Source organism: Sceloporus occidentalis, unplaced genomic scaffold, assembly GCF_023333645.1.
Source record: "Sceloporus occidentalis isolate IW3139 unplaced genomic scaffold, rSceOcc1.0.p SCAF_3, whole genome shotgun sequence".
NCBI classification, from domain to species: domain Eukaryota; kingdom Metazoa; phylum Chordata; class Lepidosauria; order Squamata; family Phrynosomatidae; genus Sceloporus; species Sceloporus occidentalis.
This window is the reverse complement of record NW_028316983.1, coordinates 121,949,936-122,170,076: the sequence shown is the minus strand read 5'-3', so window position 1 is coordinate 122,170,076 and position 220,141 is coordinate 121,949,936. Positions and strand designations below refer to the sequence as shown.

Genomic DNA, 220,141 nt, shown 5'->3' with positions numbered 1-220,141 from the left:
TCCTAATGTTGAGCTGGAATCTCTTTTCCTGTAGCTTGCATCCATTGTTCCGAGTCCTTGTTCTCTGGAGCAGCAGAAAACAAGCTTGCTCCCTCCTCAATATGACATCCCTTCAAATATTTAAACAGGGCTATCATATCACCTCTTAACCTTCTCTTCTCCAGGCTAATCATCCCCAGCCCCCTAAGTCGTTCTTCATAAGGCATGGTTTCCAGACCCTTTACCATTTTAGTCTCCCTCCTTTGGACATGCTCCAGTTTCTCAACATCCTTTTTGAATTGTGGTGCCCAGAACTGGAAACTGAAAAGCAGAATACAGTGGCACTATTACTTCCCTTGACCTAGACACTATACTTCTATTGATGCAGGCTAAAATAGCATTGGCCTTTTTAGCTTCCACATTGAAGTGTTGACTCATGTTCAGCTTGTAGCCTACCTGGACTCCTAGATAGAGTTGCCATAACCCAGTGGGAGGCGTGGCTCCCCCACTTTCTAGGGGGCGTTCCCGGTTCCGTCATGCCCTCTTCAATTCCCGGGTGGCTGCCCGGCTCCTGGCCCTGCTGCATCCCTATACAGTGGTACCCCGGGATACGAATTGACCGCGTTACGAAATTTCCGGGGTACGAAAAAGTTAGATTTAAAAAAACTGTTCCGGGTAACGAAAGATTTTTCGGGTTACGAAAATCATTTCGGCGCGTTTCGGCACGAAATTCAAAGCGCGGCTAGCGGCTAGCGGCTTTCCAGCGGCTTTCCAGTGCCTTTTCGGGTTGCGAAATGTATCGGGTTACGAACGGCGCCGCGGAACGAATTAAATTCGTAACCCGAGGTAGCACTGTATTGTGATGAGCGCAACAGTCAGGGCTGGAGCTGGCAGGGGAGGGCTCTGCTGCTCTGCCTTGCCCCTATTGGCCATCCCTCCCAAGGAGCAGGCTTTATTTACAGTGTTGACAATCTGGTGACTTTCACACCAAAATGGGTACTTTTCAGAGCCTTTGGTGTGATTTTGGTGATTGGTTTTAATGGTAATTTTGAGAGTTGAAATAAGTATTTGGTGAGATATGGGGGGGGGGGGATTTGGTGAGTTTTGGCCAAACGTTTGGGGAATTATCTTTGAGGCTTGTTGGCAACACTGTTAGTCAGGCAGGGCAACAAGGCGCGAGGAGGAGCAGGGCCAGGCAGGTCTGCAGCAGCAGCGGCCCCCACCCGTCCAGGCAGGCCGCTGGGAGAGGGGAGGAAAAGGCCCTGGCCTCTGGGGCAGCCCGGCCTGGGGAAGGAAAGGGCCCTTTCCTGGAACCCCTGCCCCCCAGCCCTCCTCCTCCTGCTGCTCTTGCAAGGAAGGGGCTCTGAAGTGCCGGGAGAGCTGCCTCACTAAAGGGGAGGGGCGCCTCAGAGACCCAGCCATCGGAGAGGAAGAGGAGGAAGAGCCTCGGCAAGGCTCAGAAGAGGAGGAAGGGGCTGGCACCCGGGAGAGGCAAGAGGGCACCTTCCACGCCCCTCCTGGGCCCCAGGCTCCCCCCACGATCGCCCCCGTTGGACATTACAAGCCCCCTCCCTAAGGCACCCCCAAACACACACCCCTCTCCTCTCTAACCCTCTCTCTACTCCCTCTCCCTGTTACCCCACTTTAACTGAGCCCTCTCTAACCCCCTTCTATCTACCTCCTTCTCTCCATCTAAACTCCCCTCCAACCCCTCTCTATCTACTCCCCCCTCTCTCTAACCCAGTGATCCCCAAACTGTGGTCTTGAAGTAATTTTGGACTTCAGCTCCCAGAATCTCAGACTATTGGGTAACATGTCTGAGGCTTCTGGGAGTTGAAGTCCAAAATCTCTTAAAGGACACAGTTTGGGAACCACTGCTGTAAACCCCTTATTTAATAATAATTATAATAATAATAATAAGATTTATTTATATACCGCCCAAACACTGGGAATCCGAGCAGTTTGTGAAATTCACAGATAGCCCAACTACACAGGCAAATCAGCTCCTGGCACTGAACAAGCAGAGCTCTGCTCTGGAGCCACAACAAACTACATTTCCCAGAATCCCATAGCATTGATCCAGGACAGTTAAAGTACTGTCAGACTGGGTTAGTTCTGCAGTGTGTATGTAGTCTGAGAGCCCTGCAGAGAGAACAACTCTGGTGCTTTAGAATTTAAGCCCATCTAACCCCCCTCTATCTAAGCCCTCTCTAACCCCCTCTATCTAACTCCCTTATTTATGTCTCTAAGCCTCCCTCTAAGCCCTCTCTAGAATCATAGAATCGTAGAGTTGGAAGAGACCACTAGGGGCATTCAGTCCAACCCCCTGCCATGCAGGAAATCCAAATCAAAGCATCCCTGACAGATGGCCATCCAGCCTCTGTTTAAAGACCTCCAAGGAAGGAGACTCTATCACCCTCCGAGGGAGTGCATTCCACTGTTGAACAGCCCTTACTGTCAGGAAGTTCCTCCTAATGTTCAGGTGGAATCTCTTTTCCTGTAGCTTGCATCCATTGTTCCGGGTCCTGTTCTCTGGAGCAGCAGAAAACAAGCTTGCTCCCTCCTCAATATGACATAGAATCATAGAGTTGGAAGAGACCACTAGGGCCATCCAGTCCAACCCCCCTGCCATGCAGGAAATCCAAATCAAAGCATCCCTGACAGATGGCCATCCAGCCTCTGTTTAAAGACCTCCAAGGAAGGAGACTCTATCACCCTCCGAGGGAGTGCATTCCACTGTTGAACAGCCCTTACTGTCAGGAAGTTCCTCCTAATGTTCAGGTGGAATCTCTTTTCCTGTAGCTTGCATCCATTGTTCCGGGTCCTGTTCTCTGGAGCAGCAGAAAACAAGCTTGCTCCCTCCTCAATATGACATCCTTTCAAATATTTAAACAGGGCTATCATATCACCTCTTAACCTTCTTTTCTCCAGGCTAAACATACCCAGCTCCCTAAGGCGTTCCTCATAGGGCATGGTCTCCAGACCCTTCACCATTTTTGTCGCCCTCCTTTGGACACGCTCCAGTTTCTCAATGTCCTTTTTGAATTGTGGCGCCCAGAACTGGACACAATATTCTAGGTGGGGCCTGACCAAAGCAGAATACAGTGGCACTATTACTTCTCTTGATCTAGACACTATACTTCTATTGATGCAGCCTAAAATAGCATTGGCCTTTTTAGCTGCCGCATCGCACTGTTCGCTCATGTTCAACTTGTGGTCTACTTGGACTCCTAGATCCCTTTCACACGTAGTTTCATTCAGCCAGGTGTCACCCATCCTATATCTGTGCATTTTATTTTTCCGCCCTAAGTGCAATACCTTACATTTCTCTGTGTTGAATTTCATTTTGTTAGCTTTGGCCCAGCTTTCTAGTCTATTCAGGTCATTTTGAATCTTGATCCTGTCCTCTGGGGTATTAGCTATTCCCCCTAATTTGGTGTCATCTGCAGATTTGATAAGTATGCTCCCAATTCTGTCATCCAGGTCATTGATGAAGATGTTGAATAACACTGGGCCCAGGACAGAGCCCTGTGGGACCCCACTGGTCACTTCTCTCCAGGATGAAAAGGAGCCATTGTTGAGCACCCTTTGGGTTCGGCTGGTCAACCAATTACAGATCCATGTAACAGTTCCTTTGTCTAGCCCACATTTTACAAGCTTGTTTGCAAGTATGTCATGGGAAACCTTGTCAAAGGCCTTAGTGAAATCAAGATATACTATATCCACAGCATTCCCTTCATCTACCATGCTGGTAATTTTATCAAAGAAAGAGATTAGATTTGTCTGGCATGACTTGTTTCTCTGAAACCCATGTTGACTTTTTGTGATTATGGCATTGCCTTCTAGATGTTCACAGACTCTCTGTTTAATGATCTGCTCCAGAATCTTTCCTAGAACTGATGTCAGACTAACTGGACGATAATTGTTGGGATCCTCTTTTTTCCCCTTTTTGAAGATGGGGACAACGTTTGCCCTTCACCAGTCTGCTGGGATCTCTCCTGTTCTCCAGGAGTTTTCAAATATGATTGCCAATGGCTCCGATATTACTTTTGCCAGTTCTTTTAATACCCTTGGATGGAGTTCATCTGGTCCCGGAGACTTAAATTCATTTAGATTAACAAGGAGTTCCTCTACTATCTCTTTACTTATTCTGTGCTGAAATTCCCCTATTCTGTCCTCTGCTCCATTATCCTCAGGTTGAGCACCCTTTGCCTTTTCTGAGAAGACTGAGGCAAAGAAGGTGTTGAGTAATTCTGCCTTTTCTCTATCTCCTGTTAGCATTTTGCCATCTTCTCCACGCAGTGGCCCTACCGTTTCCTTCTTCTTCCTCTTGCTGCGGACATATCCAAATAGCCCTTTTTATTGTTCTTAACCTCTCTAGCAAGCCTGAGTTCATTCTGCGCTTTAGCTTTTCTGACTTTACCCCTACACATGCCTGCTATTTCTTTGAATTCCTTTTTCGTGATTTCCCCCCTTTTCCATTTCTTATACATGTTCCGTTTCAAACTTAGCTCGGTTGAAAGTTCCTTAGTCATCCATCCTGGTTTCTTGAGACACCTCCCGTTTTTCTTTCTCACTGGAACTGTTTGAAATTGTGCCTTCAGTATCTCTCTTTTGAGAAAGTCCCATCTGTCCTGAACTCCTTTATCTTTTAGTATTTCTGACCATGGAATCGCCCTCAGTACTTCTCTAAGTTTACTGAAATCCGCTCTCCTAAAGTCTAGGATGCGTGTCTGACTCTGCCTGGCTTCTCCTCTCCATTGTATAACAAACTCCAGGAGAACATGGTCGCTTCCACCTAAGGATCCCACCACTTGCACCCCATTAACCAAGTCATCCTTGTTGGTTAGGATCAGATCTAAAATAGCTAACCCCCTTGTTGCCTCTTCCACCTTTTGGACCATGAAATTGTCTTCCAGGCAAGTGAGGAATTTGCTAGACCTTGAGGATTTTGCTGAGTTTGACTTCCAGCAAATATCAGGATAGTTGAAGTCGCCTATCAGTACTACATCTCTCCTTTCTGAGTGTGTGGTCATCTGTTCTAGAAAGATATCATCCAATTCCTCAGTCTGACTTGGGGGTCTGTAGTAGACTCCCACCGTAAAACCCTTGTTGTTTTCCTCCCCTTTGATTCTTATCCAGATGCTCTCCACCTGTCTTCCATGATTGATGTCCAGGATCTCTTCACTGGTGTAAATATCTCTGACATATAGTGCTATTCCTCCTCCTTTCCTGTTTATCTAACCCTAACCCCCTCTAGGTATCCCATCTAGCCCTCCTTCTATAGCCCCCCTTTCTCAAACCCCCTTATTTAACCCCCTTCTATCTAACCCTATATATATTTTTAAAAACCAGCAATTTTTGTGTCCTCCATTTTTATAAAAGTGTCCTACATTTGAAAATGTTGTCCTACATTTGTCATACATTTGTCCCGGTTTGGAGGTCCTGACTTATGGCAACCCTACTCCTAGATCCCTTCTACATGTAGTCTCTTTAAGCCAGGTGTCCCCCATCCTATATCTATGCATTTTGTTTTTCTGTCTTAAGTGCAGTACCTTCCTTTTTTCTGTGTTGAATACCATTTTGTTAGCTTTGGCCCAGCTTTCCAGTTTATTCAGGTCATTTTGAATTTTCATCCTGTTGTCTGTGGTGTTAGCTACTCCTCCTAATTGGGGTCATCTGCAAATTTGATAAGTATGCCCCTAATTCTGTCATCCAAGTCATTGATAAAGATGTTGAATAGCACTGGGCCCAGCACAGAACCCTGTGGGACCCCACTGGTCACTTCTCTCCAGGATGAAAATAAGCCATTGTTGAGAGCACCCTTTGGGTTCACCAGTCATTCAATTACAAATCCATGTAACAGTTGCCTTGTCTAGCCCACATTTTACAAGCTTGTTTGCAAGAATGTAATGGGGAACCTTGTCCAAGGCCTTCCTGAAATCAAGAACAAAGCAAATATGATATAATAGGCCTCACTGAAACCTGGTGAGATAAGTCTCAGGATTGGAATGTAGAAATAGAGGAGTATGACCTTTTCAATAGAAACAAGCCAAACAGGATTGAATTCCTCTTTGGTGATATCCCCGTTTTTCCATTTCTTATACATGTTCCATTTAAAACTTAGCTCAGTTGAAAGTTCCTTAGCCATCCATCCTGGTTTCTTGAGACATCTCCCATTTTTCTTCCTCACTAGAACTGATTGAAATTGTGCCTTCAGTATCTCCCTTTTGTGAAGCTCCCATCCATCTTGAACTCCCATCTCTTTTAGTATTCCTGACCATGGGATCACCTCTAGTATTTCTCTAAGTTTACTAAAATCAGCTTTCCTAGTCTAGAATGCGTGTCTGACTATGCCTGGCTTCTCCTTTCCATTGTATAACAAACTCCAGTAGTACATGATCACTCCCACCTAAGGATCCCACCACTTGCACCCCATTAACTAGGTCATCCCTGTTGGTTAGGATCAGATCCAAAATAGCTGATCCCCTTGTTGCCTCTTCCACTTTTTGGACAATGAAATTGTCTCCAAGACAAGTGAGGAATTTGCTAGACCTTTAGGATTTAGCTGAGTTTGACTTCCAGCAAATATCAGGATAGTTGAAGTCACCCATCACTACTACATCTCTCCTTTCTGAGTGTGTGGTCATCTGTTCTAGAAAGGCATCATCCAATTTCTCAGTCTGACTTGGGGTCTGTAGTAGACTCCCACAGTAACATCCCTGTTGTTTCCCTCCCCTTTAATTTTTATCCAGCTGCTCTCCACCTGGCTTCCAGGACTGACGTCTTGGATCTCCTCACTAGTATAAATATCCCTGACATATAATGCTATTCCTCCTTCTTTCCTGTTTGCAAGAATGTCATGGGAAACCCTGTCAAAAGCCTTACTGAAATCAAGATATACTATATCCACAGCATTCCCTTTATCTACCAGGCTGGTAATTTTATCAAAAAAAGAGATCAGATTTGTCTGGCCTGACTTGTTTCTCTGTAATCTGTGTTGACTTTTTGTGATTATGTCATTGCTTACTAGGAGTTCACAGACTCTGTTTAATGATCTGTTCTAGAATCTTTCCTGGTATTGTTGTCAGACTAACTGGACGATAATTGTTGGGATCCTCTTTTCCCCCCTTTTTGAAGATGAGGACGTTTGCCTTCCTCCATTCTGCTGGGACTTCTGTTCTCCAGTAGTTCTCAAAGATTATTGCCAATGGCTCTGATATGACATTTGCCAGTTCTTTTAATATTCTTGGATGTAGTTCATCAGGTCCTGGTGACTTATATTCATTTAGATTAACCAGGTATTCCAGGACTATCTATTTACTTATTCTGTGCTGAATTTCCCGTTCTGTCCTCTGCTCCATTATCCTCAGGTTGATCACCATTTGCCTTTTCTGAGAACATTGAGGCAAAGAAGGTGTTGAGTAATTCTACCTTTCCTCTGTCCCTGTTAGCATTTTGCCATCTTCTCCACGCAGTGGCCCTTACTCATTTCCTTCTTCTTCCTTTTGCTGTGGACAAACCCCAAAAAGCCCTTTTTATTGTTCTTAACCTGTCTAGCAAGCCTGAGTTCATTCTACGCTTTAGCCTTTCTGACTTTACACCTAACACATGCTAGCTATTTGTTTGAATTCCACCTTGGTGATTTGCCCATTTTCCATTTCTTATACATGTTACATTTCAAACTTAGCTCAGTTGAAAGTTCCTTAGTCATCCATCCTGGTTTCTTTCTTTTTTAAATAAATTTTATTTCTTACCAAAAGAAGGCAGAAAACAATAACAAATACAAACAAAACAAGCTAAAATACAAATCCTTAAAAGCCAACTACAAAGATTCAAGGTCACATGGGATATAAAAGGGCAACATTACGTAAAAACCTATATATTTTTGCCACTCTGCCTTTAATGCAAGTTCCGTATTTTCCGGCATATAAGGTGACTCTTTAAGTCTACCTTATGCGCCGGATTTTTACCCCAGAGACAGGTGCCTTCAGGCTTACAATCTAAAAAGACAAGACACAAAAGGAAAAGGGAATGGCAGGGGATGGCAGAGGGATCTTCTCTCCCTCTAAGGCTTGGATCATGGCAGAGAGGGAGGACCCTTCTTTTCAGACAAGGCCTGGAGCTGGCCTGCCAATTTCTCCCTCTGGATGATGGTGGCTAACTACTTACCCTCCCTCCAAATTGTTAACATGAATTTTCAAAAATAGATGTATTGTAGGGGAAAGCAAGGAAAGGACAAACTTTCAACTGATACATTTATTTTAAATTGCAAGAAAAAGTAATACAAAAAAAGTTTTAAGTTTCAGTTTAAGGCACAATCAAAATCTCATTTTGCATGTCTTTTCCTTTACAGATTTTGTTGTCAGTTCCTTCAGATCAAGTGTGAATGCCTTGGGCATGTTCAATTGCCAAGTGAACGAGTCCATTTGCAATGCTGTTGAGTGTGTGTATTTATAAACTTTGAGGCTATTTGCAACTGTTGAGTGTTATGTTTGTAAGTTTGAACTTTGACTGCATTCACTACTTGCCACTGACCCTGAAAGTTTGAAAAGGATCTTTAGAGCAACAGATACATTAGGCCATTATGCAGGAATTTTTGTACAAAGAGAAATAATCCCTGTTGAGACATAGATTTTGGAAGTCTTTGAGCTATTGCTATAAATTCACAGCACAGATCTTCAACATCTGTATCTTTGTTTCCATTGTGCATCAATGATTTTTCCAAATTCTTGCAGGCCTCAAGTACATCTTCCAGGAGATGTTTTGTTGATATTGTATACATTAGACAGAAAGCCAAACAAGGTATACAATAGACACTCCACATTTACTGGGGTTAGGGGCATAAGATCCCAGTGAAAGTGCAAAAACCACAAATAAAGAAGCCACATTTTTAATGTGAGAAAACACACCTCTATTATTATTATTATTATTATTATTATTATTATTATCTTTATTTATAAAGCGCCGTAAATGTACACGGCACTGTACAAAACCAAGTAAAATCAAGAATATATAAAAAGCCTGCTTATGGCGTACAATCTAGAAGTTAAAACAACAAATTAAAAACACCATTAAAAAAAAGTTAAAACAGCAAATATCCAACATTGAGTCAAGCATCAAAACAACCAGGTCACAATCACAGACTCCTTGGGAACACTTCCCTAAACAATATGGTCTTCAACTCGGCTCTAAAGCTGGTTAGAGACGTGTTGAGTCGTGCTTGTAAGGGGAGGAGGTTCCAGGAGTGGGGGCAGCAAGCGAGAAGGGGCGAATCCAGGACAGGGCCGTGGAAATCCTGGGTTGGGACAGGAGACCTTGGCTACCAGAATGGAGGGAACGAGTGGGAATGTAGGGAGAAAGAAGTTCAGAGAGATAGGGAGGGGCCAGCCCATGCAGGGCTTTAAAAGTGAGCAGGAGAAGCTTGTACTGAATGCGGAAGGGAAAGGGGAGCCAGTGAAGGGATGACAACAAAGGGGAGACATGGTCATACCAGCGAGAGAGTGAGATAATACGAGCAGCTGAGTGCTGAACAGAAATCAATGGATGGAGGTGAGAGAGAGGAAGCCCTGCCAAGAGAAAGTTGCAGTAGTCAAGTCGAGAGATCACTAGGGCATGGACCAAAGTCTTTGCAGTAGAAGCAGAAAGATATGGACGGATTTTGGAAATATTATAGAGAAAAAATCTACAGACCTTGGCTGTGGCCTGGATCTGAGGGATAAATGACAGAGAGGAGTCGAAAATGAAACCAAGACTGTGGGCTTCCTGAACCGGCTGAATAGAGATGTTGTTGACAGAGATAGAAAAGGAAGATTGAAGGGTGGCTTAGGAGGGAAGACAAGAAGCTCCGTCTTAGACACGTTGAGCTTCAAGCGCCGATGGCACATCCAGTGGGAAGCAGCTGCTCAAGCCCTGGTGAAAGGTCAGGGTTGGAAAGATACAGCTGGGTATCATCGGCGTACAGATGATAAGAGAAACCGAAAGAACTGACAAGTTTACCAAGAGACAGTGTGTTTAAGAGAGAACAAGAGGGGACTCAAAACAGAACCCTGAGGAACTCCAACAGATAGGGGAACAGAGGATGAATTCTGGCAACCTGAGACCACTGCAAAAGATCTATCTGACAGGTAAGATTTAAACCAATCGAGAACGGAGCCCGAGAAGCCATGGTCAGAAAGTAAGTCAACTAAGAGACAGTGGTCCATGGTGTCGAAGGCCACAGACAGATTGTGGAGGACAAAGATAGAGTAAAGGCCATTTGCCTTGGCCCGCAAGAGATCATTCGAGATCTTGGTGAGGGCCGTCACTGTGGAGTGCTGTGGGCGGAAACCAGACTGGAAATGGTCTAAAATGGAGTTGGTTTCGAGAAACTCAAAACAGCGAGAGTAGACAACTCGTTCCAGAACCTTAGAAAGAAAAGGAAGAAGAGAAATCGGACGATAGCTAGACAAGGAAGAAGGGTCGAGAGAAGGAACCTCTAGGTCCCCAAGGGCAACTCAATGGTCAACATCTGTTGGAAGTTGACCATAGACTTTCTCTGGAGGATATACAAATGGGAGATGTATTCTCTCTAAGAATCTTTAAGTCCTCCAGGGCATGTTTTGGTGGACATTGGCAACAGAGTTGTGCTGGAGGACCTAGAGATTTCTAGAGAGAATCTATTAATCAAATCCACAAAAGTCAAAGCTGCAACTGTGAAGGGCCAACTGGATTGTTGTAGCTGTTGGACTCTCTACTCAACATATTGTATGGCCATAAAGATAGCATCATAGAAACCTGCTTTGAATTTCTGCCTTGGAGCTTGTGGTACCTCTTCTTGGCCCCATACTCAAACTTCTTTCTCCTTTTTCTAGCTTTTTCTGTCTCAAAGTTTGGCAATATTTTAGCTCCTCTACAATCTGTGAGATGCAGTGGCTCAAGTGGTTAAGACACTAACTACTGATTGTAGGATCGGGAGGTTGGCAGTTTGAGGCCCAAGTACTGCATGATGGGGTGAGCACCCATCACTAGTCCCAGATTCTGCCAACCTAGCAGTTCCAAAGCATGCAAATACAAGTAAATAGGTAACAGCATTTGGAGTCATGCTGGTCACGTGACCATCAGAGCAGTCCTTGGACAATGCTGGCACTTCGACTTAGAAATGGAGATGAGTACCGCTCCCTACAGTCGGTTATGACTAGACATTCATGTCAAGGAACTACCTTTACAATCTCAGTGTCATCTATCAACACATGTTAAACCCCCATGACACCTACAGCCCACAAGGTTATTCTTGGTCACTCGCAATTGGCTTGTTGTTGTTGTTGTTGTTGTTGTTGTTGTTGTTGTGTGACTTCAAGTCATTTCTGATTTATGGCAAGCCTAAGGGTTTTCTAAGGATTTCATAGGGTTTTCTGGGGCTAGGAGTGTGTGACCCAGGTTTCCATGGCTGAGTGGGGAATCAAACTCTGATTAACGCAGTCATAGTATAATGCTCAAGAGACTACATCATGATGGTAGATTAATTTACATCAGCTTCCTTATTTTCTAGTAGCTTGCTTGTAGGAGTGACCTCAGAAAGCATACCATACCATGTAACAAGGGAGACAACAAATTTGAACTTACAAAATGCACTGGCAAATGCTGTAAACTTCAATTCAGTAATTATTTCCAGATAAACCTTTTAGCCTTGTGTCATCAGAGATCTCATATATAGTACAAATATACGTTGAGCATCCCTTATCTAAAATGCTTGGGACCAAAAGTGTTCCATATTTTGGATTCCCCCCCCCCCCCCCCCAGATTTTAGAATACCTATATTTGTATATACAGACATAATGAGATATCTTGAAGATGGGACCCAAGACTAAACAAAAATTCATTTATGTTTCATATACACCATATACTCATAAGCTGAGGTTAATTTTATACACAACATTTTTCATAATGTTGTGCATGAAACAAGGTTTGTGTGCACTGTACCATCAAAAAGCAAAGGTATCATAATCACTGCCACCCATGAAAAAAGTTTCAGAATTCCACACAAGGGAGACTCAACCTGTACACATTAATCTCTCAATATCCACAGATTCATCTTCCACAGATTCAACCATCCGTAGCTGGAAAATATTTTAAAAATATATGAATTTAAAAACAAAAACAAAGCTTGACTTTGCCATTTTATAGAAGGGTTACCATTTTACTTATGCCACTGTATTTAATGAGATATCCACAGATTTTTGTATTCACAGGGGATCATGGAATTAAACTGCAGCAGATACCAAGGACTCACTTGTACCATTGGGGCTCAACAGATGGGTGGCTAGAAGCCGCCCCTGTAAACCCCATTGCAGCACAGACACACTCTTCAAAAGGAGCAACTCTAGGCGGCTCCTTTTTTGAGGTGCCATAAAGTATGATGCCTCTTCTGCCCAGAGGTGTGTGGGTGTTTGGGTGCCTGGACGTCATGAGGCTGCACCCCGTGTGACGTAAGTGTGGCGATATTAGGGCTGGGCACATATGGATGCTGAGCATCATCAGGCCCTAATATGACCGCTAATGGCTCGTCTGTACCAGGCCTCAGTTAAAGAAGGAGATGTATCTTATTTCTTTAATAGAAAACTTGGTACCAGAGAAGGAAATAACATGGAAAGAATAGGGATAGGCTTCTACAACAGAAACACAGAAAAAGAGCAGGTCAACATTTTCCAGCAAACTTTTTATCAAAAACTAACAAGATGCATATGTATAGTGAAACAACTAGGTTAGGTAAGCTTTGCATAACTTTTTTTTAAAGAACCTTCTTCCAAAATGCATCGTGGGATTTTTTCTTTCTTTCTTTCACAAGCCTCCACTATTTTATGCTTTCCTTTTGGTGGTCAGATGTATGGTAGTCTAACATATTGGGGGGGGGGGGGAGGTCGCTGGTAAACCAAGTTATCTAATTTCTATGTTTCTTTCTGTTTTGCTCTTCACACATCCTCCAGGAATTTTGGAGGCAGTGTCTACAGAATTCCATTTTTGCCCAACTTCAACATTATAGAATTGTTGTACTGTTTACTGCGGAAACATTGCTACAACCTGATACTGAAATTCTATGTTTTTCCAGCCCTTCTTCACCATCCTCCCAGTGTCAATGCTGCTAAAAATGTTTTGGCCAGGCAGAAGACAAGGAGAAAAAAGAGAAGCTGGGCTGGCATAAAAATACACTTTTTGTCAGAAGCTTTTTTGAGGTATACCTGAATCAAGATGATATCTCAATCATTTCAAATCATCAATTTGATCCTCTCTTGTTTTATTCAATTGCTTAATGGTTATGCCCAAGTATAATACATGGCTGGTGAAATTTGAGTCAGTGCAGAGAAATAGTTATAGTTCTGTGATGTCGAAGGTTTCACAGCCAACATCCATAGTGTTTTATGGGCTTTTTGGGCTATGTGGTTGTCTTCTGGAAGAATGTATTCCTGATGTTTCACCTGCATCTGTGGCTGGCATCTTCAGGTGCAGTATCTCTCATGCTCCTTGATTTGTGTTTGAACATTGTATTTGGTGGTCCTTATGTTGTCAGTAAATTCCTGTGGCCATGAGAGGGTCTCTCCTGTCCTTCTCTGAGTGCAACATTTGCTGGATTTTTTTTTAGATCATTCGGAGATTGTGCTTTCTCATCAGTTTAACTACTCTGTCTGTAACTCCTTTGATGTATGGTAAAAATACCTTCCCATTGGGTGGTTGTTTGTCCACTCCTGTTTGTTGTTTTTTCTGGGTCGAGTAGCTCTTCTGATGTTTGAGCTAGAGTAACCATTAGCCACTAGAGCCTGTAGGTGTAGGGCTCTACAAGCTAATGATTACTGTAGTTTAGACATTTAAAAAAATGGCCAGATGCAGAAACATCAAAACCATTGAAATCCACAAACACCTGGACAACTTCAAAAGGAAATTGTTAAAGTTAACAGAGTTTGGCTATCAGTCCTGAAAAACACCAAAATCAAGATTCAACACATGCAGATGATCAGCACTCAGGGTCAGGAGTTTTCCCTGCAGAAAAAGGTTTACTAATGAATTAGACACACATCACCACACATATCATCCCACCCTGAGGACTTCATTCAACAACAGACCTACACACAGATTAACATGGAAATCACTTCCTCTCAACCAAGGGTCACACAGTATATGTGTGTGTGTGTGTGTGTGTGTGTGTACACACACACTCAACTCTCTTCCATGCCACCATTCTCTGAAGATGCCAACCACAGATGCTGGCAAAATGCCAGGAATAAACTCTTCCAGAAAATGGCCACATAGCCCAAAAAGCCCACAAAGGACTAGTTATAGCTCTGTTGAATCAAACTGGAAAAACTAGTTGCTTCCAGTTAACACTTAGACACATCATTGCCTACCAAGTGTAAGGAGTATGCACTGCAGGGCACAAAAAGGCAGTTTGGCACCACTTTAACAGCAGTGGCTCAACGCTATGGAATTCTGTGGTTTGGTTTTGTGAGATATTTACAGTTTTTGTGATATTTACCATTTGCAATTTTGTGAGATGAGAGAGCTCTGGGGCCATGATAAACTACAAATCCCAGGATTTCATAGGATGGAGCCTTGAGTCATGCTGCATACTGGCCATGTCCCATGATCAAAAGCTTAGCCACCAGCATTCTGAGTAATCCCATTTGCTTAAACTGTCCAAGAAGAGTTTCTGTCATTAAGGTCCTCTAGGCTCCTTTAGTGGAACAAACACCCCCAAATAATCTCTCATTCTAGGCACAGAGAACTCACTGCCTCGTGGCTTCATTGTATCAACATTACCTCCTTCCGACCACCATCTTGAGGGGGAGAGAGGCCTGGCCTGAAGACTAAGAGCCCTCCTTCTGATCATCATCTTGAGGGAGAGAGAGGCCTGGCCTGAAGACTAAGAGCCCTCCTTCTGACCACCATCTTGAGGGGGAGAGAGGCCTGGCCTGAAGACTAAGAGCCCTCCTTCTGACCATCATCTTGAGGGAGAGAGAGGCCTGGCCTGAAGACTAAGAGCCCTCCTTCCAACCACCATCTTGAGGGGGAGAGAGGCCTGGCCTGAAGACTAAGAGCCCTCCTTCTGACCATCATCTTGAGGGAGAGAGAGGCCTGGCCTGAAGACTAAGAGCCCTCCTTCCAACCATCTTGAGGGGGAGAGAGGCCTGGCCTGAAGACTAAGAGCCCTCCTTCTGACCACCATCTTGAGGGAGAGAGAGGCCTGGCCTGAAGACTAAGAGCCCTCCTTCCGACCACCATCTTGAGGGAGAGAGAGGCCTGGCCTGAAGACTAAGAGCCCTCCTTCCGACCACCATCTTGAGGGGGAGAGGCCTGTTATGTTTTATTTTGACTTTGGATATTGTATTGTACTTCCTGTTGTACACCGCTTTGATCTAATTTGGAAAAGCAGTATATAAATAAACATTATTATTATTCTTATTATTATTATTATTATTATTTATTCATTATGACTAACATGAAGTGTGAATTCCAAAATAACTGACTCCTATGCAGCTGACTTTGCAGGAGCTAAATTCTTCTGCTTTATAGCCCCTCCTGGACGCAGCCTGAGCACCTTCTGGAGACGTCTTTTTCTAGAGGGTGATCCATTGCTCCTAGAGAGTTGATTCTGTGCAGAAGATGTTCATCCATCAAAGGATCAAAGAGGGCTGGATATTCTACAAACTTCTAAAACATTCTACCACCGAACAAAACACAACAGAATATATTTCCCACAAGACTTCGCAATTAATCACAGTCTGCAACAATGCTGTGGTTTTTATTTTAACACACGCATGCACTTGCCCCTCCATATTCACTAGGGTTAGAGGCACAAGACCCCCGTGAATATGGAGAAACCACAAAGAACAAAGAACACCACGTTCTTATCTGAGAGGTCACCTCTCTAGGAATCTCTAGGTCCTCCACTGCAACTCTGTGGTCAACGTCCGACAGACACTGGCCACAGAACTGCAGTGGAGGAGATACAAATGCCTAGTGGAGTCTTCTCCCTAGGAATCTCAAGGTCTTTCAGGGCAACTTTTAGCTAACGTTGACCATAGAGTTGCACTGGAGGACCTAGAGATTCCTAGAGGGAACATATTAATCAAATCCCTGAATAATCAAAGATGCAAACATGGAGGGACGTGTGCATATATACATCGCCAGCCGCGTTTTCTACAAGAGTTAAAAACAATCCCAGTCGGCGCTGTGACCGCGTGACCCGGAAGAGCCGCTCTTGTCCTCTGCGGGGTCCGCCCGCCCGCCTCCCACAATGCACCGCGGCAGCTTCGCCAGGAACGCGCAGTGCAGTTTGAGCCAGTACCCTGTAGGTGGCGCAAGCACCCTCGTCTCCTCTGGCTCTGGAAGCAAGGCGGCCACTCCTACGAAACGGGCAGCCACGCTCCGCCCCCCAGCCTTTTACGGCCATAGAGCGTAGCGGTAGCCTCGGTCACGTGGCTCCAGGCGCTGCGTGCGTGGTGACGTAGGAAGGCATTAGGCGCCGCCGCCGACGCCGGCTTGGCTGTCCGCCCGCCATCTTGGCCCGCTCTGTGTGGAGGGACTCGGGCGCATCCTTCGGCCTCGGTGAGTGTGAGCCTCCCGCGGAGTCACTGGGCGGCAGCGGCGGGCGGCCCTTAGCCGCAGGGGGCCATTGGAGCTGCTGGTCGCGAAGGCCTAGCCGGGGAGGAGGCGGCCGGTGCGGAGAGCGTGGCGGCGGCGGCGTGTGGGGGGGAAAGAGGGCGAGAGGGAAGGGCCGCGTCGCGCCCCGCACTGAGCCCGGGGACACCTTTCTCTTCTCCTCTCCTCGTTTGTGTCGGCTTCTCGGGCGGCAGGGACAAAAAAGGACCCCCCGAAAAGTTTGTAAGCGCTGTCTAAAACCCAAGCAACCGAAACCCCCGGCACCGTCCCCCGTCTCCGGCCCAGTTCCTCCCTCAGCCTTCTTCCCCCTTTCCTCTGCTTCCGGTGCCTTTTCATCCCGACTTCTGGTGTCTCAGGGCGGCGGGAGCAGGGACTCCTGTGTCGAAGCCGCCATCCCAGTGAGCACAGCCATGGCTGGGGCAAGGTAAAGCGGATCACAAGCGGTTTTCTTTCTCGTGAACGCTAAAGGGTTCTTCGTCACTCCTGGAACAGACCCAAGGGAATGCCCAGCAAGAGCTCCCTCGGGGCCTAGGAAGTGCTCCGGCCCTAAGGAGCCTCTGGGGCGGGGAGGGAGAGGCCTGCCTGCCTGCCGCCACACACCAGAAGATCGCTCTTCTCTCAGCACTCAGCCCAGGCCTTTGCCAGAGGCCTTTCACTGGCAAAATCCTTACACATTGGTTTACAGGTTTTAATTAGTTCTTTCTACTACCTCTTGCAAATGAACTTGTAAAATGTGGGCTAGACAATGTAACTGTTAAATGGATCTGTAATTGGTTGACCGGCCGAACCCAAAGGGTGCTCAACAATGGCTCCTTTTCATCCTGGAGAGAAGTGACCAGTGGGGTCCTACAGGGTTCTGTCATGGGCCCAGGACATCTTTATTAATTACTTGGATGACAGAATTAGGGGCATACTTATCAAATTTGCAGATGACACCAAATTAGGAGGAATAGCTAATACTCCAGAGGACAGGATCAACATTCAAAATGACCTGAATAAACTAGAAAGCTGGGCCAAAGCTAACAAAATGAAATTCAACACAGAAAAATGTAAGGTATTGCACTTAGGGAGGAAAAATGAAATGCAGAGATATAGGATGGGGGTCACCTGGCTGAATGAAACTACGTGTGAAAGGGATCTAGGAGTCCAAGTAGACCACAAGTTGAACATGAGTGAACAGTGTGATGCGGCAGCTAAAAAGGCCAATGCAATTTTAGGCTGCATCAGTAAGAGTATAGTGTCTAGATCAAAGGAAGTAATAGTGCCACTGTATTCTGCTCTGGTCAGACTCCACCTGGAATATTGCGACCAGTTCTGGGCACCACAATTTAAAAAGGACATTGAGAAACTGGAGCGTGTCCAAAGGAGGGCAACTAAAATGGTGAAGGGTCTGGAGACCATGCCCTATGAGGAACGCCTTAGGGAGCTGGGGATGTTTAGCCTGGAGAAAAGAAGGTTAAGAGGTGATATGATAGCCCTGTTTAAATATTTGAAGGGATCTCATATTGAGGAGGGAGCAAGCTTGTTTTCTGCTGCTCCAGAGAACAGGACTTGGAACAATGGATGCAAGCTCCAGGAAAAAAGAATCCACCTCAACATTAGGAGGAACTACCTGACAGCAAGGGCTGTTCGGCAGTGGAATGCACTCCCTTGGAGTGTAGTGGAGTCTCCTTCCTTAGAGTTCTTCAAGTAGAGGCTGGATGGCCATCTGTCAGGGATGCTTTGATTTAGATTTCCTGCATGGCAGGGAGTTGGACTGGATGGCCCTTGAGGTCTCTTCCAACTCTATGATTCTATGATTCTAAAACCATCTGAAATTCATTGTGTCACCATGAGTGAACAGGTGACTTGACGGCACATGCACAACACATACTAGTATCATAGAGTTGCAAGAAACCACAAAGGCCATCCAGTCTGACCCCCTGCCATGCAGGAACTCACAATCAAAGCACCCCTGACAGTTGGCCATCCAGCCTCTGTTCAAAGACCTCCAAAGAAGGAGACTCCACTATCCTCTGAGGGAGTGTGTTCCACTGTCAGGACGTTCTTCCTAATGTTGAGGTGGAATCTCTTTTTCTGTGGTTTGAATCCATTGCTCTGGGTTCTTTCTTTGGAGCAGCAGAAAACAAGCTTGCTCCACGCTCAATATGACACCCCTTCAAATATTTAAACATGGCTATTGTATCACCTCTTAATCTTCTCTTCTACAGGCTAAGCATACCTAGCTCCCTAAGTCTCTTCTCATAGGGCATGGTTTCCAGACCTTTCACCATTTTAGCCACCCTGTGCTTTCCACATCCTTCTTGAACTGTGGTGTCCAGAACTGGACACAGTATTCCAGATGAGGCCTCACCAAAGCAGAATGGAGTGGCTCTATTACTTCCCTCGATCTAGGCACTATACAGTACTTCTGTTGATTGAGCCTAGAAACCCATTGGCTTTTTCAGGTTCCACAGCACACTGACTCATGTTCAATTTGTGGTCTACTAGGATTCGTATGGGTCATGCAGGTGGGACAAAACAAGCCACCAGAGGCCACTCCAATAAGCACAGGACCATGTTGACTTACCAGGCCTGATTCTAGCTGCCACTGCTGTCCCACATGGAATGCCGGCAAAGAGCAGATTTTCTCAACTTCTTTTGCACCTGGCTTTTCCCAGACAGGTATGCTCTGCATATCTTCCAAACACGTTTGAGGTGTGCATTGTCTAAACATCCCGCCCTCAACACAGCCTGAAGCTGGCACTTTAGGCCCATCTGCTTCGGGTCCTAGATCCATTTCCCATGTACTGTTGTTAAGCCAAGTGTCCCCCATCTTATATCTGTGCATTTCATTTTTTTCTGTCTAAGTGTAGTAGCATACGTTTCTCCATGCTGATATTCATTTTGTTAGTTTTGGCCTGGCTTTCTAATCTATTAAGGTGATTTTGAAATTTGATCCTGTCTTCTGGAGTGTTAGCTACTCCTAATTTGGTGTCATCTGTAGATTTCATAAGCATGCCCTCTATGTAGGGCTGCCATAATTGTCCACTTTTACCAGGGACAAAATGTAGGACAAATTCAAGACCAAACTGTAGGACAACTGCAGGACAAAACTCAGCTCAAAATGTAGGACATTTAAGGTCCACCATTTTTCTTCAATGTCCTACATTTTGGGCTGAGTTTTGTCCTGCAGTTGTCCTACAGTTTGGTCTTGAATTTGTTCCACATTTTGTCCCTGGTAAAAGTGGACAATTATGGCAACCCTACCTCTATGCCTTCATCCGAGTCATTAATAAAGATGTTGAATAGCACTCAGCCCAGGACAACCCTGTGGCACCGCACTAGTCACATCTCTCCAGGATGAAGAGGAGCCATTGCTGAGCACCCTTTGGGTTAGGCTGGTCAACCAATGACAAATCCACCGAACAGTAGCCTTGTCTCATCCACATTTTACTAGCTTGTTTGCAAGAAAATCGGGGGAACTGGGTGACCCACAGCATCCCCTTTATCTATCAAGCTAGTAATTTTATTTAAAAGATAAGGTTGGTTTGGCATGACTTGTTTTTGAGAAACCCATGTTGACTTTTTGTGATTATCGCATTCCCCTCTAAATGTTTACAGAGGCCTGATACAGACAGGCCAAAATAAAGCTGCTTCGAGTCACTTTGGAGGTATGCTGTTTAAATGATACATGCATCCCAAGAGTCCAGAAGTCACACCAAAAGTCCTAAGGACTAGAGTGCAGCTTTGGTGCAGCTTCCAGACTCTTAGGATGCATGCATCATTGAAACACCATACCTCCAAAGTGACCTGAACTAGCTTTATTTTGGCCTGTCTGTATAGGGCCAGACTCTCTGTTTAATGATCTGCTCTGGAATTTTTCCTGGTATAGATGTCAGGCTAACCAGGGCGTAATTATTTGGGTCTGCTTTTTTCCCTTTTTGAAGATGGGGACAACGTTTGCCCTCCTCCACTCTGTTGGGACTTCTTCTATTCTCCAGCACTTTTCAAATATTATTGCCAATGGCTCTGAGATCATGTCAGCCAGTTCTTTTAAGACTCTTGGATGTAGTTTATCTGGTCCTGGAAGCGTGAATTCATTTAGATCAGTGGTTCCCAACCTTTGATGGGCCGCGACCCCCATTGGGGACAAAAGTCCCACCCGTGGCCTCCCTGATCGGTTGGAAGGCCAGGAAGGGGCGGGACTTTCGGCCGCCTACAAGCCCCAGTGGGCTTTGCAGCCAGAAGTCCCGCCCCTTCCTGGCCCACCAACCAATTAGGGAGGCCGCCGGGGGAGAAGGAGTGGGACTTCCAGCCTCAGAGGCTGCTGGGGCTTGCAGTCCCGTCCCCTTCTCCCCGCGGTTGCCTGGCAGCCGCAGTAAGAAAGGAAGAAGGCCGCCCCGCCCCTGTACCTTTCTTCCTGTGGGTGCGTGCACTAGCATCGGCACCCACAGGGAGAAGGGAGAGGAGGCAGACGCGTCTCCATCCTCTTTTCCCCGTGCGGTGCGCAGGCACCCACAGGGAGGAGGGGAAGGCAGGGGGGATTCCCAACCTGGCAACCCCCAGGTTGGGAACCCCTGATTTAGATTAACCAGGTATTCCTGCACTACCTCTTTACTTATTCTGTGCTGCATTTTCCCTGTTGGGTCCTCTGCTCCATTTCCTTCAGGTTGGGCACCCTTTTTCTTTTGTGAGAAGACTGAGACAAAGGAGGTATAGAGTAGTTATGCCTTTTCTCTGTCCCCTGTTAGCTTTTCAGCATCTTCTCCATACCTAACTTAGTTGAATGATTGGTAGTTTTTTGAGACACTTTCCATTATTTCCATTATTGGAGCCATTTGAAATTGTGCCTTCAATATCTCTCTTTTGAGAACCTCCCCATCCATCCTGACCTCCTTTATTTTTTTTACTAATGCTGACCAAGGGATCACACCCAGTATTTCCTAAGTTTAGTGAAATCAGCTTTCCGAAAATCTGGAATGCATGTCAAGCTTTCTGCTTGTTGGTCTTCTCACATTGCATGATCTGTTTTAGTCAACCTTTCCCAGAAGTCAAAATTTAAAACAACAAATTGGTAGGGTTGCAAATCATGACTGAGGATTGCATTCCACATTTAGAAGATAGCGACCAGATTTTTGATAGCCCATAGAATAGAGCTTATGGGGTTGGTTGCAGTGAATATACATGTGTAACATACATTTATGTAATGCTAAACCATAGGCTGTGATATTACATGTTTAAAAAATCCAGTATCTGATAAATGGATGGTGATTGAGTGCTGTTGAGTGAACAGCAGCCAATTGTATCTAGAGGCTACACCATCATTTCTGTAAGCTTTTTGTGGGCTATCTTTTAATAAATATTAGTGTATACTTAAATACACTACTAAATACATTACTTAAATATTTAAACATAGCACTAAATATTTAAACCAGGGATACGGTGGCTTAGCGGTTAAGACACTGACTCTGACTGTTGGAAGGTTGGCAGATCGAAACTATCACTAGTCCCAGCTTCTGCCAATCTAGCAGTTAGAAAGCATGTAAAGGTGCATGTAGATAAATATGCACCACTTCATGCTGGCTACAGGACCATAGGATTGCCTTTGACAATGCTGGCTCCCTTGGCTTAGTAATGGAGATGATCACCACTTACTACAGTTGGGCACAACTTGACAACCTTGTCAAAGAGGAAACCTTTATCTTTTATGCTTAAATAAATTATATTTTTATAATAAACAGTGATTCTGAAATCCTGTGTATATGACTGAAAAAAAGTTGGCTTTTCTATGATAGTTCTTACATTTTTTTAAATCGCTGGGCATAATCGAATGGAGGTTAGAATCATAGAGTTGGAAGAGACAACAAGGGCCATCCAGTCAAACCCCCTGCCATGCAGGAACTCTCAATCAAAGCATATCCGACAGATGGCCATCCAGCCTCTGTTTAAAGACTTCCAAGCAGGGAGACGAGGGAGTGTGTTCCACTGTCGATCAGCCCTTACTGTCAGGAAGTTCCTCTTAATGTTGAGGTGGAATCTCTTTTCCTATAGCTTGCATTCATTGTTCCAGGTCCTGTTCCCTGAAGCAGCAGAAAACAAGCTTGCTCCCTCCTCAATATGATATCCTTCAAATACTTATTCAGGGCTATCATATCAGCTCTTCTCCAGGCTAAACATCCCCAACTCCCTGAATCGTTCCTCATAGGGCACCCTGCTGGTGCTCTTGGACATCTCAGCGGCCTTTGATACCATCGACCATGGTAGCCTTCTGGAACGTCTGAGAGAGTTGGGTATTGGGGGCACTGCACTCCAGTGGCTCCGATCCTACCTCTCAAGAAGGTTCCAGATGGTGAGGCTGGGGAACTGCTCTCGTAAAAGAGAGCTGATATCTGGCGTCCCTCAGGGCGTCATCCTGTCCCCCATGCTGTTTAACATTTACATGAAGCCTTAAAATAATTTAGAAAAGGTGAGCAGAATCAGGAATTACAGTGATGAAATATCTGTGTTTCTTAGGCTAGATTAATCTAGGGGCTGGACTTTTTTCCTGATGTGCCAATACTGTTTTTATGCCTGTTGGCTGTAATGGTTGTTTTCTTTCCTAGACTCTCCTCATACACCAACAGCCAGTGACTAGCACACTGGAACTAATTAATGGGTCATTATTTTAAGTAGCACTAATGAACAGAGTCATATATGAAGTTCTACTACATCATAAATCGTAGAGTTGGAAGAGACCACAAGGGCCATCCAGTGCCATGCAGGAAATCTCAATCAAAGCATACCCGACAGATGGCCATCCAGCCTCTGCTTAAAGACCTCCAGAGAAGGAGACTCCACTACACTCTGAGGGAGTTTGTTCCACTGTTGAACAGCCCTTACTGTCAGGAAGTTCCTCCTAATGTTGAGGTGGAATCTCTTTTCCTGCAGCTTGCATCAGTTTTAGAAATAATTTGAGAAATATGGACACATTGTCTTAAACATTCATAATTGAAAAGGAAGTATTCCATTGCTCATTTTAATTATTTTGGGAAAGTAACATTTCGGGGGGGGGGGGGGGGGCGACATTTTTACTGATTTTTTTCCAGGTCCTTACATCCCTAGTGCAGATGTTGGATACCTATTTACAAGCCTACTTCTGCCTTAGCATTAAGTTTCAGTTCTGAGTTAGCAACTTATTTAAGTATACTAAACAAGATAGAGAAGAATATCCAAATTTAGAAATCCTCTATTTCTGTTTGGGATAAACTCATTTTTGATAGTTTACAGTGCGCACGCGTTATATATGGACTTGAAGGTGTATGGAGGTGCAAGGGGCGGGGCATCCCATTCAAATGAATGGTGCCTGTGCCCGTGGCGCGCCCGCGCCGCCGTGTACACAAGTCCCATTCAAATGAATGGGGCTCGAGCATAGGTGGAATTTGCCTTACGCGGGGAGGGGGGGGTCTGGAACAGATCCCCTGCGTAAGGCAAGGGTCCGCTGTATTTCCCATTGTGCCGAACAAGAATTGCACAGACACTGTAGACACTCCAAGATTTTAGTCAGCTTATCCGTTAATATTTTGAGAACGCTATTATATGTGATAGGAATATACTTAAAATAACTTTACTATGTATACCACAGTTAACAAAGTAGATGTGTTTCTTGACATTACTTAACTGAAAATTTGGTAAATATGCAGGAATAGCTGTGTTCGCCATTTAACAAATCTAAACAAAAATCCATCAGTGATACCTTTAAATTTAAATTTAAATGTGTAAATTTACAGCACTTTATAAATAAAGGTTAATAATAATACCTTTACTGGCCAACTGAAATGCACAATATACTGTTTTAAAAAAACCAACAACTTTCAGATAGACAGAGATAAGGAGGAAATGTGGAGGATCTGGGTGGCAGAAAAATACAGTTGGCCCTCCTTGTATGCGGATTTGCCATGCGCGGATTTGAGCATACATGCATGGCAAATCCGGGAAGTTGTGCACGCGCGCCGCCATTGGGGACAAAAGTCCCTCTCCTCCCCTCCTCCCTCCCTCCCTCCCTCCCTCCCTATCTACCTACCCTCCCTCCCTGTTTACCTGCTCTGTCGCCAGGCCGCCGCCTCCTGCATCTTCGCCGCCTCCTCTTCCGCCACCGCGGGAAAGGCCGGGTGCTGCTTGTGGAGGCCAAGAGGTCTCCAGACTACACCGGGCTCTTCTGCAGTGGCGGTGGCGCGGAGGACGAGGCCAAGCTTCCTCCTCCACGATGCCGCCGCCACCGTGAAAGGGCCAGGTGCAGTCTGGAGGCCTCTTGGCCTCCACTAGCAGCACCCAGCCTTTCCCGCGGTGGCGGAGGAGGAGACAGCGATGAGGATGGGAGGCCAAGCCTCGTTCTCACTTCCGCCGCCCCCGCGGGAAAGGCTGGGTGATGCTCGTGGAGGCCAATGGGAGGCCACGAGAAGCACCCACCGTTTCGCAGCGGTGGCAAGGACGACGAGGCTGCGAAACGGCCTGGTTCTGCTCGCGGATGCCAAGAAGCCTCTAGGCCTCCACCTGGCCGTTCTGTAGTGGCGGCGAAGAGGATGAGGTCAAGCTTCGTCCTCCTCGCCGCCGCCAAGAAACAGCCGGGTGCAGCCTGGAGGCCTCTTGGCCTCCACGAGCAGCACCCGCCCTTTTCCATGAAGGCGGCGACGGCAGCAGCGAGAACGAGGCTTGGCTTCCCATCCTCCTCCTTCGCCACTGTGGGAAAGGCTGGGTACTGCTAGTGGAGGCCAAGAGGCCTCCAGACTGCACCCAGCCCTTTCGCTGTGGAGGCGGCAGCGTGGAGGAGGAAGCTTGGCCTCGTCCTCCTCGCCACCACCGCTGCAGAAGAGCCTGGTGTAGTCTGGAGGCCTCTTGGCCTCCACGAGCAGCACCTGGCCTTTCCCGCGGTGGCGGAAGAGAAGGATGCGGGAGGTGGCAGCGCGGCAACAGAGCAGGTAAGCAGGGAGGGAGGGAAAGAGAAGGGGAGGAGAGGGACTTTTGTCCCCAATGGCGGCGCGCGTCCATGTGCGCCGCCATTGGGGACAATGGGACTTGAGCGTACATGGATTTGGGCATACGCGTGGAGGTCCGGAACTTATCCCCCGCGTATACCAAGGGCCCACTGTACTTTGTAAAAAAAGAGGTTCTTTCTAAGAGGCTTTGTTTGCTGAGGTATACCTGTATATACAGTCGGCCCTTCTTATACACGGATTCAAGCATCCACAGTTTGAAAATGTTCAAAACTACAGTCGTCCCTCCACATTCATGGGGGTTAGGGGTGAAGGACCACCGCGAACGTGAGAAAATCGTGAATAACCCCTCTCCCTGACTGGCTCACCTGGGCCAGTTACAGGGCGGCAGGGAAGGGTTGAAGGGAAGCACGCATGCCTGCCCCTCTTCCATCTCTCTGATATTCTTTAAGTCACCCAGCTGAGATAGTTACAGGGTGGCATGGAGGGGTTGGAGAGGAGCACACGCACACTTCTCCCTTCCTCTGATGTCTCAAGAGATCTTGCCCAAGGTCTCTGAGTCATTGAAGAGAGGGAGAGCAGTTTAAGCTTTATGTTATATCCAGTAGTTTGATTATTATTTTTTTAATTTTTGTTGTACTAAAAAAAAATTGTTCCATCATTTTCCCACATTCCACTTTGACATTAACTTTAAACATTCAACATTAAGTTTGTACACATTAACTGCAATAAGTGTTGGAAATGTGCTAAAGATAAGGAAACTTTATTTCATATGTTGTGGATGTTCCTAAAAGCAATGAAATGTTGTTTAAAATACATCATATAATAAATATAATGTTACAAGAAAATATAAAATTCAAGCCTGAAGTATTTTTGTTAAATGTGATAGAAGATATATTAGGAAAAAAATGGACTAATTTTGTTTTATATGCTGAAAACTGCAAGAATGATCTATACCTGTTTGTGGAAACAAGGAACTATACCTTCAGTAGAAGATTTGTGGGAAAATTGTTTGTAGTAATAGAAATGGACAATCTGACAAGAAAAATATAAACAAGATTGCAAAAATGTAACTGATTATCTGATCCAGGAATGGGGAGAATTACCTGTAATAAGATATATTTGAGATATGCACATGCAGAATATACACAAAATAATTAAATATGATGAAATAAGTATACACAAGTATTAATTTTTTGATATTCAAATCAACAGAAAAATGTAAGGAATCAGTTTATTTTTCATTGCAGGATAAACAATTGTATAACATAGTTTTATTGGGGGGGAAACCAGAAGTTCTAGATAAGAAGTCCTGTAGTTTGATTATGAAGACATGTAGATTCAGTTGTTTATATTTCTAACTTACAAATTGACCCATCTTGTGGATTCATTGTCTTTAATTAGTTGCACAACCTGAATTAAGTGAAACACATGGGAAAAGTCTGCAAATCTTTGGGACCACCAATCCTCTGGCAGTGGAAGTGATGTGTCTGATACATTCAGAGAATCTAGTTCTTTTTTTTTCCTTTTCTTTTTTCTTTACTGAATATGAATTGATTAATTGATGTTTGCCATTTTTTGAATTGGAACAGAGAAGGAGTCAGTGGGATATTTTCAAATAAGAAAAAGAGGCAGGGAATCAAAAACATTTTAACTATGGCTATTTGGCCAAGAATAGAAAGTTTTAAAATTTGCCAGGATTTCAATTTGCATAATGTTCATGTAGCTGTCGGCTTATAGTTCTTAGGGATGAATTGCTGGATATCGTATGTAATGATTATCCCTAAGTAAGAGGGGCGGAGTTGCTAGCCATAAGGGTCTACCAATATTGTTGTTGTTGTTCTTGACTCCGGAGTTGTACAGACAGTCCCTAGGGGCGATGGGACACCGCCCCTTTCCTAGCTGGTTTGGGGTTGCAGCAACCACACACTGCATCATGGATATACATTGCAGGGACATAGATCTTGAAGAGAAGTTAGTGTGAAATAGGAGACAAAGTAAATTGGAGGATATTTGAATGCCCAGCGAAAGGGTAGATAGGCAAGGGGAGGGGGAGGCATGAGTAAGATAGCATTGAACCTTTTGGCAGAAGGCAGATGTCAGAAGTGGATACATTTATTTTAGTTATGGAAAAAGCAGTCGATAGTATAAATTGGGAAACCATGTTTGCAATATTAGAAAAAATGAAGATAGGGGAAACATTTCTTACATGGATTAGAAATGTTTCATGCAGCAGTCTGAGATGGAAGGGTAGTGGCACCCAGCTGCCAGGTATGCATTCTGCATGCTTCCCTCTCCTGAAACAAGAGGCTGTTGTGTGAAGGTTGGGAGTGGCAGTGGCAGTCAACCACCAGACACACATTCTGCATGCTCCCCCCTCTGGGGAGTCCACCAGCTGCCTGCGCTTGGTGGCTGGGCCTTGCCACTGCCTCTGCTGCTGCGCACTGTATTCACAGTTTTTTTTATTTTTGCAAGGGTTCTTTGTCCCTAACCCCTGTGAATATGGAAGGCTCATTGTGATTCATTGTGTTTTAGAAAGATTTTCATATTGACTTTGCATTCAGTAGCATGTAGCAACATTTATAGTATATACTAAAACATTTCAAATTCAGTTTGAAATTTTACTTAAAAACCCTCATGATAGGTTCTCCTTAGGGTCGCCATAAGTTGGGAATGACTTGAAGGCACATAGCAAGAGGCAGCAGGCTTGGGCTGTGGTGATGCTTTGGGGGCATTTTCCACAGACTTTTTTCTGCTCTTTTGCAGAAAACTTTCCAATTCTGAACATACATTTTTCATTAATTTAATAATACAATAAAATGGGTGTATTAAAATTATTACGTTCTTATTGGCCTGATTTTAAATATGTTTTTTATATTATATTAATGCTGCTGAGCTGGTAGACTGTCTTTCTGTTAAACTGCTGATAAAATGTTACTGGTTCACTACAAATCTTGAATTCATCATAGTGCTTCCTGTGTTCTTAAAGAATCTGGAGCCAAGTATTATCTGTGGAAATCCCCCTCTGATGAAGCTTGTCCTATGATAGGGTTGTCAGGAACCGGCACTCAGAAGGGAGGGAGGGTGCTCAGGGTCCATAAATTGGAAATGACTTGGAGGCACACAACAACAACAAAACAACAAGCATAATAAAGCACAGAAGGCACAGCATAATAACAAGGACAAAGAGAGCCAGTGGTTTGAGCATGCAACTCTGGAGACCAGGGTTTGAATCCCAGCTCGGCCATGAAACCCACTGAGACCTTGGGCAAGTCACACTCTTTCATCCTCAGAGGAAGGCAATTGCAAACCTCTGAAGAAATCTTGCCAAGAAAACCCCATGGGAGTCCTCATTACACCTCACTAAACTACAGTTCCCAGAACACCATAGAATACATGGTGCAGGGCTTCTGGCCAAAAGGGCCATGCACTGCACCTCTTTGGCATGGCTCAGTTTTCTGCCGGAGAACTAAGCTGCAACAAGGAGAAAGGCTAAGTGTGTACAGCCCACCCCTGCTTGCTATGCCTGCTGCATGCCCTCAGAGAGGGCACGCGTGCCACAGGTTTGCCACCAGGAGCACTCAAAATCAGTGTCTTCCAGCAATTGTTTAATTGTTAATGTCTTTATTTCTTATTAGCGTCATGAGGAAGTGAACATGGGAAGAGCTAGAAGCTTTTTCTTCACTTTGAAGCAGTTCCACTGGCTGGATCATTTTTTAAAAAGCAGTGAAGGGGACAGACACTTACATGGGAGCCTTAGCAGGAGTCAGAGGGTATACATGCATAATATAGCCAACCCAAGATTTACTTTCTCAATTATCAGCATGCTCAGAACTACAGCTGGCCTCATTTGTACAGTACAAATTCACTTTTTCCTGGGTGCTTCTATTCTTATAGCACTGTTTTTCCACAGAAACTAATTTTTTGTTTTTTGCTAAGTCTTTTTTAGTCTAACTAGTTTCCTTTTCCTTTCATTTTGAAGAGTTGAGACGATTTTGGATTCGATGAACTGAAATGTCGGAAAAGTCAGGGCAGAGCACAAAGGCAAAGGACGGAAAAACCAAATATGCAACACTTAGTCTGTTTAACACTTATAAAGGAAAAACTCTGGAAACACAGAAAACTACAGGTATGTAGACTAATCTGAACAGCTATTGTGATTTTAAAATATCCTTATCGTAACAAACTTATTTGAACTAAGTTTTATCAACCTGTAGCATGTTTTTGTCATTGTTTTTCATTTTGTTTTATACAGGGCTGAAATTTTTGTTCAGCTTGATACTAACATTGTTTTACTAGGTAATTAAATTTGATTTTTTGTGCACAGGTATGTATTTGAGATCATGGCATTTAAGATCTTTAAAAATTCCCCTGAATTGGAGCTGTAGGTAAAAGCCTTCTAATGTGGCCACACCCACCACATAGCGTTCCTTACTTAGGCCTGTTACAGACAGCCAAAATAAAGCTGCTTCGAGTCACAGTGGAGGTATGGTGTTTCTATGGCCTGTTACAGACAGCCAAAATAAAGCTTCTTCGAGTCACAGTGGAGGTATGGTGTTTCAATGATGCATACGTCCTAAGAGTCCAGAAACCACACCAAAGCCACGCTCCAGTCCTTAGGGCTGGAGCGTGGCTTTGGTGCGACTTCTGGACTCTTAGGACGCATGCATCATTGAAACACCATACCTCCACTGTGACTCGAAGAAGCTTTATTTTGGCTGTCTGTAACAGGCCTAAAGAGGCCTGTTTTATACTTTCTTTGGGTCTTCTGCTAGTCGGCTGAGACCTTTCTCTCTTGGCAGACATTTGCTATGATCTTTGACAAACCTTGATAAGACATTTGAAAGAGCAGCAGACTGAAAGTGAATACAGGCTTTGCTTTCATTCTATAAGTGAAAGCAAAGAAAAGGTATAATCACATCATATTGCTGCACTGAGAGTTGTAATGAGATAAAATAAATGATTGGTGCAGGCGCTCTGTAGAATAGTTTTTAATAATGTGGAAATGCCTTTTGAACCATTTGTGATTTAAGATTCCTAAATATTAGGAAACCAACAAAAAAAAACCTTTCTCTTCAGCAGTACTATACTGTATTCATTTTATCTAGATAATTTATATTGGGTTAATTTTTGTCCAAATATGGCAGTCCCAAAAGAAGAGAATTTTTTAAAAATAATATTTTTATTAGTTTCAATCATTAAAGAAGATTAAAGATTATACAAATTCTATACATGGTTATTAAATTTATACTGCTATAATAGTACTTCCCACCTTCAGAAGATCAGTGTTTAATATTTTTCTTTTACTGGCTTTCATTTGTTTCATTTCATTTTAGCCTTGTAATGACTGGGCCTCCAGTCATTGGAAGACTTCTGCCAGGTAATAAGAGTAAGCTGGGAGGGAGGCACATGCAAATAAGTAATGGCATCACAGCTGACAGAAGGCTCACTTGACCAATCAGTGAGCAGGAGCGAGAGTTTCTTCCGGAAGCTTCTAAGAGAAAAAGCCTCTGAGACTAGATGACAGTTGGATAGTGGCAGTTAGAGAGAAAGTGTTCAGCAGTTAGTGGTTTCTACAGTGAGAATTTGAGGTGGGAATATGTCTCCCTCAAGTTAGTCTTACAGGTTATTAAAACTGTAGTGTTGTGCCTACAGCAAGAAGGCATAATTCAGGCAGATAGTTATGCTAAGCTAAGAGCTGTAACTATATTTCAAATCCAACAAGGTCGGCATATTATATCAGTATATCAGTTAGGTGAGAATGTGTCAGATTAGAATGTTTAGGCCTTATTTATTATTTTTCTGGTTGCTTGCATGAAATGAATACCTTTAGAATTACACATATTGTACCTGCAAGGACCTTAAGATCTTGCATGATTTATATCTTTTTGTTCTGTTTTGTTTTATTATAATAAATACTTTCTTAAAAGTATCTGCTACTTCAGCACTCCTTTACATGTGCCCTAGCTCCGTTGATGCTTGAGAAGATTAGCAAGAAGTAGAACGAGAAGTCCTTAACAAGTCCCAGTGTATGTTAAGGGAAATCCAATATGAACTCACTGGGTGGTGGCAGCATGATTCGGGGATCACCAGGGGTCATCTTCAACTACACAAGGAATAGAAACATAGACCAGAAGACTCATGAAGGAGCTAAGGATCTGCTGGGACTGAGAACCAAGGCAGGCCTACTGTTGGCTGCTTAGACCACAGGGGATCATTACAAGCCTTTGCTTATTAATCTAATTAATTAATTTTATTTCCATCTACAATAAACGGAAAGAAAACTGCAACTCTAAATATATATGATTATTGTAAATTGTTGACCCTAAAATCTCTAACCTTATGCTTATTTGCACATTTGCTTAACATTTACCACACTATATATCTGACACAGTACATATGATCGGACTTTCCTATTTTCCTCCCTGTCTCTTTCTGTGACCATCCACAGTCCTATAGGGCTTTATAGGTAATAACCCATTGTGCCTGGAAACAAACTGGTAGCCAGTGGAGTTATTTCAACAAGGGAGTTATATGCTCCCTGTAACTAGCCCCAGTCAGCATTCTAGCTGCAGCATTTTCAATCCACTAGTGTTTCTGAACAGTTTCCAAAGGCACCCCATGTGGAGTGTGTTACAGTAGTCCAAATGGGATGTAATCAAGGCATGTGTCACTGTAGCCAGGTCTGATGTCTCAAGGAACAGCCGCAGTTGGTGCAGTAGTTTTAATTGCAAATGCATTTCTAGCTGAAACATGGGCATCCAGATTCAGAGTAGAGTCCAGGAACACACCCAAGCCGTGAGCCTGAGATTTCAGGGGGAGTGTAACCCCATCCAGCACAGGCAATCTCTCTATTCCCTTATCTGCCTTCCAACTGACCAGGAGCAGCTGTCTTGTCTAGATTAAGTTTCAATGTGTTTACCCTCATCTAATCCATTACTGACAGCAAACACTGTGGTTCAGTACAGCTTCCTTGGAATCAGATGGAAAGGAGAGATAGAGCTGAGTTTAATTTGCATACTGATGACACCTCACCCAAAACTCTGGATGACCTCTCCCAGCGGTTTCATGTAGATGTTGAATAACATGGGGGACAGAACAGAACCCCGAGGGACCCCACTAGCCAATGGCCAGAGGCTAGAAGAGGACTCACCCAACACCACCCTCTGAGTTCGCACCTCCAAGAAAGACTGGAACCACTGCATAACAGTGTCCCCAAGTCCCATCTCAGAGAGGCGGCCCAGAAGGATACCATAGTTGTTGGTACTGAATGCTGCTGAGAGAGCCAGCTGGACCAACAATGACACATTCCCTTGTCCAGCCCCTTGCACAGGTCATCCACCAAGGTGACCAATGCTGTCTCAAACAAACAAAACAAACAGCTTCATTTATATACCGCTTCATACCGAACTAAGTGGTTTACAACTGTAAGCTAATTGCCCCCAACAATCTGGGTACTCATTTTAGCGACCTTGGAAGGGTGCCCTTTTGCTGGTATTGAACTCGCAACCTTATGGTTTTGAGTGAGTGGCTGCAGTACAGGCATTTAACTACTGCACCACCATCCCATGGCTCCATCCCATAGCCAGGTCTGAAGCTAGATGGAAATGGATCTAGATAATCTGTCTCATCCAGAAACCCCTGGATCTGGGAGACCACCACTTACTCCAGAACCTTACCCAAGAATGGAATATTAGAGACTGGCCAATAGTTATTAAGAATAGTGGGAGGTCTTTTTCATTAAACAGGATGGAGTGAGGCACTGGCTACTCCTCTTACCCACTTGGCCAATCCTCTAGCTGCTTTCAGAAGCTAGGAAGGTCAAGGTGAACGGGACAGGACACTTAGGGGCAATCATGTCAACTGCTTTGGCCATTCCCCTATTCTAGAGATTGGCCAGGACTTCAATGGGATCACCTGCCAAGGCAACAGGAAATTCCCCAAGAGTCATCAGGAATCTATCTGGATCCATAAGCCTCCTGGGATGGACCATTTTAATTGGCCCCCAACCCTACAGACTAGGAGAGATTCCCCCCCCCCCCGCCCAGTTTCATCGAGCCAGGTCTCCCTGATATAAGACAGGTCGGAATGCTCATCCAGGATCAAGTCCTGGATCAGTGGTGTTTTACCATTCACTGACCTGGCATTGAGCAAGAACATTTTCAGCCCAGGGGGGTCTGTTGCCAAGACTATCCTGGCTGTTTTGAAAAGGGGTTCAACTTGGGAGTAACCAGTACTCTGTGTCTCTCCCTTCAATCAGAATAATAGGACTGATTCCTCATATCAACACCCCCAGCCCATTACTATTGTAATGGGTGCTCCCTGGACTGTTTCCCTCCCATACCCTCCTTGTGGCACATACAACTTTTGCCATACATGGGGGATCTGTTCTGCCCCCCCCCCCCCCGGAATAAGGCAAAAAATGCAGGACCTCAAGTCCCATTTGTACGAATGGGGGGCGTTCCTGCATGGTGTGGGTGTGCACCCCATTCATTCTATGGAGGCTTGCCGTCCACTTGACCTTGACTCCGCAAATGGCAAGCCCATGCTGTATTATGCTGCTGCAGGCTGATGGTTTCAAGGATTACAGCCCAAACCAAAGTACCCCTCCCCTACAGTCTGGCTTTTGCCTTTGTTCTCCCCCACTAAATGGGCAACCCCTCCTTTGGTGTTGCCCTCTTCAGCAGTGATCCCACCAGCAGCAGGTCAGCTCTGACAATGTGGTCCTACCTAGCTGTTTAGTCAGGAATTGGCTGAGTACCTGGAGCCTGGTCCTGAAGGGAGCAGTCTCTCTAAAGGTAGCAGTCCTCCAGGTAAGGCTGCAAGCAGCAACAGCAGGCAGGCAGGCAGCCAAGGTGGTAGAGCTCTTCCTGGGGTGGTGGAGTGGCCTCTTCCTCCTCCCATGTGCTGGATAGCTCTGTCTCTCCACCTTCCAGTTTCTTATTCATTTTATGTCTTTCAAATAACTGCCTGTGTACATACCAAGAACACTGAATCCCTCGTATTTCCAATTTCTCTCTAGATTTTACTCTTAATTTTATTACTTTCTTTATATAAAATTTCTTTGTATGTTACCCAATGAAATTCTTTGATCTTTTCCATTTTGTAAAAAGCTTTGTGAGGTGATGCCCATGACGGAAGCCTTTTACCTAATCTATGTTTATATTTCAAACACACTCTTAATAATGAATGCCAAATATAAGGATTTTTAAATGCCTTTACCTTCTCATAGCTTAGATAGGTTTGTCATCCAAAAAGTAAATCCTCGCCTTCCAAGTTGTAACAGCCTGTTTGTTTTTAGATTTATCCAATCTTTTAACCAAACAACGCAGCAAGTATAGCAAAAGAGGTTCAGGTTAGCAAGGACAAAACCACATCTATCTTTTGAGTCTTCTAATTCTTTATAACAAATTCTCAGGTTTTTCCCTCCCAAATGAACCTCAGTATCTTTTTATTGCACTGCTTAAATGGTTTATCATTGCTTACTAGTGGTACAAAAAGTATTTAGTCAGCCACCAATTGTGCAAGACCTCAACTATGAGAGACAAAATGAGAAAACAAATCCAGATAATCACATTGTCTGATTTGGAAAGAATTTATTTGCAAATTATGGTGGAAAATAAGTATTTTGTAAATATCAAAACTTCATCTCAGTAATTTGTTATATATCCTTTATTGGCAATGACAGAGGTCAAACGTTTCCTGTAAGTCTTCACAAGGTTGGCCCATTCCTCCATGCAGATCTCCTCTAGAGCAGTGATGTTTTGGGGTTGTTGCTGGGCAACATGGACTTTCAACTCCCTCCAAAGGTTTTCTATGGGGTTGAGATCTGGAGACTGGCTAGGCCACTCCAGGACCTTGAAATGCTTCTTACGAAGCCACTCCTTCGTTGCCTGGGCGGTGTGTTTGGAATCATTATCATGCTGAAAGACCCAGCCACGTTTCATCTTCAATGCCTTGCTGATGGAAGGAGGTTTGCACTCAAAATCTCATGATACATGGCCCCATTCATTCTTTCCTGTACATGGATCAGTCGTCCTGGTCCCTTTGCAGAGAAACAGCCCCAAAGCATGATGTTGCCACCCCCATGCTTCACAGTAGGTATGGTGTTCTTTGGATGCAACTCAGCATTCTCTCCTCCAAATACAACGAGTTGTGTTTCTACCAAACAGTTCTACTTTGGTTTCATCTGACCATATGACATTCTCCCAATCCTCTTTTGGATCATCCAAATGCTCTCTAGCAAACTTCAGACAGGCCTGGACACGTACTGGCTTAAGCAGGGGGACACATTTGGCATTGCAGGATCTGAGTCCCTGGTGGCGTAGTGTGTTACTGATGGTAGCCTTTGTTACGTTGGTCCCAGCTCTCCGCAGGTCATTCACTAGGTCTCCCCGTGTGGTTCTGGGATTTTTACTCACCGTTCTTCTGATCATTTTGACCCCACAGGGTGAGATCTTGCGTGGAGCCCCAAATCAAGGGCAATTATCAGTGGTCTTGTATGTCTCCCATTTTCTAATTATTGCTCCCACAGTTGATTTCTTCACACCAAGCTGCTCACCTATTGCAGATTCAGTCTTCCCAGCCTGATGCAGGTCTACAATTTTGTTTCTGGTGTCCTTCGACAGCTCTTTGGTCTTCACCATAGTGGTGTTTGGAGTGTGACTTTGAGGTTGTAGACAGGTGTCTTTTATACTGAAAACGGGTTCAAACAGGTGCCATTAATACAGGTAATGAGTGGAGGACAGAGGAGCCTCTTAAAGAAGAAGTTACAGGTCTGTGAGAGCCAGAAATCCTGCTTGTTTGTCACTGACCAAATACTTATTTTCCACCATAATTTGCAAATAAATTCTTTCCAAATCAGACAATGTAATTGTCTGGATTTGTTTTCTCATTTTGTCTCTCATTGTTGAGGTCTACCTATGATGTCAGTTACAGGCCTCTCTCATCTTTTTAAGTGGGAGAACTTGCACAATTGGTAGCAGACTACATACTTTTTTGCCCCACTGTAGTTTTGAATTTTTCCCTATGTTTTTACAGAATTATTACTGAATAGATCAGAATTTTTCGTTGCAATCTGTATGCCTAGATATTTAGCTTTTGAGACTATTTTAAATCTTGATTTTTCTTATAAATTGGCTTCCTCTTTTTTCTCTGTTTTTAGTTATTATCACTGTTTTGGCTGTCGATGCTAAACCCTGAAACTTCACCATACTTTTTAAGTACAATTGGCCCTCCATTTTTGCAGGGGATCCATTCCGGAACCACCACCACCTGTAAAAATGGAGGCTCACGGTTATTCAAGCCCCATAGGCTTGAATGCAGAGCCCTTCTGTGCGTGCAGCAATGCGCACATGCCATTGCAAATAGAAGAGATCACACTTTTGCATATATTCAAGGGCACGGATCCCAGATATGTATATCTGTACTGGCATGCCTATACTATCTGTAGAGTTTTCTAAGCTAATTACCAAGTGCAATGTAGCAGCTAAAAAGGACAATGCAATTTTAGACTGCAGCAATAAAAGTATAGTGTCTAGATCAAGGGAAGTAATAGTGCCAATGTATTCTGCTTTGGTCAGGCCCCACCTGGAATATTGTGTCCAGTTCTAGGCACCACAATTCAATTCAATTTAATAGGACATTGAGAAACTGGAGCGTGTCCAAAGGAGGGCAACTAAAATGGTGAAGGGCCTGGAAACTATTATTATTATTATTATTATTATTATTATTATTATTAACCTTTATTTATAAAGCGCTGTAAATTTACACAGCGCTGTATATATAACCTTTTAGTTAGACAGTTCCCTGCCCGCAGGCTTACAATCTAAAAAGACACGACAGGAGAAGGGAGAGGTGGTGGGGAAGGGGATGAAGACCAGCAGTTGTTCTCTACCTCCGAGGCCAGGACCAAGGCAGATGGAATGGAGGAAGGGCTTGGGTTCTTAATGGATGGTCAAAAGGAGAAGGGAATGACAGTAGGGAAGGGGGAAAGTCCAGCTCATCTGCTCTCTCACATAAGCCTCTCTCCCCCTCAAGATGGTGGTCGGAAGGAGGGCTCTTCTTCTTTCAGGCGAGGCCTGTTGTTGCTGGCCTTCCTCTCTCCCCCTCAAGATGGTGGTCGGAAGGAAGGCTCTTCTTCTTCCAGACCATTGAAACCATGCCCTATGAGGAACAACTTAGGGGGCTGGGGATGTTTAGCCTGGAGAAGAGAAGATTAAGAGGTGATAGTCCTGTCAGGGATGATGGGAGTTGTAGCTCTTCACCTCTGGCTCGAACTCACCACCTTGTTACGCACCGGCGCTGACCAGTTTTGGCCAGTGGTTAAAGCTTTGCTCTAAAGCAGCAGAGTTACAGAGAATAGGCTGAAGACCCTGACAAACTCTCCAAGCCTTCTCACTCTTGCTTCCACAGAAGTCTTTACACTTCTTCAGGATCCAGCTGGCTCTTGTATCTTCACTCAAGACACCAGACAACTCAGTAGTCTTATATAAAAGATCTACTTTATTCTACTATATACAACTCCAAAACTATCCAACAAAACTCCAATACTCCACCACTACTACCCACAAAATACATTGGGATTCATAGCAATTATTATAGTCATTGGAAAACACCACCCACTCTTGTCAGTTTCCACCCAGTGGGCGTGTACATCCATTTTCATTGGTTCTCTTGGTTCATCCCATAATTAATGATTTCATCATCTCACCTTGTCCACTTAACAATTCTCAGGTGTGTTCAATTATCCACTTTGCATTTCTGTCCTTGGCATTTAGGACTTGCTAATTACATTACCTTTTACACCTGTGTGGCTTCTAATTGCTTTTGCTGTGTCATCCTGACTCTCACATACATGTTTTATTTCTTTCACTGTATATCCCATGTTGCATTTTCCTTAACAAGTCCTGCTTAAATATTTGAAGGGATGTCAGCTTGTTTTCTGCTGCTGCAGAGAACAGGACCCAGAACAGTGGATGCAAGCTCCAGGTAAAGAGATTTCACCTCAATGTTAGGAGGAACTTCCTGACAGTAAGGGCTGTTCGACAGTGGAACGCTCTTCCTTGGAGTGTGGTGGAGTCTCCTTTCTTGGAGGTCTTTAAGTAGAGGCTGGATGGCCATCTGTTGGGTGTGCTTTGATTGAGAGTTCCTGCATGGCAGGGGGGTTGGACTGGATGGCCCTTGTGGTCTCTTCCAACTCTACGATTCTAAGTCATTGCATACACATGCCCTTTATAACACTGGTCTTTAATCTTTATCCCTTGAATTTCATTATGTTCTCTAGTCTCTCTGTTAAATACTTCTAATGGTAAAATAAATAATAGGGATAATGGTTATCCCTATCGTGTGCCTTTATGAATTTCAAAGGAAGGTGTAAGTTCCTCATTAATCAAGATCTGTGCAGATTGTTGTATATAGGCATTATCCACCTGGTAAAATTTTGTCCAATATTCATTGCTTCCATTATATGAAAAATAAAGGACCAATGAATATTGTCAAATGCCTTTTTGGCATCCAACATCAAAGCCAAATTTTTCTCATTGAGTTTCTCAAAATACAGGGAGCATGCGCCATTATAGGTGGCTTCTAGCTTACACAGCAGCCGCCAGGAGAATGGGAAAAAGGTGCACACGGCGAGCATGAGCCCCATTATATCTAAAGGGGCTTGAGTATATATGCTTTTTGCCTTATGCGGTGAGTCCGGAACAAATTCCCGCATAAGGCAAGGGTGGACTGTATTCTACAATATCCAGTATGTACCTGATGTTATCTCACATCTGTCTTTTCGATAGAAATCCACTTTGATCTTTATTTTATATACATTTGCAAAATTTTCTTTAGTCTTTCTGCTAAAATGGAAGCAAAAAATTTATAGTCAAGATTTAGCAGTGATATTAGACAATAATTCCTTGGATCTGTATGGTCTGTGTCCTCTCTGAGAGTTATTGTGGTTGTTGCTGATTTCCATGAAATAATAACAACAACAATAAGATTTACTTATATGCCGCTCAATCAGTGGGAATCTGTACGCCTTACAACAGACAGGATAATACAAGGCAATAACAATAAACATGAATTAAAAAACAAATGTAACATAGCAATGCATTAAACAATAACAATAAAATAAGATAGCGATTAACAATAGCAATAAATAACAAAAATGCATAGCAATTATAGCAACAAAAATACATAGTAATTATAGCAACAATAAAATTAACAATGCAAAATACATAACAATTAACAGAGCAAAACAACTAAAATGAAATTATATAATAATAGCAAATGCAACTCTAATGGAATGCAATACAATAATACAATACAATACAATAAAACACAATACAACTCCAATGCAATATAACACAATACACATAATTCCCCCTTCCCTCCCCCGCTTCAAATATACAACAAAGACTCCAGATATAAAAATGACAAAAACTAAAATAAATCATTAAAACCATTAGTCAAACAATCAAAGCAATCAATCTCCAGCTGAGTCCTCCATTGCCTTTTGAGGCTCTGGGATGATGGTGAGTGGAGCAAGGCAATCCTCTCCAGATGAGTTCTCCATTGCCTTTTGAGCCTCTGGGAAGATGGTGGGTGGAGTGAGGCAGATTTTTTATAGTAGGGTGCCATGAATCCATCTGGTCCTGGAGCTTTGCTGATTTTTTTTTGCTTCCATCACCTCTGCAATAGTGATGTTTTCTTCCAATTTTACTTTTTGTATTCCATTGATTTTTGAGACACTTCTTGATTGAATATAATGTTTGATTTTGTCTTGTGAAATGTTTATGCACTGAATAATCTAGAATAGTAATCATAATTTTTTTTATTCTTGTCTGTTCTGTTGCCATTTCAGTTCAGTTCATCTTTATTACAGCTTCTTTTATTTCTCTTATATTGAAGATCAGTCTTCTCCCTTCTTTTTTTCTTAATTTTAGTGCCAGCCTTTTCCCTAGCTCATCAGCAAATTTGAAGTTTCTCTGTTTTCCTGCTTGTGTGTGTGTGTGTGTGTGTGTGTGTGTATACTACTTCTGATACCAATTCTATAGAAAATTGCTTCTGTGGAGCTTTTAATTCAGTGATTAATTTACGTGTAGAGGGGTTAGATTTGAATTCTTCTTATCTTGTATTGCTTTTAATAATTTTTCTTGTTTTTGTTTTTCTTCTTGTATTCTGTCTGTTTTTGTATTCAAAAAAAACCCTTTATTACTGGTTTGATAGTCTCCCAAACAATATGCAGCTGCGTTCCTTTGTCAATGTTTTCCTCAAAATAAATTTTAAATTTCTTATGTCTTCTAGTACTGTATCATCTTGTAATAATAGTTCATTTAGTTTCCACCTGAATTGTTTATTTCTTGCTCTCAGGCATATTGTGATGGGTTTGTGGTCAGATAAGGTTTTAGGTAATTTTTCCAGTTTTTGTATATATCTATTTATTGATTAGCTAACTAAAAACTTGTTAATCCTAGAAAACGATTTGTGCCTTTCCAGAAAAAAAGTGTAGTCTTTTGTAGTACGATATTTATGCCTCCAAATATCTATTAATTTCAAATCTTCCATTAATATATTAAAGACTTTGGGCAGTTTTCCCTGATTTTTTTCCATTTATTTTTTTCCTGAAGGTACGAACTATTGGTTGCTTTCTCCCATTGTTCCAATTGCTTGGCATTATATATATTTTTTGTAATTTAATACCAGATTAAATTTGTAAAAATTATCTTTGTTTTCTTGTGGGACATATAGACAGACCACTATACATTTCATTCCCTACTGGACCACTTGGAAACCTATAAAGTGTCCCTCAGGGCCTGAAATAATTGTTCTGCTGACAGTCTTTTGTTTACATAGATCACCACTCCCCTTTTCTCCTAAAGATGAGGGATTGATGTGTAGATGATCAGCTTGTACTACCAAAACAACTTAATACTGTCATTAATGTCATTTCTTTAAATGCTTATACTCACTTGCCCAGGTTAAGAAACAGATGTTTTCCTGTGCTCCACTCACAGACAAGTTGGGTGATTTTCCTTAATAAAAGAGAATCTCTACATTCTCCTTATAAAGCTTTTCAGAGGCAGTGAAATAGAAATAATTTTAATACCAAAGGCCAAGAATCACTTTCTTAAAATAAAGTTTTCTTTTGCATTGAAATAAATGCAAACTAACAATTCAAAATCTCTTTTCTTGATATATAGTTACAACACGCCATGGGCTACAGAGTCTTGGGAAAGTTGCCATTTCACGGAGGATGCCACCTCCTGCTAACCTTCCGAGCCTTAAAGCAGAGAACAAAGGAAACGATCCTAACATAAACATAGTGCCCAAGGATGGCACAGGATGGGCTTCTAAACAAGAGCAACATGAGGAAGAAAAGTAAGTTAATGGTCAAACTGTAAATTCTTCTTTAGCAGAATGACATTAAAGGTGGTAATTGTAGTACAGTTCAAGTCATGCTGTAGGATGACATTTTATATAAGCTTTAATTGATGTGCAGCAATACACTTAAAAGTATAGTTGGGGATTATCAATTTTGGGAATTTTCCTGTTCACTTTAATTGATATCACATTTCCTATTGGCATTGTGAATAAATAGGTGTTGTTATCACATTTTGCTCAAGACTGTTGGATAATTTAAAAATTTATTACCGTATATACTCGTGTACAAGTTGACTTTGTATATAACTCAAGGGAAGGTTTTAGGGTCAAAATCATGGCTACATTGGGGGTAAAACTTAGGGGAGGAGAAGGTTTTAACATCAAAGTGAGAAGGAATGAGCTGGGAGGAAATGTGGTGCTTGGCAGGCAGGGATGATCCAGAGAGAAAGAGGAGGAGAAGGAGAGAAGGTTTTAACATCTGACTTAGAAGGAAGGAACTGGAGGAATATGTGGTCCTTGGTGGGCAGGGACGATCCATAGAGAGATGCAAGGATGGAAAAGAAGGTTTTTCTGAGAAGTGAATCACCTTACACGGACACACACACACATACACACACATGTGCGCTCCTGTCTGGAAGGTCTTTCAGAAATCATTGCCAAAGCACAGGGATTAGGGCATTGGGGATGATGCTTCTTTTAGGATCTTTCTGAGATATATTACTGTTTTGACCCATATATGTCAATTTAGGATTTTAGGGCCAATTTTTGGGCATAAATTTCTCAAGTTATAGTTGAGTATATACAGTATGTTTTATCACATAGATGTTCATGAAACAAGGCCTGACAGTTATTTTCATTAGATTTTATAGAGGGACCATCCTTTCTGCAACATTCACATGAAGAACCTTTAGGATTAAGTCTGGTCTTAACCGGACTTTAAGAGTTAGGAAAGCGGTACATAAAATAAAACCTTTTAATCAGTCAGTCAGTATCAGTTCATCTGTTTCTGCTCACTGTCACCTCTACTTAGGATTATAAGAGTTGTTTATTCATTTTTGACATGAATCCACCTCCCAGTTGTGAGTAGAAGAATCCATCCTGCTCTATCAAACATATAACACAAATCATAATACCAAATATCTCACTTTCTTTCCCCCTCCTCTGGGTGAAAGCAGAGGGAGAGTCTTCTGCCATAAGGAAAGCATTCACCAGATCAATTAATTCTTCCCCCCCCCCAGTAGATAAGACCCCCACATCCTGTAGTTTGGGTTATGCTTAACCCAAAGCATAACCCAAACTACAGGATGTGGGGTTCTTATCTACTGGAAATGGACATATCACAGGTAAGAGCCAATGTCCCCTTTTCACAGTCTTACAATTTCACAAGTGGAAAGGTTATTGATATCATTTCATCAATTCAGAAGCTGTCTTTAATTATCTGAAAAGTGGTTTGGTTATAAGCCTCACTGTTGGTTTTTTTTAATCACCTGATTACACAGTTTTATGATCAGGTATGTTTCTTCAAATTTATCTTGCTTTCAGACCACCAGAAGTGCCACAAACTCAGCCAAAGCCTGAAGTTCCTGCTCCTCCAGAAGCTCCCCCTGTTGCCAGATCATGGGCTAGTACCAAGCAAGGTGGGCAGGGTGATGGTAAGTGGATGAAAGGTGGACCAGCCTAATTGGTAGCAGGTCTGTTTTGCAGTCCTGTGTAGGACACGTTACAGTCTCTTTCCCTTTGAGATAGCTGAAATGGAGTTATAGAAACTACTGTTGCATGAAAGATAAAGCACCTGACTTGGATGAAAACTTTATGTTTGTAGCAGTTATGTTATGATAAGTACATTTGTCTATAATACTTTGTAAGATCATATATACAGTTTAAACATAATTATAACAGTATCATTGTTAAACATAGTTATAGTATATCCTCAAGTGTTTGGGGGTGGATGCAGAGAGAATCTGGACCACATTCTGCCTCTCTGCTCCAGGTTCTAGTTATAGATCTATTTATACAACATTAAGTGCTTTTACCTTTCTTGGGACAATTCATAATTAGAAAATTTCCAACTGGCCAAAAACCATTTCTCTTAGTACTGATTGCTGGTGGGGGGGGGAGGGTTATTTTAGTTGATGAGTTGATTTGTTTCATTTTAAAGTGTTTCATACAGTTTTATCTTTTTAAAATGTATTTTATTATTAAAATGTATTTATTAACCTCTGATGGTGTCAAAGCAAACAGTTCTAAGCTGCTGCCCTTTACTTTTGGAAAGTTTTTTTTCTCCTGTCAAAAAGATCTTAGATTTTACAATTCATATTCAGTTTGGTTTGGTTCCTTTATTCTCACAGTTCACCATGGAAACAACTGGTCCAATAATCTTTGCTGAAGTAACCAATTCCATTATAAGAGAGATTTTTTTCAATTTAAAGTCAGAGAGGAAGATATACTGTATATACTCACAGATAAGTCTAGAAATTTTAGTCATAAATGACTCAATCCTAGGTTGATTTATCCACAGGTCAGTGTAAGTACTGTACCTTAACTCTTGCCAAAAACCACACCATCTCTTTCTCTGAATAGAATGGCGAAACACAAGAGTCTGTCCTGGGAGAACCTAAAAGAAGCACCAAACCCCTCTATTTCCTCTATCATGGCGCCATTTCTGGTCTTTTTGACCTGTGTGTATTTTCTTAGTCCCCTCCCGCCTTTAGGGTGAGCACATACAGTTATGCATGCTGGAATTTTGTAAGTTCTTTGAGATTGTTTTCCTTTGCTTCATCTTTTACATCCTTTGTTACATGTCCCCAAGTTTTATCTTCAGTTTATCCATAGGTCATATCAAAATCAATAATTGTGGCCTCAAAACCTGCTATTGACTTATGCATGAGATCAATCTATAAACAAGTATATACAGTATCTTTTTTAAAGCTAGTGAATTTTCCCCATTACAGATCCAGGGTTTCTGAAGGTTTTTTTTTATCATAATTGTCTCAGGTCCTGGAGTTCAGATAAATAGCTATTTTCAACAAGAGTTTCCTAGCCTGCAGGCAGCTGGAGATCAAGAAAAGACAAATAAAGAGAAGGATTCAGCTGAAGAGGCTTATGGTCCTGGACCCAGTTTACGACCACAAAGTAGGTATTCATAAAATATTAGAATGTCTTCTGATATAACTATATTACTCTTTTTTAAAAGAGTTGTCTTCATTTGCTTTTTGGTCAAAAATTCTTAAAGTAATATCCAAAGGAAATGTTGGTCTAAGCTTGACATTTAGGGTTACAAGTTTCAATCAGTTTGGTGTAATTAATCAGCTAAAGATTTAATTCGAAATGTATACTCTGTACTCCTTGTCAGATTAATTAGTATAATACTAACAAGACTAATGTTCAAACTGTCTTCTTTTTGCATCAGAATTTAACGGGGGAAATATGTTTGAATTTTATAATCAAAACTAGACAGTTACTTGCCTTGCAAAAACAGTCAAAGGCGGCTAAAATTGAGTGTCCAATTAATTTGCAAATTGTGGTTAGGCAAGTTGACCATTTTATTTACCTAAATTACTGTATATACTCATCTATAAGTCTAGAAATTTTAGTCCAAAAATTGATCCAAAAAAACTGGAAGTCGACTTATCCACGGGCCAATGTAAGTACTGTACTTTAACTCAAATATATATGGAGCCATCCCCTTTTTCTGAATAGAGTGGTAAAAGGCAAGGGCTTAGTCCACCCTAGGAGCATCAAAAAGAATCATGAATCCCCTCTATTCGCTCATCTATGCAGCCTTTAGGATCAGCACAAACAGTTAATGTCTGCTGGAATTTTCTAAGTTCTTAGCATCATTTTTGTTTGCATTATTCTTTACATCCATTGTTACAGGCCCCTAAGTTTTATGCTCGACTTATCCACGCACGGGTCATATCAAAATCCATAATTTTGGCCCCCAAACTTCCCCTCAATTTATGCATGAGATCAACCTATAGTCAAGTATATACAGTATCATTTAATGGGATGTCTGCTTTTCACCATTACTATCAGTGAATTGATTTAGTACTTTTCAAAACTACTGAATGTTATCAGCTATAACAGGCTCAATATAATAAGGTTGAACAGTGATTCTGTATGATCATATTCAGCTCTTATGAATTTGTGATATTGTAATAGCTCAGGGAAGCCTATAAGGATTTCATTTATAAACATTACTTAATATCCTTAACAGTAGATTATCTGGTTATTTCCCTCCCTATTTGATGTGAGCAAGGCATCGAAGACTAGGTAGTAACCTCCTCTCAAGAATGGCAGGGTTCATTTCATCTAGATTTGCCTGTTATGTCCAGATTCTCAGGACTTCAGTTTTTTCTTGACTTTGCCGCACATAGTTTCTACTTTCTATTTCTGCAAATCCATTTCTCTTCTTCCTTAGGCAAACCATTTCTTAATTTCAACCTTAGCAAGCATTTTTTGTTCACATATTAGTAACTGATATTTTCAAAGGAAAGTCTATTTATCCACATTGCTGCACTACACTCTTATAGTGCTGCTATTCCATTTTTACTGCTCTGGCTGCCACCTGTTGCATTTTGAGGTTTGTAGTTCAATGAGGCCTAAGAGCTCTCTGGCTGCGAATTCTAAATACCCTTCCTTAAACTGCAAATCCCAGAATACAGCAGGAGGCAACCAGAGCAGTAAAAGTGGAATAGCAGCACTATAAGAGTGTAGTGCAGTAATCTAGCCAATCTCTTACAGTATTAGATACAGAAGAAAATATTCTCTTTATGATAATTAATCCCTATTCTGATGTTGTCACAGCATTTTCCAATTTTCATCAGCTAGTGATATGGAGCCAGAGTGGGAAGTTTCAGCACACATTGCGTCTATAATATCAGGCACAGCAGGTGGATCTGCTCCTATGGAGGTGCAAATTCTCCTGGTTTTATAATTGGGCCCGCACTAGCAGAGCTCAGATTAACTAGGAAAACGCCAGAGTCCATTCCACTATTCACTGACAAATGTTAGACTAAGGCTGATAGTGTGTGTATGTGTGTGTGTGTGTATGTGTATGTATCTTCGTGGTCTCTGCAAATCATCCAGATGGGTTGTACTGCACCTGCGCAGTTCTGCTCAGAAACTTCTGGAATCACTGGGCAAAGTCAACTTTGCAACTTTTTGCCGGTAGCTCCACCCAACCCATATAAGTCCCCTGCGTTCCTGCTCTTTCCCCAGTTCCTTCTTTCCGCCGCGTTTGCTGCTCATGGAACTGTGCTCTGGAATCCACTTGTTATTCTCTTGGAAATTTCAACCTCGGCTAGCTTGACCATTCTTATTCAGATCCACCCCCCACTCCGGTGATGTTGACCAATCTGTACGTTTTACGACCGATTCAGATTCAGATTTGGCTTATGATGTCTCCGGCTTCGTTTAAAAAGTGCAACGTATGTGGTGGTAAGATCCCTGGGCAGGATCCCCACTCTTCATGTCTCCTTTGCCGGGGTGAGGGTCACAATACCAGGACTTGTGCCCTATGTAAGTCGTTACCCCCCCCCCCCCAGCCAGAAAAAATCGCAACTCCCACCTCAAGGCTGCCTTGTACCAGCAGACTCTGCTCCTGCCGAAAGCCTCGCACCTTGCTTCTCTACCTGCGGCCTCGGAGTCTGTGTCGATGGCTTCTGTTTCTGCAGCTCAGAGTTCCTCCACTGAAACTAGTGTCACTGCTGTGTTTGTCCCTGAAAGGGATTTTGGATCCAAAGGAGCCCGTCCAAGTCTAAGTCCTCCAAAAAGGACAAGACTAAGCACAAGGACTCGAGCTCCAAGAAGGATTCGGCCCATGATAAGGATTTGAGCTCCCAAAAGGAATCGAGCTCTAAATCCTCCTCCAAGAAGAGGTATGCAGATGCAGGAGAAGGCTCTCCTCATGACTCTTCTCATACCAAAAAGCCACGTACCAAGTCTCCTGATGATGTCTGGTCGGTTCCAAAGACCAAGCCACCTCTTTGGTACCCAGATGGGCCGCGTCGGTACCGGCCAAATCCGAGTAGTGTGGCTCTCACCATTCTCGCCAAACGCTGGCCTCAGTTTCAGTCTTGACCCCTCGCTCTACCCAGGCCACCTTTCCCAAAGAGCTGACTCTTCACCAGGTCTCGGATGACGACGGTGACGATCCAGTCTTGCCTGTCTTGACACCTCACAGAGATTCGTCCAGGAGTTGACGTTCTCCCATCCTGGTTCCGCAGGTAGAGTTTCACTGGGCTCTTTATGATAATTTACTAACATTTATCCCTGTCCTTATGTTGTCATAGCATTTTCGAATTCTCATCAGCTAGTGATATGGAGCCAGAGTGGGAAGTTTCAGCACACATTGCGTCTATAATATCAGGCACAGCAGGTGGATCTGCTCCTATGGAGGTGCATCTTCTCTGGATTTTAGTGCTGCCCCTCTTAGCTAGCAGAAATTCTCCTGGTTTTATACTTGAGCCTGCACTAGCAGAGCTCAGATTAACTAGGAAAACGCCAGAGTCCATTCCACTATTCACTGACAAATGTTAGGCTAAGGCTGATAAAATTCACAAACACAAATGGGTTTATTCTGCACCTGCACAGGAATGCTCAGAAACTTCTAGAATCTCTGGCAAAAGTTAGTTTGCAACTTTTTGGCGGTAGTTCTGCCCATCCCATATATAGCCCCCCTCACGGTCCCGCTCTTCTCCAGTTCCTTCATTCCGCCACACTTAGCAGCTCAAGGAACTTCGCTAGCTTGGTTTACCTTGCTATCGGCCTTTCTTATTGGAATCTGGACTACTGACCAACGGAATCGTTCTTGACCACTCTCATGGACTATCCTGCGGACTTTGTTATCAGTTAACAGCTTGACTACGGTACTCTTTACTACTCTTTTTGACCATGGCCTCTTTTAAAAGATGCACCAAGTGCGGGGTGAAAATCCCAACTTCGGACGGACATGATAAATGCGTCCTTTGTTTAGGGGAGACCCATATCCCAAGAGATTGCCCCCATTGTAAGGCCATGACTATATAGGCCTTGAAAAATAGAAATCAAAAATGGAAGGCTTCCCTTTATGAAAAGGTCCTCCAACCCTCTCCAGCCTCTACTTCGGCTCCTCTTCCAGAGCCATCCACGAGACCATCCACTTCAGCAGTCCCAAGGGACAAATCCCTAAGATCAGGGATCTTAGTGGGGACACTACAAAGTCCTCCAAGAGTAAACATGGAGACAAGCAAAAGTCCTCCCAAACCACTCTTACTGAGCAAGAGCACCCTAGACAGGCTAAATCTGCCTCTCTGTAGCAAAATCTTGTCGTAAGGGCCCTTCCAGCACTGTTTTGCCCCCCCCCCCCCCGCGCCTGATTCGATGCCTACCACTACTCTGACCCTAACAGCGGTTTCGGCCTCCATTTCGACCCCTTTGGAACCAAAAGTACTTCTATCGAGCCATCTTACTTTAAAGGATGACGATGTGCAGATTGTCAACCTTGACCACAGCTCTGAATCAGAAGGGGAGATCCGGGATCCTGAACCCCCATCCTCACTTGTAGAGATAAGTCTTGGTCCCGTTCTCTTCCACGTCGAAACCAGGCCACGCTCAGTACAGAAACCGATGAGGCCCAATCTCACGAACAACCCAACCGTGACCTTTTTGACCTCTACCCGGATCTCATCTACAACCATCAGAATACTTCTTGCCCGTGGATGCCACATATCTCCGTTGTAACCTGCCGGGCCCTACCAGAGTGATGCCCTCATCACAGACACAGAAGGATACTATCTCGATACATTCTGAAGACTCGCACCGGAAACACTTGACCCCTCCTAGAGTTGTCTTGCCTGAATTTGAAGGCTTTCTGGACCAAAACTGCAGGAGATCTCGTTCTTGGTCCCAGTCGCGCTCTCCTACACCTAACTTTGAGGATGACAGATCTTCATCTCCTCAGAGATTTGGTGAGCTGGATGCTCCTTCCCCCACGGATGAATAATCACAAAATCATCCAGATGGCATGTACCCTAGACCTGGAGGTCTCTCAGACTGATGCAGATGTGCTCGACCCCATAGAGCGAAGAATCCATGGCTGTACTCCAGTTCCTCCATCTCTGGCTTACCTTCCACCCTTGGAGAAGATTGCCAAGAGATCTTGGAACACCCCTGCCACGATTACGTACACGTCACGCAAGACAGAAAACCTCTATCGAGTGACACCATCTGGACCGGCTTGGCTTTTTCAACACCCAAAGCTAAATTCAGCCATTGTAGAAGGGTTGCAGACATCCTTCACGCCTCATCCATCTTCTTCTCCTGCAGACAGGGAGAGCAGAAAGATAGGTGGTTTGCCCAAAAGGTTTTATACCTCTGCCATCCTGGACATGAAAAATGCCAATTATGCTGCATGCATGGCAGCCTACATTCAACTCCTTATGGAGAAGATGTATCTGGCTATCAGTGAGCTTTCTGAGGACAGGAAAAGACTAGTCTCTGCCCTCTGTAATGAAGCACATTTTTTTGGAGGACAGCAAATCATCTCGGCTAGGCACTCCACTGATTTTGCTTCCAAGATTCTGTCGGGATCCATCGCCTTCAGATGCTATGCTGCACTCCGCTCCTCTGACTCACCCCACAGGCCAGATCAGCCATAGAGCACATGCCCTTCGACAATTCTGGGTTGTTTAACCAAGAGACAGACGAGAGACTTAATTTCCGTTATAGGATGAAAACAGCGGCAAAGAAGCATGGCATGTCTTCATCCTCGGCATGGTCATCGCGTCAGAGATATGGATCTCAATGCCCTTGGTATCCTCCGCACCAACACCGGCGGTATCAACAGCAGGAGCGTCAATAGCAGGCTCAGGACAGACCCGCTCAGTGTCAGCCTTCCCAGTCTTCTTCTGCCTCTTCTGATCGCCAACAACCTTCTCAGCCTAGATACCAACAAGGGTATAAGAACAAGGACACTCGAGGCAAGAAAAGATATTGAAGTATTTTCCAAATTCTTCACCATCCCAAAGAGGGACTCTGGTCTTAGACCCATTTTGGACATGTGTCAATTAAACACCTTTATTTTTTATCGCCATTTCAGAATGGTAACCCTTTCCTCCATTTTACCACTCTTGCAGAAAGACTCCTGGTTTGTGACTCTAGATTTAAAAGATGCTTACTTTCATATTACGATCCGGGAAAACCATCTGAGGTTCCTTGCCTTCGCCATTGGGACCAAGATGTTCCAATACAGAGTTCTGCCATTAGGCCTCTCCATGGCTCCGAGAGTGTCCACAAAATGCATGGCACCAGTAGTCTCCTACCTCCATCAACAGGGAATCACAGTCTTTCCCTACTTGGACGACTGGCTCTTCACGGCTCCATCCCGATAGACATTGCTTCAGGACGTCCACTTTGCTCTGTCCCTCTTGGACTCTAGGTCTCAAAATCAACTTGGACAAGTCAAATCTGACTCCTTCCAAACAAGTCAGATTCATTGGGACAATTCTCGACTCCAAGACTTCCATGGCATACCTGCCACAAGACAGGTTCCAGTCTCTTTGCTCAGCGGTCCAAGCATACCTTCCACAAAGATGCATACAAGCTCATCTTACTCAGATAGCTATGGGGCATCTGGCCTTGACCTCCTTTGTCACCCTGTGGGGGAGACTCAGTTTGAGACCATTCCAATTCTGGTTTCTTTATGTGTTCGATCCCGTGCAGGACTCTCCCTCCCAAATGCTCACCATCCCGAGACCAGTTCAGAGATCTTTACCATGGTGGCTCCAACCCGACAACATGTGCGTCAGGATACCCTTTCTGTCCCCGCAACCGGACATCACTCTCACGACATATGCCCACATCTTGAACTTCACCATCAAAGACAAATAGACAATGACAGAAAGCCAGCTGCACATCAATGCATTGAAGATGCTGATGGTAGAAAAAAAACTCAGAGCCTTTCAGTCACTCTTCTCCGACAGGATAGTACTTTTACTGGTGGACAACAACACCGTCATGTACTGCCTCAACAAACAAGGCAGCACAAAGTCCCAGACCCTTCTGGACATCACACTCAGAATCTGGAACTGGTGCATCAGCCACAAGATCCTTCTCCAGTGCATACACCTGCCAGGAGAAGAAAACAAACTGGCAGATCAGCTCTGCAGATCTCTCAATCTGTGCTACAAATGGTATCTCCATCTGGACATGGTCACCCTTCTTTCTCAACTGTGGTGACAGCCAACGATCGACCTCTTTGCCTCACCTCTCAACACACAATGTGCAAGATTTTGCTCTTGAGCCCGTGCTCCAGGTTCATTAGGAGATGCCTTCCAGCTCAAGTGGACAGAGGGACCGCTTTATGCGTTCCCTCCCTTCCCTCTCATCATGAAGATAGTGGCAAATATGACATTGGACCACTCTGACGTGATCCTGATCAACCCTATGGTGGCCGAGGCAGTCCTGCTTCACTCCTTTACTGCATCTCCCAAGGGACTTACCTTCGAGTGGAATTCCGTCCCGACCTTCTGTCTCTACACGACGGTCTTGTTCTCCATCCCGACATGGAAACCCTCCCATTGGTGGCATGGAGGATCTCGCCTTAACATCTTTACCAGACCCCATCAAAGATGTTATATTGGCGTCCCAGAAGCCTTCAACACAGAAATGTTACCAATACAAATGGGATAAATTCCTTGCCTTTCTTCAGGACAAGAACATCTCCCCATCCCAAGCGTCGGTCCCGACGGTCTTGGGGTTCCTGATGTCCCTAGCAGACTCTGGACTCTGCTTGACTTCTATCAAATACTACCTCTCAGCCATCTGCTCCCGCTACCATTTCGAGGGCAGACCCTCTCTTTTCAAACACCCTTTGCTAAAGAGGTTTCTCAGAGGATTCAACAATCTTCATCCTCGGTACCGACACTGGCATTAAGTTTGGACTGTGTGCTTTCCTGCTTGGCATCCAAGCCCTTTAAACCCATGGGCACTATAGAGTTAAGATTGCTGACCTGGGAAACAGTTTTCCTTGTGGCCATCACCTCTGCTCGCTGGGCGAGTGAACTATGCGCCTTACGGGTGGACCAACTTTATCTTCTCCGTACCGATATCACCTTCCTGCCCAAGGTGGTGTCAGCCTTCCACATGAACCAGGACATTGTGTTGCCAACCCTGGCCCCCCAACCCGACCACTGACATCAAGCGCCAGCTCCATGCTTTGGATGTTTGGAGGGCACTGGCCTGCTACCTGGACAAAACCTGAGGTTTGAGGCGCTCCGAGCGGCTGTTTGTGTGTTACTCAGAGGCCAAAAAGGAACTACCTGTGACTGCGCAGAGCTTTTCGAAATGGATGGCCAATACCATCCACCTCTGCTATGAATTGTCAGGTAGACCTCTTCCAGTTCGGGTTCGGACCCATGCAACACGAGCGGTAGCTGCATCCTCCGCCTTTTTGACTGGGATTTCTTTGGAGGATGTTTGCAAAGCTGCTGTCTGGTCCCAGCCACTGACTTTCATCAAACATTACAGGCTGGACACCAGAGCCAGACAAGATGCAGCCTTTGGGAGGTCAGTGTTGCTTTCTGGTTTATATTGACTAAGTGTTGTTTCTTGCAACCTTCACTTTCAGGGGCAATTGACAGTTCATTTAAAAAGTTTCATAATTGACCTATGCACTGCATATGGTCTGTTTATATGTTTGACAAATGACAATAACAAGTGCACTTGATATGCATAACTTTATTGAGGTTAATAAATTCAATTGTTTGAACTTTACAATCTGTGTCATGACACTCCCTCCTCTACTGACCTAAGCTCGTTAGTCTAAACCAATTTGTGTGATTCACAGAGACTACGAAGAAGGATAGGTTGCTCATGTGTAATGGTATTTCTTCGAGAGGTCATCTGGGAATTTACACAAATCCCGCCTGTCCTCCCATCAGTGTCCTGCTCGCTTTGCTGTCGCACTTTGTGCGGCTTATTCGGAACTGGAGAAGAGCGGGACTGTTCGTGGCTATATATGGGATGGGTGGAGCTACTGCCAAAAGGTTGCAAGCTAACTTTTGCCAGAGATTCTAGACGTTTCCGAGCATTCCTGCGCAGGCACAGAATAAACCCATTTGTGTGAATTCGCAGATGACCACTCGAAGAAATACCATTATAGGTGAGCAACCTGGCCGTATATATGCACACCTCTGTTTAATTACTATAGCAACACTAAAGTGATGATAATATCAGTAATAAGAAAGATATATTGTGTTCAGTTATCAGAATAATGACAAAACATAGAGCTGCTAAAAGTGCTAACAACAATTTCATAACAGCTGTTCATAAGGAATGCCACATAGAATAGAAACCTATACAAGAAATAATATATCCATAGTATGACACAGTATAACTATAAACTGGTATGACAATGAGAATATGCAACAAGTCGTGACAGTAGGGAGCCATGCTCATCTTCATTACTAAGTCAAGGGAGCCAGCATTGTCACAGACGACCGATGGTCATGTGGCCAGCATGACTGCACAGAATGCTGTTACCTTAATAATAATATAATAATATGTTTTATTTTTATACCGCTTTTCCGAGGTGATCAAAGCGGTTCACAGAATCAATAAAAATTAACACATCATAAAAACAACATGCAATAAGACAAGCAAGATGGTGGTCGGGAGGAGGGCTTGTCTTCTTAGCAGGCAGAGGCCTGTTGTTGCTGGCCTCCTTCTCTCCCCCTCAAGATGGTGGTCGGGAGGAGGGCTTGTCTTCTTAGCAGGCAGAGGCCTGTTGTTGCTGGCCTGCTTCTCTCCCCCTCAAGATGGTGGTCGGGAGGAGGGCTTGTCTTCTTAGCAGGCAGAGGCCTGTTGTTGCTGGCCTGCTTCTCTCCCCCTCAAGATGGTGGTCGGGAGGAGGGCTTGTCTTCTTAGCAGGCAGAGGCCTGTTGTTGCTGGCCTGCTTCTCTCCCCCTCAAGATGGTGGTCGGGAGGAGGGCTTGTCTTCTTAGCAGGCAGAGGCCTGTTGTCGCTGGCCTGCTTCTCTCCCCCTCAAGATGGTGGTCGGGAGGAGGGCTCGACTTCTTAGCAGGCAGAGGCCTGTTGTTGCTGGCCTGCTTCTCTCCCCCTCAAGATGGTGGTCGGGAGGAGGGCTTCTCTTCTTCCAGGCGGGCCTGATGGAGCTAGCCTGCCTCTCTCCCCCTCAAGATGGTGGCTGAAGGGAGGGCTTCTCTTCTTCCAGGCAGGCCTGATGGAGCTAGCCTGCCTCTCTACCCCTCAAGATGGTGGCTGAAGGGAGGGCTTCTCTTCTTCCAGGCAGGCCTGTTGGAGCTACCCTGCCTCTCTCTCCCTCAAGATGATGGCTGAAGGGAGGGCTTCTCCTCTTCTAGGCAGGCCTGATGGAGCTAGCCTGCCTCTCTCCCCCTCAAGATGGTGGCTGAAGGAGGGCTTGTCTTCTTCCAGGCAGGCCTGTTGGAGCTAGCCTTCCTCTCTCCCCCTCAAGATGGTGGATGAAGGGAGGGCTTGTCTTCTTCCAGGCAGGCCTGTTGGAGCTAGCCTGCCTCTCTCCCCCTCACAATGGTGGCTGAAGGGAGGGCTTCAACTGCTAGGCTGGCAAAAACTGGGACTAGTCACAGAAGCTCATTCCATCATGCGGTGCTTGGGTCTTGAACTGCCAGCCTTGCAGTCATCAGAGTCAGTGCCTTAACTACTCACACAGAGATTTTTTAAAAATCGGTGTTTTCAGATCATTTGTGTTACTCACTGTGAATTTAGAGTTCCAGAGAAATCACCACTAAACAAAATCACTACAACCTTGTATACTGAAGTCTGACAAACAAACTCCACAGAGAATGCTGCAACAGGAATAACTTTGAAAGCGTTATTTGAAGACTGATAAACAGTTTCCACAAGGAATCTTGTCACAAGGAATCATAACAATATGACATCCCCAGGAAGAATTTTGGATAAATCTTTGTCAGTTCCTCAGCATACATTGATTATTCCTAGGAAAAACATCCTTTTGTAGTTCATAAAACATTCTAAATATAATGAAAACTAATAAACATGTAAAGCATACTCACATAAATGTAAATCAACATTCAACCAATTGTTACGTTAGTAGCATAATGTCTTACTCACTTTCAAAGACTACAGAGGCCCTATTTATCATGGAGTAGTAGGTATAGTAGATTAAAGAAAACAGCTATAACTTATGTTACCGTTAAGGCCTGTATTACTGAGCTGGAAACACCAATAAACTTCCAATCTTACAAGGGCAGTGATAACATTTTGGTTAGAATGTATACCCAAAACCTCAATTGTGCAAAACCTAAATGAATTGAGACTTAAGATTTTTTTCTGAAGACATGGTCATACAATGGGGTGTCTCTGGACTTACTTCTAATTTTGCTTTTATGCTCAATTAAAAGCATTTGGTTTGACCTTCATATAGCAAATTACAGGGACATATCAAAATGTAAATTGAAAGGTTTGAAAAGTTTAAAATGAAGGTAACTTGAATTTGTTGTTGTTATTGTTGTTGTAGAATGTATAAATTGTTTAATATTTAGACTCTTGACAACAATATGAGCATCTGCCACATTTTATGTGTCCTGTTAATATTGAGAGTCAGTGTGGTGTAATAAAGACCATGACTCTGGAGATCACAGTTTGCTTAGCTATGAAACCCACTGGGTGAAGTTGGGCAAGTCATATGCTCTCAGCCTCCTCAGGGGAAGGCAATGACAAACCTCTTCTGAACAAATTTTGCCCTCCATAAAAATATTGTATCTTCACACAGACACCCAAGATAGATAGATAGATAGATAGATAGATAGATAGATAGAGATATATGTATATTTTGAACCACAATCTCTTGCTGAGCCCCTAAGAACTTTTCACAGAACTCAAGGGTTTCAGGGAATCCTGGTTGAGCAACCCTAGTCTAGATTCTATGTTGTATAGATACTCAAAGGATGACTGAGGTCAAAAGTTTGTATGTCTTCAGCTTCCACTTTTCTGTCATTGGATGTTCTGTGTTGTTTCCTTTGAAGTGGACATAAAGCAATAGGAAGTACGCTAAGAAAGGTCCCTGTGCATGACATTGTTTAGAATGTTATTTCTCCTTTTTCCATTGCAGATGTTGCTAGTTGGAGAGACGGTGGAGGCAGGAATTTGAACTCTCCAAACTCTCCAACTGATCAAGAAGCAAAGCCTCTTGCTCAAGAAGATGGTAATGTGCCTGGACCAGTAGAACACAATGATGGCCTCAAGGTACCAGAAAAGAGGGATACAAGGGTAGCACAGCCTTCTCAACCGAAGTTGAATGGTCAACAGCCTGGGCTCATCCCTCAGTACAGAGCAATGATGCCACCCTATGTAAGTTATGTGTGCCATCATTATGTAGCACTCCTTTATTTTGAGTAATCCATGAGATAAATGGGAAACTGAAATGTAGAGTGAAACTTCATGGATAAAGCAGATAGACATTAATTCTTTGCATCTGTCACCTTTTTTCCCATTGTTTTGCATGATATTTTCTAGAGTAGTGGTTTTACAAAGACTAATAACACTATTAGGGACAGGATTGTGACACATAAAATGTAGATCCTGTTGGACCATGTCTAAATGTGTTCCAGACTTATAATTATAATTATACATATAATTTTCTTTCCCTATAAGCGTTTTATATTCTATAGCCAAAATGAGAAGAAAGTTTTCACATCCCTGGGCAAAATAATAATAATAATAATGGTGTTGGGCCTGTCCTTTCACTCCCTCCCAGGCCAGAACATGACAGTTGGAAGGAGGGAGGGGTGGCAAACATTGTTCTTTTTCCACTTTTGCATAATAGAAATCAAAATATTTTTGTTGGGTACTTCCAGACAGTATCTTCTTCTGAGTTGGAATGAATCTAGAAAAAGCAATGCTGTGATCTGAGTCAGGTATAATCTGATGTTGGAATAAAACAGAAGGGAGGATGTAGATCAAGTCTTGATTTCTTTTGCTCTCTATAAAAAATATTGTATCTTCACACAGACACCCAAGTGTGTGTGTGTGTGTGTGTGTGTGTGTGTGTGTAGAACCACAATCTCTTGCTGAGCCCCTAAGCATGGAATAAGGGCAGGAACAAAATGTAGATTACTATGAAGTATTTCATTGAGACAAGACAGAGTTTCTCCTGGTCATTCAAAAAACACACCAGGGAATAGGGATTCAGCCTGAAGATGCCGGTTTGCATCTTGAGGATGCTCCTAGATTCAACTCTGAGCCTGGATGCACAGGTTTCAGAGGTGGTAGGAGTGCATTTGCACAGTTAAATATTGTGTGTAAGCAGCCCCCATTGCTTGAAACATCAGATCTGGCTTTAGTTACATCCCTGTTGGATTACTGCAATCTGCTCTACATGGGACTGTCTATGACGGGTGTCCAGAAACTCCAGCTGGTCCAAAGAGCTGCAGCTAGATTACTAACGGGTGCTGGTTATAGGAAGCACACAAATCCCTTGTTGCAACAGCTCTACTGGCTGTCGGTCCATTTCTGGACACAATTCAAAGTGCTGGTTATGACCTTTAAAACCCTATGCAGCTCAGGTTCAGCTTATTTGAAGAACTATATTTTATCTTACAAACCAGCTCTGAAATCTTCAGGGGAGATCCTTCTCTCTGTCCCACCACCCTCACAGGTACATGTGGTAGGAACATGAAAGAGAGCCTCCTCAGTGGCTGCTTCCGTATCTGGAACTTCCTTCCCAGAGAGGTTAGACTGGCAGACTCCCTATTTTGTTGTCACAGAAAATCAAATACTTGTATACTTCAACAGGCATTGATTAATGATTATGTAAGGCCCATCTGACAGACACAGTGTGCTGGGGTGTGTTGTGTTTTAATTATATATGTTTTAACATGGTTTTATTTTTTTTCTGATTGCTTAATTGTGTTCTTAAAGTTATTGGAATAGGGGGAAAGTAACAGTAAAAAACGAGAAAGCCTAAAATACTTTAACCTTTTTTTATGTTATCAGTTCTCAGCTCTCCACCTTAAGTATGATACAATATATTTTAAATTCCTAGCGTAGATCCTTGAAATGCCATGCTTTTATTATGAAGTTTATGAAACGTTTAGGCTTTGGCATAAGAAATATAACAACAGGAGGGAATTTAGCTGAATTTTGTAGTCCTTTTACAAGTACGGTGGGACCTTGGTATCCCTGCGGATACAATAATAAGGCACCACTGTAGAAGGTTGCCACTTTATTCTTCGGCTGACTGGAGGCTCAATCCATAACATTTGGGTTTAGCCCCTCATGCCAGCAGCTCAAGGCAGGAGTCTTTACCATACCTGTTCATGTGTGATCATTTGCAGGATTACCATTATATTTCCAAAGGAGCAAAAATCTCAGCAAATCCAAATATACATTAAATTGATTTTCCTGTTCAAACTTAGCTATTCAGAAGTACTAGTACAGTATATGATTTCAAAGAGTAGAAATTGATGATGTGAAACAAAAAAAATGTTTGGAGAAGTTCAACACAGATTTAGTTACTGTGAAAGGGCTAAACCAGCAGTGGGAAGACGGGTTAGGGGACTGCATTGCACCACCCTACTGAATTAAGCTGCATCCCCCTCCCCCAATGGGATGTGGGGCACAATTTTATCAAAAAATTTGCCCCCTCCCTGGAAATTTGGCTTCCAGGTCATTTCACATTAGCTCAGAAATGTGGTGGAATTGCCCCCTCTAAGGGTTATTTGAAGCATTTTGGAGGACCCCCCCCCCCCCGCCCATGGGAGGCCTAGAGGCCACATTTTCTCCACCCATGGGCAAAACATAGAAAGGGCATGTTTGAAAAGTTAATCTGTTTACATTTCAGAGTGGTGTCTCATCCTTGCCCCAGTTGCTAAACTATTGTTTGAAGAAATTGGAAGTGTTTATTAAATTATTAAAATATTTCTGGGACATTCTTTGCAAAAGAGTACTCTGGTTTTCTGTGTCCACTTTGCTTGGGTAAGAGCTTAAAATTTTAAAAGTGTGAGCCATTTTTTTGGACACTGGGAGGAGGAGGAGCTAGAAGACTCATTCTACAGGAGGGCTGGCAGAGGAATTCTGAGAAATTCTTTGCAAAAGAGGACCCTGGTTTTCTGTGTCCAATTTGCTTTGCGAATTTTTATTTTATTTTCACATTCATTTTTATTTTTATATTCAAGGAGAGTTTGGAGTACAGAGGAGAAGGTCACCTGGGCACAGTGTTGGAGGACATCTCTTTCAATTTTACACTTTACTTTTCACTACTCCCTTAAGGGGCTTGTGGGGACTTATTCAGAGGAAGTGAGTCAGAGGCTTGCCTCTGGAAAAAGCTAGTAGCCAGGAGCTCTGTACTTAACTATAGCCCCAGTTGATTGAGCTCGCTAACAGAGTTTGGGGACAAAAGCCAGGCCCACAGGGGTTCTTTACACAGGTGTCTAACACGGGAAGCCCACAGTCTTGTTCAGTGCCTCCTTAAGACTTTTCAGTATGGACACTGAGGGACCTGCTGCAGTCACCTGCAACACATGTGGGATGTTTATCTTCTTGCCCACAGATGTGGGGAACTTCACCTGCACAGCAGCTGGAGGCCCAGGTAGCTACACTTCAGCATCCTAGGGAGCAAGAGGTTTTCCTGACCAGAATGGACCAGACGGTCCTGAACAGGAAACACACGGAGGAAGGTGCTGGAGAGGAAGAGGTCACTTCACACACAACAGAAGTAATGTCACACACAGAAGTAGGGAAACCAGGGAATGTTCTGTGACCTTGCAGTTGCAGAATCGATTTGAATCTCTATGATCAAGGATGATGAGGAACAGCAGCAGGGACAGACTTCGGGGACAGAGCAGGGGACCCTGAGAGTACTACCAGAGGAAACAGCTGTTGCTAAGCCTTGGAGGAGGCGAGGAGTCGTGGGGGACACCTTGCTGAGAGGCACTGAACCAGTGGTTTGTGGGCCTGACAAGATGTCTCGGGAGGTGTGCTGTCTCCCTGGGGCAAAGATCCTTGATGTGACAGAGAGGCTGACAAGACTTGTCAAGCCTACTGACTGTTACCTTTTTCTTTGGTTCATGTGGGAACCAATGATACTGCAAGGCACAGCAGATCTAGGGCATCAGTCCTGGAAGCCAGGTGGAGAGCATCTGGATAAAAATTAAGGGGGGAGGGACAACAGGGATGTTATTGTGGGAGTCTACTACATACCCCCAAGTCAGATGGAGGAATTAGATGATGTCTTTCTAGAACAGATGACTACACACTCAGAAAGGAGAGATGTAGTAGTGATGGGTGACTTCAACTATCCTGATATTTGCTGAAAATCAGACTCAGCCAAATTCTCAAGGTCTAGCAAATTCCTCACTTGTCTTGGAGACAATTTCATTGTTCAAAAAGTGGAAGAGGCAACAAGGGGATCAGCTATTTTGGATCTGATCCTAACCAACAGGGATGATCTAGTTAATGGAGTGCAAGTGGTGAAATCCTTAGGTGGGAGTGATCATGTACTCCTGGAGTTTGTTATACAATGGAAAGGAGAAGCCAGGCACAGTCAGACACGCATTCTAGACTTTAGGAAAGCTGATTTTAGTAAACTTAGAGAAATACTGGGGTGATCCCATGGTCAGGAATACGAAAAGAGAAAGGAGTTCAAGATGGATGGGAGTTTCTCAAGGGGGAGATACTGAAGGCACAATTTCAAACAGTTCCAATGAGGAAGAAAAATGGGAGATGTCTCAAGAAACCAGGATGGATGACTAAGGAACTTTCAACTGAGCAAAGTTTGAAATGAAACATGTATAAGAAATGGCAAAACGGGGAAATCACCAAAGAAGAATTCAAATAGCGAGCACACGTAGGGGTAAAGTGAGAAAAGCTAAAGCACAGAATGAATTCAGGCTTGCTAGAGAGGTTAAGAACAACAAAAAGGGATTTTTAGATATGTCCGCAGCAAAAGGAAGAAGAAGGAAACGGTCGGGCCACTGCGTGCAAAAGATGGCAAAATGCTAACAGAAGATAGAGAAAAGGCAGAATTACTCAACACCTTCTTTGCCTCAGTCTTCTCATAAAAGGAAAAGGGTGCTCAACCTGGGGATAATGCAGCAGAGAACAGAATAGGGGAATCTCAGCACAGAATAAGTAAAGAGATAATACAGGAATACCTGGTTGATCTAAACAAATATAAATCTCCAGGACCAGACGAAATATATTGAACGGTATTAAAAGAGCTGGCAAATGTAATATCGGAGCCATTGGCAATAATCTTTGAGAACTCTTGGAGAACAGGAGAAGTGCCAGCAGAATGGGGTAGGGCAATCGTCGTCCCTATCTTCAAAAAGGGGGGAAATGAGGAGCCCAACGATTATCATCCAGTTAGTCTGACATCTGTACCAGGAAAGATTCTAGAACAGATCATTAATCAGAGAGTCTGTGAACATCTAGAAGGCAATTCCATAATCACAAAAAGTCAACATGGGGTTCAGAGAAAGAAGTCATGCGAGACAAATCTAATCTCTTTTTTAAATAAAATTACCAGTTTGTTAGATGAAGGGAATGCTGTGCATATAGTATATCTTGATTTCAGTAAGGCTTTTGACAGGGTTCCCCATGACATTCTTGCAAACAAGCTAGTGAAATGTGGGCTAGACTTGGTGACAGAATTGGGAGTATACTTATCAAATTTGCAGATGACACCAAATTAGGAGGAGTAGCTAATACCCCTGAGGACAGGATCAAACTTCAGAATAACCTTAATAGATTAGAAAGCTGGACCAAAGCTAAAAAAAAATGAATTTCAACACAGGAAATATAACACTTAGGGCGGAAAAATGAAATGCACAGATATAGGATGGGGGACACCTGGCTAAATGAGACTACATATGAAAGGGATGTGGGAGTCCAAGTAGACAACAAATTGAACATGAGTCAACAGTGTGATGCAGCAGCTAACAAGGCCAATACGATTTTAGGCTGCATCAATAGAAGTATAGTGTCTAGATCAGTGATGCCGAACCTATGGCACGTGTGCCAGAGGTGGCACTCAGAGCCCTCTCTGCGGGCACATGTGCCATCATCCCAGCACAGAGTGTGCCAGAGTTTGTTACTAGAAAGCCAGAGGGACATGGCACTTTGCAATAAGTCAGTGGGTTTTGGGTTGCAGTTTGGGCACTTAGCCTTGAAAAGGTTCATCATCACTGGTCTAGATCAAGAGAAGTAATAGTCCCATTCTATTCTGCTCTGGTCAGACCCCACCTGTAATATTGTGTCCAGTTCTAGGCACCACAATTTAAAATGGATGTTGAGAAACCGGAGCGTGTCCAAAGGAGGGCGACCAAAATGGTGAAGGGTCTGGAAACCATGTACTATGAGGAACGACTTAGGGAGCTGGGGATGTTTAGCCTGGAAAAGAGATGGTTAAGAGGTGATACGATAGCCCTCATTAAATACTTGAAGGGATGTCATATTGAGGAGGGAGCTAGCTTGTTTTCTGCTGCTCCGGAGACTAGAACCCGGAGCAATGGATGCAAGCTACAGGAAAAGAGATTCCACCTCAATATTAAGAGGAACCTCCTGACAGTAAGGGCTGTTCGACAGTGGAACAAACTCCCTAAAATTGTAGTGGAATCTCATTCCTTAGAGGTTTTTAAAGATAGGCTGGATGGCCATCTGTCGGGGATGCTTTGATTTAGATTTCCTGCATGGCAGGGGGTTGCTAATGATCCACACCAACTTAATGTAAAACAAGAAAGTTTATTGTAAGATGCACAGCAGAAGTAACCACAAGCACGTCTTTGCAGAATCTGAAGGCATAAGGAAAAGTTCCCACTTTAAAACCCCCCCTAAAGCTCTATTTCATCCCCTTTGGCTTGTCAGGATGAGCATTATGGAACTCTTGAATCAACTTGTCAGCACTCACATGTTTACCATTTACCCACTCAGCCATGTCAATTGGGAAATGTTTCCACTGTACCAAGTATTCTAATTGGCCCCGGTTTAATCTAGAGTCCAATATTTTTATGATTTCAAAGTGCTCCTCTCCATCAATCAGCAAAGGCAGGGGCACTGTCTCCTCTGTACTCCATTTACTCGTCGGACCAGCTGGCTTCAGTAAGCTAAAATGGAACACAGGGTGAATATGTTTATAAATCTTAGGCAACTTTAACTCAGCCGTTACTTCTGTGAGTAGTCTCTTAACCACGAATGGTCCAACAAATTTGGGGCCCTACTTTTTACTTGGCACTCTGCACCTCAGATTTTTGGTGGACAAGAACACCCAACTAGGTTTTCGATGTTGATCTGCAAATCTTTTGTAATCCAATTTGGCCTGTTTTAAGGCATCTTCAATTTTATCCCAGTTATTTCTTAACAAGGCACTCCACCTCCCCACCAACACTGGATCTTCCTTTTCAGGAGTCAATTGGGGTATTGTCCTCGGCTCATATCCATAGACTGCTTGAAATGGTGACACTCCCGTACTGGAGTGAACCGCCATATTAAAGGCCACCTCAGCATGGGGCAACAATTCTACCCAATTGTCTTGGAAGTGGTTCACATAACACCTTAAATAGGTCTCCAAACTTTTATAGGTTCGTTCCGTCTGACCGTCTGTCTCTGGGTGAAAAGCGATGCTCAAAGCCAGTTGCACCCCCAATTTCTCCTGTAAGCACCTCCAAAATTGGGAAATGAATTGGGTTCCTCTATCTGTCACAATCTTGTCTGGCAAACAATGTAATCTGTAAAGATGCTCTATGAATAAGTCTGCCAGTCCTTTTCACCCCACGTAGTGCACCTGCTTTGTAAATATGTCAGTTACTACCCAAATGGTGTCCTTTCCTTTGCTCTCGAGCAAGTCAGTAATAAAGTCCATGGCTATGTGTTTCCAGGGCTGGCTGGGGGTTTCCAAAGGCCGCAGAAGTGCACTAGGCTCGGGCACAAGTAACACAGCCTTGTATGTAGTTTTCCACATCCTTTCTCACCCCCTTCCACCAGTATTTGGTTCCAAGGTGTGCCAAGTTTTCACAAACCCCCAATGTCCCACAGCTTTGACATCGTGGCACAACGCCATCACTTTTAATCTCAAGGGAGTTGGCACATATATTTCCCCCTCTTTACACCAAACCCCCAGCTCAGTTTGTTGTAGTTCTGCCACCAACTTTGGTAAGTCCTTATCCTCCCCATATGCCTGGATTATCTCCCCCAGCAGAGGGTCTAGGGTCTGGGTCAGTTGTTCACTCTAACGTTTAGTCTGTCTGCGTCTCGTCACCCCCAGACCGAGCTGTTGAGTGGTGAATTCTTGGGACAATGACGCTGTTTGGGGCTCAAGCGCCTTGGCGTCTGCAAGGCCTCTAAGTTTGAGGTCTGTCCACACCTCAAATTGATGAGGCACACCTTCCAGGAACTGCCTCCATGACCCTAAAGCTCATTTTATTGTAAAAACTTCCTTTTCCCAGCAAGGCCACACCTCCTGGGTGGTGTCAAACTTTTTGGACAGGTAAGCGCATGGTCGTAGCTTCCCTTCCGCATCCTTTTGCAGTAGCACAGCCCCCACGGCTGAGTCAGAGGCATCCACCTGGACAATGAACGGTTGTTCAGAATCAGGGTGCTTCAGTATGGGTTCAGAGCTGAACAGACGCTTTAGTGCCACAAAAGCCTGAGTACATTTTCTGGTCCAATTAATTTTGGTGGGGTTTTTTGGCCGGTCGGCCATGTCTGGGCTCGACCCGGGTACATTTACCTGTTCTCCAGTTTTAGTCTTTAACAAATTAGTTATGGGCAGAGCCACCTGGGCAAAGTTTGGGATGAACTGTCTGTAAAAATTGGCAAACCCCAAAAACCTTTGCACTTGTTTCTGGGTTTTCGGCTCTGGCCAGTTCATAACATCCTGAACCTTATGCGGATCCATTTGTAGTCCCAGCGTGGATACTCTGTATCCCAAAAAATCCAAATTGTCGGTGTCAAAATGGCACTTGGACAGTTTTACATACACTTTGTGTTCCAGCAAGCTTTTCAACACCCTTTTTACTAATTTGATGTGGCTGTCCATGTCTTGGGAGTAGATCAGGATATCATCCAGATACACCAACACCCCATCAAAGAGCATATCATGCAGCACTTCGTGGATCAGCTTCATGAAACAGGCAGAGCCCCCCGATAACCCAAAAGGAAGAACTAGATATTCGAAGGCCCCCAATGGACAATGAAATGCCATCTTGTATTCATCCCCTTCCTTAATTCTCACTCTGAAATATGCTTCGCTCAAATCCAACATAGTGAAGATTTTGCCTGTGGACAACCGACTGAGCATGTCTTTCATTAAAGGCAAGGGGTATTTGCTGCAGGTGCTAATGCCATTCAAGTTTTTGTAATCCGTCACCAATCTGAGGGACCTATCTTTCTTTTCCCTGAAAAACACTGGAGCCCCAAAAGGTGAACTAGAAGGCCAAATAAACCCCCTGGCTAGGTTCTTCTCAATGAATTCCTTCAGTGTGCTCATCTCTCTAGGAGTCATCGGATACATCTTGGGCTTGGGGGGAATCGCACCTGGGCTGATCTCTATAGCACTGTCACAGTCAGTGTCCTGGTGGGGGCGGGGGGTTAATACATCACACTCTCTTTCTTCAAACACTTCTTTCAGTTCACTGTACACCGCCAGGAAAGGCACCGGCTGCTGTGGGTTAGCCAACCCGGTTCTACTATAGGGCCCCATCAGAGTCACAGTCATGGCCCGGTTAGTGGCAGGGGGTGGATCTTTATCTGGGCTCACATGTCCTCGACACCCTGGATCACTGAACACCATCTGTTTAGTCTTCCACTTGATTTCAGGGTTATGGAACGCCAACCAGTCTATGCCCAAGACCACATCACATCCATGGGTCGGCCCTACCACGAATTGGATGTGTTCCCAATGATCTGCAATTTTTAAGGTTAGGTCTTCCGTTTGCTTCTGCATGGGTTCCCCCCATCAAAGTCCTGTCCATTTGGCAGAACGGAATCGTCTCCTGTAGAGGCTCTTGGCCAATCCTTAGGGCTTGTACCAATCTCTGGCTTATTAAACAGCGGGTATAGCCCAAATCTAAGGTGGCCAAGATTTTACTAGTGGTCCCTTTGACTTTGTGTCCCAACTTTACCTCTAAGAAGTAAAGTGATACTCCACCGCTCACCACATCTGGTATATCCCATTCCCGAGGCATGTCTACCGGGCGTTCGCTGTCTCGCGGCTCTCCTTCTCCTGTTTGAGCCGCCTGCCCCACGTTTCCCCTGCCTCCTCCTCCGGTGGCGCTCGGCAGGGTTCTAGTCGCTCCCTTTGTGCTGACTTCCTCTGGGTATGCTGCGATCAGGTGGCCTTTCCCCCCGCATGCTAAGCATAGCCCTAGCCTCATGCGCCGCTGTTTCTTGGTCTCCGTGCCATCTTGGTCTTGGATGAGCCTTCCCTGCTGACTGTCTTGCTGGTGATCTTCCCCTATTGGTAGGCTGCTCGTTGTTTCGCCATCTTGACTCTCTCCTTGGTCATCTCCGCCTCTCCGGCCCATTGTATCCACTCTTGCAACCCCTCTGGGTTGGCCCTCATCAGCACCCACTCCAGTAGGTCTGGGTTGAGGCCGTCCTGGAACTTCCTCGCCTTCATGGCCTCAGGGTAGTCTGGGATCTGTGCGGCTACTCTTCTAAACTCCAGTCCATATTCAGCCACTGACCTACCACCTTGCTGGACTGACATGAACTTGGTTTTGGCGCGGTTCACCCAGAATGGGTCTTTGAAGCGGGCCCTCAGTATTGTCATGAAAGCTGTCAAGTTCTGCAATTCAAGTGCCCCACAATCGTACAGTTGCACCAACCACTGGGCCACCTGGCCCTCCAGCCTTCCGGCCACACACCACACCTTTTCAGCTTTGTTGACAAAGTACTCTCCCCAGGTTTGCATGTGCCCCGCAACCTGGACCAGGAAGAAGGGGAGGTGTTCGGGGTCCCCGTTGAACTTGGCTTCTAACTGGCTTGCCAGTAGCTCTCTCAGCGCCTCTGCTTCCCTCCTCCTCCTCCCTCTCGGTTCTCTCACCGGGCTCACACTGCTTGGTGGTGGTCTGGTCGGTGTGTCCTCATCTACCCCATTGTCTTCCTCCTCAAGGTCAGCGGATTGGCGCGCTGGAGTTGCAGCCGTCACTCTCACCCCTTTCCCTTCCCGGTCCTCATCTGCGACCTGCATTTTGGTCACCATCCAGGTCAACATAGACTTCAGCTCCTGCATGTCCTCTTTAAGTTTGGCCACATCCTCCGAGAGGTCCTCCTCTCTCGGCCGCACCATCATGGTCTCCCTGACTCCTTGGTCCCAAGCCGTCAACCTGCCGGCTCTGCGGTGCCTTCGCTCTCGTTCCGGTGGCGGGAACCAAAGGTCTTCGATGAATTCATCTGGTCTGGTCGCTTTCTTGGGTTTAGCCCCCAGTTGCTCCTTGATGTCAGACACCTGAACCTTCTCTGGGTTCTCCTTGGGGTCTGCCCCTGTCTTTTCCTGCCTCGGTTCTCCTTTAGGCATCTTGGAGATTCTGCAAACTGTGAGATTTGGAAACCTCAGGCTAAAGATCTACAACCAACTCATTGCAAAACAAGAAAGTTTATTGTAAGATGCACAGCAGAAGTAACCACAAGCACGTCTTTGCAGAATCTGAAGGCACAAGGAAAAGTTCCCACTTTAAAACCCCACCCAGGAATCAATCACCACGGCACTAGCCACCTTACATTTGAAGAACCATTACAGTTTATCCCACATTCCAAACCCCTTAACAGGGCCCCATCCACAAGCCAAACCTTAATATTCCACCTTATTTTCCCAACTCCCAACACTATACAAAATTTCAACACACAGAACTATCTAGATCAATATATATATTAAACAAACAACAGTGATCATATGTGAGCTGAATGTATGAAGTGAATATTAAATAACTGGATATGTCTAATATTATACTTGATCTTAACTGGTTCTGACAATTTTCCAATTCTATGATTCTGTGTTTCTCTGTATAATGGAATTTCAGGATAAATGTAATAGATATTCTTCCTATTTTGAAAGCAGGGCTAATCATGCCAATGGTTTTATCAGGGATTGAAAGAAGCTCTATGCTTATGATTTAAACTCTTTGTTAGAAATCACTATTTTTGCTTAATCTCACTATCAGATTATCACAAATGGAGCAAGGGAAGTGCAGCTTCTGCACTAATATACTTTAGGAGTAGGATAAAAGTTGAAACAGTCATGGGAATTGCAAAATAACACAATGTTGCATAATTTAACTGTAAGGCCTGTAAATCTGAACCTTTCTTGGTTTTTATTTTTATTTTTTTCAGACTGTAAATCCTTCTAGTTTCATAGGTTATGATTTTAGCTTACCATATGATTAGTCAATGTATATCTTCTTGTCATTTACATGGAATTTTTTACACCTCTACCTTCTTTTCCTTAGATGTTTAATCAGTACCCTAAACTTGCATATCCTCCAATGCCAAATCCCAACAGGTTCCCTTCACCATCTGAGCTCAACCGGTAAGAAACGCAGTTGTTCTATTTGAACTGTTTGGAAATTGTTCTTTGGGTTCTGTGACAACAGAATTAAGGTTGCATCACATCTGTATGAACTGTTCGCATGGCTGTTATATATTAATATTGCATGTTCTTAATTGATATGCTAAGAACATTTTGTAAGTATACAGCTGAATTTGTATCTCTTTGCATGAACCTTCAGCAGGACGGAGAAAATCCCAGATGCAGGATATTGACTGTTTCCTTGCTGCTGTCTTGTTATTCCTACACATAATAATTAAAAATACCTACTTTCACATATGAAATATGCTGCTCTTACTCTTGTATTTTTCCACTTTCAATTAAGAAATGATAATTTGAAACCCAAATACTGACATGTGAACTTGAATATGATTGATTTTATTTCTTTTGCTAGAGCATTAAGAGGAAGAGGACCCTCTTCATGGAGCTCAGATGGTATAGAACGTCCATCCATCTTAAGTGCCAATGAACTAAAAGAACTTGACAAGTTCGATAATTTGGATGCTGAAGCTGATGAGGGCTGGGCTGGTAAGCTTGTTCATCCCCTAGAACTGGCTACATGTAGAAAAGGTATTTTTTGTGATAACCATCTATTCTTCTTTCTCCAGGAGCTCAGAGTGAGGTAGATTATACTGAACAGTTGAACTTCAGTGATGATGATGACCAAGGAGGTAACCAGAAAGAACATAATAACAGGTTAATATACTGAATATATTTATGTTTAAGAAACCTAAAAATCATCAGCTATTTTTTTGTACTGCATCTGCATTCTGCCTGTCGCAGAACAAGAACACCAGTGATATAGTTGCATATGCTAAAGTACTGGATTTGAATGCTGGAAACAGTATATAATCATCTGCTGGTTAATCTGCTCTGATTTACATATAAAACTGAACATATAAAACTGTTTATATCAAGGATACTTCACGGCATTTTTCTTATGTGGTCATCATTCATGGCATTTTGCTTTTACTTTTTTCTGTGCATGTTATCAAATTATCCCTTTTGATATGTCTTGGAAACTTAGAGCTTCAGCTTTAAAGCTTGTAAACTACAAAACAGATAATCAGCCAACATTAGGAAATAAAGATTAAAAATTTTGTTTCAGCTTTTAGACCAATCTCACTTATCAACCAAGATGCCCAATTATTTACATCTATACTGGCCCGGAGAATAAACATCTTTATTACTGACTATGTTGTTCAAAATCAAACAGGCTTTATGCCAACTCAAAAAATATTAGACGCTATTCATAGAGTGCTGAATGCCATCTATTATGCTTCTCATTCAGAGACTCCATTGGCAATAATGTCTCTTGATATATTGAAAGCCTTTGATCGCTTAGATTGGGAATACTTATTTGGAGTGCTTCAAAAGATGAATTTTGGTTCAGGATTTATTAAAGTTTTGAAATCTTTATACAGTGGCTCCCAAGCAACTATTATTGTCAATAAACTAATCTCAAAGCCCTTCCCTACACAAAGACGAACAAAACAAGGCTGTCCCCACTCCCCACTTCTTTTTGCCATTGCTATTGAACCTCTAGCTAATTTCATTCGATGTAACCCTAATATATTAGATCCAAAGATCAGAGGCCAAATTCATAAATTAAATTTATTTGCAGACGATATATTACTCTTTTTAGAATACCCTCATAAATCTTTTATGAAATTAAAAGTTATTTTAGATTCTTTTGACCATTTTGCAGGTCTGCGAATTAATTATACAAAATCTAAACTTTTATGTTTTAATATTCCTTCTGATCAGCAGAACATACTGCAAAAGTTAATAAACTTACAATTATACCCACCGGGATTTATATATCTGGGTATATATTTGACCAAAGATATTAACCAACTTATTCCACCCAATTATAAAAATGTTACTAGTTGGATTATTGCAAAATTAAAAGGATGGAAACATCTATTCCCCTTGATTTTAGGGAGAATTGCCCTTGTGAAAATGTTTATTGTTCCACACCTTTTTTTGCTATTCCAAACGATACCTATGTCTCCTTCGACCTTGAGAATTAAAAAGTGGCAAAGATAGATTAATACATATATTTTTTGATAATAAAAAACCTCGTTTGTCTCAATCTATCAGATTCCTCCCCTCAAAAATGGGGGGGGGGGGGTTAGCCATACCAGATCTTCAATTACATTTTACAGCTTTTCAATTGTCTCAGGCGATCCGTTTAATTAAAAAAAAGTACTAATATCTCATGGGCAAAAATGGAACTCAATATAGATATACACGCTTTCCACAGTAAAAAAAATTTTTTAAAAAAAGTATCAGCAAAGGAGATTAAAGGGCTAAACAACTCTTGGTTTAAAACTAACCATTGAGATCTGGCAAAAATGGAAAGATATTCTCTCTCCAGATTTGTCACCTAATTGTCCGTTTTTACATCATCCAAATTTTTTTCATGAGGATAAATTTTGGCAATATAAAGGTTGGGAAGAAAAAAGAATTTATCAAATTAAAGACCTCTTTAAGAATAATAAACTCAAATCAATTGAAGATTTAGCATCAACTCCAGACCCATTACCGATCTCGTGGTTTCAACTTAAGTAAATAAAAACTTTTCCCTCTAGCTTACTTAAGAAAGGGGAAAGATTGAGATCTATGACTCCCTTTGAAATTTTATGCAATGATCCTGTTGGAAATAGTAAAGGCTCAGTCTCCCAAATATATCATCTAATTTTGTTGAATTCATATCAAGATACAAATATATCAAAACATTGTGGGAAAGTGAATTAAATTTCTTCTTCGTGGTCTCTGCGAATCATACAAATGGGTTTTACTGCGCCTGCGCAGTGCTGTTCGGAAACTTCTAGAATCACTGGGCAAAGTTTACTTTGCAACATATAGAAACTTTTTGGCAGTAACCCCGCCCACCCGTTATAAGGCCCCTGCCTTCCCGCTCTTTCCCCAGTTCCTTTTTTCCGCCGTGCTGGTTGCTGTTTGGAACTTCGCTCTTGCTAGCTCGTTTGGATCACTGGTTCTATTTGACTCGGACTGTTTTTTCTGGACTTTGGCTTCTCTTCTTCCCCCGTGTTATTTGACCTCGGACCGTGTACTTCGATTTGGATCTCGGATCTCGTTTTGGCTTGTCGACTTCGATAAAGGATGTCTCCTCCTTTCAAGAAATGCGACGTCTGTGGAGGAAAAGTTCTTGTACAGGACCCGCATTCCTCTTGCCTGCTGTGCCTCGACCGGGACCACGACCCCAGGGCTTGCAGCCTCTGTAAGTCTATGTCTTCCCAAGCCCGGAAGAACCGGGAATCGCAGCTGACGTCCGCAATAGCCCAGGGCAAGATTCGGGAGGGGGATTCTCGCCCTGCCTCGGCCCCCTCGGCTTCTGCTGTGACTCCTGCTCTCCCGGCCCGTGATGGCCCGGCCAGCGCACCTCCTTCTACTTCGTTGGTGCTGGATTCGGGGGCTTCTGACGCCGCACCCCCTGTGGCCCACGGCTCCACTAAGCCCAGTGCCACCTCCAAACCCACTAAGCACCCTCATAAATCGGGGTCATTGGGTTCTGCTGCCGCCTCTGCTCCACCTCGCGAAGAGGGAGCTCCCTCCGAAACATCGGGGTCATCCCAGCGAGCGGCCTCCGACCACAGGTCCCATAAGGCGGCTTCGGCGACATCTTCTAGCTCCAAGAAGGCCAAAGCCAAGTCGGGATCGTCGGACCATTCCAAGCCCTCCAAATCTGATGACTCCGCCTCGAGAGGGGCCGCCTCCGAACCCGATGCCTCGGGCCCGAAGGAGTCCACCTCCGGGAAAAGAGATGGAGCCGGACAGGTGACTAGGATCTCGGAGTCACCGATCCTCTTCTTTCCCCTGGATGCACCTGCTCGCCCTAAGTCTGGCAAAAAGAGGCAATCATCGGCCCCGGTCTCGACATCTTCTTCTGCTAAGAAGGCAAAGTCATCTAGTGGTCACCCAAGTTCTCATTCAGGGTCTCCATCCAAGAGGCTGGCCGCACCCAAGGAGGCTGCTGGGTCCTGCAAGGCCCATCATCGAGACCATCCTCGTCCCGACTCCCCTGTGATGGTTGCTTCCCTCGCCACGCCGTCTGTTGAGGTCCACTCTCCTGTAAGGGATCGTGACCTTGGGGCCGCCGTCCAATCATCTTCGGTTCCAGCTCCGTCAGCTTCGACAGCGCTCCCCTTTCTCCTTTCAGATGACGAGGACCCTTGTGACCTTCCAGTGAGGTCCCCTTCACCTGCTCCGCGTTCACCGGCTCGGGAACTCGATGATGCTACATACTTCTACGACTCGGAAACTGACCAGTTCTTTTTGCCAGTTCCGAGGGAGGTCGCCTTGGCTAAGCCCACTTCGGTTCGGGACCGTGTTCGTGAACAAGACCGTGCTCATGGCCAGGATCGACACCGACCCGAGGAACGCACCGACCGACCAGGGCCGTCTTCGGCGCCTTCCTTGCTGCCCGTGACCCGACCGACTGAACGCACCAGGCCTGTGGCTGCTGTTGAGCTGGTCTCTTCGGATTCTGAACCAGATCCCATCGGTTCTGATGACGTCTCGGGTGAAGAGGAGCTTGCTCGGGATTCCCCTCAATTCCTTCACCACCCGGAGATAGCCTCCCCGACGGATGATGTGAGGTCGTTTGCAGAACATGTTATTAAGATGTCCAGGGCTCTGGACATCGAGCTCTCATATCCTGAGGAGGAAGCCAAGGATCCGGTTGAGCGCAGGGTTCATGGTCGGGTCCACGCGACACCCTCCGTCCCGTTCCTGCCATCTCTAGAGACTTTGGTCAAGCGCTCCTGGGACGCCCCTTCTTCACTCCTTGGCCCGCCACGCAAAATTGAGTCCCTCTACAGGGTTTCGGCTCCAAGCTCACCATGGTTGACCTCGCACCCTCGTCAGAATTCGGCTATCGTTGAGGGCGCCCAGCAGGTCTCCACGAAGCGTCAGGCGGCGTCACCAATGGACAAGGAGGCCAAGAAGATTGATGCCTTGGCTAGAAAAGCTTATGCAGCGGCTGCGTTGGCGGTGAAGGCGACCAACTACACTGCCTGTATGGGCGCCTATGTTCAAACCCTGATGGAGGGCATCTCCCCGATTGTGCCGGACGTCCTGAATGGGGTACAACGGACACTGACTGAAATCAGAGATGAGGCCCATTCCATTGGCGCCTGGCTCATCACAGCGTCCAGGAATGTCGTGGAGTGTTCGGGCAGGGCCATGGCAGCATCCATCGCCCTAAGGAGGCACGCCTGGCTAAGGGGCTCGGACCTCAATTCTAGCGTCAGAGCCACCATTGAAGACATGCCCATTGATGACTCGGGCCTCTTCCATGCCGAGACTGACGATAGACTCAATCGAAAATTCAGGATGAAGGCGGCAGCAAGAAAACATGGTATGTTGGCCCCCGTTCCATCCCCTTTCCGCAAGCGATTTCGCCCTTGGCAACAGCAGCAAGGTCAATTTCATAGGTCCTCCTATCAGGACCGCCAGTTTCATCAGCAGGGCTCTCAGCGCCAGAGGTACCCGTCCCAATCCTCTTCGTCTTCTGGCCGCCGGAATCAGTCTTCCCGGTACTGTAAAAACCGCTGGCAAGACCCCGATCAAGGCAAAAAGAGGGCATGAAAACTTCCCGCGCACTTCGCCTCTCTTCTTTGCTTTTTGGACATCCTTAGGCCCTTTGCCAACGTTTGGGCCTCTATTTCTTCCGACTCCTGGGTACTAGACATTGTCTGTAGGGGCTATTCCCTCGAGTTCGAAGAGCTCCCGCCCACCGGAGCTTTTATTTCCACCACCCCCCCCTCGGACACCCTTCTCGACGAAGTGCGCACTTTGCTTCTCAAAGGGGCAATCTCTCCGTTATCCCCTGAACACTGTTCCAGGGCCTTTTTCTCCAGGTACTTCACGATACCGAAGGCAGATGGCGGCATCAGACCCATTTTGGACTTAAGAGAGTTGAACCTCTTCCTCGAATACCGCCGGTTCCGGATGGTAACCTTGGCTTCTATTTTGCCTCTCCTATACCAGGGCCTGTGGTTTGCAACGGTCGACTTGAAGGACGCCTACTTCCACATTGGAATTTGGGAGTCCCACAGGAGATTCCTCGCCTTCGCCGTCGGCTCCACCGCGTACCACTACAACGTGCTTCCCTTTGGCCTTGCCACACGGCTCCACGGGCCTTTACAAAGTGCATGGCTCCAGTGGTAGCATACCTCCACCAGAAAGGTTACAGGGTCTTCCCTTACCTAGACGACTGGCTGTTTGTCGCCGACTCACAACAGGACCTCCGAGAGGCAATCTCGTTCGCCTTGCATCTGTTGGACTCTCTCGGACTGGTTGTCAACAAGGAGAAGTCTCACTTCACTCCGGCCAGGCAGGCCAAGTTCATCGGAGCCATCCTCGACTCCGAAAGATGCTCCGCCTTCCTTCCTACGGACCGCTTCCAGGCGTTAGTAGCATCACTGAAGCCTTGCATTTCCCACAGAAGGGTGAGGGCCAGGGACGTCCAAGTCGCTCTGGGACACATGGCGTCAACGACCTTCGTGACACCGTGGGCACGGCTTCGCCTACGCCCGCTACAGTCCTGGTTCCTCTCAGTCTTCTCCCCGATGGAGGACCCTCCGTCAAAGTGGCTCACGGTACCGAGGCCGGTGGCCACCTCCCTGAGATGGTGGTTGGACGATCGCAACGTCTGTATCGGGATGCCTTCCATCAGCCTCAGCCTCAATTGACTTTGACAACCGATGCTTCTCTGGAGGGCTGGGGCGCCCACCTGCTCGACCTGGTTGTCAAGGACAAGTGGTCGGCCCAGGACAAACATCTCCACGTCAATGGTTTGGAGATGCTCGCAGTCGAGAAGGCTCTGAAGGCATTCAAGCTCACTGTCACAGGCAACGTGGTCCTTCTCAGGACGGACAATACTACCGTGATGTATTACATCAACAAGCAAGGAGGCACCAAGTCCAGGACTCTGCTCGAGATCACTCTCCGCATCTGGGACTGGTGCATCCAGAGACAGGTGCTCCTCCAGGCGATTCACCTCCCAGGAGAGGACAACAAGTTGGCAGATCGCCTAAGCAGATCCTCTTCGGCGTGCCACGAGTGGAGGCTCCATCCGGAGACGGTCAGTGATCTGTTCGAGCGGTGGGGAACCCCCCGGATCGACCTCTTTGCGACCGAGTGGAACAGCCACTGTCCCCAGTTCTGCTCCAGAAGGCTAATGGACGGATCCCTCGGAGACGCGTTCGCCTTCCTTTGGACGGGAGAGCTGCTTTACGCCTTTCCTCCCTTCCCTCTCATCACCAGGGTGGTGTCCAAGATGACAACGGACCATTCGCATGCGATCCTGATCACCCCGTGGTGGCCCAGACAGCCTTGGTTCGCATCCCTTCTCCACCTCTCCAGGAGATGCTTCCTCCGCCTTGACTTCCGTCCCGACCTGTTGTCGATCCAGGACGGCCAGATCTTGCACCCGGACATCGTGAACCTGCCGCTGGTGGCCTGGAAGATACAGCCCTAACCGCCCTGCCGGAGTCGGTGAGGACGGTGATCCTGGCTGCAAGGAAACCTTCTACCCAGTGGTCCTATGCCCTGAAATGGAAGCGGTTTAGCCTCTTCCTTGATCGAAAGGGCTTGTCTCCTGCTCAAGTCTCCACTCCAGTGGTGCTGGAATTTTTGATGGCGCTTTTGGATGAAGGGCTGTGCCTCGCATCCATCAAGTGCTATTTGTCTGCCATTTGTGCCAAGTACCAATTCGGGGGGAGGGCTTCCTTTTTTAGGGATCCCTTGGTGAAGGGGTTCCTTAAGGGATGTGCCAACTTGCATCCTCCTGTGTCGGTACCGGCGCCGGCTTGGAGCTTGGAGGCGGTACTGTCCGCGCTCCAGTCCAAGCCCTTCGAGCCAATGGCCACAGCGGACTTGAGACTACTGACTTGGAAAACCGCCTTTCTTGTGGCCATCACCTCTGCCCGCCGTGCGGGCAAACTCTGTGCCTTGCGGAGGGACCAGCCCTTCCTGAGGTTTCACAAGGACAAGGTGGTCCTTCGGACAGACATTACTTTCTTGCCGAAGGTTGTGTCTGCTTTCCACATGTGCCAGGACATTGTGTTGCCTACTCTCGCATCCAACTCAACTTCAGATGCGGAGCAAAGCCTGCACTCTCTTGATGTCAGGAGAGCTCTGGCTTTTTATTTGGACAGAACTGCTGCCTCCAGTCGCTCCGAAAGACTCTTCCAGTGCTACTCGGAGCCGAAGAAAGGGTTGCCTGTGTCTGCGCAGAGGCTTTCCAAATGGGTGGCCGGTACCATCCACCTCTGCTATGAACTTTTGGGCAAACCTCTCCCGGGCAGGGTTCGGTCTCATTCCACAAGGGCAGTGTCAGCATCCTCTGCATTCCTGTCGGGGATTCCCTTGGAGGATGTCTGCAAGGCTGCTGTCTGGTCCCAACCTCTGACTTTTATTAAGCATTATAGGTTGGACACCAGAGCCATCCGAGACGCAGCCTTCGGGAGGGCTGTGTTGGTTTCAGGGTTGCATTGATTGCACTACTGATGGTTTGTGTTTCAGCACTTATGTACATATGCTACTGTTTTCAATTTGTTGAATGTTGGTTTGCACAATTTCTATGGGACTGGTCTTGCACGACCTCTTGTTCCCTTCTCAGGTTTAGCAATGTTGTTGCTATGTTTGGTCTGTGCATCAACAAAAAGACTGACTCTTTTTATGGTTCAAGGGTTTATTGTTTCAATAAATATACCTTTGGTTTACCACAGCTTTGGTTTCAGGACACTCCCTCCGCCGCATACCTAAGCTTGTCAGTCTAAACCCATTTGTATGATTCGCAGAGACCACGAAGAAGGAGGACAGGTTGCTTACCTGTAACAGTATTTCTTCGAGTGGTCATCTGCGAATACATACAAATCCCACCCATCCATCCCCTCAGTGTCCTGCTCTTATTGGCTCTTTCCATCGCCTGCTTGGCGGAAAAATTGCGGAACTGGGGAAAGAGCGGGAAGGCAGGGGCCTTATAACGGGTGGGCGGGGTTACCGCCAAAAAGTTTCTATATGTTGCAAAGTAAACTTTGCCCAGTGATTCTAGAAGTTTCCGAACAGCACTGCGCAGGCGCAGTAAAACCCATTTGTATGTATTCGCAGATGACCACTCGAAGAAATACTGTTACAGGTAAGCAACCTGTCCATACCAATTCCAGAATCAGACTGGTGTGCTATTTGGGCATCTTCTGTGTTGAAGTCAAGATCAGCTTTAACCAGAGAGAACTTTCTAAAGCTAGTACATAAATGGTATCTAACCCCTGTTAGGAAGTCACAGATGATAAAATCTATATCACCTTTGTGTTGGAGAGGTTGTCTAGTCTTAGGGACTTATATCCATATGTGGTTATACTGTTCCAAAATTACTCACTTCTGGCATGATGTGATCAACCAAATTGCTCCAATTACAAAACAAAAAATATTTTTTTGCCCAGCTCTTTTGTTACTTTCAATAAACACAAAAGGTAATAAATCTTTAAAAAACAGAAAGTTGATATCTTTTTTGCTGACAGCAGCTTGTCTAGAAGTGGCTAATAATTGGAAGACAGGTCTTGTATCCCTGGATAGCTGGTGGAAAAGAGTTTGGGATCAATGGCTTATGGAGAAATTAACATATAATATGAAATATAACTCAAAACAAAATCAAAGACCTGTTCAGGAAAAATGGTCTCCTCTTATAGATTACATTAATACAAATTTTACATCCGTTTCTCCTCCATCTAGCCACTGTTCTTTATGGTTAGATTTATTCTAAACGAATTGAATTGTGTAAAATTTTAATAAGGAAAGTTTTTAACGATATGAAACTTTTTTATACCATTGTTTTATGATTGCATGATTTTGTATGATGAATAAAGTATTTTTATTATTAATTTTTTTAAACATAAAAAGATAGTATCTAAAAATGTTCTTTCATTAATGTTCTTTATCCAGTAATGAATCTACAAAAGACCTGGAGAAGAAAAATGGAGAACATAAATCATCTACCGCTTCTTTGCAATCAATTGGATCAAAAGGCCCCTATAGCAAAAGTGGTCAGTTTGACCAGGTATGTTTTATTTTATCAGTTTCTATACACCCAGTATGCCCTGAGTTACAGATTGTTTATTGACCTGTGTTTTATATTAATTTTGTACAACAAATACACAAACAAGGTAGCATATTTGCTAAAACATGGCTGTTTACTCTGCAGTTGAAATCTTTTAAAATGTGCAAAGCTGATATTGCTGTTGTCCTGTTACTTACCAGTCCTTGTCTGTTTAGTTGTATCTTGCTTTGACTTATATATGTTGTCTAAATCAGGGGTAGGCAACCTTTTTGAGCCGGGGGCCAGGTTGCTGTCCCTCAGACAACTGGGGGGCCGAAGCCCCCAAAAAATAAAATAATTAAATAATTTAAAAATAAATAAATAAATAAACCGGGACAAATGTAGGACAAAATTTTCAAATGGAGGACATTTTTTTTTTAAATGGACAACATGCGAAAAAATTTGCTGATTTTTAAAAAAATGCATGTTTCTGAGGCTTCTATAGACAATTTCCCCCCTTGCCCGCTGCTTGCCCCCCCCCTTGCCTGCCTCCTCCTGATAGGCCAAAGGCCCCACACCCTCATGTGAGAGGCCAAAGGCTCCGGCGGCGATCAGCGGCAGGGCCGGGCTGGGGCCGGTCCCAAGGCCTTGCCGGGCCGCATCCAGCCTGCGGACTGTAGGTTGCCTACCCCTGGTCTAAATAGTCTGGCTTCTTGCCTCTCACTGAGTTAAGAGTGGTACATGTCCAGGACTACAGCCACTGTCTCAGTGTCCATATGCCACATTGTTCAACATGATTGGAAAGTTTTACCATGGAACACATGTAATAATTTTGGTTTTGTGTTCAAAAGAAATTGATATCAAAAGTTCAGGTAGGATGTACATCAATATTCTAGTACAGGTGACTGAGTAGTGATGTATCCCCTGGAACACTGTTTTCACTGCTAGGCTTTTTCAGAAGTAATGAAACCTGTGCTGCTTTATGTGGCATAGGAAAGAACTTTTTCATAGCAATTAGTCATTGCCATAGGGCAAACACATTGAAACTTAATCCAATCAAGACAGAGGTGCTCCTGGTCAGTCACAAGGAAGATCAGGGAATAGTGACTTTGTCAGTGCTGGATGATGTTACGTTACCCCTTAAATCTCGAGCTCACAGACAGAGACCTCAAAGAACAGGTTGCTTATCTGTAACTGTGGTACTTCATGTGGTCATCTGTTCCTGTCCCTCACACAAAGCAGTCATACCTCCCCTATTTCAGGTCCCTGTCAGTTTTACAGTGGACTTCAAAACAGAATGGGGGCAGTAGCTTGGCAGGCTTAGACATGTGCAGGAAATGGGAGGAAGCGGGGTACTCATGCTAGGCTATTCAGCTCTAGAACTCTCTGAATGCAGCACTGACGCAGGTGGGAAAATCATTTGTATTAGACCACTCACAAAACCACAGTTACAGGTAAGGAACCTATTCTTACTTCTAATATGACTGAAGTACTTCTGGTTAAAAAGCAGCTAGTAATTTTATATAATTATTGAGATTTGAGAGGTATGTTCTTTATCTTTATTTCTTCTTTGTTCTCCTAGCTTTTCTGATTTTGTGCAGAATTCAGCTTTTATAGTTAAAGGTGTTTAATGGGCTTCATTCAGCTTCTTGGTTTTAGAAGAATATTTATAAGAATTTATTTTTATTCAGCAGGGCCAGGGACTGTCACCAACACAGTCTTTGGTGCTTGAGAGGGGCAGTTCTGGGCAACATCCAAAATCTGTCCTTCAGGTATGAACAAAAGTTGAAATAACAATTGGATGCAGATATCAAATATTTATATTCCTTTCTTTATTTTCTACTAAAATGTAAACTCTGCTCAGCTATATTGGCATGACAGGCATATGACATGTATTGTATGATACCTATTGCTATCATTATGTTTTTTCTTTCAATGATTTAATGAAAAGCATAGGCTAGAATCCAAAAAAGTCCCTTAATGTGTGGAAAGTAAAGTGGTTTTGCTTGTTAATAGGAGTTGACTTTTTCTGTTCCATTACACTTCATAACAACACATAAAATGTAGTTCTGAAGATCCTTAATCTGTAGAGGTATCTGACACTGGGGAGGTAGTGTACCCTGGGTGAAGGCTGACAATTCCTGGTACATGTATAGACTACCTGCAATTACCTGAACACTAACAGTAAATTATACAGTGGGGCCTTGTTTTATGCTCATACTATATGATGATCCCCTGTGGATACCAAAATCATGGTTGCTCATTTATAGTGGTAAAGTAAAATTATTTACTGTATATAAAATGGCAAAAGAAAGGTTTGCTTTTTAGATTTTTTAAAGTACTTTTATGTCAGAGATGTAGAAACCACAGATACAGAGGACTTAACTGTACTCACCCTAAAACAAAATGTTATAACCTGCTACATTCTCTACTCCTTAAAACCTGCAATTCATTCTTTCTTTAAAATGTTTTTAATTCCCATAAAGTAATAAAATAAATATGTCTGGAAATAGTAATAGATTTGGCAAATACTAAAGATTTTACTTTTTCTTCTATATACTAGTTTATAACATAATTGAAAAGGCCCTTTTAGAATAGCAGTTGTTCATGGTATGTCTTAACCCTAAATTTATTCCTGATAAAGTTATCTTAGCTTAAATTAATGCCTGCTCTGGATATTTCTCAGTGAAAATGGGTGAAATTTAAGTATTCCTAGTACTGTTCCCCTTGCTGGTTTATATTGTATATGATCAGCACTCCACTTGCTAGGCCTTACCTGACCATATGTGATAACATTTTGAGATTTTACATATTGGAATTCCTTTTCCAAGGTTGCTAATAGAAGCAGAAAGCAATTTAGGTATTTGAGAGTTTTCTGTTTTTCTTTATTTCACAAAACAGCATCCTGTTCCAGATCGATTGCCAGGACCGGGAAAACAGGGTTCCTTTCCTCCTAGACCAGTGCCAGATGAGGATGAAATTTGGAAGCAGAGGAGAAGACAGCAAGCAGAAGTATCTGCAGCAGTAGAACGAGCCCGTAAAAGACGAGAAGAAGAGGAACGAAGAATGGAAGAACAAAGAAAAGCAGCATGTGCTGAGAAATTAAAACGATTAAATGAGAAATTTGGATGTGTAACAAAACCACTCCGGGAAGATTCATTGAAGGAAAAAGAAAAGATGAAGGAGAAAGAAATTGAAAAGGAGAGGGGGAAAGCAAATGAAAAGGGGAAAGACAAAGTGATAGTAATTGACAGAGAGGAAAAAGAAAGCCAAGAGAAAGAAAAAGAACCTGAAAAGGAGAAAGAGACAGAAAGAGAAGAGAAAGAAAAACCAGAAGAGAAACCTACACCTGAACTTTCTGAGCCTCAAAAACCAATCACCCCACCTCTGAAAGTAGAGAAACCCGAAGAAAGTGAAACCAGCAATGATGAGGAAAGAGGTCTGTATCAATTATTTTGTTTAAGTCAGGCTAACTTGAGCTGATCAGAGTTTAAATCTTAACAGCATCTGGAGGGCTTGCAGTTAATCCACACCCACCATTTAAAGGAAACAGCATATTGGCCAATGTCAGATTTTTTAAACATAGGACTGCCATAGTAATTCTCAATTTAGACATTCAGAAAACAAAGTTTTGTTCTTTGTCATGGTCTCTGTGAATCACACAAATGGGTTTTCCTGTGCAGAGCATATTCAGAACTTTCTAGAGCTATTAGAAGCATTTTGCCAGTAGCCCCACCCACTTTCCATCTGCCTTATTAGCTCTCTTCCCACTTAAACCCTCAGTTCCTTTTTGAGATTATAGATTAGGGTATATTATAAACAAATAATGTTACAATTATTGTTGTTGTTATATTGTTGTTGCTGTTGCTATTGCTGTACACATTTTTAAATCGCCTGACAGAAAACATTTAAGATAGGCTTATCATATCCTCCAATAATGATTGGGAGATAGAAGAATTAATTGACCTGAATCTTTTGATCAGTCGATACTAGAGTAGACTGAATGTTGAGTCAGTATGCAGATGAATCCCACTAATTCAGTGGACCAAGATTAAGTTTATAGTTTATTTATAGTTTATTTTTATAGCGCTGTACAGGAGGATTCAGGCCTTTTTGAATGATATAGACCAATATATATGTGTACACATGTGTGTATGTGCCTTCAAGTTGAGAGTCAACGTATGGCAACCCCATTAATTTCATAGGGTTTTTATAGATGAGGCACACTCAGGTGGTTTTACCAGATCCTTCCCCATATGTATGTATTAAAACTATGTCTGCAGTCCTGCATACAATAAAGCAGATGTAGTTTAAGTAGCCTAATAGTCTGTTGTTTTGTGTTGAATGTGTACTAAAGCAGCTTTTCTTAAATGTTTATTGTAGATGTTTCAACAGCAGAAAAGGACAGGTGCTGCTTAAATTGAACAAAAGCTTATCTAATTTGAAATAAAAGCTGCTTTAGGTTCTTAATTTCCCAGGAAGATATACATTGATACATATCTGCTATATATCCTAGCCTTAAGTTTCCAATTTATGGAGAGTGCACTTGCTTAACCTGCAATTTTTTTACCCAGTGTAGAATTCTGCCAACCTAGCAGTTTGAAAGCATGCAAATGCAAGTTAATAAATAGGTACCACTCTGGTAGGAAGGTAAACAGCATTCTGTACAATCATGCTGGCCACATGATCACAGAGTAATTTCTGACAACGCTGGCTTAGTAACAGAGATGAGTACCGCTCCCTATGATCGGACACGACTTGATGAACTTGTCAACGGGGAATACCTTTACCTTTTACATCCAGTAGATTAATAGTTAATGGTCTTGGTTCAAAACTTACTGAATTCTGTTCTGCAGATATCCATTTTTGCTTTCTTGTTTCACTGTAAGTGTAGCTTAAGGATATTTTCCTATATGTACCATGTTTGTTAGGCTTTGTCTCCGACTTCTCCTTAGTTTCAACAGCTTCATCATAATATGTAGTATGACTAAAAATTACCTACCTATATTAACATATTAGATTATTGGGATGATTAGGATGATTTTTTTCATTTGAAAGTATGAGCTGCTTTGAGTAATATATATTTGGTTCTAGACTTGCTTTTTTCTCTTCTTTGGACAGAATGGCAAGCTGTTTCCGCTACACAGGAGAACAATAATAATGAAAGAGAGAGTTCTCATGAAAGTGAGGCAGATTCTGGTGCTCACTCTCGCCCTGCTCTTTCTTCTGGCTATTCAAAACAGTTTCAGAAATCATTACCACCAAGATTTCAAAGGCAACAGGTAAAATATTGCTTTGGGAACGCTAAAATGTATACATACTATAGATGTGAATTATTCAACTACCATTTTTGGTTGCAAGCAGAAACCAATCAGATTATTAAACTTTACTGTGAGATAGCTGTGGACAATGTTCTCTGGTGACCAGTTCCCTAAATCTATAAGTCTATTGAGATTTTTTGTTTTCATTTCCCACTTTCCTTTAGTTCTAATTTGGCACTTGTTATGTTTATGAATATTTTCAAATGTTAGCATAATGTAACTAAAGTATGGTAAGTGAACATGCCAGCGATTTTTCTGTTGTGGAAAGTGCTGAAAAACAAATGCTGTTGTTTGTTGCTTGCCCCATCCAAATGGTGCTAGTCCTGATTCTCATTCTTCTTTTTGTGTTAATTAACCATGGCTAAGCTTTGAGTTTAAGTAATCTTGGCTGGGGCTCCCACTTTTGTTGAGGTTTGAAGCCTAGAGATGGAAGAATATTACATTGTATGTGCCCTATTCCAGTAAGTTTTTGATACGTCTCTCTAAAACAATCACTGGGAATTTGGCATGGGTAGAAACGTTTTGCAAATCTGTTTCAGAAATTAAAAAAAAAAGTTTCTAGCAAAGGAGCTTACTTAAATATGAAGGGAATTTTCAGCCACTGAAGGAGCCACGCATGTATGGGTTAATTCTTGGTACTCCCAGGTGAAGCTTGGGATCACGTGTAAATGGATCCCTGGCTCATCAGTTCTTTCACCTTGCCCTACCCTGGTGAATATACTCTGAACTGAATATACTGTACTCTGTTCCTCCATCTTTCTTTTGGCTATATTTCCATTCTATATTTCTTCTTTGTTCTAACCCCCTTCCCCACCTTTTTTAGCGCAGGTGTGGTAGTAGGTCCTTCTCCCTCAGATTCCTTATTCCTTGACTGCCTCATGCCTTTCTGCTTATTGTGCTGTGTGCCTTTGGGATGAGGGTGGAAATGAGGAGGTTAAGACCAAATAGAAAGGTAATTCCGTTCCCCCAGCCCCTAGACACTTCAGAATCACTAGTGACATGTGAATGCTCTTACCATTGGAACTGTGCATACTTGCCAGCCATCCCCATCCCTATGGTTGCCTTTTCTGGAGCCACCATGTTCACTGGGTGGTTGGTTTCATAGATAGGGGTGTTAAATCGCTTAGAAGCAGACCTTAGTTTGCCTCTGACTTTGCTGAGGCTACTAAGCACACTTCACATTCTCAATTAATAGAGCCTTAAACAACCTTAACCCCAGGGGGCTGTGGAGGTAAAGGAGGAGGTTCTTAACTTTCCAGATGCCTCTTCTCAATCCATTGAGATAGCCAAATGGGTGCAAGGCAGAGTGACCCAAACAGCCTGTTTTAATATACAATCTTTCACTTGTTTCCCTTCTGTTTTAGATCTCAGTAATAGTTTATAAATTGCCTTGAAGACAATTTCATTGTTCAGAAGGTGGATGAAGTCACAAGGGGATCAGCTATTTTAGATCCGATCCAAAGCAACACTAATGACCTAGTTAATGGGGTGGAAGTGGTGGGATCCTCAACTGGGAATGACAGTGTTCTACTGGAGTTTGTTATACAAAAGTAAGGAGAAGCCAAATCTAATGTTCATTCTAAACTTTAAGAAAGCTCATTTCAGTAAACTTAGAGAAATACTGGGAGTGATTCCATCTGCAGAGCCAGTTGTCCACCTCTTCCTTCCTTCACCATGTTCTTCAACTTGGAGTAGCAACATAATAACCTGTGTGTCAGGGTCCTTCAGCTTCCTACCCAGATTCTCATATGCTAGTCTGAAGACTATGCTTTGCAGTGTTGATGAATCTGGTCCGGTGTCGACTGGATGAAGATGGACGTCTGTTATCTCCCCACGGCAAAGCAGAGCAAAGCCTCAAACGCAAACCTCTGGTTTGCTTGGAAGAATGCCTGGAGAAACAGCTGCCAGATCAAAGAAACAGCACTCTCCAGCTTATCACTCCTAAGAGGGCTTTATTTGTTCTTAGTTCCAAACACACGAGCTATTACTAAACACCACTGTACAAATCTCACACCAACTGTCACACCACACTATCCCCACACAGTATAAACAGCGTCTGGGCTTATATACACAATTGCCATGAGGCCACCACTTAGCCCAACCTCTTCCTGTACATGTTGCTATGTACCATGGATACCAATTCCTCTTCTGTCTGATGACATAGCATATTTACATTTACTGTACGTGCTGTCCAGCACATTCGACCTTGAGCATTCGGCTGCTGCTCAGGGCTCTAGGTGTAGCCAATCTAGGCTTCAGCAGACATTGCCGCATCTGAACATTTTCCACTTTCAATACCTTAACAAGCAGTGTCATTGATTCCCACACGAACCAAAAGGAAAGGCTAACGATCAGTGGGCTTGATGAGTCCTATCAGCCTCTCCATTATATTTCAGATTTTTGCCCCAGGAAGAAAACACACCTATCGAGATATCTTGTCAAGCCTGAACATTACTAATTCTGCTCCTCTCAGCAAGAAGTCCCCTACCACCACTACATTCTGCGTCAAAGGTTTGGCAGTACTCGCCGAACCTTGCAACGTCTTGTGCATATTCTCTAAAGACTAACATTGTGGCTCTTCTTGCTGCCCCTCAACAGCATGTGTGAGGAAGAGAGCTTCAAATCAATTCTGCAGCTCTAAACTCTTAAGGACAATCCCTGGTCCTTCTACAGTGTGCCCTTTTTTTATGCGGGGGATCTGTTCTGGACTCCCCCGCATTTAACAAAAAACGCCTGTACTCGAGCCCCGCGCAGCTTTCAGCATATGCTGAAAACTGCATAAAGCGAGCCCGCGTATGACACGGGCGCACTGTATTTCTATGTGTCATCTTCCTCCAAATATCTGTGAATGTGAGATGAATTCCTCCTGAGAGATGTCCCCTGTTTCATCCTCAACTAAGACAGTCTGTTCTGCTCTGTCCAAGAAAATCTCATGCTGAAGTTGCTGAAGAGTCCATAAATGAGCCCCAAGTTGCTGTATCCTCTCTTTCAGCAGGGGAACCAGTTTGCACTTGGTGCAGGTGAAGTTACCCACATCCTTCAGCCAGAATACAGACATACTATAGCTGTTGGAGGTGACTGCAGCAGCTTCCTCACTGTCCATATTCAGTAATCTTAAATATATACAGTAATTTCTCCATATCCATGGATTCTTTATCCACAGATTCAACCATCCATGTCTTGAAAATATTTTTTTAAAATATAAATTCCAAAAAGAAAACCTTGATTTCCCTATTTTATATAAGGGACACCATTGTATGGATGTCATATGCCATTGTATTTCATGGCACTTCAGCATTTACGGATTTTGTTGCCCAAAGGGGTCCTAGAACCATACAGCTCTTAGATGTCGTTCATCTACAGCTTGAGATTTGAATTCCTTGACAATAACAAGATATTCCTGTACTACTTCTTTACTTATTCTTTGCTGCATTTCCCCTATTGTGTCCTCTGCTCCATTTTCCTCAGGCTGAGCACCATTTTCCTTTTCTGAGAAGACTTGAGGCAAAGAAGGTGTTGAGGAGTTTTTACTTTTCTCTGTTCCCTGTTAACATTTAGCTGTCTTCTCCGCACAATGGCCCCACCATTTCTTCCTCCTTCCTTTTCCTACGGACATAACCCAAAAAGCACCTTTTATTGTTCTTAACCTCTCTAGCAAGCCTGAGCTCATTCTGCACTTCAGCTTTTCTGAATTTACCATTACACGTGCTAGCTATTTGTTTGAATTCCTCTTTGGTGGTGTCTCCTTTTTTCCATTTCTTTTACATGTTCTGTTTAAAACTTAGTTCAGTTTAAAGTTCTTTAGTCATCCATCCTGTGTCTTGAGACATGTCCCATTTTTCCTCCTCATTGAAACTATTTGAAATTGTGCCTTTAGTATTTCCCTTTTTGAGAAATCCCCGTCTGTCCTGAGCTCCTTTCTCTTTTACTATTCCTGATAATGGGATGACCCCCAGTATTTCCCTAAGTTTGCTGAAATCAGCTTTCCTAAAGTCTAGAATGTGTGGGTTTTTCGTGCTATGTGGCCATGTTCTAGAAGAGTTTCTTCTGATGTTTTGCCAGCATCTGTGGCTGGCATCTTCAAAGAATGCTTGCCTGGAAAGGATTTGGGTATATATATTTTGTGACCTGGAAAGGCAGCAGTGATTTGGATGTGTATTGTTCTGTTGCTAATGGCAGGCCTCAGGGTGGGAGGGTCTGCAAAATGGTCTCTAGAATGTGTGTCTGACTATGCCTGGCTTCTCCATTCCACTGTATAACAAATTCCAGGATAACATGTTCACGTCCTCCTAAGGATCCTGCCACTTGCACCCCATTAACGAGGTCATCCCTGTTGGTTAGGATCAGATCTAATCCCCTTGTTGCCTTTTCCCAGTAGATAAGACCCCCACATCCTGTAGTTTGGGTTATGCTCCTTCCACTCACTCCAATAGGCAGAAAGTAAAAAAGAGAGACCAGGGCCATAGGTCTCCACGTTGACCAACCTCCTAAACCTCCTAGGGACCCAGTTTATGATATTTTGCCTGTTCCTAACCAGCCGGCGGTCCTTCTATTTTTGGCCTCCTTGTCCGATGTAATGGCCCTATTATGGCACAGACCTGCCTCTATGCCCCTGGCATCTAAGGAACTTGAAGGCATGTACAAGATTCAACTGGATACAGCTCCATATCTCTTCACCCAACCTGCACCCAATTCTCAGGTGGTTGAATCTACTACAAAATCATCAGGCAAGACTCACTCTGCCCCAGTAGACAAAGATGGCAGACGTATGAACATCTTCGGTTGCAGATTCTATTCTTCTGCTGTCCTGAATGTCAAGGTCGCCAACCTCCAAGCCTGTATGGTGGCCTACCAGAAGTTTTTTTGGGACAAGGTGGCTTCCTTCATCCCTATCTGCCTGAAGAACAAAAATCTGCAGCTGTGGACTTCTATGCTGAGTCCCTCTCTTTGGTTAACCAACAGCTCCACTCAGCCATACACTTAGTCAACTGCTCAGCTAAAAAAATTTCCAGTGCCGTCGCCCTTCACAGATTTACCTGGTTCAGGTCCACAGATCTTACTGATGAAGCCAGAATCAAAATTGAAGACCTACCCTTTGATGGTGAGGGCCTCTTTGCAACCAATACAGACGACACTCTCAGCACTCTGGCCAAAAATCGTCTAACTGCTAAACGCCTTGGGCTGACCACAAATAAACAACAATACAAGAGATGCCAATGGTGTGACAAATCGGCCCTTTCTTCTTTTTATTCTCAACCATGTTCTGGAAGGTCATCCCAATATAAGAGCTCTTCCCAACAATCTTCAGGAAGACCTTATAAACAACACAACAAACAACAAAACAGTCAGCAACAGCAATGTCAAAACCAAAAACAATCTTTGAAGAAGGCTTCTTCCTCTTCTAAATCCCATTTTTGTCAACTCCACCGAGACAATGACACCATAGTCCATCTTCTCTCTCCCTCTGTCTGCTCCCCAACCCAGACTATCCAGCTTTTATGACCAATGGTGTCAAATCACCTCCAACACCTGGGTCCTTACCATCATTCGTTTGGGTTATGCCATAGAATTCTCAAATATTCCTCGCAGCGTTTTCTGTTCCACTCTCTCTTCCCCTACTCTCCAGGAAGAGATCGTCTCCCTTCTCAACAAAGGTGCCATCCAACTAATTCCACCTAGTTGCAGGCTGGACAGCTTCTTTTCTCGGTACTTCACAGTTTCGAAACGAGGTGGTGGGCTCCGTCCCATTCTGGACTTGAGAAGGGTCAACTCCTACATCAACCCTCCCATGTTTAGGATGGTAACTCTCCAGTCAATTTTCCCCTTCCTCCATCAAGGAGATTGGTTTGTGTCGATCAATCTGAAAGATGCGTATTTCCACATCAGCATCAGACCACAACACCGCAAATTTCTTTGCCATCGATGGAGATCTCTTTCGATATACCATTCTTCCCTTTCGCCTCTCCACCGCCCCACGCGTGTTCACCAAATGCATGGCAGCAGTCATCTCTCACCTTCGAATACAGGGAATAATTATTTTTCTGTATCTCGACGACTAGCTGTTGGTGTCGTCCTCTCGAACTCAGTTGTTTAAAGACATTCATGTCACTTTGTCCCTCATCACCGACTTTGCCCTCACCATCAATCCCACCAAGTCTATCCTCCAACCAGTCAGAGTGATAGAATATTTGGGCACATCTCTGAACTTTATCATGGCATGTGCCTATCTGCCCATCAGAAGGGCAGACTCCCTCTGGGATCATCTCTGTCTGGTCCTGTCCAAGGCCTTTCCTACAGCGAGGGACATTCAGCAGCTTCTAGGCTACATGGCGTCCACCACGGCTGTGGTCTATCTCTCCTGCCTGAGGTTCAGGCCCCTCCAAAGATGGTTTCTTTCTGTCTTCAATCACCTCAAAGACAAAACAATCCAAGAGACTTACCATTCCCCAACAGGTCAAGGACTCTCTCTCCTGGTGACTTATTCCTGACAATGTCCTCAAGGGAATGCCCTTCCAGGCCCCAAAACCTTCTATGATGGTCACCACAGACGCGTCCATGGCAGGCTGGGGCACTCACCTCAAAGATCTCAGCGTTCAAGGTTGTTGGTCTCCCTCGGAGAGAGAGATGCACATCAACGCCCTCGAACCCCTGGCTGTGATCAAGGCCTTTCGGTCCTTCGAACCCCATCTTCTTTACAGAATTGTACAAGTGGTGACAGACAACACAACAACAGTCTGATACATCAACAAACAAGGCGGCACACATTCCTCTGACCTACTTCAGCTAGCTCAACAGCTTTGGGCTTGGTGCCATCATCGCTCCATCCACCAGGTGGCGATTCATCTCGCCGGCAAAAATAATGTCTTGGCAGACTCTCTCAGCAGGCTCAAGGTCCTTTAACATGAATGGGCTCTGTCTGCTGAAGCCTTCCAACTGCTTGCCTCCTGATGGTGGAATCCATCCTTGGACCTCTTCGCCACTCCGGACAATGCCCAGTGGCCACAATTCTGCACCAGGGCAGGCAAGGGATACGGCTCCCTGGGAGATGCATTCCTAAGCAGTTGGAATCAATACTTCCTCTATGCCTTCCCTCCACTACCACTTGTAGCGAAGGTTGTGACCAACATGACCAGAGACAGAGCCAACGCAATTCTGCTGGCCCCCTTCTGGCCGAGACAACCCTGGTTCACCCCCCCTTCTCCACCTGTCCAGGGGTCAATACTTCAAACTCCATCCTCAGCTTACACTTGACGGCTTGGAGGATCAGACCCTGAACTCCCCCAAATTGCTCAAGGTCATGTCAGCTTCTAGAAAGGACTCTACTGAACGATCCTACTCCTACAAATGAAATCGATTTTGTGAATTTGCTACAGCTAGAGCTGAACCCTCCAGTCCTATGAGCCTTTCTACAGCCTTACACTTCCTTTTACACCTTTGTGATCAAGGTTTGGCCTTCTCCTCTCTCAAAGTCTATTTGTCTGCCATTGTCGTCAACCAGCCTCCCGGTTCACCATCAGCTCTCCTTTTCTCTTCGCCGACTATGAAAAGGTTCTTCAAAGGTCTCCATCATCTCTATCCTCCGATGCCTCCTTTGGCCCTGAGGTGGTCTCCATCTTTGGTGCTTACACAGCTAACTAGGCCTCCCTTTGCACCTTTGGGCTTGGCCTCTCTGAGACTGTTGACACTAAAGGTGTCTTTCCTTGTGGCCATTACTTGATTCAGACGTGCCTCTGAAATGACAACGCTGCGCTCTGATGAGCCTTTTCTTGTTTTCCACAGAGACAAAATGGTTTTCAGACCAAACATCTCATTCCTCCCTAAGGTGGTTTCCCCTTTCCACCTTTGTCAGGACATTGTTCTACCCAGACCTATCTACACCTCTAGAAAAGACTATGCACATGCTGGATGTTCGCCATGCTGTGGCATTTATGTATAACGTTCTGCTGAGTTCAGGTTGACTAACAAGTTGTTCATTTGTTACAGTGGATCCAGAAAGGGCCACCCTGTTTCTGCACAAAGATTTTCAAAATGGATTGCTCAGACTATTTCTCTGGCTTATGAGCTGGCCAAACACCCTCTTCCTGTTGGTGTATGTTCACACTCAACCAGGGCTGTTGCTTCCTCTGCTGCCTTCCTTAAAAGCATCCCTCTATCTGATGTCTGCAAGGCAGCCACGTGGTCCCAGCCTTCCACTTTTGTTCGGCACTACCAGCTAGATTCCAGGTCTCGTCAAGATGCCAGTTTTGGTTGTGCTGTCCTTTCCTCTATTTTGCACCTCCTTAAGTTAGCTTTTTAGTCACCCAATTGTGTGAGGCACAGAGACCACGAAGAAGAAGAACAGGTTACTCACCTGTAACTGTGGTTCTTCAAGTGGTCATCTGTGCCCTCACACAAATCCCTCCCTGCCTCCTCGGTCAGGTCCCTGCCATGTTTTTGCAGCAGACTTGAACTGAAGGAGGAGCTAGATTGGCGGGGTTGGGCATGCTTCTGCCAATCTGCCCAGCTTTTCAGCTTCCGAATGGAGTCTGCGCAAGCGCTGTACATAATTGTGTGAGGGCACAGATGAGAACTCAAAGAACCACAGTTACAGGTGAGTAACCTGTTCTTCTCTATCTCTCCCTGTCTTACTCAACCTTTTTCAGTCAGGGCCCCATTCTCTGCTCAGAGTCAGGTTGGCTCCACCTTAACCACCTGTCAACTGAACAAAGGTCTTACTTGAAAGCAGGCTATTCTGAAAAGGTGGTAAGTGCATTCTTAGCTTCCAGACAAGATTCTGTCCTCAAAATATACCATTTGGAAAGCTTTTCTCAGATAATCTTGCTGAAGATCAGCTTCACCATACAAAGCAGGCACTGACCTAGGTGTCAAACCCAGCATTATGATGCCAAACTACAGCATTGGCATCTGTTTTGTCAACCACCAAAAGCAGCCTATTTCTTTTTATTCATGTGTGAAAATATTTTTAAGGGGAGTGTCTGCACTCATTACCCTGGTTGCTCACTGCTTCTCTTCTTGTGCCTGTCACAAAGAAGTAAAAGCCCTTTCTATGTCTCCATTCAAACCTCTAAATCTGAATTCTGTTCATAATAAAAGTACTCTTCCTTGAGGTGATTCCCCTCAATCAGGTGGTTCTCAGAGCTAGCTGATCTCTCTATAGAGCCCTTTCATTACATATTTGATATGAACTCTGTACCTCTCTGGCTATATCCTGGCTTCTTACCCCAGATAAATTCACTATTTCATAACTCACAGGCCATTATTTTCCCATCTTTTTGCCCTTGTCCAGTTCAACCCATAGAAAAACAGTGGCATAAGGTGGATGTCAGACAGACTCTAAAATTGTATATCACAGGCACCAAACCTTTTAGGAAATCAGAAACACTCTTTATTTCCTTTCTATTCACTTCACTAGGGAAGAAGATTTCACCTTAACTCAGTGGATCACTATTTAACAATTAACTATTTTTCTTGCCACCATTCCTCCCATGTTCTGTCTGCACTAGGATAATTCCTGTTCATGGATGGCTTGTCCTCCACTATTCTAGCCAAGGAGCTATGCAGACCCAGATGGCAAGATTTTTTTCCTCTTTTCTTTTCCTTGAGGGCTCTTTTTTCTCGTTTTCCTTTTTCTCAGCTTTGGAATATACTGAGGATAAGCCAGGGATACAGCAGGGAATGTTTTTTAAGACTCATGATCTCATGCCTCGGGCAGTGGCAAGAATTTAACCTATATGTGAATTACTCCTTCTTGGCTAGAATGAACCTTCACAGTAAGTCCTCCAATGTGCCATTCTCATCATATCAAAAGTCATCTTATTAATCTTTGTTTTGTTTTGTAGGAACAGATGAAACAGCAGCAGTGGCAGCAACAGCAACAAGGAATCTTGCCACAATCTACACCACAGCCTTCTAGTGGTCCTGTTCCACCCCCAGCACACAGACCACTATATCAACCCATGCAGCCACATCCTCCACATTTGGCTTCTGTGGGCTTTGATCCACGATGGCTCATGATGCAGTCATATGTTGATCCACGAATGATTTCAGGAAGAACTGCTATAGATATACCACCCATACACCCAGGTACAATTCACACCTCTATTGAAAGGACTTAAATGGCTCTCAGCTTTTCTGGACAGAATTCAAACTGTTTGTTTTGACCTCTAAAGCATTTGGAAACTAAGCTGCCCAAAGGACCGTTCCTCTGTGTATGAACTTGTCCATTCACTGAGTTCAGTGTCTTTCCTTTAGGTACCCCACTTGTGGAAGTTGGAGAAGTGTCAGAGGGGAAATTTCTTTTGTAGGTTTACTATTATTGTGGACTTCTTGTCCAAAGGAAGATCTGTACTTCTTTCAAGTACCAGTCAAATCATGAGCTCTTTGTGTGAGCTTTTAGTTTTACCTATAGAAGTATATTAGCTACTGAATTAGATGCTACTTTTATCTATTGTCATTAAGAGCAACAATGCAGATAATACAGTGTCACTTTCCAATAGTCAAACATCTCATGTAAGAAGAACCTATTTCTAAATCTGGGCTTTCTTCCTCTGTATTGAATGGTTGCATGTTACTGCTGTGTTCTGTTAATATTAATGTTGTTTAGGTAAGGTCCCCCTTTTTTTGCAAGGCAGGTGGAAGAAAAATAGAAAACAGTAGTGAACGTTGACTCCTCTGAATTTGTGTGTTCCCCACAGTCCTGAGGCTTTGTGGCTGTGTCTTGTCCCCTTTCTCACTGTACAAACAATCAGAAGACACAGGAAAGATAAGGACAGGTTGCTCACCTGTAACGGTATTTCTTCAAGTGGTCGTCTGCGAATACATACAAATGGGTTGTGCTGCACCTGCGCAGTGATGCTCCAAAAACTTCTGGAATAACTGGGCAAAGTTAGCTTCGCCCATCCCTTATAAGTCCCATGTGTTCCCGCGCTTTCCCCAGTTCCGAAATTTATGCCACGTAAGCGACATGAGAATGAGCCGATGTAGAGCAGGATACTGAGGGGAGGACGGGCGGTATTTGTAAGTATTCGCAGATTATCACTCAAGAAATACCGTTACAGGTGAGCAACCTGTCCTCCTTCTTCGTGGTCTCTGCGAATCATACAAATGGGTTAGACTGACAAGCTTAGGTCAGTGGTGGAGGGAGTGTCATGACACCAAAGTTAGGTTCAAATAAAGCTGTGTTTATTAAACCACACAATAAACTTTTTTGAACCAACACTGTGTTGTATTTAGTACTTCAATAAATAGTACTTTAACATGTTCAAGTCATAAGGCACATATTTCAACATATTAGGTAATGAAGGGCCTATGTAAACCATGTCAATTTTGCAACCATGCCAATTCTTGGCAAAAACATTCATTTTCAACAAAGTAAACACATGGAAATGCAGTGCAAATCAATGTAAACCTGAAACCAACACTGACATCCCAAAAACCGTGTCCAGTTTGGCCCTGGTGTCCAGCCTATAATGTTTGATGAAAGCCAAGGGCTAGGACCAAACAGCAGCTTTACAGACATCCTCCAAAGGGTCCCCAGTCAAAAAAGCAGAGGATGCCACTACTGCCCTAGTTGCATGGGACTGAACCCTGGCCGGGAGAGGTCTGCCTAACAGTTCATAGCAGAAGTGGATGGTACCAGCCACCCATTTGGAAAGCCTCTGCACAGTGACAGGCAGTCCCTCTTTCAGTTCCGAGTAGCACTGGAAAAGTCTTTCGGAACGGCTCGAACCCACAGTTCTGTCCAAATAGAAGGATGACACCACCTTAGGCAGAAAGGTAATGTCAATATGGAGGACAACCTTATCCTTATGGAACCTAAAGAAAGGCTGATCCCTCCGCAAGGCACAGAGTTCACCCACACAGCAGGCAGAGGTAATGGCCACAAGAAAGGCTGTCTTCTAACTCAACTGCCCCAAGTCAGTTGTGGCCATGGGTTCAAAGGGCTTGGATTGCAAACAAGACAGCACAGCGTCCAAACTCCAAGCACGTGTCGGTACCGAGACCAGGGGATGGAGGTTGTTGCAACCCTTCAGGAAACTCTTCACCAGAGGGTCCCTGAAAAAACAGATGGCAGAAAGATAACACTTGATGGAGGTGAGACACAGCCCCGAATCCAAAAGTGTCATCAGGAACTCCAATACCACTAGTGTCGACACTCGGGATGGAGAAAGGCCTCTTGCAGAGAGAAACTCAACAAATTTCTTCCATTTGGAAGCATAGGATTTCTTAGTGGCCAACTTTTGGGCAGCCAAAATCACCATCCGTATCGAGAGAGGTAGTGAGTCTAGGGACGGAGCTTCCACGCCACCATCAGAAAAAGCACTACCTTGTTGGAGAGGTTTGACTTGAAAGCTCTCATGGCTTTTTCCACAGCAAGCATCTTGAGGGCATTGATGTGGAGAGCCTGTTTGTCCAGAGACCACTTGTCCTTGATGAAGAGCCCTGACATGTGGGCTCCCCAACCTGCGGCTGAGGAGACGAAAAAGGCATGCCGACGCAAACGTTCTGGGAGTCGAGCCACCGGCGGAGCGAGCAGAGAAACTGATCTCGAGACCGTGAGCCACTTGGATGGGAAGTCCGTCACTGCATTGAAGAACGACAGGAACCATGACTGGAGAGGTCAAAACCGCAGTCTTACCCACGGAGTCACAAACATTGTGGAGTCAAATCCCCACGTGGAAGTACGCATTCTTTTGGTCGATTGTCACGAACCACAGGGCCTGGTGTAATAAGCGCAAAATAGAGGCAAGAGTTACCATGCGGAATCGACAATAGGCCAAATAAGAGTTGAGGAGTCTCAGATATAAAATGGGCCTAAGGCCACCATCGGTCTTGGGGACTGTAAAATATCTCGAAAAAACATCTGGAGGCTTGTGGCGGGTCTACAGGTGAAATTGCGCCCTTTGTAAGAAGAGTGCATGCTTCGTCAAGAAGGGTGCCGGGGGAGGGGAACAACAGCTCCAGTTAGAGGGAGCTCTTCGAACTCGAGGACATAACCCCTACAGGCAATGTCAAGGACCCAAGAGTTGGAAGTCACAGAGGCCCAGGTGTCAGAAAAAGGCCGCAAGATGTCATGGAAGGTTGAGCTGGAGGAGATGATGGAGCACGCAGCAACCCTTCAGGATCTCTTATTGCCCTGGTCGGTATCTTGTTTTCGGTAGTTTTTGCGGTACCAAGCAGGGGGCTGGTGGCGGCCAGAAGAAGAAGAAGACTGGGACGGGTAGCATTGCCTCTGGTGTTCCTGTTGGTATGAACGGACCTCCAAAACGCTTCCAAAACTGGGATTGAGACGGAGTTGACATACCGTGTTTCTTGGCAGCCACCTTCATACGGTACTTAAAGTTGAGGCGCTCATCAGTTTCACGGTTGAAGAGGCCTGCATCGTTGAAGGGCATGTCTTTGATGGTGGCCTTTGCATTGGGGTTCAAGTCTGAATAACGGAGCCAAGCGTATCTCCTTAGGGCAGTGGCAGCCGCCATGGACTTGACTGAACAATCTATGGAGTGTTGGGCTGAGGTGATCAATCAGCTCCCAATGGAATGAGCCTCGTCTCTGATTTCAGTCAGGACACCCTGACATTCGTCTGGGATGATGGGAGGAATCCTCTCCATTAAGCACTGTATGTATGCTCCCATATAGGCGTTGTAATTGGCAACCTTGAGTCCCAGAACAGAGAAGGCGTAGGTCTTTTTTGCTAGGCCATCAACCTTTTTCGCCTCACAGTCAGCCAGTGACGTGGATGTCTTTGGCGTGAAGGACTGTTGAGACCCCTCGACAATGTCAGAGTTCTGCTTGGGGTGTGGAAACAGCCAAGAAGACTGGGATAGAGAAATCCTGTACAAGGATTCAGTCTTCCTGGTTGTGGGTGCCACAGAAGCCAGTGCATCCCAGGAATGTTTGACTATCCTCTCTAGCGAAGGCAACAATGGGATGGACGCTGGGGTGGAGAACTTGCTGTGGACCCGTATCTCGATGGGGTCAGCGGCGTTATCTTCAGTGTGGGTAATCTGTAAGTCCAACGCATTACCCATTTTAATGATGTGCTCTGCAAATGTACGGATGTCATCGGTGGGAAACAAAGCACCTGGTTGGAACAGCTCCTGAGGAGAATGTGGGACGATTTCGTCCGAGGACCCTGAGTCGACATGTGATGCACGAGGATCCCCATGATGGGACTCGTCATTGTTGGATTCAGAGGCATCTTCATCTAATACCTCTTGAGAAGACGAGTGCAGCGTCTGGGTAGCAGTGGCCACAGCAGAATGCGGTCTCGGAATCGAGACAGGAGACGGTAACGGAGCCGTTGTTGGTGGAGTGGATTTTGACGTCAGTGGCAAAGTGGATCTTCGCATTGGTGGGACAGTGGATTCATGGCCCAAGCAACAATAGACGTCGCGACTGACAAGAGACAAAATATCTGTCTATCTCACTATCATAATAATAGTCCGAGTCTTCCTGCTGAAGGAAGTGCGGAGGCTGGTGAATCTCTGCGTGATGAATCTGAACCCGAGGGACCGATGTGGGAGACTGCCGACAAAGTGACCGAGTGGCAGAGTCGACCTCCTCTTCAGCGAGTTGGTGAAAGGCCAACGTGGCAGGTGGAGAAGCAACCAAAGCCAAAACCGATGTCCGACGGGTCTGAAGAGACGCAGCTTGGACTGGTACCAACGAGTCCCGTCTGAGTACTGAAGGGGCAGCGAGATCTTTGGAGGACAACTGAGTGCCATCAGGAGTCTTGGGCTTGGCCTTCTTGGAGTGGGAAGAACCATGAGAACCATCTCCTGAATCCAAAGGCCTCTTCCTCAAAGAGCCATGAGAAGAACCTTCACCTGAATCCAAGGGCTTCCGCCTCTTTTTTGAGGAGGATTTTGAGCTTGAATCCGCAGAGCTCGTATCTTTATCATGGGCCAAATCCTTTTTGGAGCTCGTGTCCTTATGCTTAGTCTTGCCCTTTTTGTAAGACTTAGACTTGGACTTAAACTGGCGTGCTCTTTCGGACCCAACGTCCCTTTCCGGGACAGACACGATGGTGGCACTTGGCTCAGTGGAGGAGCTTTGGGACCAGCAGCCGCTGGTGCTGACTCCAAGGCAGCGGGTGCTGAAGCGGAGCGGGAGCCTGACGGAGGCAAGAGAGCCTGTTCGTACAGGGCAGACTTCAGGCGACAGTCGCGGTTCTTCCTTGCCTGAGGAGTCAGCGACTTGCAAAGAGCACAAGACTTGGGATTGTGGGCCTTGCCAAGGCAGAGAAGGCACGAAGAGTGGAGATCCTGTCCAGGGATCTTACCACCACATAAGTCACACTTCTTAAACGGAGCCAGAGACATTGTGAGTCGAATTAAAACCCTAACATTGAAGTGGTAAGACGCGCCAAATGGTCAAGAATACACGGGGGGGGGGATGTTCAGATGAAGAATGGTCAAGCAAGCCTACGTCGAGATTTTTGGGAAAAACAAGCGGATTCCAGCAGTGAAGTTCCTAAGTAGCTAACGCGGCGGAAAAAAGAAACGGGTAAGAGCGAGAATGCAGAGAACTTATAAGGGATGGGTAGAGCTACTGCCAAAAAGTTGCAAAGTTAACTTTGCCGAGTGATTCCAGAAGTTTTCTGAGCAGCACTGTGCAGGTGCAGTACAACCCATTTGTATGATTCGCAGAGACCCTGAAGAAGAAATAGTGGTTCTGTGATTCTATGAATAAACTTTCAGATTTAGCTTAAATGTCTCACCCTGCCTCAGTGAGCTTTTCAGCTCAGACTGAGTTTTAATGTCACTTCTTTTTTCCTGTTTCCCACTCTCCTCCCCCTAGCCAGTATTCTTCCGTGATTGCTGAATGCTGTGATACTCTTCAGAGTAACTCTTTTTGTAGCTTTGCTTTGAACTTCACTTGAGATGATGAAGACAATTCCAGTGGTTTTCTCCCCCTCCCTTTGTCATGGCCTTAAGCGTGGCACCCCTATTTTTGTGCAGATTTGAAGAATTGATCACCACTGTTATAACTTGTGTGGGGGTACAGTCCACCAGCAATTGCAACTTTCAAGGTCATTGCGCTTGCTCCTTGTTCAGAAGATGTTTCTGTGTTGCCACACTTTGCATTTTTATTTTTATTCGAAAAAACAAAAATACCAAAACTTGTTATGGCTGTTTGTTTTCTTTTCCTTCTAGCTAAAATATGAAATGCCAAATGTAGAAAACCAATACATTGCTTTTAATTGTGTTCTGTTGTCATTCAGGTCCTGTTTCATTGCACATATACTGATCCCTCCTCAGACATTAACAACTAATACTGTTGGTTTTAACTAGTGATGCTGTAGCTAAATCAGAAAAAATTCTGCCACAGATGTGGAATAAGATAAGAGAATATAGAGGAGGCTATCTTTATATGGGATGCAGTTAATCTTAGTGGGAAAATAATAGAAATTCTAGACCTTTAGAATAGTTATGACCTTTGTTTTCAGTCTGTTGATGGTACATTCTGTTGGTAGTACAGTAATTAAAACTCAGTTTTTAGTAGAATTCCTTCAGAAGAAAACTTTGTGAAAGCTGCACCTGTTCATACATTTTATAAATAACTTCTCAGTTTGAAAATGGTGTATATTAGGTCAGTGTGATCACTGTGTTGTATTTTATGTACAACAACAATCAAAGTCCACAAAACAGTGATACTTTTATCGGGCCAACCAAATGCAAAAAATACATGTTACAAGCTTTCAAAGTTTCACTGGCTTTTTCATTAGACAAAGATGTTAAAAATCATATAGGAGAGAGGGAAAAAAGACTAAATTAGCCTCAAGCCTGCATTTTGTCAATATTTGGCTGTTGTCAGTTCAGGTGGTTCTGGAGGGAAATTCATGCAGGCGAGTCCCTTCTCATTCTGGCCACATGGGTATTCCAGGATATAAATAATTTTTAAGTTCAGTTCACAAGACAAAAAGAGTCTTGTCTTGTGAATGGAACTTAAAAATGCTTTATTTCCTGGAGTACCCACATGGCCAGAAGGGGGGAAAGGCCTCCCTGCATGAATTTCCCTCCAGAACCATCTGACCTGAGAACAGACACATCTTGACAAAATGTAGACATTGTCTTAATTTTTTTTCTCCTGTATTGATTTTTAACAATTTTGCCTGATGAAGAAGGTAGTATAGCTTGAAAAACTTGCAACATGTTTTTTTGTTTTGTTTTTGGCATTTGTTTGACCCAGTAAAAGCATCTCTGTTTTCTGGATTTTTGATGTTACTGTACTTTGCTACAGCTATGGCCAACATAGCTACCACTGGGTATGTTTTCTGTATTTTATAGTTAGGAATGAGATTTAAGGGTTTTTACAGTATGCCCAAAGTGATGAGCAGCATTTAAAAGCAAAACTGGAGAAGAGAAACCGAAGAAGAGGAAGAAGAAGAAGAAGAAGAAGAAGAAGAAGAAGAAACAGTTTTCACCATATTTACAAGACCTGTGAGAACAAATAATTACAGAAATTATCTTGGAAAACTGAACAGTGATGTTGTATCACAAACTACACTGGTAGTATTCCATAATAATAGTATTCCATATTTGAAGATGATTCCCACAGATAGTCACACAACTGAGCTCTCTTATGAGTAGGTCTGCCATCTACAGTCACAAATGATAGAGGTATGTCCTAACAATGATGTTTCTTGGAATGATAGTCATTCTAATGAACACAAACAGACCAAAGCTGCAGACACCTGTCACAGTGGGAATACCACAGGTCCAGTCCAAACATTTTAGCCTGTTTGTCCAGAGACCACTTGTCCTTGATGAAGAGCCCTGACATGTGGGCTCCCCTACCTGAGGCTGAGGAGGCCTGAGGCTAAAGAGGCGAAAAAGGCATGCCGATGCAAATGTTCTGCAGACATCTGTCACAGTGGGAATAACAGGTCCAGTCCAAACGTTTTAGCTACAGTTGTCCCTCCACATTTGTGGTTTTAATTTTTGAGGATTTTATTATTTGTGGTTTTGATTAATATGTCCTGTCTAGGAATCTCTAGCTCCTCCAGTGCAACTCTGCCAGAAATTCACCACAAAGTTGTGCTGGAGAACCTAGAAGTTCTTACAGAAAACACTTCTCTAGACATTTGTAGGTCCTCCAGCATGATCTGTCAAGTGTTGACCATAGAAGTGCATTGGAGGACCTGGAGATTCCTAGAGAGGTGTTCGCTCAGGTAAAAAGAATAGTGTTTTTTATTTGCATTTTTTCCATGTTCATGGAGGTCCTTCACCCCTAACCCCAGAGAATATGGAGGGACCACTGTAATATGTTTACAAAGCAGTAGCTTAGATTATCTATACTAGGTTTAATTATTGAACTTAAATATCTTCATTACAGGAATTATAACTCCAAAGCCACTTCTGAGAAGAGATCAAGTAGAAGGAGCAGGAACTGGATCAGATTCTTTTGACCATGTCACTCGACCAACAAGGGAGCATACTGTACCACTGTCAGACCCACACATGATGTGGGGATCAGATTCATATCCTCCCACAGAGCCTCCAGAGACTAATACACCTCCAAAACTCTTAGAAGAAACTGAAGATATGAGGTAAAATGTAGGATTAGCTTGCAATAGGCTCTTTCTGCACAATGCTTTTTCATCATAGGCCTTCCACATATAGTTGTCAGTTCCTATACTAAAAAAAGTCATAAAACTCAATTTTTGAATAGATTTTTAAATAGTTGCTTAGAAACAAGTGTATTACCCTGGACACTTGCTTGCCTTAGTCAGCTAACTGGTAAATAGGAACTGAAAAGTATGATGCAGTTCTAGGTCCATTCACCCATAATAGATTAATGCATGATTAATTGAACAAATAGATGGGTTAGTACAAAGTTTTAATGAAGGAAGAAAGGAAATGTTTAAACCACCTGCCATTAGTAATCTGTGACTTCAGTATTGCTTGTCACATAAATATCTTATTTGTCATGACTAATTTGAACTGAATGTTTGCTAATTCCAGTACAGTTTTAGCAGTGGATATCATGGCCATCTATGAAAGCTTTAATAATAATCCTAACTAGAAAAGTTCTGTAAAGATGAATAAAATGAAGTTCTTATAGTATTTGCATGTTAAAATTACTAAATTGGTTATTACCATTCAGTTCTTTCTCAACATGGGTCTACTGAACTACTTCTGGGATTTGCCATTGAATTTGGAGGATTTTCTGGTACTTGATTTCACAGTTGTTTCATTTTGCTGAAATTAAATGCAGTGTTGGCTGGTTTAAATAAAAACGTCGTTTTTTTAAAAAAAACACAATTTCCCCAACATTGGTTAAATGTTGTAATTAAAATGTTTGCTTTAAGTCATTGGTATTTGTGGTGTTAGCCTATTTCACTGTGTTGGGCCCGTATGCTTAAAATCTCCTAGAACTGGTCTTCTGTTCTAAATAGCTATGATCCAAACCTACAATAGCTAATCCAAATTATGTTTTAATATGTTTCAAACTATTGATAAGATTTCCACTAAATGTGGCTTGCTTGCTTCTAGGCCCAAAGCACTTCTGAATCAAGAACAAATGACTGTTCAAGTAGTTTACTCAGGAGAACAGAGTCAGTTGGACTCCCTCACAAGGACAGACTTTTTCAAAGAACCTGCTGAAGTGAATGTACAGAAGTCCCCAGTTGGACCTTCAAAAGAAGTAAATCTTCAGCAGACTGACACACCTGCTCCTTCAACAGGTTTTGAAGTGGCTGCTGAAAATGTCTTGCAAGTCTCCTGGAAAGAACAGGGGTCTGTAGAAGAGAGTAATTCTTCCCCGAAGAACACCTTTTCCCATGAGTCCAGCCATTCTTCAAAGTCAGAAGAGCAAGGAATTGATACACTAGTAACTGTTCCCAAAGGAAACAGTAGGCATATTGAGCCCAAAGAAGCAGTGATTGAAAGAATGGATAATAAATTGAAAAAAGAAGTCTTTACCACTAATAGATTATCAGAAGGCTCCAAACCTGAGAAGTCCTTCAAGCCTAAATCCGAAACTCGGTGGGGTCCAAGACCAGGTTATGGCAGAAGAGAAGAAGGTAGTGATAGGCCAGTAAGAAGATCAGGTCCTATTAAAAAGCCTATCCTTCGAGATATGAAAGAAGAGCGTGAACAAAGAGAAGAACGTGAGCAGAAAAAGGAAAGAGAAGGGGGGAAACTGGCAAATGAGAGAGTGAGCAAGAATGAAAAAAGGGAACAACCTCCAGTGCCACCTTCCAAGCTAGAACCAGAGAAGACCATTACAAATGATAAAAAGGAATTGCAAAGAACACCACAAGCTTCAGAATCTGCAAACAATTTCATGGAGTCTGGGACTACAGTTACACCTGTGCATCAGCCTCCTGTTGTTCAGCAATCAACAGTGATAGCACCTGTGGTTCAACATCCAGTTGCAATCCAGGCACCACCACCTATAATTTCACAGCCTGCTAGTCCACAAATTGCACTTGAACCTCCATCCCTTACTGCCCAGCAGCTACCAATTCAGCAGCCTGTCAATACAACAAAAGAAGAAAAACAGCCAGAGACAGTAGTTAACAAAGAACGACCTATAGAGAGACCTCATATGGAAACCAGACCTGTGAAAAGAGACTCTGGTTTGCCTCCCAGAACATACTGGAAAGAAGCCAGAGATAGAGACTGGTTCCCAGACCAGGGATACAGGGGAAGAGGACGTGGAGAGTATTATTCTAGGGGGCGCAGCTATAGAGGTTCTTATGGTGGCAGAGGTAGAGGTGGAAGAGGCCACAACAGAGACTATCCACATTACAGAGACCCTAAGCCTAGAGTAGAGCATGTGCCTTCTAGTTCTCTCAGACAGAGAGAAGAGAGTGAAACCCGTAGTGAGAGCTCTGATTTTGAAGTAGTTCCTAAACGGCGAAGGCAGAGAGGATCAGAAACTGACTCTGACAGTGAAGTGCATGAAAGTGCAAGTGACACTCTTCTTTCAGATAAAGACAGTTTAAGCAAAAGTAAACATCCCAGAAGAGAGGAAAAGGCTGAGTTCAAAAAGCCTGCAAAAACCTTATCTTTCAGACCTGAAAATAATGTTCATGGGGAAAGTAGAGTTCTAGATAAAACTTATGGAAGGGAAGATGAGAATAAGCCCAAACCAGGTTTTCTTCCTAAAGGAGAACCTTCTAGACATGGAAGAGGAGGAACGTTTAGACGTGGAAGTAGAGAGCCAGTTAGCCGTCCACCTCGGGCATCAACTCTTAGGAGACCAGGATACAGAGAGAATCAGTGGAACCCAAGACAGGCAGAAGCCACCAAAGTTGAAGATGGAGAATCCCAAGGAAGGCAGGAGCATTATGGTTCTATACCACTAGAAAAAAGGCAACCTGCAAAGTTTGAGAGGAAATTTGATCCTGCTAGGGAAAGGCCTCGGAGACAAAGGCCTGCACGACCTCCCAGGCAAGATAAGCCACCACGCTTTAGACGTCTAAAAGAAAGAGAGGCAGCATCAAAAATAACTGAAGCCACCACCAGTTCCTCTTCAAGTGCTGCAGTGAGCAATATTCTTAATGAGCAGCCGAGTACTACTTTAGATGTTTCAGGAATCAAGACACCTGATTTATCAAATCAGAACTCTTCAGACCAAGCAAATGAAGAGTGGGAAACTGCTTCAGAAAGTAGTGATTTCAATGAGAGGCGTGAGAGGGATGAGAAGAAATTAGCAGATGTCATGGCACAGGTAATTGTTAAAGCAGGAGAAAATATGCTAACTCCCAAAAGAGAAATTGCCAAGAGAAGTTTTTCCAGTCAGCGACCAGGGATTGATCGGCAGAATCGCCGTGGCAATAGTGGACCACCCAAATCTGGACGGAACTTTTCAGGACCAAGAAATGAAAGGCGAAGTGGTCCTCCAATAAGAAGTGGGAAAAGGGGGTAAGTGTTTCCTATCAAAAAGCTAATCCAGGAGGCATTAGGTAGTTTTAAGAGGTGATGTATTTAATCAGATTTCTTTGAAGTTAGCAGAATAGGACTAGGGTTGTCTTTTCAGAATGTAAGGAAAATATAGTGGGAGGCCAATTTTGTAGGGGCACCATGTTGATACAGGTGGGATAAGAACCTAAAACGGTCAAACATACCCCTTCACAGTATGCTTCTCTCCCCCTTTTCTACAGTATCTCTTTACCCTTCCTAACATGCTGCAGAGGACAGGGAAATATGAAATGATGACTTGCAGAAGGCTTTAAAATTAGGCCTAGGGTAACAGGTTATTCACATGTAGTAAATAGTGGTGCGAGATCATTATTATGGAAAGGGATCTTGCAAAACCTTTGAGACTAACTGAAATTAATTAGCTTACTTGCTAATTAACTTACTTGCTGTTCACCGCTTTGATCTTTGGAATAGCGGTATATAAATAAAACAAATTAAATTAATTAAATTAATTAAATATAGAAATTGGTAGCATGAGCTTTCATAGACTTGAGCCTACTTCCTCAAATGCATTTGGATGCATCTTTTCTACCTTTGAGGAATATGTCTGAGGATATGAGGAAGTAGGCTCAAGTCTGTGAAAGCTCACGCTACCAACTTTTTTCTTCCAATTAGTCTCAAAGGTGCTGAAAGATCCTTTTGCATAATGATTTTCCAGACTAATACAGTGCGCCCGCGCCATACGCGGCTTTGAGCATACGCGCTCAAGCTGCGGGACGCGCGCGGGGCAGAAGGGGTGGCGCGTCCCATTCAATTGAATGGGCGCGCGCGCCCGTTGCGGCCCGCGCGCGCCCGTGCCACCGCGCACAAGCCCCATTGTTTCCAATGGGGCTCAAGCATAGGCGGAATTCGCCTTACGCGGAGGATTCCGGAATGGATCCCTCACGTAAGGCGAGGACGGACTGTACAGCTATGTTTTTGAGATAATTATGTTATCCTTACACAGCAAAATTTATCTCTCAAATCCAAACATTGAAATAACAAAACAAAACATACATACATACATACATCACACAAAAATATTATTCCATTGATTTTGTTTTCCTTTGTATTTGATTCTAAGGAAACCTTTATTTATAATAGTAACTACACTTTTACCAATCTGAAGAATTTTGTTTCATAGCTCTTCCATTGGCAGGGTGGATTTGAATTTCAAAAGGAATATAGGCTTCCTGGGATCAAACTATGATGGTAGAATCAATAAATCAACTGACGTTTGACTAAAATATTCTTTGGACGGAGGAGCAATCTACTCATTCATGGATTATTCCCCACGTGTCAGCTGACAATGCAGAACTTCTAAAGTACTGTAGTTAGTACTTTCCTGTTTTTTTCTGTTGATTCCACTCTCTTCGTTGAGAGTTTTTCATTTTTCTGCCTTACCAGCCAGATGTGTCTCCCTTTGCTCACAAATTAAATATCTTACAGATGTAGGAGATAATGTAGAGGGAGAGACAGTAGATAAAGAGAGTGAACTGCACAGATATAGGATGGGGAACACCTGGCTGAACAAGACTATATGTGAAAGGGATCTAGGAGTCCAAGTAGACCACAAGTTGAATATGAGAACAGTGTGATGTGGCAGCTAAAAAGATCAATGCAATTTTAAGCTGCATCAATCGAAGTACAGTTTTGTGTGCCTTCACTCCAACCCTAAGGAAACCTGTCATGGGATATTCTTGGCAAGATTTGTTCAGGGGTATAAAAAGACTTAATTTGTATTGAGCAATTTTCTAGTGTATAAGACGACTGGTGGTATAAGACGACCCCAACTTTTCCAGTTAAATTATAGAGTTTGGGATATACTCACCATATAAGACTAACCCTCTTCCAATGCACACCAAATAAAGTCTTTTTAAAAAAAATAGATTTGATTTCAATATGGTAATTTTAATTCAAATGCTTATGACATGCAGGTACTTAGCAGGAAAACTGTCACTTATAAACATAATAATAAACATAAATTTATTATTATTATTATTATTATTATTAAACAAACAATTTATTTAACAATAATAACAAATTATTAAATTTATTTAACTAAAATTTAGTTAACTGAATAGGTTAACTGTGTCAATGAACCAGTAAAAGGGTTATTTTTATTTAAGAGGAACTCCCAAAGTCTCCCAGGCTAACGGGAGCAGGGAAATTTCAGCCCCAGTGCCTGTGAGGGAGAGGGGCAACTAAACACGAAAAAGGCCCCTCAAAGCAGCCAAAACTGGGCGAGGAGCCCACGGAGCCCAAATGGAAGCTTGAAAATGGTGCCTGAGGGAGGGAGGAGAACGGCCCCCGAAAACGGCCAAAATGCGGCGAGGAGCCCAACAGAGCCCTGAAAATGGCGCCTGAGGGAGGGAGGGTGATAGGCCCCTCAATGCACCCAAAACAGGGCAGGGAGCCCACGGCACCAAACGGAGGCAAGGGAAGCTGCCGTCAAACGCCCGGGAGCGAGAGAGAGAGGAAGCCCCAATGTGCCTCAACAGCGGGGCAGGAAGCCAGGGAAATGTTTTTGAGCTCCCGCACCATATGCAGCAACTGCAGATTCTCCAGTCTGGCTTGGAACAACACCCGGCGTATAAGATAACCCCCGACTTTTGAGAAGATTTTCCTGGGTTAAAAAGTCATCTTATACACCAGAAAATACGGTAGATAGTTTTGCTTTAGTACTTGTTAGTATCTTTGCCAAATGTTAGCAGACTAATAGTTTTATTGTGTGCCTTCAAGTTGCTTTCAACAATCATGCAGTATTCTTGGCAGGACTTTTTCAGAGGTATAAAAAGGCTTAATTTGTATTCAGCAAGCTGTTAGATAGTTTTGCTTTATCTCAGTAGTTCAAAAGAAGCATACTTTCTCTTCAACCCACCTGCCCATACAGTTCTCATGGCTATTGGGGTCGATCATAACTTCACACTTCAGTTTTCTTCATTCTCTTCTGTACTATATAATCAATGGGAATCCATGTTGCAGGGGACAGTACCCTAGTTCAAGGACCTTCTGTAGCCAGCCATAAGGAACTAGTGTTTGATCATGGGATAATCTGCCTAGATTTGTTGCTGAAGGGCCAGTTCTGCCACTTATTGCAAGAGGATGCTGGACATCATCAGATAAAGAATGGACCTTGGAGGACAGTGAAGTCCCTGACCCATCATCATCATCATCATCATCATCATCATCATCATCATCATCATCATCCTTTTTAGCATTATTATCATCATTTTATCTTTTACCATTATAAATGGATAAAAAGCTGTGTATTAGTACAGTAAACCACCCCTGCCTTAAGAGTTTTTCCCTTAGGTGAAGTATATTTATCTGTAGTGGCAAAAGAAATAGGACAAAAAGGAAAGCAAAAATTGGGGGTATGGGGAAGAACTTGCTTTTGGAATTAAAGAGGAATTACTTCTAAACAATCCTGTAAAGGTGGAATTTTTGTCTGTCAAAAAAATCATTAACCTGTTAGATACCCAGGCAAGGTCACTGTTCCCCAAAACTTCTAAAGTAAGGTAGCAAAATGAAACTTCAGAGATAAGATCAGAAGGTGCCTTGCTGAGAATAAGGAGCATTGCAGAGGTATTAACTGAAGAAACCAAGGAAATTATTATTATTATTATTATTATTATTATTATTATTATTAACCTTTATTTATAAAGCGCTGTAAATTTACACAGCGCTATACATACAATCTTTTAGTTAGACAGTTCACTGCCCGCAGGCTTACAATCTAAAAAGACACGACACAAAAGGAGAAGGGAGAGGTGGTGGGGAAGGGGATGAAGACCAGCAGTTGTTCTCTACCTCCGAGGCCAGGACCAAGGCAGATGGAATGGAGGAAGGGCTTGGGTTCTTAATGGATGGTCAAAAGGAGAAGGGAATGACAGTAGGGAAGGGGGAAAGTCCAGCTCATCTGCTCTCTCACATAAGCCTCTCTCCCCCTCAAGATGGTGGTCGGAAGGAGGGCTCTTTTTCTTTCAGGCGAGGCCTGTTGTTGCTGGCCTTCCTCTCTCCTCCTCAAGATGGTGGTCGGAAGGAGGGCTCTTTGTCTTCCCAGGTGAGGCCTGTTGTTGCTGGCCTTCCTCTCTCCCCCTCAAGATGGTGGTCGGAAGGAGGGCTAGAATATTAGGACTACAGGCAGTTTTAGAAGTCACACTTCTACTGAATCCATGCCCACCTGACGCTTGCTTTATAAAAGAGTTAGGTGTGGGTTTAAAAGAGATGGTAAATAGTCTTCAACTAACAGTATATGGTTTAAGACAAGGAGCCACAGGCTGTATTCTATATCTGTAAAAGTAGACAAGAAATATAACTGAAAAGAATTGTCCTGACTGAATTCTCAAGCTTCTGCTAGTCTCCCTTCAAGCCAAGGGATGGGAGAGGTCTTCCATTGTACTGCCTGAGTGAAATGCTCTCATTGTTCTTATAAGTATTTTTGTACAGTGCTCCCTTCCCTTACACGTAGATTCGTTCTGGACCCCCACCCACCCACCCACCCCGCGTAAGGGAAAAATGCATAAAGGGAAGCAGCGTAAGCCACACCCCCGTATAACACGGGCGCACTGTATGTGCAAGTTTTTCTTGAATGACTTTATATTAGTCCTTCTGCAATTTTCATAACTCTCTCAACCCTCTTTATTTGTCACTATCCTTTCTAAATTCACTGTGATACCTCACCATGTTTTTGTTAATGTGTTAACTTCAGTTAAAGGTCTAATGGTGTTGTTTCCTTCATGTCATGTGCATGAAATGCACAGATATAGGATGGGCGACACCTGGCTGAACAAGACTACATGTGAAAAGGGTTTAGGGGTTCAAGTAGATCACAAGTTGAACATGAGTCAACAGTGCGATGTAGCAGCTAAAAAGCCCAATGCAATTTTAGGCTGTATCAATAGAAGTATAGTTTCTAGATCAAGGGAAGTAATAGTGCCACTCTATTCTGCTTTGGTCAGACCCCACCTGGAATATTGTGTCCAGTTCTGGGCACCACAATTCAAAAAGGATGTGGACAAACAGGAGCATGTCCAAAGGACGTGTTTAGCCTGGAGAAGAGATAGTTAAGAGGTGATATGATAGCCCTGTTTAAACATTTGAAGGGATGTCATGTTGAGGAGGGAGCAAGCTTGTTTTCTGCTGCTCCAGAGAACAGGACCCGGAACAGTGGATGCAAGCTACAGGAAAAGAGATTCCACCTCAACATTAGGAGGAATATCCTGACAGTAAGGGTTGTTCGACAGTGGAACACAGTCCCTTGGAGAGTGTTGGAGTCTCCTTCCTTGGAGGTCTTTAAGCAGAGGCTGGATGGCCATCTGTCGGGGATGCTTTGATTGTGATTTCCTGCATGGCAGGGGTTGAACTGCATGACCCTTGTGGTCTCTTTCAACTCTATGATTTTATGATCATTACTATAATGCTGCTCATATTTTGTTCCCTGGTTTCTTTTTCTGGTCTAGACCATTTGAAGAACAGACACCAGTGGTGATTAGTGCTGAGCAAATCAGCAACAGCTTACATCTAGAAGAAAGTGGAAGCAGTACTGCTGCATTAAAAGGGTCTAAAGATGCCAACAATAAGAAGCGAGAAGAACCCAAAGCTGGTCCAAAGAAACCCAAAGAGAAAGTGGATGCAATCTCGCAGTTTGATCTTAATAACTATGCAAGTAAGTTTTAGAGGTTTCCTAGGATTTTGTTGTTGTTGTTGTCTTTCAGAAACAGATCAGAGTTATCTATATTTCCAACTAAATATTCTATCATTTTGGTATAGGTGTTGTCATTATTGATGATCACCCTGAGGTGACAGTAATTGAGGATTCCCAGTCCAATTTGAACAATGATGGTTTCACTGAAGTGGTATCGAAAAAGCAACAAAAACGCTTACAAGATGAAGAACGCAGAAAGAAGGAGGAACAAATAGTACAGGTTTGTGTTTATGCATATTATAACTTTTTAAACACTGTCTTTTTGTTCAGACAATAATAGATTTGGATTGCTCCTCATTTTTCAAACTGCAAAGAAGTAGAAATATAGCCAGCCAAGCTAAGCAGGGACACATGGTTTAAACTTCTTTTATTACAACAGACCCTAACTCCTCCCCACCTTTTTCCTCCTGTCTTCGTTCAGACCAGATGAGATTCACTTCTCAGCTTGGCCAGCCTTTAATAATAATAATAGGATTTATTTATTTAGCTTATTCTTTCTCCTTTTTTTCTCACTTGCTCTAATTTGTCTCCTGCTCTGCTGTATTTCAAAGTTATACACTTTAATCTCTCACATTGTGGAGGAAGTGAAGGTCCCCCTTATAGAAGTACCTGTCACTAATTTTGTGTGCAGTAAGCTATTTCAGGGTTATAATAGCAAGAAAATCCATACACTGTTATGTAGTTTATATACTCCAAATCAGCTGCTTCCTTGGTATAAAATAATTTGACAAGGAAGCATTAAAATCTATTTTGAGTTAAATGGAACATTAAAATGACTGTGTGATTCTCATAGGAAAGATGGGAATCACACTTGGGAATGCAAGAAGTCACTTATCAGTGGACTTGATTTAACTCAAGCCCTCTTCAATGGGTTTTATTTCTAGTGGCATAGGAGCCCTGGTGGTGCAGTGATTAAATGCCTGTACTGCAGCCACTTACTCACAAACCTCAAGGTTGCGAGTTCAATACCAGCAAAAGGGCTCAAGCTTGACTCAGGCTTGCATTCTTCCGAGGTCGCTAAAATGAGTACCCAGCTTGTTAACTTACACTTTGTAAATCACTTAGAGAGTACTTAAGTGCACTGATAAGCCGTATAGAAATGTACTTGCTATTGCTATTCTATCCCAGAACAAAATTGCCCTTTGGAGGCACTTTCCCATGTGGCTGTCATCAGATCTGAAGTATTCTCTGACTGCTTACAGATATCAGGGCATACACCTTAGAGATCTGACCAAGGAGCTTGTCATAAGTGTGTTGGAATAGCTAGGAAACTACTAGTATAGACAATGCTGATTGTTTGGTGCTCTCAGAAACCGCAGGGCAGTGTAAACGTATTGAGGCTGTGTGCCATTAATATGTATTACTAGACTTTCAGCAAATCTGGGAAACAACTGCATGCTCATCCAGATGATTGCAAAATGTTCAAGTTATTTGCCAGGCAATGGCACAATCCAAGCAGTAACCCTTTGTCTGTGAGCAGAGAAGCATGTTCTGTCAGTATCAACCAACACATGAAAAGCAATGTCAACAGAATGATATGCTTTTCACAGATTCTGCCTGAGGAAAAGGATGTCCTTGCATGGCATAACATTCATTACAAAACTATATAATATCAGCCAGAAAGTTATGGAGTAGCTGTTGTTGTTGTGTACCTTCATATTGTTTCTGACTTACTGTGACTTTAAGGCAACCCTATACCTTTACTGATGGTTTTCACTGTACAGTTAACTTCAGGGCTTTTGTACCAAAATTAGAGTTGCCTCTTCAAAGAATAAGTAGAAAAGAATAGAAAGCCACTGTGAAGAAACCACAAAGCTGCTGCTTTAATAGTTAGAGCTATGGCATCTAATTTTCTGTTTTCATAGCAATCCTTGCTTTGATTAGAGTACACTCCAAATAACAAAGATATGGACCTTAGTTCTCTTCACTGAGAACTGTAAGGTGAGCATCGCATTGCAGTGTACATTGGCTACAACTCCAGATTACACTGAATTCAGTACATGTACATGTTGTAGCACCTGTGATAATGACAGTTATCACACTTAAGGGAGAAGTGCTAGGACATATATGCTGTAGCAGAGCTTTTACAGAAAGACATTTGTTGGAATGATACGTTTTGAATAAGTTGGGGAGTAGAGATGAGCTGTGTCCACTATGACCACATGCAGAGTTTATCAACGTAGGCAGGATGCATAGAAGAAGTTCTCTTTGAGAAGTCTGCAAAGGCTTCGAGCTTCAAGGAAAAAATTCCTCCTACACAAGCTTCAGCCTTGAGCTCCTGGCTTGAAGGAGTGGACCTCGGACAACAGGGTTCACTCAACACGAGGGCTTTAATCTTCGTTGCAAACTATTTACAAAGATCAAACAGTATCAGACAGCCATCTTGAATACTCTCCACAAACAAAGTGCTCCGTCAACCACCAACCTCAACAACCCAACGATGGAGATAGTCACCTTCTTCTCCCTTATGTAGGTGATCTACTTGGCAGTCATGTGACAGTCATGCCACCAATGAAACCTGACTGGTTTCATACCCAGTATCTGTTACATCATAACATTGCCCATGATGCACTGCTCGCCGACTTCACCTAGTTTGCATGTTGCATCAGACTTCCCATAATGCACTGCTCACCAAGTGCTAACTCATGCACCTGCCACTTGAACTGTAGTAACCTCAGCTCCAGTTCCTCCTAGTGGTCACATCCATGTCATTTTCAGAGGCCAATGTGGAACGTGGTCCTAACAATGGTGGAGTAAAATTAAATATATACAGCCATTTTTCCCCTCTGTTTGGTTTTAAAAGCATGGTCCATAGTAGAACACCTGTTTTCCTTTTAGACTTCTCAACCCACACATAAATAAGTCTTAGATCAGTTTTTTAGAACAGAAAGGCAGTAATGATAATAAGAACACTCCTCCCTTCCTAACTGTCATCTTTCGGCCTCTGAGGGAGAGAGAAGGCTGGCCCAGTACCATCAGGGGCTAGCCTGAAGAAAGAGGCTCCTCCCTCCCTAACTGTCATCGTTCGGCCTCTGAGGGAGAGAGAAGGCTGGCCCAGTACCATCAGGGGCTAGCCTGAAGAAAGAGGCTCCTCCCTCCCTAACTGTCATCATTCGGCCTCTGAGGGAGAGAGAAGGCTGGCCCAGTACCATCAGGTTAGCCTGAAGAAGAAGAGCCCTCCCTCCAGTCCATCTACCTTGGTCCAGGCCTCAGAGGGAGAGAAGAATGCTGGACCTGATTCCCTTCCCCCTTCACCATTCCCTTCTCCTTTTGTGTCGTGTCTTTTAGATTGTAAGCCTGAGGGCAGGGAACTGTCTGATTAAAAATAATAATTGTAAGCCGCCCTGAGAGCCATTAGGGCTGAAGGGCGGGGTATAAATACCTAAATAAATAAATAAATAAAGTCAAATAGACTAATCTTTGCTCAGCTCTGGGATGTGATAGAATTAAGAGAGTTGGCTATTGCAGTGACTAATTTGGTGGCATATGTATTAGCTCAGACACCAGTAGACAAGTTTTTCTTCCTCCATATAGTTTCAAAGTGGTGAGGAGAAATGAAGTTATCAAGGTAAGCTTTTTAATGTACAACAGGGTATTAAGCAGCATTTACTGTGCAAGAAATTCTTTTTCTGTGGTCCCAAAACAAAGTGGTGTTGTCCATTTACTGTAGACTCTGCACTCATTCTTTATACATTTAGATAATTTATTTCACACTTTTGTAATGTATAGGTCATAACATAGCTCTGTGAATATATTCACCAACAGCATAGAAGAAATGTTAGGTGAAAATGTTTTTGATGGGGGTATATCTATACATTTTGATGGGCCTGTTCAGTTATTCTTTTAGGTATCTGAGGGCATTTCTTCAAGGTAAATTTGCAGAATTGTGTTGCCTGAACCACTGTCATAAACTGTAACTACATTTAGGTGTAGCAGTTCCTCTGTTTACTTAACATTGATACAGTGTGTTCTTCTTCATGGTCTCTGCAAAGCACACATATGGGTTATTTTGCGCCTGCGCAGCAATTTTGGATCCTTCTGGAATCGCTAGGGAAGACTTTGGCGGTAGCTCAGCCCACCCTCTATATAGGCTCAGTATCTTCCCTCCCTTCTTCAGTTCCTTTTGTCTGCCACGTGAACAGCATAGGAACCTCGCTTGGAATTCGCTCCTTCCTTTCACTTTTGATTTTGACCACATTTTTGGCTCTCTCGGCTTGTTTTGGACTCTGATTACCGGTAACACTCGGCTTGTTTGACCATTCTCTCGTCAACAAAGTTCTCCATGAGATTCTTGCAAACAAGCTAGTGAAATGTGGGCTAGACAACATAACTGTTACATGGATTTGTAATTGGTTGACCACCCGAACCCAAAGGGTGCTCAACAATGGCTCCTTTTCATCCTGGAGAGAAGTGACCAGTGGGGTCCCACAGGGTTCTGTCTTCGGCCCAGTGCTATTCCACATCTTTATCAATGTCTTGGATGACAGAATTGGAAGCATATTTATCAAATTTGCAGATGACACCAAACTAGGAGGAGTAGCTAATACCTCAGAGGACAGGATCAAAATTAAAAATGACCTTAATAGATTAGAAAGCTGGGCCAAAGCAAACAAAATGAATTTCAACACGGAGAAATGTACGGTACTGCACTTAGGGCGAAAAAAATGAAATGCATAGATATAGAATGGGCAACACCTGGCTGAACGAGACTACATGTGAAAGGGATCTGGGAGTCCAAGTAGACCTCAAGTTGAACATGAGTCAACAGTGTGATGTGGCAGCTAACAAGGCCAATGCGATTTTGGGCTGCATCAATAGAAGTATAGTGTCTAGATCAAGGGAAGTAATAGTGCCACTCTATTTTGCTCTGGTCAGGCCTCACCTGGAATATTGTGTTCAGTTCTGGGCACCACAATTCAAAAAGGATGTGGAGAAACTGGAGCATGTCCAAAGAAGGGCGACTAAAATGGTGAAGGTCTGGAAACCATGCCCTATGAGGAACAACTTAGAGCTGGGGATGTTTAGCCTGGAGAAGAGAAGGTTGTGATATGATAACCCTGAGGGCTGGCTGTGTGCCGTAATAGATTTGATTTGATTTGACAGCCCTGAGGTGATATGATAGCCCTGTTTAAATATTTGAAGGCATGTCGTATTGAGGCGGGAGCAAGCTTGTTTTCTGCTGCTCCAGAGAACAGGACCCGGAACAATGGATGCAAGCTCCAGGAAAAGAGATTCCACCTCAACATTAGGAGGAACTTCCTGACAGTAAGGGCTGTCCGACAGTGGAACACACTCCCCGGACTGTAGTGGAGTCTCCTTCCTTAGAGGTCTTGCTGAATGGCCATCTGTCGGGGATGCTTTGATTGAGATTCCCTGCATAACAGGAGGTTGGACTGATGGCCCTCTATTATTCTATGATTCTTCTTCTACTCCTTCAAATCTCCACAATGTCTTCGCATTCTTTTAAAAAGTGCATGGAATGTGGAGGGAAAATTCCCAGCCACGATGGACACTCTGTGTGCCTCGTTTGCCTGGGCAAGGGCCACGCCACGGCGACATGCCCTCATTGCATGGCTTTCACCGCACAAGCCAGGAAGAATAGAGAGATGTGTCTATGTTCTATGCTCTACACACAGATCCTTAACCCTTCCTCTGAATCTAGGGTGCCTGCCAAGGCTCCTGCCGCCAAGGCTAAACCCTCTTCTTTTGCCTCCAGCGTACTTGCCAAACCTAATGCTACTGAGGGCAAACCCTTGTCTCCTGTCCCTGCGTCACCAACCCCAGAAAAATGGAAGGAGACCTACCAAGATGCAGCTGGACAGCTGACTTCTCTGAAACGGAAGAAATCATCAGACTCTTCCAAATCAGATAAGATGAAGCATAAGTCCTCTGAGGATTAGGAGGCTTCATGTTCAGGAAAGAAATCCCATCCCAACGTGGACTCTGAACCTATCCAATCTGTCAGTACTGAGTCGGGCTCGGCACTGTGTGCTCAGCCAACTCCTCAGGTTCGTCCGTCCCCGTGAGTCGCCCCTCGGTCCCGTACCGACATTTTCCAGACTCTGACGGAACCCTACCAACTTTCCGATGATGAAAGAGAAGGCTTTCCCCATGCCCATGTGATGCCAGCTGACCGGCTCTCTGCGACCTCTGACCTCATCTACCCCGATGAAGAGACCGGCGAAAACCTCTCTTCAGGCTTCCCTGAGCTCTCCAGACGGGACCTAATGTTCAATGAGCCTTCGAGCACATTTTTCTTGCCCCTTGACCCTTTAGTTTGGTTTTTTTGTTCTTACATCTGGGTTTTTTTGGTAGGTACCTTTGTTGGTATGCTTACTTCCACACCAGCATTCGACAAGGCCACCAAGACCTCTTGGCCTTTTCTGTCAGTCCCGATTGCTTTTGATACCGTGTTCTACCCTTCAGACTCTCCACAGCACCAAGGGTTTTCACAAAATGCATGGCGGTCATGGAAGCATACCTCAGCCAACAAAAAATCGTCTTTCCGTACCTCAACAATTGGTTATTTGTGGCCCCAACCAAGGACATGCTCCTGGCCAACATCAAATTTGCTCTCAAGCTTCTCCATACTTTGGGACTCATGGTCAACATGGACAAATCCACACTTTGTCCAACTCAGTACGTGCGCTTCATAGGTGCCATGTTGGGTTTCACGACCTCGACAGCCTATCTACCTCACGACAGGTTCGTCAACCTCAGGTCCTCCATCCAGTGTTGTCTCGCCTCCAGACACATCAGAGCGAGGACAGCTCAGGTCGCTGTCAGCCACATGGCATCCATGACCTATGTTACCCCTTGGGCCCGACTTCACATGCGGCCTTTTCAGTCCTGGCTCCAGTCTGTCTTCAACCCAGCTTTCGACCACCCTCAAAAGTGGATTACCATCCCGAGACCAGTCGCCTGCTCCCTTCGATCGTGGCTGGACCCTCAAAATGTCTACAGAAGCATGCCCTTCATCTCGTTACAGCCCCAAGTGACGCTCACCACGGACACCTCCAACACTGGTTGGGGAGCCCATTGTAACGACCTCTCCGTCCATGGAAGGTGGTCACCCAAAGAGCGCCAACTCCACATCAAGGCTCTGGAAATGCTGGCGGTACAGAAGGCATTGAAGTCCTTCGAACCCGTGCTCCAGAACCAAGTGGTCCTCCTCCTCACAACAGTGATGTATTACATCAACAAACAGGGTGGCACCAGATCTACCACATTTCTCAACCTCACGTTGAAGATCTGGAACTGTTGTATTCCCAAAAGCATCACCCTGCAAGCCATCCATCTTCCTGGAGAAGAGAATGAGCATTCAGACAAGCTGAGCAGAACTCTGGACTCTTGTCATGAATGGCAGCTTAATCCTCACTTTGTCTGCCACGTTTTTTCCCTGTGGGGTATGCCGGACATCGACCTTTTTGCCTCCCACCTCAACTTCCAATGCAGCCAGTTCTGTTCCAGGATCCCATCCACTTGGTCCTGAGGCAATGCCTTCCTCTTCCTCTGATCCGGCAAAAGGTTCTACGCCTTTCCTCCCTTTTTCTTATTTGAAATTCTTCAAAGACAATGTCATCCTTCGACCGGACATTTCTTTCCTGCCTAAGATAGTTTCTGTCTTTCACCTCAATCAAGACATCGTTCTCCTGACCACCAACATCGAGCCCCAACGCCATTCCCTCAATGTCAGGTGGGCCCTGGCCTACTACCTCGACAGAACTTGGTTCTCTCGGCATTCTCCGAGACTCTTTGTTTACTATTCAAATCTCAAACTGGGACTCCTGGCCACACCACAACGTTTTTCTAAATGGGTGACCTCCACTATCCATCTTTCCGATGAACTGTTTGGCAAGACTCCCCCTGCTCAAATTCGAGCTCATTCCACCAGGGCGGTAGCTACACCCTCTGCTTTCCTGTCTGGAATCTCATTGGAGGGCATTTGCAAGGCTGCGGTTTGGTCCCAACCTTTGACCTTTATCAAGCAGTATAGCCTTGACACCAGACACCGTCATGAAGCAGCCTTCTCCTTTCCGGCATTCATTGAGGTAAGTTGACGCTGTTAATAATTGACAATCACACTGTCTTTCCTGGTTAAAATCTTTATTGCCAGGACACTCCCTCCTCCTGGGTCTAACCCATCTGTGTACTTCACAGAGACCACAAAGAAGGGCAGGTTGCTCTTCTGCGAATCCACACAAATCCCGCCTCTGTCGTGTCCTGCGCTTTCTTCCTAGGTCTGCTCTTTCGGCGGACCTTTTGAACTGAAGAACGGCAGGAAGACACTGAGCCTATATAGAGTTTGGGCAGAGCTACCACCAAAAAGCCTTCCCTAGCAGTTCCAGAAGGATCTGAAATTGCTGCGCAGGCACAGAATAACCCATTTGTGTGGATTCGCAGATGACCACTCAAAGAACTACAGTTACAGGTAAGCAACCTGTCTTTCTGTGGTCCAAAATACACTGCAGAAATAATCCAGTTTGAGACTGCTTGAACTGCCCTGACACAGTGCTACGGAATCCTTGGAATTGTAGTTTGTTGTAGCATCAGAGTCCTCTGACAGAGAAGGCTGAATGTCTCCCAAAACTTCAGTTCCCAGAATTCCCTAGCATTGAGCCAGGGCAGTTAAAGTGGTCTCAAACTAAATTATTTCGGCAGTGTGTTTTGGATCCGTGTCTGCATATCTACAGTTAGCATAGTATGTAATCATTAATAATCATTAATCATTTCACCAACCTATTGAAATATATTTGTTTTCTATATATACACTATATTACATATAATACACTGTATTATATACAGCAATGGATATCAGTCTTGTTTAAGGGGATGAAAGCAAAGAGCTTGTGAGGTCCTGATTGATTTATTGGTGTTGCTGTTGTTTTTCTTTTATTGTTGTGTAGTTAATTGCACCATCTGCCATTGGGAAAATGGAATAAAAACATACTAAATATTCCTATTTACAAGATTGTTGGGCTCATAGTTGATACAGTAATTGATTCTGAAATCTTCCATTATATATTGTGAAAAGGAGAGTCAATAACAAGATAGATAGGAATGTATTTACATGAATAGCAGGATGGATACATGGAAATACATTAGGAACAAGATTGACAGAACCAGATAGTGTTGGCCCTTCATTTTTGCAGGTTTAATATTTGTGGGTTTGATTATTCATGCGATTATCTGCAGCATGGCTGGGAAGGGTGCACGTGTGCTCCTCCTCCTCCCTGCCAGGCTTTTCCCCAGGAGGGAGGGAGCAGCCAGGAAAGGTGTGCACACACCCCTCCCACTTCCCCATTTATTTATTTATTTATTTATTTATTTATTTATTTATTTATTTATGGTATTTATATCCTGCCCTTCAGCCCTAAAAGCTTCCCTTAGCCAGTCAAAGCATGGGAGAGAAAAGGAGCACACAAACACACACGCCTCCTGCTTTTCCCTACATGTTTGCAGTTTTTCCACTTTCGTGGGGGTCTTTCACCTCAACCCCTGAAAATGTGGCAGGCAGACTGTAATTATGTTACCACAGTATTCATAGGCCAAGGCCAGAATATGTTTGTAGCTACTAAGGGCCTGAATAGACTACTTCGGGTCACTTTGGAGGTATGCTGTTTAAATGATGCATGCATCCTAAGAGGCTGGATGCTGTGCCGAAGCCATGCTCCAGTCCTAAGGACTGGAGTGCAGCTTTGGCACAGCATCCAGCCTCTTAGGATGCATGCATCATTTAAACAGCATACCTCCAAAGTGACCTGAAGCAGCTTTATTTTGGCCTGTCTGTTCGGGCCCTACGTGTGCTCAAGGTACTACATCTATTAATCACTCTATACATCCTTAGAACATTTGCACAGTAGCAGATTAGAAATGTAATACAGGGAGCCCGTGCTATCACCTGGGGTTTGGTTCTGGGGCCCCTCATGGATAGAAAGATCCATGGATGCTCACGTCCCATTATATACAATGGGGTAGTGAAATATAACATGGCAAAATCAAGATTTGCTTTTTGGAATTGGTATTCTTTTGAAATATTTTCAAGCACTAGATGGTTGTCTAGTATACTCTCTTGACACTTTTGGTCCTGCAGTCCTTGATGCATTGGTCTTAACATTCCTCTCAGTATCATCATGACCCATATAAACATTATGAGGGCAGAGCATGGTATGGTGTTATGGTTGGACTTCTTCCTACTGTATGGAGTCTCCATACTACTATTATATCATATACAGGAACCCTTAGTTCAGAAATCCAGGCTTCAGTAGAGAAAACACAAAAAAACTTTATTCAGGAAACAGTACATGCTCTCCATAGATGTATGTTGTCTAAACTAAAAAGCCAGCATTAGCTAAGCCTAGTTAAAGCATTCACAAATTCATATATTTAGCAGGTTACATTGGGGTGAAGCAGACTGGTTGCTTGGAGTGGCCTCTGATTAGTCCAGCCATGATTGCCCTGCAATTGGCTGGGGACCGCTATGACCAGATGGCCCACTCTGAAAGCAGGCACTACTAACACACTACTATATGTCCCACCATTTAGCAAGAGTAGTGTGTACTACTTTGTAGGCCAGCAAATAATAAGCCAAGTGAATCTATGTCCATTAAATCCAACTCTCCAAACCATGGCATTCATGCTGAAGGATTCAGTTTTTAAAATCCAAACCTATCAGCTAAAGAGTCTCCTTCAGCACTGGTTGTCAATTGCGGCCCAGATTCTCCAGGCAGATGCTGTCTGGCCCTTTGTTGTCCTGAGGCTGTGGATGGCCAAGGCATTGGATCTGCAAGTTAAGCGAGCAGAGCCTTCCATAATGGACCCAGTTTTCCATTGTGTCCAGTACCTTTACTTCTTTATTTCCTTCAAGTCATTAGGAAGACCTGTACAATGCCCATGCCCCACTGACCTCGAAGAAAATAAGAGGGGCACACAAGGTAGTAGAAACTGGATCAGAGTGGTTTTCCACCATCTGAAGCTTAACTCAGTTATTCTATATATGGCCCAGTCTAGAGCTTCACAGGAACTCCACTTGACTCCTGCAGACAGAAAGGGAAAGAAACTCAGTGCATGAAGATCCAAATTTTATTCAGTTGCTGCCCTGTTATTCTGTATTTTTCATTACAGAGCTTGTATTTGAGCATACGAACAGCTCCTCTGGAGAAAAGTAACATCAGATTACTTCAGTTGAAACTGCTTTTCTTCTTGCTATTATTTCAGCTAGGAGAGCTTGTTAACTGAGTGCTCTGTTCTGACACCCTTGCCTAGTTTCCTCCACAGAACAAGGTGACCTTGTCCCTCTTCTCACTTGTCTCTCTGTGTGTTTTCTTCTTGGCACATTTATGAAACAATACCCCACACACTTCCATGCCAACACCCTTTGAAGATGCCAGCCACAGATACAGGCGAAATGTCAGGAAAAAATTCTTCCAGCACATGGCCACATAGCCCCGAAAACCCACAGAAAACTGTGGACGCCGGCCATGAAAGCCTTGGTGGACTTCACGTTCAACAAAACGCTGTTTATTTTCATTTTTTAAAAATCCTATTTTGGACCTAAAATGGCCATTGGGTGCCTACAAAAAGGCAAAATACCTACATTGACTACACATTGTTACTAATTCATGTGGCATTAATTTTTTGTTATTATTTTAATATATACATAAGAACAAAAACATCAGAAAAAGAGAAAACAAGAGAAAAATGAACAAATTTACCATAACAAAAACAAAACATGATTCAGTCAGTAAATTGCCATACTCAGCATAAATTTAAAAGAGATAAAAATTGAAACCAGAATCATCACACTATAAGATAAAAAGAACAGGTCTTATGGGTTATATGTATTATAATTAGTTTCTCTTTATGTTCTTTTGTCCCCTGGTTCAGTTAAGATACCTTTCCAGAATTTTAAGTGATGTTTTGATGGATGACTCATTGAATGTTCTTTAATTAAATAAATAAAGGGAAACTCAGAATTCATCAAAATTGTCCATATGTTTTTCACCCTTCACATATTTTGATTTACTTGACAACTTTTCTAATACAGCTGTTGTCAAAATTCTATTTAGTTGGTTAGAATTATCATAGAATCATAGAGTTGGAAGAGACCACACCATCCAGTCCGACCCCCCTGTCATGCAGGAACTCTCAGTCAAATCATACCCAACAGATGGCCATCCAGCCTCTATTTAAAGACCTCCAAGGAGGGAGACTCCGCCACTCTCAGAACACACTTCCTCGGAGAGTGGTCTCCCTCCTTGTGGAAGTAACCACAAGAGCCATCCAGACTAGCCTCCTGCCATTCAGGAATACATAATCAAAGCACTCCTGAAAATGGCTATCCAGCCTCTGTTTAAAAACTTCCAAAGAAAGAGACTCCACTACTCTCCAAGGCATCATATTCGACTGTCAAACAGCTCTTACTGTCAGGAAGCTCTAATTGCTGTTTAGAAGGAATCTTTTCCATTAGTTTGAACCCATTGATCCATACCCTAGTCTCTGGAGCAGCAGCAAACAAGCTTGCTCCATCCTCAACATGACGTCCCATCAGCTATATTTAAGCATGGCTATCATGCTGCCCTTTAACCTTCTTTTCTGCAGGGTAAACATACCCAGCTCCCCAACCTCGCCTCATAGGGCTTGGTTTCCAGACCTTTCACCATTTTGGTCATCCTCCTCAAGATACTATTGCAGAAATCAAGTGACCTGAGAGACGTCTCAGAGTAGGAAAATGAGTTTCTTTATTGCAAAGTAACAGCAGGTGGACTCAGCCAGAAATAAAAAAAAAAGCTGCCAAGCTCTGAGCTAAAAAAACCTGAACATTTTTATAGCAATTCTCCCTCCCCTTCTCCAGTTGGTTAACTTAGGGCCCAAACAGACAGGCCAAAATAAAGCTGCTTTGGGTCACTTTGGAGGTATGCTGTTTAAATGACACACACATTTTAAGAAGCCAGAAGCTGCGCCAAAGCTGTGCTCTAGCTCTTAGAACTTGAGCATGTTTTTGGCGCAGCTTCTGGCCTCTTAGGGCGCATGCAGCATAACTCCAAAGTGACCCAAAGCAGCTTTATTTTGGCCTGTCTGTTCAGGCCCCAAGGTTCACAATGTTCAGCAAGCAAATTGTTTACAGTATGTTATGGAACAAAGGAGATGTGTAATGTTTATAGAACAGAAAGTGATATCACAGAGTACAAGAGTACACTGTTTCGAGCACTACTGATGGAAGATAGCCAGAAAGGGAACTTATTATTATTATTATTATTATTATTATTATTAGTAATAGTAGTAGTAGTATTGCATCTATAAGGTCTCATGTGACTATCTAGTCTGACCCCACATAGTAATGCCAAAAGTACATTTTTACAGCTCAACACACACATACAAGCATTTGGCTACTTCAGTACACTCCAGCTTATCTACATCTTTCTTGAATTTTGGTACCCAGAACTGAACACAGTATTCCAGGTGAGGTCTGACCAAAGCAAAATAGAATTGTACTGTTACTTCCTTCAGTCTAAATACTATACCCTTGCTGATGCAGCCTACAGTTGCGTTGGCTTTCTTAGCTTCCACATCACATTGCTAAATCATGTTCAACCTGTTGTCCACTAAGACTCCTAGATCCGTTTCACCTGGACTACTATCAAACCAGGTGTCACTCATCCAGTGTCTGCATTAAATTATTACTGCCCAAATGTAGCATCCTACATTTCTCCCTCTTGAAATTCATTTTATTCGTTTTGGCCCATCTTTCTAATCTGTAAGGTCATTTTGAATTCTGATACTGTCCTCTAGAGGGTATTAGCTACCCCTCCTAATTTACACTGAATAAATGGATTTATAGGCACGTTACAGACGTGCACAAAGTATGCGCTCTGAGCGTACTAGGGTTATGCAAGAGTGTGCTAGGGTTAGGAAGCGATGTCACTTCCACATGCCCCTAACTGTAGCATGCGCGGAGCATGCACAAAATGGCGTCACCCGTTCCACACGGGGGGGGCCATGACTACATCACAACCGCGCCGTCTCCAAACAGTGGTGTGGAAGTGACGTAGTGGAGCCGTGCAAGGGCGCCTGGGGTGCCCTTTCCGCAGCCCCGGAAGGAGCTCCGTTTCGGAGCTCCTTCCACGATTTGCATCACTGGCGCAGCCTCTCCACTGCTGCGCCAGCGACGCAAACTGCTGTCGGGTGTTCTTGGGGCATGAAGCCCCAAGGACACCCCCTTTCCAGGCTGCAGGGAAGCAGCCTTTTGCCGCTTCCCCGCGGCCTGGAAAGCAGCGGATTGGGGCCTCAGAGGCTGCCACTGTGGCAGCTTAGGCCCCGATCCGGCGGGGAAAGGGCTGGTTACAGGCGCGCCCCAAACTGGCGGTCTGTAACCCGCCATATTTTCCCACCTTTGGGCAATTTTAGCACTAGCTGCACCAAGAAGACCAGAAATAGAAATCCATGTGATCCCATCGACCTGAACATGCATTTATGAAAATCCCACTCTTGGTGAAATCTCTGATCAAATATCCAGCAGCTGCAGCTACCTTAGATGATTTCTCAGTCAGTGTTCTGTTGAATGAGATCTGCAAAGCAGCAACATGGTCTATCCTGTCTTCCTTTACCAAGCACAGTGTTCTGTTGGATGAGATCTGCAAAGCAGCAACATGGTCTATCCCAGTGATGGCGAACCTATCGCACGTTCCAGAGGTGGCACTCTGAGCCCTCTCTGTGGGCACACGCTCAAGTCACTCCAGCACAGAGTTCACAAGTTTGTTACTAGAAAGAAAGAGGAATGTGGCACTTTGTGATAAATAAGTGGGGTTTGGGTTGCAATTTGGGCACTCGGTCTGAAAAAGGTTCGCCATCACTGGTCTATCCTATCTCCCTTTACCAAGCACTGGATTTGCATTAAATTAGCTACAATGGAGTCTATCATTGGGAGCTGTTTTACAGCAGGATTTTCCTATGTTGTTTGTACAAAATTTCTTCTGAGAATGAGGTATTGGTAACTTAAAGAGACATCTATACCTTTCTAATAGCAGTGACATTGTGGACATTTTTCCCTAGTGCAGTGTACATCCAACTCATTCTTACCTGTCTTTCTTACTTACAATCTGACCATAGTTTCTCTATGCTTCTAAGTAATTTCTGCTGTCATATGGTAAGAACAGGAGGAGAAACCAGTTGTCATGAAGAAAGTTTAAGATCCCATGTCTAGCTTGTCTGGCAATCACTCTTGATGCATATGTGGACGGCTCTTTTTCCATGTCCACAATGGATCCTCATGCTAAACAACCAGTGTCCCATTCTTTAAATAGTTTCTGTCAACAACCATACACACACATTTATGTTATGATTTTTCTTTTTAAAAAAATCTTGGGCAACAATGTTATGTTTTGTAATTGTTGGAAACTGTTTTTAGGGACCTTTGGATTGGGAGCAGATTGGGATCAAATTAATGCACTCTTTCTAGAAAAGTAAGGTAAACTATGCATGATACTCCAGAAATCCTCATCCATTTGGATTAAAAGAATATTTGTATTAAGTGACTTCTGGGATGTTTCTGAAGTTTAGAAGTTTGCAGCTAGCATACAGTGAGGATTTACTCAAAGCATATATACAGTAAGGTGGTAATAGCTTTGTTGGGTTTGAAAATAGGAGTTGTACTTTGTGGCTAGCAGTAGCTAATTTACTGTATTTACATTCCTGTACATAATGCTGGGGACATAGCTCAGTAGTAGAATATATGTTTTGCTTCCCAAGGCCCCATTTTTAATTCCTACTATATCCAGGTTGGGCTATGGAAGAATACCGCTTTGGGGAGCCACTGCTATTCACTGTTGAAGTCTAGCTCTGCTAAGGCAGTTTTTTATATTCTTACAGCAGTGGTACTTGCTTGTGAGTAGAATTCAGGCTGCTAGTGATTACCTTTGAAGTGTATCCTAATCTTCTTTCTTATCCTTAGGTTTGGACAAAAAAGAGTTCAAATGAAAAAGGAAGATGCTCAAATTCTAAGCTACCACCCAGGTTTGCAAAAAAACAACAGCAAGCAGCTGCAGCTGCAGCTGCAGCTGCTCAACAGGTTCAGGCTCAGCCACAAATGCCACTACAGTGTGTATCTCAGATTCCAAGTCCACAAACTACTGTTCAGCCACAAACACAGGCCATCTCTCCAGTGAACAACAGCACAGAATATACTGCAGTAAGCAAAAGTCTGCAAAATACTCCTTCTCATGTAGGAATTGAACTGTGGGATAATAAAGTTCCAGCTACAACAGTTCTTGGTGACATCTCTAAAAAATGTAAGAGTCTTTTGGTTACCTGTCTAGATATATAAAAAATACTTTTCTTAGACTCCGTAGTTAAACTTGGTTTTAAATTTTGGGATGATGCCCTAGAGAATAAGATGTGATGTAAAGTGATAGTCTCTCCAAGAGTGAGGAGCTGTAAACACCCCTCATATGTCAACTAATTCTTCTTTCAAATGTCCTGAGTATTTTTGTTCAGTTTTCCATTTGCCACTTGCCTAATTTTTTTTTTAAATAAATGGCCATTTCTCAAAATACAGTGAGATCTATTTGTTGCTTTGATCTGGGCCTTCAGTGCTACATCCTGAGCAACTCTTGCTTTGATTTCATATTTTCTTGGGCTAATTCAAGGAAGTTGTTCAGAATGTGGGTTCTATTCTGAACTACAATACGGTGTTTATTTGCTCTTCCCACATGTGCCATTCTCTTCAGACTTTGGCTTGTTTGCTTTGTTTCCTGCTGTGTTGAAGGGGCATGGAAAGATGAAGGTGCTGCTGACATGCATTCATTAATTTGTCCTCTATATACAGATAATTGGTTCTCTTTTCCTGTTGCACAAGAATTAGAGACTGTAGCTACTTTGGGCACTTCTGGGTGAGTTAGATATGATTGATTGACATGTGATGCCTTTACTAATAAATGTTCTGATAACCACTTAATTCTCTGCCCTTTCAGTGGGACCCATTAGTCCTCCACAGCCTCCTTCGGTCAGTGCATGGAATAAGCCTTTGACATCATTTGGATCAGCTACATCTGCAGAAGTAAGTAACAGATATAAATCAAACAACAGACATAGCATATTCTTATTTTTCATTTGAAAAGGGTTGGAAAGAGAAAAAATAGAAAAATATGTATCTATTTGGTTTAGCATGGTTGAGCAGCTGCTGGGAGCCCAGCCTCAGAAGATTTATTCCCCAGCATGCAAATGCTGTAGGCATTGTGTTAATATTCAGAAATGTTTGATAGTCACAACAAAGCTAGAAGTTGACTTGGCTCATATTTAGAGCTGCACCTCTCTTCTATGTTTCTTCAGTGGGTGTGAGTGTCATGGTGGAGGTGGTGGCAGCATCACTACAGATGGACTTTATTTGGGCAGGACTGTGCTTGATCTTGCCCCCTATGCTTAGCAGCAGTCTTGTGTAAATCATTTAATAGAGTAATTAATGAGTAATAATCAGTGGCTTAATTATTTGTGACATGTATTTACAAGTGTTACAGCTCCTGATAAGATATGTCTTAAAGACAATGGATAGGAAAGTTCAACTTTAATTTTCTGGTATTATTTGAGCTCCATAAAAATATTTAGGTACAACAGTACAAAACAAAAGGATGCTTAATTTTAAAAGTACAATTCCTGGAATCCTTAATAGGGAACTGCAGCTGGCCAGGACAGTGGAAATGATTTAGGAATAGAAACTATCCAGTTTGGAGCTCCAGCATCTAGTGGAAGTGACAATGAAGTTGGTCCAGTTTCAGAGAAACCCTCTGAGAAGCTTCTTGAACCAAAAGAGCAAAGGCAAAAGCAGCCCCGTGCAGGCCCAATAAAGGCACAGAAGGTAAGTGAAACATCCATCTTTGGTACATTTACAGATTAGTAATGGGGCAACCTCTATACTGTTTATAAAGAAAGACCTTAATGCTTGATGTCATATTTATGCAGAGTTCTCGTTTTTCCATAGTCCTTTTCTGTTTCTGTTGATGATATTTCTATTCAACCAGTCTAGGAAGCTTGTAGTCTTGGTTTTATTTTTTATTCTTCTCTGTTGTGTATCCCCCAGATCCAGACCACAGCTAAGGCATGTAGGTTCTTTTTATACAATATTGCCAAAATCCAACCATTTCTCTCTGCCTCTACTGCCAAGATTCTGGTCCATGCCCTAGTGGTCTCACGTCTTGATTTCTGTAACATCTTCCTGGCTGGGCTTCCTCTTTCTCACCTCCATCCTTTATTTCCCAGTAGATAAGACCCCCACATCCTGTAGTTTGGGTTATGCTCCTCCCACTCACTCCAATAGGCAGGAAGTAACAAAGAGAGACCTTTTGGTGACCCCACGTGGGTGGAGCTAACCCTAGAAGGCCAGTCTTGTCCTGCCTATCACTCCAGTAGGATGTGTTTATTGTTGCTCTGCAACTTCTTCACTACAGCCACTACAGTCCTTTTCCTTCTCTTCGTTTCTCTTGCTGCCTTGGAAGCATGAAGAAAGACTTAATATGGCAAGAGCTCCCAGGATTGAAGAAAGGTCTTGGCTTTGCCAATGACTCTCCCTCTCCTCCAAGCTACCCCTTTCATGGTGTGAGCACAGGAGATTTCTGCAAACAGCTTTGCAGCACGTGGGAGCAGATGGTGAGGGTTATCCCCTCCATGTCCCTGTTTCTCCACATCACCTCTGCCCAGCCCATTTAGGGCCAGGGATCAGTAAAGAAACTGGCCAGAAGTTAAGGAAACTTCCTTTCTCGGCATCTCTGCCTGGCCTGTTTAGGGCCAGGGTTCAGAGGACAGGTCAGCCAAAAAACATGGCAAAGAGTTTCTCTGCATCACCTCTGCCCAGCCTGAAGCAGGGCCAAAATCAGAGAGTCAAGCCAGCCAGAAGACACAGGATCAGGGGTGAGTACCAGGGGCCTCCTCTCTCCAGCCACCAAGGAACCTTTGCCAGATCTAATGCCCTTGCTCAGGGCAGGCATTGCCAGGAGGCTTCTGCCATTGCCACTGCAGGCACTATGCCTAGCATAAGGTTCAGGACTCTGCCAGGAAGGCAGATAGGGGATAAGCTCTTGGTCTCCCCCTTCCTTCTCATCTCTGGCTCCAGTGGCACCCAGGACCCCAACAGTTTTGGGAGATCCTATTGCAGCCTGGGTAACACATGGTAGTGTTGCCAGGGCTCCTGCACATTCCCTTTTGATTCTTATAATGAGATGGTGTGAAAGGAGGAAAATGACTCCTCCTCTGGCATGCACAATGGACATCTTGGCTGCATGGCTTTAAAGGAAGCTAGACTGGGCCCAGCAGAGGCTGAAGCTTCCAGCTCTAAAATGGTCTTTTTTGGCTGCCACAGAGCATCCCACAAAAAGCATAAAATGGCTTCATGTCCTCACCAGAGGGAGCATGGTCTCTGCCAATCACTTCTAAATAGAGGCTGGAGGGCCATCTGTTAGATATGCTTTGATTGAGAGTTCCTGCATGGCAGAATGGGGTTGGACTGGATGGCCCTTGGGGTCTCTTCCAACTCTGTGATTTTCTGAGAGAGCACATGGATACAAATCCTCCTGCATTCCCTCCTCAAAACAAGGGAGGGTGGACACTTGTGGGAAGGATGAGGAGAGAGTTCCATACACCCTCAATGTGTTAGGCTGCCCCAAACTGTGGAGCTCTTGAGGAGAGCAGTTGGGAGCCATGTCCCACACCAGCCCCCTCTGCCCTTCCCAGCTACCTATGCAAGTGGGAAGGGAGTTGAGGAATAAGCCAGCTTCTATAATGCAGCCAGGTTACTATAAAGCCTGTCTGAGATTGAAAGGGCTAAGCTTCTAAACCCCAGCTTGAAGTTGGGGCTGTTTCAAACATAAATAAAAAAACTCCCTGTGAATATCAGTGCTACACTACAGACCATATTCAGCTATCTACCCACATTACGAATGGTCTTCAGTCACTACTAACTTAAGAGCAGTTTCCTCACTGCCTGGAAGAAGCTACTGCCTAGGCAGCCTCCCTTGATAGGTGAAATAAAGGAGGGGAGAGCCCCCACAGCAACAGGGCTGGGGGCTCACATTTACAAGAGATACTGCTTAACTTTTCTGGTGTTCATTTTTTTACTGTTAGTCCATGTGTTTGGAGTCTGCACAATATTTTTTCTTCTTCAGGGTTGCCCTGTTTCTGGTCCTTAGCGCCCCCCCCCCAACCATTTTTATCAGGCCAGAGGAGATGCCTGGAAACTAATTCAGTTGGGGGGGGGGGCTAACCATAAAAGCCACATGATGACTTTTCTTTCCTCCTCAGAGACCTCCATTCCTGCCTCCACTTTGCCTTAGCTGGGACAGCCTAAGACACAAGATGGTTCTAACCTCCCTTGTGCAAACTAGTGTCAGCCTTAGCACTTCTCAATAAGAGCAAAGGGCTTTAACAATACATATTTGTTTAAAGTCTAAAAATCAGGGGGACTCAAGAAAGGAGAAATATACTTCCCTTCTCTGGTCACTCAGTAGATCTGTAAGGCTTACACCATTGAAGATCTTTTTTTAAAAAAACATCTCATATGAGGTGATAGATATACTGGATTAATGTGACCAACCAAGCTCCACACAGGGAATCTCAGTCAGCTAGCCTTAGGAGAGCTGGCTCCCTTCTCCTTCCCTTCTTTCATAGGAGAGATGTCTGTTAAAGGAAAGAAACTTGGAAAAAAAATCTTCTATGAGTTGATTCTCACTAATACAGGGGGTTAAGTAAAATTCTTAATCAGAAACAAGTTTGTTTTTCTTTGACAGATCTTTTTGTGGAGAAACTTCTCCCCTTGAAACTGGATAGCAGAGTATTATCCTTGTCAAGTCCCCTGTTACCATTTCATCACTCCATAATGAGCAGTTCATTCAGCCGGGAGAACCCTCAGCCTTCCTATAGGTTGTTGATAGTCTCCTACATAGAGTTGGATGATTTTTTTAGAGTCTCTAGAGAAGCTCTTCCTCAGATGAAATCAGACATAATTCTGACAACAGACCCTGTTAACACAGAGTGCATTCACGCTTCTGCATGGACTCACCAGTGTCAGTGAGATAAAGGTTAATCCAGTGTCTCTCTTGCCTAACCATGGAAGTAGTCTTATTTTACACAGGTGCGCAGATGTTCCAGTAAAGAACTGCATATTGTTTTGAAATATTAGTTGGTGGTCAGACATTAACATTCCTCTTTCAGAGTGGTAAGTCTTCATTGCTACAAGTTAAATCACCTTCATTGCTATAACCAGTTGACAAGGTGATCAGTGATAGGTTGGAAGCTGGCATAGGTCCACATTGGATCAAGTTCCATTCTGATTGATCACATAATCCACCATAATCCACATTTTAGACAAGTTAAAACTCTGGAGGTTTAACTGGCAATCATTCTTCTCCCCATTGGGATCAGAAGCTTGTGTTTTTCCCTGGACTGACTACTAAGGGGAAAATAGGATTGGGCCATGGAACAAAGGGCACCCATGCCCGACATTACTGATAGTCTCAGGGTGAGCCCAGTCCCTCTCCATCTCTCTATACCAATATTAGTTAAAGTGGCAGTCCCTTGGCCAGATATGCTACTCCTGTTTAACTCCCATAAAACAATATAAAGAATTGCTGTTTCCTCATACCAGATAGCCTGAGAAACACTGCTATAATACATTAGTTAGCATGGAGGTCCTTCAGGACTCCCTGAAGCCCTCAGTCTTCTTATTGAAATTCTTCCAGTAGGACATGAGCAGGGGCCTTAGGCCACCACAGCCATAAACAGACTTCACTTATAACCTCACTGTTGTGACACAGGCAAAGGGCCAGGATGGGATAGTATCCCATCTCCATGGTCAGACTCCTCAGGTGACTTGTTGCTTGCCTTGCTTACACAACACCATTGCTCTTCTGAGATTTATACATGGTCCTGAGGGTGCTGACTGTCTTAGTTCCTAAGGGAGATTTTTCTCTAAACCATTTGCCTGGTTGGGGCCCCTCCTGATTCTGCCCCTTTGGCACATGGGGGGGGGGTCTAAGCCTGGGGTCCTGCTATCACACTAGCAGCTCAATGTTATTACAACTGACTCCATGGCAATTCAGCCAGACCCAGACACCACCCTTAGGGTGAGCTCTAACCTCCTCAGAGGTCAGAATCATTTCCCCCCAGCCTTCTCCTTCATTCTCCCAGACATTGGAAAGAGTTTAAAATATACACCATGCTAGAGACCAAGCCACTCATAGAGGAGAAATAGCTTTTGTTCCTCTGACACCCCTCTTTGTTTCCTTTTAGCCCTGTTCTATGGGCAAGAAAGCATCAGTTTCCATGCCTAGCAGGTGAGCCAGGCACGGCATTACTACCTGCCATAAATCCTTGAGAGGTTACCACCATAAACCAAGTCACCCATGCCAAAGACTACAGGTGCATGAGCACCTCTAGCCATCATAGGTCCTATAGCAAAGACCATCAGGTTGGCCACTTACAAGCCACCATACACACTTGTTAGACATCACTAGCTTGACAGCTTGGCTTGACTGAGGCTTCAGGGTCTTGCAGCGGGTGCTCAAACCTATGTCACTGAAGGGCCAGCACTGCTGACCTTGTTTAGATCGGCTTTGGTAAATCCCAAACTACAGGATGTGGAGGTCTTATCTACTGGGAAAAGGGACATTGGCTCTTACCTGTGATATGTCCATTTCCGTTAGATAAGAGCCCCACATCCTGGCCCACCCTCAGGGATGCTGGCATAGGGAATGGGTCATATCCACATAGTTCTTCCCTATGGGGAGCAAGCTAGATTGCTCACTGCCTGTCTCGGTCGCCGTCCAATTCTCTATAGTTTGATATCCAAATGAATTGTTTATGTTTTTTCTGGAGCATCGGCTGTTCTAGTGACTGGCCTTCTAGGGTTAGGTCCACCCACATGGGGTCACCAGAAGGTCTCTCTTTGTTACTTTGTGCCTATTGGAGTAAGTGGGAGGGGCATATCCCAAACTACAGGATGTGGGGCTCTTATCTACTGGAAACTGACATATCACAGGTAAGAGCCAATGTTCCTATTTCTGTCCAGCATTCAGCTGCATGCGTTATTACATCTGCCCACCGCTCCGACAATATCTCTCCTTTATTGTCATCCCTTCATGGGCTCCCCCTCCCTTTCTGTATTCAGTATAAGCTCCTGTTGTTGACTTTTAAAGCCCTGCATGGGCTGGCTCCTCCTTATTTATCAAACCTTCTTTCTCCTCACCTTCCCACTCATACCCTCCGTTCTGGTAGTCAAGGTCTGCTGTCTCAGCCTAGGATTTTCACTACCCCGTCCTGGATTCGTTCCTTTTTACTTGCTGCACTTCACTCCTGGAATCCCCTTCCCCCACGAGCACAGGTCATCACTTCTTTAACCAGTTTCAAAACCGAGTTGAAAACCATCCTGTCCAGAGAAGCGTTCCCAGGAATTTTGTGACTATTATATGTTATTTGACGTTTTTAATTTGTTGCCTGCTTTACTTTATTGAACTCTTTCCTGTATTGTTTATATGTGTTATGCTATTATTTCTTAGATTGTATGCCATGGGCAAGTTTACTTAATCTATTTTATTGTTTGTATATACAACGCTGTGTAAATCTACAGCGCGATATAAATAAAGCATAATAATAATAGTTTGAAATACACTGTTTTTACAGGGTGATCCTTGTTACCACAGATGGTGTTGGTCAGATTAAGACAGGAATGTAAACATCTCATCTAATAACTAGGTCTGAAAATGACTTAATTCCATTGTCACTGCATTGCAATACCTATATTTGATTAAATCCTACTGTGGACTGTTCATTAGTGATTCTAGTGTTAGTTATAACTACCATTTCATGGAGGTCAACTTTGCTCTTCATCTCGTGTATTAGATCTTGTTGGATTTGAATATAGATAATTTAATTTGAAAAAATCAATTTATTATTATTATTATTATTATCACAGCAGTTAAGCTCAGAGATTTTTCTCATTTGTAAAAATGAAATGATTATTTTCACCAGTATCTAAATGGGGAAGGGGGCGTGAATAGGGAAGGCCATTGATCAGATCATTGAAGAAATACAGGTCTCATCCAGCCCAGGGGCCAGAGTTTCTCCACCTGGAATATAAATAATAGAATCAAAGAATCATAGAGTTGGAAGAGACTCCAAGGGCCATCCAGTCCAACCCCATTCTGCCATGCAGGAACTCTCAATCAAAGCATCCCTGACAGATGGCCACCCAGCCTCTGCTTAAAGACCTCAAAGGAAGGAGACTCCACTGCACTCCAAGGAAGAAGTGTGTTCCACTATCGAACAGCCCTTACTGTCAGGAAATTCCTCTTAATGTTGAGGTGGAATTTCTTTCCTGTAGCTTGCATCCATTGTTCTGGGTCCTGTTCTCTGGAGCAGCAGAAAACAAGCTTGCTCCCTGCTGAATATGACATCCCTTCAAATATTTAAATAGGGCTATCATATCACCGTGTAACCTTCTATTTCTTTAGGGTAAACATTCCCAGCTCCCTCAGTCATTCCTCATAGGACATGGTTTCCAGACCCTTCACCGTTTTAGTTGCCCTCCTTTGGACACGGTCCAGTTTCTCAATGTCCTTTTTGAATTGTGGTGCCCAGAACTGGATACAATATTCCAGGTGGGGCCTCACTAAAGCAGAATAGAGTGGCACTATTACTTCCCTTGATCTAGACACTGTACTTTTATTGATCCAGCCTAAAATTGCATTGGCCTTTTTAGCTGCCACGTCACACTGTTGACTCATGTTCAACTTGTGGTCTACTTGGACTCCTAGATCCCTTTCACACGTAGTTTCATTCAGCCAGGTGTCCCCCATCCTGTATCTGTGCATTTTATTTTTCCGCCCTAAGCGCAGTACCTTACATTTCACCGTGTTGAATTTCCTTTTTTTAGCTTTGGCCCAACTTTCTAGTCTATTCAGATCATTTTGAATGTTGATCCTGTCCTCTGGAGTATTAGCTATTCCTCCTAATTTGGTGTCATCTGCAAATTTGATAAGTATGCTCCCAATTCTGTCATCCAAGTCATTGATAAAGATGTTGAATAACACTGGCCCCAGGACAGAGACAGAGGGGACCCCACTGGTCACTTCTCCCCAGGATGAAAAGGAGCCATTGTTGAGCACTCTTTGGGTTTGGCCAGTCAACCAATTCCAAATCCATGTAACAGTTACCTTGCCTAGCCCACATTTTACAAGCTTGTTTGCAAAAATGTCATGGGAAACCTTGTCAAAGGCCTTACTGAAATCAAGATATACTATATCCACAGCATTCCCTTCATCTACCAAGCTGGTAATTTTATCAAAGAAAGAGATCAGATTTGTCTGGCATGACTTGTTTCTCTGAAACCCGTGTTGACTTTTTGTGATGTTCTAGATGTTCACTAGCATTTTGCCATCTTCTCCACACAGTGGCCCTACTATTTCCTTCTTCTTTCTTTTGCTGCGGACATATCCAAAAAAGCCCTTTTTATTGTTTTTAACTTCTCTAGCAAGCCTGAGTTCATTCTGCACTTTGGCTTTTCTGACTTTACCCCTACACATGCCTGCTATTTCTTTGAATTCCTTTTTTGTGATTTCCCCGTTTTTACATTTCTTATATATGTTCCATTTAAAACTTAGCTCAGCTGAAAGTTTTTCTTAGTCATCTATCCTGGTTTCTTGAGACACCTCCCATTTTTCTTTTTCACTGGAACTGTTTGAAATTGTGCTTTCAGTATCTCCCATTTGAGAAACTCCCATCTGTCCTGAACTCCCTTATCTTTTAGTATTCCTGACCATGGGATCACCCCTAGTATTTCTCTAAGTTTACTGAAATCCACTCTCTTAAAACTTAGAAGGCGTGTCTGACTATGCCTGGCTTCTCCTTTCCATTGTATAACAAACTCCAGGGGAACATGGTCACTTCCACCTAAGGATCCCACCCCTTGCACTCAATTAACTAGGCCATCCCTGTTGGTTAGGATCGAATCTAAAATAGCTGACCCCCTTGTTGCCTCTTCCATCTTTTGGACAATGAAATTGTCTTCGAGGCAAGTGAGGAATTTACTAGACCTTGAGGATTTGGCTGAGTTTGAATTCCAGCAAATATCAGGATAGTTGAAGTCACCCACCACTACTACATTTCTCCTTTCTGAGTGTGTAGTCATGTGTTCTAAAAAGGCATCATCCAATTCCTCCATCTGACTTGGGGTCTGTAGTAGATTCCCACCATTACATCCTTGTTGTTTCCCTCCCCTTTAATTTTTATCCAGATTCTCTCCACCTGGCTGCCAGTATTGATATCCTGGATCTCTTCACTGGTGTAAATGTCTCTGACATATAGTGCTATTCCTCCTCCTTTTTTGTTTGACCTGTTTCTCTTGAAAAGGTTATATCCCTCTATTTCTACATTCCACTTATGAGACTCACCCCACCAGGTTTCAGTGATGCCTATTATATCATATTTGCTTTGTTGTACTAGGAGTTTGAGTTCATCTTGCTTATTTCCCATGCTCTATGCATTAGTGTAGAGACGTCGCAGACAATGGGTCATATTTACTTGCTCCCTGTGCAAGTTTTTTTGCCTCCCACTGTTGGGTCCTTGCACTATTTGTCTTGTTTCCTCTATGTCAGTTTGACTATTTTCTCCAGCCCTTTTGCCTTAATATTGTCTCCCTCCCCCACAAAACTCAGTTTCAAGCCCTCCTGATCAAATTCTTGAGTCTGTTGGCAAAAACATTTCTTCCAACTGGCATGAGATGCAACCCGTCCATTGCAAGAAGTCCCTCCTCATGGAACTGCAGCCCATGATCGAAGAATCCAAATAGTTCTCGGCGGCACCATCTGCGGAGCCAGTTGTTCACATCTGCTATTTTCCTCTCCCTTCCTGGACCGTGCCCTTCAACTGGCAGAAGAGATGAGATGACAACTTGTGCATCCATTCCTTTCAGCTTCCTACCAAGCGCCTCGTAATCCCTTTTGATGTTCTGAAGGCTGTGTCTTGCAGTATCATTGTTTCCCACATGGACCAAAAGGAAGGGGTATTGGTCAGTAGGCTTGACCAGTCTTGTCAGCCTCTCTGTCGTATCATGGATCTTTGCCCCGGGGAGACAACACACCTCTCGAGACATCTTGTCAGGCCTACAAATTACTGCTTCTGTACCCCTCAGCAAGGAGTCCCCCACTACGACCACACGCCTGCTCCGAGGCTTAGCAGCGACTGTTCCCTCTGGTGGAACTCTCAAGCTCGCCTGCTCTGTCTCTGAAGTCTGTCCATGCTGCTCTTCCTCGTCCTCCTTGATAAGGGAAAGAGCTTTGAATCGATTCTCTAGCTGCAAGGTCCCAGAACAATCCCTTCTTGGCCTACTTCTCTGTGTGACATTCCTCCACATGTCTGCCTCCTGTGTGTGTGAAGTAACTTCCTCCACCTCAGCAACTTCCTCTGCGTGGTACTCGTCCAAGATTGTTAGTTCTGTTGTGTCCAGGAAATCCTCTTGCTCCCTAATATGCTGAAGTGTAGCTACTCTAGACTTCAACTGCTGTACTTTCTCCTCCAAGAGTGCTACCAACTTGCACTTGGTGCATGTGAAGTTCTCCACTTCTGTAGGCAAGAAGACAAACATCCCACAAGTGTTACATGTGACTGCAGTAGTTTCCTCTGTGTCCATATGGCGAAGTCTGTAGTACTCACTGAAACAGGACTGTCAGCTTCTTCCTCAAAAATCCTCTGGTAAAAACCAACGTTGAGGCCCTTATGGTCCTTTTCACCAGTCTCTGGCAGCAAGCTCAATCTACTGGGAATATAACTTTATAGGAATGTCCTGGCTGCTAGCTTGTACTTAAGGGCAAGGTTCTGACTAAAGGTTTGCTCCTCACCTGCTGCCTCTGCTGTAGATTTGTTTTGGATTTAAAAAAAAAAAACTTCTCTCCTCAGGAACTGCTCTGGAAGGAGTTAAATAGAGCTAGTCTGCTAGCTCCACCCCTTAGTGACTCACAGATGTGACTCACAGAAGCTCCACCCCCTCAGCAACTAGCACACTCTCCTAGAGGTTTTTTTTTTAAATTCAGTCATCACTCAAAATGGCTGCCCAGCTCCTTCTCTCCTCCTCCTATTATCTTGCAGGAACTGCTCTGGAAGGCTCTGGAAGGAGTTAAATAGAGCTAGTCTGCTAGCTCCACCCCCTAGTGACTAAAAGATGTGACGCACAGAAGTTCCACCCCCTCAGCAACTAGCACACTCTCCTAGAGTTAAAAAAAAATTCAGTCACCACTCAAAATGGCTGCCCAGCTCCTTCTCTCCTCCTCCTCCTCCTCTTCTCTTGCAGGAACTGCTCTGGAAGGCTCTGGAAGGAGTTAAATAGAGCTAGTCTGCTAGCTCCACCCCCTAGTGACTCACAGATGTGACTGAAATTTTTTTCTATAATTTGATGGATCCTGCATGTCTTTACCCTCTTTTGGAATTACAATAATTTCTGCTTCTTTCCATGAATCTGGTAGATTTCCATCTAACGCCTTGTTGATCACTTGTTGTAATGGGTGCCCTAGTTCCTCAATGAACGTCCTATAGAACAAAGCAGTTAGTCCATCATTTCCTGGTGCTTTCCCCACTTTACAGTGATTTATTGCTTCCCATACCTCCATTTTACTTTTTATTTCTTTTGTTTCTGCAAAATTATATTTTGGTGTATAAAAAACCTCTTATAACTGCCTTTCCCACATCCCATACTGTTGCCAAATCAACTTCTTTGTTCATATTTTCCTTAAATAATAATTGGATCATTTCTTTCCCCTTATTTATTATACAGTGCACCCATGCCTTGTGCAGATGCATTTTACACGGCTTCCAGCTTACGTGAAATCCGCTTGGGGAGGGAAACAATGGCCGTAGCGCACTCACACCACTCTGCCATATGCACGAGCCCCATTCTTTCCTATGTAATAAGGAGTAAGGAGAGGGCCCACTGTATCTTTATTTTTTAATAAATCTTCATTTAGATACCAATTATTCTTTTTCTTAGGTTCCTTCAACATCATTATTATAGGGTTGTGATCTGAAATTTCTCTATTCAGGGTTTTCATTTCTTTCACCTCTCTGATCCCTGAGTTTGACACCAAAAATAGATCTGTCCTTGAGAGGGATTCATGTCTTTCAGAATAAAAATTCTATACAAGTGTCTCCAAACCCCAATCAAAGATAAGTTATCCATTAGTTCAAAAAATGTCTTGGGCAAATAGCCTTGTTTTTCTTTTATTTTCTTACATGATGTTCTATCTAATTTGGGTTCTATTACTCCATTGAAGTCACCAGTCATTATTATACGTTCGTAGTCATATTCCAATAATTTCCCTTGAAGTTTCTTATAGAATATAATATCAATTTTTGTCTTTAAATATTTCCTTTGACTCTGTATGGTTTCTCACATAAATAATCACCCCTCTCTTACTTTGGTCTATGGAGGTTGTATATTCCTTTCCTAGTTTATTATTTTTGATTAATCTTACATCTTTTGTTTTTATATGCAATTCCTATAAACAAACACTATCTGAATAATCTTTTTCCAAATATAGCATTCTAAATTTTTAATGTGTTTTCAGCTTCCAGATTTGAACCCAGTAGAAAATAAAGAGTATAAGCCAGGTCCCATTGGGAAAGAGCGGTCACTAAAGAACAAAAAAGTAAAAGATGCTCAGCAAGGCAACTGTGAGGTACAAGAGAAATCCAGTCCTACTACAGTCCAAAGTCCAGACCCCAATACTTCAAAAGAAACCAAGGCAGCTGCTGAGCTTGATACTGAAATGGGAACAATGCTATCGGTGTCTGCTCCAGAGTTTGAAGCAGCCCAGAAGGTAAGAAACAATTGAAGTGGCTGCCCACCTTAATTAATCAGAAAAACAGAAGTGTTGCTGTCAGCCGAGCTGGTGTGTGTGTGTGTGAAAGAATCCCACTTGTATGTCAAGGACTTCCCTAAAGTATACTGTAGAAGAATGGAAAATACCTTACATAGAATTTCAGGCAACAAAGTGAAAGAATAAAAAGTTGTGTTATACTAACAACATTAAATTTGGCCCCAAGATAATAGGCTAAAAAAAGAATAGAATTTGTCTTTTTCAGTGTTCATAAACTTATCAGGCATTTCACAGAGAAGCCAAATTGAGTGGTGTTACATCTGAATATCGCCCTCAAAACATTCAGTATTCACCTTTTTCAAATCAACCATGCATAAGAATGTACTTAAATGTTTCATTAGCCTCTATATGATTAATAATTAGTATGAATCATAGAATTCTAGCGTTGGAAGAGACCACAAGGGCCATCCAGTCCAATCCCCTGTCATGCACAATCAAGGCACTTCTGACAGATGGCCATCCAGCCTCTGTTTAAAGACCTCCAAAGAAGGAGACTTCACCACTCTGAGGGAGCATGTTCCACTGTCAAACAGCTCTGACTGTCAGGAAGTTCCTTAATATTGCGGTGGAGATGACAGAGTTCTCCATGATATTCTTGCAATGAAGGTAGTGAAATGTGGCCTAGACGATTACAGTGCTGACTGACGGAATCCAAAGGGTACTCACCACTGGCTTCTCTTCATCCAGGAGAAAAGTGACTAGTGGAGTGTCACAGGGATCTGTACTGGGCCCTGTGCTATTCAACATCTTGAACTGGGATGAACTGGGATGAAGGTAGAGGGAGCATGCTAATTAAATTTGCAGGTGATACCAAACTGGGAGGGGTTGCTAATTACCCAGAGGAAAGGATTACAATTCAAAATGATCTTGACAGATTAGAGGTCTGGGTTAAAGCTAACAAGGTGAATTTCAACAAGGAGAAATGTATGGTCCTATGCCTAGGCAGAAAAAAATGAAATGCACAGATATAGGATGAGAGATACCTGGCTAGACAACAGTTCATGTCAAAGGGATCTAGGAGTCATAGTAGACCACAAGCTGAACATGAATCAGCAGCATGATGCAGCAGCCAAAAAAGCCAATGTGATTCGTGATGGCACCAACAGGAGTATAGTCTCTAGATCAAGGGAATTGATAGTACCACTGTATTCTGCTTCGGTCATCTTACCTGGAATATTGTGTCCAATTCTGGGCACCTCAGTTCAAGAAGGACAAGATGGAACATGTCCAGAGGAGGGCAGCCAAAATGGTGAAAGGTCTGGAAGCCATTCTCTATGAGTAGTGGCTTAGGGAACTGAGAATGTTTAGTCTGATGAAAAGAAGGCTAAGAGGGAACATGATAATCATGTTTAAATATCTGAAGTGATGTCACATTGAAGAGGGAACAGGTTTGTTTTCCATAGCACCAGAGACTAGGACAAGGAGCACTGGATTCAAACTGCAGGAAAAGAATTCCACCTAAATCTCAGGAGGAACTTCCTGACAGTCAGAGCTATTCGACAGTGAAATATGCTGCCTCTAAGAGTGTGGTGAAGACCCCTTTGGTGGTTTTTTAAACAGAGGTTGGATGGCCATCTGTTGGGGGTGCTTTGATTAGTGTTCATGCTTGGCAGGTAGTTGGTCTCAATGGCTCCTGTGGTCTCTTCCAACTCTTGTGATTCTATGAGTTCATTCCGCATTCTTGTTGGAAAAAGTAATAGGATGGAAATATCAGTTAGAAAAGCTAAATCGTGCTCGCTTCGGCAGCACATATACTAAAATTGGAACGATATAGAGAAGATTAGCATGGCCCCTGCGCAAAAAAAAGAAAGAAAGAAAGAAAAAAGAAAAGCTAAATCAAGATCCTTACTTTCACATAGACTACTTCGGAGGCCCATTATTGTGAACATCTGTGGTATCACGTAATATTGGAATTAAAACTTTTATTAGACTTGGGTATTGTTTTACCTGTCAACAGACAATTTCACTATCTGAAAAATCATTGGATTTTGCATAGAGATCTGTATATTTCTTTAAATTAGCAGTCAGAATCATGCAACCATCCAGATGTCATTGGGCTGTAACTTCTAACATATTCCATCGACTATGCTAGCTAGGGCTGTTTGCACAAGCAGTCATCAACACCTGGTGGGCTACAAGTTCCCAATGTGCATTAAATCAACCAGCCTTCACAGTCCTAAATTAGATGGTTATTTCTTTGCTGCTTTTAGTGGCAGACATGTGGTCTCAGCTGCATCAATTTCCAGGTTGAAGAAGTTAAAGCCAGGCTCCCATCCTAATCTGGTTTAAGATCACTCATGTTCACTTAACACAACGCTGTTCATATAAGCACTGGAATTTAGCATTACCATCAGCAGCCGAGATGCAGGACAAAGTAGTGCAGAAGGTTGCATGCAACTGAGTTTCTCAATCTGTGATCTAAACATGAAGGATATAGAAATCTGTTTCCAGGATACCACATTTTTCAGCTCTCTGAGTAGCTGTATATAAGTCCTTTTACTTTTTTCTCAGAAGAAATTTGCAGAAAGATTTATTCAGGTCATGACCTGCCTCCTATTTAAACTAGTTAGTCATGTGCTTAATATCAGCATTACGGCCTTTGAAAATGTAAAATTTATACATTTGGTTTTGGAATAATATAGTCTTAGTTCTTCTAATGTAGCAGTGTAGTCTATGGAGCAGAGAAATTATGAATTCTTAGCTTTTAAGAGTTCAGATTGCTGTTTCTGGGAATAATTGTCTTCATTATATAGATCAGTTTTTTGTTTGTTTGATTGTGTTTTTTTTAGGAGTCTGTAACAGATTACACAATCCCTTCATCCCATTCCAGTACAGTGGCAACAAGCAGTGCAAAGATGGAAGAGGCTTTAGTGACAAATGTAAGCATATTAGCTATTCATTTGTATGTTTCATTGTTGTTGTTTTAAAAATAGTATTGATGATTTAAGGTTCCATTATGACAATCTACCTTAAGTTATCATGCATTGAAACACTGTGCTGTGGCAATGTGTTCTATAAATTGTCTTTTATGAAGAGATTTGAGTTAACAATTTTTTTATGTTATTTTTAGAGATGATAAAAAGAAGGGTTGAGTTAAGTAGGTGTTTCAAATTAATGGAGTCTGATGAGGCTGTCAAAAGTCTGCTACTTAGGCTACGAGGCTATTTACATTTTATAGCATTGTGTGCGGTACTTCCTACTGTGTGATAAGGGAATATATACTATTGCAACAACTAAGGTGGTCATAGATCTGTTTAGTTCTATATTGTTTCAGGCTTTGTTCACTCATTCAAAAGATTACAGAGAATGTATGTATATAATTTCTTAATACCAGTGGGAAATATATAAAATGAAACACACAGAGGCAGGCATATCAACTCACTTCCTGCAGAAAGCTACTATGTCTGAAAGAAACACTAGCATTTTTCCATGTTAGAACAATACTTTTATTAGCTCAACTCAACGCAAAATACTATATAGCCTTTCAACTTCTCCAGAGCCTCATCAGACAAGGTGGTAAACAAAGCAAAAACGGGAGGCAGTTGATATTCAAACCAACATGGAGCCTGTATTGAGTTACATCATAATGTGAAATTGGCTGCAGACGTTCCTGTTAGGTGCTCAGCTGGTTTCATGTTGCACCTAGTTCTCTTACACATCTTCTGAGATAAAACAAAACAAAGAAAGATACAAAATTAATCTGTTATTTGGTACTGCTTTCATCTTAGATTGCCGTTCACAGGCTCTTTCAGTATAAAACAGAAAGATAACTTACCGTATATACTCGACTATAAGTTGAAAAATTTGTGTCCCCAAATGGACTCCAAAATCGTTGGTAGACTTATAGATGGGGCAATGAGTTTATGCTTATAAATTTCCTGAAATAATAAGTGCACACCTTCCTCTGTAGCCTTGTAATGGCTCCCTGTTTGAAGCCCCGGCACGCATTCTCCTCCTCTCTCGCTCTGTGTGTGTGTCTTTGTTTTCCCTCTCAGCCTTCCTGCGCAGCCAGAGCTAACAAGCTGCTGCTGAGTCAAAGGACACAAACACATTGTATGTCCTGGCTTGTCCCCCCATTTTGCCTGGAAATCCTGGGGTTGAAAGGCAAAGAGAAAGAAAGGTCTGTCCTCCTTTTTTGCAAGCCCTGATCCTTGGGGTGGAGAGCAGAGAAAGAGTGGGGTCTGTCCTCCTTTTTTGCAAGCCCTGATCCTTGGGGATCCTTGGGGTGGAAAGCAAAGAAAGAGTGGGGTCTGTCTTTCTTTTTTTCAAGCCCTGATCCTTGGGAGTCCTTGGGGTGGAGAGCAGAGAAAGAGTGGGGTCTGTCCTCCTTTTTTGCAAGCTATGAGCCTTGGGAGTCCTGGGATGAAAGGCAGAGAAAGAGTGGGGTCTGTCCTCCTTTTTTGCAAGCTATGAGCCTTGAGAGTCCTGGGATGAAAGGCAGAGAAAGTGTGGGGTCTGTCCTCCTTTTTTGTAAGGGGAAGAGTGTGTGTGTGTGTGTGTGTGCGCGCGCGCGCGCGCGCGCGCCAAGGTTTGTTTCCCCTTTTCCATGCTAAGACTGATGCTTGGGAGATGTCCAGAGAGGGAAATATAGAGAGGGAAGTAGTGTTTTGTTTCCCCCTTTAGATCTTTTGTAACATCCTCCAGTGTTTGACCCTCGACTTATCCATGGATCATGTCAAAATCCATGATTTTGGATCCAAAAACTGCCCTCGACTTATACATGGGATCGACTTATACATGAGTATATACAGTAGATGGTTTTAAGTTAACGAAGCTCAATATATTAAGTAATGCACTAGTTTTAAAAAATGAATTGGATGCCAAAATTTGAAAAGGGGGGAGGGCTTTACCTAATAATTTAAAAGATTGTACTCTGGGAGATTGAAAGCTTCAGGTGGCATAAAATTCTCATTTTAGTATAGGAGTCTATTGTTGGATCAGTTGATACTTTCTGATATATACAGACATTTTTAGATGGGGAAACATTCAATCAGGTGGTTTCCCATCACCCACCAGGGAATTTCTACATTATTCTATTCAAAACACCATTCAACTCTAATTACATATTACAGATAAATCTGTATCCAGATTGCCAGTCTGCCATGTAATGAATGGTTTGGGGTGGAAATCCATCAGGCATAGAAGCCAAGTATTTAAAAGTAGGATAACTACATCCACAGGGAATAATTTTGCAGTTAGTGCATCTCATATTCAGTCCTATTGAAAATGAAGTTCAACACAGAGAAATGTAAGGTACTGCATTTAGGGCAGAAAAATGAAATGCATAGATATAGGATAGGGGACACTGGGCTTAATAAGACTATGGGCCCGAACAGACAGGCCAAAATAAAGCTGCTTCGGGTCACTTTGGAGGAATGCTATTTGAAAGATGATACATGCATCCTAAGATGCCGGAAGCTGTGGCAAGCTGCGCTCCGGTCCTTAGGACTGGAGCATGGCTTTGGCACGGCTTCCAGCCCCTTAGAACGCATGCATCATTTAAACAGCATATTTCCAAAGTGACTCGAAGCAGTTTTATTTTGGCCTGTCTGTTCGGGCCCTATGTGTGAAAGGGATCTAGGAGTCCTAGTAGACTACAAGTTGAACATGAGTTAACAGTGTGATGCGGCAGCTAAAAGGGCCAATGTGAATCTAGGCTGCATCAATAGAAGTATAGTGTCTAGATCAAGGGAAGTAATAGTGGCACTCTGTTCTGCTTTGGTCAGTCTTCGCCTGGAATACAGTGTCCACTTCTGGGCACCACAGTTCAGAAAGGATGTTGACAAGCTAGAGTGTGTCCCAAAGAGAACAACTAAAATTGTGAAGGCTCTGGGAACCATGTCGTATGAGGAGAGATTTAGGGAACTCGGTGTGTTTAGTCTACAGAAGGTTAAGGGTCAGGGTTATTTGTAGTAAGCACAGACCTGGATCGAATTGTTAGTTCCAGTTAATTGATCCAGTGGATTTGGTTGGGACTAATTGTTGGATTTTCCTCCAAACAAGAAATTGAAAATGTGGTTTGAAGTTTACATTGGATGGATAGATGGATGACCTGACATGGCAAGCTATTCTTTCAGACTCTGGAAAGGAGAGACAAAGAATATACAAGTGTGATAGGGAGAACCATATGAGCCTGTAGTGGTTATCTAATACTTTGCAGTCCACATATATGTTCTCACATGTCCTTACTTTAATAGAATCATAGTACTGGAAAAGTCCACAAGATCCATACAGTCCAACCCTCTGCCATACAGGAATACACAATCAAAACCACTCCCGACAGATGACAATCCAGCCTCTGTTTAAAAATCTTCAAAGAAAGAGGCTCCAATGCTCTCCAAGGCAGCATGTTCCACTGTCAAACAATTCTTACCATCAGGAAGTTTTCCCTAAAATTTAGGTGGACTCTTTTTTCCTCTAGTGTGAACCTATTGCTCTTTGTCCTAGTCTCTGGAACAGCAGAAAACAAGCTTGCTCCATCCTCAATATAACATCTCTTCCAATATATAAACATGGCTATCATGTCACCCCTTAACCTTCTCTTCTCCAGATTAAATATATCCAGCTCCCTAAACCACTGCACATAGGGCGTGGTTTCCAGATCTTTCACCATTTTGGTTGCCCTCCTCTGGACATGCCCAGTTTGTCCTCTTCCTTCTTGAATGGTGGTGTCCAGAACTGGACATAATATTCCAAGTGAGGTCTGGTCAAAGCAGAATGAAATGGCACTATTACTTCACTCTGTCTAGACATTATATTGAGGCAGCTTACGCATCCTAATTTAGAGTTGTCTGCAATTTGGGTAAGAATGCTCTCTGCCCCATCATGGATACTGAATACCACTGGAGCCAGAACAAAGCCCTGTGGCACCCCGTTAATCTCTTCTTTTCAGCATGAGGACAAGCCATTGTTGAGTATCTTTTGGGTTTGGTTGGTCAACCAATTACAAATCCATTTAACAGTTGCATTGTCATGTCCATATTTTACAGTGCGACTGCGTCATACGCGGGAGCTCCTTACGCTCCTTCCAGCGTATGCTGGAAGCTGTGCCGGAAGAAGAGGCACCATGCGCCAGAAAAAGCAGTGGCCTGCACACCACTGCGGGCACGAGCCGTATTATCTTTGACGGGGCTTGAGCACCTGCGGAATGTCCCTTACGCAGGGGGAGTCTGGAATGGATCCCCCACATAAGGGAAGGGACCACTGAACTAGCTTTTTTGCAATAATATCATGAGGGACCTTGTCCAAGGCCTTACTGAAATCAAGATACACTACATCCACATCATTCCCTGCACCTACCAAGCTTGTGACTCTATCAAAAAAAGAGAGAGAGAAGATTTATAGGGCATGACTTGTTTTTAGGAAGCCCATGCTGACCTTTGGTAATCACAGCATTCCTTTGTAAGTGCTTACAGACTGTCTTTTTCATTATCTGCTCTAGAATCTTTCCTAGTATTGATGTTAGTCTGATAGGGCTGTAATTATTTAAAGGGAGAAACAACATTTGCCCTCTTTCAGTCTGCTGAGACATCTCCTGTTCTCCAGGAATTCTCAAAGATTATTGACAATGGTTCTAAGATTGCTTCTGCCAGTTCTTTTAATACCCTTGGTTGTACAAGGGCCCTGCAGCAATCACAGGCTTATCTAAAATGGCAACATCAAGGTTTGCTTTTTGAGATTTATATATTTTTTTGAATATTTTCAAACTGTGGATAGATTAATCCATGGATAAAGAATGTGTCAATATGGAAGGCTGACTGTACTTTCTTTCATTTGTCTCTCTTTCACATCTGACAAATTAAATTAAATTTTTCAACTAAATTTTGTTTCCTCAAATTTTGTTAGGCTTGAGTATCTAAGGTAAGTGCCTTTACTTTGGCCTCTCACTGAACTGCTCCATCTTGTGGCTGCAATACTTTCTCACCATTTTTCAATGGGTATGCAAGCAGGAGTGCGCTCCCATTGAAAAGCACCAGATTTAAGGTCCTGCGTGTTTTGCTATCCGTGGAGGCGTCTGGAACCAAGTACAAGTAATTTATAAATGGTTTCTTGCCACCTGGTATCTCAGCCCGTAGTGTAGTATTTGGACCCCAAAATTATCTGTAACTTCAGACTTAACTCTGAAGCTATTTGCGCACGCAAAATAAATGAAGTGATCTAGAATTTTTGGAAGCAAATGTTATTTTCAGTGAGAATTAAATTAAAAATGTTTTTATTGTGTATTTTTCTTCTTTTTTTTTCTTTTGCAAGTTTACAGAGGCTCTGTGAATATACCTGCTACTACTGAAAGTGCACATTGGCAAATACTGTCGGATAGCAGAAAGTGTTCTCTTAACATGGAAACCTGATGCTTATGGTTCCTTTCTTTTGCTGCTCCATCTCGGGCTTAAGCACATTGCAGATGTCTCGAGGAGAGTGGTATTGGAGCATCTTACAAAGAAGTGTCCAGTTGATAGGTTGATTGTTATTAAATGGACCTGGAGAAGTTAAATGAATTTGCTCACTTTTGGGACAGTTTTTGTAGCTGTGTTTGTCATTTCTTTTCTTCATAATTTTGAAAAGTTTGAGGAAGATTACATTCATTTTTGGAACTAACTTAATTTCTTGAGTTCTACTCACTTTGGTGTAGTACATTTTTTGAATTAAGTATGTATTTTGAAAATGTCATTTACAGTGTGCCCTTCCCTTATCCAGGGGATCCGTTCCGGACCCACCCTGCCACCCCTGGTGAAACAAATATTGTGTATGCTCAAGCCCCATTGAAAACAATGGGGCTCATGTATGTGGTGCTGTGCCGTACATACGCCACAGGCGTGCGCACCATTTTCTCTTCCATCACACGGCTTTCCGCGTAAGTGAAAACCCACGTATAGCACACCCGCATACAATGTGGGCGCGCTGTACTTCTATTTAAATAAATTCTTCCCATTCCAATCATGTAAGACTAATTGTAAGAACATTGATAGTGTCCAGGAACAAGACAGCATGGCTGTTGTATTTCATCTTGTCTTCAGGAATATCAAATGAGGGCCTCTTAATCAAATACAAATTCTTTCTCTAAAACTTGGAATCAAACTGGAAAGATGTCAAGTACAATCATGTTATTCTTCCTATAACCCCCCCTCTCCCCCCCCCCCCTGTTTTTGTGGCATATGAAGTATTTGAGAGCTGTTACAGCACTTTATAGTTCTCTGAGGTTTGGACTAAGGCAACCACAATTTTCTGAATGTATTTATTGTTACTACATCTAAAAGGATATTGACAATATTTCATGACCATAAATCAAATGGTCTCCCCTGCCCTGGCATGTATCAGATTTTCCCCCTTCTTCTGTGGGAGTATCCCTCTCAAACACTTACAATTTCTGAAACAGTGTTTAGTTCGGCTGTATGGCCTGAGCCTTGCATTTGATGGGGCTTCTGTGACAGAGTTAGATAGAATATGATGTGTGTTGCCTGCCTTTCAGGTGCCCCTGCCCCACACCCTTCCCCTCCCTAGGAGGGAGACTCTACAACAGAGCTCCAGCCTAACTTCAGTTTCTCCCGTTACCTTCGACCTCACCCTCAAGGTATGTACCACATCCCTCTAAGGGTCATTATCTTGCATGAAGGGGAAGGACTTAATGGAGATCTTACTGGTGACTTCATTGGAGAATCAGAAGTGGCCATTTTAAAAGCAACATTCTGCACATATCAATAGAATAATAAATTATTAAAATATCCACTACCTTAATCCCCTCTTTTTTAAACTAAATGCTAAACAAGTGATTCATGCCCCCAGAGCATAGAATATATGATGGTTGTGATTTCCCTTCCCATAAGAGTGAGCACCTTATGGGCAGATGGTTGCAGAGGCTTTTCTGTGGTATAAGTTGTGTGTGTTTGAGCTAGCAGTGTTGAGTATATGTAATGTTTTTTGGGTGGCTGATATAATACATAGCAAAGCCAGGGTGGCAATATTAGACTGTATTTGCTGATACCTCCTCTGTTCTTAATGTATGCGTGATTTGTTACTGTTTGCCTTCAAGTCGTTTCTGACTTACAGCGACCCTAAAATGAAACTATCATAGGGTTTTCTTGGCAAGATGAGTTCAGAGGTGTGTTCCCTTTGCCTTCCTCTGAGCCTGAGAAAGTGTGACTTGCCCAAAATCACCTAGCGGGTTTCCATAATCTAGAGCAGACTCAAACACTGGTCTCCAGGATCATAGTCCAATACTCAAACCATTATTCCACACTGGCTCTCCTAAATAAAACCACCCGATTAGAAACCCAGAGTGGTATTTTAAGGAAGAATTGAGCTTTGTATTTATTCCATACTCAATAAAATGGCACATTTTATATAGGCTGCATCCTCACTGCAGAAATAATGTATTTTGATATTAGTTTGACTTCCGTGGCTCAATGCTGTGGAATTCTGGGAATTTTAGTTTGTTGTGCTCCCAGAGTTTTCTGATAGAGAAGTCTGACTGCAATGGGTATATAGAGAGTAATAAACTATTTCAGAGACATAGGCCTAACAGGAAGGGAGGAGGCATAGTCAAAGATATTTACACCTGTAAAGAGATCCATTACTTAGATCCTGGAAGCCAGGTTGACAGCATCTGAGTAAACATTAAGGGGGAGAAAAATAACAGTGATGCCATTGTGAGCATCTCCAGGGCCAGATAAACTTTATTTAAGAGCATTAACTGACAGAAGCAATCACAAAACCACTGTCAATAATCTTTGAGAATTCATGGAGAAAGGAGAAGTCCCAGAAGACTGGAGAAGGGAGACTGTTGTTCCCATCTTCAAAAACGGGGGAAAAGAGGACCCAAATAACTACTACTCTGTCAGCTTGTCATCAATACCAGAAAAGATTCTAGAGCAGATAATTAAGCAGGCAGTCTGTAAGCACCTAGAAAGGAGTGCCATGATCACTAAAAGCCAACATGAGTTTCTCAGAAAAAAATCATGCCAGATTAATCTGGTGTACCATCCACACCGCTGCTCAACAGTCTCCCTTCCTGAGCTGGCTGAGTTAGTCTTGGCATTGGTGTTGGAGTCTCCTCAGCTGGTTGTTCTGGGGGACTTCAACATCCATGCAGAGACAACTCTGTCATGAGCAGACAGGACTTCATGTCTTCTATAATAAACATGGGTCTATCCCAAGTAGTATCTGGTACCATCCATTCTGCAGACACACTCTGGTTCTAGTTTTCGGTGCAGGGCAGAATGCTGATGACCTGTGTGTGGAGGAACTTTCAGTAGTTCCCTTGTCATGGAGCAGCTCCAGTAAGTTAAAATCTGTCCCTTTCCCCATCCATGCCAATGCCCAGTCCAAAACATGAGGCTTCTGTAAACCTCCTACATACCCTGGCTGTGCCTGTTTGCCCCAATGAGGAAGTTCTTCTTTACCAGGAAGAAGCTTCACCCTTTCAGACTGGTCACCTTGGGAAGAATAACTTAGCAGCTGGTGGAGCAGTGACCAAGAGATATCTTGCTCATACTAGCCTTTGCTGAAAGGCAGTGACATCACTAGGATTGGTGTCACCTGGTGCAGTAACTCATGGTGCCACCCTCCATTGACCTCCTCACTACCAGACCATACAGAAACCATAGTAATTTTTTGTACTAACGTTGCACCTTAATAATTCTCTATATCACAGAATTATATGACATAAACAACTCATTAATTTTTTTTGTGGGTTTTTCGGGCTATGTGGCCATATTCTGGAAGAGTTTATTCCTGATGTTTCGCCAGCATTTGTGGCTGGCATACCAGCCACAGATGCTGGTGAAATGTCAGGAATAAACTCTTCTAGAACATGATCACATAGCCTGCAAAATCCACAAAAAATATGGATGCCAGCTGTGAAATCCTTCAACTTCACACCTCCTTAATCCTCCTAACTGCTGAAACTGTTGTCTCTGGATCACACAAGAGTCTCCAGCTGCATGAGTGGCGTGCAGAAGGAATCCTGGGATTCTTCCTCTTCTTTATTTAAAGCAGAAGGCTGTTGTTAGAATGGGAGACAACAGCCAACCAGTTTTGGGAGTGGGTGCAGGAGGAGTCAAGGGAGTATTCCTCTTCTTAACTCCCAAAGCAGATGGCTGTTGTTAGTATGGGAGATTCCCAAACCATTAGGCTGGTATGTCAGTGGGAGACAGCAGCTCCAGCTCCTGAAGAAGGAAACAGAATTGACACGATGCATGGGTGGGGAGGGGGCACTTGGGTTGTCACCCAGACCTGCACAACTTGGCAGTGGGTAGGGGCCAGAATTGAAATAGGCAAAACTTCTTTGGGCTGCTTATAAATTTTAATAAATAAATAAATAATTATTTTAAATAATATTATTAATAGTAATTCTGCTCTCCTCAGGAGAAAACCAAGTGGCAGCAAGTGCAAGGCAAGTGTTCCACCCTCTTCCTCCTCCACTGCCCAGCCTTCTCCTTGGAGGAAAGTCCAGTAGTGGCGAAGCCTTCAGGGGTTAACATTCACCCCTCTTCCTTCTTTGTCACCTGGGAAAAAGCCCAGTGGTGGAGAAAAAGCCCAGTGGTGGAGGAGCCTTCAGGACTGAGTGTTTACCCTCCTCCTCTTCTGGCTTGCCCTCACCTTGGAAAAAAGCTGAGCTGCAGAGGAGCCTTGAAGTTGTTCCAAAGAGGAAGAGAGACAGTAGCTCAAAAAGGTTTTGGGGCCATTGGTCTAGATGGAGGGAAGTAATATTAGCACACAATTATGCTTTGGTCAGGCCTCTCCTGGAATACTGTGTCCATTTCTGGGCACCACAATTCAAAAAGGATGTTGACAAGCTGGAGCATGTCCAAAGGAGAGCAGCTAAAATGGTGAAGGGTCTGGAAACCATGCCTTATGAAGAGAGACCTAGGGATCTGCGTATGTTTAGCCTGGAGAAGAAATGGTTAAGAGGTGATACGATAGGCCTGTTTAAGTATTTTAAAGAGATATTGTATTCAGGATGGAGCAAGCTTGTTTTCTGCTGATTCAGAGACTAGGTCATGCAAAAATGGATGAAAGCTACAGGAAAAGAGATTTCACCTCAACCATTAGGAGAAACTTCTTGACAGCCACTCACTCACAAACCATAAGGTTGTAAGTTCAGCTTCAGCCAGGGGCTCAGGGTTGACTCAGCCTGGCATCCTTTCAAGGTCACTAAAATGAGTACCCAGTTTGTTGGGGACAATTAGCTTACACATTGTAAACCACTCGGGAGTGCTTTAGTGCACTGATATGTGCTATAGATATGTACTTGCTATTGCTATTGGCCTAATAAGAACTGTTCAACAGTGGAACACACTCCTTCGGTAAGTGGTGGAGCCTCTTTCTTTGAAGGTCTTTAAACAGAGGCTGGATGGCTATCTGTTTGGGAGTTGGATTGGATGGCCCTTGTGGTCTCTTCCAATTCTATGATTCTGTATTTCAGTTATAAGAATATTTGTGCTTCTGAAATGTAGATATTGTCCCTTTTGTGCAATATCTTGGATATTTTACATCTAAAGGAGCAATTTTATGTTAGATTTAATAGAGGAACAAAGTCTTTAACACACTGTTTTATAACCTGAAATATGCTTCAGAAACAAACAAACAAAAAAATGATTTTGTCTGGCAGCAGTTCCAGAAAGATTGGACTAGTTTGCACTAGGTATTATAGCGGCAAACAATTCCATTCAAATATTCAGTGATGGTTTTAAACTCATAGATACATAGCAAATGTATCTTATTAATCATAGTAAGGTGTGCAAAAAAATTCTTTGTAGCATAGACAACAAAGTATCACAAACTCTGACAGATGTGTTGTTCACTCACTGAAAGCTGTATCATGATAAACATCAAAGCTGTGGTTCTCAAATTAATAAAATAATGTATCATTTAAAAATGTGTACCTTAACTCCTTATCATTACTTTATCATTTAAAATCTATACCTTACAGTTGACTGCTTTTGGATCCCTGCAGAAAACACTTCACTTTGCTGATCATGAGAACTGAAGCAGTTGATTCAATAGGGAATCAAGACAAATAGTCTTCAACTCAGCACTAACATGTGCAGTGTTATCAGCACTTATGAAAATTACACATAGTTGATCATCTGGTCAGCATAGTGTTTCTTTTACAGCACTGCATGTCTAAAAACCCAAACCTAAGGTTTTTTGCTACTGTACAGTTTAAAAGCAATAAATATGATATCCAAAGCAAATGTTTTTTTCTCTGCATGATAAATCTCCCAACAGTGCTACTTTTGACCCAGTTGAAATTGCATGGTAATAGTTTCAAAGTTGAAACTGAAAGAAGTACTTGATTGTGTCATGTAGATAATTTTAATGTGTGGGATACGTTTCTAATGTTCTTGATGAACTAATTATTAAATATATTGAATCTAACCCACTTGATTTTAATCACTGCTTGTGTCTTTTCTCCTGTCCTGTGTCAAAAGCATTAAACTGTTCTATCTTGAATGTTTTACTGTAATTTATTTCTCCTGGCAGCTCATTGGAGGAATATGGGTGCTCTTCAGTATTATTTAAAGTGGTAACATAAGACAGTCTGCAGATAAGATCTCAAAATAAATAAATTTATCTTTTTGAACAGATGGAATCTGCTCGCAAAGCATGGGAGAATTCACCAAATGTGACAGAGAAGAATTCAGCAGTGACCTCAGCAGCATCTCCTGTTACTGGTGGCAATAGTAGTGGAAGTGGAGGTGGGGACAGCAGTAACAGCAGTGGACCAACCAGTGGTGCATACAGTTCTTTTTCAAGTGCACCAATGCCTTCTATTCCTGTGGCTTCAGTTACACCTACAACATCATTGTCAGGTATAAACTTCCTGACTGCCCTGAAAGTTGCTTGTTCCTTTTACTGTATATCATCATGTTCTCAAGCTTCCTTGTTCTTCTATTTAGCTCATGAGTCAATTCAATATGATTAAAAAAAGAATATAGACCAAAGTCTTAATTTGGTTTACAAGAAGTATAAGAATTGCGTAAACCATGGCAACTGAAAACCTCTAGTCATTTTTTTTTCATTACTCAGTATATTTTGTTAGAGTTTTACTGCTTACAATAAATGCTATTGGAAGAGGCTGTAAGAGGACTTTAAAAGGTCAGAACCATTTTGTGCCAGTTACTTACAGAAAGTTAATGTTTTTCTAAGTTTTAATTGGATGAGACAATTACTATGCTTTTTTTCTGGGTTAAAATTGGATGCATACTTAAAGTACTTAAATTTCTTACCAATCATCCTCCTGCCTCTATGTGTACAATTCAGAGATTTTTTACCTGCCAAAATAGGCACCTATTCTCTCGGATGCACATAGAAGTATGACTTGGTTCTTAACCACGCAGTTCTACCTTTTATTTTGAATCCCAGGAAGCTGTGGAATTCTTGAGAAGAGCTGTCTGGAAGTGGTTTGGGGATACAAAAGGGCAAACATGCTGAAACCTCATCGAGACAAGTTGGAATTTCTGTGTGTAGCAAAATAAGTAAACTGGATTTGAGTGCATCTGATTCTAGATCAGGTTGCATTCCCTCTAAAGTACCAAGTTCACAGTTCTCTTGGGCTTGGCAGTATCTGTGGAAGACATAGATAGTGGTGATAGGAATGCCTTATACTTGTCTATGTTGGAATATCTACCATGAATCCCATATAGTGAAAGTTGACTTAGATTCAATTATGTATGCACTGGTTTAATCCCAAATAGTAATGCAGTCAATGTTGGACTGCCTTTACAGATGACTTTCAACATTTAAGCTTGTACAGAATGATGTTTATTGCTCAGATTCTTGCTGAGCTAGGTGATCAGTTTCTGTTCCAATTGCACAGGTCAACATTGTGTTCCTGAGACCATTTCTAGTTTTAGGTTTATAATGTCCTGAACCAGTGGTAGATAATCTGGTCCCAACCACTTCCTATTTCTGCCTATAGCTAGTGGAAGCACAAGTCCAAAATATTTTGATTTCATCAGACTGCCTGTCTTAGTTCTGAATTGTTTGGGACCAGGTAGAGTTGACTGTACTAGTATGAACCTGACACTGTCCTACAATCAGCATTGGAGGTCACTCATTTGTGTTAAGGAATGTTCATTTAAAAAACAACAAATTCCAAAATCAACAAAACAGCAATATGTTTATTGAGCGAACTAAAAAACATGAAAAACATCATGCAACCTTTTGCATCTCCTCTGGCTTTTTTATCAGGCAAATGTGTTAAAAATCATACAGGAGAAGAAAAAATGATAATGTTAGCGTCACAAGCCTACATTTTGCCTTAAGATGTTTCTTTTGTTGTCAGTTAAGGTATGCTGGAAGGATATCAATGGAGACAGAGGTCACTTTGGGAAATCAAGAGCCATAAAATCTAGGCAATAAAAATTCAACTCCATTAGCAACAGAAAAGGTGACCACAGTCTGAATTAGCATCCCTCCAAATCATCTTAACAACAGAAGCAGCATCTTAAAACAAAACATAGGCATGTGACACCAATACCTTCTTTTTTCCCCCTCCCTCTGTATGATTTTTAACACCTTTGCCTGATGACAAAGCCAGTGGAGCTTTGAAAGCTTGCTTGATTTATTTTATGCTTTTTAGTTGGTCTAATAAACATATTGTTGTATTGTGGATTTTGGAATGTGTTTATTTTGCTCATTGGCCAAGAAAGCTACCCCTGAATACGTTTTCATTTAAAGAATGGTCCTACTCTGAAGTGGTCCATTCTCTGAAGATGCCAGCCACAGATGCTGGCAAAACGTCAGGAAGAAACTTTTCTGGAACATGGCCACATAGCCCGAAAAACCCACAAAAAACTGTGGATGCCGGCCATGAAAGCCTTCCACTTTACAGTGGTCCTACAGTCTTTGTTTTCAAAAAGACATTGAAAATCTATCTTCCAGATTGCTTTTAACGGATGTGATTTTAACAGATGAACGGATATTGGATGTGCTATTGATATATATTGATATTTTTATGGTTTGAAATAATTTTATGCGGGCTATTTTATATTCTAAATAGTTATGTATGGTGTTAAGAGTTTTCATGGAATGATATCACTTTTGTAATCTATATTTGTATGCTGTCTTGAGGATTTAGTGTGGAAAGGTGTCTTAAAATTGTCTTCAGCTGAAGCAGAACAGTGTCATTTGTAGGAAATGCAACCCTGAAAACTACAGTGACAATATATGAATGGATCTCTTCCATATGTCCCAAACCACAAATGTAAGATACTACACTTAGGGTGGAAAAATGAAATGCACAAATATAGGATGGGGGACACCTGGCTGAACAAGACTACATGTGAAAGGGATCTAGGAGTCCAAGTAGACCACAAGTTGAACATGAGTTAACAGTGTGATGCGGCAGCTAAAAAGACCAATGCAATTTTAGGCTGCATCAATAGACGTATAGTGTCTAGATCAAGAGAAGTAATAGTGCCACTCTATTCTGCTTTGGTCAGGCCCCACCTGGAATACTGTGTCCAGTTCTGGGCACCACAGTTCAAAAAGGATGTTTAAAAAACTGAAGTATATCCAAAGGAGGGCAACTAAAATTGTGAAGGCTCTGGAAACCATGTCCTATGAGGAATGACTTAGGGAGCTAGGTATGATTAGCCTGGAGAAGAGAAGGTTAAGAGGTGATATGATAGCCCTGTTTAAATATTTGAAGGGATGTCATATTGAGGAGGGAGCAAGCTTGTTTTCTGCTGCTCCAGAGACTAGAACGCGGAACAATGGATGCAAGCTCAACATTAAGAGGAACTTCCTGACAGTAAATAGAGAGAATAGGCTGGCCCAGCTCCATCAGGGCTAGCCTGAAGATAGAGCGCCCTCCCTCCATAACTCATCCTTCAGCCTGTGAGGGAGAGAATAGGCTGGCCCAGCTCCATCAGGGCTAGCCTGAAGAAGAAGAGCCCTCCTGTCAGAACCAGTTAAGATCAAGTATAATATTAGACATATCCAGTTATTTAATATTCACTTCATGTATTCAGCTTATATATGATCACTGTTTTATGTTTAATATATATATTGATCTAGATAGTTCTGTGTGTTGAGACATGGCATAGTGTTGGGGGTTGGGAAAATGAGGTGGACTATTAAGGGTGAGGTTTGGCTTGGTGATGGGGCCCTGATAAGGAGAGTGGAATAAAATGTAACGGTTCTTCAAGGTTAAGGTGGCTGGTTGATGTGGTGATTGAGTCATGGGTGTGGTGTAGAAGCCTTCTGGGTGGGGAAGGAGGGGTTGGTTTTAAAGTGGGAATTTTCCCCTGAGCCTTCATATTCTGCAAAGAAGTGCTTGTGGTTACTTCTGCTGTGCATCTTACAATAAACTTTCTTGTTTTTGCAATAAGTTGGTTGTGGATCATTGGTCAGAAGATTCCAGTTCTCACACCTCCCTCCGGTCCATCTGCCTTGGTCCAGGCCTCAGAGGGAGAGAAGAATGCTGGACCTGATCCCCTCCCCCCCTCACCATTCCCTTCTCCTTTTGTGTCCTGTCTTTTAGATTGTAAGTCTGAGGGCGGGGAACTGTCTATTATCCCCTCTGTTGTAAGCCACCCGGATTCCCAGTGATTGAGTGGCATATAAATAAATCCTATTGTTGTTGTTGTTAAAGGCTGTTCAACAGTGGAACACACTCCCTCGGAGTGTGGTGGAGTCTCCCTCCCTGGTAGTCTTTAAACAGAGGCTGGATGGTCATCTGTCGGGTATGTTTTGATTGAGATTTCCTGCGTGGCAGGGGGTTGGATTGGATGGCCCTTGTGGTCTCTTCCAACTCTATGATTCTCGGAGTGGGCAGGCCTCTGGCTAGCAGGAACTACTTTATTTTGTACTATAGCCCTGAAATTTACCAGTCAAAAACTAGTCCAAAAGATCTACATTTAAAATTAAAGCATTATGAATTGAGGAATTTAGTCTGATAGCAGGACTGAATTGAGCACAGTCCTTCGAAACAAAAGTACACTCCTGATTACTTCAGCTATTCCATCTAAATAGTACTATTTAGGGGCATAGGGAGTAAGAATTGTGTTACTGCTACAGCTATAACTACAAATAGGTATTTCCTGAACATTATTACTTTGATGCCAGAGGCAGAATAATATGGAAAGAATAAGGATAAGTTCACCACAAAAAAGAAGAGCAGTTCAACGTATTTCATCAAATTTCACACATGTTTATGTGAAATGAAACAACCAGGTTAGGTGAGCCTTACATAAATAAACAAAAACATTTTGAACCTTGTAGAAACCACTTGAAGACTTTTTCCGAAATGCATCAAGGGATGACTTTCTTTCACTAGTCTCCACTTTTCTTATGATTTTCATTTTGTCTGAACTTACAGACGTGTATTTAACATGCTTGACGGGTAGCTGGTGATGCAAACTAACCTGTGATCCCTTTTTCTGTCCTTTTTGCTGTTGACGCATATTCTTTAAGGGATCCTGCAGGCAGATGTTATGTTGCAGGGCGACACACATAGGTACAGCTGGATCAAATGAAGTAGAATCCATGTCTTTCTCAGCTCAAGCTTTGTTTTTTACATTGTTTACTGCAAACACGCTGCTGCAACACGATGCTGAAATCTGCTTCTCCAGCCTTTCACTATCTTCCCAGTGCTAATGCAACTTTAAAAAAAATCCAGCTAGATGGAGGAAAGGGGACCTGGGTGGGTGTAAAAAGTTTTTGTAAAAAGGAGCTTCTTTCTCAGAAGTTTTGTTAACAGATGTGTGCCTGTTTTGTTGTTGCTATTACTATTACTATTATTGTTGGAAATCAAAAATCTTTGCCAACTGGAAATCCCTTCCCAGAAATCCAGTAAATATCAATCTACTGTCTTTCTATCCTTGTCCAAAACTTCTTCTTGATTTTTATATCCATAAATATTGCTATTTGATGTATCCAGTAGCTCTTGCCCTTCACCGTTTGACTCAGAGAAAGGGACTTTTTTGTTTTTGTTTTTTAAAAAGTCAAGTGGTGAAAGGCAAGAGCTTAGTCCTTCCCAGGAGAACCTAAAAGAATCACGGGCCCCCTCTGGATTCTCCATCATGGTGCCTCTCCTGGACTTTTGGAATGCCTGGGTAGGAAAATAGCAAGTGTAGTTCTCTTTGCATCCATTCTGCCTTTAGGGTGTGCAAAACAGTTATGCCTAACAGTAATTTGTAAGTTCTTTGGCATTGTTTACCTTTGCTTTGTCGTTTACACTCTTTGTACATGCCCCTAGGTTTTACACTTGACTTATGATCCAAAATGATCATATCAAAATTCATAATTTTGGCTCCAAAAACTACCCTCAACTTATACATAAGATCGATTTATAGTGGATTATATACTGTATGGTAATTAATGTACATTGCACATTTAACTTTATCTACTGAAATGTACTGCTTTCACTAACTGTTGAATAATTCAAATACGTTCCCATGTTAGTCTGAATCAGTATGCATAGAGATCCTATAGCATCTTTGAGATTAATTGAGAGAGAAAAATTGGTAGCTTAAGCTTTCATAGACTAAGTCTACTTCATGAAATGTTTAATAGTTGGTTTTCTTGTTGTAATTTTAGGAGTTGGAACGTATACCACCTCTTCACTGAGCACAAAAACCACCACGACCTCTGACCCACCTAATATCTGCAAAGTGAAGCCACAACAATTACAGACAAGTACTTTGGCATCTACTGGTCATTTTTCCCAACTAAGTTGTATGCCATCGCTAATCGCCCAGCAACAACAGAGTCAACAAGTCTATGTATCTCAGTCAGCAGCAGGTAATGCTATGTGGTATTCATTACATTACATTTGGGGAGTTAAATGCTCAGGGGTTTTTTTCCCTGTGTAGACAGTGATGATTAAATTCTCAATCAATGGAGGTGTAGACCCAATAACAAAGGCTTAACTCCTCTTGCTGGAGATCATGAATACCTTCTGGGGTTCCAGCAGTGGAGGAGAAAGCCTCCGCTTTTTTGACTTTGTCTTTGCGAGTAGCTTATGGTCTTTCTTTTGCTCTGGAATGGTCTCTGCATCAGTGGCTATTTAAAAAATCTTCCTTTTTCAGTCTATCGTTGCCTTCCTCTTCTCTCTGCACTCACCATCATTTCTAAAGTAGGTAGGGATTTATTTGTGGGGAAGTGGAGGGGAAGAAGATCTTTGAGCCACAGGGGCCATCTTCAGCATAGCAAGTCTACAACTCCATTTTGCTGCTGGGAACCAAGCACTGTATCTCCACTCCATGCCCCAGGTGCTGCCACCTGCAACCAACGTCAGCCACCACAGCAAAAAGCCTCTGCTAATCAAGCCAGCGACATCACCAGCTGGCATCCCATTTCTCCAAAGGGACTGAAGGATATGTTCCTAACATGTGTTAGCCATAGTTCTGATTAAAATAATTCAGGTTTTTTCTCCACCTGGATCTATAAAACTACTGCACTCTAGTAAGCAATGGTTGTTTCGTTTTTTAAAAGATGAGAATCTTCCTTTTCCTTCTCCACTGTTAAGGAGGACAAGACAGTTTTGAGGTTCTGACAAACCTTCTGTGGCCATATAGGTGCCTAGAATCATGAGATCTCTTAGTCAGTTAGAATCCCAAATTAAGACCATTCTTTGGCGTTTCAGGCCAAATTCTTGGAAATAGCTGTTGTCAGCAGAACACCTTCTCAGAATGAATATTTTGGCCTATTCAGCAAGCTTCTTACTGTGCCCTCTCCCAAGTAGGGTAGAAAGCACAAATACCATCACAGGTGTTTCTCAGAAAGCAAGGTGTCTTCATCCTCAAGGATCTGGGACTGATGTGTTTTGAAAAAGATTTCCCTCCATACAATCCATTTGTTAGGAGAAGAAAACATTCTGGTAGAAGAACTAAGCAGGTTGTCTGATACCTGCCACCAATAGATGCTCCATCACAGTACTCTTCTCTGAGGCTTCCACCAGCAGGGTACTCCAGAGATCGATCTCTTTGAAAGTTCATTGAACAAGCAGTGTTGCCAGTGCTGCTCAGAACTCACCAGAATGGATCACGAAGGAATGCCTTCCTCTTCATTTGGAATGGACCCCTGATGTACACGTTGCCACCCTACCTATTTGTCACTAGGGTGATATCCAAGCTTCAGACAGACCAATTGGAATGCCATTCTGGTAACACCATGGAGGCTAGACAACCATTATTCATTCCCTCCTCCATCTTGCTCAACAAACATACCTCCATCTTTCTCTCCATCTGAACGTGGTCACCTTCCACGATGGACAGGTTCTTCATCCAGATGTCAAAACTTTGTAATTGTCCTGGTGACACAGTGGTTAAATTCCTGTACTGCAGCCACTCACTCAAAACCATAAAGTTGCAAGTGCAATACCAGCAAAAGGGCACAAGCTTAACTCAGGCTTGCATCCTTCCGAGATCACTAAAATGAGTACCCTGATTGTTGGGGGCTATTAGCTTACAGTAGTAAACCACTTAGATACTTAGTTCAGTATGAAGTAGTATATAAATGAAGCTGGTTTTGTTTTGCATGGAGGATTTACCCTTTGTAACACTGCCTGATCAAATCCAGGGTGTTATTGGGGTTGCTCTCATGCCTTTAATGCAGAGATCATATTCCTATAAGTGGAACAAGTTTGTGTTGGGTTTTTTCTGTCAAAATGGCCCTTTCTATCCCGAGCTCGAATTCAGCATATACTTGAATTCCTCCTGTCTTATTTGGATTTGGGCCTATCCTTGTTCAAATGTTACCTTGCATCCATCTTCTCCCAATTCCAGCTGATCAGTTGTGCTTACTGTTTCCTGGACCTGCTGGTGAACAAGTTTCTGGAGCGGTACAGAAATCTGCATCCTCTGGTTGACTTCAGCATGGAGTTTAGAATTCATATTGTTGCAGTTATGCTGGACACCTTTTTAACCCATGGCAGCATTTGATCTCAGATTGCTTACCTGGAAGACAACCTTCCTCATTGCTGTCACTTGGAGGGCAAGGAGGGCTGGGGAGCTCTATGTGCTAACAGTTTATCTGCTTTTCCTATGTTTTCAAGAAACAATGTTGCCCTCCATCCCAGCATCTCCTTTTTCCAATGGTTGTGTCTTCCTTTCACCTGAATCAGGACATGGTTTTGCCAGCTTTTATGCAAAACTGTAAATAATAATAATAATAATAATAAATTTATTTATGTTTCCCCGCCTCTCCCAATGGATCGAAGTGGGGTTATAGACTACTTGAAATTATACAAAACATACCATACAATTCATACACATGTAAACCATTAAAACCATTAATTGATTAAAAGCATCAATAATTAAACAATTAATAAATTCAATAGACATAAGGCGGCAGAAAGTTCTTGGTCATGTCATATCGGGGGTATGCTCGACAGAAAAGTTCCGTTTTAACTGCCTTTCTGAATGACTCCAGGGAGGTTATCAAGCGAATCTCCTCTGGGAGGCTGTTCCACAATCTCGGAGCCACTGTAGTAAAGGCCCTTTGCAAGGTTGACACATATTTAGTAGACGTTGTTTCCATTAAATTCTTTCCTGATTTTCTCAGAGTGCAGGGCGGATTATATAGGGAGATGCGGTCCCGCAAGTAACCTGGGCCCAAGCCATATAAGGCTTTTTATTTATTTATTTCCATAAACAAATACATCCCTACATTCTATTACCTTTTTGACACATTATTTTATATACCCCTCAGTGCTCCTTCCCCGGAGCCATTTCCATCCTTATATTCCATCCAAAATTTCAGTTCGTCTTCTGGAGATAATCTTCCATCTCCTTTTCTCAATACTTTCTCGACAAATTCTTTCCAAATACCCTCAAAGTCATTTCTTTTCCATAATTCTTTCTTTACTTTCAGTTTACATGTCAATTTATCATTAATAGCTAATCTCCATACCTCTTTGTACCAATCCTCTACTTCTACATCCATTTTCGTTTTCCAACACCTTGCTATTATTAATCTCGCTGCTGTAAGCAAATTTGTTACCAAATCTTTTTCTTCTTTTTTCCATTTCTCTGAGTTATATAATGATAACAAAACTATATTCGGTCTTCTATCTATTTTTATATTCATAACATTTTCTATTTCTAATAGCACTTTTCCCCAAAATTTTGTACATATTTACATTGCCACCACATATGGGTATATGACCCGACTTCTTGACAGCCTCTCCAACAATTTTTTGAGTTATTTTTATTAATATTATGTAATCTCACTGGAGTCAGGTACCATTTCCAAATCAACTTATAATAATTTTCTTTTATCCGAACCGATAAATTTTTTAAGTGTCTTTGTTCCATTCTATTCCTTGTCATTTATTTTACATCCTAATTCTTCTTCCCATAATCCCTTTAAAGTATTTATTTTTATTTTTCCTCCTTTATTCTCCATCAACATATTATAAATTTTACTAGTAGTTCCTTTTATATTCTCATTTTCTTCAATTTCTCTTCCTTTCTGAACTATTTGTTCAAATTGCGTATACTTTTTCTTTTCTACATTCCTTTTCCTCCAATTTTTAATCCATTGTTCTATTTGTATATAGTGAAACCATGAAACTTTTATTCCCATAAGTTTTTCTTTTATATTTCCTTTCTCTATTCTTACATCTATCCAATCTTCTATTCTGTCTATTTTCCTTTCCTTTAGCTCTTTATCTAACAATCCTCTCAAATTCTTTCGGAATTTCTTTTCCATTATTATTGGTGTTATTATTGAGTCTTCGTTCATTAATTCTTTTTTATGTTTATACCATATTTCTGTTATATTTTTCATAAGTGGATTTCCAATAATTTTTATTTCTTTCTTTATAAAGTCCTTTAAAAAGATATTCCATACTCTCATATCTACTTCCTCTATATCTACTTCTAACCATTCTAAATCTATCCCACCCAACATACCTTCTAACACATATCTCAATTGGTTAGCCTCGTAATATCCTCTTATATTGGGAATGCCTAACCCTCCCTCTCTTTGTATTTTATACCAAAATTGTTTATTTAATCTTGTTCTTTTCCCTCCATTACAGAATGTATTTATTAGCTGTTACCATTTATTCAGTTCAGTTTCCGACACTTTTAATGGTATCATTCTAAATAAAAAAATTAATTTTGGTAATATTTTCATCTTAATTAATGCTATTCTTCCAAACCAGGATAATTTGATTTTTTTTATATTCTTCCAATTTTTTCTCCACTTCTTTCCTTAACACTACCAAATTCTTATCTTCCATTTCCTTTAAGTCTTTCGTTATATTTATTCCTAAATATTTTATATTGCTTCTTAATCTTATCGCTAAACTTTTTTGTTTTAGAAACTCAGATTCCTCTTTTTTTGTATAATTAAATATCATTTCTGATTTATTCCAATTAATTTGTAACCCTGTCATTTCTCCAAATATCTTTAAATGTTCTTTTATTTTTCCCAATCTATCCTCTAAATTTTTAATAGTTAATAGTGTATCATCGGCAAATAAACTAATTTTATGCTTTTGTTTAAATCCTATTCCTTCTAAACTATTATCATTTCTTATAACATTTGGTAATAACTCTATGACTATTGCAAATAATATTGGTGATAGTGGGCACCCTTGTCTTGTACCTCTTGTCACTCTTATTTCGCTTGTTATCCCATCATTTACCATTACTTGTACTGAATTATCAAGATATAATTGGTCTATTAATCCTCTTATTCTATCCCCTATTCCAAATCTTTTCATAATTATTTTTAATGTACTGAATTATCAAGATATAATTGGTCTATTAATCCTCTTATTCTATCCCCTATTCCAAATCTTTTCATAATTATTTTTAATGTACTGAATTATCAAGATATAATTGGTCTATTAATCCTCTTATTCTATCCCCTATTCCAAATCTTTTCATAATTATTTTTAATGTTGGCCATTCCACACAATCAAATGCTTTAAATATGTCTAATGCCAAAATCCCTGCCCTTATTTTTTTTTCTCCATTACATGTATTTTATTCAAGACTCTACCTACTAAATTGGACATTTGTCTTCCTTTTACAAATCCACATTGATCCTTTCCTATATATTTATACATACATTTATTCAATCTATTTGCTATTATTGCTGATAAAATCTTTGCATCTTGATTTATTAATGATATGTGTCTATATGACCCTGGGTCAGTTAAATCTTTATCTGCCTTTGGTATTAAGATTACTAATGATTGGTGCCATGATGCTGGTACCTTCTCCCCATTCATTATTCCATTATATAATTCTAACAATTTTGGGATTAACATCCTTTCAAACACTTTATAATATTCTGGTCCCAATCCATCCATCCCCGGAGCTTTCCCATTTTTCATTTTCTTTATTACCTCCACTATCTCTACCTTCTCGATGGGTTGTTCAGTAACTTTTTATCTTCTTCCTTTAATTTTTGCCCCCAATTTTCTTCCACATATTTCTCTGTTTTATCCAAATGATTTTCTCCTGCCTGATATAATTCCTTTTAAAATTCTTCAAAATTTTTTAATTTTTCTTTCATCAATCTACATATTTTATCAGATTTATCTCTAACCGTATTTATCATACTTTCCATTTTCTTCTTCTGTGTGGACCTGGCCAACATTTTTGAATTTCTATTACTATATTCAAAAAATTCTCTTCTTAAATAGATCAAATTTTCTTGTACCTCATTTATTTCCATCTTATCCATTTCTTCCCTTTTTTTGCCCTTAATTCTACATATATCTGTTTAGCTCTATTAACTATATATCTATTTTCCAATACTATTCACCAAGGCATGGTCCAATACCTTTATATTTGATGTTTCCGAATTTAATACTTTGTCATGTTTTTTGATACAAAAATATAGTCTATTCTTGTATACGTTTTATGTACAGCAGATTAATACGTGTATTTTGCTTCATCTCCTTGTACTAATCTTCATACATCTTTAAATTCCCTTTTGCTCATTATTTTATTTAAATTTGTTATATTTTTATATCTATCCTTTACTGAGGGATTAGATTTATCTTTTATCCTATCCGTTTACATATTAAAATCACCTGCCAATACCACATATTGTTCTTGTAGCTTTTCCACTTTTCTTAATACTTTCTCATAAAATTCTTCCTGTTTTTCATTTGGGGCATATACATTTGCCAATACATATTTATCCTCCCTTAATTCCCCCTGTATTATTATGTATCTTCCATAAACATCTTTTAATACCTTTTTTATTAAAAAATTACATTTTTTTCAATTATTATAGCTACCCCCCTTGATTTAGAACTTCCAAATGCTTTCTCATAATCCCTTGCCCAATTCAATTTCAATTCATTTTGTCCATCCTTATGTTGATGTGTTTCTTGTAAAAAGATCAAATCTGCTGCGGATTTTCTTAATAAAGCTTCAATCCTTCTTCGTTTGACCGGCAAACCAAGACCTTTGGTGTTTAATGTTACAATTTTCACCTTATTTGGCATAACCCAATTTGTTTCTATTTCTAATGGCTCCAATTAATGCTCCCCATACCCAAATACCATCCCCGATTCCCCCTTTCCTTCCCCCCTCCCTCCCCATATCCATTTTACCTCCCCACTTCCATTCACTAGAGCATTTTGCCCTAGCCTCGGCTGCCAAGGCTACCCTCGTGGGGAGGGGTGGCGAAGACATCCATAGGCCCAAAACTGCCCTCCCCCCAAGTGCTCATAAATATAAAACTTAATTTTTTATTTGATTGTAGTAGTTCTATCTTCCATCTACACAATTCCGGCTCCTCCAACTGCTCCCAAGCTTTCTTCTCCTCCAGTCGCTGCAACCATCACTTCTTCTCCAACTCTTCCAGGTGTTCTCCTGCTCTCTCCAGCTCCTTTTCTTCCAGACGTTTTCTCAGATCCTCCAGGTTTTTTTCCTTCTTCTTTATTTATCCCCAGTTCTTCCAATAACTGCAATCCTTGCTCCACAGAGTCGATCCTATATCTTCTTCCTGCCCATTGAATTTTTAAGGACAGCGAGTGTCACCATGTGTAATTAATCCCAGCCTTCAACAACACAACAGTACATGGCTTCATCGATGTTCTCCATATTTTCGTCTATGGACAGTAATCATTATATATTTCCACTTTAGTTTCTCCAAATCTTAATTTCTCTGGATTTTTTCTCATCATGTTCAGCAGTCCCTCCTTATTAGTATAATTAGTCACTCTCACAGTGACATCCCTCGGGATTATCCTGTTTTTTCCTGAGGGGATACGATGAATTCTCTCTATGTCATCTTCAGTCCAATTAAGAGATGGGGAGATCTGTTGTAGCCATTTTAATATTTCCGTTTTCAAATCGGTTCTTCTATCTCCCTTTCCAGTTTCTGGTATATATTTAATAACAAAGTTTGATCTTTGATAATCTTGTAAATAGACCAATCTTTTTTCTATTTCAGTAATTTTATTTTTATTACTATGTATTTCCTTCTGATGTGCTTCATGGGCAGTTTTACATTCTTTATTGTCCACTTTTAATATTTGTACATCCTGTTGAATTTGTTTAATGCTTTCCTGTAGATCCCTGAATTTTCCATCTGAACTTTTCCTTTCCAGTTCCATCTGTTGTTGAAATTGCTTTGTCATAGCTTCTCTCTCCTCTTTTGTTGCCTCCAAAAAAACTTGTTTTTCTTTCTCCCTTTGTTTTTCCATCATTTCTGTAAATTTCGTCATAATATCTTCACAATCCATCACTTTTATTTCCATTTTCTTTCCAGCTTCCCCCTTCTCTCCCTCCTCTTGCCTCAAGATGGCTGCAGGCTGTTTGGATTCCTATATATCCTTTAAAGGGGGGCTACTTTTTTTGGACTTTGGATCATTTCTGATTCAAGTTCAAAATGAGCTTCCCTCTCTGTAAACGTTCAACATGCCGAAGTAATTGGTCTGATGATTTAAGATTAGTTGGTCTACGCCACACTTTAGCTCCTTCCCCCTTCTGCATCAAATCTCTTCTCTCCTTTCTCCCCGATCTCTTCCGTCTCCTCCACTTTTAACTTTCACTGAGCTGGGCTTTTAATCACTCTTCACTAATTATTCCCCAATTTGAGGAAAGCCTCAATTCCAAAATTCAAGCTTCCAGCTGCAGACTTTAAAAGATTTTTTTTCCTGTTTGTGAAGCCTCTTCATAGCGGCTTAATAGCCTCATTATATATATATATATATATATATATATATATATATATATATATATAGCCCCTAGCGGTCCCACTCTGCCCCAGTTCCTTCATTCCGCCGTGCTCAGCAGCTCGAGGAACTTCACTAGCTTGGTTTACCTTGCTACTAGCCTTTCTGATTACAATCCCTGGACTTTTGACCAACGGAAATGTCTCTGACCATTCTTACAGACTATCCTCGGACTTCGTTATCAATTCAACGGTTTGACCTCAGTATCCTCGACTACGGTTTGCTATGGCTTCTTTTAAAAAATGCGCCAAGTGCAGGGTCAAAATCCCCATGTCTGATGGACATGATAAATGCGTCCTTTGCTTAGAAGAGACTCATATCCCTAGGGATTGCCCCCACTGTAAGCCCATGACTTCTCAGGCCTTAAAGAACCGCAATCAAAAACTGAAGGCTTCCTTTTATGAAAAAGTCTCTCAACCCGCTCTGTCCTCAGCCACATCTTCAGCCGGGACTTCCCTTGTAGAGCCAGCCACAAAGCCATCCACTTCGATGGCAGGGAAGGAGTCGTCGGGGGACGCCCCTAAGGCTCCTAAAAGGAAGCATGGAGACAAACATACTGGGGACAAGCATAAATCTTCCAAGTCTTCCACCACTGAGCAGAGCTCAAGGCGAGCTAGATCAGCCTCCCTGGTGGCAAAATCCCGCCGCAAGGGCCCTCCTAGCACGGTCTCAGTGCCTCCACCGGACTCGGGTTCAACCCCCACGCCAACACAGACTGCAGCCTCGGCCACTACTCGGATTCCTGTTGAACCAAAGGTGCTCCTCTCCAGCCATCTATCCCTGAGGGATGACGACTTACAGATTGTCAGTCTGGACCAAACTTCTGAGTCAGAGGGGAAAATACCAGACTCTGGCCCTCCCATTCCTCCTCAGAGGATTAGATCTCGGTCCTGCTCTCCTCCACAGAGGGACCGGGCTGCACTTAGAACAGAGGCCGATGAGGCCCAAGTCTACGACCAACCTGAACGTGACTTTTTCGACCTCTATCCAGACTTGGTCTACGATCACCAGACTAAGCAATATTTTCTGCCTGTGGATGCTACGCACCTTTGTCGCAACGTACCAGGCCCGACTAGAATAAGGCCTCTCTCTCCAGCCCGTGGAGACCTCTTCCAGAAGCGTCTTGATGAACCCCAGAGATGCCATCTGTCTCCTCAGAGGGAAGTCATATCTGATTTCCAACGCTCTCCATCCCGACACCTCAGACGGTCCCGCTCCCAATCTCGCTGTCCTGCACCTGTCTTTGAGGATGACTTCTCTCAGACATTTGGTGAACCGGACGCCCTATCTCCCACGGATGATGTCAAGTCATTTTCGGACAGGATCATCCGGATGGCTGATGCCTTGAAACTTGAGGTTTCCCACACCAGCGAGAGGCACTCGACCCTGTGGAGCAGAGGATCCATGGTTGTTCTCTAGCCCCTCCATCTCTTGCCTTTCTCCCGTCTTTGGAGAAGATTGCTCAAAGATCGTGGAACACTTCAGACACTATTGCTTCCACATCAAGGAAGATAGAAAACTTATACAGAGTGACACCATCGGGTCCATCTTGGCTGGTTCAACATCCCAAGCCCAACTCAACCATTGTGGAAGGCTCGCTTACGACCTTTGCCCCCTGTCCATCTTCCTCCCCAATCGACAAGGAGAGTAAGAAGATAGATGGCTTGGCCAAAAAATATCGAGGATATGCCCTTTGACAACTCAGGGCTATTTAATCAGGAGACCAATGAGAAATTCAATTTTCGATATAGAATGAAGACAGCTGCAAAGAAACATAGCATGTCTTTCTCTTTCGCACGGTCTCCACGCCAGAGGTATGGTCCCCAACGCTCTTGGTATCCCAATAACCAGCACCGGTACCAACAACAAGACCGCCAATACCAGGCTCAAGACAGACCATCCCAGCGCCATCCTTCCCAGTCTCCTCCTGCCTCCTCCCAGCCTAGATACCAACAAGGCTACAAGAAGAAAGACACCCAAGGCAAGAAAAGGTTTTGAAGTGTTCCTGTGCACTCCGTCACGGCCTTGGGTGATAGATTAAGGCCATTCTTCAACACCTGGGCTTCTTTCAACTCTGTCTCTTGGGCCTTAAACATCGTCCGTAGGGGTTATGCCCTTGAGTTCAAAGAGCTCCTGCCCACTGGAGCTATACTTTCCACTGCCCCCTCAGACACCCTTCTCAACGAAGTGCGCACACTTTTGGGAAAGGGCGCGATCGAACCTGTAGAACCCTCTCGGGCTCGATACTGCTTCTTCTCCAGATACTTTACCATTCCCAAGACGGACTCAGGCCTTAGCCGATTTTAGATCTACGTCAGTTAAACACCTTTATTGTTTATCACCGTTTCAGAATGGTAACTCTTGCCTCCATTGTACCACTTTTGCAGAAGGACTCCTGGTTTGTGACTCTGGACTTGAAAGATGCTTACTTTCATATTTCGATCCAGGAAGACCACCGCAGGTTCCTCGCTTTCTCCATCGGTACCGAGATGTTCCAATACAAGGTTCTGCCCTTCGGTCTCTCCACATCCCTGAGGGTCTTCAGAAAATGCATGGCACCGGTAGTCGCGTACCTCCACCAGCAAGGGATAACAGTCTTCCCCTATCTGGACGACTGGCTCTTCACGGCTCCATCCCGAGAGATGCTACATCAGAACCTTCAATTTGCCTTGTCTCTACTGGAGTCCTTTGGCCTCAAAGTGAACTGGGACAAATCAAATCTGATCCCTTCCAAACGATTCAGATTCATCGGGACAATTCTCGATTCCGAAACTTCCATGGCATACCTGCCAGAGGACAGGTTTCAAGCCCTCTGCATTGCCGTGCAGGCATGCCTCCTTCGAAGACATGTGCGGGCCCATCTCATTCAAGTGGCAATGGGTCATCTGGCCTCGACCACCTTTGTCACCTCTTGGGTGAGGCTTCGACTAAGGCCATTCCAATCCTGGTTTCTCTCCGTTTTCTACCCCGTACAGGACTCCCCTTCCAAGATACTCATCATTCCAAGACGAGTCCAAAGATCATTACAATGGTGGCTCCGATCAAATAACGCGTGCACTGGCATGCCCTTTCTGCCTCCGCAACCAGACATTACTCTTACCACGGATTCATCCCTCCAGGGCTGGGGGCCCCATCTATCAGCCATCTGCTCCCGTTTTCATTTCCAGGGCAAACCTTCTCTCTTTAAGGATCCTCTTGTAAAGAGATTCCTTAGGGCAGTGATGGCGAACCTATGGCACGTGTGCCAGAGGTGGCACTCAGAGCCCTCTCTGTGGGCACATGTGCCATCGTCCCAGCACAGTTTGCCAGAGTTTGTTACTAGAAAGCCAGAGGGACATGGCACTTTGCAATAAATAAGTGGGTTTTGGGTTACAGTTTGGGCACTCGGCCTCGAAAAGGTTCACCATCACTGCCTTAGGGGATTCAATAACCTACATCCCCCATCCTCCAAGCTTGGACCTTGTTCTCTCTATTTTGACATCCAAACCCTTCGAGCCCCTGGCCACTGTAGACTTGAGATTGCTGACCTGGAAAACAGCTTTCCTTGTGGCCGTTACTTTCATTCATCGAGCTAGTGAACTATGGGCCTTGCGTGTGGACCAACCTTACCTGCTTTTCCACAAGGACAAAGTAGTTCTCCGTACCGATATCACCTTCCTGCCAAAGGTGGTGTCGGCCTTCCACATGAACCAAGACATTGTGTTGCCGACCCTAGCCCCGAACCCGACCACCGACATCGAGCGTCGACTCCATGTGTTAGACGTTTGTAGGGCACCGACCTTTTACCTGGACAGGACTTCAAGTTCGAGGCGCTCCGAGCAGTTGTTTGTGTGCTACTCGGAGACCAAAAAGGACTGCCTGTGACTGCGCAGAGGTTTTCGAAATGGGTGGCCAATACCATCCACCTCTGCTATGAACTGTCAGGCAGGCCCCTTCTGACTCAGGTTCGGCCCCATGCCACGCGGGCGGTAGCTGCATCCTCTGCATTTTTGACTGGGATTTCTCTGGAGGATGTTTGCAGAACTGCTGTCTGGTCCCAGCCACTGACTTTCATTAAACACTATAGGCTGGACGCCAGGGCTAGACAAGAGGCAGCTTTTGGGAGGACAGTGCTGCTTTCTGGTTTGCATTGATTATTTAATCTATTCTATGTTGAAAAATGACAATGACGAACGTTTTTGCTATTTATATTTCATTGTCATTAATAAATTTGACGGTTTCAACTTTACATCTTGTATCATGACACTCCCTCCTCCACCGACCGAAGCTTGTCAGTCTAACCCATTTGTGTGGTTCGCAAATGGAGAAGAAGAACAGGTTGCTCACCTGTAACGGTGGTTCTTCAATTGGTCATCTGTGAATTCACACAAACCCGCCCATCCATCCCCTCAGTGTCGTGCTCCTTGCTAGCGTGACTGTCATACTTTTTGCGGCTCATTCAGAACTGGGGCAGAGCGGGACTGCTATGGGGTGGGTGGAGCTACCGCCAAAAAGTTACAGAAAGTTGCAAGCTTATTTCTGCCCAGAGATTCCAGAAGTTTCCGAGCATTGGTGCGCAGGCGCACAAATAACCCATTTGTGTGACTTCGCAGATGACCACTCGAAGAAACACTGTTACAGGTGAGCAACATGTTCATCTCCACCCTGGGCGGTCAACCAAGAGGGGCATGGATCGAGAGTGCATGTTGTCTTCCTAACACTTCCAAGTAGCTTGTCCACTTCATCGGTATTTACAGACTCAAAGTGATCCAGTTTAACACAGTCCACGGAAGCACTGGATATCTCTCGTATCGTTTCTGTTATAATGCCGGCGTCAAGATCAGCCCTTATCCGAGAGATTTTATCTGCAAAGAAGTTTTTAAAGTCGTCACAGCAGGCTTTAGTTGGTTCTGGTATAGGGTTAGGGGCGGGGGGCAGCTGAGTCGCTCCCTCACCACCCTGAACAGCTCTGCTGGACGGGACTTTGCACACGCAATACGTGCAGCATAGAACAAGTTCTTAGCTGCACCTATTGCCACTCCATAGGAATACAAAAGATTCTCATGGTGTTTCTTGTCAGATAAGCACTGATGTTTCCGCCAGCAACGCTCTAGTTGTTGCGCAGAGCTGCAGAAAGCATGCTTGCTCTATCCTGAATATGACACCCCTTCAAATATTTAAACAGGGCTATCATACTACATCTTAACCTTCCATTCTCCAGGCTAAACATACACCGCTCCCTATGTCTCTCCTCATTGGGCATGGTTTCCTTCACCATTTTGGTTGCCCTCCTCTGAACACACTCCAGCTGCTCAACATATTTTTTGAACTGTTATGCCCAGAACTGAACACAGTATTCCAGGTGAGCCCTGACCAAAGCAGGTAACTTATCTCCCACCTGAGCAGGGCCAGCAGGTGTTGATGGTGTTATTGAGATAATTGTTCTTGTGCCTTTGACAAACCTGTTCACTAGTCATTATAGCTCACTCGGGTAAGGGCATGGTGGTTTCTGCCATTTTCATTATCCAGAAACTCCTAGAAAACCTCAGCCAAACAGCCACTTGGACCATCCTATACTTTTGTCTGGCACTGTGGGATCGACAAACATGCCTTGGCTGAGGTATACTTCAGTCACAGGCTGGTACAACTTATCACTAATCCACCTGCAGGAGAATGCTGCTTTTGGACATCCTTTTCCTGTTGCATGCTTTTATCCAGTGTCCAAAATGTTGGATTTCTCGTGTAGTTTATTCTGGTCGGTGGGCCCAGTATTTTTATCCCTATGGTGACTCTTTCTACTGTAAGGATGGCAGATTCTTAGTGATTGCATTTGTGTTCTTACATCAGTTAATTGAGACTCTCCCTTGCACCTCTGGTTCCTTTATTGTTTGCTGCTACTGTTGCATAATTCTTTTCTTGGCCTATTGTGGGAGCTACTGTTGGCATTACTGCTATTTTCAGTTCTGTGACTGGAGATTTCATTTAACCTTCCTTGGCCAGAACTGGAGAATTCCTGGTAATTAGGATTCCTGGTAATTCTAACTTTCTGTTTAAACTCAGTGATCCTTAAAATTTCCATTTTTACAGGCATTTTGTGGTCTATTCTTTCCTCTCAACAGATTTGATGAAAATGTTTCAGTGTTCACTATGACAATTTTTAAATTGAATATAAGTTTGTAAGAATATAATTTCATAAGATAAAATTCTTACTGTATAAGAATTTTAGTTTTAAATTGAGTATGTCTCCTGAAAGTTTATAGGGGGTTTTCTGCCTTTGGAATCCCTGTTGTCTCTTATCAATAACAGTTAATCAATATAGCTTTCATGCTAGTTAACTTAATTCTCTTAACTATTTTTCTTTATGGTTCCATAGCTCAAATTCCAGCTTTTTATGTGGATACAAGCCATTTGTTCAATACCCAGCATGCACGCCTGGCTCCTCCTTCACTGGCCCAGCAGCAAGGATTTCAACCAGGACTCTCACAGGTACTTTGGGCAGTACTTTGGACTTGCTTGTTAAGGAAAGGCAAATACTCTTTGGTGGATTTTATTCAGTAAATCTTTCACCTAATTCACTTCTGGTTAGGAAAAAGACCCCCTCAGCCTAAAACAGATGGGGAGGATGTGGTGAAATTGTTCTCCACACTACCTGCTGAGCATGAGGAGAATTTTTCAGCAAACATTTTTACAGAAAAAAAATTGACAGTTTGGGCTACTTGCAACCCATGTGCTGCAATTTGCCCATCCCTGCTGCTAGCCCAAACTCTCACACAGATACTACAGGTACTTTTCTATTCTTTGGTTCTTTTCTGGCAGTGTGAGAGGTTTCTGTACATTAATAAGAGAATGAGCTATAGGCCAGTGCTGTAGAGTGCTTGGTTTGCATGCCAAACCTTCCAAGTGCTTATTCACCAGTATTTCCAATTAAAAGATCTCAGATACTAGGCCTGGAAAGACGTCAGAAATCTACCACAATAAACACACTCACTAGGGTGTGTTTATCATTGATTGAGCAATTTTATATGTTGAGGGAATTTTACAGTCACCTATCTAAATATTTTTTCTTCCTTCCAGCCTACTTCAGTACAGCAGATACCAATCCCAATATATGCACCACTGCAAGGCCAGCATCAGGCTCAGCTAGGTTTAGGAGCAGCTCCTGCTGTCTCCCAGGCTCAGGAACTATTTAATTCTTCATTGCAGCCCTATAGGTAAGTATTTTACCAGGAAGAAAGCAAAATAAGTATTCAGAAAGGTTTTATGACTCATTCTCTTAAATGTGTCTGCACCATTGTTTGTTCCACTTTTGTTTTATCAAGGCATGAATGTTGTGACCAAGAAAGTCAACTTTTAAATTGTATTAAATGACTCAGAACTGAACAATGATCATTAGAATTGAAAGATGTAGCCATGTTAGTTTGTAGAATCAGTACGTCAATTAAAATTGAAAATCCTTTATGTATAGAAATGAAGTGGCAAGTCCAGTTTTAACAGTCATCGTTGGTGAACAAAGACAGTGGAAACTAACTTGTAGGTGATGAGAATAGATGAGTGTGGGAAACAGAATGTTGTGATGAATAGGTCAAGAGTGCTCCCATGAGGATGGAGGTAGATAGTGTTGAAATGTGTGGAGTGTGCCAGGAAATGATTATCTTTGTTCAACCCATTGCTGATGAACTATAGTCTGTGGATGAATTCCAATTCTACTGTTTCTGTTTCCAATGTGTAGTTCTTTTGTTCAAGGACCACTGTTCTGAGGTTTGAGATGGAATGCCCAGGGAGATTGAAGTGTTCTGCCACCAGTTTTTGTGTATTCCCATTCCTAATGTCAGATATATGTCCATTTCTTCTTCGTGATCCTTGCGAATCACACAAATGGGTTATTCTGCGCCTGCACAGAGTCATTCGAAACCTTCTTAGAGCTATTAGAAGCATTTTGGTGGTAGCCCCACCCACTCTCCAACTGCCCTATTGTCCAGTTTCCTGCCTAAACCCTTAGTTCCTTTTATCAGCTGCAGCAGCATCTAGAGGAACTCTTCAGAGGTTCATTTTCCTGTCAGACTTTAAAATTTCCATTTGACAGTCTCCATTTTGATGGTATTTCTTTACATCATCATTCATATTTTAAGAGGAGCACTGCAGTTTCTGAGAGAATCACATACTTAAATGCAGATTTAACTTCTGAGGGGGAATTTTTTTTTAAATGGCCTCTTGCCTCGTCATCACGCTTGACAAGGCGCATTGGACTACTGAGGAAAATATTTTAACAGCTATTTGCCTCACTGGTGCACTTGGCAAAGGTCTTTTGTAATCCAGAGGGGAAAAAAATGTAAATGGCTGCCCACCTCCCTGGCATGCTTGGCAAAGGCCCCTTGCATCTCTGAGGAGAAGTTATAAAATGGCAGCTCACCTCGCTTCCATGCTTGGCTATGGCCGCCTTTACTGCTGAGAAGAACCTGTTAAATGGCTGCCCAACTTGCTCTCCTGCCTGGCTAAGGCCCATTGTACTTCTGAGGATAATTTATTGTATGGCTACTGGCCTGTACATTGCACTCTGCTAAGTGCCTTCGTACTCCTGGAGAGGAGTTATATGAATAGCCACTCACTTCACTGTTGCACTTGGCTAAGGCTCAATGCACTTCCAAGCCAACGTGATTAAATGGTCACTTCCCTCACTCTAATCATAGAATCGTAGAGTTGGAAGAGACCGCAAGGGCCATCCAGTCCAACCCCCTGTCATGCAGGAAATCCCAATCAAAGCATACCTGACAGATGGGCATCCAGCCTCTGCTTAAAGATCTCCAAAGAAGGAGACTCCACTACACTCTGAGGGAGTTTGTTCCACTGTCGGACAGCTCTTACTGTCAGGAACTTCCTCTTAATTTTGAGGTGGAATCTCTTTTCCTGCAGCTTGCATCCATTGCTCCGGGTCCAGTTCTCTGGAGCTGCAGAAAACAAGCTTGCTCCCTCCTCAATATAACATCCCTTCAAATATTTAAACAAGGCTATTATATCACCCATTAACCTCTCTTCTCCAGGCTAAACATCCCCAGCTCCCTATGTCAATCCTCATAGGACATGGTTTCCAGGCCCTTCACCATTTTAGTCACCCTCCTTTGGACACGTTCCAGTTTCTCAATGTCCTTTTTGAATTGTGGTGCCCAGAACTGGACACAATATTCCAGGTGGGGCCTCACTAAAGCGGAATAGAGTGGCACTATTACTTCCCTTGATCTAGACACTATACTTTTATTGATGCAGCCTAAAATTGCATTGGCCTTTTTAGCTGCTGCATCACACTGTTGACTCATGTTCAACTTGTGGTCTACTTGGACTCCTAGATCTCTTTCACATGTAGTCTCGTTCAGCCAGATGTCCCCCATCGTATATCTGTGCATTTCATTTTTCTGCAATAAGTGCAGTACTTTACATTTCTCCATGTTTAATTTAATTTTGTTAGTTTTGGCCCAGCTTTCTAGTCTATTCAGGTCATTTTGAATTTTGATCCTGTCCTCTGGAGTATTAGCTGTTCCTCCTAATTTGGTGTTGAACAGCACTGGGCCCAGGACAGAGCCCTGTGGGACCCCACTGGTCACTTCTCTCCAGGATGAAAAGGAGCCATTGTTGAGCACCCTTTGAGTTCAGCCAGTCAACCAATTACAAATCCATGTAACAGTTACCTTGTCTAACCCACATTTTACAAGCTTGTTTGCAAGAATGTCATGGGAAACCTTGTCAATGATTGGCAAAAGGCCATCATACTTCAGAGGCGAGGTTAACAGCTCTATTGTATGAGCTCAGCCTATTTAAGGCTCATGGGTGATCTGGAAAGGATCTACTTGGAGTCATCATAGCCTTCTCGGTCCTCCCTCCATAATTGTCATCTTTCGGCCTGTGAGGGAGAGAGTAGGTTGGCCCAGCTCCATTGGGGCTAGTCTGAAGAAAGAATCATAGAATCATAGAATCGTAGAGTTGGAAGAGACCACTAGGGCCATCCAGTCCAACCCCCTGCCATGCAGGAAATCCAAATCAAAGCATCCCTGACAGATGGCCATCCAGCCTCTGTTTAAAGACCTCCAAGGAAGGAGACTCTATCACCTTCCTAGGAAGTGCATTCCACTGCCGAACAGCCCTTACTGTCAGGAAGTTCCTCCTAATGTTCAGGTGGAATCTCTTTTCCTGTAGCTTGCATCCATTGTTCCGGGTCCTGTTCTCTGGAGCAGCAGAAAACAAGCTTGCTCCCTCCTCAATATGACATCCTTTCAAATATTTAAACAGGGCTATCATATCACCTCTTAACCTTCTTTTCTCCAGGCTAAACATCCCCAGCTCCCTAAGTCGTTCCTCATAGGGCATGGTTTCCAGACCCTTCACCATTTTTGTCGCCCTCCTTTGGACACGCTCCAGTTTCTCAATGTCCTTTTTGAATTGTGGTGCCCAGAACTGGACACAATATTCTAGGTGGGGCCTGACCAAAGCAGAATACAGTGGCACTATTACTTCTCTTGATCTAGACACTATACTTCTATTGATGCAGCCTAAAATAGCATTGGCCTTTTTAGCTGCCGCATCACACTGTTCACTCATGTTCAACTTGTGGTCTACTTGGACTCCTAGATCCCTTTCACACGTAGTTTCATTCAGCCAGGTGTCACCCATCCTATATCTGTGCATTTTATTTTTCCGCCCTAAGTGCAATACCTTACATTTCTCTGTGTTGAATTTCATTTTGTTAGCTTTGGCCCAGCTTTCTAGTCTATTCAGGTCATTTTGAATCTTGATCCTGTCCTCTGGGGTATTAGCTATTCCCCCTAATTTGGTGTCATCTGCAAATTTGATAAGTATGCTCCCAATTCTGTCATCCAGGTCATTGATAAAGATGTTGAATAGCACTGGGCCCAGGACAGAGCCCTGTGGTACCCCACTGGTCACTTCTCTCCAGGATGAAAAGGAGCCATTGTTGAGCACCCTTTGGCTTCGGCCGGTCAACCAATTACAGATCCATTTAACAGTTACATTGTCTAGCCCACATTTTACAAGCTTGTTTGCAAGTATGTCATGGGAAACCTTGTCAAAGGCCTTACTGAAATCAAGATATACTATATCCACAGCATTCCCTTCATCTACCAAGCTGGTAATTTTGTCAAAGAAAGAGATTAGATTTGTCTGGCATGACTTGTTTCTCTGAAACCCATGTTGACTTTTTGTGATTATGGCATTGCCTTCTAGATGTTCACAGACTCTCTGTTTAATGATCTGCTCCAGAATCTTTCCTAGAACTGATGTCAGACTAACTGGACGATAATTTTTGGGATCCTCTTTTTTCCCCTTTTTGAAGATGGGGACAACGTTTGCCCTCCTCCAGTCTGCTGGGATCTCTCCTGTTCTCCAGGAGTTTTCAAATATGATTGCCAATGGCTCCGATATTACTTTTGCCAGTTCTTTTAATACCCTTGGATGGAGTTCATCTGGACCCGGAGACTTAAATTCATTTAGATTAACAAGGTGTTCCTCTACTATCTCTTTACTTATTCTGTGCTGAAATTCCCCTATTCTGTCCTCTGCTCCATTATCCTCACATTGAGCACCCTTTGCCTTTTCTGAGAAGACTGAGGCAAAGAAGGTGTTGAGTAATTCTGCCTTTTCTCTATCTCCTGTTAGCATTTTGCCATCTTCTCCACGCAGTGGCCCTACCGTTTCCTTCTTCTTCCTCTTGCTGCGGACATATCCAAAAAAGCCCTTTTTATTGTTCTTAACCTCTCTAGCAAGCCTGAGTTCATTCTGCGCTTTAGCTTTTCTGACTTTACCCCTACACATGCCTGCTATATCTTTGAATTCCTTTTTCGTGATTTCCCCCTTTTTCCATTTCTTATACATGTTCCGTTTCAAACTTAGTTCCGTTTCAAAGAGGCTCCTCCCTCCTTAACTGTCATCTTTCGGCCTATAAGGGAGAGAGTAGGCTGCCCCAGCTCCATCAGGGCTAGCCTGCCAGTCCATCTGTCTTGGTCCAGGCCTCAGAGGGAGAGAAGGAATGCTGGACCTGATCCTCTCCCCACCACCACCACCACTATTCCCTTCTCCTTTTGTGTCGTGTCTGTAAGCCTGAGGGCAGGGAACTGTCTACTATCCCCTCTGTTGTAAGCCGCCCGGATTCCCAGTGATTGGGCAGCATATAAATAAATCCTATTATTATTATTACTATTATTATTGTCAGTCCCTGATTCTCCAGGGTCAAACCGATTGGCTTGCAGCCCTACTTCGATCCTCGTCAGTCCCTGACTGTCCGGGGTTAAACTGATTGGCTCGCAGCCCTACTCTGATTCCTGTCGGTCCCTGACTTCGGATTGGCCCACAGATGGTCATATATGGCACCTTCCCCACGCATTGGGTGGTAACCTGTCAGCATCACGGTATGGCCACAAACCGTCCTGATCTTCCTTCTGTAGAATAAATATTAAAGGCCCAACGTTGGTACCATTCTCAAACTGCACAGGAGAATTCAAATGCAGCTGGCCTTTCAGTTTCTGGGGCCTATTATTGGTACTGCTGCACACTCCTCGCTCTCACCTGGTCGATTTCAAAGACGCGATTACCCCTCTTGTGGGTCAGTACAGCTGATGCTGGTTCGGATTCGAGGCCATAGTTGCTACCTCTGTACCAAGGTCACTATCAGCAAGCGCTCTGTTGATGTGGAGCCATGATTATTCCCTCTATATTGAGGTGCAGTACTGGCTCACACTCTTCCTGATTAATGACTATAGTGTTTCCCTCTGTACTGAGGACCACTACTTGCGAGCACTCTGTCGAATTCAGAGCCACAATGGTCCCCTCCTTTTCAAGGCCTATTGCGGCTCCTATAATTCGTACCTCGAGCCACTACCAGTAACCACTCATTTGGCTCTGAGCCATGGTTACCCTGGCACACAGTCAGATTCAAGGCTGTGTTATTGCCTCTGTACCAAAGTCTACCATTGTGTGCTTCATGCCACACCTCCCATTTTGTTCAAAACCAAGCCTTTTTTAAGGTTGCACCCTTGATATTGATGGATAGCATCATCATTTGCCAGACACACAGCATGAATATTCTCTCTGTTCCAAGATCCGATATCACCTTGATGGCTTAAGTTGTCCTCCATACCGAGAACAGCTAAACTTCACTTAATGTGAACATTCAAATCTGTTGTTCCCCATAACTTTAGGGGCACTATCAGCACTCTCTCGGTACAGACAATCCTTCAGTCATCACTCTCTGTCCATACCAAGAGTCAGTACCATCGCCTGATCCATATGGGCAGCCTTCAGGATGCCTTTTCTTCTCTTGAGATAATACAGCCCAGTGCTATGAAAATTGTGTCCATCAGGTGTGTGTATGTGCATGCATATGCATGCCTTCCAGCCCCTCTTAACATGTCTTCATTGTATAATGAAGGATCAAATTCAATTATTGGTTTTGCTCCCTCTATACCTAGGAACACTACCATTATGCGCCTGCTACCATAACTATTGTGATCATCTTGTTCCCCCCATTGGGGGCTTTGGTACCATCACTCATGCTCTGACGCCCAGCTATTCCTGTATCACTCGCTTGATACAGGGATGTGCTTGGTCTCTCTCTACTGGGACCAGTACCATCATTCTCTTTAGACTGCCAAATCGAGGACATCATTACGTCCCCATACAGTACCATTCCAGGTTTGCCACAACTGTTACTGGGGTGGTCATAATCCCCCCCCCTTCAGACTGGCCTTAGCGCTTTTGTTTCCTCCATACCAATGGCTTTTGCGACGTACTTGTTCCCTTCGTGTCAGAGGAATACTTTGTCACTTCCCCAGTACGAGTGTCAATAAATGCATCTGGTGCCTCTTTACCAAGGGCCAATATATATAAAGGAAAATACACTTAGTGCACCACTTGAAGGAGGCCATATGAAGGGGCCTTTTCAAAGAAGATCCGTTACCAGTCCAAAGTTGAGTCCAGTCCGTGAAGGAGAAGTCAAAGGGAAATCCAAGAGAATGGTCAAAACTATGTCCGAAGTCAATTAGCCAGAGATTCAATCCAAAAGCTTATACTAGCGAAGTTCCTTGAGCTGCTAAGCGCGGCGGAATGAAGGAACTGAGAGAGAGCGGGCCACCAGGGGCCTTTTATAGGGGTGGGCGGAGTTACCGCCAAAAAGTTGCAGAAAGATACACTGCATTCTGCCCAGAGATTCTGGAAGTTTCCGAGCTTTACTGCGCAGGCGCAGAATAACCCATTTGTGTGAATTCGCAGATGACCACTCGAAGAAACAGTTACAGGTGAGCAAACTGTCCTTTTTCCTGCCTATTCGCATAGCAGGATATGCTTACTCCATCACTGCAACCAGGCATCATGGTATCGGTCACCATAGCCACTGCCTCTGGCCTTCATTCTTCCCTACCCCCCAACTAAAAAAACAAAACAAACCCTTTCTTTCTGTTTCTCTTCCCACCCACCCTTTCTCTCACCATCTTGGATTTGGGATTGGGAATAATACCACCCTTTGGAACATGCCAACTGAGGAAGTGCCCTGCAAAATATTTGCCAGTAAGACTTCTGCAGAGTTAGCAAACTGGATCAGGGCATTAATGGCCTCATAGCTAGGGAGAAATTTAAGCCAGTCCTAACACCAAAGTGAAGTTAGAGGTGCAGCAAATTTGCAGGCCTCCTTCCTGGGCTAATTTTTCAACTTTCCCTAGAAGTTTCAGATTAAATAAGTTTTCCTTTGCTAGGATGGCCTTTGGAAAAGAGGTATTGTAGTTCATTCCAATATAAACAGTCTGTAATACAATATAAGCAATCTGCCACTTCTCCTCTCTTTTATATCATTACATTTTGGCAAATCTGAAATAGAGTTGGCTCCTTTGCAACAAATGGAGAATGGAACATTGAGAATATAACTGTGAAAATCCATTCTTGTTGGTGAGGAAAGAAATATCCAAATCTACACTTGCAATGGCATTTCCAAATTGTGTCTAGTATCTTAGCTCATGCTGCACCTTGTCTTGCTTTACTATGTATCTTTCTACTTTGAGCCTCTCAAACATTTTTAGTGTGATTGGATATGGAAAAGAGCGAGGGAGGAGCTAAGGCCTTAAGCTACTGCCTGGACAGCAGTAGGAGTTAGCCCATACATGGAAATCTCTGCAGACAAGTGTTGACATACACAAGTCCAATGTGTTCAGCTTTGTTGCATCCACATGTTGTTTTGGACTTCTCAGGTTCCTTTCTTTCTATTGAAGTCCCTTGTTCTAGAAATTTTGGCAATATTTACTATATGTTTTGGATACAAAGTGTTTTGGGATGCAAGCACTTCAATAACTGTCAGACATAGAGTTCTATATGAACCTTAGACTACTAAAATGGGTCTTGGTTTGTAAGGGAGAAAACCATTATTAAATACTGAACTTTCTGCTTTATATGTGTTTCTTATGGTGTAGTGGTTTGAACACTGGACTATGACTCTGGTGACCAGGGATCAAGTCACTCTCTCAGCCTCAGAAGATGGCAATGGCAAACCCCCTCTGAGGAAATTTGCCAAGAAAACCCCATGATAGGTTCATCTTAGGATAACCTTAAGTCAGAAACAACTTGAAGGCACACCACCACCACAACAAGTTAAACTGCTACTATGCACTTGCTAGCTACCTGGCTTTAGATTCTTTAGATTCATCCTTACAGTGCTGTAAACAATATGAAAAACAATCTGCAATTAACATAATATCATTTTGTTATACTTACATCGATTTTTCTCCTTTTTTTGTTTGTTTGTTTGGGGTTGAGGGTTTTTTTTGTAATTATGGTGGCATATAATATACTAGCATGTATGGTTTTGTCTGTTCTCATTCAGTGCACTTTTAATTTCAAAGAGATATATTAATAATGTTTTAATGACTAATTCAAGTTAACTTTGTTTCATAGATCACAACAGGCATTTATGCAAAGTGGCTTGTCTCAGCCCTCACCAGTCGTTCTTTCCGGTACAACCTTACACAACTTCCCAGCAGTGCAGCATCAAGAGCTTGCAAAAGCACAGACAAGCCTTGCATTTCAACAGACGTCTAACACTCAGCCTATTCCTATCCTGTATGAGCATCAACTTGGCCAACCTTCAGGACTAGGAAGTTCTCAGCTTATTGATACTCATCTTCTCCAGGTCAGAGAGCCAGACATTAGCAAAGTTACATGTTATCAGGGATACCAGTTTTTTTATCATACAAACCGAATGCCCCAACTGAATGATTATTAGAAGGCACATTGTCAGGACCCCAGATGAAGCGGCACCCAGCCCTGGACAAAGTTCACATTCCTCTTCCAGTGCCCCAGCAAAGACAGAATGTAGATGATACAGAGATGTTGTAGGCACCAATTAATTTTACTTTCATATATGTTTGTCTGATTCACTCATTCAAATCTTTATATTTTTCTATAGAAACCTACTCTGATATGTAGCATTCAAAACATACTTGAAAATGTTCATTTATGTTATGTATACAGTGTGCCCGGAAAGGCTTCTCTCGCACCCTGGAAGAGACAATGGGGCGAACGCACATGGTGCGTGCCCCACAGTGCACTAGGTGCACACTGCGGGAACGAGCACCATTGTTTACGCAGTATTTCCCTTACACGGCAGGGTCTGGAACGGATCCCCCGCATAAGGGAAGGGCCAACTGTATTTGTCTTTCAAAAATAGTACCGGCAACTGATATACAGGATTTTTAAAGCCAAAATGAAATGTGCATAAGTTTATTCTTTAGATTAAAATATTTTTGCCTAGCAAGTCATCTAGAAAATGTTAACCTCTCTTTTCTCAGGCCAGAGCTACTCTTACCCAGGCCTCAAATTTGTATTCTGGACAGGTTCAGCAACCCGGTCAGACAAGTTTTTACAACACTGCTCAGTCTCCTAGTGCTCTCCAGCAGGTAAACTATGGCACGGTAAATTGCTTTCAATTATATTTTATTTATATGTGTAATGTGTGTGTTATTACATGTTAATTTTTATGACAAGAGAGCAATTTTCATGTTCTTTTATGCATAGATTGCCACCACGTTGGCAACAACATAAAATAGTTCTTTTGCACAGAAGAGCATAATGCACACTGTCTGGATGGTGCAGACCAACAATCCGCAATTACTTAGAGGCAAGAATCATGTGATCTTGTTCTTTTGGCTGTTGATTTATCTTCTCCTTGCACAGTATACTCCATCCCACCTTACTAGCGAGTAGAATTTTTGCGTCTCCTTTCCTTTTTCTTCACTTCAGCTTGACTTCTTCTTTAAATTTAAACCTGTTTTCTTTACATTTTTTTAAACTTTAAAAATAACATCCTGGTCTTTATCATACTTTCTTGCTCTTTTTTTATCTTTCACTTCTTATGTTTATGTGTATACTAATATGTAATGGCTACAAAAATAATGATCACTTGAAAAAAGTGGGGGATAGTAGCACTAGAGAGTCAGCCTGATAAAATTTCCTCAGTGCCCTGTGTGGAAAATGTACAGGGAACCAGCTGTGAGCCAGCTCACTTAAAGACTGAATTGACTGCATTTCATCAAGTCTCTGAGCATCTCTCTGATAGTTTATTGTCTGTGAATCAATTAGCTGCACATCATCAAGTCTCTGAATATGCTGCAACATCATAACTAAGAAAAAAGTATTTCTTCAATAAAGAGTGCATCTAATGAGGTGGCAGACATCTCTCCAGCAGCTACAAAAAAGGCAAAGATTGCATTAGAAATGAGAAAGGCACAGGAAAAGGCTGCAAAGGAAGGTTGGGAGATAGAGAAACTTTTAAGGGAGGAAGGTTGGGTTAAACCTCCGCAGTCCTGGAAACTCTTTAGGGAGAGCTTCTTGTGTCAAGGGTAAGGATCAAATGGAGTAAGGCTGTTTTGTTTATCTGAGCTTAAGGGGACTTCCTTGTGTGTACATTAGTTTCTATTGTTCTGTTGCAGTTTGGTGGCCTTGTGCCTGCTAAATCAAGGTTGATTGTTTGTGTTAGCTGGGTGGGGGGTGATTGTGTGTTCATTAGCAGTTGTTCTGTTGGTGTAGCCCTAGGCCCCCTTCCTGAACACTTGATCTCAGGGAGGTGGGGCTTTTGCTCAGAGTCAGAAACTTGGTGAAGGGAGGAGATTGCAGTCCCATTCTCTGGAGCTTGGTGAGGAAAACCCAACTAACAGACAAAACAAACAGGGGTGTTTTGCGTGGTTGTTTGTGGGGTAGTTTTGAGGACGAGGCCTTGAATTCTGTTTCATGCCTGCTTAAGACTAATAAATATGGACAGTAAGGGAGCTGCTGCAGTTACCTGCAACAGCTATAGTATGTTTGTATTCTTGCAGAACGATGATCTCAGGAGGAGGTCAGTTACCATATACAGGTGATAAACAGTTGCAGGCACGTGACACGTAGAAGTAGAAGGACTAGGGATCATTCTATAAGTTTGGAGCTATAGAATCTATTTGAAGCTCTCTCCCTTATCAATAATGACAAGGGGAAGCAAGAGCAGTAGTGCCAGGCCTCAGAGAATGTGCATGATACCTTGAAAGGCTCAGCACATGGAATGGCCTCTGCCAAACCTTGGACGAGATATGTAGTGATGGTATGGGACTCCCTGCTGAGAGAGACAAAATCAGTAGTTTGTGGGCCTGACAAGATGTCTTGAGAAGTATGCTGTTTGCCTTGGGCAAAAATCCACGATATAACAGAGAGGTTGACAAGACTATTCTAGCCCACTGATGGTTATCCCTTCTTCTTCTATAAATCGCTTCCTATTGCATGTGGAAATAAATGATACTGCGAGACACAGCCTTTGGAATATTAAAAGGGACTATGAGGCTCTGGGTAGGAAGCCAAAGGATCTGAATGAACAGATAGTTCTTCATCCTGGTCACTGTGAATCACACAATTTATTTCTGCACCTACGCAGAGCACAATCGGAACGTCTTAAAATTGCTAGGCAAGATTTTTGGTGGTAGCTCTGTCCACTCTCTGCTCTGTTCCTCAGTATGCCATCTCAGTTATCTCAGTTCCTTATCTGCTGGGAGAGCAGCATCTAAAGAACCTTCCTTCTAGTTTCACTTTTTCTAATGATTTGACTTGGCTCACTAATGACTCTCTTAGCAAATTATTCTTGCTTTGTTTGTTTTCCTGGCTTTGACACTATTTTGGACTGTCTGACTTCACTTCTTGACACCCCCTTAGTTTGATTGACACGGTCAGATCAGTTTACAGACCTCGGTGTGTGTTTAGACTACAGTTCTTGGTATGATGGCTTCATCTTCATTCTTTAAGTGATGTTGTGACTGTGGGGCTAAACTTCCCAGCCATGATGGATGTTCTTGATGTTTGCTTTGCGTAGGTGAAGGGCATAATGTCAATACTTGTGTCCATTGTAAGGCTTTTATATCTCAGGCTCAGAAAAACCACCAGTCACGCCTGAAGGGTCTCCTGTATGAACAGGCATTGAAACCATGAGAACCATTGACAGCCACTGTTGATATCGTTCAAGAAGGCTACTTCGGTTTTAGGCCTCGGTACTGAGAAGTTAGCTCAAAGGAATGTGACTCCATCACCATCTTTGCAGGGTGATGATGTCCCTCCTGCACCAGGATAATTTATGCCCGTTAAATCCTCTTCTCCACATTGTTTAGAGATAACAGAAAAAAAGAGGAAGAAGCATTCTAGCAGCTTTACTGATAAGGAGGTGAGTGGCACCTAAACCTGTTTAGGCCATTACAGCTACAGCAATATCAGTGTCAGCCAAGCAAGCTACATCTTCGGTTCCAAGACCCTCATCACTGACTGAATCTCTTCAAGTGGTCCAGGTGGAGATAGGCTCTTCCTCTTATGGTGAGATCATGGAATCCCCTCATAAGGGAGCAACATTTTCATGGAGGTCCACTCTAACAGGGTCTTTGAACAGTATTGCCATTCTCTCTGCAGCTGACACTCCTATTCACATTCCACCTCCTCCATGCCGTATCCTGTCTTGATACTCTGACTCTTCATCTTCGTTGAGTATTGCGGTAGACTACATTTGAGACACAGTTCAGGAGCGGAGAGAAGGTTTCAAAAAGACTCTCAGGATCATAGATACCGTAAGATCTGTGTAAGATATCCTGCTTACTACAGTCATCCCTCCGGTTTCGCAGACTTAGTGTTCATGGTTTTGATTATTTGCAAATTTTAAGCCCACTGGCATGCACTCCTCCCCCCCTCAGACTTTTCTCCATGGAGAAAAAAAGCCCAGGAGGGAGGGAGCAGCCAAGAAGAAGGCGCGTCTCCTCTTCTTCTTCCCCCCTTCAGTCGGCGCTGGGAAGGAACCGAAGGACGGGGGGATGAGGAGAAACAGGCGTGTGTCTGCTTCTCCTCATCCCGTTGCCCTTCAATCCCTTCAGTCAACGCTGGGAAGGGATTAAAGGAAGTGGGGGTGATGAGAAACAGGTGCGTACCTGCTTCTCCTCACCCTTCAGTCCCTTCAGCCAGCGCTGGGAAGGGATTGAATGAAGGGGGGATGAGGAGAAACAGGCGTGTTCCAGCTTCTCCTCATCCCACTGCCCTCCTGTCCCTGTAGCTGGCTCTGGGAAGGAACAGGAGAGTGGGGGGATGAGGAAAGGCAGGCGCATGCCTATATCTCTTGCCCTTGCCCTTGCCCTCCTGTCTCTTTCACTGGCTTCCCAGAGCCGGTTAAAGGCAGAGGAGGGCAGGAGAAGAGCCAAGTGAGCTCCCTCTGGCCCCTCCCATGCCTCAGACAGCTGTCCCAGACATCGGAGGGAAAGTGGGAGGGGCTTACCTTCTCAAATTTTTCATATTCACAGGGGTCCTGTTCCCCTAACACCTGCAAATCCTGGTGAGCCGACAGTACTTACCTCACTATTATGAAAAGCTGATGGACATGTATAATGTGAGGGACAGGAGGCACAACCAGATGAATTCCACTCGTGATTATGAGGTCCCTTATCATCACATTGATTGTAGCCATACTCAACATTCATCAACAACTTTTGGTCCACGTGGGAACTAATGATAGTGCAAGACACAGCCTTCAGTACATCAGAAGGGATTATGAGGCACTTGGTAGGAAGCTGAAAGGAATGGATGCACAGGTGGTCATCTCATCTCTTCTTCCAGTCGAAGGGCACGGTCCAGGAAGGGAGAGGAAAATAGCAGGTGTGAACAACTGGCTCCGTAGATGGTGCTGCCGAGAACGATTTGGATTCTTCGATCATGGGCTGCAGTTCCATGAGGAGGGACTTCTTGCAACGGACGGGTTGCATCTCATGTCAGTTGGAAGAAATGTTTTTGTCAACAGTCTCAAGAACTTGATCAGGAGGGCTTTAAACTGAGTTCCTTGGGGGAGGGAGACAATATTAAGGAAGGTGAAAGGGCTGAAGAAAATAGTCAAACTGACATAGAGGAAACAAGAAAAATGCAAGGACCCAACAGTGGGAGGCAAAAAAAACTTGCACAGGCAGCAAGTAAATATGACCCATTGTCTGCGACGTCTCTACACTAATGCACAGAGCATGGGAAATAAGCAAGATGAACTCGAACTCCTAGTACAGTGGTACCCCGGGATACGAATTGATCGTGTTACGAAATTTCCGGGGTACGAAAAAGTTAGATTGGAAAAAACTGTTCCGGGTAACGAAAGATTTTTCGGGTTACGAAATTCATTTCGGCGCGTTTCGGCGCGAAATTCAAATGCGAAGCGCGGCTAGCGGCTTTCCAGCGCTAACGGAAAGCCTTTTCAGGTTGCGAAATGTATCGGGTTACGAACGGCGCCGCGGAACGAATTAATTTCGTAACCCGAGGTAGCACTGTACAACAAAGCAAATATGATATAATAGGCATCACTGAAACATGGTGGGATGAGTCTCATAATTGGAATGTGGAAATAGAGGGATATAACCTCGTTAAGAGAAATAGGCCAAACAGGAAAGGAAGAGGAATAGCACTATATGTCAGGATATTTATACCAGTGAACAGATCCAGGACATCAATCATGGAAGCCAGGTGGAGAGCATCTGGATAAAAATTAAAGGGGAGAGAAACATCAAGGATGTTATGGTGGGAGTCTACTATAGACCCCCAAGTCAGATGGAGGAATTGGATGATGCCTTTCTAGAACAGGTGACCACATACTTAGAAAGGAGAGATGTAGTAGTGATGAGCGACTTCAACTATCCTGATATTTGCTGGAAGACAAACTCAGCAAAATCCTCAAGGTCTAGCAAATTCCTCACTTGCCTGGAAGACAATTTCATGGTCCAAAAGATGGAAGAGACAACAAGAGGATCTGCTATTTTAGATCTATCCTAACCAACAAGGATGACTTGGTTAATGGGGTGCAAGTGGTGGGATCATTAGGTAGAAGTGACCATGTTCTCCTGGAGTTTGTTATACAATGGAAAGGAAAAGCCAGGCATAGTCAGACACACATTCTAGACTTTAGGAGAGCGGATTTCAGTAAACTTGGAGAAGTATTGAGGGAGATCCCATGGTCAGAAATACTAAAAGAGAAGCGACTTCAAGTCGGATGGGACTTTCTCAAAAGGGAGATACTGAAGGCACAATTTCAAACAGTTCCAGTGAGAAAGAAAAACGGGAGGTGTCTCAAGAAACCAGGATGGATGACTAAGGAACTTTCAACTGAGCTAAGTTTGAAACGGAACATGTATAAGAAATGGAAAAAGGGGAAAATTACGAAAAAGGAATTCAAAGAAATAGGCATGTGTAGGGGTAAAGTCAGAAAAGCTAAAGCGCAGAATGAACTCAGGCTTGCTAAAGAGGTTAAGAACAACAAAAAGGGCTTTTTTGGATATGTCCACAGCAAAAGGAAGAAGAAAGAAATGGTAGGGCCACTGCATGGAGAAGATGGCAAAATGCTACCAGGGGACAGAGAAAAGGCAGAATTACTCAACACCTTCTTTGCCTCAGTCTTCTCAGAAAAGGAAAAGGGTGCCCAACCTGAGGATAATAAAGCAGAGGACAGATTAGGGGAATTTCAGCACAGAATAAGTAAAGAGATAGTAGAGGAATACCTTGTTAATCTAAATGAATTTAAGTCTCCAGGACCAGATGAACTACATCCAAGGGTATTAAAAGAACTGCCAAATGTAATATCGGAGCCATTGGCAATAATCTTTGAAAACTCCTGGAGAACAGGAGAAGTCCCAGCAGACTGGAGGAGGGCAAACGTTGTCTCCATCTTCAAAAAGGGAAAAAAAGAGGATCCCAACAGTTATCATCCAGTTAGTTTGACATCTATACCTGGAAAGATTCTATAGCAGATCATTAAGCAGAGAGTCTGTGAACATTTAGAAGGCAATGCCATAATCACAAAAAGTCAACATGGGTTTCAGAGAAACAAGTCATGCCAGACAAATCTGATCTCTTTCTTTGATAAAATTACTAGCTTGGTAGATGAAGGGAATGCTGTGGATATAGTATATCTTGATTTCAGTAAGGCCTTTGACAAAGTTTCCCATGACATTCTTGCAAAGAAGCTTGTAAAATGTGGGCTAGACAAAATAACTGTTACATGGATTTGTAACTAGTTGACCGGCCGAACCCAAAGGGTGCTCAACAATGGCACCTTTTCATCCTGGAGAGAAGTGACCAGTGGGGTCCCACAGGGCTCTGTCCTGGGGCCAGTGTTATTCAACCTCTTATCAATGACCTGGATGACATAACTGGGGCCATACTTATCAAATTTGCAGATGACACCAAATTAGGAGGAATAGCTAATACTCCAGAGGACAGGATCAAAATTCAAAATGACCTGAATAGACTGGGCCAAAGCTAACAAAATTAAATTCAACATGAAGAAATGTAAGGTACTGCACTTAGGGTGGAAAAAATCCATAGATATAGGATGGGGACACCTGGCTGAATGAAACCACGTGTGAAAGGGATTTAGGAGTCCAAGTAGACCATAAGTTGAACATGAGTCAACAGTGAGATGCAGCAGCTAAAAAGGCCAATGCATCAATAAAAGTATTGTGTCTAGATCAAGGGAAGTAATAGTGCCATTCTATTCTGCTTTGGTAAGGCCCCATCTGGAATACTGTGTTCAGTTCTGGGCACCACAATTCAAAAAGGATGTTGAGAAACTGGAGCGTGTCCAAAGGAGGGCGTCCAAAATGGTGAAGGGCCTGGAAACCATGTCCTATGAGGATCAACATAGGGAGCTGGGGATGTTTAGCCTGGAGAAGAGAAGGTTAAGGGGTGATATGATAACCTTGTTTAAATATTTGAAGGGATGTCACATTGGGGAGGAAGCAAGCTTGTTTTTTGCCACTCCAGAGAACAGGATCCAGAACAGTAGATGCAAGCTACAGGATAAGAGATTCCACCTCAACATTAGGAGGAACTTCCAGACAGTAATGGCTGTTCAACAGTGGAACACACTCCCTTGGAGTGTAGTGGAGTCTCCATCCCTGGAGGTCTTTAAGCGGAGGCTGGATAGCCATCTGTCGGGTATGCTTTGATTGAGAGTTCCTGCATGGCAGGGGGTTGGACTAGATGGCCCTTGTGGTCTCTTCCAACTCTATGATTCTTTGTCACTAATGGTGGTGCAGCCGCCATTAGGTACTATGTGACTTGAGCATCCGCGGATTTGGTATCCGGGGGGGGTGTCTGGAACAGATCCCCCCCCGGATACTGAGAGCCAACTGTACTTTTTATGGTAAAATAGACTGTGGTTGATTTTGAATGCTTCTGGGGGTGGGATATCATTTGTTACATTTTAATAAACTTTTTTAAATTATTTGTTTTACTCTATTGATGTGCCTTTTTAGCATGACATTCCCACCTTCAAAGCTCTGTAGCTTGCTAGTCTCCCAATTGTGTGGTTCACAGAAACAACAGAGAAGAAGGACAGGTTGCATACCCGTAACTGTAGTCCTTTGAGTGATCATCTGTGAAGTCACACAAACCTGCCTATTCTCCCCTCAGGTGTGACCTGTATCTGTTGTTTCTGTGGATGCTGTTTTGTTTTGTCCTTTGAAACTGAGGCACTTGAATAGGAGTACTGAGGTATAGAGCTGAGGGTAATACTACTACTAATAATAATAATAAGTTTTATTTATAAACCGCTATTCCATGTTGATCATAGCGGTATACAGGTAAAAATTGCAATATCAAATACAAAATACAGGATAAAAATTGCAATAACACTTCAATAAAAACATTTCAGAATACAGATTAAAACCATACAGTAGGATAGGTGGAACTCCTGCCAAAAAGCTTGCCTAGTGATTCTAGAAGGTTCTTGTCATGCTTTGTGAACATGCCAATATACCCAATTGTGTGACTTCACAGATGACCAACCTGTATGCAACCTGTCCTTATTTTGTCTGTCCTTCAAGTGGAGGGGTACAGCCCAGGAAGGAAGGGAAAAAAGGCGGAGGTGAACAACTGGCTTTACAGATGGTGCTGCCAGGAAAAATTTGGCTTCCTGGATTGTAGTGTACATTTCCATGGAGATGGATTTTTAGCAAAGGATGGGTTGCATCTCATAGCAGTTGGCAGGAACATTTTTGCTAAGATTCTGAAAGATCTTATCAGGAGGACTTTCAACTTGAGTTATGTGGTGGAGGAGGACAGAAGTGCATCAAGTGCTGGAGATCAGAACCTTTAGAGAAAACAAGGCAAATAGAACAAAAACTAACAGTGGAAGGGGAAAAAATAGTCTGAGGCATCTAGGAGGAACAGTCCATGACAGTTCCACAGAGAATGGGAAATAAACAAGATGAACTTGAACCTTAAAACAGCAAAGCAAATATGATATAATAAATATCACTGAAACCTAGTGGGACAAGTGTCATGATTCAAATGTAGTAATAGAGGGGTATAACCTATTTCAGAGAAACAGACCAAACTGAAAGTTATGCATACATTAAGGACCTGTGAACAGATCCATTACTGGAGTTTGTTATACAATGGAAAGAGGAAGACAAGCATAGTCAGACATGTATTCTAGACTTCTATGAAAACTGATTTCAGTAAACATAGGGAAATACCAGCAGTGATCCCATGATCAAAATGTAGTAATAGAGAAGGGGATTCATGAGGGATGGGGGGGGGGGGGGACAATCACCAAAGAGGAATTCAAACAAATAGTCAGCATGCATGGGGAGAAAGTTAGGAAAACTAAAATGCAGAAGCAGCTTAGGCTTGTGAGCAATAAACAGGGCTTTTTTGGTTATGTTCATAGCAAAAGGAAAATAGGGAAATGAATAGGCTGCTACATGGAGAATATGGAAAAATGCTAACAGGGAACAGAGAACAGGCAGAATTACTCAACATCTTTGCATCTTTCTTTGAAAAGGACAACCATGCTCAACCTGGAAATGGAGCAGATAATTTAATAGGGGAATTGCAGTATAGAATAGGTAAAGAGGTAGTACAGGAATACCTGGCTGCTCTAAACAAATTTAGGTCTCCAAGGCCAGATGTACATCCAAGGGCATTAAAAGAGTAGGCAGAAGTAATCTCAGAACCACTGTCAATAGTCTTTGGGGATTCCTGGAATGCAGACGTTTGAGTAGACTAGAGGTGGGAAAATATTATCCCCATCTTCAAAAAGGGGGAAATGAGGACCCAAATAATTACTGCCCTGTCAGCCTGACATCAATATCAGGAAAGATTCAAGAGCAGATCATGAAACAGTCTGAAAGAAATGCCATGATTACTAAAAGCCAGCATGGAGCATATCTATAAGGTGGTGAAAGGTCTAGAAACTATGCCCTATGAGTATCATAGGGAACTGGATATGTTTATCCTGGAGAAGGTTAAGGGGTGCCTGTTTAAATATTAGAAGAGATATCATGTTGTGGATGGAAAAAGCTTATTTTCTGCTGCTCCAGAGATCCTAGTACAGGATTAGGACACAGAGCAGTACATTCACATACAGGAAGAGAGATTGCACCTAAATATTAGAAAAAAACTCCTGATGGTAAGAGCTGTTTGACAGTGGCACATGTTGCCTCAGCAAATGATGGAGTTCTCTTCTTTGGAGGTTTTTAAACACAGTCTGGATAGCCATTTGTGCTTTCCCCCCCCCCCCCCCCAAAACTTATAAAAAAACATATATACATACATATTGCATACATATTTCCAGATTCATTCTTAAATATTCTAAATTACACTTCTGAAGTTGTCACGGTGTAGACCCCCCCCCTCCTTATCCAAGTGATGATAAATATTTACTAGCTCTTATTATATATCTTAGGTGACTAATGTAAATTTTTGCAGTTCATATGAATTTATTATTTCCTTTGGATACAACAATGTGGGGAAAAAACAGAAAAGCATAAAGAAAAAAAATACCTCCAGTGACCTCAGAATATACAACCCCCTCGTCATTTGCAACCATAGCTCATACCTAAAATTGTTTCTTTATCTGCATATATATATCAAATTTATTTAACACTAATATTATTTAACCTAAATTCTCAAATTACTCAGTTAAAGCTATCCACTCATTTTGTAAATCTTCCCTTTGAAGATATTTTATCCAGGGATGCCATTCTTCATAAAAAGTTTTTAAGGATTGCTGTCTTGTTATATAATTTCTCCATTTCGAAAAAGTCCCAAATTTTCATTTTCCAGTCTTCAAACGAAGGTACTTGTTTTGTTTTCCAAAGTTTTGCCAAGACCATTCTTGCTGCTGTTATTAATAGGAAAATCAGTTTACCATCTGTAATTTCCAATTTTGAGTCATCCACCATGTTCAAGAGATACATCTTTGGATCCGCTCGAGTGTTGAAACTGAATATTTTTTTTCATTTCTCCATGTATTCTTTTCCAATATTTATTCACTATCTCACAATTCCACCAAATGTGCATATAGGTTCCTAATTCCATCTGGCATTTCCAGCATTTCCCATCTACTCCTTTATATATTTTTGATAACTTATATGGAGTTAAATACTATCTGTACATAGTCTTATACACATTCTCTTTTATATCCATATTTTTGTATATTTCAGTCTTTTTCTCCATAGTTTTTACCATTGATCCAATTTGATTGTTTATTGTAAATCCCCTGCCCATCTAATCATAAATTCCTTCACTGATTCCTCATGTAATTCCCATTTTAAAATAAAGTTATAAAATTTTGAAATCTTTTTAGCATTGTCTCCCCAAATTATTTTTTCTAATTTTTGATCTCCATTTCTTATACCAGGGGTAGGCAACCTGCGGCCTGCGGGCCGGATGTGGCCCGGTGAGGCCTTGGGACTGGCCCCAGCCCGGTCCTGCCTCCGATTGCCGCCGGGGCCTTTGGGGGGCAATTGTCTATAGAAGCCTCAGAAACATGCATTTATATTAACATTTTTTTTTAAATCGGCAAATTTTTTCATGTGTCCTCCATTTTTTTTAAAAGTGTCTTCCATTTGAAAATTTTGTCCTACATTTGTCCTAGTTTATTTATATATTTAATTTTTTTTTAAAAAAATTAATTATTTATTTTTTGGCTTCAGCCCCCCAGTTGTCTGAGGGACAGCAACCCGGCCCCCGGCTCAAAAAGGTTGCCTACCCCTGCCCTGCTTCTCATCAGTGGCAGCTTTATGTTGATATATGTAAATTACTCATACATGTCTAAAATATGCATGCATTTTTCTGCAGATGACAGTACCAATACCCGGATCACAACTTTCTTTGCCCAACTTTGGATCAGCGGGACAGCCTTTAATTGCTCTTCCACAATCCCTTCAACCTCCGTTGCAGCATACAGCACCACAACCTCAGGCTCAGAGTCTGAGTCGGCCAGCACAAGTAGGCCAGCCTTTCAGAGGGCTAATTCCAGCCGGAACTCAGCATAACATTATAACTGGGAAGGTAAACATTGCTTGTCTTGATCTTGCTGTATAGATAACACATAGATAGTATAAATTAATGCACATCATGTGCAAAGGTGGCTATGATATGGTGATAGTGCCAAAATGTTTACTTGCCATAAACTAAGTTGCTGAGAATAGCAAATGGAAAATGTTGGAAAATGATGGAATTCTTTTCTGATAAATTATTACACTGGTAAAATTTATCTCATAATTGACAGTTAGCCACTAGTTCACATGTCAATTATCCTTCTACACCCACTCCACATCCACAGATATGGCCACAGTAGTTGAGGGATGGATAAGTATAAGGAGGGTGATGGGTTTGGAGTCATGTATGTATAGCATTCAAGAGACTTGATGACAGAACAGAACACTGTATTAAATTTGTTCCAGGCTATTTTGCACCATTTAGCCAAAGGTAAGCATACAAATTTCTGTGTGAAGCCCATTCACAGTTTTCTCATTGAAACAAACAGATTGTGCCAGTATGTGTTATGCCATGTACATTCTCTGTTTTTAATAAAATGAATGAGAGATGGGCTCAGGTTTTGATGTCGAGAAAATCTTCTTTGATAAAGTCTTCATAATGAATGATTGAGAGTCCTAGAAAAGACCTTTCTCTTTGCATACTCAGAAGGAATTCTTTGTGTGTGTGTTTTTTGTTTGTTTTTTTTGCCAAGCAGATACGTGGCCTGGTGGGGTTAAATGTATGATTGAATCCTTGGGTGAATGCATTACTGTTCAATTTTGTATATGTGGATAAACAGTATTGCTGTTTTTCTTCAGATGCCAGAAATGGATCTGAAGGCCTTTGGAAGTGGCATTGATAAGCCAGGCACACCTCCAGTTCCTGGGCGAAGCACCACTCCAACGTCTAGTCCATTCCGGTAAACAAATACTTTCAAATTAGTTACCATTCTAGAATTGTATTAGAGTCTAGTTAAAAATATTGGTAATATTGAATTAAACATTAGTGTTCTGGGGCCACTTTGACAACAGGGAAGCAGAATAGAAACGCTCAACAAATAAAAGCTAAAGTAAGCTGAATATTTGTAATTTTTGTAAATTTGTAAATTTAAGTCTAAAAATTAACCTTAAAAACCTAGATTGAATTGTCCACATGTCAGTGCTGAAATATGAATCAAGGCTGGCTCACTCAGATCAGGGGAGAAGGTAGGAAGAAGCTGAGGCTCCCAAAAAGGTCCTAGAGTCCACCTCTGCCCACCTCAAGCCAGGAGGAGTTTGCTGGGTTGCTTTTCAACAGTCCCCTCCCTCAATTCCCACTAAAGTGGCACGATCTGGAACAATTGCTCTGGATGGTTTTTTCAGCTACTTCTAGGGAGCCTGTGCTGTGCGGGGGGGGGGGGGGGGTCAAAGGAACCCAGAAAACTCATCCTGGCTTGAGGTACACAGAGACAGCTTTTAGAGCCTTTTCAGCAGCCTCAGCTTCCTCCTTCCTTCTCCTATAAGCTCAGCAGGCCAGCTTTCTTGGTTCCTCATCATATCTCTCTACACCAGCTACTGCAATCCCCAGCCATTAGGCATGCATGAGACAAGAGGAGGGATCCAAGGACCAGCAGGAGCTTCCAGAAGACATGGCAAGGCAGGGTCAGGCAGCAGAAAGGAAGACACAGAAGCTTCTCTCCCTGGGCCATGCTAGGCAGCCTATTGTCCCCTCAGCTCAACCATTTACCACAGGTGGAAACTGGGCAGCACCATAGAGAAGGTGACTCAGATCAAGAGCCACTGCTCATTCCAAAAAGGGAGACAGGAAGAGCTGGTTGAGTCTCCTGCTCCCTTCCCTGCTGTGCTTTGGAGGTTTGACCCACAGGGTACAGTGCAGAAATAATCTGGTTGTTTCAGGCTGGAACGGGCAAGGGCTGATAGGAGGTGGGAGCAACATTGCAACCCAGCCAGTCTTGGGATGCCTCTTCCTAGTTCAATGAGGTCCTCCTGACAAGACTGCCAGGAGCATCCAGACAGTGATGGGGCCATGATTTGGATCCAGCTTCCCTTTAGCAGAGTAGCTGAGTCAGAAGAAGAGGGGAAGGAAGCAGGAAATGAGGCTGGCGATGTTTGCCACCTCCTCCAAGTGACCTCTGCCGGTACCCTGGAACTACTCAGCCAAAGTTGGTTAAATCCTTAACTTTTTATCACCCTTTCTCTGAGTAGAGTAGAGTAGAGCAGAGTAGAATGGTGAAAGGCCTTTTTGAATGTCTGGGTGGAAAATGGCAGTTGCGGTGGTGAAAGGCAGCTGGCCCTTTTGCCTCTCCAGGGAATGGATCTGAGGAGCCCTGTGCATAGCCCCCTCACCTAGGTTTTACCTTGAACTTATCCATGAATTGTATAAAAATCTTTTATTTTGCCTCTAAACCTGCCCTCAACTTATACATGAGGTTGACTTATACACAAATATATACAGTAGTCATTTATGCAGAACTGAGAACAAGGTTCTATGTAGATAAGCCTTTATTGAAATGGAATTCTTTTGAAATTGAACTGTTTATTTTTGAAAAAGAATCTATAGAATACACAGATAGAAGAGGTTGGCTGGTTTGGTATAAGTGTGTTTTAGGAATATTAATAAAACAGCAAAATGCAACCTGAAGTGATTCATTTTGCCACTGGTTTCTTCACTTTGCATTTTGATGTTTGTTTTCTATCCTAGTAAGGCAAATATGTTGGTAATTTTATAACTGAAAGGCTCAAGTAACTGAGCTACTCTGCACTTGGATGGAAAGGAGAACATATTTGGAAACAGGGCAATTTATTTTGCAGGAAATATGAAGACAGAATGGCTGCACACTTGACCAATTCCCATTTATTTCAGCAGAGCTTGCACAGGTGTGTTCCACAGGATTGTTCCTCAGACTTGTATGAATGACAGCAAGCAATTTGACTACAAATTGGTTATTATATGCCGCTAAGAAAAGCATCATACTTTTTTGATGAAAAGTTATGAATGTTGTGACAAGGATGCTATTTAGAATTTATTTTAATCTCATTGTATATTTTAGTACACAGCAATGATATTTATTGAAACGCAGTATTATAGGAATGATTCAGTCTAAGGAGGAACCAGCAGCAGAGTTAGGATATATGTTTGCACTTAAATCTTCAAGTTACACAAAATGCCCTGGAACAGAAATGGAGCATCTTCTGTCTAGAAGTATGTTTTTTTCTAGAATTGTTTGGAATGTATTGCTTTCTTAGAAGATAGAAATGGTATCGGGGCTAGGAAAGCACAAAATAATAGTAGTTGGCTGTTTTTGCTGTTGTATGCCTCCAAGTCATATCCTTAAGCCCATAATCATTGGGGGGGGGGGGGGGGTTGGCAAAATTTGTTTAGAGGGAGTTTGTCTTTGCCTTCCTCTGAGGGTGAGAAAATATGACTTGCCCAAGGTCACCCTGTGGGTTGGCAGGTATTGGAAGAGATAATGATATTTAGTGGAAGTTCATTGAACTGCTGGCCTTTATAACATATGGCAGACTTCTGTCAAAAAGTGCTTCAGTTCAATTAATAGCATGCCATGTAGCAAAGGTAATGAGGGTATTGTTTGGGAAGCAACTCTTCCTCCTTACACACAAACACACACTTTCCATGTAACTTGCTTGAGAGCTTGCTTCAGAGTTCATTGGATTATTACCATCCCTGCATTGAGTCCCAGTTTGGGAAAAAGGCAGAGTATAATGAGTAAGTTGGTTTGTTGGTTAGTAGAGACAGAACATTTTTAGAAGATTCTGGTTTTAAAATTGTACATGGTACAAAAACCCATAAGACAGACAGCATGATAGTACTTGGTTTTCTGCTCCCTTAGATATATGTTGGAGTTACTGAGAATTTGGACTGCCCAAAGAATTCAAAACACTTAGCCCAAGTGATTAGCGCTGCTAAATGTAGTGGCTGCTTAGCAGGTTCAGCTACCAATATTGCATGGAAAAAATGTTCGGGGATGATATCAAACAAGGAAAAGAATGTTCCCTCTAAATGGGTGTAACCTCAAAACTGTTGCTGTGTTGTGGGACCTTCACAAAAATTAGTTGCTGCCTATTGATTTCAGAATATCTTACCACCATCTGCCTAGATACAAGTTTTTGTGTTTAAATAATAAGACTTTTTTCCCAATCAGGAACTGACTTCCACTTTGGAGGGAAAACAAAATATGATGAAGTTGCCTGTCATAGGCTTAAGAGGGTACAAAGGGCTTTTCTCAGCAAAAAAATGTTACTGGGGCTCTAGTGTGGTGCCCCAGGGGCAACACTTTTTCTATCCCTGATTTGTTGTAAGTGGTATGCCTCTTCCTTCATGGGCCCTTTCTTCCTCAGAGCTCCCTCTGGAGAGAGAGATCTGGGGCTGGAAGGGCCGCGGAGGAGCTCAGGACCATCGCGGCCCTTCAAGCCCCAGACTTCCCTCCGGAGAGAGCGATCTGGGGCTGGAAGGAGGAGCCAAGGACTGTCCCGGCCCTTCCAGCCCCAGACCTCCCTCCGGAGAGAGAGATCTGGGGCTTTGAAAAGCTGCAGAGGAGCGCAGGACCGTCATGACCCTACCAGCCTCAGACCTCCCTCCGGAGAGAGAGATCTGGGGCTGGAAGGGCCGTGGAGGAGCCCAGGACGGCGGCGTGCCGGCAAACTGTGGAGGACAGCACGCCATCCTCCATGGCCCATTTGCCAGCCTCTGGCGGCCCCAAAAGGGACCCTCAGGGGCCGGCAAACTGCGAAGGACAGCGCGCCATCCTTCATGGCCCGTTTGCCAACCTCTGGTGGCCCCAAAAGGGACCCTCAGGGGCCGGAAATGCCGGGGGAGGAGCCAAAGGCTCCCTCCCTCTGAAAAGGGGGCAGAAGCCCCACCCCCTTGGGTGGAAGTCCCACCTCCAGCCCCCATCCTGGGAGTAGAAGCCCCGCCCCCGGCATGCGAACTGTAAAAGGTTCGCCATCACTGGTCTAGATGCTCAGATAGTCCTTAAATTAATTAAATGCCTACTTGTTCAGAAACATAATGCTCACAGTTTACTCCACTCTCCTATTATGAGATACTTGTACATTTTTCTGTATTAGGTTAAAAAGTCAAGATGTGTGTTCTAGAAGCACAGTCATTTGAATCCAGAAGAAATTACCAAAGCATTAACAAAGTGCATGTAATTAAAATTAATTGCTTCCATTGTGTGAGTGGTGACAGAAATTAATCTTAATTTTGACATGTTTCTCATTGTCATACAAAATAAACTGTTTCCCTGTTCCCCACTGTTGTCTGTAAGCAGGCTTTATACTAAGTAGTACCAAAATGTTTCTTCTAGATTCAGGCACAATGTGAAAAAATTAATAAATCATTATCTCTTGTGATACCTAATATTTTAACTCATGTAAAATGTTTTCTCTCTAAGGGCTACTTCTACAAGTCCGAACAGTCAATCCAATAAAATGAGTACTGTTGTCTACCAGAAGCAGTTTCAATCGGCAGCAGTCAGAATGTCCCAGTCCTTTCCTCCTCAGTTCACACCTCAGGTAGGCAGCAGATAGTTTTCTGCCAGAAGGCTGGAATATGTATGTCATGTGTGATTGTGTAGCTAACCTTGTTTCAGTGAAGAAACCCTAAGTGAAGGAAGATCTGTCATATTAGATAAAATGTACATTTTACAGTATTAAATCTAATAGATGTCAACATTTGGTTTATTATTTATTATCAGTTATTTCAGTAACATCTGTGCTCCTGAAACAGAGGGTTTGTACACCTCTGATGCAGGCAGATGGCCACAGGCCTCTCCAACACAGCTCCTATTACAATTGAGTATTACATGTTTGCAGAAAGAGGGAAAACGTTTTGTCTAAGAGAAGGGTCCCAATGTGTGCCTCAAGTCTCCAGCAGACATTTAGGGAATACTTCACCAGGATTGCTCTCTGAGCAGTCTATTGAGAGAAATGGGAAATTGTGTAAGTGAACAAAGGTTCTTTTGCACAGTCTACATACATCATTGTGGCCTGCATAGAAATTCCTGGTGTTACCTGTGCCTTTAGTCATTTGCTCTGAAGCACTTTTTCAATATAATAACTTTTTAAAGTAATAGTATCCCCTTAAAGGGGGCATTTTTTCCACCATGCAGCTGCTACAAAGTATCCAAAAAAGAGAGGTGAGATGTGTACTGTCACCTCTAAAATGTCTGGGATATTTCACATAAAATGAGTGCTGGATAGGCATTTGTCAGCTCTTGTATCTTGAAATATATTTCAGAATGCCCTTCTCTTCTTGCTCCTACACTACCCCTTGCTTTTCTTTTTTAATCTGCAAAGGCAGTTTTTAAACACAATATCAACCCAGTGGCCTCCCCTCCCCTGCAGATTTCCCCAAACATTGCCAATCTTAACTGAAATGATACACCCGCCTCCTGACACTGATAACAGAGGCATGCTTCCTGGCAGTGAAGCCACCATGTGGTCAGGTTGGCAGTTCGCTAACAGCTAAATGTGTCTCTTTTTGTTGTTGTTGTTTTTCCCCCACTTAGATCCTCTCTCAGCCTAACCTGGTCCCTCCATTGGTAAGAGCCCCACATACTAACACCTTCCCAGCGCCTGTTCAGAGGCCGTCAGTGGCACTGGTTAGTCAGATGCCACCTCAGATGACCACAGGCCTTTTGAGCCACCCTCGTTTACCACATGTGGCCAGGGGTCCTTGTGGATCACTCTCTGGAGTCAGAGGCAATCAGCCCCAGACTGCGATGAAGGCTGAACAAGACATGAAGGTTAGTATTTTTTGAATGGCCATACTGTGTTAACGACACAGTTTTTACAGTTTGTAAATCAAGATACTACTCTTTGTTTAATATGCAGATGTCTCTTTCTGCAGTGGCCAAAAAGGAACTTAAATTCAAATCTTGCATTAAAGACAGCAGCTGTAGTTGTAGTTTAGTTTCAAAAGACATTATAAGTCAGATGAACAGTTAAAATTCCAGTGCTTTGAAGAGTTTTCCTGCTTGGAGTGGATTAAATCCAATGAGAGCCTTCTCCTCTCCCTGCACTCCTCTGTATGTATACCTGTTCCAGAATGTTTCCCAGCCTTCCAGAAATGATTTTTGTAGTGTATGTGGAGCTGCAGAAAAGAAGGGACTGCCCCCATCTTTCTTCTGTCAGCAGAAGCACATAATTGGGTTCTGCCCATTCATTGCAGTCCATTAGCTTGATCTCTAGCATTTATCTCCTCTTTGACTGTGTAAAAGTCTTATACAAAAATCACCCCAACATAGCAGTGTTTCACATTGTGACATTGATCAAAACGTACTTGGAGACCCTTCAGGATAAAATAAAACACTCTTTCATTTAGATGTGAGCTGTGATGTAGAGTCTGTGTGGATGACATGAAATCAAAATCTGAAGTTATCAGACCCATTCAATTGTTAAAATGGGAAGAACTTCCTTAATCTTTTCCATTCTGTTTACAAAAGAAACTGAGGCACTGTGTCTGGGCAAAAGGATCTTGTAGCATCCTTGAGACTAAGAAATAATAAAATAATAACAATGTGTGTATGTGTATTCCCACCTCTGGTCAACACAATAGCCAGTAAGTGAGATTACAAAATTGCTGTCTGTGACAAATATCTATATCATTTCGTCCAGTAAAATTGCTACATTCTACCACACAATACGCTCACACTATATTAAAAATATGCTTGAAATTCCTGTATGCATGCAACTCTGACAATCCCAGTTATGAATTTCTAATGAAAGCATTTAAAACCATGACTGAATCAAAAGCCATTTAAAAAGCAAAAATATATCTTGGAATTCTTGGCTGTCAGTCTCTTTTTTAAAAAACAAAAAAGTTGTTTAATCCTGAGAAACACATTGTTGCACTACAAAGAGTATGAGCTGTGTATCTTTTATCTTATATTAAGTCCTTATACTGTGTTTCCAGTTTGTAAAATATAAAATGGATTGAATGTTTGTTTTGCATGAAGAGACTCAATATTGTAATGTATTCAGGGATTAAGTTCTTTCCTATCTGTCTATACTGTCTGATTTTGTCAAATTGTAACATTTTAAGCTATGCAATATAGTTGGCCCTCCATAACCATGAATCCTGCATCCAGGAATTCAGCCAACCATGGTTCAAAAATATTCACACCAAAATAAAGACCAAAAAAAGCACAGATTTCCAAGTCCATATTTGTTATTGCTATTGCTATCACAAGCCATACCTCCCTCGCCTTGCCTTGTTAATACAGTTCAGGAAGAGCAAAGACACAACTAAACCTCTAGAAATATATGTATTTCCAAAATCAACTCCACAGCCTTAGTTTGCCTGATGTATAGTTGGTGCTGGCTCTCACTGATGTTCAGTGGTGTGTCACAGCAACATATAATTAACAGGCTTTTAATATATAATCATGTCTGGGAGGGTTTATATAAGGTGTGTGCTCTAGTTATGTGACCACTAGTTATGGGGTTTTTTTTAAAAAAATGTATATTTTATGTAATTTTATACTGCTTTTAGCTATATGATTTTAATTGTTTTTTACATTTTTATTGTAACATTTTTAAACAATTTTATCTGTGAGCCTCCTTGGGTCCCATTCTGGGAGAAAGGCAGCATAGAAATAAAATAAATAACTATATAAAATAAATCCTACTATTGGTAGGATTTACTTACTGGTGGGATTTGATTCTGAAACATTGTGCATAAAACCATGCTATATGTCCAGTTCACATAAACATAACTCTTGGATTTTCTTGAGCATCCATTGATCTCAATGAGAAATGGATGGTGGTCATAGTTTGGGCTGTGAAGCTGTGCTGGATGGTTTTCCAGACATGCCAAACTACACAGAAATGGTTATAACAGAAATTTCACTCTATGGCGGGGTACACACCACCAGAAAGAGGCGCCTCTCTGCTCTGCAGGAGCACTTCAGCAACCAAATTGCACGGCGCTCCTGCAAAGCAAAAAAGGAGTGCCCAGAAGCTGCTCCCAGCAACACTGCAAAGTGCGAGAGACGTCGCAATAACGTCGCAGTTGCACCGCCCCATCCGGAAGTGGCACCGCTGTGATGTCACCGTTACGTGCTGCATCTGGATGGTGCGCCGTAGGTGCGGCACCCTCATCACGTGCGAGGGCTGCCAGGCGTGTGGGCACTCCGCCCACCAGGCAACCCTTGCATGTGACGAGAGTGCCTCAAAGGCCCATCTGTTCCAGGCCTATATTACTATACTGTAGCAGTTACTATAGCAGGTGGTACAAAATTCCATTTGGGATAGTCTTGTCTGAGACACTGTTGAAGCCTGAATACACAGAATAAGTAGGTTAAGTTTCTACCCTGTACTATGCTTAATCTTTGATTCTCTTTGGTTAAGGCAAAGCAGAGAGCAGAAGTCCTTCAGTCCACACAGAGATTCTTTTCTGAGCAACAACAGAACAAGCCAACAGGAGCCAAATTACAAAAAGTGGGCGACAATGGGAATAAAGTTCCTGATGCAGTATCAGACTCCACTTCCACAGCATGTCAGGACAAGGTACAGGAGAAGCCAGGTCCTGCACCTGCAACAGCCCCCAAGCCTATTAGAACTGGACCAATCAAACCCCAGGCCATCAAGACAGAAGAAACAAAATCTTAAGAGCTGTGCCCATTTATGCCAATATGGGGAGTGAAACGACAGCAACAGAAACCTTCAGTGCCTAAGGGCAAGGCATGTTCCTTCAAGGCTATAAGTGGAATAAAAAGATGTGGATGAGAGCAGAAACAGTCTGTAATGGTCTTGAGGATCTTGGAGCATGTAGTTTCCATGCCACTGCATTAAAGAGTGTTATCTTTTTTGAACTGAGACACTTACCTGCTTTCTAAAGAGGGCGATTAAGAAATAATGCTCCTGAGCTTGCAACTGACGGTAAACACTTTGTTGTTTGTTTGCTGCTGTTTCATTTTGAGAAGAGCAACAAATTAGAGAAGGCCTTGCTGGACAAAAGTAGGTTTGGCTTTATGTTGCTGGGAGTCCTAACAGGAGGTTGATCTTTCATAATGAAGCAAGAGAATTTCGGTAATTGTTAAGTCACACAGAGCAACTTAATCATACACTCCACTCCCACACCCCAATTCATTCTCTGTGTGTTCTGTGTTAGATGTCCCAAAAAAGCTGCTACTATACTTTGATATGGTGCTGAACTCAATTAAAAAGAAAGAAAAGCTCATTACCCCCCTTATTATACTCTTATACCAGAAGTGCAGACTTTAAGAAATCTCTTTTTAAGGGTTTACATTGACAGTCATATTGAGGCATGGCTGAATGGTATTGGGGGTGTGGAAGCTTTTTGCCTTCAAACAGTATTCAGCTTATGTCTGTATAGAGCAAGCATTTGACCTTGTGCCACAAGAGAGCAACCTCTAAAATGGCACATTCTGATATCAAAACTGCATCACCCCTCCTTCTTGCTCACTGTGTGCTGGGAAATAGAATCAAGTCAAATAATGCCTTCTTAATTGTTTCCTTCTAGTAGTATAGTTGTAGGAAAGTACTGTATCATAACTTCTGTGAATGTAAAATATTGTATACTTGCTTATGATATGTAGTTGTGACTGTGCGATAGCAGAGCTGTTTAATGACGTTACTCTAGACTTTTCAAGCAGTGATTGGAAGTTACCAAGAGCACCAGTGCCACAGAACCAGTTACAGAACTGTTTTCTTTAAAAATTATTTTTTCCTCTTCTTCTTTCCTTTCCCAGTCTTACCTGGAACAAAGAGTGAGATAAAAGTCTAATGTGTATAATTTTGTTCAGATGATGGCAGAAGCTGGAAAAGTCTGTTGCTGCTATTGATACCTAATGAAATGGTATTGGTTATCTTTTTTATATAAACATTATAATTTGAATTTTTGGAAATTTAGCTGTGATGTCAGCTTTGGGGAAAAGGTATCCACTTGTACTGTGAGTTGGCATTGTACAGAAATTAACAGCCATATTGGTCTAGAAATGTTTAAACTTTTTCATTTGTACAGGGGTAACGCACTGTATTAAATATGTAAGGTCTTATTTACATGGGTTTGATTACAGAAACTAATAAATATTCTCTACATAAAGTGTGTAAGAATTTTGTGCTTTTATTGCCTAAAATGAAATTCTAGTATAGTAATGGACTTCTCAATAGCCTTGGAATTTGTAATGTCTATCAAGGATTCTGTTCTTATCTTAAATCCAGAGGCACTACCCCTAAAAGTCACACAGGTACTCATAAGAGATAGGAAAATACATAGAAGTTTGGAAAGAGGCATAAAAATGGTACATGGGAAGTCAAGTAGCATTTTGTAGGGTGATTGGTAGACTGCAGTTAACTGGTACAACATTATTTGCATGCAAATGGCTCCTCCCTTCCACCAAACCTTTACTTTGACTATTGCATCTGTTAGTAGACTGCTTTTTATTCAATGATTTTATAGCATCCCATTCAGATGCTTTTTCAAGAATCAAAATATTATTATGCAATTTATTAAAAGTAGGCCACTCAGGAAATAGTGATTTACAATCAATAGATGAGCTAACAAAGGGTGGCCACAAACTAAACTGGTTTAATTATCATCATTTGAAACAGAAATATATAGAGGATGTAAGAACAGTGGGTATAGAAAACACCCAGAACGACTTAGATAAAATATTGTTGTCGTATGATTAAAAAAAAAAGATATCTAAGCTGTATAAGCTCTTAGTGAACAGAGAATTAGAACATGAATCCATTAAAAAATACATGACTAAGTGGGCTTGTGACTTTGGCTACAACATAAACTTAGAGGAATGGCAAACTGCGTGGAAGAAGACAAATAAATTTACAGTAGCCCAGGAGTTAAAGGAAAACCATATGAAAATCATGACTCGGTGGTACTTCACTCCCTGGAAATTAAAAAAGATATATAAGTTACCGCAAGGAATATGCTGGAGATGCAATCAGGGAAAGGGAACAATCTACCATGTCTGGTGGAGTTGCCCCATAGTTCAAAAGTTTTGGAGAGAAGTCCATAACAAAATCCAAAAAATCTTTGAGATAGAGTTGCCACTAAGTCAAAATTATACCTTCTTAATATGACTACGGTACTGAAATCTGGGGATGAAAATAAATACTGGAGGGTTATTTTGTTTTTTGTAACAGCAGCTAGAACTTTAATAGCGAAATTATGGAAGTTGGAAGAAATACCGTCATGGGATACTTGGATGCAAAAAGTAAATGAATACAGCATGCCTGCATCATACACGGGCGCGCTTTACGCGGCTTGAGCATACGCGCTCAAGCCGTGGGGCGCGCACAGGGGCGGAAGGGGCGGCGCGTCCCATTCAATTGAATGGGTGTGCGCGCCCGTTGCGCCCCGTGCGCCGCTGTGCACGAGCCCCATTGTTTCCAAGGTCGCGCAGCGCATGGAGGAGGAGCAGGAGGAGGAGGAGCAGGAGGAGGGGGAGCAGGAAGAGGAAGAGGGGAAGGAGGGGGAGGGGGAGCAGTAGGAGGAGGTGGTGAGTGGCCAGAGGCCTCAAGGTTTTTTAAATTTTATTTTGTGTGCTTTAAGTGCTAACAAGTCTCCCTTGCTTTGACAATGATAGTGTGGTGGTGGTGGTGATGATGATGATGATTATGATGATGATGAGATGAGTCAGCTTGAGAGGCATGCAGGCACTGTTTCAGAAGCCGAGAGAGTGTCACCTTCCAAAGTGTGTTTTGGGTGCTTTTAATGCTAACAAGTCTCCTTTGTTTTGACAGTGATAGTGTGATGATGATGATGATGATGATGATGATGATGATGATGATGATATGAATCAGCTTGAGAGGCATGCACGCACTGTTTCTGAAGCCAAGAGAGTGTGACTTTCCAAAGTGCCTTTTCTATGTGTTTTGGTTCTTTAATGGTAATATTGATATCAGCATGCCTCTGAGGCAAGGCCAATGTAAATTGCTGTGATTTTTACAAACTCATGCGCAGTGAAGAAAAACCAAAGTCCCTTGACCAAGTACACACTTCTGAGAAGTACACTTGGTGCAAGAACGGTGAAACCACCTTGACATGTTCAATATGCATAGCCATGTTAAACCAAGGGGTTTGGTTATGGAATAAGCCTCTGAAATATGCAAGAGGCCACGTTAAGTAAAGCCATGTGAAATGCACAAATGTGCTGTTGTGTGTGTTTTGGAATGCAGGTTGGGGGTGTTTGGCCAGAAAGGGACCGAGGAGGAGAGGGTGGGCACATGCCTCCTCCTCCCCGCGGGGCTTCGGAGGGTGGAAGCTCTGCCCCTGGCACATGGCCCCGCCCCCAGAGGGTGGAAGCTCCACCCCCTGGCTTCGCCCCCCCCCCCCCCGAGTTGTCTGAGGGACAGCAACCCGGCCCCCAGCTCAAAAAGGTTGCCTACCCCTGCCATAGGCAATTACCTTCATGGCCCACCCACCCATCTATATTGAGTTAGCTAAGTGTCGAGGATTATAAAGTCACGCTTGTATTATTTTCAAGAGGTTGAAAAGATGTAGAATGTATGATAAGAGACAATAAAAATAACTAACTTGCTCTTTATTGTGTGTAAAGCAATCATCTTAACAATGACCAGGAGACAATTTCGTTTTCTTTAGTTAGTACTCTTCAAAGCCTTCAAGAACTTAAGGAAGATAACAGTTCAAGTGATGGCCTGTATTTTATATTAATACATAAAACTTTTCTTTCTTTCTTTTGTTAATAAAGATTATACTAAAAAAATGGGTTGTACTGCACCTGCACAATTCTGCTCAGAAACTTCTGGAATCACTGGGCAAAGTTAACTTTGCAACTTTTTGTCGGTAGTTCCACCCACCCTATATAAGTCCCCTATGTTCCCGCTCTTTCCCCAGTTCCTTCTTTCTGCCGCGTTTGCTGCTCAAGGAACTTCACTCTAGAATCTGCTCATTGTTATACTAGAAATCTCGACCTTCAATTTGCTTGATCATTCTCATTCAACTCCCCCCCCCCCCGTGTTGTTGACCAATGTGTACGTTTCACAACTTCAATTTGGATTTTGATTCGGCTTATGATGTCTCCGGCTCCATTTAAAAAATGCAACGTATGTGGTGGTAAGATCCCCACTCTTCATATCTCCTTTGCCTGGGTGAGGATCACAATAAACCAAGACTTGTGCCCTCTGTAAGTCGTTGACCAGAAAAAATCACAACTCCCACCTCAAGGCTGCCTTGTACCAGCAGGCTCTGCTCCCGCCGAAAGCCTTGCGCCCCGCTTCTGCACCTGCAGCTTCAGAGACCGCGCCGACAGCTTCTGTTTCTGCAACCCAGAGTTCCTCCACTGAACCCGGTGCCGTTGCCATGTCTGTCCCTGAAAGGGATTTTGGGTCAAAAGGAGCCCACCGAAGTTCAAGTCTATGTCCTCAAAAGGACAAGACCAAACACAAGGACTCGGGCTTCAAGGAAGATTTGGCCCATGATAAGGAGCCCTGGTGGCGCAGTGGTTAAATGCCTGTACTGCAGCCATTCACTCAAAACCACAAGGTTGCGAGTTCAAACCAGTAAAAGGGCCCAAGCTCGACTCAGGCTTGCATCCTTCCGAGGAGGGCCACTTTTCTCAGGGAGCTGACTCTTCATCATGTCTCAGATGATGACGATGATGATCTTGTCTTGCCCGTCTTAACACCTCACGGAGATTTGTCCCAGAGTCGACATTCTCCCATCCTGGTTCTGCAGGTGGAGGTTCACCAGGCGGAGGTTTACCAGGTCCCCCGTTTCCATCAGGAGGAAGAGTCCGATTATTTCTATGACAGCGAGACGGACAGATATTATATGTCTGTTGGTCATGACACCATCTGTCACTGTTTTGGCCATAAATCCTCCACGGTGCAGGCAGCCACTTCATCCTCAGTACCAGTGTCGCACCTGACTGCAGTGGCCTCTACCCAGACTCTACCCTCAACTTCTCAAATTGTTGTTGCTGATGATGTCTTGGAGTTGGACCAGGAACACTCTCATTAGGGTGAATCTCGGACATCTCATACCGAGTCGGGCTCCTCGGACGAGGGCGCCCATCACTCCTCCCAAGAGCTTTATCAACCAAGTGCCTCGTCTCCCACTGATGATGTCCATTCCTTTGCGGAACGTCATAAAAATGGGCAACGCTCTCGAGCTGCAAGTCACCCACATGGACGACAAGACCACTGACCCAATTGAGGGACATGTCCATGGCAAAGTCCTGACACCAGTTTCGATACCCTTGTTGCCATTGCTGGAGAGAATAGCCAAGTGTTCATGGGACACACTGGCATCTGTCATGCCCAAGATCAGGAAGATTGAATCCTTGTACCGGATCACTCTATCCCAATCTTCTTGGTTGTTCATGCACCCGAAACAGAAGTCTGCTATTGTGGAAGGGTCCCAGTAGTCCTTCACACCAAAGACATCCATGTCGCCTACTGACCGAGAGGCCAAAAAGATCAATGGCCTAGCCAAGAAGGTCTATGTCTCTTCTGTGTTGGGACTTAAAAGTGGCCAATTACAATGCATGTATAGGGGCATACTTCCAGCATCTGATGGAGAAGACCTCCCCCACCATCCCTGAGATTCTGGACAAGAGACGGGCTCTCCTTGCTGAGATCAGAAACGAGGCACACTCTATTGGAGGCTGGCTGATAACCTCGGCCCGACATTCCACCGACTGCGCAGCCAAGTCCATGGCAGCTGCCATCGCTCTGAGAAGACACTCTTGGCTTCGGTCTTCTGATTTGATACCAGCCTGTTGAACCGCGAGACACGAATATCTCAATTTCAAATGCCACATGAAGGCGGCTGCAAAAAAGCACAGTATGTCTATGCCATCTCAGCCCACCTTTCGCAAACGGTTTGGAGTTCAGTGTCAGTGGTATGGTCAGGGCCAACTTCCCTTTCAGCAGGACCGCCAGTACCACCAACCAGAGGCAGCGTTACCCATCCCAGTCCTCTTCTTCTGGTCACCGCCAGCCCCCTGCTTGGTACCGACCAGGGCAAGAAGAGATCCTGAAGGATCTCCACCAAATCTTTTTTTCTCAACATTTTAAGGCTCTTTTCTAACACCTGGGCCACCATGACTTCCAACTCTTGGGTCCTTGACATCGTCTGTAGGGTTTATGCCCTTGAGTTCGAAGAGCTCCCTCCAACTGAAGCTGTAATTTCCACTCTCTCAGACACCCTTCTAGATGAAGTACGCACTCTTTTGGCAAAGGGGACAATCTTACCTGTGGACCCCTCACAAGCTCCCATATGTTTCTTCTCAAGATATTTCACTGTTCCCAAGACAGTCTTAGACCCATCTTAGACCTGCAATTTTTAAATGCTTATCTGGTCTACCATCACTTTCACGTGGTAACTCTCGCCTCTATTTTGTCCTTAATATACCAGGGCCTGTGGTTCACGACGATTGATTTGAAGGACACATATTTCCACGTGGCGATTCAAGAGAGTCACCAGAGGTTCCTGTCCTTCGTCGTATCAATACAATGTCCTTCCCTTCGGTCTCTTCACAGCTCCGAGGGTTTTCAAAAAGTGCATGGCTCCAGTGGTGGCATACCTTCATCAACAAGGGACCAGAGTCTTTCCATACCTAGACAACTGGCTCTCCACTGCCGCCTCCAAGGACAAATTACGAAGAGATGTCGACTTCGCCTGGTCGCTCCTCTCATCCCTTGGGCTCGTTGTGAACTTGGAAAAGTCACACCTCGCCCCAGTCAGGCAGATCAGATTTATCGGTACCGTCCTTGACTCCAAAGACTGCATCGCCTATCTGCCTTCAGATCACTTTCAAGCTCTCTCCACTGGTGGCTTGGTTCCCAAAATGTCTGCGTTGGCAGGCCTTTTTTGCCTCCTCAGCCTGAGGTCACCTTGATGACAGATGCTACCATGGAGGGATGGGGAGCTCACAATTCAGACCTCAGCAAGGACAGGATGAACAATCTCTCCACATCAACACCCTCGAGATTCTTGCTGTGAAAAAGGCCCTGAAAGCTTTCGAGACAGACTTGTGCAACAAGGTAGTACTCCTTCTGACGGACAACACCACAGTCATGTACTACCTCAACAAACAAGGGAGCACCAGGTCCCAGACCTTGCTCGACATATCCACGTCGAGCCAGGTCCACGGGTGTCCACATCGATGGTGTTGGAATTTCTGATGACATTTCTGGATTCAGGGCTGTGCCTCACCAAGTGTTATCTTTCTGCCATCTTTTCCCATTATCAATTTGATGGCAGGCCTTCTTTTTTCAGAGATCCTTTTGTGAAGAGTTTTCTGAAGGGTTGCAACAACTTCCATCCTCTGGTCTCAGTACCAACACCTGCTTGGAGTTTGGACACTGTGTTGTCTAGTTTGCAATCCAAGCCTTTTGAACCAATAGCCACTGCTGACTTAAGGCTACTAACTTGGAAGACAGCCTTTCTTGTGGCCATCATTTTTGTCACTTTGCGGGCGAGCTGTGCACTTTGCGGAGAGATCAGCCTTTCCGTAGGCTTCATAAGGATAAGGTTGTCCTCCATACTGACATTACCTTTTTGCCTAAGGTGATGTCATCCTTTCACATGTGTCAGGACATTGTCTTACGGACCCTGGCTTCGAACCTGACCACTGATACCGAGCGCTGACTGTATACCTTGGACATTCGGAGGGCCTTGGCCTTCTACTTGGACAGAACTATGGGTTCAAACCGTTCCAAGACTGTTCCAGTGCTATTCGGAACTGAAAAAAGGACTACCTGTCGTGCAGAAGCTTTCCAAATGGGTGGCTGGTACCATCCACCTCTGTGAACTGTCAGGTAGATCTCTCCCTGCCAGGGTTTGGGCTCACACAACTAGGGCAGTAGCAACATCCTCCACCTTTTTGACTGGGGTGCTCTTGGAGGATGTCTGCAAAGCTGCTGTTTGGTTCCAGCCTTTGACTTTCATCAAACACTTTCTGACTCCCAATTTTTTAAATTTTGAGGAGAAACAGGAGCATGTCCAAAGGAGAGCGACTAAAATGGTGAAGGGTCTGGAAGCCATGCCCTACGAGGAATGACTTAGGGTGCTGGGGATGTTTAGCCTGGAGAAGAGAAGGTTAAGAGGTGATATGATAGCCCTGTTTAAATATTTGAAGGGATGTCATATTGAGGAGGGAGCAAGCTTGTTTCCTGCTGCTCCAGAGACTAGGACCCGGAACAATGGATTCCACCTCAACATTAGGAAGAATTTCCTGACAGTAAGGGCTGTCCGACAGTGGAACACACTCCCTCAGAGTGTAGTGGAGTCTCCTTCTTTAAGCAGAGGCTGGATGGCCATCTGTCAGGGATGCTTTGATTTGGATTTCCTGTATGGCAGGGGGTTGGACTGGATGGCCCTTGCGATCTCTTCCAACTCTATTTTTTTATGATTCTATGAACAAAAGCAGGAACAAAATGCTAAATTGCACTAATTAAAAAAAACTACTATTTTCCTACTCTTCTAAGTTAATTCATGGAAGAATATGAAGAGGGAAGATGTGTCATGAAAATGTTTTATTGGAGGAGTTTAAAGTTGGCAATGCTTTTTGATTATATAAAAAGTGGTTTAGAGTATTAAAGAAGAAGTTTGATAACTTTCTAAATAAAAGGGGGTTGAGGAATCTATCAGCACTGTTGAGACTATTTTAACATGAGCTTTTGTGGATATCAGTCCAGTTCATCAGATGCATGTTGACATCTTTTTGAGCACTAAACACTTGTAAGTATCCAATATGGTTCAATAGATCAACAAAAACTATTAGATTTAATCTGGTAGAACTTAATCTATGTTGAAAACAACAAAACTGCTAAAAATGGACATTTACATCACTTACAGAACCAGACATTTATCATCTTCAAAGTTCTTTAATTTTGTGCAGGTGGTGGATATGTAGCATATGGCTGCACCAAAATCCCTGGTTGTCTGTATTTGTGGTGCTTTGTGGTGGTAGGGGGTGGGTATGTGTCCTAATATGATTATATTGGTCCTAATATGATTATCCACAAAGAACAAACCAGTATTCTGAAAATTTAAGAACAGCTATTCTAGTTAGTCATGAGGTAGAATCCTCTTGCTGACATACACAAAAGCATTCTCTGGCTGTGCCTGTATTTGTTTTTGGGATGTGGAATGAAGAATCGTGCAAAGCAAGAGCTGGAATTTCTGTCCCCTCACCTTTACAGTGAGGGTGGTGGCTGCTCCCCAGGTGCCCAAGGGTAGCTGAAACATTCCCCCATGTGCCTATGCAGCTAATTCCTGACCAGGAAGATGAAGCTATATTGTCTTCTGTTGCACAACTGAGGAGCAAAACAGAAATAGGGGCAGCCTCTGTCTCCCAGATGTACATATGCTGATAGAGGTTTACACACTGCTAATACATGCATTGGATCTCAGCTATGGCCCTAGAGGTCTCTTCCAGCTCTATGATTCTTAGAAGAAGAAGATGATTCTATGAAATCCTGGACTGAATTAGAGACACAGTAGCTTTGTAGTTAAGACATCAGTTCTAATGATAAGACGGTTAGCAGTTTGAGGCCCAAGCGCTGTGGGACAGAGTGAGCTCCCATCACTAGTCCCAGCTTCTGCCAACCTAGCAATTTTAAAGCATGTAAAAGTGCAAGTAGATAAACAGGTACCACTTCAGTGGGAAGGTAACAGCTATCTATGCAGTCATGCTGACTACATGACCATGGAGTCGTCCTTGACAATGCTAGCTCCCTCAGCTTGGTAACAGATGAGCACTGCCCCTTACAGACACAACTTGACAATCATGTCAACA

General features: G+C 43.1%; 1 protein-coding gene and 1 non-coding gene across 12 annotated transcripts; both read left to right on the top strand.

Moving 5' to 3' along the window:
* The first annotated feature begins 16,475 nt into the window (after positions 1-16,475).
* Positions 16,476-211,458, top strand: PRRC2C (proline rich coiled-coil 2C). Of its 11 annotated transcripts, none has more exons than XM_089516025.1 (35): positions 16,476-16,557; positions 29,545-29,691; positions 41,759-41,936; positions 43,482-43,591; positions 44,934-45,071; positions 57,052-57,290; positions 69,383-69,462; positions 69,875-70,008; positions 70,089-70,176; positions 79,456-79,570; positions 81,244-81,321; positions 82,451-82,988; positions 84,671-84,831; positions 94,710-94,953; positions 103,210-103,423; positions 104,370-106,748; positions 112,250-112,455; positions 112,560-112,714; positions 128,444-128,780; positions 129,462-129,547; positions 130,157-130,342; positions 142,086-142,337; positions 145,187-145,276; positions 156,982-157,207; positions 162,942-163,145; positions 177,911-178,023; positions 178,612-178,748; positions 187,474-187,708; positions 188,367-188,489; positions 200,185-200,397; positions 201,186-201,286; positions 203,178-203,243; positions 205,781-205,901; positions 206,897-207,133; positions 209,739-211,458. In XM_089516025.1, the coding sequence occupies exons 2-35, from the start codon at positions 29,577-29,579 to the stop codon at positions 209,997-209,999; spliced, it is 8,160 nt and encodes a 2,719-aa protein (XP_089372151.1). In that variant the 5' UTR covers positions 16,476-16,557; positions 29,545-29,576; the 3' UTR covers positions 210,000-211,458. The 11 variants fall into 11 exon arrangements, with proteins under 11 accessions (XP_089372151.1, XP_089372155.1, XP_089372154.1 ...); XM_089516029.1 differs by having other exon boundaries at positions 81,241-81,321; positions 188,412-188,474; XM_089516028.1 differs by having other exon boundaries at positions 81,241-81,321; positions 188,412-188,489.
* On the top strand, positions 144,128-144,231 carry LOC149316683 (U6 spliceosomal RNA). The gene has a single exon (XR_016280805.1). It is a non-coding gene; the product is annotated as a U6 spliceosomal RNA (small nuclear RNA).
* Positions 211,459-220,141: the final 8,683 nt, after the last annotated feature.

Excerpts from the sequence above, each read along its gene's own strand:
- PRRC2C (XM_089516024.1), top strand. The coding sequence starts at position 29,577 with ATGTCGGAAAAGTCAGGGCAGAGCACAAAGGCAAAGGACGGAAAAACC. Across the intron at positions 70,177-79,455 it reads CAGAAAGAACATAATAACAG|TAATGAATCTACAAAAGACC; the intron begins GTTAATATACTG and ends TTCTTTATCCAG. Across the intron at positions 178,024-178,611 it reads TTCAACCAGGACTCTCACAG|CCTACTTCAGTACAGCAGAT; the intron begins GTACTTTGGGCA and ends TCTTCCTTCCAG.